This window comes from Rhea pennata, chromosome Z (genome assembly GCF_028389875.1).
Source record: "Rhea pennata isolate bPtePen1 chromosome Z, bPtePen1.pri, whole genome shotgun sequence".
NCBI classification, from domain to species: domain Eukaryota; kingdom Metazoa; phylum Chordata; class Aves; order Rheiformes; family Rheidae; genus Rhea; species Rhea pennata.
The window spans coordinates 1,540,840-1,743,315 of record NC_084702.1 but is presented as its reverse complement, the minus strand read 5'-3'; the positions used below and the strand labels follow the sequence as shown (position 1 = coordinate 1,743,315).

The window sequence follows — 202,476 nt, the reverse complement described above, 5'->3', positions numbered from 1 at the left end:
AAGTGTTGAGTCATACCTGTGTGACATTTTCTACCAAAGAGCTTTCAGGCACATGGTGACACATGCAGCACGCAGCAGCACCTTCTGTTTCTGTCCACTGCCTCACATACTTGGTTTCTAAATCAACCACCTGCTTTGAATTGCTTCAGTATTCCCTCTGTTCACAGGGGAGCTTTGTTTCTTGCTTGCTGTCACTCATGACATTGCTTGCACTATATTGCAAATGCGGATGCTGTGTAGACTTCTCGGCTGTGCTCTTCTAAGTGGGTGTTATTTGTCTTATTCAAAAAAATTACAATGCTCGTGGAGCTGCTGCTGTACTTTAGCAGTCATGAGCAATATCTTCCATATATGGTTTTGAGGTATCTTGAGCTTTTTATAAAGACCACACATGATGTTTCATTAGCCCTCCTCTATCTGTCTCTGATAGGGCAGCTTTAACTGTTAAGAGCCTGTTTTACAGAGCTACCTACATGATCATAGTGAATCATAAATCACAATATAGTTGATGTTGGATAGGACCTTTAGAGAACACTTAGTTCGCCCTCCCCCCACCCCAGTGTTACCTGACATTCTACTCAACAATGTTACCTAAGAGCAGGTTGCCCAGGAGCATGTCCACCTTTGAATATCTCCAAAAGTGAGGACTCTGAAACTTCTCTGGGCAATATGTTCCAGTGGTGAGTCATGAGAGTCCAGAACTGGACACAGCAGCCCAGGTGTGGCCTCATCCGGGCTGAGTAGAGGGGAAAGATCACCTCCCTTGACCTGCTGGCAGTGGCCTTTCTAATGCAACCCAGGATCCCATTGATCTTTGCCATGAGGGCACACTGCTGGCTCACGGTCAACTTGTTGTCCACTGGGATCACGAAGACCTTTTCTGCAGAGCTGCTTTGCATCAGGTCAGCCCCCAGCCTGCACCAGTGTGTGGTGGTAGTCCTTCCCAGGTGCAGGACTCTGCACTTCCCTTTATTGAACTTAATGAGGTTTCTCTCTGCTCATCTTTCCAGCCTGAGAGAGAGGTCCCTCTGCACAGCAGTACAGCCCTCTGGTGTCTCAGCCACTCCTCCCAGTTTTGTAGCATCAACACGTGCTGAGGGTGCACACTGTCCCTTCATTCACATCACTGATGAGTAAGTCAAACAGGATTGGAGCCAATATTGAGCCCTGGGGGCAGCACTAGTTACTTGCCTCCAGCTAAACTTTTTACCACTGATCAGTACCCTCTGAGCTCTTAACATTGAGCCCGTTTTCAATCCATCTCACTATCTGCTCCTCTTGTATGCAGTTCCTAGGCTTGCCTAAGAGGGCATTAGGGGAGACTGTTGAAAGACCTACTGAAGCTGGGGTACACAACGTCCACTACTCTCCCTTCATCTACCCAGCCAGTTATTCCATCATTAAAGGCTCTCAAGCTGGTTAAGCATGATTTCTCTTTTGTGAATCCATGCTGACTGTTCTTGATCACCTTCTTGTCCTTCATGTCCTGAAAATGATATCCAGGATTACTTGCTCCATCAGCTTTCCAGGATTAAGGTGAGGCTGATTAGTGTATAGTTCCCTGAGTCCTTCTTCTGGTCCTTTTTGAAGATCGGAGTGACATTTGCTTTCTTATGGCAGTAAAATTTCAGAATATTTTGTTGCTGGACAAGAAAGTGGAGGGTACAGGTTTGTGCTTGGTGCTTGGATGTTTTTTGCTGGCTGATAATAGTACAACATTGAGGATAAGGCACAAGGTATTAGGTGGATTACCCTAGCAAAAGACTCAGAACAATTAGAGTGATTTATACTGTATCCCTTCTTTGTTTCAGTTTAGGTATATTCCAGGGCCAGAGGAAACTCCAGTCCTTGACAAAAAAGGGGTGGGCAGGAGTGTCAAATGTGAGAGAAGCAATGAAGGAGCAAGCAATATGCCTCATTAGTTACAAGCTTCTGCCAGGGATCATAGCCTAGATCAGACAGGCTTTCCAGCAGCTACTTCAGTGCTAGTGTCACCTTCATTTTTGCTCCCTGAAGGCGGCCACGTGGGCCATGGCTCCATGACCACTGGGAGCGAAATGCTTACACACTAGGTACTGACACTATCAGGTGCTTGAAGAAGCACTTTGATGAAGATGATGTGGTTATCTTTACAAACTAACCGAGGAATGGAATTTAACTCGTGGAGCTGCCTGAAGGAAAGCAGAGAATTAGCTGTGCAAGTCATTTGAATGGAAAAAACTTGAGAAACAAAAAGCTGATTGCTCTAAGAGGGGTGGGCCGAAGTGTAACAAGGAGCTGTCAAACTGGTGAGAATTGCAAAAGATGTAAGTGAGAGAAATATTTTAAAACAAATAAGTTCTTCTAGGGATTGGTGGATGCTCTCAAAAATTTATACCTCTTGTCTGAACTGTGTACCAAGTTTAAACAACTTACTATACAACCAGACTTTTCAGTCTGAAACAGTTGGTGATTTGGGTGAGGCAGAGAAGTTGACCTGTCTTGTTACAGGGCAGTTTGCAGGAGAAGAAATAGAAGCTACTTGGTACTGCTCAGAGTCAGCTGGTCTTTGTAGCTCCAAAAAGCAATGTTGCATTAAGTGTATGTATGTATGTATATGAGGGAATTACAGTTTGCAATGATGAGAGCGTTCAGAAGACTGATAAATCAGGCCAGTTTAAACTTCAAAACAAAATTTATTAGACAGGCATTCGTTAGCAACACATTTCATATCAGCAGTTAGTTCTTAACCATTATCAACAATTAAAACTGTGTTCAAAGTGGGTAGTCCCACATTAGCAGTGAGTACACAACACCAAGAGGCTCATGCTGTGAAGCTGGCATTACTGGCCACTGTGCTTGATGGTCTTAGTCACAGATGCAGAGGTGACAGAGCTTGATTACTGTTTGAGGAGGCTAGATTAGAACTGAAGTAGGTGTCTTGTCCCTTCCCACCAATTCAGAATCTTAGTCTTTTCTAAAACATTTTAGTTACCAACTAATTCCCAGGTCTCAGCTTCCACTCCTGCACTATGTGCGTCAAGATGCTTGGAGGGAATGGAGGTTACCTTCACATCCTGCACAGTTATTTGTATATTTTTCCCCTTGCTTAGCTGTTGCCTCCTTCATAAAACAAAAGTAGTGTTTTCCCAGCTCTCAAGACTGTGATTTTTCAGTGACTGGTAACTGACTATCAGTGAGTTGTCTCTGCTGGTTTCTGGAGTCTGGTTTCTCTACTTTCAACCTGTTCCCATATTTTTCAAGGCCTTTACTGTCACCCTGATTCTTAATGTGCATATTGTAACAGAAGATACCTGGCACCAAGTTCCATTTCATATAACGAATTCTCATAAATTACTAACAGGTTTTGCAGGCCAGCGCTGCTGTCTGGAAGGATTGGCACAGGGCGCATGGCCTATTACTAGCAGTGGCAATACTATTTTTACTGTGCCATTGAGTAATAAAATGCTTATATAATTCTACTGTATTAGTGTGCTTACGTTTGAGTTAAAAACAAGCTCTTTAAAGTCTGCATAGTGTGCTTCTGTTTTCATGGGTGCAACAGGCCTAATCTTTAGCTACAGCAGGTAGTGGATGAGGTGGAGGAATATTTGAGAGACTTTAGCTGACACTGCTGCTTAGAGAAGTCACGTGGTAGATTATCCCTCGAGCTTTGGGGCAATTTCTCCTTCCAACCTATTAGAGGTGAAGTGTGCATGCAGGACAGACTGAGGTGTATGCATAGCTCCATTCAAACTATTCTACTGACCTTGAAAGGATGCCTTTTGTATGAACAGATATATGTTCGTTTGTGTGCCTGTTGAACCCAGAGCTTTTATTTTTCATTTCTTTTCTTACAGGCCTTTCAGACTTTACGTGTTTTCTTTATACTCTTCTAGTACTCTCTTTTCGACAGCATATAATTACAGCCTGAATTTTGCCTCTTTGAAGTTTAGCACAGATATGCATATGTTGTTTGGAAATGCGCCTCTAGAAGAACAAAATGCTTTCTGTGAGCCATTAGTCTGTGGTCAAGAAAGAAGGAAACTGAACAAAAATGAACCATAAGGGTGAAGGATTTTGTCTTCTGAAAGCAACAGATTCTGGGTAGAGTTTGAAACAAAATTATGACACCCGAATACGCAGTAGATAGAACTTTTCTATAATCAACTCTTGCTACTTTTCAAAACAGAACTACCTCTGGATATCAGAAAACCTTCTAATATGTACCAAATTATTTTTGTGGTAGAGCATTTGCTGTTAATGTGACTAGAGGAAGAAATGGATGGTCAGTTAGCAGTGTGCAACTGGGGCACTGACAACACTTGCTGTCCCTAATCACTCCCTGGACCCCCACCACTGACCAGGTCAAGACCCCCTTTCAGTCCAGCCAGTGACCAGCAGTCCATGACCTGTGTAGCAGTGTTGGTGCCCAACTCCACTATGGTTCTGCAGTATTTGCATATATTAGATGATTAAAGATAATGTAATTCCACAATCAGTATTCAAGTGTTATTAAATATGATTTAGCAAAATCAAGGAAATTAATGTTCTTGTGTTTCTCCTTTCTGTCCCACTCAATTTAATATTTTGCACTACCAGTTACTAACCTGGTATAAGATACGTGTTTGGAGAAAGATCTTAAGTTAGAAAACTTTTCTCAGATTATTTTGAGGAAACACATTTCTAAATTTCTAGAACCAGGAGCAGAAAGATTAGTGGGTTCATGCTTAACATTGACAACAGCAGGATTTTTATATTGCAAGAGTTCTTTCTTGCCAAATTTGTCCTTTGTGGCCTCACTCAGGAAAGTCAGTGACTCCACAGTGGACAGATTTTCAGAAGAAAAGGAAAATACAGATACACTGTTCACTAGTTATTTCTTCTGTCTGGTTCTGATGCATCCTGTGTACAGTTGAACTCAACACTCCCCTGCAATACAAATGACTTACTGTGTGCAGTACTCACAGCTTTGCAAGGTGCAAGAGCCTGTTTCCCACCTCCTCTTTTCATAATTCATTTCTCATGGATCTGAGAGCTCTCCTCCTTGCTTGTGCAAAGGGACTTAAATTTCTAAGGAAAAGAATTGGCTAGGATTTAGAAGGTATTTCCATCTGTTCTCAAACTACTTTCAGGATTTCATCTTTATATGTCAGATAAGCTGAAAAATACTGTCTTCTAGGGTAGACAACTGAAAACTCGGTTTCTCACCATATGCTATGATGGAACTGGGCTGTTCTCTTATTCACAGGATATCGTTCTACACTTAATTTTGTTCCCAATAAGAGGTATACATGGCGGTAATGTTCTTCATTTTCTGTATCATTAGGCTTTTTTTCCCCCTTTGTTCATGTTACCTTCAGCTAGTGTTGATACTGTCATACCATCAAGTACTTCTCTTGGTACTAGTCACTCTTTACTCTCCCATACAGGAGATAATGATTTACCGTGCTGCAGGGCAGTTATTTCAGAAAGAAATCCTATCCAGTATTTAAAACAAGATCTCTAATAGCCTCAACTGTAAACTCTAGCCCTGGATTTTGTTCTTGAAGAATTTATTTCTGGTCAGTCTGAAACAGTGTGGCCAACCCCAATTATTAAAAAAGGTCATCAAACTAGCTTTCTAAAACTGTGAGATTGAATTAATATAGGCATACTTTTAAAAAGAAGGGACACTGAATACTTTCAACTAACATTCTGATAATAATTCCTCCAGTGCTTGCTTTTAGGCTTTTTCCGTACACATGAAAGCTAAAAATACACTTCCCATTTCACTCTGCCTGCTATATGACACTGAAAGAGAAACAAGAAGAAGGGAGACTCTGTCTGGCCAGTCCCAGTATGTCACTACCCCCTGGGGCACAGAAGAAGCTGTCAGCAGCAATGCAGAACTTTTTTTAAGTACATCCTCTTTGTTTTAGCCTATTAGTAACCAGTGCTTCTCTTTTCTGTCAGTTCACTGATACTAGTCTGGGCTGTATGGTATATATGTTATGATGGACTCTTGGAGATAGCTTATAATTTGGTTTGTATTGCTCTGGTGTGCATCAGTGAAGATGTGTTCAAACTGACCAATACAGGCTTTTTCCATCAAATGAGTGCCAACAGGATTTATTATTGGTCTTGTTCGGTTGGGTTTGATATCTTCTTAAGTTCTTTGAATGTAATTTCTCTAGTCTAGCAAATTCTACATGCAGATGAGGTCATCAGGAGCTGGAATGAATTTTAATGAGCCTGACTCGAAAGTAGTTACTGCTTTAAGAGAGAACTGAAGCACTGTGGTTTAGGTGCTGCACCGAATTTCTGCCTAAAGCTTCGTATGGTGTAGCAAAAGCAAGGCTACATTTTTGTCTTTGTTTTGTTTCTCTCTACTGGAAGAAAGAGAACTCATCACACTTTTTAGGTCGTGTTGTCCAATTACATCCATCCTAGAGGAAGATGCCATTGCTCCCTTTTGGAGGTGTGCTTCAGGGCACTTTGCTGCTCCAAAGAATTGGACAGTCTTGCCTACACTGGATGCAAATGGTAGTTAGATGTGACCCTCAGGCACTGACATTTTTGCTTTTACACCCATTCACTCTCAAGCAAATTGGGTCCTGTTTCTGCTTTTCTGTAGGATTGCTATTTCTCAGTATAAATGATAAACTCCTGCTGCCTGTCACCTGAACCTAGTTCAGACTTCCGAAGTCAAGACGTCATGTTCCTTCTTTCCTCCACTTCCTTCCCTGAACAGCCTAGCCCTTTTGGGGTGGCAATGACTAACTCACACAGCAGAGAAGACTTCACACAAAACACACAGAGTCATGTCCTGACATATGTGGCTAGTCAGAAGAACTCACTCTGTGAGACTTTTTTGTGTTCTTGAACACGAATGGAGCTTGTGGAGCTGCATTCCTTCTTAAGAGAAAATTCTCTTTTACTCCTTTTCCACAACCCACAGCTTGCAGTTGTCTGCCCTTCCATTTGTTGTAAAAGAAGGGAATCCCCTCCTTTCCGCAGAGATTCAAAGCTGTTAAAGGTGGAAGAAGGCATCTCCCTGGAGTCCAGAACTGGGCTCCAAAACCCCAGATAATGGTGGCATTTAAAACACTTCTGTCTCTTTCCTGTCTAAAACTGCCTGCTGTAGCTGAATCCTTGCTCAAAGCATCTTTTGCAGTGGCAGTGTAGTGCAGCCTAGGCAACTTATTTTGTACATGCAGCATAGTGTAGATACTGAGCTCCAAACAATAGGTTCCCCTACAGAAGGTGAATCATTGTGTTTTGGTCGTTGAAACACCATACTCTCTTTTTTATTTGCCCACTTTCACCCAGGAAGTCACTGGGGATGCAAAGGGATGTTCACTCTCTCAAGACTTAGAATACTGCCCTAATTTTGTCCGCTATCCTCCCCTTCCCTGCTTGTCTGCCCTTTGGGAAGCAGTCAAATGGCTGCACATGTTGAGAAAGAAATGAGGCATTTCAGACTCATGAGGAAATCTATGTCAGTTTCAGAGAAAGAAAATTTGCAGCATCTTGAACAGCTTGGAGACGATTTAAATCCCCATGATGCTTTGCTGGAATAACCAGCGGAGACCCTGGTTATTCCACTAAAAACCTCGTGTACTTTAAAAAAGAAAAGGATAATAAATAGGGAATTTTTCTACACATGTAAACTGGCAGTTTACAGTCCAAATGCCAGTAGGTGGCACCCAAGAATGTGCAGCATTGTTCATAGACTTTGCTTGAGCCTTCCTGTTTGCCCACAAGAAATGGCTACATCTGTACCCCTCCAGCCTCTGCTCTCTTCATGACCACACAAGAACTTTGAAGTGCTCTGCTACACTGATGGAGAGCTGTCAAAGAGGAATCCTAAGAAAGAGAAATTCTGGTTTTCATTTGCTTCTTTTAAAAGCATATTTCTAAGTGCTTTGTGAAACTGCATGAAGGAATCCAGAAACAGAGTTAACACTGCTAGGCATCATTAAAATGTCTGTGGTAAGCTCCTGTTTGCTATTGCTTATGACTTTGCCAGATAGCAGTCCTTTGAGGTGAAATAGCTGTAGGGAGCTGCTTCATCAAGTGATATTCCTTTGAGAACTTTCAGAACAAGTTGGCCTGTCTGAGGACACTGTTGAAGAAAATTATGATTCTTGGCCCCATTAAAAATTTGGAGGGATCTTTTAGCAGTCTGGAGAAATAGGAATATATAACTGAAGAATGCTGGCATGCGAAAAGGTCAAATTAAATATGCATGGGCAATCATGTCCTAGCTTTGGACAACTTAACTTTGCAATCTTAATGAATGCTATTTTTACTGAGGCCCAATGAATGTGATAGGTTGTATTTGTATCTGATTACTTATGCTAAGGGGACTCAGTATTCACTCGGTATAAGCTGATTCCTGACAGTCCTACTGTTTTTGTTGCAAATCTTTTTGTTTGTTTGTTTGTTTTGGGGTATTTTGACCTGTGAACTCCATTTTCTTCTGTGACGATCCAGCAAAATACATTACATTTGAGGTAATGAACCACTCATATTCCTTGAAGTTCAAATGGGGAACTGTTTCAAATGGTGGAGTGTTTTGCTGGACCAGACTGAAGCATTCAGCACAGTCCCTATAGGCACTATATAAAAGCTGATGGAGGTTGGCAGAAGTACTGAAAAATTTATGAAATATTTATTTGGGCAAAGAGGCAGGGAGAGGGAAGGAAGATGTAGGAAACATGACAAGTAAAAGAGCACCCAACTAATGAAAAGGAAGAGAGGGCAGGTGTCTTCCATTGTTATCATTTCTATTTTCTCATCTTGCCTCCAGTTTAAACAGCAGAAGACTGGATTGCCTGGGTCGGATGCATACTACATTCAGAACACTGTGCACTGAAATGATATGTAAAACGTTGGCACTGAACTCTGATAAACCTCAGGATAGACATTGGCTTGCCCTAGTGAGACCCCATGTAAGAGATCTTGGAAATAGTGTACAAACTCCCCACAGCTCCCAGGGGCTTTGGATCACGCCTTCTGTTTGCTTCTTGAATATAGACTACATGGAAATTGATCACCACACTGCATTTGGACCTATGCAATATCCTGAGGTGCAGCCCATCATCATCCTCAGCTGAGTGCAGCAGGGACAGGAGCACTTCAGAAGTTAATTAAATTCCCACCCCCCACTTGATCTGCTCCTCCTCTTCCCAGTGCTCCACTTTGCCGCTTCAGACAGAGCATCAGGAGAGGGGAGGGAGTGTAATTATTTAGCTCCTTAGAGCTAGCTCTACAGTGCTTCATAGCTTGTTAATTACAGTTTCAGCTGTGCTAGTCAGTGGAGGAACAGAACAGCATGTGGGAGGTGGGGGGGCTCAGTGAAGTTTGGAAGAAACCACGAGGAATAGTAAAGGGGAGAAGTCAAAGTGAAAGGCCTGGTGAGGGAGAAGGGGGCAAGGGGAGCTCGGAGACCAGGGAAGCCAGCCACTAGACAAAAGAATAGCGGAGAATGGGAAACAGCCAGGAAACAGAGGAAGACAGAGAAAAAAAAGCTGAGAAAATGCTGAGTATGAAGAGCAGTGTACTTCATCTGTGGTGAGTGATGAAGAGGCAGCTTAGGCACCAAAGAATAATTGTGCTTTGACATGACCAAAGCATAGCCATCTCTTTTACCCTTCACACCATGCCCACCTACATTCTTTGGCAGTTCAAATAAATGCCCAGATTCAGAATCCAGTCACTGTCAGTGAATGCATTTCAGTCTAAGTTGTATGGGGATTGGTTTCTGGATGACAAAATGGCTTTCAGAGAATATTGACCCTTTTTTGAAAAAATACTTGCTCTCAAATCATACTAGTTTACTCTCTGAAGTCCAAATAATTTCAGAGCTGTTCTCCCTTACTCCAATTCAAGCACATGAAAATCTTTGGCGTTTGCAAGGCAAAAAATAACCCCCCTAAATTCCTTCTGCTATGAAAAGCCAAAGCCCTCTGTGGAACACGCATGGGACCACAGTCTGCTCTATCCATTGAGCGTTGTCAGCACAACAAAGTCTTTATCAATTATGAAATGCCAGAGCTCATACAGAAGCCATTAATGGAAGAGAAAGTTTGTTGGGTTGATGCCTAGGACCCTTGCACACTGGGAAAGTCCTAGAACTGCAGAATTCCTGTACCCATGACAGTGCCCTGCCATCAGGAACACAGATGAGATGACGAGCAGGCTGAGGAAAGCACAGTGACTGAGCAGGAGTGGAGGGCAGAGGGAACAGCTGGCTTGTGGACATGCTGGAAGCCAATGAGGTAATAGCTGTGCATATTGGGGGTTAGGCTGGTCAGAGCATGGTGCTAATAATGCCAAGGTCGTTGGTTTGATCCGCATACGGGCCACTCGCTTGAGGGTTGGACTAGATGATCTCCAGAGGTCCCTTCCAAGCTTACCAATTCTATGATTCTGTGATATGCTTCCTTTGCTTCCTTGGATCAGTCCCCCACTAGAAAGCAGCATTTCTTCTGCCTGCTACTCTCAGTGTGCTGTGCTTAGGAAAAACATCACATTCAGGACACTCAAGATTGCCAGAACAGTATATTTAAAAGAAAATGGCAGAAAGAGGAGGGACAGGACCTTTGTGAAAAGCAGTCTTGGGTTTATCTGCATTTTCTGAAATGAACACATGTAAATTTCCTCTTTTGACTGAAGTGAAAGGACAGTTCAGAGACAGAAAAAGCTCTGTGCTCCAAGACCTGATGCTGCACTGCCAATAGATTTTAACTATGACTTCATGATTTCCATTTTCTTTTGGCAGCTTCCAGTTTGTTTCTCTCATTTTGCTGGAAATTTTCCCTTAAGATGTGTTCTTAAGTGATGTCGCATGAGACAATGTGCAGATGCTTTGCATTATATAATATTTTAACATTTGGCATTCCCATGGTATTATCCTCCACCAATACAGAGTAAGTTGTCAGAGCATGAAATTGGTATTTTTACATATTCTTAATGTACAGATGTCAGTCTGAAAGCCATGCAGAAGCTATGATTAAATTCTCTGTTTCATTCTGTGCTTATGCAGAGAATCTGTTTGGAAGATTCTTTCCCTTTTTTGAGAGGTGAGAGAGAAGAGAGACACACCTTAAGTAATAATTCACATTAATAGGTCTATCAAAAAGTAAAAGCTAACTTTAAGACATTGTGCACTGAATACAATGACTCATAATTCCAAAACAATAGTGTTTGACTTCTAGCACCCATGTTCCTGGCACAGTAGCAGAAAGTGAACAACAGGTACCAGAAGGGTAGAGGGAATATAATCAGTGACTCAGTTCCTAATGCCAAATATATCAACACATTCCAAATCAAATCTGCTCAGAGTTTACAAGTTTGTTATTCTATATTAATTACATAGAATGGATTTTAACCTATCTTATAGCCTTCTGTGATGGAATGACTGGTTGGGTAGATGAGGGAAGAGCAGTGGACATTGTGTACCTTGACTTCAGCAAGGCTTTTGACACTGTCTCCCATAACATCCTCCTAGAGAAGCTCAGGAAGTGTGGGTTAGACAAGTGGACTGTGAGGTGGGTTGAGAACTGGCTGAAAGGCGGAGCTCAGAGGGTTGTCATCGGTGGTGTGGAGTCTAGTTGGTGGCCTGTGGCTAGTGGTGTCCCCTAGGGCTCAGTACTGGGTCCCATCCTGTACAACTTCTTCATCAGTGACCTGGATGAGGGGACAGAGTGCATCCTCAAGTTTGCTGATGATACCAAGCTGGGAGGAGTGGCTGATACACCACGGGGCTGTGCTGCCATTCAGAGAGACCTGGACAGGCTGGAGAGCTGGGCAGAGGGGAACCTCCTGAGGTTCAACAAGGGCAAGTGCAGAGTCCTGCAGTTAGGGAGGAATAGCCCTAGGCACCAGTACAAGCTGGGGGCTGACCTGCTGGAGAGCAGCTCTGCGGAGAAGGACCTGGGAGTGGGGATGGACAAGTTGACCATAAGCCAGCAATGTGCCTTTGTGGCCAAGAAGGCCAATGATATCCTGGGGTGTATTAGGAAGACTGTTGCCAGCAGGTTGAGGGAGGTGATCCTGCCCCTCTACTCAGCACCCTGTACTCGAGAGGCCACATCTCGAGTATTGTGTCCAGTTCTGCGCTCCCCAGCACAAAAGAGACATGTAACTACTGGAGAGAGTTCAGAATAGGGCTATGAAGATGATCAGAGGGCTGGAGCATCTGCCCTATGAGGAGAGGCTGCGAGAGCTGGGCCTCTTTAGCCTGGGGAAGAGAAGACTGAGGGGGGATCTGATCAATGTGTACAAGTACCTGAAGGGAGGGTGTCAAGGGGATGGGGCTAAACCCTTTTCAGTTGTCCTGTGCAAAAGGACAAGAGGCAATGGGCAGAAACTGAACCACAGGAAGTTCTGCCTGAACGTGAGGAGGAATTTCCTCCCTGTGAGAGTGACGGAGCACTGGACCAGGTTGCCCAGCGAGGTTGTGGAGTCTCCTTCTCTGGAGATATTCAAGGCATGCCCAAATGTGACCTTGTCTATCATGCTTTAGGTGACCCTGCTGAGGAGGGAGGTTGGACTAGATGATCTCCAGAGGTCCCTTCCAACCTTACTGATCCTGTGATTCTAGTTGTGCTTTCTGGGCTTGTAGATCTGCTTTCCCCATGTGCAGGGTCAGAGAGAATGGAGTTTTGCATTAGGTCTGCCTCTAGTGTGGCCCTCTAACAGCACACTTTAGAGTTCAGTTATTACACCCTTGGGCATTTGCTAAATAGCATTTGATTTGAATGACATTCAGGAGCAGCTGGATGTTGACAGAGTCAGACCCCAGGTGTCTCATATTAGGTGTAGAGCAAATAAGGGCCACACAGTCAGTATAGTCAGTGAGGAGGCAAAACAACCCCAAACTACTTTGAGCACTACTGCATACAAATGTGACAGCTGATGCACTAACAGAATCAACAGCTGTTAATACAGACTCAGCAACTTTAACCACAAGGCCACCTCTCAAGCCACTGCCTCCCTCCCCACTTTTTATTTTAATAGGGCAAATGAAGCAGGAATTGTGTCATTAACAGTGTCTAGTCAACCTTAACCCTGTTTCATTCCTCCTGTCTTATGTTACAGAGGCAGACACCCAGGAAAGCTGATGTCTATTGCAATATACCTACAAGAAGTGGAATGCGGGAGACTGGAGGGTCAAACCTTTATAGTATTGCCAAACTGGAGCAGCTTTGTTTTTGTGCAATAGTTGTATATATTCTTTGATACTTGTAACCTAAGATCTTTGGATTCATGATGTCTTTGATGCTTAAGTATGCAAAAACATGGGTGTGAATTTGTTTGCTGGACAACAAATTGGACAATGTGAAACTTCCTGTAGCCAGGAAGTCTGAGTGTCCATATGAGACTAGCTCCATGCAATGTCTAGTTCTGGCTGGCTTGCAGTATTTGCTCTCTGTTATGTAGCATATAGAGCATATCCCCAGGGGCATGCAAGAGCAAAACACCGTATTTCCTGTAAAGGCATATGGGACATATTAAGCCAAAGCCAAATAGGCAGTTGTTCAGGGCAGCAGACTACTGGGCAGGCAAAACTGTCATGTTTTGCCCATTCTGTTTTCCAGAGCAATGGAAAGCCAGCCAGTGGGGGCTGCTGCTCTAGACAGAGGTATCAGGATTTACAGGGCTGCAGCCACCCCTAAGGTGATGGATATAGGAGTGATACCCACACAGCTCAGCACAAAAGCATGATGATCATGATGATGAATGTGGTACTATTTTAACATTGCAATCTTAGCTAACTAAATTGCTGAAATAAGTAGTAGGTATCTACCTCAGTAGGATTGCTGATTTCTTAAAGGGTTATGGCCCATGGGATGACCATATCTATCCAGCTATTGCATGTAGCTAGGAACAGATGGAAGGCCTCCATACAGCAGAACTGGAGCAGAGAGATGGACAGGAGACATCTCTTGGGGCAGCTGGAGAAAGCAAGTAGGTGGTCAGTTCACTTGAGGGCCCTACATTTTGTAGAAGGGAAAATTTCTCTGAGAAGCTGTCAGGCATGTGAGAGTTTCCTCTGCTGGAAACAGATTAGCAGGCAGACACAGCGCAGTGTATGCAGAGAAGGTGTCAGTATACAAATACCAACATTTAAGAAAAGACTGAAATTCTGGTGACCTGCTCAACCTTCATTCATTCCCTAGGAGGGAAAACAAAGATGAAGGAGGGACATTTTCCCAGAAGTCCTTGTTCAGCCCAGTTGAAGAAGATTATTTGTTGACTTTATGAAAGCAACACATGCCAAGGCAAGAGAAAAAGGAAGTGGAGAGAAGATAAGCTACAGCTCAGCATAGCTGGAAATTCAGGTATCTGAGCAACCAGTTGCCTGCTCTGTGCTGGTTGTATATGAACCAGCAGTTTACAGTGTCTTCAAACATGGATAGGTTTCCACAGGGACAAATAGATGTGTAACCCTGAGAAGTCTCCCCACGAAAGTCTAATGTCCTCATGGTAAAATTGATTAAAGTAGTAGTCCTAAACAAAAGAGTTCTGAAAAATATTCTCCTGGGAGTGCAGCAGTAAGTTTTGTTTTCTTGAGAAATACAATTTTTTTTATCAAAGCTTTCTCACGGAAAAAAAAAAAAAAAAAAAAAAAAAAAAAAAAAAAAAAAAGCGTAGCCTGAGTCATATACATGGTGTAGAAAATTTCAGCCGAAAGTCTTTGAGTTTAGAAAAGTTGTGAGCAAGTGAAGAACTTACATGCTATGCTCATTTAGTGAGTGAGGCTTGAATTGCCTGTAATTACACAAGGAAGCATGTGTGTATACTAGAAACTATACTAACAAGCTGTTACTTCATTTTCACTGTTCTGCAGCAAACACTTAAGGTCAGGATGATCTCAGTGTCTTGCATATGGGCCTAAGGTTAATTCAGAGCACAAAGTCTCAGCCGTGATGCCTAGCAGCCATTCCTTCCTGTCCCGTTGCACTAGAGGGAACATTTAAAACACGTCTTTCTATGGAATCATCTCTGACTATAGAAAGTGTAGAGCAGGTTCTCCTCTCTTTCCCCATTTAGGGTATCTGCGGATAACTAAGGCATGAATGGACTAAACCAGCAGCAAGAGCAATCGTGGCAGGGCTAGCCCACATAGTGATGGCTTACTCCATGGGAATGCTTGTGCCAAGATAGCCTATTTCAACTAATTGGTAACTTGTTCTACAGCTACTCAAAAACTGAACATAGCCTTCTTCTTCCTGCTAATAAACAGGCACTTCTTCTGGTGTTTGCAGTTTGCTCATCCTGTTTTGAATGGTCCATGTCTGAAGTCTACCTGGGATGTGCTTGGGCCTATCAGATCTTGGAGGTTTGTAAAATACTCTAGAGTGATTGTTTCCAGCTTTGTCTGTCTAGATGACAGCTACAAAGATATTTTTTAAAATAAAATAAAATAAAAAATAAAATAAAAGAAGGCACACAAACTAGAAGCACAGTTTCCAATGAAATACACGCAATGGTAGAAAACAAATGTCAGAGTGTCACTTATATATTGGCTCACCCAGACTGAGCTTAAGACCACGGCCAAGGCAGAACAGTTTATAGTAATGGGCTTGTTTTGGAGATTCATCCTCAGCTGTTCATATCCCATTACCCCACTTTCCAATGTAGTAAAGCCAGGAGACATGTCTGATAGCATGAGAGGTTTCATTTTGCTTTGTTACAGTGCTCTTTGCATGTTCATAACAGCACACCCATACAGCTACAGTCAAGAAAACTAAACTGCACCATGTCCTGAGTTGTGGAAGATAAGAAGAGAGGAGTTAGGTTAGGGAGAGCTCCTACCTACCACTGTCCAATGCTGTGCTAGACTTAAGGTAGGTGAAGATCACTCCTGATCTGGGATCATTCAACCCCAGCTAGATTTGATCCATTTGTTAGCACTTGAAGAGAGAGACTTTGACAAAAATATGTTCATAATATATTAATGTTACGCTGAAAGTAACAGAAGGAAAGGAAAAGAGTTTACAATGGAGAAAGAAAACAGAATGAACATTCATGATCAGAAAGACATATGGCTAGAGACAAAGGCATATACCTACAACATAGCTCAGTCATCAATAGCCTGAGCTTAAATGCAGCTTCCAGCTGTGTCAGGAAGGCTCCCAGCACTTACAGCTTTCTCACAACTTAGCTGTTTTCCCGGCAGTCTGATCCGAGGTTACAGGTGCGCCATAGCAGGGCTGACCTTAAACAGAAACAACCAAACCTGTGGCACAGGGAACAGCTCCTGGGGCCCTAACACACAGCAGCTAGCCTGAAGGCCTCAAGCGAACACCCACTGAACACTGCCTAAGAAAAGAGTCCAGAACAAGAAGCTTGCTGGAGTCATGGTGTGGTAATCGGGTGGAATGGAGACAAAATCCAGCTGTCCCCATAATGTCATGGGAGCTTGGGACTGGTGCCCTGAACTACAGTGACTGGAGTTAGACACTGACTCACAGGAAGAATCTTATGGCAGGTCATCACACCAGCAGGTCAGGGAGCAGACCTGAGCGAACTATACATCCCTGCATCCCAACATCCGGCATCCTGACATTGCTAAGAAGGCCTGAAATGCAATTTGTGCTAGTCTAGCAAAGAATGATGGATTCAATCTTTAGGAGGCAAGATGTGTCCAGAATACAGGATCCCTTGTATAGAACACAGGATCTTGTGTTTCCCAGACATTCAAGTCTTGATTGTGTGTTGGTACAAGAAAACCAATGACTTTAGTCATCTGTCGTCCTTAAATAAAGGACAAAAAGTCACTTTATTCTCCTTCCATCTCTTCAGCTGCAATCACATCAGGCATCTGCAATTTCTTAGGTAGACTCCCACTGTCTGCCACTGGGTTGGGGGATAGCTGTAGTTCCTGCAGACTGGGACTGTGCAGGGGGTCCCAGTGCTTGAGATGAACAGCCACATGCAGTATGTTTGAGAGAGATGTTGCTCAGTGTTCTCCCTGCTGTCCTTTGTGTGGTCTGAATCATACACCCTCCAGGAATGCATACACAACAGGAAAGCTCACATCAAAGCACAGGAGAAAAGAGAGGTCTGTCAGACGGAAAATCAAAGCGGAGAGAGAGAAACACATTTGTAGATCACACAGGATCTAAATCAGCAACCTGCTAGAGGCAGGAAAATACCTTCCGCTGCTGTTCAGTGGAAGGGAGATCATGGAAACTTCCTGATCAGAACTCCCTGCCTCCTCTTTCTGGGCTACTCCCCCCCGGGAGGATGAAATGCCAGCATAAATACTCAGGTAAAATTACTCATTCATCTGTTTGCAGAAATACCTTGGTCACTTTGCTACATCACTGTCTGGGAGGGGTGAACTTAAGTGGAAGTCCTTGAAGAAGGACTGTTAAAATAAATCCTAGAGGTTTAGGTTCAGACAGTCACTGCAGTGTGTTTTAACACTAGCTCATCTATGAATTATTGTATATTATGTAACCTAATATTGGTTTCTAGGAAGAACTAGAACTTTCTCTAACCTTTGTCATTTTTATTTATAATTCATTGATTTCATGCTAATATTTCAATATTTTCCTTACAAAAAATAAAATTTATAGCCCTTTTCACCCAAGGAGTCTGCTTGGATATATGTATGTTATACATATAGATTTTATTAAATAAATAATTAAAGAATTATTCTGAAATCAGGTTGTGCCTAATGTCATCTTACCTTGTGTCATGAGTTCATGAAATAACCTTATATTTTGTGTACTGTATCTGTTGAGGCATATTATAGTTTCCAGGAAGTTCTCTGAGGTATTTAGATTTATTTCAATGTTTACAATGCATTTGTTGTTCATTAAGCATATTTACCTAGGCTAACCCAACATGAAAGAAATTATCTTGTTTACAGTGGAATCTTGACAAAAATGCATGCAGAAAAGATAGACAAACACACATAAACCTGAATTGCTGAGTGGAACATTGATTTGCTGCCACTTCCAATTTTTCTCATTAGAACTTATTTTGTTTGAACATAACTCAGTACTCCATGTAAATCTGAAGTTGTTAATCTTATTACTATACAGAAAACAAATTAATTATTATGCATGATATTGGAAATGGGTTGTTAGGTTGGCATTGGGAAGATTAGAAAAATACACTCATTACTTCAAATGATATCTGATATACATGTACAACTCTGTTTTTTTAAATAATTTGCAATATTCAGATAGCAAATACAGCAAGTAGGAAAGCTCTTCTGTGTGGCTTTAAAATTTCAGGTCTATATTCTGAAAGTTAGATTAAGGACTGCAGTTTGCAGTTAAACATTTGTATTTTAAAATACCGGTATTCTAGCATTGCATATGAAGCTGTTGGATTGCATTTCATCCAGCTACAATGATGCATTCACTATGTTAATATAACTAGCTAGTATGAGGTTCAGATGGCTCACCGAGACAAGAGAAGAATCTGCATTTCAAGTTTGCTATCTCACCTTGCCTACACTCCTATAAATACTTGGATTGATAGAGGAAGCTTGTTAGTGACATTCTTTGTTTTTTTTTTTTTTTTTTTTTTCGTAATAATACTGAAGTAAGAAAAGAAACTATGTAAGATTTCTTCAGTGAAACTTGCATAACTGCTTGGGAAACCAGGCTGTGCTCTGGACTTCCAGATCCTATGGTAATAACAATATTAACTAATCAGTGCCTGTGGGGTTTTGTTTTGTTTTGTTTTAAAGCTGTTTGTATGGAGGACGTTATTTCCTTGCTGGTGAGCTACAGAGAACGGTCGAGTGGGATACATGTGTTCTGCGAAGAGTGCTAGAAGTGTCGACCTCTTTGCTGAGTGGTGGAAGGGACAAGCATGAGCAGCTGGACTCACAACATCCTTTAAGATGTTGTGCTCGTTGCTTAAATCTCTAATCGCAAAAGTCATTAAATTGTTTGCTGCTTGCAAGTGCCACTTCTACAGATGAGGTGGTATATATAACCCTCAGCAGTCAAAACTGTTAAGTCATGCCCACAGAATCATAAGATAATCAACAAAATGATGTATTTTTTTCTATTAATATGGAGTTTTCTTATTTGCTGTTGGGCTTTGCATGCTCAGAGACTACCTCACAGCTTCTCTTCTGCAGTCTTGCAGATGAGAAATGTGCTTTTCTCTAAGGAGAGCTGACAACTTGATGAATTTCAGCAAAAGGATAAATGTGATAATACATGAAACAATAGAGTGAGCTTACAGCAGTTTTGAAATTCCACAGATCTTTGTATTGCGCATCATCAGGATTCCTGCTGTGGTTTTTTTATTTTTTTTTTTTTGGGGGGGGGGCCAATCACATATATCTGGCAGATCTGAAAACATTGTTGAGCTCTCGCCTCCAATCCTGATGCCCGTCTGGCCTTGGACGAGATGTGATCTCTGTCTTCCATACCTGAGCTCTTCTTTTTTTCAAATAGGGTCCTTCCTTTTCCCTGTGAATTTCCGTCCCTCATTGCCTGTCCTTAGCATCAGTCTTCCCTTCTCAGACTTGGATAATCCATTTATAACTTTATATATGTCACTGCCAAGGTTCCATTGCTCTCCTCTCTGCTGGGCCAGACAGAAAAGATTTTAGAAGTTCCACCTGCATTTTGTTATGAGAAAGGCAGGCTGTGAGTTAGAAGTGTTTCTTTGACTCTTAAAGCTGAGAGGAAAATATAGAAACATATAAACAGTGGAGTGCTGTGAATGGCAGTGCTGTCCAAGAGTAAGGTCTTGCAAACCTCTAGTACTCTCAGAGAGGTTTTCCAGAACACTTGCAGGGCAGCTGGCATTGTGCCATGAGGAAAGCAACTACCTTGACGTAAAACCTTAGAGATAGATAAGGGTTAAAAGTGCCCCACATATCTAGCTGCACTATTTCACTTAGAAAAAAACTCCCCTGAAATCAGTTGCTATAATCACAATATTCAAGTCCTATAGGGCAAGAAATACAGACAAAACTGAAATAGCAGCATTAATGAACAAGGTAAACATCAGAACAGAGCTATAAAAGCAATGAGGAAATTCCCTTAAAGAGTGTTTTTTCCACTGTGGTTTTTTATCAAACATGAGGGTTTATGTTTGCAGTTTGTGTCTTGCTGAAGGCTGCCAAGAGCCCTGGTGACAAGAGCACGTCTTTCTCAAGCAAGACTGGACTGCAAACCCATGAGCTTGGGCATAGCTGAGCAGCTCATATACTTGGGCAGTGATCAGAAACTATTTCATCTCAGTAGCTGCAGAACCACCAAATAATCTGCTAGAATCTTGAGTCCTAAAGAATAGATAAAGTTGGGTTTAGTGGAAAATGAGCCGTTTTCCCCAACTGCTCTGAGCTCCTGAGAGGACAGTTATGCAGAGCTCCCTAGAGAGTGTCACGAGCAAAACACAGCTGGCTGTTTCCTGGGACAGAGGATGGTAACTGCTTACAGTCAGTGGTGTCCACTTCCCTAACAGAGAAGGCATTTCTTTGACCCAGCTTGTGTCAGAGCAGCCTCAACCCTGCAGTTCATCAGACGTGCATCAAGCCTGATACTTGTGGGTTTGATTAAGGCTTTTTTATGTAATGACTGTGCTAATGAGGTGACAAAGAAACCATACTTCAAGTTCTGATCACTTATTTTCCAATTGGTAATCAGAGGATGGCATGGACCATTGTGTTCTTTCAGTGGTGCATCTGATATTTCTCCTCACCTGTTTTGCCTGATCTTGTGCTTAACTGAAGTATTAGGCTGGTCTCATAACAAAGCAAGCAAGGAAATTCTTCAGTTTTCCTTCCTGCAGACCATATCACAAAATAAATGGCTTTTCATGGTGATTACAGCTATATATTGAGCAAACAGAGTAAGTGTTATCAAAATGCTCTTTTTAAATTTTCTTCCTATTGATTCCAAAATTTAACTAAAGAAAAGGTTTCAATTACAAGACAACCTTTTTATATTTCACACTTAGTAATTTTCATACAGTTGTATAATTGGAGGTAAGCAATATCTGGAGTTAATGAAATAGATTTCTGTATTGTTCTTAAAGCCTCCAGTTAACTGCAACTCACTATGTGATGATAAAGAGCAAGGCTCTTTGTCTCTTGCTCTAAACATGTCCCCCACCCTACAGGATTACAGAGTGAGTGCAAATAAAGAAAAAGAAAATATCCCCAAAATACCTAAAGAGAAGTGGGAAAAAAAAAAAAAAAAAAAAAAAAAAAAAAAAAAAAAAGCAGTCTGTTGTGGTAATTATTCTCAAGGGAATGCAAGGACTGAAAACACCTCAGCTCTATATTATATGTAACTAAATCAATACGAATTGTTTGCATGTATATGGAGCATCTTTTCATCATCTGCTCTGTGAGATAAAAGTTCAGTGGAAAGTTGAATGTAACTGTGGATGGTATTATGGAGTTGTGATTTTCCATGCTGTTAGAGGAGTGAAGTGCTTGACTTAGGAGACAGGAAATGTGAATGGATGAGTGAACCCTGTGGCTAAGCGCAGAGTTTGCTCACTCCTTGAACTAAATAAGACCCACAACTAAAGGGTCTTTCTGCCTCTTTGAGATTTTTTAAAACCTCATGATTTTAAACACTGCTCCAGAATGCTTCCAGGGAAAAAAATGCATTGTTTTAGTGTTATTCTGAAGTGTAAATTATTATGAGGCTAATGACTTGGGTGTAGGTGAGAGAAAAGCAGAGAAAGCAAAAGGTGAGGAGTTCATTTTTGAAACTAAAATGCAGGAAGCCTTCCTGACCTTTGTAAGTAAAATAATTGGTAAAATACAGATGGAAAATTAGATGAACCTTTCTTCTTTATTTGTTTTTCTTCCCCCCCCCCCTTTTGGCAAGGGACTTCTTTCTTGGTCTGTTGTTATAAAGAGCAGTACCGTACCATGAAAATCCAGAAGAATGAATGACAGAAGGGTGTGAGAGCAGACACACCAGGAACACAAACGTGGAGGAGAAGGTGGATGGTCCAGTGAGCTCTCAGAAGGCAAAATAAAATAAATGGTCTCTTGAAAAATGTCCATGCTAAACATAAGTAGTGTTGCAGTGATAGAGAGATTGGGAGGCTGGCACTTGGCTAACCAAACTATGTGTTGGCCCATAGTAGGAAATTGCTTTCATGATGGTGTTAATTTGCAGGGTTTGTCTCATTGCCCTGGTATGAGTATTTTCAAATTATCAGAGATCATTGCATCTGGAGCTCATGAGAACATGGTGATGGAAATAATGAGCAGAAAAACAGAAGAAGGTTAACAGAACTGCCAACAGACATAATAGACATAACCTTTGTGAGCGTCACAGCCATAATGTATTACTTTGGTGTGGGCCCAGGCAGTTTTTTCTTGCTCATTCCTAGTATCCAAGTGCAGGTGCTATGATGGTAAGGCCCCTCACACTTCAGTATGAGCTACTTTTCTGGGATTTTGCATGAAGACTCGCTCCAAACAGATAAGCCAGTACCACCTTCACCCAGCCTCCTTCCCTAGCCACGTGCCCGTGTTTTTCTCTCATCCAGCAATGTTACTGGTCATGCTGTGCGGCAGGGGCCTGTGCAAGAAACTTTTGCACCAGGACTGCAGCTCAGGCACAGGAAAGTGATTTGTTTTCTAACAGTTCAACCCCCCAGAGTGGGCTATAGAGTAGACAGAGAGAAGAATGCAAGACCTGCCTTTTTGGCTGCAGCTAACTTTTGGGTCTGAATAGCTGTAATGTGGAACTGCATTGTGTGATAGGCAGATATATTGAGAGTAAACTTATTTTGCTATACAAAGATCTTAGGAAGTGTTTTGGAGTATACATATGAAGATAAAAAAAAATAAATAGTTTCAGCCCCTCCTGTCAAAAATTATTTCTGCTTTCCCATAACACTAGGTGGAACAACTGAGCTATTCCTGGTTGTACTCCCCAGACATGAAATCTGACGGTTGTGACAGATTACTTTGGAGCAGGTCCTTTACTTGCCTCATCTGCTACTTGTGGTAGCCCATTTGAGGAACGAGGCCAGCAGCTTGGGATACACATTCCTCCTCGTGCTGATCAAACCCTTCTGAGCCCATGTCTAACCAGTATCTTATTTAGGATTGTTGTGAATGAAAAAATTCTTGGGTTCTAACAGCCTGGGGCTTGAAAAAGTACAAACGCTGTCACCTGTGCTGGTCCACTAGACCTTCTACTGTTTTGAATATGTGGGTATTTCTACACAAAGGTTGTGGTGATTTGCATGATAAAATACGTATTTTAACCTTGTTTTGTGAACTAGAGTGGTTCCTGAAGCTATGGAAGGAAGCATTTCTGTCAGTCTTTGAAAGGTGCTGGTTAAAATACCTACCTAAAGCATGTGCTATGGTGTAAATATCCTAGGGAAAATTTGAAATTTCTTAAGCTGGTTAAAAGTAAAATATGTTAAGATGAAAAATCCCTCTGCAGCTGGGATTTACAGCAGCATCTATTTATGTATGTGACAGCATGTTGATAGAATAAAATGTATTTACTTAAAAATCAATCAGTTAGTTAAAAAGGAACAGAAGAATATTTTATTATGTTCCTGCAGATATTAAACATCTGACATTAGGAGGTTCTGGACAGAGCTGGACTCTGAATTCTGTCTAGTTTCTGATGTTGGCCATTTATCTGATTAAAGTTAATCATGTATTTGGAGGCTGTGACCAAGATTTTTTCCATCAACAGGGAAGAATCAGGTTCTTGACCTGAAACATCATCTATGGAAGATCATAGTTAATGCCTTAGATATGTCTCCTTCTGAGCCTTGAGAAAGCCTTAATTTCTTAATCTTATGTCTTTTGCTTACATTTTCTAGACACTTTCATGTCTAGCAATGGGGTCACTTAATCAAGTGTATTTTCCACTTTGCTGACAATTGTTGGAAGCAAACTATTCAGTGATTTAACTTCCTATCTTCAAATCTACTTCTCTGCCTAGCAATTCCCAAAGTGAAGGAATCAACCTGACCTTTCTTTGGTGTTTTAATAGCAGCAGACAAAAAAAGTTGCAGCACAGGGTGAACTTGGGCTGGAATTTTTATTCTTGACTTCCTCTTGTGATGCTCCTTGAGAGACTGGAAAAGCAAGCAGAGTCAGCCTCTTTCCAGCTCTAGTTCCCATCAAAACAACCCTCGTTCTTGATTTCTTTCATTTTTTTCTCCTTTTTTCTTTTTTCTTTTTTTTCTTTTTTTTTTTTTTTTTTTCCAGCAAGGCTAGGATAGACCCATCGTTTCAAAATATCCATGGGGAGGATGCATTCAGTGACAGGGAAGTGGGGCTTATAACTCAACAAGCTATTCTTTCAAGCAAAACTACAGATCCAAGGTGAACTTCTCCATAGATTCCTTCTGCCAGTATAGAAGTTATTTAACAACATACCCCTCAGGGCATCATGCTTACCTGATGCCCAGTGGCACTGGGAAAGTCCAAGCTCAGTGATGAAGGGTGCTTTTTGACCCTTGATCTGCAATTGAAAAGACCTGAGTTCTGCTCTGTGCTCTGCTTAGGCTTGTGTCACCCCCAGGTAAGTCACTGCATTTCACTAGATTTCTAATCAGCTTGCGGCAAATGTCAGGGCAACCTTTCCTTTCTCCTGTCTTCCACTCTGATCAGACTGCAGCTCCCCTGGAAGGATGGATGTTGTTCTGAGCTCCCATATACTACAGCCTTTTGGCATCTGTTTCATTCTTCTCTCAAGTCCAATTAGTCCTGAAAGCAATACTTTCTCCCTCACTGGTACAACAACTCAAACAAGCACTTGCTTGCCATTCCAGGGAAGCTGCTGGAATGCCTCATAGGTTACGGGACACCAGCTTTACTCTTCACAGTTCCTTGCATGCACTCTCCCCTGCTCCATCGTGTGAATGAAGTGGGTATATTGCAGGGGCTGAGGAAAGCCTATGTTCTACAGTTCAGTTACACTACACTCCCAGAGGGCCAGACCCTGGCTCTACTGTACCACTGAAGTAACCTCAGAGGATATGATGGGGTTTCTCACAGAGTTCTCAGGAAGAGGTAGAAGCCAGCATCTGGTCTGGCCTGGCCTCCCTCAGGTGCTGGCTGATTTTCAGCTGTACATGTACCACCAGGCAGGAAGCATTGCAAAGTCACTTTTAAAAAACGTATCTTTCTAACTATCAAAATAACCACATTCAAGATCGGTGAAAGTGATCAGGAGAGGGCATTGAAGAATTCATGTGGACTCTGAAGCCTTCCACACCGGACTGATAAAATAGGTACGGGCAGGATTTAGCCCATTCATTGCTCGTATGAATTAGTTTGACTCCTGCCTCAGCATGAATTCATCTCTTAAAAAACAGATCCTGTTCGTGGTACTTTTGCAGATCAGAGAAAAAAAAAATCTCCAATCTGTGAAACTACATAGACTGCTATTTAAGAAACGTATTTCACTCTGATGTGGATCATGCTGCAGGACAGGCAATAGGGCCTCTTTCTTTGCTGAAAGTGCAGGACGAAAATATCAGAAGCACTGCTCACATCTGGCAAGAGCAAGCAGCAGTTCTGACACAGCAATCAATTGTAGGAGAATGGAGAGCAAAAGTAACAATTCATATTGTCTGGAGAAGAGATGTTCATTTCTTTGCATCTCCTGCCTTCTTTTCCTCACACTCTCAAAAATAAAAAACACTGGGTTTTTTTCAGCTGCCTCACACTTCAGGTCTGTCCATTATTTTGACTGGTCAGACTGGAAAATGAAGCACTAATATGATTTTCAACTTCTCTCTAAGGTAGTCTCCAATTACTAGATCATCATTAAAAGGGGACTGAGCATCTCTTCCGTGTGGACCAACTGAGCAAATGTTACTGCTGACTGGATGCCTTTTGTCCTTGCTCACATCTTTCAAGCCTCATTTCCTGATGCCTTCCTGTGGACAGTTCTCTAAGGATCACAAAGGATATTAGATTATGTTGTCAAAGAGCTCTCAACTTTTTAGGACAGCCCATCTAATAATCTAATTATTAGATTAGCAAGCCCTTTTAAATTTCTTTGGTCTAATTAGCATAACCATCTCAGAGTTCAGTTTTATCTCTGGGCACATACTGAGTCACAGTCACCACCAGGTCTCCCATATTTTGAATTCAAAATGAAAGGAGGAAAAGAGGAAAAAGACTATGCTACCACAGAGCAGGTGCTGGTGTTTAAAAAACAGTAAAAGCCACCTTTTATTTCTGCTAAGACTGAGAGACAGATCATCAGCCCTCCCCAGATTCAGTACTCATACATTTTACAGGAAGGTGAGCGAAATGCACATAACCTTAAACCCGAGTAATAGGACTCTGGATGTTCCCAAGAACCCTTCTATCTCTTTTCTCTGCAAAAAGCATGATTAATCACTTCTCCGGCAGGGAGGTTGCCCAGGGATCAAAGCAGGCTGGTAACTGGGAAGCACAGGTCATGCAAATATATTGTTCTAGATGTTCCTAGTAGTTTTGCTATGACCTGATAAAATGGGCTCTGTACGGTGACAGAGTTTGCTCTGCACTTGTTAGCATTTCAGTGTGTGGGGGTGGGGAGGATGGGGGGGTGTTGTCCTTTCACTTCCTGATTTCTTGCAACGAGGGAGGTAAAAGATGAAAGATTCGGGCTGGGTTAAAATTCACTGATCACATGGCAGAAGGAAGGGCACAAAAACTCTCCCTGGGAGACTCCAAAAAGAGTGTCGGATTTCTGCTGCAGCACGATTTAGTTCACTCCTTTTTATCTGCCTGTTCCTGCTTTCAGAAAGCGCAACAGAACTATGTGAAAAATACTCCAGGAAGTATTGGGGCCAGGGGAGGGTGGAGGAAGCAAGGTATCTTTCATCACACCCTTGCACTTTGGGGATTTCATCACTCCCCTGCGTTTTGGGGACTGACCCCCGCTGGCTAGACAGAGGCAGATGCGCGTATTGGGGAGAGTGGACACAGTTACTTCCCAGATGCAGCTGTGTCTTTGCAGTGGCCTGTCCTGTGTCTTTTTCCTGATAGCTTTCAATTGCCGATCTGATTTCACTGCTAGAGCAAAAGTTTTATTTCTGGGAATAGCAATATGCTGGAGGCATTATTTAGAGGATTATTCAAATTAACACTTTCTCTAGTGGTAATTTCTTTCACAGACATCTTAAGACCTAGTTATATCAAAAAGTTCTGCTTCTATGTAGGAATATATAGCAGGCTGCATTTTTCAGGGCATGTGAACATGTGCAGAGAGATTTCTTACCCACAAGCTTAAAGAATACCCTCTCTCTGCCACGTCGGAGGCATTTGCTGGCACACGTGTGGAAATGGCGTGGGGCTAAGCTGATGTAGGTGTGTGCGGGACGGTGCGCGGCGCCGGGCCGGGCCGGGCCGCTCCGCTGCCGCGTTTGCGGGAGCCTGTCCCGCGCCGGGCGCAGCGCCGAGGGCGCGCTGCTCTCCTTGCGGACCCCCCTTGCCGTGCGAGTCTCCGGCCACTTGCAGCTCCCTCTCACCTGCCTCTCCCGAGGAGCGCCTGAGCCTTGCTCCGCGGGGACGCACCTGCGCACGGTGGCCGCGGCAAGTCCCCGCAGCCAGGCGGGCGCGGGCTCATTTTACGCGCGGCACCAGCAGAGCCTCCAACCTGGAGCCTCTGCCCAGGGAAACAGCGGCTACAGAGCGAGGCGAGAACGAGGGACCGCAGGAGGCTGCACAAGCCTGCGGGCACCTTTCTTTTCTTTTTTTTTTTTTTTTTTCCTTTTTTTTTTTTTTTTTTTTTTTTTCCTTTTCTTTAGGAGCGTTTGCGTTGCGCGGTCTCAGCGCCGACGTGGGCCCCCCGAGCAGCACCCCGCGGGAGCTGGCGTAGGCCTCGGCTGGCGCGGCCGCAGTGCAGCGCGGCGCCTGCGGAGCAGCCGGCGGCCGCGGGACCGCTCGCGGCTCCGCGCGGAGCGATCCTCGGGGCCGTCGGGCCCCGCTCCCGGGGGCCCCGGGTCCCGCGGCCGCCGGCGCGGGCGCAGACCGGCCTCGGCAGCGCCCTCGGCTCCGCACGTGCGGGAGCGGCGAGCGTCGGCGCCGCGCGCCTTTCCGCGGCCACTCGGCGCCCTGCGCGCACGTGCGGAGCCGCCGCCGGCCTGCAGCGCCGCCGGCCTCCCCGCCGCTGCCCGGGATGCGCTCTGCGGGTACCGGCTTCCGAGCCGCTTTGGGGGGCGGGGGGCTAAAGACCCCGGGCAGCCTCCGCTGCGGGACGGGAGAGGCGGCAGGGAGCCCGAAAGCTCTTATTACCTGCTTGCAATAAAGTGCTTTCCCTGCAACCTTCCAGCGTGGGATCACAGAAATCCTCCCCGGGCTCCTCATTGTTCCCGGGGCTTTAGAAGTGGCTTGTTCACGCGCAGGGGTGAGAGAGGAGAGGATTTGAGGCAGGGGGGGTTATTACTATTTATTTCTCGGTGGTTTATTTAGGGCTTTTTCTCCCCAGGGCCGAACCGTAGGGAAAGACCGAGCCGAACTGCGCACGTTCAAACGGCGGATCGCATTTCGGGGCGAGCTGGCGGCAAGCTGGGCTCGGGCCGCCCGGCTATTTTTGTGTAAGCAAATGAGAGCGGAGAAACGTTGCTGAAAAGGGAAGTAATAGAGCGAGAGGCAGGAACTGGCTGCCCTCCTGCTGCGTTTTTCGCAGGTTCGAGCAAGGCGGCCAGAAACCTCCTTGCCCTGTGGGGTCTTTAGCCCCCGCCCCTAGTGTAGACCCATGAGGGGAGCGGGTCCTCCAAAGGCGTAGGCGTCCGAAAACGAAGGAGTGGCGGGGCGGGGAGGAGAAGAGGGGAGAGGAGAGGAGAGACAAGGGACGTTTTGAAAATACGGTCGCATCAATTTCTGCTCCACGGAGGCATCCAGGTTCGGGGAGGGAGAGTCAGGAGCTGCTGAGGCTGGGCGGCTCTGCCTCTACAGCGACGGCAGGGAGTCCTTCCCCGGCAGGACTGCGTGGGAAGGGCAGGGAAAGCGGTCGCGCTCCGACCTCGGTTCCCCGAATCCGGGCACGTCCGGCGTCCTACAGCGATGCCTGGCGTCGGCGGGACGGGGGTTATTTATTTATCCTGTCTTTTAGGAGACGTTTCCGGCTGCTCCCACCGCCAGGAGAGCTGACGCTGTCGGAGCAGTGGTTTTCCTAAATGCCTGTAAAACTATTTCCTCCCGGATCAATCCCTACCAACGACTGACAATGAACTAGCCCGGGCGGGGGTGAGGAGGGAGCGGGGAGGGTTTGCAGACAGCAGGGATCTCTTGGTCCTTTTCGTTTTATGCGGTCGCCTTTGCCCAGTGTTTTTGAAAACAGAGCTGATCCCCTCTTCCCTCCCCTCCTTTCCCCTCTTCCATAAACGCACTCCCACCCAGGGCTGATGGAGTCATCTTTTTAGTTGCAATCGAGTCTGGCGTGGGTTCATCCCGCTAGGAAACGCGATCCCTCTCTGCACCTTCGGAGAACAGAGTTTGTACCAAGGCTCGACTTTTCTTATTTATCCCCTCTTTTACGCACAAAAGAGGCTGGAAAGAAGATCCCGCTCCCCTCGCGCTGCCCGCCCTGGGGCAGCCATTGCTTTGCAGCCGGGGACTAAAAAAAAAGACAAGTGTAGAGAGAGACCCAAGTTCAGCATCGAGGGCCGGGAGTGGCAGCGAGCGCCAGGGGAACTGCTCGGTCTCTAACAGAGATCTTCCCGAAAAAATGAGGTGGGCTGTAGCGGGAAGGGAGATTAAAAGCCATCAGCTTCTCTCACCAATATTTTGTTTTAATTTTTAAATCTTTTCTGTTCGAAAGAAACCTTCGGCCTTTCTGGGCGGCAGAGAGGAAGGCCTCCGTATGTGCGTGTAGGAGTGTATGTGGGAACGTGTCGGGTGTGTGGGTTTGTGTATTTGTGCCCCCCCCCCAAAAAAAGTGCAAGAATCACACAGTGAAAATAAAAAACACACAGGGAAGATTTTTAAGGCGACTTGAAGGCATGGCGCCTGCACAGTCCGATTGCAAGGGAAGTGCCCCGGAGATTTTTTTTTTTTTCCTTACGAAAAGGAAAATGCCATTACTTTTTTCCCGAGAGACTCTGAAAAATAAATCACCTAGCACTCACGACTTCGTGGATTCCCTCCCCTCGTTTTTAGCTGAGCCTCTGAGGCCTAGAAGACTGAACCCATCGGTCTGCAGGCAGTACGTGTGTTGTTGCTCGTATTTAGGCTGGAGACCACCGTGCAAAGGCGAGGTGCAAGAAGAGTCTGCTCTGTGACAATAAAAGCAAAAAACAAACAAACAGAAAAAACACCCTCTCCAACACGTGCGTTTAAGGGTTTGCTCGCATCCTGTTCTGCCGAGCTAGCAGACTTGGTTCAGTTCGGTCTGATTTAAACGCATTTCTCAAGCGAGGAGGTGAAATGAGGAGCAGGGATATTTAGTGTGGGGCCATTTGGAATATTTCTGTTTCCCCAGGTTATGGGCAAGCAAAGCCCGATTTCGTCCCCGGACGCACACAGCCCTTTGGGCTGTGCAGGAAGGGAGCAGGGGGCACAGCGACTGCCCGAGGCGTGAACTCGGGTGTCTTTTGCCCACTCACAGAAGGGGAAGTTAGTTTTGCAGAAAACTTGGCCATAGACTTTGCCTGGCTGGTAGCAGTAAAATTAGGGCTGTCTCTGTCTTCACCTCGCCACCGCTGCTCTGTGAAGAGCTAAAGTAATACTTGAGAGGCAGTTGGTTGCGAACAAACTTTGATTCTTTCTACAACAGATGTCAGAGTTTTCTTGGGTTTTGGCTGCGTCTGGGGACATCTTGTGATGTTTTAGAGAACAGGACATGATCTCACATGGCGAGAAGCTCTTTAGTTTCTTAATCATTTCACGGTTCCTTCAGAGGCTTTTTTCCACCTAAAACGTTTAGTTTCAGCTCAGTGATCAGCTGCAAAAGCTCGGCGGGGAGCGGAAGAGTTGAATTACTCCAACCTGCGAGGAGAAAAGAAAAGAAAAGAAAAGAAAAGAAAAGAAAAGAAAAGAAAAGAAAAGAAAAGAAAAGAAAAGAAAAGAAAAGAAAAGAAAAGAAAAGAAAAGAAAAGAAAAGAAAAGAAAAGAAAAGAAAAGAAAAGGAAAAGAGAAAAGAAAAGAAAAAAGAGAAAAGCCAACAACAACACAAAGTGGAAACTTTTTTCTCTGTCCATTTCACCAAGTCCTGAAAAATCGGAATGGAATTAGAGAAAACCTACGCGACTCCCAGGACTGGCCGAACAGGTAGGACTCGGGCACTGGGGGACTGCGAGCCGCCGTGGACCAGCCCGGAGACTCCCCTGCGCGCAGAGGGCTCGGTGTTACGCTCTGCGGTGCCGTGCGCACGGCTGCGCCCGCGTTTGCGGCGCTCCCTGGCCCGGGAGCGCGCTCAGCCCCACGCTGTGCGCGCGGCGGGGGCTGCGGCCCGTGTCACGCGTGGGCCGTGTCACGGCGCAGGGCCAGAGCGGTGCGGCAGGGCAGGCCGTGGTGCGAGGCGGGCGCTGCTGGGACGGAGGCAGGGAGGTTTCGGCGGAAAACGAATGCTCCTCTTCCGAGCGCCGAGGTGTTTGCGTGCCCTGCGGGCTGCGGCTTTTGCTCGGCGGCGTGCCTTTTGCGCTTTCAAAGAGGGGGGGGATTATCGGCACCGACAGTTTCCCGTGCAAAAGTCAACACTGAACGCGCGGCTTCGGCGGCGCTCGGCGGCGGCGTGCGTGGAGGGGTCCGCCGGTCATTTGGAAATGATTTGCATTTTGTGCGGGGTGTCGAGCGTGCCTGCCCGCAGGCCGGCGCGGCGCTGCGGCAAAGGGTCGTCCGGGGGCTCACGCTCTTGGGCAGGAGCGGGGGCTTTGGCACGGCAGGTCATCAGCCAGAGCGGGGCTGGGGTGAACCCGGCAGCCACGGCCGCCCTCGAGTTCGTCGTGTCCGGGGGTGGCTGGGGAGAGCCTGTGTGTGTGCAGATGTGCCCTGACGAGCTGTGTATAAAGAATGTAATTTCGAGGCGATCGATGGGGCTTTTTATTAGTTAAATCGTCTGAATAATCATTTAATCGATAAAGCATTTCATTGCTTCTAGCTGTAGGCCCTGCGTGGTGTGGGGAAGGCCGAGACACGGGAGGGAGGAGGGGGGCCGAAGCACAGGTTGGGGGGGGGGGGGAGTGCTAGGCTTGGGTGCACGGGCCTCCCTTGTAATACATGCTTCCCTGGCTCTGCCTGGGAGCTTGCAGCCGGCCCAGGTAAGGGCCACGGCCTCTCCTGCCGCTCCATGCTGACTTGGGAGACCTCTGCGCCCTCACGCAGGGTGCGGGCAGGCCGGGAAGCTGGCGGGCTGGAAGTGCTGGGGGGGGGGGGGGGGCGAAAGGCAGCCGGAGAGCCCAGATCCTGCAAATGCAGATGTCGCTGCAACATCTCTGCAGAGGTGACTGAGCTGGCAGAGGGGGGCTTTCAGCCTTCCTCTCCCCACTCCCCCCGTCCTGCCGTAGAGGAGGAGGAGGAGGAGGAGGTAGAGGAGGAAGGGAGGGGTGCCAGGCCGCATCCCAGCCCATGCCCAGCCCATGCTCTGCCGTCCTTAGCGCAGGCAGTCAGAGCTCCTTTCCTGCCCCCGCACCCCCAGAGCCCCGCGCCGCCGACCTGCTCATCTCCAGCCGGAGCCCAGATTTGTGACCCCAGCTGGCCCCAGCGATTTTGAGCCGAGGGTGGATCCGAGCAGTGCTAAAGGAGACCCTTCTTGCCACAGCACTGACTCGGGAGGCGATCTCTGCCATTGCAACCTCCTGCACGGCACGCGTGGGCTCTGTGCCCACGGTGAGGCTGCTGGTGCTTGGTGGCGGCCCTTTTGCGGCCCGCCTCACATTTTTTTCCTCCACTCATTGATGTATGGAGAAAGACACAAATGCTAAACAGAGAAAACTCCCTCGTTGTCCTTGGTTCCAGCCCAGCCTGTGGCAGACCTGCTCCCTGTCTCTTCCCTTGTATCGTTTCAGACCAATATAGTGGGTGAGTGTGAGCCCCGTTTTTCTCCCCAGTTGCCTGAATCCCTTCTCCCGGAGCAGCCCACCACCGGATCTGGCCTCTGAAGCTTTCTTTCGTGAGGATGCACAGAGAGAAGCTGGAAAGGATCAGATATGAAGCTTTTTTTTTTTTTTTTTTTTTTTTTTTTTTTTTTTTTGATAACGTGCATTGACAAAATACTCTTGCAAGGCATCTCCGCGTTATTTTTTTTTATTATTTTATTGTTTTTTCTCCTTAGCCTTAGGCATACAGATCTGCATGTGCATAAGATTACGCTGTGTGCAGAGCTACGGCAGAGGCTGGAGTTCCTCCGTTATCCCACACCTGCTGTTCGCAATACGAAGTCCTGCCGGGGTCTGATCCCCTCAGGGCAAGACTCCCCTCACTGGGAAGGGCAGGCACCGGCTGCCTCGCCCAGACTTCCCGGGGCTGCGCCATTTAGGGGTCCTCTGCCTGCTTCTGGTGGTTTTGTTTTCATCCTCGGGGAAGTTTTGATTTCAACGAAAATTCCCCCCGCGGCCAGCCGCCCTGACCGACCGCTGGCGATTTCAGCAGGCGAGGGTGCCGCGGCGCGACGGGCGATCTCCCCCACCCCATGGTGGGGGTGACCAAGGGTGGGGCGACCGCGGAGGGGGTCCTTCGGCCCGGCACCCCCCCTCTCCCCGCTTGCCGCGGAGCAGGGGCACGAAGCTGACCCCCTCGGCCGAGCGTGCATCTCCTCAGACTTCCCTCGGACCACAAACGCTCGGGCAGCTGCACGTCCAAGTTGCAGTGGGTGTTTGCTCCCTAGGTTTCACACTCAGCCTCAGTAAACCTCAAAATGGTGCAAGCTGCTGGCACGGGGAGAGGGAAGGAGGGCGGAACGGAGGTGACCTGCAAGTTATTCTGTCAACCTCGAGGCCGAAGACTTCAGAGCAGTTGTTGGAGCCCCTGCGATCGCGCTAGCGTGAAGCAGGCTGTGTGATCCCGTTGCTTTCAGTGCAAAAGGAGAAATCAAAAACAACAACAACAACAACAACAACAAAAAAAAAATAGAAAAGGAAACAAAAACAAGAAAAAAGCCACCTCCCAAAAACTAGTCCCCCAAATGTCACCCCCAGAGGCCTTATGTTGCAGAGCCCGCATCTGGCTCGGGGTTCCTCCTGGTTGTTGGCTTGCCTTCCGCTGGTCTGTGCCCCCTGCCCGCGATGCCTGCGCTGCCGCGAGCAGCAGCGCGCCCGTGAGAGCCCCCCGCGGGCGCTGCGCGCCCCGGGGCAGACCCTCCCGCTGGGCGGCGGCGGCTGCGCGCTGCTCGGCGGAGCCCGGCGCGACGGCAGGGTCGCGGGCGGACCCGGAGGGCGGCGGGGGCTGCGGAAACCTGCCCAAGGCTCGCCGTGCGGGAGCCCGGCGGACGAAACTCCCTCTGCTGTCAAATTCACACGGCTGCAGCGGGCCGAGTGCGGAGCGGCGCTGGGCCGGGCAGCGCCGGCGGCCGCAGCAGCGTCGGGCAGCTCCCGGCTTCCGACGAAGCGGGTGCCCCGGCCGGCAGCGGCAGTGGGAGCGGGAGCCGGCGGCCAGCAGCGGCGGCGGGCGAGCACGGAGGCCAGCACAGGCCAGGGGCGCCGGGGCCGATTGCCTCCCCTTCCGTGGGGAATTTGGCTTCGGCTCCGTAGCGGGATCTGCCCCGCACCTGCCCGCCCCGCTCACCCGCAGGCGGGCTGCAGCCTGCGGTACCCTGCCCCGGCAAGCAGCAGATCGCCTGCCAGCCCCGAAGGAAAACTCGGGTAGCCGGGCTGCCCCCCGCCCCCGCCCCCCTCCCGCGGGGCGCCATCCCCGCCGCCTCCCCGGGATCTGGGTACCGGCGCGGATGGACGGACGGCGCCCGAGGCGCCTTCACTGCCAGCCCGCCCGCAGGGCAGAGGCAGGAGGGCGGCCGCCCCGCTCCCGGACCGCGCCGGGTGGCGCAGCCGCTGCCCGTCGGGAGCCCGCGGGGAGCCTCGCCGCCGCCGCCGCCTCCCGCGGCCCGCGGCCCGCGGCCCACGCGAGCAGGCGGGACCCACCGCCCCGGCTCCGCTGCGCGGCGCGGCGGCTCGCGCGCGGTGCGGTGCGGTGCGGTGCGGAGAGGTGCGGTGTGGGGTGGAGCGGTGCGGTGCAGTGCGGAGCGGGGCCGTGCGGTGCGGTGCGGAGAGGTGCGGAGAGGTGCAGTGTGGGGCGGAGCGGTGCGGAGCGGAGCGGTGCAGTGCGGAGCGGGGCCGTGCGGTGCGGTGCGGAGAGGTGCGGAGAGGTGCAGTGTGGGGCGGAGCGGTGCGGAGCGGAGCGGTGCAGTGCGGAGCGGGGCCGTGCGGTGCGGTGCGGTGCGGAACGGTGCGGAGAGGTGCGGTGCGGTGCGGAGCGGTGCGGTGCAGTGCGGAGCGGTGCGGTGCGGGGCGGGACGGTGCGGGGCGGGGCCGTGCGGTGCGGGGCCGTGCTGGATGGTGCGGGGCGGTGCGGGACGCGCTCCCCTCTCCCCCCCCCACCCCGGGGCCGCCCCGCCGGGCAGGCCCCGCCCCCCGCAGCCATTGGCTGCGAGCGGGCTAATAGTCTCGGGCCCCGCCCGGCGGCCAATGCCCGGCGCCGGCGCCGCCGGCTCCGCGCTTGCGATTGGCCGGGAGGCGGGTGAGTGACGGCCGGGCCGCGGCGGCCCCCGCCCCGCCCCGCCCGGCCCGGCCCGGCCCGGCCCGGCCCCGCCGCCGCTGTCCACACGCGCCGGTCCTGAAAGCGCGTCCCGGGCGCGCCTCGCTCCGCCATGGGAGCGCCGTAGCCGCGGGCGCGGGCGCGGGCAGCTCCGGCCGGGGCAGGGCGCGCAGCCACGCCGCGGCCAGGCGCGCCCGGAGCAGCCGGTGCGGAGCCGCTCTGCCCTCCCGCCCTGCTCCGACGGCCGCCGCGCCATCCCGCCCTCCTCGCCCGCCTCCCGGCGCCCCGCTCCGCCGGGCGCAGCGCGCACGCAGCGCGCCCGCGGGCAGGCAGCGCGCCCGCGGCGCCGCGCCCGAGCCAGCCCCTCGGCAGCGCGGGCGCGCGGGGCGGGCGCGGGGCAGCGCTCGGCCTCGCCGCCGCCCGGCTCCAGCCGCCGCCGCCGCGAGACGGGCGGCGGGAGGCGATGGGCGCGCCGCACCCGCGCCCGGAGTTTGACGGAGCCAGCTAGCCGGCCGCGCTCGTGGCGCGCTCGCCGCTCGCCCCCGCCGGGCGGCGAGGCTGGGAGAGCCCCGCCAGAACCCCCTCCCTGCTCCCGCCTCCCCTCTCTGCACACACCTTCTCCCCCCCGCACGCACCCACCCACCGCCTCTTCCCTCCGCCGCCCAGCCCGGCTCGCCAAGTTCCTTCCAACTTCTGCAGCGCAGAGAGCCCGGCGGGAGGCGGCACTTGCCGACGGCTCCGAGCTCCCTCCGGGACTGAGAAGCGTGAACGCGGCGCCTTTCGCCCTCTCTTCCGCCGACTCTTTTCTCTCCGGGACACCGACGCAAACCGGGGCTTGCCCGGCCGCTTCCGCCTTCCGCACAAAGAGCCGTCGGGGCGCGCTGCCTCCTCGAGCCGGGACGAGCCCCGGGTGCCGCTTCCCTCCGGATTGCACCGCGCCGAGCTGCCCGCTCCCCCTGAGCGTCGTGTCGGGGCCGGAGGAGGGTTGCCTAGCGGGCTGTGCGCCGAAACAGCTCCATGGTGGTCTGACACCGGCTCCGGGCAGGGGTGGGGGGAGGGAGAGAGCCGCCCGAAGGGAGCGAAGCCAAGCCCGGCAGGCGACGAGCCGGCCTGCGGTGCCGGGCGGAAGACGGCGGCGCTACCTTGTCTTCTACCTTGCGGAATAACTGGACATTGCCAAGTTGCGAAGGAGGATCTGCGCTTGGTCTGCGGTGTCGGATACCTCCATCCTAAGTTTGGGGGCGTTTGGTGCTTTTTTTTTTTTTTTTTTCCTGCCCATTTTTTTCCCCCTCGGCTCCCCTCCCCTAAACCGCGAAAGTCGAGCGCTACCGACGAATCGAGATCCGCTCTGCCAAGCTGCCCGCTCCGGCTTCGGACCGCTCCGATGGAAATACACTGTAAGCACGACCCGTTTGCAGCAATGCATAGTAAGTAGGCTGCTAGTTCAACTTCTCTGACACGGTAGGGCCGAGCCGGGCCGAGCGCGCTTGCGAACGGGAGCCGCCGGGCCGCGTTTCTCTGCTCGCCGGCGCTCCGCGGGCGCGGGGTCGGCGGTACCGGGCGAGCGGCGGCTCCGATCGCCGCTCGTGCTGCTGGAGCCGCCTCGGGCTCCGGCCGAGCCGTCGGCCGCGGCTGCAGCGATGGGGGAGCCGGGCGCCCGTCCGGACTCCAACGAAATTCCGGGCTGCGGCCGGGCTTGGGGCTCGACGCGTGTGCGGACGGTTGTCTCCCACGCCGGCACCCCTTCCTTTCTGGCGCAGAAAGTCGAGGGATGCTTAGGCCACTTTTCCCCTTTCTGGCCTGCCGATGTCTCCTTCCACTTTTTTTTTTTTTTTTTTTTTTTTTTTTTTTTTTGAGATTTCTTTTTTTGTTAGAGGAACACAAAAAAGTGTAGGGAATGCTACGGGCATTTTTTTTCCCTGAGAACTCCTGTCCCCGTAGAGGAATGAGCTTATGAAAAATATTTTATATACATACATATATATATATATACACACACACACATATGTGTGTGTGTATGTGTGTACAAAAACACATACATATGTACATACATACATATTCGTATATATATTATTTATGTATGCTATATGTTTATTTCTAAATCCAATATCTGCAAAAGAAAAGCCTCCATTTCTGACGAATAGAAAAGTTTGCTATGCTCTCACTATATTTCAATATTTTGATACATGTTAATTAAAAACAAGGAAGCAAACAAATTAAAATCCATCGGAAAGAAAATGGGGCTTAAGAGATAATTTTGTTAACCATCTAAAGAAGGGCATAATAATTCCCTTGCAACCTTTGAATCGTAAAGTATGGGAGAGACCAAACGGATAGCAGGACTGGTTAAGTTAACAGATCGTGTGGAATGGGCTTGCCCGAGATTTGTTGTGCTTGAGAGGTCGAGAGAAGACTTATCCATTAGCACAGTGTTATGTGAAATGACATCTTCTCTCACGGTGAGTTAAACGCTGCATTACGGCGAGAGATTGCGAGGAAATTTAAGGTAGAACTAATCTCATTTCCTGGTGCGCCGCAGCTCTTTTAGCTAAAATTGATTTGTTTGCAAAAATAAACCATCCAGTGCTAGGGCTAGAAATCTCTTTCTCTCTCTCTCGCTCTCTCTTTCTCTGTTTGTCTGTTTCTCTCTCTCTGTCTGTCATATAATTTTGGACGGTATATAGAGTCGGTCAATGCAAATGGGATAGTAGTCGGTGACTCGCTTCTGCCGCGTGAAAGATACACTTTCACTTCCACGGAAATGTACTATTTTAGAGTCGCGATTATTTTTCTTTCCTAATTGAATCAAATCGAATAATTTTAAAAAGGACAACTTTAAAAGCGAAAAAAAACCACAATCTTTGATCTTGGGAGAAAAACTCACAAGCCCCATCTTCAAAGGAATCGGTATCAACTAAGTACATTTTGGGGAGGTGTGAGCCAAGCGAATCGTGATGCTTTCAAATCTGGTGTACAAGGAGGGAAGGTTTGCCAAATTTGACTGGACACCAGACGTGGGAGAAACCACTAAGGCTTTGAGAGGCTCTCTCTATTAACCAAAGTCACGGAAAATCGATATCTTCTGCAGGAATTTCTGGGGGGAAAAAAAAAGCGAGGAAAAAAAAATCACTACCTGCGCTCTGATCTCCTAGCTATTCCTGAAAATACTTCAATACCGATCATTACTACACCACCTCTGGACCAGCGTCTCCCCACTGGGAGAGAGAGTAGAGAAAGATTAAAAAAAAAATCAAAAAAAACCCCCAGAACCCCAAACTCCCCATTTAATGCCAAAAAACTGGGACTCGGGCGAACCACATCGGTGGCTCCCCACAAGGGGAGCGGAGCTCCTTGACGGTACTCCCATAGGGATCCTGTGCTCCTCTATCTCTGCCTGGTGGTGAGGGAGGGCTTTGCCCGGCCGCCGGCGTTTAGACACCGTGGGGGCTCGGGAGCGGGAGCTCGGTGGCAGGTCCCCGTGGTTTCTCCATCGTGCTCAGAGCGAGAGGCCAAAAATCGCCGACCCTCGCCGGAACCGACTCGCTTCCGTTGCCTCGAGATTTCGCAGGCAGAGAAGCCAGAGTCTTACAGGTGGGAAGATGCACGAGTAAGCACGCCTGCCCGCCTGCCCGCTCCCGAGCGGTGCCTCGGGCGCCCGGGCCGGCCCCGAGCGCTCCTCGCCGGCGGGCTGAGACGGGCGGGCGGGCTGGAGGGCGCCGCCGGGACGGCGCTCGCTCCGTCCGCGCCTGCATGCCGCTTCCCGAGGGATGCTGCCTCCCGCTCCCACTCCCTGCCCCGCGGCCTCTCCCGCCGCTCCCCCCCCCCCCCCCCCCCCGCGCACAAGTTTCGCTTCCCGTGACTTTCCGCCGAGCGCGGGAGCTGGCGCTGTGGGTCGCTCCGGCCAGCCCACAGCCTTGTGCGGCAGGCGGGAGAAGAGCGGGGAAACGGGCTTTTTTTTTTTTTTTTTTTTTTTTTTTTTTTTTTTTTTCCCTCACCGACGGGGTGTGGAGAGCACCCACCGCACCCCGACCGCATCCCCAGCCTGCCCCCGGGCCCCAGGGCAGAAGGACGCGCGCGGATAGCGGATCCTCTCTCCGCGCGGCGGCCGGGAGAGGTACAGCCCCACGAGAGGAGCCTGCGGGCGCCGCTGCCCGCGGGGGCACCCAGGTGCGGGCGCACACGGGCGGGGCAGCTGGAATCGCGGCGCCGGCCGCGCCTCCACGCGTGCCTTGCCGGCATGCACGCCGCCACACGTCGTGCCGGCTGCTGCCTCCGCGCAGAGCCCTCGGGGTCCCCTCCGCACCGAGTCCGTCTCGGCACCGGCGGTCACGGACGGTCTCTCCGACGGGAGGGCGACCCGGCCGGGAAGCCCTCTCCGGGGAGGCAGGAGCCCGCAAACGGTTCCCGGGGAGAGAAACTTCCCCGCGCCGGGCGGCGCCACGCGAGCGGCCGCCTCGTCCCTCCTCGCGGAGCGCAGGGGCCCGGGGAGGGCTAACTCGGGCGCTGCCGAAAACGCGGAGGCCTCGTGAGCGGGGCCGGCGGGGTGCGGAGCGCGGCGGAGCGGCTGCGCGGTCTCCGCCGCCGCCCCGCGCCTCGGCGCCCTGCGGCCCGAGCCTCCGCGCCGGCCGGTGTGCGGGGCGCCGGGGGCCCCGCGCTCCGCGCCCCGCTCCGCGCCCCGCGCTCCGCGCCCCGCGCACGGGGAGCCGCAGCCGCGCGGGGCCGGAGCCTTTGTTCCTCCTCCGGGAGGCTCCGGAGCGGAGCGGCCTTTCCGGGGCCGTCGGGCTGGGAGCGGACGACCGGCTCTGCCCGCGGAGGGGGTGTTTTCCCTTCGCCTTCTCCTTTCCTTCCGCGTTTGCTTGTCTCAGTCTCTCCTTCTTTCCTCACTTCTCTCTTTCACTCCCTTCCGTCCTTCCTTCCTGACTTCCACTTTCCCTTCTCCTTCTCCCACTATGAAAAAAAAAAGAAAGCCCGACAGAATGCTGTCGTTCGTATTAAATGCGCTGTTCATGATTAAAGTTGCTAATGGGTGAAAAGCCCGAGGTCTTGTTAACTCCAGCTTTGTGGGATTGGTCCTGTGTTCTTAATCACTTGTAGAGCTTTCTTTTCCCTCTCTGGCTTTAAAATCATTTCAGCACGTGAAGCAGCGCTCTATTTCGCCTTCGCATCACCAGGTACTGGCTTTGAAAAGTGCACCACAGCCACACTTGGTGTGCTCAGAACAAACTTGTGTTTGCAGGAGAGTCGCCTTGAAAACGATGCCTTGCTGCTGGGGAAGATTCACTCTTAAAATTGATAAAAATGCTTTATCTTGCAGACTTTTAAGTGGCTTTAGCAGTCAGATATTTAACGTGTATTCATTATGTGTCCTGACAGTTTTAGATGTTTACAAAGTTTGACAGTAGTTTATCAATGGTAAAATGACCACATTTAAATAAAAACGGCTGTATGTAATCTTTTTTTCTTTAACATTGAGGCATTTGACTTGTCAGCTTATTCTGTACAGTTCAAGTCCTATGTAAAAAGAGATTTTCCTTATTATTTTTGTTCCAGTGTTGCCATCTATGTTGCCTGCCCCTATTGCTTGTTTTCAATTTCTCTGCTCCTCTGAAATCTAAGTAGTTTGGATGATTAACAACATGATGGTTAATTATATTTTCTCACTTCCTACATGGGATTATTACTTGTTCATTGGTTTTACACAGTTTCACTACTATTCATCTGACTGGGTCCCATTTCCCACCAGATATATGATTCACCTTGCAAAAGGTGAACAGTGCAAATCTGTTAGAAAAAGAGTAATATATCGGGCTTGGCTGAGTGTTCACATTTCATTTGTGGGATCATAATATCTGCCAAGACTGCTGTAAATTGTAAGAGCAGAAATCATTCTCTGTTTTTTGCTTGTGATTAAGTCATTTCGAAAAAAAATAACACCTGTTTAAATTCAGGTAACCTTTTTATTTATTTTATTTATTTTTTTGCTTAGATATGAATAGATGTGTGCAGAGCAATCATCCAGCTTTGTTTTTCCTTGGCTTCCTAGTCAGAGCTGATGAAAAGCCTCTTCTCCACTAGGCAGCCACCAGGCCTGCCTAGGGAGTCCTTACTCAGGCAAAATTGGTCATTGCATTTGAAAGGAACATGGTCCACGTCTAGCAGATCTGGACATAAATGTGTTGTCTCAAATGGTCATTTTTCAAACAAGGGGACCAAATTGCCTTTAGGCAGGAGGCACTTCTGCAGTGAGTAGCATTGCAGCAGTGTGAAATTTCAATCAGAAGAGAGCACAGCCCTGATTCCCTCCATTCTTGTCGTTTCAGCAGTGCATGATAAAAAAAAAACAGCTAGAGAATTATTAGGAGGAATGAGCCCCAATACTGGGAAATATTTTGACCAAATAGGACTACTGTGGAGAAACGTCATCCAACTAAAACAGAGCTGTTTTTTTTTCCGCCCTTTCCCCCCTTCCCCTGTGTGTTTCAGGACATGGAGGAGTGAATCAGTTAGGGGGTGTTTTTGTGAATGGTCGCCCCCTTCCAGATGTTGTTCGCCAAAGGATCGTGGAACTTGCCCACCAAGGTGTCAGACCTTGTGACATCTCCAGGCAGCTGCGGGTCAGCCATGGTTGTGTCAGCAAAATACTCGGCAGGTAAAGGGAGAATGACAAATCTTTCTGTGTCTATACATATACATACATACGTACATGTACATAGACATATACATGTATGTATGTCTATACATATACATCTATGTCTATACATCTACAAAACAAAACAAAACAAAAAGGGAAGTCTATCCCTTACTTACAGGCTGTAAAACAAGGGACAAATCAAACAGAGAATAATAAAAATCTTAGGAAATCAGTCCAGCCACGGTGCGATGTTCCTTGCCATTGATTTCCTCAAGATTTTTATATGCTTGACATAAGAAAAAAGTGCAACTGTTTATACATTTATTTCACCCCTTTCACAGTTTCTCACAGATAATTCCAAAGCAAAGTACAAAATGCCACGTGTAGTTTAAGTGGTGTGTATATATACATATATATATATATATATATGTATATGTATGCTATATATCCTGTATCTGTCTGTTCTGAATGAATAGAGAAATCTGTGGCTCATCTTCAGTAAAATAAAAAAAAAATTGTGAACCATTTACTGAAAGCTACTGCTTCTGCTTTATGAAGAACACCTTCTTTTAGCATACTATATCATTATAGTATATCATCAGGTTTTACATGAGCGTTGTCATGTGTTCATTTACACTGGGTATTTTGAAATTTGTCCTGCTATTTTATTTGATCTTTTTTTACTCTTGTGATGGACTATGCTCTTAAACTCCTATGCTTACACAGAATGACATAATTAATTATTACCTCTCTTAAATTTAGCTATTTTGAAAGCAGCCATCTGTTTGGATAGAAGCTGCTCAAAGCAGTAAAGGAAAAGCAAATTAAGCTCTGAATTCCAGACATTTCCTGATTACTTTTTAAAATTTCAATTATATTCAGGTAAAAAATATCATCTCCATTTCTTCGTGTTTTGTGGATAAAACGGAACATCATTTGCTTAAATTGCTGTATTAAAATGCTTTGAACTTCGGGTCCATGCTTGAACATGTCACATAAAGCAAAACTTCTTTTATTACAATATTTTTTTCTTGATAGTTTGAAAAAGCTTATTCCTCAAATATTCACCAAACTACAACCCTACAATTCATTTTTACTTCAATTTTAACCATTTTTTGAAATAATCATAGCACAGTTATAAAGACTATTAGAGCAGATACTCAGGTGGTAGCATGCATAGGATCTTCCCTGGATTAGCAGTATTTATGATCTTCCACTTGGCCTTTTCTGCAGACCTTGGCGTTCTTCTTCCTATAGCCCACGAACCACGTTATCTCTGACCATCTGAACTGGCAAACACCTTCTCTATAGTCCTGGACAGTGTGCTTTTAGAAAGCCGTGTGAACCAGTCATGCTGGGCGTCCTTGATTTTTCTCTAATGCCTTAGTTGTACAGAGGTGCAGTCCCTGGAAGCTATGAACATTCCTCATGATTTTATATTGGCATAGGTTTAAGGACATCAGTGCCTTTACTGTTTTTGAGAGAAAAACTTTCCATATGTTTACGAGACACGCCTGCCCATCACAGGCTGTTTCACTCTTTCATACCTTTGTGTCTGCTCTCAGTACAGGCTCCTAATCCCCAAAGCGACTGTTAATAATTCCATCTGCGCCACCCTCCACTGCAGCAGACTTACCAACAGTTTCCTGTCAGGACCAATGTAAAGCTAAGGAACAGCCAGTTTATCACAACAAAATGTCCAGAAGTTTTACTATTTTGAATAGATTTATCATTAAATATATGGAGCTAAACGTGAACCTCCAGAGTGTTATCATTTAAATTGTCAACAATAAATAAGAATTTAATCGCTCATAATTTTCATAAATACTAATTACAGTAGGTAAAATGTCACTGTAATTGGAGCTCTGTGTACTTGTGTGTATATTTGAAAAACAAAACTAGGAATGCTTACGAAAAATCCTTACATTTGAAATTTTATGATTCAGATGTTTCAATCTACTAGTCTTTATCACAGCCTTAAAACCAAATAAATGATGACCCATTGCAAGTTTTATCTGTCAGGTCAAAGGAAGAGACCTGTCCAATTACCGTCACTATCTCAAAGGAGAGTACTGCAAGAATGCCAGCTCTTTTACTTGCATTAGTAGCTTGCTGGGAATAAAAGACCTGGACCCAATTCTCGTAAAATGAATCCTATTGCAGCTGAGCTTGTCTTTAAAATGGAATTGGGAACCAGAAATTGTAGCTCACTGTTGCCTGTAGTTGCTTTGGGCTGCTCTCAGGTTAAACGTCAGGGTGAACAGGAAAGGGGTTGCTATAGGTTTCACTGGACATTAACTGTCCCATGTTCCATAAAAGCGACCGAGGGAAAAGGTGCAGCAACTTCCCATTTGTTATGAATATTTCAATTAAAATGTATAAACTTCTACTGGGCTCAGATCAGTAAGGCTGTGTGGGTATGCACTGATTAGTGGATAGAAGATTTGGGAATGAAGGTCTTGCTCTCCAGAGTTCACCAGGGCTTTCATTCCTTGGTTGCATTCATGTTTCATTAAGCTGACACAGCTGAGTGATTTCTGCAAGCTGACACTGTGGATCCTTAGCGAGCAGTCGGTACAATCCTTCCATACCTTTGGAGGTCTCGGTCTTTGCCGTCACTGCTTACCAAACTTTGGCAGAGTCAGCCATGAGAAACAGGGTTTTGTTTGTCCAGTTAGTGCTTTCCAAGACTGTTAGCAGCTGATTTTCTTATCAGCTGGATTAGCCTGCATCAACGGGGGAGTGGGCCAAGGGGCAACACGTTAAGATGCAGAGAGGCAGTGCTGGAGAAAAACACAAAGGAGTGCTTGTAAAATCTGCTAATTCTGACTGAAGCTAAGAAAGCTTCAACTTTCTGTTTGTGTAGCGTTCAATGTATTGTATAGCCTTCATCCATACTCTTCTTCAGAGGAGAGATACCACTAGCAAAACTTATGGGACCAGAGGGGCAAGGTTATAGTAGGTTTCTGGTGGAAGCTTGCTATCATTTTATTATGGCCTCAGGAAACATAGCATGGGAGGAGCAAAGTTTAACCATCGTGCTCTATGGCTCATTTCTAGGCTGAGGTTAGGGAGGCAAGAATGTTTAATCCATCTTTGACACTTTACCCTTTCCATAAATTGGCTCCGTAGAGACAAGTAGAGATGAGTCCAGATCTGCATCCAGAGTATCTGAAAACATGTACCAACAATATGGTGTTACTTTCCTTAAAGGGATTTTAGGCCCTGCACGCAGTGGTCTCCCAGAAAAGACTAAAAAAACCCAGTAACCTGTCAGAAATTTGATAAACATAGTTGCATATTATAGTGAGACAGACTTCAGCTTCAAAGGTTGTTTGTATTCTTCTCACACTGAAAAGATCATGGAATTAAAAAAAATCCTATAATGTGGATGTCAAATAGCTACAGAGAAATCATATTAATAAGCAAGCTTATGCTTTTATTTGGGAGTCTTTTCTAAGCTCCTTGCTAGAAATGCGGATACTAAGTAATCAGTGGATATATTTAAGCTGTTGAAAGAATATAGCTAGCCAGATCTCTCAAATATTCGTGAAGTCCAAATGTGTTCTTGCCAGGTCGGGATGTTTAGGAAGGGAGGTATTTGCCTTACTGCAGGTAGGCACAGGTTTTAATATTTTTCATCTGCTTGTAAAAATTCACAAGATACAAAAAAGTGCATGACCAGAAGTATGTCCTTGTGTGCTGCACACCTTGAAAGCTCAGCAAGAGGAGCATGATTTCTTTCTAGTCCTCTGTGGACACAATATAATTTCTATCTTCAACAGTGTTTTAAAGGATTTATTTATTAAAAGAGGAAAATCAGTTGAGCTGGGGATCTCAGCTGGAATGTGTTGTTGCAGTTCTTCCAAAAATAGTTGTATTTGCCTGACTGTATAAGCAAAAAATCTGACAGACTGTCTTGGATTTTAGTCAGTTTAGGGGTCCAGTTCTACCACCTTCCTGGCATGACATCAGTAGAACTGCTTACGTTTGTAAAGATCACGTATGTGAGAAAGGATTGTAGGACCAACCAAATAAATCATTCCCCAAATCAGCCATAGCCCTCCAAGACCTAAACACTTCCCTCGCCCTAAAAAATTGTGATCAAAACAATATCTCGTGTTAAAAATCACAATTTGGAAAAAGGTATGCTGACGTATTTATTTTGAAGGTACAAATACTGTATGTAGCCTTCATTCCGCTATGAAGTGATAATAAGCTGTACATGTAAATGATGGAGAATTTCTTTAGAAACAGTGATTTACTGCAAAAGATTCCACTACAAAAAAATGGTATGTGGTATGATTTGTTTCTATTATTGCCAGGAGCTCTGATTAATAACACACATTTTCAGTTAATTTTGGATCTCAGCATGCCCTTTAATCTGGCATTGTTTCTATTGTATTGCTATTACAGAAAAATATATATTCTATCCTGAGGCCCAATTCCAATTACTATAAGTTAATCTATTAGGTGATAAAGCATGACATAGGCAGAAAATGTGTATGTGAAAGTGAAGATGTATCTTAGGATTTTCCAGGGACTGGTTACCTTGAAATTGTGTTCTCTATAAATCTGAAAGCATGTTCTCTGTCGTTTTGTGATAACTAAAGCTTTGTTTTGGATGTTGTCCTAGATATTATGAAACTGGTAGTATTAAGCCTGGAGTGATTGGAGGATCAAAACCAAAGGTTGCCACACCCAAAGTCGTTGAAAAAATTGCAGAGTACAAACGCCAAAATCCTACCATGTTCGCGTGGGAGATCAGGGACAGACTTCTGGCTGAGCGCGTATGCGACAATGACACCGTGCCCAGCGTCAGCTCAATTAACAGGTAAAAATTCGCACGTTCTTGGGAAAGGACTTTTCTAGGAAGTGTTGGAACTGTGTCTTCATTTGTTAATGGAACTGAAGTTCCATTTCTTGAAGTTGTCTTCATGAAATGCAGTTTACGTGTGTTTTCATAATGTGTTTGGGGCTTGGGAGCAGCCAAGGGCTCACATCAGGTTATAAACAGGTCCTTGGAGTGTCCAGATTCTCCTTTCAGCCTTTGCTTCCTTCCTGTTTTTTCACATTCTCCAGTCTGAGACTTTCTGTCTTTTCTGGTAAAGATCCTAGATTATTTGCTCTGAATCAGGTCTCAGTTTTGGACTGAAACCTGGACTGGGTAGAGATTCCATGGGAAGTTCTTTATCTAAGGGGAAAAGCTGAGACTTCAAATGTTAGGGCTAGCGGTGAGGTAGAAAAAAGCCGGAATGCAGGTGTCTGGAGAAAGGAATCAAAAGTAGATCTCAGGGTAGCACTACTGTCTTCCTGCTCTCTACTCAGTATTACTGAAGTTGACCCAGCACCGTGTGGACTGATGTTTGGTACCATTTATCAGGAATATAAATAGTAGAACTTGGTCAGCAGCTTCCAAGTGGCCTTGAACTGCTTTTGTAAAGATGCGTGAGAACCTCGTTTGGAGCCTCAACCCTGTATTTGGGAGTTTTGCTCTGACTTTCCTAACCAGGCCTGGCTCACATAAAACCTGCAATTACATTACAAACACTGTCTTTCAATGTTATACCTTCTTCTATTTTACTTAAACTATTTAAGAAGACCAAATTCACTCTCTTGATAATGTATGTAAAAGTCCACGTCACAGGCCAAATGATTTCCAATGCTAGTGTTGAAAAATATACCATGAAATATTCTGTTATGCCTCCAGCCCTCCCAGACTGACAATAAGTGCTAAATATTTGGAAGGCTGAGTGCACAGACAGCCTCTTGCACACCCATGGCCCCTTACAAGTAGTGTCCTTTCATTTCTCTCAAGAGTATTCTCTGTACAGGGTTTCAATCTCATCAGCCTCATGAGATGATTTTCACTTGTGCCATTTCGTGCAAGTCCCTCGAATGCAACGATGCAGTTCAGTCTCTGTCTGTGAACACAAAATAAACTGATGTAATATTATTTTATTAGCTATCCCAATTGGATTTGCGTGAATGGAATTACCACTTGAATATCAGGAGAGATTTCCACAGTGTTAGCTGGGAATACTGGCTCTGTCTTGCCCAACTGAATACAGAGTTGTACATTTGCATGGATAAATGCAAGAACAGGTTAGGTCATTCAAAGCTTTTAGTACTGCTTGCAAGTTCATAACTTGTTTAGAATCCAAGGCAGCAAGCAATAACCCTCCAGACATTGCAATTTTATGTTAAAAAGGGTTTGGTTTAGATATATGGAATCTAGGAAAATTGAAGGAAAATTCTACTAAGAACTATCCTCAGATAACTAGAGATACCAACTCTATTCCCATCAAAAACAACTCAAATCGTATCATGTGAGAAGCATTGCTGCTACTATGAGCAGTGCTGTGTTCATGTAGTAGGTCTTCAGGTATTGTCCAAAAACCTACTGAAAAGGTAGCCACAGCTTGTGTGACTAAACAGGCTCCACTAGCTCTTATCAATTTTTCATACTCTACCTATTGCTCGGTCCTTGAATGTTTCCACTCTGATAAGTTCCACACACTCATTGCCATTGCATCGCAAATCTGTTCTGTGATCTGCAACCAAGTTCTCTGGCCGGAAGTCTCATTCTGTCTCATCTTCTTGTGACTGCGGCTAAGACCTTTTCCTTTTCTCAAAGGTGCGAAACTCCTTTCAAAATACGATCTTTCTGAGTCAATCTGCTTACCCAGAGAATTGTTTTTGCCAACTTCTGAGCACAGCCTGAAAACTCAAACCAAACTGTTATGACGGCATGCCTGGAATTCACATTGAAACACTTGGCTTTAGTTCTAAATTTTCCCCATTCTGTGGTGTAGTCTGCGGGATTTATCCTCATATATAAAGCAAGCATGTGTTTCAAAGCTTTGTTGGTAGGGATATTACGTGTTAAAGATGCATATCCTTACTCTTAAAGTATGAAAGACTGACAGGATTAGAACACATTGGTCAATGGCAGGAGAGATAATGGCCTCGGGGGACAGGAGAGGAGGTGAAATTTCGTATGTACTATTTTTTCCTGGCAGCCCATATGCAGCTTTGAAGGAGAGATGACAGGTTGATGCCTATGCACAGAGATGGCTGTATATATCTCCAAACTTTCAGGTGTGGGGGGAAGGTAAATATTATATGAGGAGTTTTCTTTCTTTTTTTTTTTCTTTAGCCTTCAGGCAAAACTACTAGAGGGACAAGGCACAGCAGCCAGCAAGATTAGCAGAACACCTTAGCCCATGTCTGGAGTAGCATGATGTGGTGCAAAGGGAATATGCTTTCTACTCCTGAGTGTGTAAATCTGCACAGAAACAGCAGTGTAGTTGGCATTTTCCGAAACCTTTTCCAGACATGTAAGATGTGTTTCAAAGGGCTTTGGCACTTGCAGTAGACCTGGAGAATTTCTACAATAAGCAATGGTATTCAGCAGGTTTCCTGGCTAGATCCTGAAAGATAGAGAGCTTCCTACCGTTTCATGCTGTCTGTTGCAAGCCTTGCTTTTGAAAATATGTGCATGCAAGTACCTGCTGGGAACTTGGGGTGCCTGAATGTGCTGAACTACCTACTCCATAGAAGCCTGAATTCTTAGGTCGGTCAGACTTGGGCACTGTTTTCTGATGTCCTTCGTGCAAAAGTGACAAGTCTTTATCAACCCTGCTGTGCAACTCAGATATTACTTTTCAGCCATTGGCTTGAAACACCACCATAAGATATTCAAAAGGATTCTTGCAGCTAACAAGGCTGCATAGTCTGCTTTTGGTACAGCCATAGCACTACTCTGCTATTGTCTTGCTATTGTCTTCAGGAGGAGAGTTGTCATCTCCCAACTGAAGGGCTGGGGCAGCATGCTATAAAGCCTCTATGACAAACTATGTGCAGCACATCCCCATTAAGGAGTATGCATTCTAACAGATGAACCTGAGCTGCTGCCCCCATATATGAGTGAATAATTGCTATTATTAATCATTAATAACATTAATATTAATAATAGGCCACTCTTCCACAGCAGGAGCAACTCTGTGTGATTAAGGCTTAATTAATCATTGCAACTAGGTTTGCTCAAATAAACTGAGAGCTGCTCAGCTGTTTCAAAGCAACACTGTCCTCCATCCTTTCAGAGATGAAGATATTTATGCGTCAGGAGGCCCCAGATACCCTCCTTTCACCCTGAGAGTGAGAAAGCCTTGTGCAGGGTGTTATTTCCAACCTTGCTGATACACCACTCTAGGTCATCTTCAGCTATGTGCTCTTCGGCATTGAAGCTGCTCCCACAACTCTCTCTGACTCCAGTGCTGGCCTGCTGCTTGGCTGTTTCTGCTCATTGTAGGGGAAAAAGTAGCTGAGGACTTAGTTACCAAGGAATTTGAAGATGTCTAACTTGCAGCAGATTCACTTTAGTGCTGACAGCCAAATACTGACTCGTTTGCAGATCCATCCCTTTCCACACCCCCAGCAAACTCCATAGCAGGATGGGAAGAGCAGTAGCAGACAGGGAGTCATATTCTGGGATGGGAATAAGATGTCACTTGTTGTTCCAGTACAGGCTTACAATGTACCTTTCAAGCAATTAGTAAGTTTTATGTGTGAATGCATTCACATGCTACATCCATCTACACAGCTCCTCTCCTCACCGCTCCACTCCTCTCTGCTCCCAAATTCAAGGTAGTTAGAAATGGGAAAAGAGTGTGTTGGATAAACACAGGAGAAATACTTACCACATCATTACCGCTGCATAAAAAGTGCATAAAACAGACACACGTGATTTCAGCAAAGAGCACATTTCCTTCAAGGCATAAACTCATCTTGCTTCCACAGCAGTCAGTGGAAAAACTATTTAATCTCTAGCAACATTCAGACTTTATCTCTTCTTTGTTAACCATACATTGGCAGGTGAATACATGACAGAACACCTCTGTGGATGTTTTAAACTACAACTCTCTTCCTGCAACTCAACACAGGCCTTCTATTTATATACATCTTTGACTTTTGCTGATTTGCATCACTATAAATCAAAGCAAATGCTGTCCCCAGTAATGACAATGTAGTTACTCAGCTCTTAAGACTAGCATTCAATCTGGCATGTTTCTGTTTTAATATCAATTTGATTAAACAGAATCTTTTCAGAGGTATCTAAGTTCCTAAGATGTCTGAGTGCTGCACCCAGGGGTAGTTTAGGGAAAGGTTTACAAAAGTGTTCAAACACCTGAGGATGCAGGTTACAGCCTAGTGGGATGTTAGGACTCACAGCTGTACATCTGCCTGAGGATGGGGTGTTGGGCTTAAGAGGTGCCCAAAAAGCTATAGGTGACTGTTACCTTTGCAGTTAAACCTGGATTCTCAGAGGAACTGGAACACCAAACTCTTGTTAGGATCCCAAAGAACCTGTAGGAGTTAGGCATCAAAATGTCACTGAAGACATGAGCTGAAGGCAAAAATATAAGCCTGGGTCTACCTGCCAAACTTTTAATCTTTCAGTAGATGAGAAGAAGATGATACATGGGAAGACGTTTTTATATTTACCTTGCTATCTTGAACTGAAAAAATAGTGTCTGATGTCCCCTACAACTTCATGCTTAATAGTAAGCAGTCATTTATTTCTTTTCAACTGCATGCAGGATTATACGGACGAAGGTACAGCAGCCTCCCAATCAGCAAGTCCCTGCCTCCAGTCACAGCATAGGTAAGGAAAACTTTTCTTTTTTTATATTAAAAAAATAGTATAATGGATTACAAATATTCTAAAGAACTTTTAATCATTCTTATGGGCAGGTAATTCTGCATAAAACACTTCAGCACATGTGCTAATGCGCCTTCTTTGTCATTCTCCGAGGGCTGAACATAGTAAATGAATTTTATAAATACTGCTAAAAGGTTTTGAATTTTACTGATTATTATGATAAATAGCTTTCACCATGAGACAGAAAATTGAAATCTAAACCAACCCCCTCCCACTAATGGGGGTCTATAGAATATCAGATAATTAAAGTAATAAATCAAGAAAGGGATACTTATTCATAACATTTTCTGCATCATTAGTCAGTAAGTAGTTTTGAATGTGTTTTTTTCATCTATCAACCATCCCTTCCATAATTCTTTGTGCACTTGCAGTCTTGAGTGAAGAAGTAGCAAAACTTTCTGAACTTTAATTCAGATACAGACCAGCAATATTCAGCCAAGAGTCAAGCAAGTGTGAGGGAGGTGATCTTTTGAAAGGGTGTCCTGCTTAATGAGGCCTCTGCAGTTTACCAAGCTGATGGTCTTTCTCTTTATCAGGGGTGTTTGTTCTCTTCAGACTTGAGTTTGATTCCTTATTATTGAAGAAATGTCCTGTACTGAGGGAGGTAGTGAATGAGTCACTACTTAAGGCTATTGGAAAACTGGAATATATTCCTAACTCTGCCACAGAAAAACTGAGAGGATTCAGATAACTTGCAACTATGTTCTGCCTCTTTTTTGTATGACTTCAGTTCCTTGTTCTGTTGCTGGAGGGAGGATAAAGTGTTGCTTGTTATCCAAAGCAGAGGGAAACTGGAGGTCTCAGTTGCTCTGTGCCTTAGTGCTTTCATGTGTGAAATGGGGCTAACACTTGCTGACCTCAGATGGCAAAGGTGAGCTGATATTGTGATAACAAAGACCTCTGTTAACACTTTGAACTTCTCAAAGAGATCTCACTGCAGGCCAGCATCCTGAGTTTTTCTTTCAAGGAAATGCGAAAATAGCCTCAGAGGAGGAGAAGTATCAGCCAATTTGCTATGATAAGTTATGGGCTGACTCTTCTCCTTTTGTGAAAAACAAGAGTATAAAAACAAATCTTACTTCTAAGAATCTGGGAATCTGGAGAAGTAGGAATCTCTTACTTCTAGTAACCCAGCAGGAAATCATGACATTTATTCGTTCTGTGTGGGCCATAGCTCACTCCAGTGCTGTGGCTAGAGGGCTTTGGTGTGATCCCAGCACTGAATGCTTCCATGCTCTGGAGGCATGCAAGTTGCCTTCTGTAAAGTGGCAACCTGCCAGCTCAGGCTTAACCTATGAGTGTATGGAGATGGATGCTGGTGCTGCCCTTTAGACCCTGGGCCACATACCCTGTGTGTGTACAAGCTCAGAACTTCATGGAAATATGGACCTTCCACAGCATCACAAGGACACCATATCTACAGTGCTGACTGTCATCTCCAGACTTGCATGAACTATAAAAAATGACCTCCTTCAGCCGAGTGCTGAAGCCAGCACCCTTCCTAAGGGTTCTGCCAAAGCAAAACAGATTTAATTCACATTTTGGAGAGCTTCATAGCCTTTCAGCTACATGTGGTCCACAACTGGTCTTGCCTAGGTCTCTATGTAACCTTTACCGTTCACAAAGATTTTCACTGACCGGACTTGTGTCTTGGGCATCAAATCAAGCAGAGCAAGTGCATGCTGCTTCACTGCTATGTGGTTACTGTGCCAGGAGGCTGAAAGCATTCCACAACATCTTACTGAAATGTTCATTTCATAAGGTCTCACTTCTGCACGTTACTGTGCTCCAAATCCAGCTCCTTCCACTTCATTAATGATTTGAACTGATACACAGCATCAACTGACCTTAGAAATGCATCTCCCAAAGTTACCTCTGGCCCAAGAGTGGTTGAAACTTTCCTCCTATTTAGCACTTTGTTGTCACTTCTTAGCACTATCCTGCTGCTTTCTGTTTGGTGTGGGAGGAGGAGGAATTTGATACAAAAGGCAATACACATATATGTTCAGGTCTGTGAGGCACCTTGTAAAAAGCAAATCAGTGATAGGGATGGGAGCCAGCTGCTGCTCCATTTCAACAGGCCATAATATCAAGGTGCAGAGGACTGCTGTCATTCCTGCCATCTCAGAGCCCAGAGAGCTGCAGAACCACTATTTATCTTGGTAGTGGATAACTTTCTGAGCCAGATGGCCACCTGGTACCTGATAGAGCCCCAAGATGTCTTGATTACATCATAGCAATAGGAGACTTATGTGCCCATTGACTTTCATATTTTCATGTACACTGACTTCTTTGCTTTTAATTACAGCCTCCACGGGGTCTGTGACCCAGGTGTCCTCAGTGAGCACTGACTCTGCAGGCTCTTCCTACTCCATTAGTGGGATTCTGGGAATTACATCCCCTGGCACAGAGAGCAACAAACGCAAGCGAGATGAAGGTAATTGAAGTTGTTTGCTCTTTGTGGAAGTGGGGCAACACCTACTGAAAAGAAGCTGGGCAGGGCTGAGATATGGGTCCTCTGTTTTGGTGTGTCATTTGTGCCAACTTTGTCTGGCCTTTGATGTTGGTTGTGGCAAGCAGTAACATGATTTGCACTTGGGACGTGATGGTTCATGTGTAAACAGAATGGCATCTTTGCATGGCTACTGGAATAAAAGCAGATATTGAATGCACAGTGACATGAAAGAGCAATCAACACTTTGTAGACCCTTCTATCTCCATCATTGCACAGGAGTTTTTTCCAGTTACCCTCCTGGTAGCATATACTTACATATGAATAATATGTAAGTACATATACTTACATATATGTACATATACTTACATATTGATAAATTAGAAAACACTTGGGATGCATCACAATTTTTAACAAATCAGCCCCTTCTCCTGATTGAGGGAGAAAAGGAGAAGAATTATTATTTTCTTAACTCTGTGGCCACCTGATATCATAAAATGAAAGGGAAGTGTCATAATATGCAGAGAGACAGAAGTTTTCCAGTAGTAGTGTCTGTGATGTTGCATTTCATTAGGTCCTGTTGGCCTCCAGAGGTCTTTCCTCAGACTAGACTAGAATGAAAAATAGTGGATTTTGTTTTGGTTTGAATATTGCCTGCCTTCCTCCAGTCTGTTGCAGGGTTAGTAGTTCTGTTCCATTCTGTATCCTAGGCATTTTTTTGATGAAAACACTGCTTTAGAAAGAAGGGCCTTCAAAATAAGGTAGAAAGGAAAAGAGGGGAAATTCTTCTTTGGTGCTTTATAAAAATGCCTTAAATCTAAACCAGAACTTTATTTTAATGAGTAGTAACTACTTACAGAGAGGAATTGAAGCCAAGACCACCTCAGCTGGCAGATTATCCCACTTACCCTATCTATTGTAACAGAAAGGATGCAAGAGGATTATCTGTGATCCTACTGTCACTTATTTGCAGCAGTCGTGATGGAACTTCAGTGACTGACCACTGGCAACGTTTGTGGATTTGAGGCTTTTACTCTTTGCTAATTTGTTGTCATCTCACTCTTTAGAAGAACAAACTGTCATTTTGCTTTTGGGAATCTCTAATCACCTGTCCTAGGCTGTTGTGGAGAAGTTCCTAAGTGCTCTAAGGGCCATTGGTGCTCCAGGTGTGGAAGGTATTCTATCAACCACATGCATGCAGAGATACTTTGTGTGCTTCTGTAAAGAGGTAAAGACCTCTACCTGAGGAAAGAAGTGGTTCCAGAGGGAAAAGAGAAAGAAATTCAGAGGAGAAACCTCCCCTGGACTGACAATTCAGATATTGTCGAGGAGAGGAGAAGGGACTCTTCCCTGTGGCCTGGAGCTCACCAATTGGCTTTAGAAGAACTTGATGAGGATGAGATTGACTTTAAAAAATTCAGGAGCGCCAGTGTGAGCCCAGACAGGTTGTTCTGCAGCCAACACAGTTAGTGAGATCTCGGAAGCCAGAAGGCAGACTTGTGTGCTCAGTCCCTATACCTTCCCTTTCTCTTTCTCCTCCTACTTCCCAGTAATCCCAGTTATTACACCCCATAGCCTTTGTGAGGTCAGGCTCTTTTAGCCTTACAGTATTGCCAGAGCCCTGTCCCCTCTCACCGTCCCTTCAGCTTCCTTTCATTTCTCCTAATTATGGAGCTTCTGTGCTGCATATGTGATGCCTCCATGCTAGCTGGCCTGGTGGCATTTGTGTGTTGATGGGCAGCCAGCTAGCCAGACAGAATAAGGATTTCATGCTGCAACCTTTTCCACAGAGGCGATAATACTTCAGATCATTCTTATCAGCTGGACTTCTGTTTTTTATGATACTGACAGGAGCTTGATATTTATGAGAGCTCTAAATGTGGGCTTCAGTGTTATAAGGAAGGTAGGAAGGTAAGCAGAACAGATAAACAAGTGCATGGATGGATGGAGGAAAGAATAGACGAGTAAGCAGATGGGCAGAGAGCTTAATGGCATAGACTTAACTCCTCAGGAAGTCAGGCTAAAAGTGAGCAAGGAATGTGGCTTCCAAGCTCTACAAACAGAAGTCAAGTAATTTTACATGCATGGGTGCAATTTCCTGGTTAGATTCACAGCATAATCCTTGGTCTACTGAAATCAGGGTTAAAAAGTTGTGCATATTTGTTTTTTTTCCCCCAAATTAGGCCTATAAGTACATAGCTGAATATATGTGTTAAAACGGATATAGCAGAAGTTTTGTATTTGATCAGCTGTGGCAGGAGAGAAGAAGTCCATGCTGCAAATTTCATTACTTTAACACAATATTGTCCTAACGCACAAGTTCTTGGATGCATGTGATTATAGAAGACCCTCTGATTTAAGCAAGAAGTAACAAGAAGCCCCTGCAGGTATAGGGAAAAGATTTTTAATGTTTCCTTGGAAAGACAAAAAGCAGAGCTGAGAAACAAACCAGCCTTTGCCAATTCATTATTAGGAGAAATCATGTGATTTATAAAACAACCCTCATTATTTTGGCCACGATTGGCTTGATTTTTGAGCCACAATTTTTGAGATCGTAAGACAGACAGTTCTGCTGACTTCAGCAGAGCAGTTAAACTGCTTTTATAATAAGCACAGAGCTGCAGATTTGGAGAGGTGTGTGAGGGAGAGCATTTGTGCCTAACTAGATATTTCAATGCAGCAGAATGGCTTTGTCTTGTTTGAAGGGGATCCCAGAGAGTCTCCATCACCCCTCCTCATTCCACTCAGCGAAAGCTTTCTTGACACAGCTAGGCATAAAGTGTGTATTAACGTGTCCCAAGATCCTGCACTGCAAATGGTGGGGAGATGGATCATACGCTAGACTACAATGTGAAGAAGAGAGGGATGTCATCTTTTAATTATGGATCATATCATAATGTAGGTGCATGAAGTGGCAGAGTTTACGTAACCATTTCTCAGCTCTAAGAGCTTGATCAGACCACCTCAGCATTCGTATTTTCTTTGCCATGTCTCTGTATTTCTCGGTAGCTGTTGAGAGGTGTGCATCTGCCTCCACAACTTTGCATGTCTCACAGACAGCTAGAACCAGGTACTGTGTAACAGTTAGCTGTCTGGTTATCCTGACTTCCCTGGGCTGGGGAGCGAAAGGGAATAGAGTCTCCCTTTAAGGTTTCTAGCTGCATTGAGTACTCCGTGTGATTCGTTATCCAGTTTTGTTCCCCTCACTCCTGACCTTTTTTTAGCAGATGTCACAAGTCTTTAACCCAGTGGGGAGCATGCCTGATAGCAACAGGGGCAAAACAAATCAGACAGTCTTATTGGTTTATATAGCTGAAGATGTCATTTTTTTTCCCTGTTGTAATATGGACTTGGAGCAAATGTGCCTTTGTGGGGGAGCAGTTGCTTTCACTTACGGTTTAAGAACACACTACTGGAGAAGCAGACTGCTCTGTAACTACACAGAGAGGTGCAATCAAAAATCAACAATCTTAGCTTAAAGATGCAGATGCTGCTAGGCAGCAATCTTTTTGTTTTACTCTCAGATTCCCTCCTTTGAGTTGTGTGGCTTTAAATTCAGCTGGTCCCAGAGTTTAGGAAAAAGCTGTAAAGCAGCAGATGGACTGGGGAGTTACACAAAATGGTCATATTTAACTGCCTTCTAATGAAATGGATTGCTTCTAGGAAAATTAGGGATGGGTGTGCTGGTGGGTGGTGTTAGACCCCAATTCATACTGAACTGAACTCTTTATCGTATTTATAGCTGCCACTAGTGAAAGCTATAACTGCTTTCACTGCTATCACTGAACTGCTTACAGCTAGTTGCATGCCTGATGATTGTCTTGTAATGGGACATCTCAAAGACTCTGAATTTTCAGGAAGTGCTGAGCACCCCCTTTCTGAAAGACAAAGCTTTCTGAAATAGGACTAATAATCTTTAGATAATCTTTGGATTCTTCTGAAAATATCAGATAGCATTGTTAAAGATGAGGTCTTTAGTTTAAATGTTCCCATGAATGTTTGCAAATTGTGATTAAAATCTATCAGTCTAAGGTGGTTCATTAATCCCAGATGCTCTTGACATATTTCTATCCGTGTGAGATGCTGCTGCATAAGTTCTTTTAAGAAGCACACTGGGGCTAAGGAGAGCAGTGAGAGGAAGACAAAAGGGATTTTTGTCCTCAGGTAGATGTGAAACAGGCCAAGCTAGAGACTGTGTGAGATGTGTGAGCTTGTTGGAATGTGAGAGCTATGAGGGAGGGTTGGAGGATCTAGTGAGAGGACGGGGAAGGAGGGCTGGGCAAACAGAAGCCCCACCTCTTCTCTTCATTTTGACAATGTCTCTGAAAGCCCAAGGTGTACAACTGCTCCAGGTGCTGCTCTCGTCTCAACCAAAGCAACAGGAAGGCAAAGCACATCCCTCCTTCTTTCTTCCATCCCTATCTCCTGCTTTCTATCCAATGAGCACGCTACAGAGCTGTGCTGATACAGAAGAGCCAGTGAAAAGTGGTTAAGCCTAACAGAGTGACTTTCCTGGCCTGTTCTCACTATCCAAGCTGACAGGAATTCACAAAACAAGTGTGCTTGTCAGAGTAGGCATAGAAAGCGACTCTGATCTGAGATGATCTTGAGAGATGACTGTGAGAGAGCAGTGCCTCTCCTGCAAACCCGTAACAAAGCCTAGGCCTCCCACTTCTGTGGAAGCCTTGCACTCTGCAAGAGGCAAGACATTTCTAGCACCCTTTAATAAGCTAGTTCACCTTTCTGGTGTCAAGAGGAGATTAGTGATTCTAGGCTCTGTAAGAACAGCTTATGGTGAAGCACTGAGCATGGGTGCTACAAATGCCTCTCCTTGCTAATCCACGGTGGACTTGGGTTGATCCATCTGTACATAATTCTATCTATACATGACAGTTTTATCTCTGCCATGGGCATTTTTAGCTCAGGAGGTCCCTGATCCAGCCATCAGAGAAAATGGCTATCATGGGTGGCCTGAGGTGAGGAGGAAAGAGACTCAATTCCTGTACTCTTACAGAGAGGAGTAGCTCTCTGGATTAGTAAGCAGGTGCTGGAATAGTAAATGGATATCCATTCCCATGCACCTCCCTTGCTTTATGCAAAACATACATCATTTCCCTATGTGAGAATTTTGGAGCAAATGCCACATATTTTGATGGGAAATTGCATGCTTATTCAAAAGTATTCTACCAATAATCTGATTCTGAACTCTAGACAATCATATGCTCTTAGTAGTTTAGCACTGTCCCAAACTGATCACCTGACTGATGCACAGATGTGCTGAAATCCAAACTTCTGATCCTGTTGTTCTGGGTAGAATATGTGGAGAAGTAAAGCATGGACTGAGGAACCGGAAGGAAAGATGATACAAATGTGTTATACATATTCAGTGACCAATCCTGTTCCAACCTTTTGCTAAGTTCAGTGAGAGTGGGATCATATAGTTGACATGAGCCAAAGTCACTACCACTGCTCACCACCTATCTCCAGGATGTATTTAGCCAAAGCAGAAATCTCTGATGCTGGCATGTAATAAGTTATGTTTGTGAACATAAGCAACAGTTAAGCCAGGCTGAAATCTGTTCACATATAGTACTCACTGGATAATTCCAGAAAGTCTGCTGGGTCATCAATGCCACATCTGTGCTGTTAAGGTAGAGACACGGGAATAAACGTTGGGTTGCCCATTGTGTTATGGTTAGCGCTGTTTCTGTCACGAACTTTGTGCAAACTGGTGTTGTCTCAGTCAGTATCTGCCTGAGGTACAAGTAGAGAAGCTAGCACAACCTGGACATCATTCCCTCTGCTCAGCTTGGACGCAGCCATGCTGTTTCAGAGGGTGGGAGAGTTTAGCTGTAGAGTCACACATCAGCCCATTTTGTCTCGTTGTGTAGCTGTAGCTGGATAGAAAAAAATCTGCATGGTGCATTGAATGGATTACTGCAGATTGTTTGCCTGGCCCAGGCCACTAGATGGAAAATACAGTCAGAAAGAGGGCAACAGGATCCAGCAAAACATCACCGAATGGTAAGGTTGGAAGGGACCTCTGGAGATCATCTAGTCCAACCTTCAGCCTAGCCCAGATCGGGACTGAACCCGCGACCTTGGCGTTAGCAGCACCACGCTCAAAACAACTGAGCTTCTCAACAAAGCGCTGTGTAGGATGTATGCGTCCACCCACCTCCTCTTGCTGCAGAGCAGATTTGGCAGATTTAAATATCCTCACAGAACAGCTGTGTAGAGCATATTTCAGATTCAATGAAATAGTGTCTTTTCAGTGGTGGAGGGTTTTTTTTTTTTTTTTTTTTTTTTTGGCAATTGAAACCAGTATAGCAGGAAACCTTCAGTCATACAAACTGTTTTGTTTCCATTCTCACCAACCATAACCCTATACTGCTGTCAGCATCTACCGTCAGCATCTAGTGTGATGATGTAGATGTTTGGGTTTTGTTTTCTGACCTGAATTCCTTGAAAAATATGTTTCCTATAATGTGGACTCAAGACATTTAAAAGCATTTGGGTCACAGCCTTCTGTATGGGAAGATAAGCTGCCAAGAGTGGCAAAGATGGTAATGGTAGTGAAAAGAAACTGTGAAGAGCAATATAAGGCCTTATATGGCTGTCCAATTATGGTCAGAATATTTTCAAGCAGGGATGTCTCAGGTCAGGCAACTCTTCAGGCATCCAAAGAGAACCTCTCGGTACAACCTGCAGAGCTGCAGGCAAGTTTAGCACCGCAGTGGCTCACTGGGGACACCTACACTTGAAAATGGCAGTCAGATTGCTTTGCACTGACACATATATATAGTAAGAGCACATGTTGCAAAAAGCCTACACAGGCTCAACCTGTCAGTGACCCATTGAGGGGGAATATGAGCCAGGCCTAGGAAGAGTCAAAGCAAACACACGTAAGCCTGAAAAGGACTAATAATACAGACAGCTGTCTTTCCTTCACACTGTGCCTATGAACAATGTTTTCTCCGTGAGACAGAAACAGTAGCGACCTGCTGGTAGGGCTATGGACCTAAATGTCTTGGAGGCTGCACAGCAGATGGCAGCAGACCTGAAGAAGAACACTACAGTGTCCTCCATGCAGCCAGGGACCTCTGCCACGTCTTGTGGCTCAGGTCCAATCTGACTTCCAAGGCTCTTTTAACTCTGCTCTGTGAGATTATTGGGAATGCCTGTAAAGTATTTTCACCTTTTGTTTAGCTTCACTTCTTTAAATACTCAGGGCCAGACCTACAACTGCTGTCTAGCTGTGCTGAGTTTAATCAAATATAGCATCCATAGCTCCATCCTCAGCTGAAGTGTGCCCTAATGACCAGCAGTGTATTTATTTATCAGTTGAATTGTTTCCAGTGCCATCCTGCTACCATGTCTTCTTGCAATGGAGATAAAAATCTGCCTGTTTTTGCCCTGACAGTTCTATTTTTTCTTTTCTCCTGTCCATGCCCTCCAACCTTCTTGCTAGCGCAAAGCTTCCGTCTTCTTCATGTCCATCATTGCAATCATATGGACAACGTGACCATATGTTGAAACCTTGGCTGGTGTAAATTGCTCATCTGGTGGATTTATAAAGGACCAGAAATACTTGCAGCGTCTGAGCAAGACATGGCCTCCCACTGTAAAAAAGTAAAACCTCTAAACTGTACAGGCAGGACCATATAAGGGCATTGCTTTATATAACTTAGCACCAATAGCTTCTCACTAAGTTTGTGTAATTCATACCTGACAAAACATGGAGGAACAGGCAATGACAAACAGAGACAAGAGTCCCAAATTTGGAAGCAAGCAGCCTGGGCAGGGCAGAGGAGAGGTGTGATACGATGCAAGTAGCCAGCCTCTATCTTCTTCTTTCTCATCCCTTCTGAAGGAGACAGGGAATGTGTGGAGGTGGATGGAGGGCTTTGGAGGTGAGCCCTAGAGAACCAGCTACAGGAGACATGGGGTGGAGGATGTGAGAGAGTGACTGGGGAGCAGAGGGGAGAGACCACTTAAATCAGGGGAGGAGTGGGCAACAGGTCTGGGAGCAGGAGTGGCGGGGTTCAAAGAGAGCACTGATGTGGAAGCAAGGACAGAGCTCAGAGCTGGCAAAGGACAGGCAGAGCCAGTGCTGGGGAAGAAGTGAGGAGCAGAGCCATGGGGTGCCTAAGGCCTAGCCGAGGAATATACCTGCAAGGCTGGAGCGGGGAGTGTGATGAGGAAAAAAACAAAACCAAAAACACGACAGTCATAAAAGTTATTCTTCTCAATGTAAATTCCCCTTTTTGGGCCGTGGCTTTCCAAACTTTTATAAATACAAGTTAGATATTATTGTAGTTTCCCTGGCAACTGAAGATCTCTGTTTTTCTTTATGTGAGGGCTGAAATGTGGGATTCTTCTGGCCACACCTGAGTCCCTCTCTTGCTCTTTGTGGCTGCCAGGGCTGGCAGAGGATTTGAGAGTTGGGTTTCCGAGTGTTCTCTGAAATCAGGGTCTGTCAGGGGCATGAGTATTAACCAGAGATAGAAACTAATCTGGCTGAAATACTGCTCTGATGTAAAAGCCCTTTCACCCCTTGGTTAGTGTGTTGGGATCATCTCCCACTCTAGACTTAGTTCTTGAATTTTCCTAAGTAGATTGAGACATTTGCAGGTTCGAACACCCTATCAGGGAAGAATTTACTGAGTGACTGTCAATCCACTGCAGGAAGAGCTACTGGAATGGAAGTACCACAAGTGAAGGAGCCCACAGACTTGTTTATGTAATGTATGCACACTCTAGGGCACTGGCAGCAGGAAAATACAGACTACAGCCAGAGGGTGACTGAATTTAGTTCAGAAATTAACAATGGGATAGGTCCACTCTTGACGGAAATCCCTGTAATTCCTTTTGCACCAGCTAAGAATTTGAACCTGACATTACAAGGCCAGGATCAATATTGTCAGCTTCATATTTCCTTGTGTGTTCTCTACTGCAAATAACTCACAAAGGCATGAAGCCTTTGGGGACCTAAACCAAGATGGAGGCACTCAAAAATGTAAAGACTGTGAGAAAAAGAAGCAGAGGGTTACAGAAAGAAATATCAATAGAAACTCAAGCTGTGTATCAAAGTGGTTAGCTATAGGGCCTTGCAGAAAGTATGTGACAGATGGAGAAAAGATATATGCATTGACAGAAATGTGTTTATAGAGTGGAACTGAAAATACATTTTAGGAATATTTTATTGCAGATATGATGTTTATCTAGAACAGGTGTTTATGCCCAGGTAGACCCAAACTTGTAGAGTTAACAATATGTGGAAAAAGCGATGGAAAAATACATAAAAAAATCAGAAATCAAACTCTTCAGAATCTAGGTGATCAGGTGATAGTGGTGGACTTACACAGCTCCATGAAGAGGTTAAAGAGAAAGGAGCTCCCTCTAGAATCCCAGGAAGTGCTGGAATTTTCTTAAATAATCTAGGCTCACTTCAGCAAATGCTCGCTCACATGAGTTGTCTTTACTCTTGGGAATAATTCCAGTGACTATAATGAGATGAAGCCTTTGAAGGGAATAAAGTTTTGCAGGGTCAGCAGGTACTGATTTAAATTTCTCCTGCTGATTCAAATTGTCCTTGCATTCAGAATCATTTGCCAGCGTTGCAAAGGATGGTGAGCTGTTTGTTCCATCACTTCATTAGCTCTCTTGAAAGAAATGATTTTCCCTCACTACACAGACCCTGAAGTCGTCCTTTTAAATACAGTTTGATTTCAAATTTACTAGATATGTTGCAGTGATGACTTCATCTCTACTGTAACCAATACAGTGTATTGTTTGGTGGAATTCGACTTTTTGTTTATTTCATTGAAACTATGGAAGCTAAACTGATGATGGAATAATTTATTCCTTTCCCTGCAGTTACCTTGATGGGCTTGATTTTCCACTGTGTTGCACCATCCCTGCACTGATGTAATTCCAGTGCTTTGTGATGATGTTTGCTGAGTGGAGAAGGAACCCTAGTCTTCCCCTTATTTACACAGCAATTCTCTTCATGCTGTGAGCTCTGGAGATGCGATGCAGTCATAAACTGGGTTTTACTAACCACTTAAACGATGTGTAGAGCTGCTGTACAAGCGTATCTTGAACATGTCAGTGAATCAGCCACGAAGGCTTGTTCTGCAGAGACTAGGGACTGGTCCCTAATCAGTCTGGTTCACAGGGCAGCACAGAAGGTAGAAAGCAGCTGCTGTGCTCTGATACCTGGGACTGCCAGAAAGGATGAAATGTCTACAGGGACAAGCTAGGCCTGCAGGACAGCATGCTTTTCACCCGGAAAATTGACTATTCTGCTCTTTCTGCTGTTTTTCCTTTTTGGGCAGTGAATACACTTGTGTGTTTATGTTTGGGGAACCTGTTTCAATGAACACAATGGGCAGGAGGTTGCATAATGCAGTTCTGGTGACAATTGTTCTTCGTTGAATGAACTATTGCATCTTTATTTATCTTTTCTGGATCTAGAAGGAAGGGGGATTAAGACACATATATCCTATGTGTCATTTCTCATTTCTCATGAGAGTGGGGCTGTGATCAGGAGTTCGGTTTGTTTTTTTCACATTTACATATTGTAAAACTTTTATGATATGTTTTGAACTTGCTGAAATGGATACAGCTTCAGGATATGACTACCATCTCCCATAGGAAGGGTTGTTACAGTGAACCTTTTGCTCTGTTTTCTGATCTGAAGACCTACTCCCACACCTTTCCAATGGCTGATTGACAGATCTGTATAGTGCCAGATGAGTGTGGAGGACAGATTGTCTCCTTGCATCTTCTGAGGTGGTCAGATCCAGCAGCCTCATAGCACTGTCTCTGCTGGGGAACTGTGGGAATATTAGCTGGTAACACCTTTTCTGATGTTCTGGTCTCTGAGTTATTGCTGGTCATCAGTGTGTAAAAAGATGCGACAGGCCAACATCTTGAGTATCTGGAAGAAATGGTGTTAATCAGTGCATAACTATCTTCATTAAGATGAGGCCATACTAAAATGATCTACACTGCTGCTTTTATGGGCTGTATATCCTGTGGTAACACGGTCTGAGCAGTGCTTTACATTGGGTCTTAATGAAAACATGGGGAACCTCACCATGCCTGACACGGCAGATTTGGGTTACAACTGACTCACACAGAAGAATGTCTCTGAATCTCCCAGATCTGTTCCTGTTACACACATATACTCCTGAGACATTTCTCAGGCAGTTTCAGACTTAGAGCCCTCCCACAGTGCTTGTGGGGCATGACCGTGTTACAGGACATGAGGGCAGAGTGGCAGGCTTGGTTGGTGCTCCTGCATCTTCTAGACATGGAGGTCTGTCTCTTCCGGCAAGACTGGCAGGTGCAACCTTATTGCTGATAAGTAGCTATAAGTAGGCCAGAAGATGTCATGGTCTTTTTCTGCTTGGGTCTGCCTCTCTGTTTGTCCCGTCCCAGGAGAAAGCAGGAGGAGTAGGGGCCGTCTTCTTCTCTCATGCTGGTGCAGTAGCTAGCCCTGCATCTTGCAGTGGCAATAACAGCAGCCAGAGTGTCTGTCTGTTCCTTTCCGTCTGTCCTCAGACCTACGTGCTTCTCCCTTTCTTTCCCTCTCTCCGTCTCCTGCTGTCTGTTGTTCACAACTGCTCAAAACCAAAGCCAGAAACAAAGGCCAGGGACAGCGTTGACTAAGATGGTGCACAAGCCCTGAAATGGCTGCGTTTGTGTCAGTCCCTGCTGGCCAGCCTCCGAGAGCTTTTATGAATGGAGCTCTGTTTGCCTCGGGGATCAGGGACTGTGAAGAGCTCATTAACAGATAATGAATTTTTCCTCTTCCTCTCTAATCCCCTCCCTAACCCCCCCTCCACCAAAGGACTGCAGAGGATGGTGGTGGCTTGACACAGGCAGTGACGGGGTGTGATCTGCTGATGAATAGCCACCTCTGTTGGAAGAGTGACCTGGTGGCAGGCAGCACTGCTGCTCTCCGTCCTGGGGCTGGGACTTTGATCTCAGAGAGCGGTGGTTTCCGCTGGGCCTCTGAGAGGCACCAATTCAAAGCCATTTTCCCCCCATCTCCCAGGCAGACTGAAAAGAACCGGGGGTCTCACGCATACGCTCACGTGCGTACACACAGGGTGTTCAGCTAATAGCTAATAGTGCCAGCCACCATCCAGGAAGAAAGAATGGGGGAAAAAAGGGCGAATCTTCCTCCCGCAGACTGCGTGGGGAAGGGAAAGAGGGGGCCAGGGGACCCCCCACCATGAAGCCAAACTAAAAAGGCGAATTTTAACCAGCAGATGCCGTGCCCTCTTGAAAAAAGGGCCTCCCCGCATCATTGATCAGCATAAATCGTAGAGTTTTAAGAATGGCTTGCTGCTGACTGAGTAGAGCTCCACGTTTGAGGTCTCCTGTGTCTGTGGGTGTGGGAGAAGGAGTTCAACTCTCCCTAAGCTGTGACACTAAAAGTCTCCGGTATGTTCAGAAATCCACCTCGGTTCGTAGGTAGAGAACATTTTGACATTTCTCATGGAATTATAGGGGAAAAGAACAAATCTGGGTCAGTTCAGAATTTTTAGCTATGGTAGCGTTAAAATGTCATATGCTTTTCTGGGCTTCTGAGAAAATTTTAAACATTTCCAAATTCATAAAAATAGAAGAAAAAGCTATTTGAGAACACTAACCATTCTGTTACGACCACATGTACAAGAAAAAAATCATCAGAATTTGATATTTTTCCACAATGACCTTTTGACAAGATAGCATTTCTGGGGGGGGGGGGGGGGGGGGAAGGACCAAAATCTGAGCAGTTTTATTAATGAGTTCTGTGGGCTGCCATCCTCTGTTCCTATGATAAAATCTTCTCAGGTCTGCAGGACATTGGGTAGGATCAACCCACATTTGTGCAGCCTTCCCTTCGCTTTTCAGTTTCTTAGTAGCACCCCAAGACTTTAGCATCTCCCACTTGATCGCCGTTGTATCTGTGTAACTACTTGCAGCCAGAAAGCCACGAATTGTGGCAGTGGAACATCCCTGTGCTGCAGTCTGCAGCACAGGGAGAAACGGCCCCTCGTTGCAGGAACTGCAGGAACTCTTTCTTGCCAGAGTGAGGGTGTGGAGCATGACCAGCCGAGAGAAGCAGGCAGAGAGAAGGGACTAACAGACTGTGGTCATTCTGATGCTCTCAAGCCTTAGGCATGGAGTGCCTTACCTTTAGCAGAATTTTAAAGGATGTATCAGTTCTCTTCTGGCAAATGCATAAGTTTAATGCAGGAAAATTCTCTGCATTGCAGCTGCCTTTTCCGAATGAGCAGCTTACTGCCAGTCTTAAGCGCACTCGTCATTTTCTTTCTAATGTAGTTCCTAAACCCCCTATTTTCCAGAGAACTTGCCTCTAATTCTGGAGTGAGGCCATGCAAGTTGAGGCCATGCAGGTTTGCCATGGACTTCAGCTGGGATTTTCTGGTAGCTGTGTTAATGAAAAGCCCAGGCTTTCACAACTTCTTGGTTCCCTGCTCTAGCTCCAGTCATTATCATTAGGTGCTATCCAGTGATAGATGCTTTTGAAGAACTACCCTCTTCAGATTAGTTTACCAAAAATCTAGCTTAGGGGTAAATATCTTGTCAGATCACTCTGACAATGTAAGTATTGGGGCTGGACAGATTTTTTCTGCTGAAATGCATTTTTGAGGGAAGAGTAGATTTTTGGAAAAGCAGGATACATCAGTTTTGATGGCTCTTTGTTATAAATGTTAAAGTAAAATAAAATAGAAAGGTCATTCTGATTTTATGGAAACAGCACGCAGATTTTCCTAAAACGTATCACAGAATCACAGGACAGTTGAGATTGGAAGGGACCTCTGGAGATCATCTAGTCCAACCCCTCCTGATTAAGCAACATCACCTGAAGCATGTTAGACAGGGTTGCATTCGGGCAGGCTTTGAATATCTCTGGAGAAGGAGACTCCGCAACCTCTCTGGGCAACCTGATCCAGTGCTCTGCCACTCTCAAGAAAAGAAATTCCTCCTCATATTCAGGTGGAACTTCCTGTGGTTCAGTTTGTGCTGTTACCCCGTGTCCTGTCGCTTGGCACCAAAGAAAAGAGCACAGCTCCATCCTCGTGACACCCTCCCTTCAGATATTTGAAGACATCGGTAATGAGGGGGGCAGGTTTAGCTCAGTTGGTTAGAGCGTGGTGCTGCTAATGTCAAGATCGCGGGTTCAGTCACCATATGGGCTACACTGAGGGTTGGACCAGGTGATCTCCAGAGGTCCATTCTGACCTTACCATTCTATGATGAGTCTATGGTAAGATCCCCTCTCAGTCTCCTCTTCTCCAGGCTAAACAGGTGCAGCTTTTGCAGCCTTTCCTCATAGGACAGATGCTGCAGTCCTCTGATCATCTTTGTAGCCTTGTGTTGGGCTCTCTACAGTAGTTCTATGCCTCTCTTGTACTGGGGAGCCCAGAACTGGGCACAGTACTCAAGGTGAGGCCTCCCCAGGGCTGAGTAGAGTGACAGGATCACCTTCCTTGACCTCCTGGCAACACTCTTCCTAATGCACCCCAGGATACCATTGGCCTTCTTAGCCACAAAGGCACCTTGCTGACTCATGGTCAACTTGTCCACCAGCACTCCCATGTCCTTCTCTGCAGAGCTGCTTTCCAGCAGGTCAGCCTCCAACCTGTAGTGGTGCAGTGGTGTAGTGGTTATTTCTCCCTAGGTGCTGGACCCTGCACTTGCCTTCATTGAACTTTATGAGGTTCCTTGCTGTCCAGCTCTCCAGCCTGTCCAGGTCTCTCTGAACGGTGGCACAGTCTTCTGGTCTATCAGCCACTCCTCCCAGCTTGGTATCCTCAGCAAACTTGCTGAGGAGGCACTCTCTCCCTTCTTTTCCTCCATATGCCTGGAGATGACTTCCAGGATGAACTGTTCCATCAGCTTTCCAGGGAGGGAGGTGAGGCTGGCTGACCTATAGTTTCCTGAGTCCTCCTTCTTGCCCTTTTTGAATGCTGGAGTGACATTTCTTCCAGTCCTCAGGCATCTCTCCAGTTCTCTGTGACCTTTCAAATGTAATGGAGTGAGGCCTATCCATTCACCAGTTCCCTCAGCACTTGTGGATGCATCCGATCAGGGCCCACAGATTTGTGGGTGCCAAATTTGCGTGAATGATCCCTAGGTCGATCCTCCTTGACCAAGGGAAAGTCTTCTGTTCTCCAGACCTCCTCTCTCATCTCCAGTGGCTGGGATAATATTTTTTAAATATTTCCTGAAAGATCTTAATTTCAGGATATTGCACATATTTTTGTATTACAGTTCAGAATGATCTCTGTCTGCTCTAAGACATGTATGGGCAGACAAACTGGTAACATCTGGAGAGGAGGACGTATTTAGGTGCAATTACAATGTGTAGGTCCTTAAATATAGATATATAAACACAAGCAGAGAATATATACAGAGTATATATATGTGTGTGTGTATAGATAAATAATACAGAATATATATATATACACACACACTATATAAATATGTTTATATATATCTCATATATATCTTTTAGTGGTAAAAGTGTTACCACAGGATAGAAATGTAATATTATTTGGACACTTTTCATAATCAATTTCCACTTTCTGGAAAACAATTTTTTTGAGTTGAATTGCACTCTGATTTTGAAAATAGTGATATTTGAGAGGACTGAAAAACAAAATCAAAAAATTTTTGGTTGAATTTTTGTCAGTGTGTATGGCTTGTTCAAATCTGGTTATTTTTGTCATTCTTTTTAAATAATGCTTTTCAGTGAATTGTTTCTGTGAGGCTATAGATACGGCTGCTGCTGGAAAAATGGTAGTGATCTTAGTGTATCAGACTGGAAATAGCTTTTAAATAGAAATTTTCAAAATCTTGCCCTGGGAAAGGTTTTGGTTCAGTGTTTTAGATCTTCAGAGAAAGGTAAACAGGGAAAGACACCACTGACTGCCTTCAGGCACACAGTGAAGTGGGAGTGTAGGGCAGTATCTAGCTGATTTTGCACCAGCTGGTGTAAATCTGCTGGTAACTTACCCAGGTAAGTTACCCAGGGTCAGCTGACCCCTGAAAGCAGGGCAATTGGATGAAATCTGCTTTGAATGGGTCAATGATAAGGAGGTGAATTATGACACCTGCTGACTGGCCTGAGCAGAACAGTCTGGGATGCTCCCTTTTTGCAGCCTTCAAGGCAGGAACAGTTATGCTTTCCGAACACACTCAGGATCCTGCCTGCAGGCCAAATTCACGATTATTCCTTGTCACGTACTTCCGTCTTCCTCGGTAGGATGAGAATGCAAAAAGTTGAGGGCGGTTGCTGAGACAGGCAGGCAACGTTACATTTTCTACGTACAGAAAAAGATAGTAGATCCACATCACTAGGATCTGTCTGAATATTTCTGTGCTGTTAAAATAAATGTTTAAACTCCAGCATGTAAAAGGCATTCTGAGGAGCTGTAACCCCAAGATCATGCATTTACCTTGATGTATGAAGATTATGCCTATTATAAACAGCACTTTGAAAGACAAAGAAGCCATGCCCACAGGAAAAGTCTAACAAGAAAGGGTTAAATAATTTGTCACCTCCATTTTTAAGGTTGGTGGAAGGAACTCTTTGATTATTAGGTATTTCTATAGCAGGCTTTGCTTGTATGCTTCAGAAATAGTAGCAACATTGCTATCTTGTCCTGTTTTGATTCAGCATACAATGACAGATTTGTTTCTGAAAGTGGGAGTCCACCTGTGTGGATGCATGGGTCAGTTAGGCTTTCTGTAAGAGTTTCTGAATCTTCTTTTGTTCTTCTGAGAACACTGAAGCTTTTTTATGGTTTATAAAAGAAAATTCAGTACATTAAATGTTGGCCCCATGGTTATACAAAATGCAGCATTAGTTCCAGAATTATCATGTAAAAGTCAGTAATTTACTACTGTCAAAACTGGTGTACAAGTTGGTTCAAGTTTACGAGGATCTTTAAGTTGGAATGATTTCCTTGGCTGAAATTATGAACTCTCAAAATCCTGATTGATAGCAGAAAGGCTGTTTTTCCATATTTTTTTGTATTTTGCTTCTGAGTTTTTAAAAGAATTTCATGAATTGCTGGTCATACTGAGTTTACCCAAGTGTGTTTGATGGGACTCATACCAACATGCTGTTTATATTGTCAAAATGTGCCTATGAGGAGTGTCTTTACAAATTTGTCACGGCTTAGTGACCAGGATATTGCAGAACTTAAAGAAATCTCTGGTACCTAGAAAGGACAGTGCTTTACTAGCTCTATCCAACGCTGTAGCACAAAATTCTTAGGGAGGGCCACAGAATTTCAGATGGAAGTATGGAAAATGTGTTGTACACTGCATGTGCAGTGACTCCAGTGCATCTGGCATGTGCAGATGTGTGTGTCCAAACTGTCAGCTCTCAGGCTGTTAGCTGCAGGCTTTGTGAATGCCCTGTTCCTCTAGATGCACGGATAATCTCTGCGTGTGCAGTGACTATTTATCTGGCATCTCAGAGAAACAGCACATCAAGCAGAGCAGCTACATCAGCAGTATCTTTGAGTAGACTGTGCTAGACAAATGGCCAAATCTGTCTTTTTTTGATCTGAGTGGATGTTCCGATGGGAAAACAATATGCTATTGGAAATACCCAGAGATATGGAGTCCTTGTCTACCCCAGTGCCATGGATATGCTTCTGACAGATACAGTATTGCCCTGGTATTTTGCTAAACTTCCACTGGAAGTTGAATTTCAAACTACTTCTCTGACTTCATATTCAGCTAGGCTTTTCTTCTTATCTGTATCTCAGTGTGATGGTCATAACTCTTTTTCCCTGTGCACGTACTCCAGCTCTCCTGCAGTGACAAGAGCTAGCCAGTACTCTCATAGGCTCACTTCATTCATAACTTCGGAGCAATTTTGCAAAAGCTTTTGTTTGGAATCAATTTCAGAAACACTACCTTTGTCTTCTGTACTTTCTTCATTAATTTTCACTGAGGAGACTAGCATGTAAATGGAATTACCTGCATGCACATTTCCTCATATGGTCTTGTTCATGGGGCAGCTACGTAAAGGTAAGAAGTCTAAATGAATGCTACATAAAGGTGGCTGTGGCTTCAGACATGGGAAGAATAGTCTCAGCAGTTGGACTTAAAGAAAAGAATGTCTGAGATTCTAGGCAGAGGCCTAAAAAAGTCAGACAGACATCTAGAATTTTTTTTTCTGGTGTTCTCCCATGTTTTATCTCCACTAGGAATCAGCTGAAATGTATTTCTGGTTAAAGTATACTTACTATAATTTAGCTTATGACAATAACAAGAGGCATTTTTTTGATGTTCCTGCAGTTGCACATTACAGATGGAGGTTAGAAATCAGAGGTGTTTAGCTTAGGTGCTTCCCTCCAAGCCCTATGTGGAAAAGAAAAGCAGACAAGAGTTGGCTAGGCACTGATCCAGCTGATTTGTAACATGGTAAAAGAGATGTCTGCATTAGAGGTCAGGATATTGGAAATCTGTCAGTGACTAATGTCAGGGAAACTCAATGGCCTTCTGATCAGATATCCACTTTGTATTCACAAAATACTTTCACTGTAGTCATTTATAGGGCTCCTGAAGTAAAGAAACATCTGGAGGCTGTGTCTGCTGCTCTTGTGTTTTTCTTTGTCACAGACTGGTTAAAGACGTGTCCCATTGCCAGCTCAGGAACATCTCATTGCTTGTCCAGAGACTTCTGTGGCCTTGTCACCATGGTACTTGAATATCTTACAAACAGGCACAGAGCCAGCAAAAAGACGTCCCTTTTAGCATAAACTTAGGGATGTTTATGTAGGGATGTTTATGCAACTGTTGTAGGGCCACTGCTGATTTGGAAAATGCTGATGTCAGTGAAGAAGATGCTTCTTTCAGATGCTTTCCACAAGCTGTGTCAGCTTTTAGTCAAAAAGTGAGGAAAGCAAACTAAAATGCAAAACTGCAGTGAGGTCAAATACGGAAGAATGATTTTGGTTCAGGTTGACCACCTCACATTGTAGTACTTAGTTTTGTCTTACTGAAATAATAATGGCTGTGACACTGTTTCTTGCTTCTGGTGGGCTGTTTCATTGCCTTGTAGCATCCGATGTGACAATGCTTTAGCACATTCCCCCTCACTTCTGGTGATGATCAGAATGCATTTTCTTCTTATCTGTCCGGTGTATCGTGGGAGAGAGAAGGCCTGGCCCCAAGGTGAGAGCTCATGTGAGATACTTACGTGCCCAAGGGCATATATTAAAGGCGTTATGGTGGCTGAGAATTTCAGCTGAAGGCATGAGAATGTTTATGTCAAGCAATGGAGTCACAGAGCATGGTGAGCTGCAGCTTTTTGACAACCCTAAAAAGTTTCCTTTGTGTTAGACAGATTTTGTAGTGGAGGGCTTATAAAAATTCAGATCCTTCAGATTTGGTAGTCATTTTCTGACTGTGCAATATAACAGCTCAAAGTGTGTGCTTAAATTTAGATACATTTTTATTCCGTGTGCTGTGCCATCCCCTGGGTAGGAGCAAATGGAAGTCCCCAAACCAACTTGCAAGTAACATCCACTGATCATAGAATCATAGAATGGGTAAGGTTGGAAGGGACCTCTGGAGATCATCTAGTCCAACCTCCCTGCTCAGCAGGCTCACCTAGAGCATGTCAGACAGGGTTGCATCCAGGTAGGCCTTGAAGATCTCCAGAGAAGAAGAATCCACAACCTCTCTGGGCAACCTCTTCCAGTGCTCTGTCACTCTCAGAGTGAAGAAATTCCCCCTCATGTTCAGGCAGAACTTCCTGTGGTTCAATTTCTGCCCATTGCTTCTTGTCCTGTCACATGGGACAATTGAAAAGAGTTTGGCCCCGTCCCCTTGACACCCTCCCTTCAGGTACTTGTACACATTGATCAGATCCCCCCTCAGTCTTCTCTTCCCCAGGCTGAACAGGCCCAGCTCTCGCGGCCGTTCCTCATAGGGCAGGTGCTCCAGCCCTCTGATCATCTTCATAGCCCTGCGCTGGACTCTCTCCAGCAGCTCCATGTCTCTCTTGTTTTGGGGAGCCCAGAACTGGACACAGTACTTGAGATGAGGCCTCCCCAGGGCTGAGCAGAGGGGCAGGATCACTTCCCTTGACCTGCTGGCAACACTCTTCCCAAAGCACCCCAGCAGACCATTGGCCTTCTTAGCCACAAAGGCACCTTGCTGACTCATGGTCAACTTGTTGTCCACCAGCACTCCCATGTCCTTCTCTGCAGAACTGCTCTCCAGCAGGTCAGCCCCCAGCTTGTACTGGTGCATGGAGTTATTCCACTGTAGGTGCAGGGCGACTTGCCCTTGTTGAACCTCAGGAGGTTCCTCTCCGCCCAGCTCTCCAGCCTGTCCAGGTGTCTCTGAATGGCAGCACAGCCCTCAGCTGTGTCAGCCACTCCTCCCAGCTTGGTAGCATCAGCAAACTTGTTGAGGAGGCACTCTGCCCCTTCATCGAGGTCATTGATGAAGAAGTTGAACAGGATGGGACCCAGTGCTGAGCCTTGGGAGACACCACTAGCCGCAGGCTTCCAACTAGACTCCACAACACTGATAACAGCTATGCCTTTCAGCCAGTTCTCAATCCATCTCAGAGACAGTGCTTTTTAGTTCCTATAGTTGGAAAAGACTCAGGAATCTCCAGTGATGTCAATGAAGTTCTTTTTTCCTCGTGCGTGTGTAATGGATTTTTACACCTGAGTGGTTATTTTTGGTGGTACAATTCATACCTGTCCCAAATGGGGTGTTCTGCCTCCTGTTACAATTCGTAGGAGCTAGACAGGTCTTCTGGTTTCATGCTGTGCAGCATTGTCACATAATGCCCTTGTAAACATTACTGTCAGAAGTGGCAATTTAATCTCTATTGTCCCAATAAGATTTCATGCTTGACAGTGCCTGACTTTTTTTCCATAACTCCACTAATAAGAAATAGTCATGTAGTGGATTTTCCCTCTCTGATTTCTTGGCTTTCTAATTGCGTCCCAGAGAATTGGTATCCCAGCAGTTCTTCTGTTCTCACCCAGATTTTCTTCCAGGCTGAAATATTCAAAAAATGTCATTTTTTACAGGAGTGAGTAACAATTTTTTCCAGTTCTGAGGAATGTTGGTATTTGACAAAATAGTACAAAGGGCAGGAGCATGGCTTTGCCTGTCTAGCTCCAATTAGGAGGGACAAAGAGTGGTTCACACATGCTATAGCCTGGGCTGAGAATGGGAAAAATGGCCGAAGACTGGAATAGATGGCCAAAGAAGAAAGTAACAGAATAATATGTGTACCTGACTCAAATGAATTTTTCTTTTGGTAATTGTGTAGTTTTTTTCTAATTGAGTAACTCTCTCTCTTACTTGTGTAGTGCTTGCTACAGAGCATTTTGGTGCCTCCCAACTACCGCACCACAATGTGTTAGTAAGCTAGTCTATTTTAGAGAGGAACATCAAGGTGTAGGGATACTAAGAAATTTGTCCACAGTCCCTCTCTAAGTTTGTGGCAGATGAGTGAAATCTATGTATATCTCTAAGATCTCCTGGTTTTGTTCCTTGGAACCACTTCATAACTAAAATAAGTTTCTGAAATGTAAAAAGAACATTCCTTCTTAGAATGCCATAAAAGAAAATGGAGCCATTGAATCAGCTACTTAGCTCTGGAGCAACTTCACCACTGTATGAGCTGAAAATTTGAAAGTCCAATAATCATGAGCTGTTTCCCGTATCATTGCTCTATAGAATTATCTAACTGATAATTACGGCCAGGAATAAGATCTCAGAAAACTTCTGGACCTCCATTTTTCCACTGACCTTCCTTCAGGTTTTTCCTCTCTAATCCCATGTTTCAACGAGCAAGATGAAGGGCATATGCATGCTTGAAAGGCACAGGTTTGGTTTCAGTGGCAAAGCATAAGTTAAAGTTTGACAGGCCTGCAGTAGACTGGGCACCAGAAAGGGCACAGATGAAAGATTTCCGTGTGCAAATTGTAACTGTACAAAGCAGGTTCTTGAAGTGATGGAAATCGTGATCATTGGCCAAATTGATTTCACTGTGCCACAACTTCCAACACTGTCCTCACTTCGGAAGAGAGATACAAATCTTTTTCTGTAAACTGTGATCCTCAACATAGCCTTGCACCACCAGACATGGTACAGCACCTGCTGTGCACCAGTTTGTCACCTTGGAGACAAAGACAAGCCAAAATCATTTATCTGTCATTTGTCCTGTAGTTCTCTCCACCGGCAGGTTTTCTTCGCTTCTGATATTTAAAAGAAAAAGTAATGGTGCCACTTGAATTTGCTTTCTGACGTCCATGCTGAGTTTGTAAGCTGGTCACATCTTACCAGTTACCACAAAATTGATTCTGGAGCCTTCTGTTTAGAAACCTACAAAGTACATCCCAGGCAATCATGCTATCTCCATCAAACTCTGAACGAACTAGTCAATAATCACCATTCCAAAGGGTGCAGAGGTCTTTCCTATTACCCATGGTGTTTTTTATGAGCATCTCTCCACATAGGGAGTAGCTGTGTGAATGGGTGGATGGAATACAGATGTTCACTATGTACATGTGTATTTATATGTAGGTATAGATATGTCTATGCACACTGGCCTGTTCCCCGTAGTTCATTCTCTAGATTTCTGAATACATTATTCATGTATGTGGGTCTGTGATTTTAAACCAGCCTTAACTAAACTTGTACTGTTTTTGTCCAAAAGCTTATTGTGGAGATATCTGTAAACACTAAGACATTCCTCCAGATAGCTTAGCCCAGAATAAACATCCTAAATTATTTTAAGATGCCAATAATTTTGTGGGTGCATGACAGACAATTTATTATTGTTATCTGATTCATCAGGAGATTTTATGAGACTCCAAAGTGTTCAGCTATAGTGTCTTCACTTCACCAATGGGGAAATCAAGGCACACAGCATTAAAAGATCTTGCTAAAGATTACCAAAACTTGAGTCAAAGTAAAGAGCCAAAACTTGGAGTCAGATTTCTAGAGAACCAGTTCAGTGTCCCACTCTACCCAACCTGCATCACCTTCTGAATATATGTCAGTGACCCAGGCCTTGCCTCAGGGAACTTGTAGCCTAAGGCAGACATTATTAAATTTTCAGTTTCCTCATTAGGGGTGCATTTGTGAGCACCCTCATTCCTAGTTGAAAGAATGACAGCCCTTCCTGAAACATCAAACAAAACAGAAATGATAGCCTGACAGGCAAAGTTACATTTGATGTTTTTTTCAGGTTGATTTGATCAGATCTCTTCTTGCTAGGTAGCGTGTGTAGGTAGATGAATGTGGGAATGTATTTGTGCCCCACTTTGTAGGTATGTTTTCATGTGCCGTATACTCGTACACACACTTAAAAAGCACATGTATATATACAACATGGGTGAATGATTGTGTTACACGCATAAATGCTCCATCTGCAACCAAAGAGGTTATCACTGATTTTGCTGGGGCATTCCGACAGGCTTCTGTTTTCCTTTGCTTTTCTTTGGGTAAGCCTGTGCACTTTGTTAGAAGGCAGTGTATGCAGAACAGATAAAATTTTATTCTGTACAGTGCCCACCAAACTGTACCACGTCTCATCTCTGTTCAGCATTTGTCTGCTTATTCTGGTATGGTCAATTACACTTCTGCTCTGCTTTATCTTTCTAGTCATCTTCCAAATCCTACTGCTTTTGTTGAACTCTTATTACTGAGACCACTCATTTTTGTCACTGGCATTCATTTGGTAGCCCTCCAACCCTGTTTGTATGACTTTGTCTCCCAGCTTCTTCCTTTCTTATTGCAGGAACAAGCAAGACTTGTGCTCCATAATAGCAAATCATGATGGGGTCTTAATTTGCTTCTCAAGTGGAATATTTTGGGCTCTTACACCAGCAGTTGTCGCTGCTTCTGGAAAGTTACAGCAACAAGGCAAAGATGTACTAAATATTACTCTAATATTTAGGCAAAAGTGGTTGTGATGTCTTAGTTTAGATATTTTCTTCAGTTCAAACGAGAATAAGCATTCCTGCAGTGGGAAAGCCTGGCAAAGAGAAACGGCTCAGAGTGTGTACAAATGCAGCCTGTGTTATCTTCATCACAACAGAGAGAGGCCACCTGCAGCTCCTGCATTGAGTTCTTGTTCCTTCCACTTGCTTTTCATTCTTCATAGCCCATTCATTTACCTGTTTATCATAGAAACAGCTTATAATCTTCAGCAGTGTTGCCCACCCTATCATCGTCTGAAATACAACATTTAGGGAATAGCAGCCCAAGTTAATGACAGTCACTGCCTACAGGGTGGAAAACTCTTTCAGCAGCTGATTAACATCATCGGTGAGAAGGCAGAAAGCGTATGAGGCAGTGGGGATGGGTGTACCGTGTGTGTGAATGGAAACCTAGGAGTCTGATGGTTCCGAGCATCTATTAAAAATAAATTATAAACGGCAATACTAGATAGAATTGCACTGAGATGGCAGAGATCTTTAACAGTTCTGATGGGCTGCCAATAGTCGGTTGAAACAAATCGTTCAATGCTGTGATATCTCAGCTCCCAATAACAGAGGGCAAATGGCCTTCCAGGAGGAGATATAGATTTTCCTTTGAGATATGGAAAGGGAAATAAATTAAATTATGTTAGAACATAGGGTTTCTTATTTTTTCTTTTTCCTTTTAAGAAAAAGAAGGGTTGAGAAAGAGTAAAGAAATGGGGGAAAAGAGAAAGAGGCACAAAATAAGCTTCAGCAGGCATTTGCAATTTAATTGATATTTGGCGGCAGGAAGCCAATCAGTACAACTAAATTGACATTATAAGATAAAAACAATCGCTTAATGGGATACCTTTCCCCACGGCTGAGGCAGACCAAATAAATATAGCCGTGCACATTGAAGCAGCGTGATGGCCGTTACTGGGTACAGCCTGCTGCTGTCTTACTGGCAGGGTTCTGCTCAGGCTGCAGCTTATTTTTATGGCATCTGTCTCCACTCCCTGAGAGAAGGCAATGAGGGGTTTCACATTGATTGCCGCTCCAGCCAACAGCAGCTAAGAGAGAGACCATAATTAATGACTTTATTTGCTGGAGCACCGCTGAGAACAATTGAGTTTGTTATGGTAACAACTGATGCCAGCTTTCCTAGAGGCACAAGGGAGGTATTTTAGTGTGGAGTCCAGCAGCCAGGAACTGGGCAGCTTACCAGATGATCCACATGCACGGGGAGTGCCTGGCAGATGAAGTGTCAATAAAGCTTGAGTAATTCAGGCCTCAACTGATGAAACTGGAGTAAAGGATGAGGGCTAGTGTGAGGTATGGCCTTCCAGGACACATGCTCAAAGTTTCATTATTGTGATGCTTTTTAACCACTCTTGAGTGTCTTGTGATCATGGGAGAGCAGACTCCAGTTCATTAGTTTTTCTGTATACGTGGTCAGGACTTCTGTAAGACCTTCAGGGAAAAGAAAAAGAAGAAGAAAAAAAAAAGGACCATGCTTGTATTTGATGCAGCAAGCTTCCACCTTTTCCTAACAAGTGGCAGTAACGATAGTGTAACCCTTTCCTCCCTTCCTTGCTGTCACACCACAGTTAATGTATTCATGTTTATTGGGTAATGGTAAAAAGTTAACTTCAAGAAACCTAGGTTTTCTTCCTTTCTCTCCTGGTCTTTGCTCTTTCAAAGATCTCACTAAGAAGCAGATTGGTATAAACCAGTAATTTTTGTGCTTTGGGGCGTAGTTCTTTTTCATCAGAGCTAAATTTACCCAGGAAATGGAAAGGTGGTCTTAGCTTATAGATTATTTTTTAGATCAGAATCCATAACTGTATATAAACATTTATGTATATGTACATACATGTGCATATATATGTGTGAGGAAAAACAATGTTGTGCAGCATGTGTATTCAGTGTGCCTCCTTTTCCCCTGAGAAGATGAAGTCAAGAAGAAAGCTGGGGAAATAAAACAATGAAAAATTATAATTAAGCCTTTGAAAAGCTTTTGTAACTTTATATTTTCTGAAAAAGTGATTGTCTCATCAGAATACACAAATTTGGAAAAAAAAGTTCAATTTCTGATGAACAAAATCAATTTTTTCTTCAGAAGGTGATAAATATACCTAACATCTTTATTTTTACCAGAAAAGAGAGAGATCCCTGAGGTTTTTACTGAAAATATTCAAAACAAGTCCAGTTTTTGAAAAAATTTGGCTCTGTAGAAAATTTTAGACTAGAGCTACAAAATGCCTCTCTCATTCAGCAAAGAATAACCAAGCCTTGCATAAGTTATAAAAAATAATCAGAAAGTTTGCTAGAATCTTACACTTAAAACAATGATATGCCTCAATATATGTTCTATTGTCATAGTTGTAAATAGTGGGTTAGCTGATCTTGTGTGTCACATACCTTTGCACTAACAATCAGAAGAATACTTCGGAAAGTATTCTGTGCTATATATAATGCATTGCATTACAAGTACGCACAGTAATACAGTACTCTAAAAGAAAGAGATTGACATCCAGGCCACCAGAATGGTCAGGGAAGTGGAGCTCATTGCCTATGAGGAAGGGCTGAGAGAGCCAAGTTTGATCGATCTGTAGAAGTGAAGGTTCATTTTTAAAAATATTTGTGTATATTTATAGACAGTAAGATATAAATATATATACATCTATATGTATATTTATATACTTAAACACCGAAGTCAGTTTGGACTGGAAAGCTGAAATAATTTTCATTTGAAAACATCAAGATGGACTACAACAACATATTCACAACCTTCCCCTCTGGACTTTTTGAGTCACTTAGTTCTTCAGAAATGATCCTGGCTTGTGAGCAAGTCAGTTTCAATGAATCAACGTTTTTCAGTAGAAAAAAAAATCTTAAAAAATTTCCCGGCTGCTACTAATTTACAGCACAGTCAGAATCTTGTTCACTGCCATTGACTTCTGTGGCACAGAATGAAAACCGAAGAGGTACTTAACACTGGATGTTTGTTCTGAAACCACCATTACGTATTCATAGAAATGATTCGTTTGCAGACAGCTGGCTGTCATGAAGAAAGAGGGAACATTCAGATACAGTGGTTTTGAAAATTTATTTGCCAAGTTCTAAGCATTTTTTATTTCCCCCCCTTTTTTTTTCCCTGGCTAAGTTATCCAATTAAATTGAAGGGAAATAAGTGAGTCTAGGAAAACTCCAGCTCAGAAAATGGCAATCTCAAATTAGGATGTGGTGGAACTGATCCCAGTGTGTTTGTTTCAACCAAACTCCTCAAACAAGTTAAAAGAATTGATTTGCTTCCAAGATCGTTGGCAGAATACCAGCAACACAGCCCAAGAAATGACCAGCCCAGCATAAGCCTTTTCATTCATAATGAAAGCAGGTTTTGAAATAATGGAAATAGGTAAAGTGAAATTTTTCTATACTTGCTTTACTATGAATTTCTTGTGATAAGCACAGTGTCAAGGGAATTGTACTGTAGATTGCTGAGTTTGCTACAGGATAAATAATTAATGTTCAGGTGACAGTAATTAACTACAGTGATTAGTAAAGAGCTACACCATCTTCCCTTAAAAATAAAATCTTGGCTTATTTAGTTTTGTTTTCTATTCAGTGCATTAGAATATTTATGTTTTATAAGAGAAGCAGAACCATGAAATATAAATATACATTAAAAAGATGTTATTTTTCTTAGATAACAGAATGCTTTTGATCTTATTTTGTTCTGCAGTTTTTTAAAAAAGTCAAGAGCACAGAATTGTGAATGCAGCCAAGATGCCAAAATAACAGTAATAAAAGCTAACATGATGTTTAACTGCCATTGCAGTTAAACCAACATAACATTTATCTGTGCCCTTGCATGCATCTGAAATATGTCTGTCCCCACCACCATACTGCCATCTGTGTCATTCCATAGGGCATGGGCCTGTCCGCATCACATCCTCACTCTGTTCACCAAAAGAGCTGACCGATGCAAGAGCAAGTCCTTCTAACAAATTGGGTCTTTTAACAAGGACTAATGCCACAGTTACTTGCAAATGACCACATTGTACCAATGCAACGGTATGGTACTTTAGATTCATCTCTGTACACCCACCCAAGATTACGGACTGCCCCATATGCCCTCTTCTCTTCCCTTTCAGTATGAAATTAAGTAGGAGTTAGAAATTTTAAAAACTGAATTTAATGTTTGAGACTTGCTTGTCTTTGACTGCGATGGAATTGTAAAAGCAAATGAGGTGCCGAAAGTTGATGAAGTCTGAAAGTAGCCATGTAAAGCCAGTATCTGAAGGGTACGGAAAATACGTATTTGTTTGTCTCTTTGTGTCAGAACCACAGACCCTGGATTTTAGTGCACAGGATTTTGCTCTATGAACAATATTTATGCAAGGAATCTCCTGTGTGGTAGACTGGGATGTGTAGGCAGATGGCCAGATCACAGCTGTGAGAGCTAGGGATATTGGAGAAGCTGTGCCCTTGCTTCTGGAGGAATGTGTTAGGGTTGAGGGAAGACAGAAGCTTCCCTGTGTATGGTGGGTTTCAGCCAGGAGGAGATCTGGGTACTCCATTGCGGTGATGTTTTCCAGAGCAATGTTGTACCTAAGGGGCATCTAGTTGTGGCATGAGTAGGAACCTGACAGACCATACCACAGACAGCAAATTGTACTGTTAGTCCCTTAGCTGTGCTTGGCTGTAGGACCCAGTTGTAGGCTTAGGTTCTGTGTTATTTCACAGAATCATGGAATCACAGAATGGTTGAGGTTGGAAGGGACCTCTGGAGATCATCTAGTCCAACCCCTCTTACTCAAGCAGAGCCACCTAGAGCGTGGTAGACAGGATCGCATCCAGGCAGGCTTTGAATATCTCCACAGAAGGAGACTCCACAACCTCGCTGGGCAACCTGTTCCAGTGCTCTGTCACTCTCACAGTGAAGAAATTCCTCCTTATATTCAGGTGGAACTTCCTGTGGTTGGGTTTGTGCCCATTGCCTATAATTCTTTTACATGGGATTACTGAAAAGAGTTTAGCCCTCATCCTCTTGACACCCTCCCTTCAGGTACTTGTACACATTGATAAGATCCCCTCTCAGTCTTCTCTTCCCCAGGCTGAAGAGGCCCAGCTCTCGCAGCCGTTCCTCACAGGGCAGATGCTCCAGCCCTCTGATCATCTTTGTAGCCCTACGCTGGACTCTCTCCAGCAGCTCCAGGTCTCTCTTGTCCTGGGGAGCCCAGAACTGGACACAGTACTCGAGATGAGGCCTCCCCAGGGCTGCGTAGAGTGGCAGGATTTGGTTAATGTCAGTGGCTGACTTAAGTGACACCAATAAATCACCCCAGTATCTGTCCTTCAGATGCTTGTTTCTGACTGGGTGCCTTGGAATTTGATGGAGCTTCACACGAAAGGCGGACAGAGTATAGGGAAACTCCATACCCCTCCATTTTTTGTTAGTTTGAATAGAGAGATGATGACCAGCTAACAGTAATGTTAGTGTATCTGTAGGCACTTGACTCCAGAATGTCCTCCTCTTGGTGCTGGGTGCTGTTCAAGTACTGAATAGAAAGGCAGGTACAAACTCTAGAAAGCTTGCAGACTGTGGCAAGCATGAGACAACACAGATGCGTTCAGGCAGACAGAAAAGGTAGCTAAAGAAAAATGGATACGCACATACAGCTTCTGGATGTGAGAAGTAAATAAAAATTTCCGAGATGTGAAAACAGATATTACTGAATAGTAGAAGATTTTTTATTTTTTTTCCAGTTAATGCATACAATTAAAATATATCTTTAAACTTATACTTCCTGTAACTTGTAATTATCTATGTTTACATATTATATTATATTTTGTAATGCTGAATAGGAATTATTCCTATATTTTTTGCCTAGTCATGTGCTGAATTCAATAGAGATGTTTCTTTGCTTAGTTGTAAGCATGTACATTTTCAGACTTGAGATCACAATTTGTGTTTTTTTTTTTTTTTTTTTTTTTTTTTTTTTTTTAATGAAGCTTTTTTTAAACTAAGCCCATGAAAAGATGCAGCTTTTTTTTGTGTGCTGTTTGTGGGTAGCAGGATGGAGAGTGAGAGTTGATGCCTTCCATTTGAGGATGATCCACAGCATCTATCTGGCCAGATACAGCCAGACAAGCTGCATCCTGCTTAGTAACTCTGTTTCTATCTGTGTGTATAGTAAATCCAGCCCTTTTCTAGAGGCTGGTGATACTGCTTCAATGTTTTGCCAGGAATTTGCTTTTTAAGAGGTGTAACATTTCTACTTAGAAGTCCACAGCAAATTTTAGAACCTTTGTGAGGCTCTTTGACACCACAGTAGAGGAATGTTTTCCTCTTCATTTATCCTGAATCTGTCAGCAGACAGGCTGGTGAGGGTACATTGTTGCTCTTGGTGTTTTTAAGGTCAATACGTCAAATGTGTGGGATGTAGGTGAGCTCTTTGCTACTATTTTCTCCAGGTAATTTCCCAAAAGGTCTTCTGCCAAACGTTCAAGGTGATACATAGAAATTTTGCTTTGCTTTTAAGCTTTGCTTTACTTTTAAACTTTCATGGAAAGATTAGTTTTGACCAATTTCAACTGAACAGCTTATATTTTGCTCATCGAATGTCAGCTTCTGGGAAGAGAAGAAAGCTGACAATCTCTGTCTGCTCCAACAAAACCTACAAAACTTCTTTGTGTCACTCATCATCTAGCTTTTATTAGCGGTGTGAAACGTCAGTTGTTTGTGGTGTTTTTTAGCTTCACTGCCCTCTTTTAAATTATATTGTTTTATTGAATGGTTACTCCTGTTTACAGAGATTTGCCCTTGGATTTACTTTTATACCTTGCACCATTTTTCTTTGGCTGTCAAATTTATGTCTTTTCTCCTTTCCACTTCCTCATTTAATGCTGTTCTCAAAAAACCTTATTCATATATTTGCTAGGGACCTTTATAGTGACAGCCTGATCAGCAGGATTTCTTGGACACCTGACCTTCATCTAGCTCTGTAGTGGGTGTCACACTTCCCAGGCTACTAAATGTTTGGAGAAAAAGGAAGCTTTTCCATTCTCATTTTATTGCTGTTGTCATTAAGTGGTGTGTGCGCACCTGGACAGTTACAACTGTCTGTCCTACACAGTTCTTCTCTCTAGACATCCTACTGAACCAAGCCCTCAGCGCAGCAGTATTTTTCAAAGTTACAGATTATCTTCCTATCAGTCATAATACGAGGTCAGTCTGGCAAGTCCGAAGCTGAGAAGACATGATTTCATCTTCAGCCTGCTCTTTTCTATATCACTGAAACATACACAGAAATATCTTTTTTCTAAAAAAAAAAAAAGGTGGGAAGACGTGTTATTACTTGATATTGAAGTAGGCAATGTTAAAATACCTTAGATGAGCTTTTAACAGTCATTTAAAAAATATTTCCAACTGGGAGTACATGAAAAAATGGACATGTCTCTATAGTTTGCTGCCAAACACATCTTATAAAAATGGACTAGGAAAAAATCAATTTCTCATAATCATTTATTAGTAAAGTAGTCATGACTGTTATTTTATTTGAAGAGTTACTAGATTTATATCTCCCCTTAAATACTATAGAAATCGCAAAAGTTTTAACCTCATTCATGTATGATGTTGCAGCTTGGCTTAGAGGTCTTGCTGTCTTGGGCAGACTGCCCAGTGGGCTTGTTCACTAGCTACAGTCACACAGGAATTGTGTGTCTCCGAGTCAAATCATACTGTGCTGTGCTTTGTGAAGAGGGAGGGTGGGAATGTCAATGAGTCCACCCCTTTTTATTCAGCCTCTTTGTTTTTAATCTTTATTTCCAGTTCTGACTTCTCTCCCAGAGGGTGAGGAGGAAAGGTATCATTGACATTTTACTTGACTCCTTTTTAGAAATAAAACTGTATTACAAGAGCAATCATGAAAAACGCACCGACTCTAACAGTCCTTCCAACCCCTACTGCTCAAAAATCTGATGAACTCTTCCCTTTCCACCTCTGCATTCAGGATTGACTGACTCAGTAGCTATGGTAGTAGCATATAGTGGCTTCTCTTGTGCCCACCAGGAAGAGTGCTGTGTGGAGGTTAAAGGAATAAATGTGGTAATTTGATCAACCGTTCGTCGTGTTCGGAAAAGGTGCTCTCCAGCATATGAAGAATCCTGATGGCTAAAGGAGTAGGCACTTCTAAACAAAGAGCTTTGCCACTGCCCTCAAAGAAGGGTAAGTGAAGGTCCAGAGAGCCGCAGCGAGCCTGGCTCCCTTCTGCCTAGCTCAGTTCTAGCTACAGCTCTGCTGAAGAGTAAACCAAGACCACAACTGTTCTAGCCTGCATGGGCCCTTGATGGTCTGTACATCTGCAGAGGTATAGCATTGCAATACTTCTTCCGACCTAAGTGGAAACTCTCCAGAGAAATAGGGACTGTCAGCTTAGCCAGGCAAAGAGTGCGGAAGGCAGAGGCAACAGCAGGCGTATTTTGCTCGTGCAAAGCCTAGGGTTTGAGCACACTCAGGCCTGCTCACAGAGCCCTTATAGGTGCACAAACAGTCCTGCTCCACTCAGCGGCACTATTTACACAACAGTTTGTGCAGACGGAGAGGCTGTCAGGATCACAGGAGTCAGCCCTGTGAGGATGTGAGTGTCCCACAGCTCCTCACCTGACCGTTCTGAAGGCAAGCATGGGGTGAGGGGTCGGTTGCGGGGCTTTGTAGACATGAGCTAATAGGTTATGTAACAAAACTTCTCCATGGCTGCCGCAGCGTTAAAATCACAGCAAAGGAAAGAGATGGATTGTAATCTCAGAGACTGTTAGATAGATGTCCTTAATCAGCTTGCAGGGTCACGATTTTGCAGCTATGGAATTCAGCTCTGCATGCACAACAGTGCTGTAGACTAGGATCTTTTGTGTATAAACACATGGCTCTAGCTCTTACATTAGGAAGGACCTCCAGCTGCCACAGAGAACTGTGACAAATGCTCTCATAGTGGAGAGGAGCTCCATCATTTCTCAACAAAACACAAGAGACAGCCATTTGATGATAAAAACACTAATAGCTTTGCTGTAGATTATTTTTGTAAGAATGACACTGACAGGCATATGATACAGCTCAAGTCCTCCTTTATTTCATTTCTACCATCTCCTGGAACCATTGCAAAAGGCAGAACTGAGAATACAAATGCCATACAGTAGAGCTTAGATACAGGTCATGAGGTTGATGAGCAAGGCAATGCTGCTGTTGAGAAAGGGTTGCCACTACTACTTTGAAAATGCTTCACCTCATCCCAGGGAAGAAATTACACTGTCAATGGCACAGCATACTCAGGCATTCCCAAGCAATCCCTCGCTAATCTCGTGTTTCTGGGCATTGTCCATGCTGGGTAGCTTGTACATAGTATGCTGGAGCTTGCAAGATGTGTTCCTCTCCGCAGTTACTGTAGAGAGTGTCCATGTTGAGTAGCAGTGTGCAGTACAGGGACCCTGCAACTGATAGGGACAAACTGGTATAGCTGGGCACAGTGCAGCGCTATATGAGGATTTGAAGCTGATAGGATGCAGCTTGATTCACAGCACCTTGCACTGAGTGAACAAACCCTCAGATTACTCCTGGGTGCACACCAGTGCTTGTGGCTGGAGGGGGTGGGGGGTGGGGAAGAGCACTGGTGGAACCCAACTGGAAACGTGCTCCTGAGTGCACGTGGGGAATGTATTTGTTTGCAGTAGCTTACTGTAACATGAAGTGAAACAGGCCACTTTGCACTCACTGTGCCAGCAGTATCCATTCTGGAAAGTGGAATATAATAGCTCATACACTTGTCTAAGACTTGCTAAGCTCTAGATGTCAGTGTGCCCTTGGCTCCAACTGTTCCTCATCCCAATTGCAAGAGCGAAGGGCAGGACTGAGGCCAGACCGGAGAGTGAATGTGACGGTGGGGGTGACCTCAGGGTGACCATGCTTCTAAAATAATATAAAATATGGGAAATAATAGCTAAATCACACCAGCAATCCCCCTCCAACTTGCAGGTGCTGTCAGTTGTGACCTGCCTAGCTCACGTGCTCCCAGCCCTAGCTCTGCTGGATTTCCAAAAGTGCTGAGCAGTATTCAGCCTAAGGCTGGTCCCCAGAGAAAAAGTATGAATGTATCTGATGGCCTAGTTCAACTTGCAGGTGCAAGGTTTATTGTGCCTGAAGGTAGGAGTGTGCAAATGTCATAATTCAGTCGTTTCGTACCTGTGTGGCCAAGTAAGGCCCAGGATGCTGGGCATAGAGGGCACAAAAACCGGAGCAGAGCTTACCAGGCGGCAGAAATTTATAACTGTTAGGTCTCTCTCTATTTTTACAGTCATTCTGACTGTAAGATCGGTAAAATATCTGTATAAATACAATGCTAAAATGGGAGTGTTTAGCAAAAATTCCCCAGATTTTTACAAGCTTGGACACAAGACAATACATTGCAGTAGACAGATGCTGATCTCTGTGTCTCCAAGAAGAGCAGAACTGGTCCAAGTATATCTAACAGGTCAAGCTTTGAAATGAAGAAGCAATAAGCCACTGAAATGGTACTATCACCAAAACATGATTGATCAATTGAATTCTATCAGAGACAGTGGGCAGTGAGATTAACTCAGGCCTGATGGGTTCAATGAGTTAAAGCATGATGTTCATTTCAGCTTCATTTCACCAGTCTTTGCTTGTGAAATTGGTCAATCAATAGAGGTTGAAGATCATATATATATATATCGGTGACCATCTTATAGGGAATATAATCTAGTGTAGTTGGCTCCTGACTCCGGCTGCCTTCAGTGGGTAATGGAGACAGAGCAGAGACTCTATCAGTGCCATCGAAATGGCCTGATATCTTTTCCAAATGAAAAGTATTTTTGGATCTCTGATGATATGTCTTTTTTTTCCTCTTTCTCACTTTGATCTATGGCAAAACCCATACCCATCTTTGTGAAATACAGTGATTTCTCTCAAAAATATTTGTGCAGTGATCAGTTACATACGCTTCAAAATATAAAGCTTCTTTTTAGTGACAGTGTCCTCTAAAAAAAAAAATAGTTTAGAAAACTCAAATAATGTAAATGTAGAGATCTCTCCCAGTGTATGTGATTCTGAAGCCAATGCTTTACTAGGAAGAGCAAGAAGCTGTTTGCTGACAGATGCACACAGTCCTTAGAAGGTGGTATGAAAATTAACTTTATATTTTAAACAAAGCCTTCCAAGTGGTAATTAAACGAAGTCTTTATCTTCTCTAGACTAATTTACAGGCAGGATACAAGGAAACAAATCACCTTTTTGCCTCCTGGTAATATTTCATTTGCTTCATAATGTTTTAAATGTAGTGAATAACATCTTTCCTAATTAGCCAGCATCTCCCTGTAAGGTGGAGTAATTAGGTATGATACCAGGTAATGAAGTTGGACAGTATAAATTAGAGACAGAAACTATGTCCTTTATGAATACGGGCTGTTCATGATATTAGTTATTTACCTCCTTTATTAATCCTGTAAAACCATATTGTTAAAAACTCCCCCAAACCTAAAACCCTAAAACCAGACTGCGTTTTCTGCAGAACAGAATCGTATTAGACAAATATTCCACAGAGATGTGTGTTTTATGGTACATTATTATTATTAATAATGCTGAAAATATTATTCCAGTTGAATTTAATCATGGCACCGATTTATCAGTTGCTTTCACCTGGCTTAGACTTATTTACACCAGTTGGGAATCTGTCCCATACTATTCCATAGTGCTACTTTATACTGAAATAATTAAATGTGATATTGTCTCTCTCTGAATAAAAAAGAAAAAAGAAACAAACTGAAGTTGATCTTTTTTCTTTATTTCAGTGTTTTTACTGATATTTTTATAATTTGCCTTTTTTAACTTTTTTAAGCTTTAGGACTTTTAAAAATGCTGTGGTGTTTTATGAGAACTAGCTAGTGTTATTTGTTCTCCTTAATTAGATCTATAGTTTTAGAAGTGCGTAAATAAAACACTGTTTTCAAACAAGGGAGTTAAATGGTGAATATTGTTAAAAATCTGTTTTAGACATATTTAGTAATTCCATGTTTCCTATTGTTTCAGAAAACATGTCAAAGACATGTGGTTAACCATAAAAGTATATTAACAAAAAAATAGATCACAATTTATCAAATTTCTTAAACTAATCTTGCCATTTGTTCATGTCTCCACAAAATAACTTCCTCTTAAGTATCTAAGACCTAGTATTTCTGAGTGATATCGACACAGTTCAGACAGCCTTCTGTCAGCAAGATCCATACATGGTATCTCTCCATACGTGATATCTCTTCTCAGAGGTGGATCTGTTCTTTGCTTCTCTCTTTCTAGACTATTCAGACCTCTATTAACTGTAAGGAATCTTTTGCTAGTATGTAATATTAGCATTGTATTAGCCTTCAGGTATCTGAGATCATGGCACTTTCTTTAGAACAGTGCCCACTTCTGTTGTTAAAACATAGGTCATTTTTCTAGGTAAAACATGAACACGAAAGCAGTTGTCCATGTTGCTCACAATTCATAGTGAGAAGAGACTGTTTTTATTTTATTTTATTTATTTTTCTTGCAAAGACCCAGTAATTAATTTGGAACAGGAGAGGATGTTTGTGGGAATTTGCCCTATGTAAAGATGTACTCTAACACCGTGAGTTCTTGAACTATGAATCACAGGCTGGATTATGAACTGAGCTTTGTGCTCACATGAAAGACTCCTAAGCAGTATCTGGACTCGGAGGCTGGTTGTATGGGAACGGCTCATGTAAAAGCAGTGGAAAGGCTGGTAAAGCAGCAGCACTGCCAATGGAGCAGATGCAGCACGTGATGGGACTTCATGCTAGTGTAGACCAGGAGGAACATACTCCCTCCTTGGAGTAGGGGCAAATCTGAAAGGATGAGCTGCAGAGAAATCCCTGGGAAACACAGTGCTTTAGGTGTCATGTTAGGAGGGAAGTATATTATATCCAAGAAAGTTGTCTAAGGGCACGTTCTTGTCCTATCTGTATAATCTAATATAGATAAAGGGTGAAATATTTATTTGAGAAGAATGTCCTCTTCTGAGTTTTATCTGCATTCTTCATTAGCATTTCTGGAAAGATGCCATTGGAGTAGGAACTAATTGTTTTGCAGGGTAGGTGTGCACATTCGTAGAACTACTGTCAACAAAGCATAACCCTCCTAGGTAGATGCATTGATTGTATGAAAAATGTTTTTACCACTCCCTGGAGCCTATTTATAACTCATACTGTTCCAAACCTGCCAACGGTATTTTAATTACTGGAGATGTTCTAGTGTATTCAAACAATGCATAATGCTGATGGTAATTATCTCACATTTATATAATATCTAGCAGCCAACTGCATCTCAAAGACCTTTATGAACTTTTAGATACCATGTGCAGCATACGGAAAGCCCTTTACTTGTGAAATCCAGCACTTAGTTGCTGGAGTTAGTGGGTTTGAGAAAGAAAGTGGAAAGAACTGAGCGTCCTTTTGTTCATGGGATGTGGAGAGGGAAGAAGAGGGAGAGGAAAAGGGCAAGTGAGGTGCAGTTCCCAAAGTAGGATGTTCTGGACAGTGACAGGCCATCCTGATAGTTTCAGAACTGCATCATTTCTTCCCAGGGACTGCCCTGAGAGCAAACCATATATGCATTGCTCTTTCATTTCAGAAGAAGCGAGCTGTGTCAGAAATCACCCGTGAAAGACTTACCCCATTCCAGATTCTTGCCTGTGAAGGTCTTACAAACACAGAAGTGAAAACAGGCCCACAGTATTGGGAAAGAGCCCTCTCTGACTTGCTATGCAGGCTTCACTTTCCACAGGCATAGCAAATCCTGGTTTTGAATTTCAAAATCCTCCCAAACTCCCCCACTATCCTCCTCTGATTATACCCTTTACTATAACTACCCAGTGGTGCCTGTACTTGGTCCCAGCAAAGCAGCCTGCCTGGATAATCCTCTTGGTTGTTTCCGGATTTCTCTGATACTGACTGCCTGCGTGTGTGAGTTTCCCTTCCAGAACAACCTGCATGGAGATCCTGTTCTTTTCCTATTATTTCTTAAGACACCTCAGTGGCAGGTTCTGCAAGGGGACACCTGCCTGGAGTTCACTGGAAGGAAAGACAGTCAGGGATGGATTTGACTGAGTCAGAAATGCTGTCATTTGATAGCATCCCTCTCCCATGCTTTTCCTAAGTCTCTTAAACTGCCTGCTTCTTAAGCAGAGCTGGCAGAGCACAGCACCTAGCATGACAGTGTCCTGAGCCTGACACAGCCGTGTCTGTCACTTAATGAAGCTGCCGACATTAGAGTTAATATTTGTTTGGCTCAATCTTTTCCAAATGTATTTGCAAGAAAGAAGTCTGGAGCTATGCTCAGTGCATACGTTTTGTAACGCAAGTGTTGCTGGTAAAACATGAATCTGCTGCACCGTATTTAAATATGATCAGATCTCATTACACCTGGTCTTTGGCTGTGCAAACAATGCATAAACAATATTGGAGTCAAGGAGAACATTTTCCAGGTCATACCATATCTTGCATCATTTTACTTGCTTTCATCACTCCCATTGGAACAAAATTGCGTAAAGCTTTAACTTTGATGCCAAATAGTAAAAAGCATTAGTTTAACCTGAAATTTAAAGCCAGCATTTCTATGCTGCAGAGACTATGTCTCCCTGGCCTTTTGCTACCGTGCAGCTAGCAACCAGAATTTTAATTTTATAAGCCATGCTTGACTAAACCCAGCACTGGGTCTATTAGATAATATTTGATTTGGAATAGTAAAAAAAGATTTAAAGATACATTGCTTTCTTATATTGCTTTGTATCATTTCACATCTCTGTACACAAGCTTACAGAGCTGCTATTCAGAGGACAAGTTTAGATTTTTTCTTCCATGGAATAAACTGAATCTAGCACTCTACAAAAGCTTACATTGTCTGTTCTTGGTTTTAATTACATTAATTTGTCCTAACAGGTAAATGTATAGCTGTTGTGACCTAAATTATTGAACTGAAATTTAGAATATTGTTTCATACACTAATTGCCTGTTCAGAGTCAACGGTTCGTTGTGGAGATTGACCTAGCTTTTAAAATGTATTTCTATTTGTTGGCTTCCTAGTCTGAGAGACCTGTCTTAAAGGAGCCTTCCTTTCTCATTACTGGTGCACAGCAGTTTCTGAAAAATTCAGCTGAGTGGGATGATGACTGCTCAAATTAGTAGCCTTTTGTAAAAAAATCTTGCCTTCTAGGCATTACTCACAGTACTGATGGCCAGCCATTTTTGGACTGGTGCGTGCACCAAGAAGGTATTTTTACACAGATCTCCTTTGTTACTTTTCATCAGAAATTTGATGTAGAACCCATTGTAAAAAAACGAAGTGCTGTTATTCGTCTGTAAACTTCTTAGACAAAAAAGCCACAGGAACACTGATGATAATCTTATTGTTAAGTATACATTTAATTTGTACTTCTCCAAACCATATTGGCACTGAGATTTTATTTTTGAAAAATTTCTTCCCCCCCTGTCCAGTGCAATGTTGGCATCAGGAAAATCTCCTAATATTTACTGTTGTTCTTAGAGTTCCACCTCCTGGAGTCCTGGGAATATTGCAGACCTCAGCCTTCATTACTGAAAAGATATGTTTCTAGCACTGACATTTGAAGGAATAGGTAGAAAACCACTGTGAACCTTCAAAGGCAAATTGAAATAAGTCTCCATATTGCAGGTTTTTTCAAAGTGTTAATCTAAACATTTTTCAGAGTGGTACTGTGGCTGTTTTCCCATGAAGTGGGCAGTCACACTAACAAGTTCTGCTAAATCTCTACCATAAGGAGAGAGCTAGAAAATTCTAGCCTTTCATCGTGTCTATAAAATGAAGAAGTGCAAAGTGAAATTATTGTGAGCCGGGAGGATGCACCAGGCCAGGCCTTTTTAGGCCATTGTGTTGATGAGCCTGAGTCCCAGGGACATCGCATTTTGGTGGGACTGCGGTTAGACAGTCCCCATGTGTCAGTAATCGTCTGGGCAGTGCTGCAGATACAGATGGTCTTGGGTCAGGAGTCGTTGTTTCCTGACATAAGCACATAGTACAGAGCAGAAGATGGCATGGGAGTTGAGTGCTTCTGGAGAGCAGCAATACCTACGCTGTGCTGGAAGGACAGGGATGAAGCATATGGACAGAGTCTAGGAAAAGCAGTTTTGCTATAACTGATTTGTATCAACTGCTACACTAGTATCAGGTGGTGTACGTGCATTCCAGTGTCTCCCTGGATGTAGGAAGAGATTAGAGATTCAGAAATGTTATCATAAAAGTGCTGTGAGCCTACATGTGACCATTACCCTTTGTCCTACCTTGGAACTGTGTGTGAAATCATTGATGGTAAAATGCATTAAGGATTGGCTATAATGTAATTACAGTGTAATGGACCAGTACATCTTCTGGAGATATGTAGCTTTCTCTTAACTCTCTCTCAAAGAGTCTTTTCATCCTTTTAGCATACTGACACCCACATTTACTCAAAGGATAACGAGAAACACCACTGCTACGGTCTTGTCATTGCAATGCTTATTTATTCTGTGTTCTTTGTCCTCTTTGAAAGGTATTCAGGAGTCTCCAGTTCCAAATGGACATTCTCTCCCAGGTAGAGATTTTCTTCGGAAACAGATGCGAGGAGACCTTTTCACTCAGCAGCAATTAGAAGTGTTGGACCGAGTCTTTGAGAGGCAGCATTATTCTGACATCTTCACAGCAGCTGAACCCATCAAACCGGAGCAGGTACTATTGAAAACATTCGGAGTGTTTCAGATGTGCTTTCTGGTTGCAGAGGTCTCCTTGCTGGAAACCTCCAAACTCCCAGTGTTCAGAATCTCTGTACGAAAACATGGTACAGCAGGCACTGTATCAAGCTCTTCAACTAAGTGCATGGCAGCCCTAAAAGGATGAATTTTAAAAAATGAAGGAAATCAATTGCTATGTAAACATTAGCAAGTGTTCGGGTGTGAAATTACACCCGACCTAGGCCAGTTATATCAAATGAGTGCTTAAAGAGTATCACAGCTTCTGATGCTTTTGTTGGATCAAAGGCAAGCTATGCAGCTAGTAAGGAGCAGATTTTCAAAACTCTATGCTTAATTTTGGTTCATAGTTAGTGTGACTGTGCACACAAATTAGATTTTTTTGTATCCAGAAATGGCTTATTAGGCATGTAATTGACCATTTGCTGAGAGAAACACCCAATTAGTATGTGAAGGTAAATTAATTGCACCTACAGATTAGGAGTGTATTTCAGAAGGACCTGACACTAATTTTTTGGAAAGTTCCATTTCTGTTTCACAGACACACTGCAGAAACACAGGCAAAAACTGATTAGCTGTGTCTCTGTTCTGTAAGTTCTTGTTGTTCTAAAGCCTCAACCTTCAATTTGGTATCAGCCATGGGAGGCAGAAAACAAAATAATGTTGGTAGTTTCAATATAGGTCTAACAATGCATTTTCTATACTTAACAATGTAGTTGATTAATTATTGTTAATCTCCAGGCTTCCTAATATTAGATCTGATTCTTAGCATGTTGTAAGGCTTCCAAAACTAGAAACACTGATTTTGTTTGGAGGAAGTATGTATTAGAGGACCTTTGGATGTTATAGGAATATAGCAGCCTACTATCTTCGTGATTCAAGAAGGGAGGAATATGTACTGGCAGAACTTTTTTGAAAGATGAGTGCTTATGCGGCAAATCATACAGTAGAATAGAAATTCCACACGCTTTTAACCCCATGTCTTTCCTCTATTCTTTAATTCCTAGAGTCATAGAATAATTTGTTTTTCATCTGCTTATTTATCAAATATTGTAGGAAAAGTTTGTATTTTTTTCTGATTTTCCTGGTTTATACTTGTGAGAAACTCTGCAAATCTGAACTCAAGTTGGAAAAAAAAAGGAGAGGATGGTGAGATCAATGTGATTTTTTTCAAACCTCATTAGGAAAGTGAAACAAGTAGCATCTCTGAAAGGTGAAATGGCCTTCACATACCACTAGATGGTGATTATCCCATCCCTAATACCAGTGACATTGGAGAGGACAGGCACAGTAGCTGCTCCTACAGTAAGCTTTTTCAGTATTGGTTACATAGAAGTTGAGCAGTGTTACAGCTGTCCCTATTTAACTTTCATGTGCCAGAAAAGCAATTACAAGGATAACCATGATGGAAAAGGATCATTCTTTGCTGTATGTGTTTTAAAGCTTCTGAATTATGTGGAATTTTAGTTCAAAGTGCATAGTCCCACAATGAATGTAGATAGATAAACTTTTTGATTTAATAAGAAGAACATGAGAATTAATGCAACAGGTTTCTGAAATATCCTGATTGACAAATAAGGGATATTCAGCTGTTGGTGGAAAGCAAGTATCTTCCTGGATACAAGTAGTTACAAGTAGCTGTAACTAGAATAATTGAGTATCCAGAGAATTTAGATCGGAGATATGTCCTCATTGATTTGGTAATCATGGTGCTCATGATGCTCTGAGATGCTAAACACATGCTGAGAAATGTGTTGTCAGGAGCTGCGAAAGTTGAGAGATGGGAAAGCAGAGTTGTCTTGTCTAGGCATTCATATAAATGGATTTTGCTAGTTACTTACTTTTACGTAGGTTGATGCATTTTCTGCTGGGCCATGGTTAAGAACTTGTGGTTATTTGGGATTAGCCTTTGCATTTCAGTGACATTTGCAGTGGAATTTTCACTAACATGAACACCTGTAATGCATATGAATAGTTCTGATATACAAAAATATGATATGAATGCTACTGCTTGCAGAAGCAATCCTATTTTGCTCCTTTTGAAATGGAAGAAAAATTGTCATGAAACTGATTGAAATGGAAAATCTGCCTGGATCAATGAGTAAGGTCAAATAAATCAATTAGAATGAAAATACTGAAAACATGACTTGGATGATCACATGCAACCAGGTGACATAGTAAACACAAGAACTGCACCGAGATTCTTAAGCTATCTAGAATGTCACTGAAATCAGAAAGCAGTGTATTAAGAAGAAGTTAGTAATGGATATATGGAATACTTATACATTCCTGCAGAGGAAAATAGAAATACATTACTCCTCTCCATAAAGACGAGGCGTGGGAAGCAATTTCATATAAGCTGCTTCTCTTGCTTATGCATTATGTTAGAAACATGATCCAGTTTCAGCAAGCTGAATATTGCTAATTTTTCTCAGGCATAAAACCTTCTTGAAGACACCGAGCTGTTCCTCTAAGGAGGGCTCCTGGTATTCTATCAGAAGAGTTATGATTCTCTGGACATTAGAGCCAGGAATTCCATTTTTCTCTCTGTTTTACTTCTTTTCAGTTCTTCCTCTTTGCTTGTGAACTGGGAACATTGCTCAAAGGCAGTGAATATTTCTCAGTGGCTGAGACTGGAGAGGCATAGAGCGGGATAAGAGAAAGATTTTTTTATTCATGCCTTGATCATGGTGAGTTGTGGCATAAGGGCACAAGGTCTTTTTTACATGGATAAGCATTTTGCAGCCTAAAAATGCTCTTTCCCCAGCAGAATATTAGTTCCTGTTGCCTGAATTCCTCCTCATGCATTTTCTGGAGAGCATTTGGGGTTTCCCTGCTGGAAAATGTACATTTCCCCTCACATAGGTAGACATATCGATGGGCCATGTGAGAGCGCTTGCTCACCAGTGTCAAACCTTTCACTCCGAGTGCTTCCAGTGCTTCCTTTACTCTTTTATCTTTAATATCTTTGTTCCTCAGTTCTCCTGCATTAAATGGAAACCCCTAAGTTATCTCTTGCTTCAAAACCTGCTGTGCTCTTGACAAACATTACCTGAGTTTTCACATTTACTGTGAGTGATGACTATATCTATAGAGCAGTCCACAGGGAAATGAACACTTGTCTTTAGAGAAGAGTTTATGTGATGCTTAAAGAGAAGGCAACCACTGCACAGTGACAGGAAAATAAAATATCAGGTAGTCATTCATTCAGAAACAGTGTCCATTTTACGTATTAAGTGGGGCGGGGATCCTACTGTGTGTTCATACAATTAAAGATCGTGTCAGACTGTACGTGTCGGGGTGCAGAATTAAGGCATTTCCTATTATGTGCTTCATTTTGCAACGTAATGTCCCAGTGACACAGCTATAAATGCATATGTATGTATTCTTCAGTGTTGGTATGTAGTGCCTGCACACTTAGTGTGTGACAAAAATTTAATGGTAGGTGAATGCTGTGCTTGTTAAGTTAAGCAGCTGGGAGTTGGGAAGTCTCGGACTGAAGGTTGGCTGCACAAACTGAATTGTCCTTTTGTGTGGAGGAATAATATGGGGATAAAAACAAGAATCAAGAAGCATGCTGGCCTTCCTCTCTCCTACAGAAACCTGCTAAAAATATTAATTCATGTATAAAATGAATGCCTTTCCATCACGATTGTGCTCTTTTGTGCTCATTTTCTGCAAACCGTCCATGATCAATTTGTACGAGCTGCAAATGTTCACAGAAAACTGATTTTACATATTCTAGGAACTGATTCTGAGATGCACATAGCTGCATACAATCACAGTTGCACTGCCACTCTTCTAATGACTGTTGGCCACCAGCACCACAGAGTCCTTTGATCAGCTGTGACAAAGCAATGTGGTTTGAATGTCTCATAATCCTCAGATCTCAAAGAAGGAAAGCATCCACCTCATCTACCTCTTGGACTAGTAACAGTGTCTAACTGTACAGTGCAGTCCTCACTGCCAAAAAGGAAAGCCATTTGCTCTACTAGCGCAAGAAAAGCTTCCCACAGAGCAAAGTTCTGTTTGTTTAAGAAGTGGCTTTTGCCTGCCTGCCCTGATAATTCTGCTGTACAGATGTACTCATGACAGGCCACACTGATCTGATCTGGGCAAGGAGTTTGTGTTTGCTGCACAAACAATTCAGTTTTTATTCAGAACTTGTACTTGTCCCATGTCCTATCTATGCGGAGAACCATTCATTGAGTGGTGTAATTTTCTATGCTTAGTTCATTAGACTCATCCTTCCCACAGTTCCTGTCAAGTGCTCAGAAAGACAGAGAAGCTCTCCATAATTCAGTGGGGAAAGCCATCCCAGAAAGATTTAGCTTGTGGCATCACTTGCGTTTCCTCGGCTAGTCTCTAGAAGGCCTCGCAGCACTCAATATATGAGTCTAGTACCAATGAAGCGTTTGGTCTTGCCCACACCCACAATGGTCTCAGAGAGGGAGACACACCTGTCACGTAACCTTGCAGTGGAGTTTTTCCTGCTTTTAGTGTAGTATGTCGCAGCGCTGCGTTTCTAGAAACAGTATGGAACAGTCATATCCTGGTTACCCTGCTACCCAGACCCTTGCATGGTCTGCCCATATCATGTGGGATTCATTGCATCCTGGTGGATCTACTCTATCTATATGCAAAAATACCTTGCTTCTAGTACTTTTACCAAGACTCAAAACTCTTTCTGTAAGCCCATTCCCTCACATAACCTGATTTCCCCCCCTCTGAATACCTATAGACACTTTCCTTCTGCATAGACAGCACTCTTACCTCCGTGAAACTGCTGTACATATGTATACACCGATACCCCACCTCAATTCTGGCTTCTGGAGTCTTGCTTAAAACTACTGCTGTTGCTTGTGTTGATTTTGTTCCCTTTAGTAATGCTGGGTCTGATCCACTTCTTGCTGCACTGGCCCCTCACTGCCCTTCTAGAATAAGACAGGGTAGAGATGATGAGAGACTGAAGGAAATCTATCCCCAGGATTTACCACACAGCAGGGACAGAAGGTGGTATGTAGCTGCACCTCAGTCTTCCAACCCTGAGGGCATACAACATCTAGTGGTGGTGTGTTTTACTTCAAGGTTGCTCTTCCTCTCCTCACCAAAAAGGGACTTTGTCAGGGCTGGGCAAAAATGGGACACTTTTTTTCCTCCAAAGTGTCTGTGAATAGTTGATTCAAGTGCATTTGTCATTTAAAGCATTGACAGAAGATGTTCCTGGAGAATCAAGATGTGGAAGATAGCTTCTAACTTAATTAAGGCGTAAGAAGCTAAAAAATGATGCAGGAAAGCCGTGTCAAAATAGATAAGATGAAAAGTTAAAACCTACAGACTGATGTGCTTTTGGTAGGCGTAAGAGCAGGAGTAATGCTTTTACGATGGAAAATTGTGAAATGAAGTATATGCAACAGAATCAACTGGACAGAAGGGTTTATTAATTTCCTCAGAATAAAGAAGAAAATTTTCTATGCTGGATTTCTATCTACAGTTGAAATGGAGTCTCTTGCATTTTCAGCTTCACACATGGGTCCGGTTGAATACTCATTGAAGCCAAGAGGAATATTTCTGTTGACTTCAACAGACTTCAAATCAGGGCCATAATGAGACATAACATGATGTGACCAAATTCACCACTGTGTAGATCATAGACTTAAGAGAACCACTTGCTACTAGTAATTCCCAGGCTCTTGCTGATGTTTTCCCATTAATTTCAGCTAGAGCTAAACTGAATATCAGTTCTGATACTCATTTCTGAATAGAATGGAGGTTTTCTGGAGCTAGATAGAAATCAATAACCTGGCTAATATGTGCTAATATGTTATGACGTGCAGTATATGACATGTTGCTGATGTTCATGACATGTAATGCAGATAAATCTGGATCTAGAGATAGTCTCGGACAGTTGATATTTGGATAACTAATAGCACCCTCAAATATCTAGTAATTTGGCAACAAATGAAAAATACACAAAGTTAAAAAATGACATCTCAGTGGCTGACCAGGAAACTGTACCCACAGCAAAGTGTTGGTTGGTAATCTGTGACTTGATACAATATCCTCTTGACACTTGGGTGCAGTAATAAGAAGCTAAAGGTGGTAATCTGGGACAGAGTACAGAAGAAAAATGCTGTGTGTGTGGCTGGCTCATCCCTACATGCTTTCCTATATGAAGATCAGAGGGCTGGAGCACCTGCCCTATGAGGAACGGCTGAGAGAGCTGGGCCTCTTCAGCCTGGGGAAGAGAAGACTGAGGGGGGATCTGATCAATGTGTACAAGTACCTGAAGGGAGGGTGTCGGGGGACAGAGACAAACTCTTTTCAGTTGTCCCAGGTGACAGGACAAGAGGCAATGGGCAGAAATTGAACCACAGGAAGTTCTGCCTGAACGTGGTGGTGGTGGTGGGGATTTCTTCACTGTGGGAGTAATGGAGCGCTGGACCAGGTTGCCCAGCGAGGCTGTGGAGTCTCCTTCTCTGGAGATCTTCAAGGCTCACCTGGATGCAACCCTGTCTGGCATGCTCTAGGTGACCCTGCTGAGGAGGGAGGTTGGACTAGATGATCTCCAGAGGTCCCCTCCAACCTTACTGATTCTGTGATTCTACCTGCCTTCCAACACTAAGGTGCTGAATCCTGTCTAAACCCACTGGCTGCTGATCCCTGATCCAAAGCCACGTGTGGCCAGTAAAAGTGTCTGGGTGACTTATTGGATGAGTCTATGTGATGGCTAGCACTTACTTTTTACTTCTATATCGAGTCTATAAGGAGGATTCTGATACTGTGCAGCTTTGTACACTTGAAAGGCTAATGAGATGGTATTAGCCATCCAGGGTACGAAAGCAGGCCTGTGTCCTCCCAGACAGCAGGCACATTCTCTATTTCCTTTTTTTTTTTATTCAAATGCCCCAATTTTTCTTACCTGTGGAAACTGGTGGATTAGGGCAAATAGTGGCAGGAATAAACCTGGGGAAAAGGAAAAGCTTGAAAAAGCAGTTCTGCTATTTTTACAGCTGTGTCTCCTTCCCGTAAAACTGTTTTTGGTGGCTTTATTGGTGGGAGGGGAAAAAAACAGCTCTTAAATCCAGCCAAAGAAAGCACATCAGGAGAAAAAAACCTTCCCATATTTACTCTCAGTAGACTATTAAACAACACTAGGCTATTAATTTGGCTTTTGAGTCTTCACTAAAACCCATAAAAGCGCACAGTTGTCAAATGGAGTTCATTTTAATTTCCTTTCAATCACAGTAAATTATTCAGGTGATAAATCAGCTGGGGCAGCCTCCTGGCTGTAATAGAAACCCTAATTCCTGACTAATTATCCAGCCCATTGCTGCCAGCAGATCAATACCACTACAAAATGGAAAGGGCTGAGGGTCCGTGGTGGGCAGGGTGACAGAACGATGGCAGCTGGGAGTGGTGACGTCCTTGTGACCCCTGCCAAAGTTCAGGGGTTGCAGGAGGTTAAGTGGTGCAAAGAGGTTCCCTGTCACCCCCACCTTTCTTACGGGAATGCATCCCCACCTGGTCACCAATGTGTGCCAGGACCAGAGATGGCACACTGTAGAGGCAACTATAGCTTTGCTGCTCACTGCTGGCCTTTCTGTCTCTTCTTTTGTTATTGTGCTCTGCTGGCAGGATTTGGTGGTGGTCCATTACGTGGAGAAGCCTCTGTGTGTGGTTGTGTCAATAAGAGACCTCTAGATTAAAAAAAAAAGAAGAAAAAAAAGTGCAGTACAGTGACTGATTGCTCAGCTGTAACACAGGGTATTTCTCTGTGAAAGGGAGATAGCTCTTTGGAGACTACAGTTACTTTTATTTCCGTCTCTCAAGATGGAAATTGTTCAAGAGCTGTTCGATGTACAAAGTCTTTCAAGCACAGAGATGACGTTCCTAATCAGGGCCTCCAGTTAATGAGAGGGCCATCATCTCCCAGCGAAAATAATAGGATTATACTGTAGAAATATTGGATGGGTGACACCAGCAGAACAGAATCCTGGATCCTAAATGTACCAGGGGTTGAGAGTTCTGAATTTTCATTGACTTCTGGAAATTAGGCCTTCTGCATGTGATATCCAATTGCTTTGTGTAGGATCCTTGTTCCCTTTCACCATCAGTATGATTATTATTTATTCACATTACAGTTGTATTTGGAAGAGCTAACAGGCAGTACAGGGCTAAATGCTTTGTACACTTCCTGACTGTGAAAGAGTAACTTACCTGAAGATCTTGCTATCTAGAGGAAGAAAATAGATAATGGGTTGGAAAAAGAAAGCAGTATCATATACAATGCACATCAAGAGATAACAGAAGCATGCAGTGACTTCTTCGTGGTATCATAGGGAAACTGAAGCAAGGGCAGCTGAATCCAGCTCTCGAGTCTGAATTCATGTCTGAACACATCATTTTTCTATTTATCTGCTGGAGAGAAGAATGTCCCCCCTCTTCCTTTGGCTCTTTTCTGTTTTAATGTCAAGGAGAAGAGATACCTGCCACAGTATTTCTTCCTGCTGAAGGTCATCTTTAATGAACAGAAAGCATTTTCTTCTAAAAGAGTAATAGAAAGCAGAGCTCCCTTGACCAGCACCTCCCATGCACATCCTTGTCTCTCTACACTCTCTTACAAGCAGGTTTTTGTGTGTGAGAGGAAGCTTCTGAAAACTGTATAAAATTCCCTGTGTGTTGCACCTTGTTGTGACATGTCATGTTGAGTGGTGACAGTCATAGCAGTCAGTGTGATATGAAACAGCACAACACAGCCTTATATATTGCATGACAATGGTGTTGTGAAGGCTCAGAGTTTTCCAGGGTAACTGGAAAGACAGAAATCATGTATCTTGGTAATTTCTATCAGCATCACATTACCTATCCAGAGAACATCCCATGACTCACACAAACACACACAGGTGTCTGGAATAGAAGTTGTGAATGAGGTGTCTGGTCTTTGAATAAGCAAAGAAGTGGGAAGAAATGCAAATGGCGTAATCTAAGACATATCTACCCTCTGCTTCCCAGGAAAGAGCAAGGAATATACATGTCTGCAGCTGGCCTTGATGTCACTTTCTCTGGGGGTCCTGAGGGTCATGAGCCTGTGGATGAGAAGTCTTGCTACATCTTGTCCTGAACTAGTGAGCAGTATGGTGTCAGAATTTTTCTCATAAACTCTCCAAAAATGTATCTGAAAGAGGACAAATTTGTCAGGTGCTTGTATTGCATGGTGTGCAATGTGCTGTCCGCATTGTTCTCCCTGAGTGCGAAAACCTGAGTTTCATTTCGCTTTCCTTGATGTGCTAGCACAATATGAATTTTTTTATTACTGTGTAAATAAATACACAAGCAGTCTGTTTTTTCTTTCTCTGTCCCTTTGTTGGAACCCTGCTGCAGTGGGTCGGAGTCTGAAAAAATAGAGGAAAACAGAAAAAGAGTTACACGGTTATGCCTGTATGCTTCTTCCTCCTCCTAGCAGCAAAGTGTAGGCAAACCCTCACTCAGTGTGAAAAATAACAACTGAGGGGAGTGCAGCAGGGTCTGCAGCAGAGGCTTGTGGTGATAGAGATGTCAGATTCTCCTCCATCTGTAGCTCTGTAACTGTTCTCAGGAGAGCGTGAGAGTGATCTCAGAGTGTATTTAAAAGAATAAAAAGCTCTCAATGGCAGTTACTCTGTTGGAGAAGTCACAGTGACAGAGGCAGCCTTGGCTTATCCTTACATTGTTTTCCTCTAAGATTATTGCATCTTACTTCCTGTATGTTATCCCCCTTATTGTATTTCTTTGCCTGGGGACAATATATGAGTCAAATGGGGAGGAATGTGGGTCTGTTCTCTTTCTTGAGGAGTCCTTGCTGTCTCCCCCCTGCCCCAGTCCCCATAATCAGGATTAAAATAAGACCAATGTCAGAGAGCTTCAGGGAATCCTGAAACAGATGAGTAGATAGCTCCTTCAGCAACTGTAATGTATTTCCAGTTTTTACTACCATTTTCTTTTCTTCCTGGTTGCTGTTGGGTATCACACCAGATGTGAAAATATAAATTCTCAAGATAGGAAAAAAAAAAAAAAAAAATAGAGAGAGAGACCAGCCTTGCTGTGTCTGGATCTCTAATATCTCCTTTGTCCGTACTTTTTTCCCCCTTTGCTTTGTATGTCTCTGTACCAATGCAATCTTTCCCTCATAAGTGTTCCCCCTAGTTATCCTGCCACTCATGCAGACAGAGGTTTTATGACACGCAGCTTGCTCAGAGCAGAGTAAAGGGCACAGTGGCTAATGTGTTAGCAGCTGGTGGCCCCTGCTTCCCAGTTAAGCTCCCAATGCTTCCCCTCACAAGCAGAGCTAAACCAATGAGAGCAAAGGTCCAACATTTTTGACTGAAGGCACTTAATATAGACAAGTTCCCTGGTGTTCAGGCGCTGTGGGTGCTTTAGAAATTACAATTCCCTTTAGAAAGTGTGTGAAGTGCTTTTTTTCCTGAGGCCATGTGTGCTGGAGGGTCTGGGCAGCACTAGTTTAAGTCGTGTCTGAAAATAGTATTCTTAGCACTATTTCTGTTAAGTGACAGAGACAGGGAATCTTTTGCCCATCACCAAGTTTCACCTCACTACTTCGGCACTCTGCATATCTGAAATATGTTATGCTCACAGAAGTGATGTCCCTGTATTGCGGACAAGGATCATTTTAATGTGTGTGATTTAGATAGCGGAGCTGTTCCTGCAGGTTTCAGCTGTGTTGAACTGCTTCCTAAAAGTGCCCTGCTGATGCATTGTACTAGTGAGACTGTGGAAAAGGAGGTATATGTAGCCCTGCAGTCCTAGCTTTAGAACAAAAGTACAGTGAAGAAGACAAGAAGACATAAAAATGCAAGTGATCTCTTACAGGAGACCTCTCACTGCTTTTATGAGTGCTGTATAGAAGTGGGAAATTTTAGAAAAGCTTTCCCTTCTTGTTGCCTTGACAGAAGTATCCACATTTTCTTGAAATTTGGTGGTTGTCTTTTAGCAAGTTTTGTTCTTTGTTAGTACTCTGCTGATAAATGACAGGTTTTTCTGTTTAGGGAGAGAAATCAAGTCTATCAGTTCAGTGGGTTTTAAATAAAAAACACAATGCTGTCTTCAGCTGAGTCTTTATTCCCAGGTTTCATATCACCAGTAGATGGTTAACTAAAGCCTGTCATTTCAACACAAGTCATAGGCAGAAGCCAGGCAAACAGTGGACTCTGCCCAGGAGCTGAAGGAGATCAGTGAAATACCGATCATCCAATTTTCAATATTGCTTTGTGGTATAATTTACGAGTAAGGTGAGCAGAATTATAATTACTCATACAGGAAGGAGGAAGATCATCATGCAATGTATGGTATGTATGTGATATTCCACTTGTGTAGGGAAAAAAATGGATGTGAAACCATCCTGAATCTGTTTTTCTCAGTGCAAAAAGACGTTATGGAATGGTATCAGTCAGCCAGGATTACTCAATAGCTAAATGGACCTACTTCATTCCATTGTGTTAATCCTATGAGAGGGAAAGAAGAATCTATGAATAAATAAACTTGCCTGTTGATTTATTCAATAAGGGACCTGCTACAGATTAAATTTAAATGGAAGGGATTTGCACTGGGACTTGATGAGTGGGAATAAAACTTCTTTTCTTAGTCCCTGGTAAATGGCCATATCACATAGACTCTGAACATAACTTTGTAATTGTTGATCATTTGCTTTGAATGTATCTAGGTAGAATTTCCGTGCTCTGGTGTGGAAACCATTTGTATTTTAAGCTTATTTTGTAGGATTTATCTACATCTGTATGGTACTTTAAACAAGATAGGTAGGCTTCGTAGAGTATATTCCCAATACAACTTGTGAATACTGGAGATCTTGATAAGGTAAAGGAGTGAGAAGAGTCAGGGTCTTCACGTTGGTGCACAGTAGCAGTAGAGAGACAGTGGGCAGTATTACTTAAATGGAAATAAGAGTGGTTCTGACTGGTTATAAGGAAACACTTTTTTACGCATGGCAGTTTTCAAGGCCCAACTGGATAAAGACCTCAGCAACCTGGTCTAAGCCTGTAGCTGACCCTGTTTTGGGTGGGAGGTTGGACTAGAGACCTCTGGAGGCCCATCCCAACAGGAGATGGGAGTCTGTGAGTCATAGAAACAGGAGTTCCTATGAGTCTATGATTTCCCTCTACATGCTGTGTCATTCCAGCTTTTATGATACGACTTAGTGAAACTTTTGTACAGTTGCAATGGAAAATGTGAAAAATGTAGCTGGCAGAGTAAGAACAGAGGATGATTCACACAGTATATAAGACGAGATGAGAAGCTATCTGGGGTGAAAGGCATTTCTCTGTTCATTGACTGTACTGTAGTAGGAGGATAAACAATTAGCTCAGAGCAGATACTGGATTTCCATAAGAATGCCATTATTTTGGAAACATTGTCCAGTTTAGGTTGGTAATAATACCATTTGTTCAGCAGGGATGTGAACTGAACAACCTGCCAGAATAATTGTATAATGACCACAGAGCAATTGTAGAGCTAAGCCACTCCCAGAGAAAAAGCCAATTTCAAAAGTCTTCTCTGATTATCTGAATAGCGGCTGCTTAAAAGTCTGATGACAGCAGAATTTGCTGAAATTAAAAAAAATAATTAAATCTGAAATGAAAGACTCATATGTTAAGAGAGTGGCTTAATACGTAGAGGGAAGGATTCAGCTCTGCTCTTCTCATCTTGAGAATATAATTAAATAACACTAACCACAAAGAAAAAGAGGTTTTCTTTGATCATTCTCCATATTGCAGGAGCCGGCTCCAGTCTCAGATCCAACACTGACTCCTGAGTGCAGTTCATATAAGTTGCATACGGAGACGTGTTCAAAGAGCTAAAGGAGAATTAAATATTCAACAGAAGTTAGAAGTTAAGGTGGGAATGAGGGAGTATCTAAGGCCTTCTTTTGCCTTTGAAAATTTTCCTAATCTTTCTATACTCCATTTTTCACAGAATTACAGAATCACAAAATGGTTGAGGTTGGAAGGGACCTCTGGAGATAATCTAGTCCAACACCCCCCGTTTAAGCAATGTCACCTAGAGCATGTTAGACACATCTGGGTGGGCTTTGAATATCTCCAGAGAAGGAGACTCCACAACCTCACTGGACAACCTGTTCCAGTGCTCTGTCACCCTCATACTGAAGAAATTCCTCCTCATATTCGTGTGGAACTTCCTGTGGTTCAGTTTGTGCCCGTTGCCTCTTGTCCTGTTGCATGGCACCACCGAAAAGAGTACGGCTCCATCCTTTTGACACCCTCCCTTAAGGTATTCATAGACATCAGTAAGATCTCCCCTAGTCTTCTCTTCTCCAGGCTATACAGGTGCAGCTCTTGCAGTCTTTCCTCATAAGAGAGATGCTCCAGACCTCTGATCATCTGTGTAGCCCTACGCTGGACTCTCTCCAGTAGCTCCAGGTCTCTCGTGTTGTCTCACTGATGACAACCCTTTTAGCTCTGCCTTTCAGCCAGCTCTCAATCCCACCTCACTGTCCACTCATCTAACTCACACTTGCTGAGCTTGCCTAGGAGGATGTTACAGGAGACAGTGTTGAAAGCCTGGCTGAAGTCAAGGTACACAACATCCACTGCTCTCTGTCATCATCCCTGCCAGTCACTCCATCAAAGAAGGCTGTTAGATTGGTTAAGCATGATTTCCCCTTGGTGAATCCATGCTCACTACTCCTGATCCCCTTCTTTTCCTCCATATGCCTGGAGATGACTTCCAGGATGAACTGTTCCATCAGCTTTCCAGGGAGGGAGGTGAGGCTGGCTAACCTAAATTTTCGTGGGTCTTCCTTATTTTCTGTTCTTTTGAACACTGGAGTGACGTTAGCTTTCTTACAGTTTTTGCTATCTGTGAAGTGGGAATCATCTAATTTGCCTTCTTGATGGCAATGTTGGGTAGAGGTTTAGCCTGGTGACCCCTATGAAGTTCTTTGGGATCTCCGCAATGCAAGCAGGGCCATGAATTAGGGGGCATGTCTATAGTTTGTTGATGTGACATGATCGATTTCCAAAACCAGTAGTACTGAATGGAGTCAGACAGAAAAACTGCATTTATCAAGTACTGTGTTTGATTAAGAGTGTTTGACCAATTATAAAGACCTCGTTAAATAATTAAAATATATAATTAAATCAAAGAGAAAATTAAGGAAATTGTTATCAAATTATTTGGTTGATGAATGTTTTTCAAGTGTTACCAAGCCTAAATATTTTGTCGAAGTACTTACGTTATAGGGAAATTGTCACAGAGCCATAGATGTCATATTCACATTTTCATTAAAGAGAACAGTTTTTCTCTAGTCCACGTGCTTACAGAGGAAAGTTTGAAAATATGACCCTAAAATACACTGCTGACTTAAAAATGAAGGCAAAAGGGCAGTTTCCAGGGTGGTAGAGATATTCTGTTTACATAAAACAATGGTATTCCCTTCCAGTTTTCTTAGGCTGTTTTCTGGTTATATTTTAGTTTTTGTGTGTTTAAGTATGATTCTGAAGCACTCGGAATTCTTCAGTGTAGCTGGCACTTTAGAATCACAGAATCATAGAATCAGTAATGTTGGAAGGGACCTTCAGCAGCAAAATGGTGATTATTACAACAGTAGCATCTCCAGTTGGAACTATCTTTCTGGAAGAAAATGTTTCACTGAAACTGAAATGTTTCATGTAACTCTGCTATCTTCAATGGCATTTTTTCCACCCATACTCTGAATATCATTCTACTTGTTGGCTGGCCCTAGAGATATTTTCCATCAGCCTATGACTTGGAGGACTTAGCACATCACTTTGTACATTTCTAGGCCCCTCTATCTCACCTAGAAAAGTACTCAAAATGTTTTTGTTGTTTTGTTTTCTGCAGTGGTGTGAAAGCAATTTCTGACATTTCTAGATTGCTTCTGTGAAACAGAATAGTAATTACAAAAAGATGTGGTAGGAAGGGTTTCATCTATAAAGTGTGGTCTCTTTTGGTATTTAGCTATTATCTTCTGTGGATTGAGTCTCTTTATCTGTATAATATAGACAATATTATGAAAGGATTTACTTGATGATTATCTTAGACAATATTTGTGAACTACCTTGAGATAGTTCATCTGAAAGTATTACAAAAATGCAAATATTATCTTTATATTTTTGCACAAGTCATCTCAGGCATAAGAGCAGTCAGTGCAGTGGATTTAGAACATTTGGCAATACTGATGTAAACTTCATGAACATTCCCTGTGTGCCTTCCTATTTCTGCTAATATTCTCAGTGGGAAAATACTTGACAATGTTACTAGCTGCGTTTTCTTCTAAACTCTCTCGTACCAGGTGTTTTAGTGGAAGAGGCAGAGCCACTGTGATAGAGTAGTATGCACTTTTCCCCTTTGTATGGCTGAAGTTTTTACTCTTGGTGCTAAAAGTGGTTAACTCCTTTTTGAATCGTAAGAGTATTAATGTGCCTCAGAAATATCTTGCGTCAATGAGTGGCATAAAGTGATTATGTATGTGTTGAATTTCTGAAAAAAATCTACTTTTTGCATTTGTATTGAATGCACTACTTTTTATAATTTGATTAGAGCCCACTTATTTTTACATTATGTGTGGAATGCTAGAAACATCTAACAACCAATTATTTGACGAACTTAGCCTATTTTTTTGTTTTTGTTGTTTGCAAACTGTACACAAATGCTTTATAAGTGGGGTGATCCCTGATGCTTTATGAAGATACGTGTCTGCCTCTAGGCCATAGCACATAGTTTGGAAGGTCTTGTCATTCCCAAGTACAGGCAAGTCTGTACTGTGGTCATCAGTAGCTTCAAAGACCATGAGTTCTCAGAAAATTCAGTAAAAATTTGATGCCAGATGCATCAGAAACTCTACTCAGTGCCTCTCTGCAATTTTATTCAATCTGGCCTGTAGTGTAGTCTTTACGTAACTCATCATAAGGCATTATAGTCTAAGCCAGTTGTATAATCTCCTTCCACAGCCAGCAGAGAGATATTCCTCTTGAACTATCATCCTCAGTGGCTCCACTGAAACAGGAAGGTGGGTGGATGATGTTGTTCACAGCAACTATGTAACCCAATGGGGAGAAGTCCTGCTTGAGGAAATGAGAGTTTTGTTTCCATTTCATTCAACCTGATGTGACAGCTAGTCTTCTGCAGGCCAAGGTTTTAGTCTGGTGTGAGAAAGACATCTAGAATAGATGTGTATTTGTGAAGTGACTACATGTCACATTTGATACTGTGAGAGGAAAAGAATAGTGAGGTGATCATTTAAGTTGTACAGGTGGATAAGAGTATTCAAAAAGAAGAAAGTATGGGAAAGGAAAAGGAGATGAGAACAGCTTTGTCTGAATCCATAACAAAAGTGAGAAGAGAAAATGAGGAGGCACTCTCAGAATGAGGAGGAAGATTGGAAGAGGGCAAGTTACAGGTAGTCAAGGGAAAATAATGTTTCAAGAAGAACATAATTGCATAATTGACTGGGCTGAAGGTGAATGCAATGTCAAGAAGATGAAGATTTTATGGTGGTTCTAAGAAACAACTAGGAAGAAGTTCCTGTGGGCTTTGGTAGGAAGTTTTTGCATTCATCAGTGAACCAAACTGAAGAAGTGCTGGAAAGAAAATTATAAGAAGGAAACTATGCAGAACTTGTTAAAGCACAGCACAGAGACTGAACAGTGGTAAAGAAGGCAAGGGAGATCAAGAATATTGATATTGTGAGAGGAAAGAAAAGTGAGGTGTTGAAAACAAATATATTAAGACAAAATTTGCAAATTTTAGCAAGATCAGAGGTGGACTGTCACTATTTTTATGCTGTCACTGCTTATTCAAATGTTTAGTATTTGCCTGCTAAGGGTGAAAATTGGAAAGCCGAAAACCACCTTAATTCACTGGGTTGTATATCTCAATTTCCTTGTTTTAGAAAGGCCGTATAAGTTTCCACAGAAACTTCTTGGAAACTAGTGAAAAGAGAGCCTACTTTTTTTCCCCTCCAAACATGTGACTGGGACTTCTAATAAGACTTGAAAAGCTTAATTGAAAAGCATCTCCTAGGACTGTCTATAAGGCTTTATTTTCTTCTAATCAGAATTTCCAACCGAAATTCAAGTAGAGAGAGTGCAGAGGACTGCCAGACCAGGATGTGGCAGACTTAACTTTTCCTTCTCATATTATTTTAGCTAGTTCTGTTACTCTAGATTTCTCATTTCTCTACAGACTACGGAAGGAGCCAGTCTGACAGGCACGGCTTTTTTACCTCTCTCAGGAACTTTGCAGCTTGAATATGTCTCTGCTTCTGCTGTCCCAGTTTCCAAGCTGTATAAATAAGAATAATATTGTGACCCCTCCTCACTGTGGAAGAGGATGAAAAAAAAACATTAAAGAGTGTAGGATGCTCCCTTTCTCCGGGCTATGCTAATGCTTCACATGTATGGGTCACAGCCCAACAAACCTCCAAGGATGATGTTCAGCCAGCTTTAAAAACAAGAAACGCCTAACAGGAGCCAGTAGTTTACATAGAAAGGTGAGAAGGAGGTCCTGATCTACCTTTTCTGTAGATTGTTGTGTGTAAGTCTTGTAATAGCCCTTTGACTGTCTGTGCAACTTGCACCTCAGTAATTTTCACTTCTACATTTTTGAGGACAGGCTGTCTCTTTTAAACTATGAAGTTCTAGCACTGTTTGACATTATTTTTCTCTTCTCGCTATCTACACTGAGATAGGAAAAAATACACGATGATGTATGCGTTGGAAGAGAAAATGGAATGTGGGAAGGGGAAAGAGGTCAAAAAAACCCGAGAGAATGAACGGGAGATTTGTATCTCTTTCCCTAGTCATGCAAAGATATGTGGAGGATGTACAGAACTACCTGATCCAAATGGTTGTCCTTTGAGATTATATGTATATATATATGTATATGTATTTTTATATGGCCATACAAAGCACAAAATGCCACCTTCAAAGACCTTCCACAACTGAAAATAACTTTGGAAGCATGGTTTGCTCAGATGTATAAGCCTGGCAGACTCCAGCTTTCACTCCTGGCAGGCTTGGTGAAGAGAAGGGCAGTTTTTGTTTTAAAGCATTCGGTTGCTGATTTCGTGGTGTTCAGTGGCTACCACTTCTGCAATCTTCCTTTGTTATTCTGAGAGGCATGTCTGTATATGGTCCGTGGATCTGGCTGCCCCTTTTCTCATCTGGGTGACTATCAAGATCAACATAGCTAAAATCCCATTAAAAAATGATTGAGCAGCCTAGTTTTGGACAATGGAAGAGATTCCCTTTATCTACTCCATCATAGCTACTGTTTACCTTATTTCTCTAATATTCTGCAGTATGAGCTCTCCCTGTTCTGTCCACGCCTTTGTTAAAATTGGCACACATTTCTGCTATTTTACCATGTTTAATTCGCTGTTTGTTGCTGCTTACTCAGGCACACAACTCTCCTGCGCCTTAAATCCATGCAGGTATATCGAGTTAAGCACTTCCCATTTTAGTTAGAAATAACTGCTCCCCACTATAGTTAATTTTACTCTAGGTAATCTCCGAGGCTGGAGACAGGTCACAATTCAAATTTGAAATGATATCAGTCATGCTCAGGCACAATGTACACTATTCAAGCCTTGTTTTCATTTAATTTGCCAGCTCTGCTTAAAGATAAAAGAAAACAATTTCAGCCACAAGTGCTAGCTGTTTTCTGTGCTGCTGTTTCATGGGCTTTTGTTGTTCACCCTTGGCATCTTCTTTAGAGGGGGTGTGTGTGTGTGTTTGTGTGTGTGTGTTTGCGTGCACGCGTGTGATTTACTAGTCTGTGGAATGCCACATGTCTTTAAAATTACAGTGCCCATTTCCTGCTGAAATAAATTCTACAAAGAGTGGCTCCTATTACAGCAAGAGGAGCATGGACGTCATGATTTATTATTATTTATGGTCCCAGGCCCTTGTTTATGCGCGATGGGTTAGGTGCTCAGGATAGAAATGCCATTATGCAAATGACATTGAATGTCCTTACTGAGCCTAAATAATTTTTGTGTTGGACGATTAAACCTCATCTGTTATTGATATGGGCTGCAGTCGGGCTATTAAAGAGTCCCAACAGTACTTACTCCCAGTAATGGGAAAATTGAGAGGAAGAGGCTAAACAATTGCCTCAAGTGTGCTGTGATTGTCTAGTAGGAGAGGAACATAACGAACCCCCTGAATGGAAATCGTGTTTACTACTTAGGGATAAATAAAAAGGGAGAACATGCAATAAATTACACTTTGTGATTTGAATCAGTGCACCGGAGAATTTGCGTACTTTCAATTTATTTATCTGATTTTTTTGGGGAGGGGTAAATACCAGAAGTAGCCAGGAATAATTCCTGCACAGTACTCAGCTCTGCCTGGGGGAGGGGGCCGGAGAACTAATCTTTGCAGTGAACATGGGAGCTACATTGTCATTGCTCCTTTCTTTTTGACACAGCTGTGCGGTCACATTTTGATCAGTGTTGATAGCTTATGAATTCCAAAATTGACAAAATTTACGGAAAAATGAGGATAATCCATCTTCCTTAGCAGCCTGTCAGGAGCTGGCTATACTTCATAATCTTCAATTACAGATGCTATTTTCAGACATTTACATGCAGATATTAGAACAAAATGAAAATGAGAAACAAAGAGTGAATGGAAATACAGCTATTTGTATGTATAGAAGAAAAAACAACAGGTAAATTCTAGGCACTAAGACTGGATTTGGGGATCCCTTTAGAAAGGCTGAGAATGGCTGCTTCTGCTTATACTTCTCCGTGAAAAAGTAAAATGTAGCATACGGTTTCCCACATGCAGATTATCTGAAAATTTAGGTCACAAATCGGTCAGTTATTCTGAGGTATGATGGTAAATGTGTTCCTGGCAGCGTGTGCTAATTCCCACTGTTTTAGAAGGAATTTCTGGGGACTGGCACAATTCTAATTGTATTTGGGTTAAAATGAAGCACATCTGTTAATTTTTTTTTTAAAAGATACACACTCTGTGAAAGGGAGATCTAGAAACATCCTGTTCAAAAGAAGGAGGAAAAAGATTCTGTGGCTCAAATCAAACTTTCATGCCTTTTAAGAGAGTAAGAACCAAATGTTGCTGAAAACAAAGGGAAATTGGATTTCAGCTCCAATTAGCTGTGTAAATAGGTTTTACTCCAAAGAAGAAATAGTTTCAGTGATAGTGTGAGATAGAGCAGGAAATGTGATGCAAATTATAAAACAGAAGGGTGGCTGGTGGGGTGGCAGCAAAGAGGCTTTGATAAATAGATTTTCAGATGCATTTCCAGTACAAGACTAAGGGGGTTAAGGAAGAGGACTTCGTAATGACGTTCCATTCCCATAAAATTTAAGATAGAATAGCACCAATGCTCATATAGCTGAACAAGGCACTGGCTTTCTGAAAAGCTGGAGAGATTAATTGGAGCTGCTTTGGATTGAACTCTCTGAACCATACCTAATGTTACAATTTTTTTCCCCTTGTGAGCCTGACGTGGGGGTTTTGGTGGAAAGCCTGCTTGGTGTGTGCTAATTCTGCCTTTATTTATTTATTTGTTTTAAAATATTATGACACGATAACCAGGCCATAATAAATATGGGCTCTTCTAATGACAATGGAGATACTTTCTGTTGCTATGTGTGGTTAGCAGCATGTTTGACAGTCATAAATGATGGCACTCCAGTGACCTGGAGTGTAAGGGAATATCTGGGCTTCTTTATCCTAGGCTTTATTAATATTTCTGTGCATCTGCAAGTGATCAAAGAAGAGCCATTTGTCATCCTTTATTCTCTGCTAAACATCTGCCAGAAGGAGACGTTGTCTCCTTATATGTGAGGGGGACAAAAAGAAGGAAGAACAAACATCTGAACGTGCAGAGATGTTCTGGTCTCGACATTTGCATACGTGATGGGGGAGCCTGCCTGTTTTCAGTATGAATCAGGTTTGGGGTATTTGTCTGAAATGCCCAAGGGCCGGGTAAAACAGGAACACATTGAGCTATGCAGAGAATTTTCTTGCCTCTGTAAGTGTTGGAAGGCCTCGAGTTAACACCTTTTCTAAAACTGGAGAAGAATTTTCAGCAGCAAAGGGCCTGTGTGTGCCATTTTCGTCTTGCTACAACCTGGTTTGCTTAGGAAGCAGGCAGCACATACTGTCAGCACAAAAACTACAAACAAAACAAAATGCTAAGGCGTCTACTGGCCTACAGCTTTACTTTGACCATTTAAGTCACTGTGGTACCGGACAAAGTTTTTCTTTCACCATTGTGGCCCAAACAACCCTGTTGGTCAGAAGGCCTCTAAGCTACAGGTAGGAAAGCGTAACACACATTGGTTTGTGTCTCTTTGATTTTTTTGAATATGTGATTTGTAAAATTGAGCCTAAGGAAGAAGAAATATGTGGAGTCCTACTGGATTCCAGCTACCTCTTTTTGATAGTTACTTGCTCCCATTCACCATATACCTCCTTTCTTTCTGAAAGGGAAGAAGGAGCAGAGGGAAATGTATTTTTCTGCCAGTGAGCCTGGATCGTAGCATTTCCACAGGGCTAATCCCCTGCAGTCTACCACCATGGAGTCTTGGGATGATCTCTTTGAATTTCCCACTTTAGTATTTCACAATTAGTCTCCTTTGGGGAGCTTTCTTGCTCCTCATGGCACATCCATCTTTGCTTTCTGTTTTTGGATAAAAGTTCAAATATGAATTTAAAACCCCTGCTATTTATGTAGGATATATTGACTTTTCAATGGGTTACAATTCACTAGAAAAAATGCAGGGTGAAACAAATGGTGGGAGATCTCACAACTAATTATAGTGAGGCAAGAGAGGTTAGAACTTGCCTTCTACTTGTGCTACATGAATTGTTCAAAAAATACTAATAAAGTGCTCTTCTAGCTTTTGCCCTCCAGCTGCCTGGCATCTTACACAGAGTAACTTCTGGTCATACTTTACTAGTGAACTGCAGTGTAGTGAAACCTGGTCTTGATGGCTGAGGTCATCTCTCTAAATGCATAGCTGAGAAACTGAAAGTAGAAGAAGCAGTATGGGGAAAGGTGGGCACGTTTTGCCTTCTCTTGAAGATTGTAGAGCACATCCGAAGGTTAATTATTTCCTGCTTATCCTCATGTGCATAGGTTCTCATGGGCCAGTGATAGGTGTTTGCATATGGGACATGGAAGGAGCTATTCCTGCCATAAGCACTTACAGTGTAATAGTGAAAGTCTTGCAGATCGTGAAGGCTGGAAAAGTAGTTTATGAAAATCTGTATTGTCCTGAGTACAGTTCAATGCTTATGTGTAAACGCACTTCAGCCTTTGCTCTTGTCTCAATTAACTTTTTGAAAGTAGCCACTGGCACAAATATTCATAATAAACATAGGCTCTGTCTCAGGGTCCCGTTCTCCTCTATTAGGAAAAAGTCAATGATGTTGTACAATTTGCATTGCTACTTGCCCCTGAATCATTCTGCAAGGTGCCTAGCATCCCATCCTCCTGATCTTAAGTGGGATGGGGAAGAGAAAGCACACAAAGCTTCGTACTGCTACTCAGAAGTTTCTTCTTTTGTTTTGTCCTTCTCACTCTCTCCTTTTATATATTCTCCGTTTCACGTGTCTGTGTTTTCTCTCCTCCATGCTATGGCAGTGGTGCTCCATGCTGATGAGACAGTACGTGGTACAACCGCAGACAATCATTTTTCAGGTAATTTCTAGAGTACTGAACACCCGACTCTTGCTTTTTCACATATCAAGCAGGTCGGGCTCCCCACTGTGCAGGGAGGGGCACTTTGGTTGTACCTGGGTAGAGTGGGAAATTCATCTCCCTGGCTATTCTTCACTGAAAGGCCATGGTGCTGACTAGCAGGTTAGAAGAAGCCAAAGAAGTAAAAATCTTAGATGTCTTCTGCTGCCCTACCCCAGAACAACTAGAGGACACACCAACCATTCAGTGGCAACAGGGAAGTCTTTTCTGGTAGAAGTCTTCTGATTGAAGATCTGGGTGACGTTGCAATGGCATGAGAAAAGGCTATTCCAACAGCTCTCTGTTCCTTGAGCTTTTTCTTTTGTTTCCTCATGGGATGGCAGGGGTGAATTCTGCCTCAGGGCTAGTGGAGAAGAGAAGATGCTAACATGCCCCTTGTGAGCCCCACGAGCTGAGAAGAAATGAGTGCCCGTGATGCTGCAAACTTACACCACCAGCAAAACTTGTCATTTCTTTGGGGAGCGCTATGAAATGATCGGCATTGTTAGACCTCTCTGCCTTTTACTTTGCTGTTTATGTACACCTGTGTTAAACTCCAGAGGACACACTTGTGAAGCAGTGGACACACGATAGCAGAATGTGAGCAGAATGTTAGTCTGTCCCCAGCTCTGCACACTGGGATGAAATGAATTCCAGACTGGGCCTTTCGGCTGTTTTGGTGAGGTTGAGGCTCTTCTGCTGCTCCATGTTGGAGATTTCCTGGTTCTTGAAGGGCCAGAATCAAGCTTCTGGTGATCCATTGGCTCACTGAAGTATATTACAGCTTAGTGGCAAGAGCTACTTTTGCAGTAACGTGCTGCCTTTTCATTCCCAAACCACGTACCAGTCTCAGCTTGGCACAGGCACTATTCTTTGCTATTTGCTATTTCATTGCTGCTAAGTTAGCATGGTACCAGTCCTGGCTATGTTTTCGATAGCGGGAACTCAGACTGTCGCAGTGGCTGTGATGTAGGTCCTGGCGAGGGAGGCCTGCTGGGACACAAGGGGGAAATCACCGCTTGTACCTCAAAACACGTGGATGGCTATGAGGACTGGTTTGTGAGAAGGCTGGTGGTTAGCAAGCTGCCCCTCAGCCAGTGTTTGCTTCATATAGATGCCTGGAGAAGCTGTGGTCTTGTATGTGGTTGGTATAGCTAGATGTGGTGTCAGTTTAGTCACTTGGCGATGGCTTTGTAAAGCTGATTGCTCTGGGGATAGAAAATAGATAGTAGCACAGGGGAAGTTTTTGTCACGGGAATGGGGAAGTGGCTGGAAAATCCCTGTGATTCCTTGTTCTTACCTCCTGGAATAGATGGCTCCTTGGGGCCAGAGGAAGAGAGGTGCAGTGGAGGGCATCTCCAGTACGTGACAAACTACCTAGACTGAAAATATGGAGGGGACAGAAAGCCTTCACTTCTCACATCTCCTTATTCTGTAGTCCTCTGCTAAATGCTGCTTGAATATGGACTTTCCTCCAAACTAGGCTGAAAAACAGTAATACTTCCAGTCACGCCTGCATGCAAAAGATGGTCCAGTGATTCAGGATCTAGACAGCTGAAGGTAAATGAAATACTCAGAGCCCTACTTGCAAAAGGACTATGCTGGTTGTGCCTCTCCATTCATCCTCCCGTAACCTTGCTGAGAATAGTAATAGACTGGATTCTGTCTGCTTCATGCACCGTAGTCACGCTGCCAAGGTTACACTTTTCCTTAAAGATTGTAAGGTGTAATGGAACTTCCCATGCTAGGTAACATTAAGGAGCAATGGGATACCATCTTCCTTGCTTCAAGAAGTGAGTGTACTTATTTATGCTAAGCCCTTCAAGCTTTTTGCTTCTGTTACTGGAACTGATAAATCCTTTTTAACTTGACAAGCCTCATTTGAATTTACTTAATGTAATGTTTTCAGGTCATTACAGTTAAAACGTGAGACCTAATCCCGCTAGAGTTTTCTCCAAGACTAGTCAAGAGGCAGTTAAAACTGAAGAAAGATGTAAAGCTCTATCTTTGTAGCCTGCGCTAAACTCTTAAATCTGAGGCTTTGCTGGCAGGGAATTGTATTGTATAGTTGCATTTGTGAAAGGAATTGGAGTCATACAGCTACCTTTGCCTGTAAAGGGGGAGTAGAATTGCATCCACTTGCCCCACGTCTGCACATGACCCAACATTTGGCATAGCTGGATGCTTTCCCTCAGATATGCTCTAGCTATAAATTAATCAGCTCCCCTTTAATAGGCATAAAACCACATTCATGCTCTGCATATGGAAGGGCAATGGATCAGAATATGTCAGGAAGCCCTGAAGAGATTTCCTGCTTTGAGTATAGTAGATTTACATTTTTCTTAGAGCATCAGGAATTAAATAAGGACTCATGTCCACAGGGAATGGTGTGTGCTCTTCTTCAGATATCAGAAATATCAAACCATAGCCTGGCAGAGCAAAATGACAGCTTTTCCCCCCACTGCTCTGCCTACCCATTTCCCACTGCTGCTACATCACCAGCTGTCCAGATGACTCTACAAGACTGCAGCCCCCATTTTTTTCCAGATTAGTGCTTTAGGGAATTAAATAGCCCTCCTGTACAATTAAATGTGCATACACCCAGTGCAGAGGGAAGGTGAAGTATAGACATGGGGCAATGTGGAATGATATGGGAATGCCGAAATGTGTACAAAGTGCTCTGTTCTGCATAGCTGTAAAGAGCATCTTGCAGCAATGGTAGAGGAAGAATCTGAGGCCATTGGTGGTGAGCTGAAGTGAGCTGCAGGAAATTCGAGGATTGTAATACGTAGAACCAAACAGGATTTCTTTTAATGACACTTTCTGATAGGATCTGGAACTAAAAGTGTCACCAGAAAAGGAGCTTTCTTTAGTTGCACTTTTAGACAGAGAAAAGGCTGAATGACTGTTGGTGTCAGCCAATTGGGAATGGTTACTTGAGGATTTGCCTGAATCAAGGGCAGTGATTGTCAAGGTAAAGAAGAAATGGAGCTGAAGTAAAGCTGTGTGCAGCTCATTTCAGTGAGAAATGTTAGAAGAAAGAAATTAAATGAAAATACATGAAGGCAAGGAGAGTTTCAGAAAAGGTATTAAGCTGAAAGAGCTGAGGAGTAGGACAAATTTAATGCAAAATTTAGGGAGGAGAATAGGAGACTGGTCCTTCCTGAGAAGTCTTCAGTCCAGAGAACCCTGGAATATGCACCCATGGGCAGAAGGAATGCAGCTATTTATGTTGGCAAAATGTATTTGACATGCTCATTTGGAAGAGGTTTGTATGGGAGATCCTTCAAGATAACAGAAGGGACATGTGCCTCATACAGATTGTGCCTTCGAGAGAAATATGCTTTTATTGATATAAACCTGCTAATTTGGGGCTATCAATACAAATTCCTTTCTATTTGAGATCTGAGCAGCAGAGAAACAGGTATCTGATGCAAAACATGCACTGAGTATGTGGCAAACCTCAGACTGTGTGTTGGAGCGCTCAGACACTTCCTGGAAAGTTGCGTTTAAGTGTTTCTTTAGAGACGATCACAACCACTCAAAACATCTTTTGTTTCCCTTTTCTTTTTAAAAATATTGCTAACATTTGATTTGGTGACGTGAAAAATTATGGGGACCTTATTTGCTCAGCATTACTTCAATTCTTCAAGGCCATTACACTGACTTAGACTGCAGCAATACAGTGGAAATCATCCTTAAAATTGTTATTTTAAGTTCATCTGTTTCTACTGCCTATTCTTCACTGGAAGTCATAATTCTCTGATTGTTATGGATATGATTATGACCTCACTAATAAAGAATTAAAACTTTAAGTGAAGACAGTAATAGGGGAAGGAGAACTTCAAAAGAAAACTTTCCAGTTTTGTGTAAATGGCTCCGATAATGAGAAATCATGAAAAAAGGCCAATAAAGATAAACTTTCTGCCACAGACCTTCTGAACATACGGGTTAGCCTCAGCTGCTGTAAATTGTCACAGCTGGATGGACTTTTCCAAGGCCATAGGACAGTGGCAATTTGACTTATGAGGTCATGTGCTCATTTACACTAGCTCTAGCTAATGACATTTAAAAATTCCCATAATATGTGAGAGCTTCTTTAAAACAGTCAGATGATTTGTTTTTAAACACGCTTGGATTTGGAAATGATCGGCAACAAATCCATCCATTAAGCAAACTTCTTTACTTACATGTGCTTCATTGCTTGCGAAATGATGAGGAAATACTGCATGCCTAAGAGAAGCTCTGAAACCAGACACCCCAGTCACCATCTGCTCTTTAGTCTCTTCAGGAGTAATCACTGCAATAGGGTTTAAGTTAACTAGCATGAACAAGTGTTTGTCACTCTAACAGACAAATAACTTTCATTCAGGCGTTACAGCCCTCAATTTGCTCTACTGAATTTCCTCAGTAAGGAAAGCTGTGTTTCCTGTTGGTTAGTTTGGCTTTTCTTTTCATAAAGAAGCTCATATTGGTGTTCTCCAAAAACATTAATGATAAGTACAGATCCATTTATTTTGAATACTTAATAGCATGTTTTAAATGTGCATTGCCTTTGAAATGGGCCAGTGTAACTGAACAAAAGGTTTTTCTTTTGCATCTGCTTTTTCTCTACTTTTGTCATACAGGCAAAAACTGTTGTATAGTTACTTTATTATTGCTAAGATGCCTTTTGTTTCTTTTTCCAGGCAACTGAGTATTCAGCCATGGCATCATTAGCTGGTGGATTAGATGATATGAAGGCCAATATAACAAGCCCTACTTCTGCAGATATAGGAGCTAGTGTTCCAGGGCCTCAGTCATACCCTATTGTAACAGGTAAGGAATTTTCAAACACTGATAAGTGATGTAAAAGGGTATGCATGCAAAATGCAGTGTGCTACCCTTTATGAAGGAATTGTGTCAGATGTGTAATCATTCTCTCAGAACAATCTCTTTGTAGCTGTGTGACTTTGTAGTAGGCTGGTCTGAAGTCAGATGAATGGCATGTATATATCATTAGTCTAACAGATGACACATCTCTTTTCACCATGACAGGATATGCCCCTCCACACCAACTCTACAGCCTAAGTGCCAATGTACAACTGAGAAGGAGAATGTTTTCCTGTGCTTTTTGCATTTTATCACTTGTTTTTCATAAAGAAGTCTGGTGTTTTTGACTGGATGGGGTTTCTATTACATTTCAGACTGAATTGAATTTTAGATGCTTTTCCTTCCTACAAATACCTGCATTTTGAGTCACTTTGGGAATTATAATTGTGCACTAAGGCTGAGCATTTAGCCAAAAGGTAACTATTTACTCTAGCAACACAGCATCATCTGCATTTCTTTAGCAGGCATGGGCAGAATTTGCTATGTGCATTGGTATTTTAGTTATTCAGGATTGCCCACACCACTTGGGAGGAGATTACCAAAGTAGAAAGAGAATCACAAAAGTATGTCCCTCAGGATCTGTGGGAATTAGAAAGGAGAACAAGGCGAGGAGGAGGTCTGGGCAAGAATGACTGACTGATAGAAGTGGCTGTTTTAGCTGCAACTGCTGGCAAAGAACTTCTGGTGGACCTACCTATGGAGAGTCTCAGAAAAGAAGTTCTTGGATCATATAGGGCAACTGCATTAGCATCCAGTCTCTGGAGGAAGGTAGTGTTGATTCAGGAGTTCCAAAAGAACCGTCAAGTGAAGGTGCCGAGCTGCTAGCAAAGAATTCACTTATTATTTAAACTTAGTTAGCACAACAGCGCTCTGATATGCAGTGAACGTGCTTGATCTTTATATTTGGACATCGAAGAGCAAAGCACGGCTCCTTCAGCAGCTAACATGATCTCCTTTAAAGGCAGCTTATGAGAAGCCTTGTGTTTCTTCCTCAGATGAGGATTCTGTGTACTTACACGTCAGATCTTTAAAAGTAACATATATCTACAGCTGAAAGAATATGGGGGAAATTATTTCCTCCTTATCTTTCCAGAATTTCTAGTGATTTTCTTGTATTACTACTCCCATAGTGTCTGGTTCTGTAGCGTAGAGCTGGCTGATTGTATTTGCTAAAGCATGACTGATTATAGAAATGACTCTGCAAAGATTATTATATTTTTTACCTGAGTTCTTCTTGTGACATTAAATCCACTTGAACAAAAGTTCTAGATGTTGTATTTATTAGTTCTCACTGAGAACAGGGAACAGTTTTTATGACAACAAGCCTAGATAAAACCCGACATTGGTCTTGAATGTGACAGGGCTATAACAAAACATGTTTCTTACAAGACAGTAGGTATTTATATCTTTATTTTGATATTACTATAGATTTTTTTATCATCTGCATTCTCAAAACCTAGATTTACTTAAGCATATGAAAAGCATTTTAAAACCTATTGCTTTTCGATGTATTTTTAAAAATAGTCTTTTATTTTTCCTTTCTCTGCAATGCTTGTTTAGTACTATTCAAATTCTAGAAGCACATGGAAGATCCAAACATTATCTGAGCTCTGTGGTAATGGAAACACACAATACAGGAGAGTCACTCTCTGTCCTGAGGCTTTCATACTTAACTGAGAGGACATAACTGAGATCTTCAGAGATAGAAAGTTATGTTTTTGTTTTAGGTAAAGACATGCATGCCAGGCACATTTAGTGATATAGCTTCCACCATAGCTCTGGACAAATTAGTCCGTCTTTTCTAAGAATTAAAGGGCTTTTCTGTTCCTACTTCTTTTCTTTCATTGTTGCTTAGCAAACAATTTTTCATCTGTAAAAGTGAGGATAAATTTCTACAAAGTGTCCAGAATTCTGTGTCCAATGGTGCTAATGGCTTGATAGCTTGACCTTACTTCTCAGAAGAGTTTCCTGTAGAAGTTACTAGATTATAAATACTTTTTTAACGGTCTTGGTATCCAGAGGCCAAGAGCTTCTGAAAAATTGGTGAGTGAATTGTAATATCCAGAAGAATCTTTTGGTGGAAAACATTATTTATTTTGGATTGTGTAAAGCAGAGCTGCAAATATGTGATTACACAACATTTTAGCGCAGAGTGGGCTACTGGTGTGCAGAGAGCTTTTAGCCTCATATTTTGAGATAAACGAAAGAAAGACATACAAAAGCTTAAGAAATGAATTTTGTTGTGGCCAAGAAAAGTAGGATAGTACTTTTGATATGATGATATTTGCAATTTAAGCTTCACCAGTTTTTATGAGAGTCTGGAGAGAGTTTTGGGCTGTCATTTGTAAAGAGACCTAAGTCTACTTCATTTCGTCAGTCTTAAGTCTGTAAGACGTATCATAAGATGTTTTAATGCAAATGAAACTGAGAAATAAGGTCATATGATTACAGTTTTTAATTGTTCCTGTTGCTAGGCCGTGGTTTGGATAACAAAACAGTATCAAGAGTTGAGTATCAAAAGGTCCCCTGTATGACTGTTGGAGGAAAATGTAAGATTCCCATTTCCTAGCATGTTGGCAGATCAAAGCAGTGGAGATACTACTTGAAAAGAAAAGAACTATTAAACACTGGCATTCATGACACCCTTGCCTGCTGAAATATGTCTAGGGAAAATTTTAATGACGGTTCTCAGTCCTGCTTCATCCACCACCCTCGTATTATGGACTGCCAGCCAAACATCTGATTTCTCTCTATCGTTTTTATGCTACATTAAATATTAAGTTAAAAAATATTTCCCTTTTCTTAATGCTTGCTGCCATGGTTCATGAGTGCTCTCACCATTTGCAAGGCAATGACATGTGCCTGGCTCAGTACTGCTGTACTCAGCAGTTTCTGAGCAGTTCTTGATTGTTACTAATTACCTGCAGATGCATTTTCTCTGCTCTGGCTTGCTGATTCCGGTGTGGTAGCTATCACTTTGAAGAGACAAAGTGGCGCTGAAATTGACACCTTCGTTTGGCTCTCCAATATCTCGCAGAAGACAGATTGACAAATTCACAGGCGCGCCTGACTGCAGCAGGTGGGAGAGTCAGTTTGCATTAGCAGCAGTGTCCAGAAGTGACTGCTGACCGCCCTTGCAGCAGAGCCCAAGAAGTACATTCCGTTTTAGTAGCATCTGACATGAACCCTGTATGTTCAGAAGCGGGCTTTCATTTCTGTTCCTCAGGCAGATGTTTGAATAGGGGAACGTGGTCTTCTCTTAAGCCAGAACTTTTCTGTCACAGCCGTGCCTCCCTTACCTTGCTTACTCTTCCAAGAAGGTGGAAAAGCATTGTCAAATGTGCTGGTTTCTGTTCCGATGTGTTTGATGCACACAACTGTTCAGAGGAAGACTAAGACTCTACCAAATATAGATAAATGCTTCTTTACTCTTCTCATACTACTTTGGAACTACACCACAGAAGGAGTGTTATCTTATATGTTCTTTCTTGGGATCAGCCTTGAAGCTAATGTCCCCATAAACCCAAATACATTAGCTTTTCTGCCCATTTTATATGCATATCACAAAAGAGAGCAGAAAGACAACAAAATTGTGGGCAGAGTCCACTTGAAAAATGTCTTGAAGGATGGGAGAGGAGAGTACACTGAATGGCAATCACATTAAATTATTTGTCATGGCTTTCAGTGGGAGACTAGGGCTATGAAACATAGGTCTTCCTGGATTTCAGGCTGAAATGAGTATAAAGCAAGTGGGAAAATGCACGTGACTGAATTTTTTCAGTGTGGATGTATCCAGTAATTTAAATGTAGTATAGGACGCTAGGCAGTTTTTTTCCATAGAAGACACAGATCTGTGACTAATGTAGATAACAGGGATATGATCAAATTTCCTTATTTCTAAATTTTTGTTAAATTCTTGTGGATCTGAAAAACAATTGTTAAAATGGGAAAAATACATGTCAAGAAATAAGCTGTTTCTTGTTACTATTCTACTGTAAAATACAATTTTTGGCCAGTCTCTCATAGTGTGCTCTTCCTTTAGGAATGCCCATTCTTACTGGGAACTCTGTTGCCTAATCTTAAGCTTGCCTAATATATTATTGGTCGTGTCATACTGTGTCTGCAATTTATGAACCAAAGTTTTGCCAGGTTTTGTTAAATGACAGTTATTGATTATAACATCTGAGGAGAGGAGCAAGGTGGTGACAAGGCAGCTGGAATGGAAGGCCTGCCAAAAATGGAACATCATCTGAATGGTTAATGTTTGCAGCTGAAGTATATTTTGGTGCTTTAAAAAAGCAACAGCAATAAGAAAAAACAGTCCCTCCACAAGTCCAGGATCTCTTGCCAGGATTAAATGCTGTTAATATTTAGCATTTAGCTCAGAGAATCTGCCAAAGCTTCTCGCTTTTTAGCAAGCAAATAAATGACATGTAGGAACGCAGATCACCTTAGCTTCAGAAGAATGACGGCAGATCTTTCTCAGCCAATGAATGCAGAAAGGTTAATCTGAACAATCCTGGACACGACCTTTCAGATGGAAGGAGTTTGGAGTCACCTTTCTCTCTGCAGACTGCAGTCTAGATACTGAATTTGGACTAGATGTCTACTTTTTGGATAGTTCAGTTAGACGGGAAGGATACCATGTTAGGAATTGATAGTGGTATTCCTGGTCATGGGGTGCTTTGAGCTTTTGTTTCCAGCTGGTTCCTCATTAGGGAGGTCAAGTACCCTTTGAGTTCGTGCTAGGGAGAGGCCTATATAAATGCTAAGCCTAGAGTGCATCTATGAGAGAGCAGCCAACAGAAATAGACCATAGGCACAGCCACTTGTGGAGAGGATGCAGAGAAGGAAGCCAGAAACTCTGCTGAGGGCAGTGTACACGTGCTCAGAAATGACGGTGATGTGCCACAGGGCACAGTCTTCAGCACCTACCAGATCAAATACCCATGGCACAGCAGAGATCTTGAACTGGACAGTGTTCCCAAGGGAGGATGCATATCTGAGCAGGTCTGGGGCTGCGGGCAATTAGCCTTAGACTGCAGAGGCCTCAGAAAGGAGTGAGTGATAGTAGTGGAAGACTCCTGCTGAAAGGGGCTGGCCAGATTGACCTGTCATCTGAGGATATTTGCTTCCTGCTGGAGCTCAGATCTGGAAAACTGCAGAAGTGCTGCCAAAGCTTGTCCAGACCTCCAACTGTTCTCCTGCTGCTCTTGCATGTGGTACCACTTATCTTTCATGTGGGCATCAATTATCATGTCATCCAGGGATGTCTGGAGGCATATCAAGAATGACCACAAGAATGGGAGCAGTAGGAATGGCACAGAGGCCCATGTAGTTTTCTCCTTGTTCCTGTTGATAATAGGGAAGGGTTTGAGGAGGGAATGGACGCTACAGGTCAAGAACTGCAGGTTGGACAGCTGGTTCCAGCAACAAGGATTAAGCTTTTATGACCATGGGAAGTCTTAGAGGATTGAGGGCTTCTAGAGACAGTCAAGACTACTTGACCAAGTAGGGCAGAAGAATCTTGGTGAGTAACCTGGTGAGGCAAGCAGAAACAATAAAAGCAGGAGAGGAAAACCCACAGATGATTGAGGAAATGGCAGTCTGCATTGGAATGCAAAGGGTGCAGAGTGATGCGGACAAGAAAGACCTCAAAATCAGTAAAACAGAGCAGAAGGCAGTCCCCCTCAAGTGTATATATGCAGATAAGAAAGTGCTGAGGAGGTCACAATTATAATGAAAGTTCTTTTCCTGAGAAATCAACATGTCTGGATGCCTCTGTGCATGTCTCATGATGAACAAACAGGATGAATTAGAGGTTCGAGTGCAGTTGTGAGCCTATCATCTCAGAGAGATGTGTTGAGATAGCACATAAACTTGAAATGCTGCAATGGAAAGATATAACTGGAAGGATGGCTGGGATGACAAGGGCGGGAAGGTGCTGTTTATATGAGAGAGCAGCAGGACTTCATGGAGCTCTGTCTTGGGAGAGATGAGAGCTGGTAGATGGGGCCTCCTTCAAGGCAACTAAAGAAGCCTCACATTCACAGGCTCTGGTCCTCATGGTGTACTTGAACCATTTTGATATCTGCTGGCAGGACAGCACAGCAGAATTCATTTATCCATGTACTGTATCCAGGAGGTTTCTATGATGACAGTGTCCTCAGTTGATGGAGGAGCTGATGAGCGGAGTAGCTCTGCTGCACCTCATATTTACACTGATAGGACATGTGAAAGTCAGGTGCAGCTTTGGCTGCAGTGATGATGAAATGGTGGAGATCAGGATCCTGAGAGGAGTAATCAGGGCAAAAAGCAGGATGTTAATCTTGGACTTCAGGAGAACAGACTTCAGCCTGTTCAGAGAACTGCTTGGAAGAATTCCATGGAATACTGCCCTGGAGAGAAAAGGGTCCAGGAGAGCTGATTGATTTTCAAGGATGACCTTGTCCAAGCCCAGGAAATGAAGCAGAAGTGGCAGAAGGCCTACATGGATGAACAAGGACTTTTGAAAAGATTTAGGTAATAAGAGGTGGTAGCACAGTCAGGTGATCCAAGAGGAACATGGAGACACCCTCTGAGTGTGCAGGGCTGAGATTAGGAAAATCAAACCCACCTAGGGCTGAACCTGACAAGGAAGCGTGAAAGGCAACAAGAAAGCTTTTGCAGGTACATCGTCAGCAAAAGAAAGGCTGGAGAAAATGGGATTCCACTGCCGAATGGGAACACAGACCTGGTTACAATGGACACAGAAAATGCTGAGGTACCCAGTGCCTTTTGTGCCTCACAATTTTAGATTCTTCCTCAGAGACCTCTGTTTTCTGAGACCAGCGGGAAGCTCGGTGCAATGAAGACTTGCCCTAAGTGGAGGAGGATCAAGTTACATAACATTTAAACAAACTGGTTGTACACAAGTGCATGGGACCTGATGGAATTCTCTCACAAGTTCTGAGGGAACTGGCTGATGTCTTTGTGAGGCCTCTCTGGATTATTTTTGGAAGATCATTTGGGAGGTTTCTGGGAACTGGGAAAAAGCAAACATCACTCCTATCTTCAACAAGGGCAAAAAGGAGGATCCAGGGAACTACAAGCTTGTCAGCTTCACCTCAGGGCTGGGAAGATGATGGAAAATTGTCCAGGAAGTAATTTCCAAACATATGAAGGACAAGAAGGTGACTGGGAGAAGTCAGCACGGATTTAGGAAGAAGTCATGCCTGACAAACCTGACAGCCCTCTGCATGAAATGACTAACTTGGTGTAAGAAGGAGGAGCAGCGGATGTTACTTATCTTGCTGCTAGCAAGGCTTTCAACACTGTCTCCCATAAAGTCCTCATAGAAAAAACGATTAAGTGTGAGCTGGATAAATGGTCAGTGAGGTAGACTGAAAACTGGCTGAACTGCTGGGCATAAAAGGTTGTGACTGGTGAATGAGGTCCAGTTGTAGGCTAGTCACTAGTAGTGTCTCCCAGGAGTCAATACTGTATACCTAGGCAGAGTATTTAATCAGTGTAAACCAGATGGGGAATTGTCATGCACCGAACGCTTTTGGACCTCAAAGCAAACGTGACCTTTCTCTGCTGTGTTGTGAGCAGATTCTAAATACACTCTGCTCATATCAACACCGAATCACTTTTTCCCCAAATTTACTTTCTCTTCATTCTTGTCAAGCTGAAAACAGAAGTTTAACTAATAGATAGTGCTCTGGTTTTTTAAGCACTGATGTATCCTCTGGAGTTGATGCTGAAAGGAGCCAAGACAGGGCTATTTCTTTTTTCGCACAAGTCCTTGTTTGATCTGCCTTTTATGACCTGTTTTTAATTATGACCTGAGACAATTAAATAACTTTTGTGTCAAATTGAAAATACATTGTGAAAATAAAAACAAAAATACAACTCCCTATACATGCCTTTGAGGAACATATAATAAAATAGCACTTTTATTCATTGTTGTACATCTGAAGTTAATATTAGTCAACTAATATTTCAGACATGCAAACGTGTGGCATCAGAGTCAGCATTTCATTAATGTCAAGTGCAAAATTGCCTTAGCAGAGCTGAGAAACACACTGTGAAAACTACAGATGGTAATCCTTCTTCCTGGGCAGAAAAGAAGATTTTATTTTAATTTGAATCACACTGTAATCAAAATTAAAAAAAAAGGCAGCATATCTAGTTGGTTCTGCAGTTGTAGATTTAGGTCTAAATCCAAGTCTTGGTGACCACAATGAAAGAATAGCCACTGATTTCATTAGGAAATAAGATCTGACCCATAAGTTAATTTGACATTTTGCATTTTAAGAATCGTGTAGCAGTGGACTCACCTCTCTGAATTCTTACCATTTAAAAATTAGGTGGCTGGTCTATGGTCATCACTGTAGGAGGGTTTCCAGATGATGGAAAGGAGAGAGCACTTCCAGAAGGCGCTTAAGAAGGACTTATCCCACATATGTTTTATATCTACGTTGGGAGTAGTCTTTAGAGGGCATCTGTTTATCTCAAATGACTATAAAGGGAACTAAGAATAATTAGCTTAAACTAGAGCTAAGCAAAATTAGATAAATCTAGCCTATAGGGAGGAAAAGGGGTTACATGGATGGGACTTTGGAGGATATCATTATCTAGGTATCATTTGCTGAAATATTGGTAAGCCATAGTTTAAAAACTTTGTTTTCATTAGCTGAATGCAAAAATTTACATTATTTTGACTTTCAACTAAAATACTAACAGTTTTAAATTCAAAATTAAATGTTTTTTTTCAAAGTGAACACTTTAAACATCCCATTCCATTCCTGTAAAATAAGGATAATTTAAAATTTTCAGAATTCCTTTTTCTAACTATTTCTTTTTTGCTAAAGTCAACACATCTTTGAAGAGAGTTAAAGATGTGTTTTTTTTTCTAAAATAGCTTTTTCTGCTGGAAAATTGTTTTATTAAAATTTTTGTTGGCCAGTTCTAACAATAATAATAAAAAATCCTTATTCTAAGGCCATTATGTTTTGCTCATATAATCTGTCTCTCCATGGAAATGTTTAGCAATGTTTAAATATTATTAGCAAATTATACTTTTTTTTTGTGGAATTTTTCTAAAGTGCAAAGTGGTGTTGGTAGATGCTTGTTCGTAGCACGGCACAATGCTAGGTTTACAGCTCACTGCCTACATTTAATAGATAGAAGTGCAGATGCGTTTTCCAATAATCTATTCGTCACTCCCTATAAGGCCTGTCATGTTAAAGACTTGAAAAAGGGCCACATAAACTCTTGTGGAAAGGCAGCCAATCTCAAAAACAGAAGTGTCATTTTTAATGACAGGACTGAATCTAACTGAAACATTGTTGAATTTTTCCATTTTTATGAATTCTTATCTCACCATTAAAAAACAATATGCATGTTTGAGAAGGCAGAATAGGCCATCTCACTTGTACCCAGTAAGACCCAGCCTATTAACTGGTACTTTTGATGATGTACAGCTTGATTCTATCGGGAGTTTTGCTGTGGATTTAAATGCTGAGTTTAACTGTGGCAAACACGTTTTAGTGCAAAGCATGTGTAATAACAATTTGCATTTACATAACATCTTTTACTTAAGGATTTTGAAATCTCTAATTAATTAAGTCTTTTCCGTCCTTTCCCCTAATACCACTGTGGTATGGATAACAAATATAATTTTAAACAGAACAGCCATACTAGAAAGATTAAGACAACATGATTATGACGCCGCCGGTGTTGGCTCCTGATTGCAGTGAGGCTGGGGCTTGTTTTGCAAGCGCACTGAGCAACTTTGGCTCTTGTTCACTTCGGTTGGAATGCTCCGAAAAAGAAAATTTGGCATGGAACCAGCTCCACACAAATGGGTGGAAATCTTACCGACTTCAACCATCGTGCCCCAGGTTGGTCTTCTGGACCCAAGAGAAATCCACACAGTTTTGTCACAATCTACAGCAGACTGGGGCTGAGCCAAGTGTTTCAGATGCTCAGAGCTGCCAGTGCAGCTTGCAGTGTTACCACGTCAGGACATCAACAACCAATTATTTCCAGAGGGGCGTTTTATGCTGCCAGAGAAATGTTGTAAATCTATCTTAGATCTCTAGACTGGAAATGAAAATAATACAGAGGAAAACGCTCTAATTGGTATAAATGCATTCTGAATTGCCTTTTTTGGCCTGCAGTAATATTGATACATCCGAGAGTGTCTGTACAAGGCACCAAAATGGTATTTCCAGGTGGTTAGAATGAGACATTGTCATCTGTGTGTATGCAGGCGCCACATCACAGAAATAAAGCCTAATGGTAGTCTGATTCGGGCCATAGAAAACATTTCTAGGACAAAGTAATCATTATGATGACAGTAATCAAAAAGATTCCCAAACTTGCTACATCACGAATAATAGGTGGCTTTGGCTGGCCTAATATGAGCTGCTTCTCATCTGGTATTTGGCTAGTTTGAAGATGACTTTTATTTACACCTGAGACAGTCAGTTGTTATATTGGTAGTTCTGGAAGCCATTTGGGGAAGAGAAGATTTTTTTGCTTACATGATAAAGCAGAGATAATTCAAAGGTGTGTGCACCACTGAGTAACAAAGAGCATAATATAATCAAACTTGCTGGTTCCCATCAGCTAGAATTGTGACATCGTCACTTTGAAAAGGGAATATACTTAAAAAAAATTCAAACTGAAAGAAATCTACCTAAACGGCCCAGAAAAGAAAAGCTACAAAGTCTAAAGCGTGCAAAATTAGGATAATCCTGAAGATTAGTGGGTGATAGTATCTCCAAATGCTAAGCAGTATAGATGCTTCCTGAAAGGCTTTGCTCTGAGGACTGAGCTCTTGAACTCCATGCAACGATCTGTGGGAAGGCTTTGGAGACTGTTTCAGTGTGTTATCAGTACCTTGTGTTGTTTGCTGTTTTGTGAGGTCTGACAGGTTCATGTTCACATACATTTTCACTCTGTAGCCCAGCTGGGACCTAACAAAAGTGTTTCTGGCTGAGATCAGGTGAAAGGAAGCCAAAGAAATCCAAATATTCTAATGATGTTGCAACAGTTTTTAGGAGAAGGGTAACATTTCCTGCTGCAGAATAGAAAAAAAACCCTCTTGCTTAATTTTCCCACTACTTTATTTGGAGTACGTCTTTCTATAGTTATTTCTTATGGAAAAATCTCTAAACACTCAAATGTTATCTAGGAACAGAGATTTTGTAACAGCTTTATGGACCTTTTATAATGGATCATTGTTTCCTTGTTACTTGCAAAAAAGCAGTATTTAAACAGGTTGAAAATGTAAGAATTTCACGTTTTGATGTCATTTCCCTTCAAAATGTTGAATTTTAATGAAAAATACGAAGAATACTTTTTTTTGCTCTTTATAACTGTGGAAAAGTTTGTTATTTTTTAAATGCTGGCAAAAAGAAAATGTCATTGGCATTTTTTTGAAATACAGTTTGCTGATTTTTGACTAGCTAAATCCATACACACTTTGCTACAATGAAACATGAAAATTTATTCACAGGAATATCACTTGTGGAAATCAGAAAGAACAAGCACTATTTGTTCTGCTGGGAATTTGAAGCCCAACTTTGGTTTTTCACACAGACATATGTGACTGAAAAGTGAACTCACAGCAGTAGGATAAAAGGAATATTGAGGTCACACTGGCATTCTCTTTCTTTTCGTCATGCACTTGTAACAATCCTAATACCTTGAATATCCTGTGCTGATACTGTACTTTGATTGGGCAATGACTCTTAAAAATGGCTTGTGTATGAGGAATGTTTCTCTAAAGAGGAGATATCTGTGCACTACCCCCCTCAGTCCAGGGTTTTATTTTGGAAAGTTATGAGCTCTGATGTGGTGGCTCTCTCGGAGATAAACATGCTTCACAGGAAGGCTGATGCTGGGCTGCTGGGGGCTGAGAAGCTGTAGGAGAGGAGAATGTTTGGAAGAGTTTGGTAGAAAGCCACCACATACTGCTTGCTGCTGCAGCTGTGATAATCAGAAAGTTTGTAAGAGGCTCTGAAATATTGGGAGAGATCAGTAAGATTCCTTTTGCAGAAAATCCCATTTTCAGCCCTAAAAAAGAGGGCAGCTTTTGCCACCCGTATCTCTGTCAGTGTGATAGGGATGCAATGCAAACACAGAATGTTCCCAGGCAGTGTATAGTCTTGAAAACGTCTGGTATTTTTTTCATTCCCAAGTAGAGTTATCTTCTGTGCTGTCTAAGCCTAGGTGTCAGTCTATGCGGACCAGCACCCAAATTCACCCTGGTTTTACTGCTTCCCACACTGATGCAGAGATAGACAAGCTGGCTGAGCATGCATTAGCTCAGGACCAAATGTGACCTGATCTTGCCAAGACAGCTTCACTCAGCTTAATCAGGCATCTGGACCCCAAGCTGGCTGGGGTTGTTGTCCCAGGCCACCTTTTGATCTCTCTGCATTGAGCTGTACTTGATGGCAGCAAGCAGCTGTCATATGAACTAGAATAAATTGTGTTACTCTGTGAGCAGAACCAGCATCACATACTCCGAATATTTTGACCCTATCGTCAGGAATGGTCTTGTCCACTGTATAACTGTACCATTGCTTCCCTAATACCTTCCAATCAATGTCAGCAAAACTGGAGGGAGAGGGAAACACCACCAAGAGTCAACAGCAAACCTGCACGGTGCCTGTTAATTTGATGGCCAACATGCATGAGGTAGCTTGTTCTATTTCATGTTCCATGCCACCATGAGGTAGTGGGCAGACCATATATTCTTGGTGGCCAGCCAGCACACATGGTCATAGATCCAAGTGTGCTGCAGCATATGCTGTATTTTCTCCAGGCAACAAGATGAACAGAGCATAGTCAGTATGTCATATAAGAACATTCAGAGGACAGTGGGAAGAGCTGAGGTGCTGTAGATCAATCACAGGATGAGCAACCTCTGGGAAGAGGGAAGTATCACAGAATCACAGAATGGTTGAGGTTGGAAGGGACCTCTGGTGATCATCTAGTCCAACCCCTTGTTCAAGCAGGGTCACCTAGAGCATGTTGGGCAGCATTGCATCCAGGCAGGTTTTGAATGCCTCCAGAGAAAGAGACGCCACAACCTCTCTGGGCAACCTGTTCCAGAGCTCTGTCGCTCTCACAGTTAAGAACTTGTTTTTCCTTATAGAAGGTATCACCTTAGAAGGTATCAACAATAACTATTCATCTAACAGCTTTATCTGTTTTGTGCTCCCATTCTGTATGTTAGTCTCCAGGATCCTCCTGTTCTGCAGTTGACTTCTTGCAGAAACTATGCACCACCATTTATCCCAGCTGTCCAGCTCTCCCTTCAGGAGCAGACTGACCACAGCAATGGAGAAAGCTGTTGTTTCCGTAAAAGCTATACTTTAAAGAGCATGGTGTAAACCTCCTGCACACATCTGTGTATCCTCTGTTTTGACTCCAGACCTGGCACATTAACAGTTTAAAACTATCTTACACAATGAGGACTCAGATTATTACATTATGCAGAGATGCAGAGCCGGACAAGTAATGGAAAAAATCCAGGCCAAAGTCCCTCCCCAGCTCGTCTTCCTCCAGAGACAATATCATTTGAGGCTGGTCTATACTCATGACAACTTACCTTCCTTATTGGCACAGTGGTCATGGTGAGATTGGAGGGATCAAATCCAGTGCATTGCTTGCCACATAGCCAGTCACAGGATTATAATGCTTAGACAAGTGGCATCAAAGAGGTTTGTCCCAGCTGACAGGCCATGTCCCAGCCAGCTCAGAGCATTCTCCCTGGCTTCTCAGCTTGCTCTTTCCCTTGGATACCCTGCCAGTGACGGTGAGAAAGCTTCAGTGTCACAGACATCCTGTTGAGAGCACAGTATCTCTGTCCCCCCAAATCCAAACTCCCCTCCTCAAGGGATTCCTTTCTTTGACCTTTGTAATTATTCCTATTCAATCTTACTTCATGTTTTGAAAATTTTTCCCTTTCTGTTTTCTCTCTCCCCCCCCCCCCAAAAGTCTACTACTCCTCTCCAGTGTATTAAGGATGTGAGTGAAATTGATGACTAGAATGTCTCAAGCCTTTATGATGATGAATGACTTTCACTGCCAAAGCTTTTATTGTCTGTGATTTGGGAAGAAAGGGAACTGATTTATTGTGGTTGACTGTCATGCCATTTAATACAGTTATAAATCCTGACGTCACCGATGGGTGGTGTGAACTAGAGAACTCCTCTCGCCAGTCTCCGCCTCGTTTTGTTTAATTTTTATGACTACTTGTTGTCACAGCTCTTTGCTTGCCTTTCTCAGTTACGGTGGTCAGAAGGTACCATATAGGAGGAAATTTAAAAGCACAGGAATTCCCACATTAAAAATGGCTGCCAACTGCTGGAGCAAAAACTGTGTTTACTGCTCTGGGGCTTCATGAGGCCATCAGTGACCTTTCACTGTCTGGGGCCGTGGCTTCTGTGCCCCTGACTAATGCGAGGCAGGGATAAGGGATCTTTGTCCATGCTGTGTCAGGGAAAAGCACTGCAGTACAAGCACGAGGTGACCCTCAGGCAGACAGCGGGGCGGATCTGCAGCTGCTCTGTGCCATGCTGCAGATCACACAAGAAGTTGGTTTAAATGGCAGAAGTGAAGGGCAGGGGCATGGAGGGAGGTGTGGAGGCCAGGCTGCGGGAGAAAATCGTGCCTGGGATAAGCAGAGCAGCCTAACGTCTGCTTCATATTATTTTGAGAGGCCAGCTGGGCTCTTTTGGAGACATAGGGGATCCTTGTCCTACCTCTCGTCCCAGTGTCTCCAGGACTGTGGTGAGACCAGTATGTGATGCAAACAGGTCAAGAACAGACATCCCACATCCTGGGCCAGGACCATTCTGAGACACGGGCTGAAAGGGCTGGCGTCGTCCATACTTGAACATGGCAGAAAGGGGAATTTTGCACTCTGGGCTGGAGCTAAATTGTGTTAGTTGTTTTTTTGAAAAAAAGTTTTTTTCCAAGAGCTCTCAAAAATACATATTTGTTAATGTCTAAATATCCTAATTGTGTTTTTTACACTGCGCTTTAATGATCTTACTGTAATCTTCCTGGTAGAAACAGCACAACAGGTTTTATACAAAGTAAATTAGGCAGTAGTAACACTGCTGCTTTCTACGGGTGATTTTGCAGCCAAATTGCAAAGTGTTTCCACTCCCCAGGTTTTAGAGAGAAAGAACCAACCAGTTTAAGCCTGTGATAAAGAACACACAGTGTGTTAGCAGTAAAATCAACTTCTTAATCTGCATTTCCGTATCTGGTTCAGCTCAGCCGATGAGACCAGGTCACAAACCTCTGATCAAATAGCATTTGGTCAAATGGCATTTTAGGAGACTGGTGGAAGGTAGCAAAGACTGGCTAAAAAAAATGACTGTCTTTTATTGCCACGAGACTGAGAAGTCACTTTCGTTGTCAGACCTCGTTACATTGGGGAGGGTACAGTTAAATAAAAAGATGCATTTACTGGCAGAGCCAAGTTTTAGTTTAAATATTTGTATTTAGTATCAGGCTCTGTGCATGTCAGTGGCATGCTGTAAATGAAGCAAGTGGAACTGCACAAAGAAAGGACAGGGATGGGATTGTGTCAGAGATGGAGTTATGTGATTCCATGTTGAAGCTATATGCATAGCTTGGTTGCAACAAAGAAACACCCCCTTCCTTCTCCACCACTTGTCCCTGTGGTGTGAATCAGAGGCAGTCAAAATTGTCTTCAGTGCTTGCAAAACAAATAGATAATAGAATAGACCTCAGCAGCCCCCACTGGCCCTTTGAGTACTTCTTGCCAGCTGGCAACTTCCCACAGAAGTGTCTTGAGAAAGGATAGAAAGGAGAGAGAGAGAGGAGAAAAGCTTTGGAAGTAGTTCCAGGATGTCAAGGGGTAAGCGTGGAAGAAAGCCTTGAGATGAGCACTGACTGGCTGACAAGCCAGAGGTGTATTTGGTACAAACCTTCAACCCAAACAACAAGGGTTTGCAGTAATGTGATTATCATAGAATTAGCAGGATACACCAGAGGATTGTGGGGTGGATTTCTAGTTGAAACTGTTTTTACAGTTTTAATTTTGTTGGGAAATGAAGGTCATACCTTTTTTTGTTCCAAAGGAAGAACTAGATTTTATTCACACACAAAATAATAAGGAGATGATGTTAGTGAGGAATGGGCAGTCTTTATATGAAATAAAAATAGTTTGTCTAAAAAGTCTTTTGTTTTCTCAGAATATTTTTGATGAAAATATTTCTATTAAGTGTAGCCACAACATCTGTGGTAACTGGACAGACAAATAGGCATGCAAGGACAGCACTGAGGGAGCACTAGGAGATTCAAGAAAGGGGTGGACAGACATGGAAGGACAGAATTTCAACACTGCTTAAAGAGGAGGAAAAGAGTCTAAAACTTGTTTTTTGGGGGAAAAAGATATTGTAAGTTATGTGACTGTTTTTGAACTGGAAGGAGGGAGGTGGAACATTAGCTAAAGGGGCTGATAGGGGAAACAACACATAGCAACCAGTACTGCTGCTCTGGAAGAAGGTCAGCTCTGTATCTTTCATATTTCCTTCAGATTTTCATAAACTTCTTTCAAATTTTGTCACCTCCTGTTTTTTTCTGGCTATGCCATAAGACTGCTGGGTTTCTGTTCCTGTTTAGTGGACTCTGAAGGCTGGCTTTCAGGTCTATGTTCAGACTTCGTTAACTTTCCCTTTTACAAGTAGACGAGGTGCTCGCAAAACTTGCTAGCTGTTCAGGAATATCTACTGGAAGGGCTTTCCTGTAAAAGTGAAAATTTCTTTAAAGCTAGGAATTTTCCAAGAAGAAATCTCATTTTTACATTTTTACAATATATTAGTTTTGTGCGCCTGATTATTTTTTTTAATATGAAAAATCACTTTTGATCAACCCAGTATTTTCTTGGGCAGAGATGAAATATTTTGAGCAGAATATTCAGTCTTTGCATGTGTTTCATGGTGTATGGGAATTGCAGTTCCAAGTTACCTTCTGCCCTCTGGTCTGAACTTTCTAGAGGACACGTTCCACAAGATAATTCATGCATTTATTTTTTTTTTCGGAGCTACCTTGTGCATCAGTTCAGCTCCACATCTGATATGTTACAGAAGATGCTGTCTACCCATTCAGCAGATAGGAAAAAGAGTGGCACTGGAAATATGAACTTCACTCTCGAAGGGTAGCTGAAAAATATAGTTTTGTATTGAAGAGATTTCAAACAAGGTGTTTCAGGTTATTTCACCAAAAGTAAATAAAATGTTTCAACCTCAATGATTAAAAAAATATTTTGATAGAAAAACACTGAAACCCAAATGTCTCAACATTCCCAGTGCTTTGCTTTTTCCATTGCATGGATTCCAGATAAAACATCTAATTTCAGCTTCTCCTCTTATTCCAGGATAAAAATTGCATTGTGGAAATATCAGAAGTATCATATTTTTGTTGTCAATCTAGACTCTGTTATCCCTAATTAAGATCTTAAAAGTTGCTGTTCAATATTTCCTTTCTGAGAAGTATAGAATTGTTGATGACATTAGAAATGATCTTTAGATTGTAAATGTCTCCATTTCAGATTAATTCCAGGTGCAGATCATAAATATTGATTATTGTGAGATGGAAAATTTTAGCTTGGGATTAACTCCTCTGCAATACAAACCAATTGAAGTTTTTTTTTTTCCTCTTTGCTTATCTAGCAAGCTGAGTAATTGACTGCCAGCATACTCTCTCTGTTCCTATTTCTGGATCTACTGGCAAGCTGTAGAGTCGTGTTTGTCTGTGTAGATGTTTGCAGCACTCACTCATGCATGCGATGGCTGTGAAGTGAAGGTATCTATTTGCATGAGAAGAGATTGCAAGGTGCAGCCCTGCTTTGCCTAGTTTCTTCCCAAGCCTTTTGTAGTCACAAGGTATTGCTCCATCACAGACTACATCTGGCTATGGCATGCCTAGTATCAGAATGGAAATGCCACAGTCTCCAGACAGGATGAGATGAACTGGCATGTGGTCAGTCATTTGAATCAGTGTTGCTCAAGGATTTTGAGGTTATGACTCGTGGTAGGCAGAGTTTATCTGAATCAAGTTTTTAAGGATCTTTGGCCCAGGCACCTTTTCTCCAGTCTCTTCTCTTCTGCTCTCAGTGCACCCAAAAACCCTCCAGATGTCATTGATACTCCTGATAAGGAGGCTGGAAATCAGGTTTTCCTTCTTTTTCTTGTTTGACTGGACTCAGATCTTTCTTGGCTGCTGCCAAATGACTTCACCTATAGCCTCCACGATTTTCAGCTGACTGGTGGGAAGCCCGATGCTCCTTACCTGTGAGAGCAAAGTCCCATCCCTGAGTGAGTCACGGTTCAGTTCAAGTGCTTGACAGCCTTTGAGCACTCTCATCTGGAGTGCCGGATGATGTGACCCACAGTTCTCGGCTTGCTCAGCTTCTAGACATGAGAGGGTGCTCCTGGCCATTGTGTGCTGATTCCTACACCATCTCAAAATGACATGGGCACTGTGGCGGTCTGGAGTCAAGGCGTCTGTAGAGAGGCTGGAACCAGCTGGTGCTCTGGAATTCTGTGGAGTCATATATGAGAAGCTGGATTGTGTCCTTAAGTCAGGAAGTGTCACGATTCCTCAATATGGGGAGTTTTCCCCATAAAAAAGGAGGAAAAAAATGAAGGTAAGAGGAAGAGGAGACTTTAGGGGACAAATGAGAGCTGGTTGCTCTTTGAATTTCAAAGTGGATACCTCCCTGCGTAAGAAAACCTACTTTAAGGCCTCACCTGGATTTCTCTGATTTTCGCCAACCTTGTTTTCTGGTGTTGCTAGTCCTTCTTCACCTTACACAATTGCCCATCTTGGCTTCTTGGGTTCTAGCTCAGCACTACCAAATGAAGCTGTGTCTGCTGTGGCTCCTTGGTGTACCATGCCCAAAGTGTCTAGAGGTTCCCAGCCTTTTCCTTTTCACAGGTTTAGCTGGTTTCAGCAATATACAGCAATTTGATGTTGAGAGTGGGAAGAGAGCAGACCGAGGCAGTCTATGACTCGCCCTCTTCGTCCTGATGTTCACTCATGCATTCTCTTTCCAGAGCATCATGGGTCATCCTCAAACTTTGGGTGAACATTTCCAGAGTTGTAACACTAGTTAGCAGCATGTGTGAGGAGGTGTTGGGCTATACTGTTTGGTGCTCTGCTCCAGGAGTTCAAAATGTTCAGAATAGCCCCCTGTATTAAGAGTTTTTTTGGCCATATGGTCCACATGCTAATGTCACAACTCAGTGTGCCCTAAAGCACCCCCACCCCATTTGCTGGTGTTCTGCTTCTTGCAGGAGAAGGTACCAGATTGCGACAGGTACCCACAGTAACGATGGTTCATCTGGCTTTTCTTCCTCTGATCCTCTTCAGAAAGCAGCATTGATCTCCGAGGCTGAGGGAAAGGGTGCATTGCCTTGCCTTCAGTGCTCAGGCTGTGACAGAAAAAGCCTTGGAGATGCCCGAGGGCCCTGCTTGCATATAAAGGCAGAGGAGTTGCATAGAAGTACACATACACTATTAAATTGGAAACTTCTACTGACAGCAGGGGTCTTTTGATTTCCAGAGCTAAACTGTGTACAGTTTAACCTTAGTAAATTACACATCCACTCATGAGCAGCTCTTCTGTCTTGAGTGCACCTCCTCTATGAGTAATGGCTTTGTGGACCTCGGGAATGAATTGGAGAAAGCAGGGTATGTAGAAGAACCTACCATAAGGATTCACTTTGAGATGTGCGTTAATTTTGTTAACCTTCAAATACTTGCTAAGTATGTGTGAGGTTCTGTTAGGTGGTTGAAAGTGTGCTTGATTTTCATTTTCTGCAGAGTGAAATGCTGTCTTCCACGCAAATTCATTCATTTTTAGAGGCATTTATTGCTTCACAATAAAATGCTGCCAATGTTCATGTTTCCATCTGGATCTCATACCATGCTTTCTTGCAACTTCAGTGTCTGGAGTTATGTTATTACAAGGTTGATATTCTTTATAAATTGTTACTAGCTTTTTAGTCCTCTTGGCTGCAATGAGAGGCTAGACAATATCATGGAGTGGTTGAAGCTGAAAAGGAACTCTGGACATCTCAAGCAGGGTTTCCTAGAGCAGGTAGTCCAGGACCCCGTCCAGTTGGGCTTTAGAGTATTCGCAAGGATAGAGACTCCTCAGCCTCTCTGGGAATCTTCCTGGTGTAAAAAAAACTTAAATATTAGAATATAAGCAAAAAGAAAAAAATATCTTTCTTAAACATATTGTGTCACTCTCAAGATTTTTCTAACATTTTGAGCAGTCAGCTCTGCATTTGTAGACAGGAACAGGGATCCCTTGGACAGCAAGCTTTTCAGGCTACTAATCCTCTTTATTTTCTTGCAGCTTTCTAGTAGTATAGTGATTACTGTAAAGACAGTCTTACAGAGCCTGCTGTGCTGCTCTTGTTAGAAGTATTGCTGTGCCTCAGAGAGGAAACAACAATAAAGAGAATATGTTGCTTCTGCATGTGTTAAGAGCACTGATCAAACCACATGAGATCCCATTTCAGACATAATGTGCATTGGAGGGCAAAATTAGATTGAGAAGTAAATGGAGCCTAAAACTTCCATAGCTTTATTTGTCAGAAAGCTGTTCCTTTTGTATGGTTTTAATTCTCATAGTTCTTCTATTCATTGCATGTAGCATGCTGGCCAGAGTACCTTTTAGAAATAATGGGTTTTAAAAAGCCCATCTTTAATTTGGTCCTTGTTGTGAGGTGCATCAGGGCAGTTCACACCTAAAATAAGGGGATATGAAATGCAGAAGCATGTTACACAACAGTGGCCAAACAGCCAGACTAGCACTGTCTGCCTTTGAGCAGGAAGTGGTGTTTCACTTGGGGCTTTCTTTTTCCTTTTGGTTTTGGTTTATTTTGCATTTATTTATATTTTGAACCATTTGAAGTTGGCTTTATTATTTTTATTTTAAGATAAACTTTCATTTCATTTCTTCTTGTAAAAACAATGTATGACAAACTGTATTTTTGCAAAGAAGAATATTTTGTAGACTTTAAGATCACTGGTGCTGGTATGCCCGTTATATATTTGTGACATTTTCTTTCTCTGTCCCTTTAACATGTCTGTTTGACAGGAATAGACTAACTAGTTGCTTAGTTAGTAGACATATAGGGTTTTTTTTGGTCTTTGAAGGCAACACTTGATGTCATACTCAAACTATCACAGATTGCCAAGCACAGCCCTCGATGTACAGTGAGGAATTCCCTTCCGAAATCATGAAAGTGACAGATCTGTATAACTGGCATCAGTGGCAGGTCCAGAGTTGGAAAGGAAGCATGTTTGCGTGTCTATCCCATGCAGGCATTTATGCAGGTATGCTTTCAAATCACATTTCCCTTGTCAGTTTTCTTTTCAGAAACAGAGCTTCAAATCTAGACTGACTTGTCTCACACTGTTTCATGAACTCCTACACATTGATTGGTTGCAATGTTCTTTTCCCGTGTTGCATTCTGAAGAATGGAAATACGAATGAAGAGATGTGCCTATCTCCTGCTGTTTTCATGGAAATCTCTGTCCTCTTCTCATTGTCGAGTGACAGAAGGATGCCAACTCCCATGTTTACTGTTAATCTCTGTGTAAAGAAGAGGCACAGCCCAGACCCTCATCTTATTTGTATGACTCTATCAATTTCAGTTTGAATGAAAATCTGGCACTATGTTCTCCGTTTTGAGATCTCATTTCACAGTGTGCTGGGAAGTTCTCTTGAGGAGGAATTTACACAAAAAAAAAAAAGGATCAGCAAATACTGCTCAAATGTCTTCATCCTTACAGTAGGTGAGGACAGTAGCCCTCTGTATTCACCAGCAGATTGCTTTCCTGGGGATGGAAGATGCTTGGGACCTGGAAGAACTGCTTTGTCTTGTTCTCGATAGCTGAAGCCCAGGCAGATGCTCCACAACACTGGTTCAGCAGTCTGTGTCCCAGGAGCGAAAGGGGGGCTTAGTTAGGGCCTAAGGTCAGTGCAAGCTAAGGAAGCCACTCAGGCTGTCAGATCTTCATAGTATGGTTCCTCCCCTTAGTCCTTTTGCAGATCCTCAGAGGAGTAACCGAATCTCTGGCTGAGATCCACACTAAAGGTCTACACTATGTTTTGACAATGGCCTGATGGCCTTGTTCCCTCTACTGCTCCCAAGATATGCTGAGTCTTATTAAAAATTAAATGACTAGGAAGAGATCATTTTCCTGTCCTGTGAAAAAGTTCAGAATTTTGATTTTTTCATGTCTATTTCCAAGTAAATAGCTCAAATTTGAGAGAAATTTCATGACTTAAAATAGCAAACATGACAAAACCAGTCCAGGGCAGTCTGTACTTCTTGTTTTTATTTGACCATCTTTCTGTCTACTCTCAGTACTTATATTTTATGTGGAGAAGTAATTCCAAACCTGAAAATAGGAGTTTTTTAAATTTAAAAAAATCGAATATTCTAACAACTTCAAAGCTTTTCCCAGGAACTTTAGGAGTTAAAGTATCCAACTGAACAGCCACTCTGCCCACTATACCCCAAGTTCAGGTTTCTGGGATTTGGATTTTTGAGGGTGTCTGGCTTTTAATGAAAGGAGTTTATTAAAAAAAAAAAAAAAACACACACACAATCTTGGCCACCAGTAGTGTGAAGAAAAACAAATTGAAAGACTCCCTGACTGTAGTGCTTTGCCTTTTCCACTAGTCCTTGTGCCCCGTTGGCTCAGCCCGGGAGCAGTCTGATTCTGAGTCATTCAGCTGGGCAGGAGGAGCAATCACATTGGTTTGTGAAACTTTTCCTCCAAATTAAATATGCACACATTTTTTTTTTGTTTTTCAATTATTTCTAATTTTATCTAATAAGGCAACTATGCTAATGTTAAATCAAAAGAAATGGCATGAACACATAGCTCTTAGTTCTAGAAGTACTGCCTAAAGCATACAGTTACTTTCAGGAAGAAACAGTGACAATAAACATACGAACCTTTAATTCCGCCTAATTACACGGGATAAGAAGGGCAAGACACTAGAATACCAAGACCCTACAGTTTAAAATACTTACCTTCTGTACTGGACCTTCTGTGTCAGATGTGTACTGATAGAGGGGATGGAAGCTGTGTGTCTGTGTTAACACCATCCAACTTCAAATCATGTTTACTTTGAGGGACAGGTTTTGTAGAGGAATCCTGAATGTATATGTCACACTTCATGTGAGATTCTGCTTGCTTTACCTTAGTCACAGATACAGACTGTTGTTCATTTTTTAAGGTTAAATAGCACTCAGTTAGATTTTTTTTTTTTTTTTTTGGTGGAATAAGCAGCATGCTGGTCTAGTGCTGCTATACCCTATTTTTCTTCATTCATACACATTATCAAATAACACTTTTCCTGTGCTGATCACCATGCTTTGCCATCCCGAGCAACTGCTAAGTGCACTGAATGCTGGCAGTAGAACAGCTCTGGCTGTGGATGAGGGTGGCTAGATACAATGTGCTGTAGTTTATCTGGATTCTCTGGTCCAGATAAAGAGGGGTGAAAATAACAAGTGCTCGTTTCAGGTTGATCATGCTCTTCAGAATGGAGAAGTATTAACAGTTTTTAAAACCTAGGAACTGTGCTGTAATGACTGTCCTTGTGAGATGGTGTCAGGTAGAAAGAAATTATTTAGTCATTGGTCACATACAGTTTTAGACTTTAGTAGATGTGGATTCTTACAGAGACATATCCCACCTAAAATGCCTTTTCCTACTTTCCTTACAGATGTCACCTCTAATGGTGTGTGTGTGTGTGTTAAACTGGGCATCAAACTGGGGCAGTTTTGCATGTCTGTGCTGTGGGAGAGGGCGGAGACCCAGACAGATCTTATGGGTCAAGACTGGTCATAGGATTCAGCTGGGTAGTCATTCTCATCTCAAGGACATCCCTAAAAAGTACTTGATAAGCCTGACTGGCAGTTTGTTCAGAGGACACAACAGCTCTGTGGCTATAAAGAAAATAGGACTGGATTTTTAGGCAAAGGTAGTCAAAAGAGACAATCCAGGAGGTGATAGATTAGGTTGAGTGTAGAACACCTTATTCTTAGCTTTCATTAGCAGAAGGCACAGCTTCAGAGTTGCTTAGAAATTCCGTACAGAAAGAGTCAGAACGTTATTTTGTAATTCTCCATTGTATTTTCTTACTATGAGAAAATACTGTTCTTCCTTCCTTTTCTTTTTTCCTGTCCTGCCTCATTACTATAACTGTAGTAGTGTCAATGGGAAAAGTAGAAGAGACACCTACATTGAAGGACAGCTCAAGATTCCTTTAGAAATCTGCTGCTCCCTTACAGTTGAGAAAAAAAATAAACCCACATCTGCAACTCCTGCTTCAGTACTTTGTGTTTAATCTGAATTTTATGGCTTTGCTAAAAGATTACGGTGTGGCTGTCACAACCCTTACAGCAATAGTCTCGGTGAACACTGTACACTTCAATACCTCCTCCACTAATCTTTCCCCCACTGCTCCCATTCCCTGGCTGCTAATTTCACGCAGGCACTTAAACATGATGGATAATTGTGTTCTGCTTATCAATGTTTAATTTAAGGGCTGTTCCATCTGACCTGGATGCCCTCTGCAAGAGCTATGCCTCATTATTGATTTCATGGTCACACCTGTGACATTACCTACTTTGTAGGAAGTAGACTTTGACATTCCTGTGAGGCTTTGGTAGCCAGAGCTAATTGTCGGAAGAATAATCGAGTCAGCAAAATCATTACAGGTGATCTGTGTGTTACCACTGTTTTATCTGCCTCTAATTAGGTGCAGGAGAGGTAACTCATAGCAGTAAGCATGCAGCACTAGATTTGATGTCCATAAATAGAGCTAGATGAGCACAGGAGGGAAGTTATTCATTAACAACTGCATTTCAGTTTGTCCAGGTCTTACCCTGGTAGTTGTATCCCTTCTTGAAGTAATCAGACAGGATTTTATCCTGGAGATGCTAGCAGAAAACAAAATCAGAATTACGCTCAGATTGAATGATGTACTTAACATAGAAATTGGGAAAGTGTTTAAGACGGACTCAAAGGCCTGTAGCAGCTGTTAGCTTTGGGTTTACAGGCTAAGCATTGGAAGGGAAGAAAGTAGTAACCAAGGCAGGGAAATAGGGAAGGAAGACAGAAAAGAAGGTCTAAGAGGAGGAGCAGCTACGTAAAATACTTTGTAACTCAAATCCTTTGTGATGTTGTAGGAATTTGGTGTATCAGCACAAGACTGTGTTAGCAGTGCACAGAGAGTCACTTCTATCACTGAAAAAAGATCTTTACAAGAAGCAGAAGCACCCCTCTTGTTTCTTTACTGCTGAGCTGCTTCTGCCTGATGCTTCTGCCAGCCTCATTTTGTGTCACTTTGTAGTGTAGAACATAAGGGAGCTGTACTTGCAACTTGGAAAAGAAATCTGAATAGGATTGTGGCCAGAATTTTGGTTTTGAACTCACATGTAAATGTAATTGGTATACCAAATATTTAAAATTCAGCTTATAGAATTGAATTCTGAATTTTTCCCATACCTGTGAGAAAAGGAATTCATATTTTCTATGTAAAGGCTCTGGCAAGAAGGCAAGGCAATAGTGGCGTTGCTGTGGTGCTGCATAGCTATTGTGGCAAGCGTAGGGCAGTATTTAGTACGTGATAAAACTAGGTAATTATTTAGAATATTTTCATCTCTAGTTCAGGGTAATCTGTTAGCCTGTACTGCTGCCATGGTCATGCCATCAGTGTACCACACACATTTCCAGGCAAATGGGGGATGCAGGAACTGTGTGATAGCTCTCTGGAGGTCCTTCTCCTGCCAAAAAGTGTTGAACCTTTATTCAAAACTCTTTTTATTACAATAATGATTTAAAAAGCAGAGTTGATATTACCAACATCTTCGACTTAGAAGGGAACAGTTTTTTTTAAGAAGGAAGCATGTTCGAAAAAGAAAAGTAAGTTCTGGTAACAGGTTTGATTAAAATAGACTGGAAATTTGGGTTTACTTCCAGTGATGAGAAGTGGTTTTCCAAAACTCGTCTTTGTTCCTGGCAAAAATGTATCACAGGCTCACTTCTGGGGAAAGCTGATGTCTACAGCTAAGAAGAGGCTGCAAAGGCTTATCAGTCTGAAGAGCAAATAGTGCCAGCAATGTGTGCTCTCTGATTGCCAAGGGACTGCAGGATTCTCCTCCTGGGGTCCTGCAGGCAGAACAGCACAAATTCAAGTCTCCTCTACTGGCTGCTATTAATATTTCTGGGCACTTCACAAACCTGTTTCATTTACCAAGGGCACATAACCAGACCTTAGGGGGCAGGCAACTATCATTCTTCCATCTTTCCAATAAGGTATCTGAGATTGCACAAGGTCACTTTAGATATAACAAAAAGCCAAGTCTGATCCATTCAACTATGCTGGCTTTTGAAACGAGTTTGCCAAATCTGCTTTTGCACTTCTTTAATCATTACACAATATTTCTCCAGAACCAAGAATCAGATGCTAAAGCTATTTAATAAGCTGTGTATGATGTACTTCCACAGCATACTGGTAGATCAAATGGGATGACTCTGAAAATCACCTGTCCCGCTCTTCACACTGTTCCCCAGGGAGGCCATGATATGTGTCTGTGGTGGCATTTCTTCATCACTACTTTACTTAGCATGGGGCTAAATTTTTAAAATTGTGTTGCTAAAATTTATAAAATCTCAGAGGAGGCAGATATAGGTAAGTCAGCAGCTGAGTAGAGGAACAGCCTGAGAAGTTATGTGGGATGGTGATGACCAACAGGAGGAAGGCAGGCTATAATTTTGTCAGGCGGCAGGAAAAGATATGGAAGGGGACATTTGCTTTCAGTGGGGGATGAGAGTGTGCGAGCAGTTGGTCTCAGCTGGTGGACGTGTGTATGTGCACGTGTATGTAGCAGCCTCAGTGCTGGACATGACATGGACTGGGTATTAAACTGGGTGGCCGTATCAAACTAGGTGATGACTTTGTGATAATGTCTGTGATTAGAATAAGCACACACTAGGGATTCACCTAGTGATCATCAAGCTGATTTTTTAACACTGTGACCTATTCCATATTTGAACCTTTGTCTCTAGAGAGGTGGGATTACCTTATTAACCCAATGCACTGCCTAATCTTTGACTGCATTCCTGAGCTGATGGCAATTTCATGTCTGCTGTGAGCATGAAATAGAGGATAAAAACTCCTGTATGCAGCTACTCTTTTGTTTCTTTCGGTGCAACCCATAGTGCATCTCAAAGAGGGAAATTTCAAGCCTGTCTGTAGTGGTGGAGCTTTTTTGAGGCACTGAAGAAAAGGGCGTTTTAATCACCCTCACCACCACCTGAACCCCATGCATTTTCTAATGTATCCTTTGCAATAATTAATTACCTCTGTAGTGGATTCATTTCCTTCATACTGTTACTGGCAATCAGGTAGATAAAGGGAAAAATGTGTTGGTGCCCTGTGGTATTGAAGTGAAGGGTTTTCACACTGTCAGGGTAATGAATTCTGTAAGGGTTTGAAGCACCTGAGCTTGGGGAAGTCCTTGTGTCATGTTTCTGGAAGTGACAACCCCCAGTGGTTAATTACTGCCATGGACGAGAGCTGAGCTGATAGCAAAATGAGATAAGTTCATTAGAAGTTAAGTTTGAAGTTAATTGGATTCACATTTACACACAGTAGTATACAAAGATACACCTAGAAGTGCTCTTTACCACTTCTTGATTTTTTTAAAGATAAATGAATCGAAGAATGTTTTTAAAACCTTTCCTCGTTTTTTTTCTCATTGTGGTTTGCAGATGAGAAAGGCATTTCATGCTTTATGTTGTTCTTTCCCTCTAACTGACCTTGAGTATCTTGCGTGGGAACGGTGGCATTCATAACACTGAAATATTAGTTCCCTTCTAGACGGGAGTGTTGCTGACCTCTCCTGGAGCTGGTTGAAAAAATTATTTCTTATTTCTTCCTAATGAAAGAAAATTACTTATTTGCATTTTTTGAGAAAAGACAATTTGCACTGTCTCACACAAAAAATATTTTGTTCGTACTCAGACTGTTCTGATTTTTATTCTGAGCTCCAGTCCCATGGGCCTGACCGCGTTTGGTTACACTCTACTTGCCGATGAGAATTCATGAGGTAAAAGATGGTGCTTGTGCCTTCCCCTTCTGCTAGAGGCAGCTACATGCCAGCTGGAGGGACTGTTTTGGCCAGTAAGCATCTTATTGTTACTCTATTTCTTAATTCATGTCAGACTTGGGTGTGAAATATGTTTTAAATGTAAAATTGTTTTGCATACGACAGCACATTTAATCCATCAGACTCACAGCAGCTTACTGAGGAAGCAGTGATTTTCTTTTCTCCACTGGAGAAATGGAAAAGCCAGGACTTATGCAGAAAATGTGGCTTGTCTAAAGCAATAGTGAAATCTTAAAATGGGCTCCTGGACTCCATCACCAGGATGGAAGATTTTCTAGTCATCTTGAATTCAGGTCTGTTCTGCTCTGCATCTTTGCTTTTCAAAAGGGGGTTATTTAATTATATGCTCTACAGTTCTGTGGAAAGGGATGTAGAGTGAGATGATACTGTAGTCATACTTTTTTTGTCCAAACTTCATTTCTGGGATTATTATTACTTTTATCCTATTCTCATCTAGCTACCTTAAACCTGTCTCTGACTTAATTACAACCTTGATTGACTGTGGGACTTCCCTGTCTAGTTTGTAGAAATATGATATTATGACAGAGTGATATGCCGTGTGACACCAGCATTGCTCCAGCATCACAAAGCTCTAGCCCTTACCCTGAGCATCACTCTTGACTGCTGTACTTTCTCCCAAGCTTCTGGAGTACTTTGAATCAAGCTGAAGCATTGAAGTCCTAATCTTTTAGGCTTTGCAGCCTTCGTCTTGGATATCCAACATACTGAAAGCTAAAGGTTGGAGCTTGATTCTTCTTGTAAGGTGGAACTGTCTATGACAAAAGTAAAGACTATCTGTGCAGGAGACAAAACTTCTTCAAGACCAGGCCATGAGGAAGGAAAAGACCTTAGTCCTAGTCTAGGATCATTGCCAGTCTCATCACTTCTTGCTCTACCAGCCATGCTCTATTTTGCCTTCAGTAACACTGAGTATCATGTATATTTTAAAAACAAAACCCCTCAAACAAACCAAATAACAATGCTGTGACCAAGACAAAGCTTTTTCTTGAACGTTTCTCTCCTGGGAACTGAATGAATGAACCTGCAACACATGACAGTTATTAGCTACATTGCTGAATGCAAGCCTGAAGGTGCTTTGCAGTGACACAGATGAGCTCAGCAAGACAAGCTGAAGAAAATGTCAGAGGAAAGGAGAAAGAAGAGTTTCTTCTGAGCAGAAAGAGCAAGAGAGCCAGCTAACCAGGATGCCTACAACGTAGTGTGTTACCATGAATATTCATCCTCAGAGATAATATAGATAGAGTCATTTCATGGCTCTCAGGACTATCTTCTTTGCCAGGAAGGTCAAAAGCAGTTAGTTATCTGCAAAATGTAAACAGGTATTTGTCAGCTAATCAATTATCCAGGTTAGTCACTAGTCCTGTTCCAGTAGAAAAGAGTGAGCTGTATATGCTCCCTCTGTCACTGACAGTGACATACTGTCAGCCCTGTTCACTGTGACATAAGGTTATCTTCCCATCCCCAGTGAGGCTGGTGAGCTGCATGAACTGTCTGCTCATGTTTTAAACTGCGATATTATGAACTCCACAGGCTTCTACAATCTGTTCTATATTCTCTTGTTATTGGATTTTTTGAGCCAGTAGGGATGGAGCCTTATGACTTGGAGCTCTTTGTTCTGTTCTCTTCTCTCACATTCACTCTAAATTTTGAGGAAAAAGAAAAGCTGTGATTTTCAGCTAATAGTGGTACTTTCTGCACAGTGCACTAGAGGTTGCTGGTGGAAAATGAGTCATTTACTTAAGACATTTTTTACCCATTAATATGATATAAAATTTACAGAATGGGGATCATATGAAAATTACAGGTAAATGTTTCCTTTGAACTGAATTTTTAGCTGCACTGTGGATGAACTGTGACTGCACATGGCTGGAGGCACATCCTGATTCCTAGCATGCCTGCCTGTTAGCATACTGCACAGCAGATATCATCAGTTACAAGTTCTGCAGGGCTTCCCATTGTTTCTGCAGGGAGGCCACTTTAGGCCAGGTTCAGGCAGTGTCCTTGTCAGATCTGGAGAAATTGTTGTTGGAAACAGCAGTTCCCTATTTTTTGTCTGAGTTTCCTGGGGTCTGAAGCTGGCAGCACAGCTCCTTTTTCACTCACTTCCCAGAACAGCACTGTGGGACTCTCTGACTCTCCCTTGGATGTTGTGAGGTCCTTGCCTTCTCTCGGATGTTGTATGGGAGCCCTGCCTATCTCCATCCTTGCCCTTGTCTCCAACTTTAACTGTCTAAATGGTTTTAGTGATTTTATCTAATGGATTTAAAAAATGTCAGACCAAAGATATTTAGGAATTAAAGAATAAGTGTAATTTGAATGACAGAGGTCTCTGTCTTAGTGATACATTGATAAAATGCAGGTATTGATATCCTTCTTATCTGCTTTGTTCACGTACAGTATGAACACTGAGGCAAGGTGCTGCTTCTTATCCTCTGTTGTGTTAGGGTTATTGATGCTTTTGTCAAGTCAATTATTTGACAATAATTAGGGAAAATCTCATGGAGGGTAAGGATGCTCCGTTCCTCTTTTAGGGAAGCACAATAAATAGAATTGAGAGAACAAAAGGGAGTTGCAACCCTTGTAACACTGCCCTTTTCTTTGCCAGCTCTGTCAGGAAAAATCCTGCCAGCTCCTCTTGACTGCCTCCCAGCCTGTGCCCAAAGCCTGACTGCCATGACCCTTCTATACACATTTGTCAGTAGTTGACAGTACATAGAATTTATTGGACTATCTGTGACATTGCCCTGGAAGACAAGAGAAGCTACTTCTTTTAGTATCTCCAAAGGCAGCTATGTTGTTCAATGTCTTTAATAATAATCCAAATCATAGTGGATATGACAGAGGCTTTGGAAAAAGCAGAGTATGTTGTAGGACATGGTAGACCATTTTTTTTTTCTTAATAGCAATAGGAAAATGAACACTGAGGGGTGATTAGTGTAGGAGCAAACAGGAAGAGAAGTTCAGTTGTTCAAGATGTACTGCTGCAGGCTGACACACCATTTGGATATGTCATTCTGCCATCAGTGATGACAGGATGCAACAGGAGGGGAGAACCAGGGCTATGTCCCTTCTGGGATCAGTCGTGGACCTGAAGGCAGCCACGCGTGGGAAGGATGGTAGGTAGGAGAAATATGTGTGAATGTTCTCACACTCTACTTGACATGGACAAGATGGAGATCCCTGCCTCTGCCCTACACATAAAATGTATGAGAGTTGATTCTTTTCAGTGTTTCAGAGGTTTCGAAAAGTTTGTGTGTATAGGTGGGTATTTAGCTACCTTCACTCAAAAAGGTAGTGAGTACTGGGAAAGATGAAGCCCTCATTTGCTCACTGGCATGAAGGAGCTGCACTCACAGCAAGGCCTCCTATCTGGTGGTGTTGGACGGCAAAGCTCCTATCCCCACTCCCACTGAAGAGACTGGATCCTTAACTTGGCCCAAAGAAGTGGCAAATATGGTTCTCTCACTTACTTTTTGCTGCAAAAGAATGTTAGAGTTCTCCAAAGTGCTGGGTGATGAGGTCACCGGGTTCATAGAGACTCAGTGTCCCATAAAACTGGTTGGTTGGATGTACTACTGCCTTTCAGAGATGTAACTTTTACTGGTGATGTCAGGCTTTTGCCCTGCAGCCTGTTCATGGACTAGATCCTTGTAATGGTCTACAATCTATGGATATATAGCATTAACAACGTCCAGTATGTCTTTGGGGCTAGATGATTTGTCCTGGTACACATCAGTTGAATACATGGCTGTCAAGCCTATTTCATCATGCAAGTCAAATATGAATCTGATGTTGATTACAAGGCACATTGCCTCCTGATTTGTTTGATCCTAGACATGAAACAAGTTGTTTATTCCTGGTCAGCCATAGTAGATCTTCCATTTTAGTTGAATTTCCTTCTCTAAGAAGAGCGGAGCAAAGATGTCACTAAGAAGAAAAGGTACATGTCCTTAAGCAAAGATTCAGATAATCTGAGGTCCATTTCCACTTAATTCATTGTTCATGGCTGAGTAATAGTGATATCATTAGACCAGATATGCCAACAGCAGCTGTTGCCTTTGGATGGTGTAGATACGTACAGTTCCTGCCCCACACCAAGTTTTTCTGTGCATACAGCCTATTTCAGCATCCTTCTGCCATATGAGGAGGAGAAGTGATATAGACATATGTATGACAAGTTTCAGATTTTTAAAGGCATAATGATAGAGAAAAATACAGGCAATAGCTGCATGACTGCTCTTCCTGTTCTTGCCTTGTTCTAGCCCTACTGGTGAATGTTATTCCTAGAAGGCTTTGTGCTGAAAACAAAACAGGCTTTTTAGGACAGAGGAGCATGAAATAAAGAACACAGGTGTCCATCTCCTTCAACTAATTTGTCTGAGACTGGAGAATGCAAGGTTTTACTTTTTTATTAATCTCTTCTGTTAGTTCTGCCTACTGCTGATTTCAAATCACATTCTTATTACAGATGGGGTTTATTGGGGCATTTCACAGATTTCTGTTGACTTAGCAGACACTCTAATTTTTCCTGACTGTCTAGTAGCGAAAGAGAAAGCTGAGATTCAAGTAGTGAACTGAGGTTGAGAGAGGGTGAGTTATACCAAATCCTTCCAAGTTTAGCTGTTCTTCCTTTCTTGTAGAAGATGAGCTAATTCCCTCAGGTTCACATTGTCCCCAGACTTCCAGGGACAAAGAGGTCTGAGTGAACTATACATGTTGTCTGATACTGTGAGAATGTCAAGAATCTGTGCTGTGCACTGCTACATTTGAGCTACATTTTCCGGGTTGCAGCAGCAAAAAGCTGCAATGGATTTTGTGGGGAAGTACTTGCCATTTTACAAATGTGAAATGAATGCAGTATCTCTATCTCATCTTTGTATCACTTAGACCTTCAAAAGAGATAGTCAGTCAACACATTAGCAATGTGGCAGGTGGTTACTAACTGCACCTGCCTGGTGGAAAGGTCATTTCTGATTAGTGGACTGATTTAACACCTAACCTTGATGAGGGCCTCCAAAATGCTGGGCACATCTGCATGGCATACTTTATTATCATTACTGTGATAACATGCTATCTATAGGAATTCCACCATTTTCGGTTGTGGACAGAGACATCAGAGCAAATGTCAGGGTATAAGAAAGATTTCTGTTTCAGATACGTAGTTACTCCCCATGAGTAGGGGGAGGGAATTTTGTTTCCTATGATCTAATTCAGGTAGATAATGACCTTTTGCATTCCACGGACTGTAGAGATGATATAAGCAAATTTTAATTTTGTATGGGAGATATGAAAACTGAGCAGTGATGGGGAGAGCATTTTAATTTAAAAAAGCCATTTTCTGTCTGAACTTAATAATTAGATTTCACGTTGTCCTTCCGTAAAGGATCTTGCTTCTCTTTAAATATGGTGTGAAAATTAATCAATTGTTTTGAACTTCAGGATGCAGGTGCACCACAAATATTCTGTAGGGAGGGCTGGAGAAGTACAGGGAACATCCTGATTAGTTGGTACAGAGCGCAAAGAAGGTGGGACATAGGCTAAGAATCTGCACACACAGATCTCTTATCTGATGGAAGGGGGTGGTGAGAGGAAGCGGCCTTTAGTGATAATGACCCAGGAGGAGTAGAAGGGTGCAATAACCCATTTTACAGTGTTTCATCTCATCAAATGATGTTTAATTTCTTTGATAATAATGAAAATAGAATTTTAAAATTTCATTCTAGGTCAATTCAAAGTGAAACCATTAGTCAAAAATTCTACAACCAAGAAATGAAAAAAAAATATTCTGGTTCATGTGAAGGTGTTTAATTTCAACCTAAAATTTCATTCTCTTGAAGCTCTTAAGACTTTAAAAATCCTTAAAATTAAATTTCTAAGCAAAACATTTGAATATCAAAATATGTAGATTTCTTTTTGTCGGTGCCACTAAAATCAACAAAGTCTTAGAGTATGTCTTGTTGATTTGAAACATTGCATTTTGATGAAGAACTTTTCATTCAGAGTTATTTGCCTGACTCTCTGAGGGACTGGACCTAGTTTTGAAGACTATAAACTTTGCTGGGCTTTTTGTGCACTGTGTCCTTGCCTCTGTGTTAGTTCGTCAGGCTTATGACGGGTGAGTTTCACTTCAGTCCTTATCTCTTGGATTTTCTTACCCAAACTAGGCAGTGCTGACTACAATATGTGGTCATATAGCTCATGGACAGGAGCACTGCAGCAACAGCAAAGGTGGCACTGTGCTAACCACACATGCAATCTTCACTTCCATGATCCTGATGTGGACACACACAGATTTGAGAGGTGGAGGCACCAAGGCAACAAGTGTGTATTTAAGATAAGAGAACAGGAGCTCTCTTCTGCATTTGTAAGAGGGAAATGGGTGCAGGCAAAATCCAGCAGAGGAGCTCTGCCTTTTAGCTAACCAGAGATGAAGTCGACAGTTGAAATACATACTTAGTTTCTTAGCTAATTAACCTTAATCGGCTAGCCCGTGTCTCTGTCTTTGAGTTCGCAATTTGGCTAAGGATATGCTGTGAGGGTCTCATCAGTTCTCGCACACTTAGTCTCTTCCTCCCCTTTAGATGGAAAGGTGCAAAATCCAGTGATGGAAATCGTGCCCAGCTTAGCCTCTTGCAGATACTACTTAGCAGACTGGTTTACACAGCCAGAGGTACCACCTTTTACCAAGATAGAGATTCAGATTTTCTGACTGAAAGGTGGAGGCATGAGCAAATCATGTGGTACGCACTACTACAGGAAAGCAGTGAGTATGTCCAGCTAAAGGCCCTCCTTGGTCTCCCTAGACATTACCATATATAGGAATGAACTTTGAAAGCAACTTATACGTGAATAAATTATTTATCTAAGTATGCACTGGTCATCCACAGAGCTTAGGGACATATCCCCATAGTTCTTTCAAACTGAATGAGTGTATTGATCTCCAAGAGGATCTGTCATCCAGTGCTCAGGCCATCCAGGAGAAGGCCATTGGGTTAAATCCAGGATTCCACTCTTTAATGAAAGGCTATCCAGGTTGGATTCTTCCCAGTGGGATTCAAAGGCGTATTCATCATTTCTGCTAGGTTTCTTGTGTAAGTGTGAAGTGACGAACTACAACAGATAGAAATCTGCTGCATCTGCTGCAGGCTGTGAAAAGGGTTAGCCTTGGGGATCTGAATTGTGGGAGGCATAGTCTGGACTTTTGTAATATATTTTGTAAACCGTTTTATTTGTGGCTCTTAGCTTTGTTTGGCTGGCAGCTATGTGTTCCGGGTAGAGTTGAAGAGTGTAGCCTGAAGAGAGTGGCCTGGGAGGACTCCTCAGTTCTTTGGTCAAGGTGCATACGCTCATCAAATCCAGATTACAAATTAGAGTGAGAAATAGATACCCCATTTCCTGCTTTCTGCAGCCTTATTTCAGTGGGAGGACTATGGGGACTGAGTTGGGGAACATACTCCAAAAAGGGAATTGAAGATAAGTCTGGCTAAATCTAGATGATGAGACAACCAGAACCTCTGGTAAACAGAAAAGAGCTGTTAAGAGCTTAAGTCTCACGGGAAGAATGCAAAAAGTCAATATTATGCCTTGAATAAAATTATAGACTTCTGACATCTAAGTAAAAAATGCTCTGTCAGTCTGCAACTTTGTGATACAGACTCCGTTTTTCCTGGAGACACCCCCCCACGCCCCTATTTTTAAACTGACTTCAAGTCCCATTTTTTTAATGCTATCTTTAATAATAGATAAAAATAATGTCCTGCACTTAATTCAGAAGACCTTTGCAAACCATCACTCTGTGCACTGGAGATTTGATTTTCTACAGGACTTTCTAGGAGAATGCCATTAAAGTCACTGTCATTTCCCATTTTTCTGTTTCTGACTTTACAAGCTTGAGCATCAGAGAAACTTGGGAATAGGAAGGGAACAGCCAGAGTTCAAACCGGTGTGTTTTTCTGTCTGTAGATCTGTGTTCTTCCTCCTTCTTTCTCTCACCTTGTCAGAGCTATATGGCAGCTTATAGAAAAAATAAAATTGTCCCTCCTTTCCCTGCCAAGCTAAAAATCCCACTTTTGTATTCACAGTGCAGTTATGACAAATGCATGGCTGTGTTCTGAGTGCTCTGGGAGATGTAAAAGCATGTTCAGTTGTTCTGAATACTCACATGGTGATTTGTTGGTTTGATTTCTCAGGTCGTGAATTGGCAAGCACAACCCTCCCAGGATACCCTCCTCATGTCCCCCCTGCTGGACAGGGCAGCTACTCCGCTCCAACGCTGACGGGAATGGTGCCTGGTGAGTTTTCAAAAAGGAAAAAAAAAAAAAAAACAAAAAACAGACAATATTTCAGAAAGAAAGCTTAGCACTTTATGCACGTTGTGCACTGATGCCAGCACAAGACGGAAATTACAGTGATGAAAGGAGAAGAGGAGACGTAAAGCAGTCTTAGGTGAAGAAAGGCTGGGCTCCCCAGTACTGAAGATAATCTAACCTTTTGGCTACTGAAGCAAATTACTTGCTCTGGGATGCTCAAAAAGCCTCCAGCCTCCCTTTTGTGAAGCTTGGGGGTACTTTGATTTTGGACTGTGTCAGATTTTTCCCTTTTATCATAAGCATTGCTATAACCCACCTCTTTTCTCTGAATGTGTCGTGTCTCCCTGTGCTGTGTTTCAGTTACGAGGTTGCTGGCAGCTGGTGGCTAGGTGTAGCCTAAAATGTCCCAGTGCAAAATTGTGGCAATCCAGATTACTCCTGGGAGATACAGAATTTTTCTCAGGACGTTTCCTGTTTATTTATGTGACTCTGTTATTCCCTTCTCCCTTCTGAGGCTTGCGGTAAGAAATGAGAGGTGGCAAACGCTGGCGTGTGGGAAATGCGTCCTTGCGCTGTCAGCCTGAACTGAGGGTACCTGGATCTTGAAGCAGGCAGAACGAGGTCTGCGTGAACATTACGTGATCTGTGTGTTACCACGACCTGTGGGTCTGTAATGATCTGTGATCAGATGGTGATATCATGATGCTGGTAGAGAGCAACTAGTGGGTCCGTACCAGTGGGAGGACTCGGTTGTCTTCACCCTTACCTGAGCACTGGATGGCAGATCCTCTTGGAAATCAACACATTTCCTTCAGTTTGAAAGAACTATGGGGGTATGCTCCTAAGCTCTGTGGCCTTTGATAGGAACCTGACAGACACAGCTGTTTACTAGGGAAAGCGATATTCTGAGGCCCCTCAAAAAACCACCAAATCATTAATCTAGCCCCTAGTATCATGTGATTTAAAAAGTAATCATAACTTGAGCATTCCCCTGTTACTTTCCAAGGCTTTAAGGATTTTTGAACCAGACCTTCCGGATTCAGCAAGGTTAGAGAGTTACTTAAAAAGAAAAAAAATGGAATTTCATATTTAATCATATGACTGTAGAAGGTGGTGATTTAGAAAAAAAATAAGAAAGAGGTTATCAGTCTTGATTATGTTCTATATATTCTCTTCTACCAGTTTGCTGAGGAATTAAGAAAAAAAATAGTCATTTTAAGTGTATATTGGAGTTAAAAACTAGCTGTAGAAATTAGGTCATAGGTTATGTAGAAACTAATTTTTACCTACAAAATGTTGTCTGGGGAAGAATCGTTGTAAGGGTTCTAGATGCAGTTACATAAAGTAGCATAAAAAGTGAACACCTGAAAGCAAAACTTTTTTGAAGAGAATTTGAGGTTTGACTGTTATTTTACTCTTTCTCACAGACACACATATATATGCTGTTATTGGTAAACCTTTACACGTCAAATCCTCAGGTAGATCTCTCTTACTTCAATGCCCTAGACAACTGCTTATATGAGTTAAAGATTTGAGTTTGCATTCACTTTGTAGAATGATGCATGTTGCGATTATGCTTAGAAGATTAAGAACACCAAAATAAGTAGTCAGTCCTATCAGTTTTAGGTTAACTATGAAGGATGAATGAGTAAAAATTCTGTCACTGAACAAAAAGAATGGGTGACTAGGGCAAGCCATGATAAATAATTCTCCTTTGATAAGATATGAACTTGATGCAGACTCTAACTTCACAAAGAGTTAACTTCTTTTCCATTCCTCTGAACTCATTTCCTCCAAGACTGCAGCTGATCCTGTTGTAATATTGACAGCAAGGTTTTGCAGTGTCAGTCCTCCATGTCTTCAGCAGAGGTGTGGCTAGTCAAAGTGGTCTTTGGGCTGTGTACCTGTGGGCTTCTCTCAGCTGCTGAGGACTGGTAGTCTCTGTTCCTGGACAAGGCACCTCTTCCTCTGAACCTCCACTGATAGCCCAGGTCTTCTGTGTCCAGTGAAGGAAGCTGTCCTTTTCTTGGTGGAGGCCAAGTACTGAAAGCTTTGCCCAAAGGCTTTGTAAAACATTGAATAACAGTGAATGCTGTAACATATAACATTCTGAGCAGGCCCAATCTTGGAAACTATGATTCTGGTGACTGTGACAAATCTATGCCTTTGACTCTGAAGTCTTCTCTAATATAGCTGTCATGAAGGCAAAACATTCCAAATAAAAAACTGGGTCATGGCTGGTTCCCAGGTGATAAGAAGGGAATAGCTTTGACAAGACCTGTTGTTTAGAGTGTGCTGCATACTTTCAGAAATCAGGACCAGCTGAGCAATCAGAAATGACCAAGATTAATAATACCAGCTTGTAATTACAGCAGATAACTGTGTAGGTAGCAGAATGGCAAAAACATTACTGGTTTGAAACCTTAAAATGTCTAAACCAAGCACACTCTTACCAAGTCTCCTTGCCCTTATCAGCTTTGCAGAGGTGAGCCAGAGATCCTCTCCCCTCAGTCCTCCTCTCTTGCTTTGTCCGTCCTGGGGCTAGCTCACCTTACTGATGCTTTGTGCCTCTTCCTTATTTAAGGTTCATCTCTCTGGTGAAGTGGCAGCTAAGGACGAGTACTGGGAGAGGGGGAGTCACAAGGGAAGGTCAGGCCTCCCCTGGGATCTAGGCCAGACCACTGATACTTTTAACTTAAAAAAAACCCTTGAGTGAATTTGATACATAGCCCCCAGTGAAGGTGACTATTTCGAGGCTTTTAAAAGCTTTGTGACAATTTCACCTTCTTTCAGAGAGCATTTCATTGAAAACCTGTCTGTGAGCCCCAGTCCCTTCCCCAGTTAAGGGAAATACTTGTACTTCCTTCTTTCTTGGGGTGCTGGAGATTAAACACATTAGCAGTCACAAAGTGTTCAGAAATACCTGACAGAGCAGCGTGGTAGAACTGTAGAAACACAGAGCTTGGCATAGCTTAGCAAGAGGAAATACAGTGAGGATTCAGTGATATGGACTCATTTGAGCTGATTTTCCTGGATAATGGATATTATTTTTAACTACACATAGACTTGTGTGACCCATTATATTGATTAACTGCACTGTTCCCCTCACCGGTTCCTTTAATAACAACCTTCTGCTCCAGCTAGTGTGAAGGTCAGGCGCAATTCCTTTAGGTTGTCCTTCTCATTTAAGTGAGAATTTGCTAACTAGCATCCAAAATACCTTCTCAGTCCTCACTTGCCTCTTGTCATTTGCAGGACCAGTTTCAGAAGCATGTTGGGAAAATCGCCACTGCCTCTTATGTGTTGGCTCAGAAATAGCTGACTGATAAAGTCTGGTATCAGGGACACATCTTTGTGTTCTAAAATGGCCAAACTGTTGTGCCCTAGAATATATGCAGGCAGAATATTTATTTCACCAGTTCTCAAGGATTTGCTTCACAGCCTGCCAGTTTCTTCTCACTTTCCAGAGCATCTCCTAAAAATGTGCTTCTTTGATAAGACATGTAATTGTTAGCCATGAGTTACTGCTCATAATTAAGTAATTGTGTGAGTTAAGTGCTTAGAGGCGTGGTAGAAATGTACACATGATAAGACATGATGTTTTGTTGCATGCCCATTCCTCTTGACTTTGTTTATGCTACTGCAAATAACCAGGTCCCCAGTAACATTCTTGATATTTTTAAGAAATGCATGCATGCAGGGAAAGGGAAACCTTGCTGCTTGGGAGTTTCCAGCAGGGAACAGGAGCCATGTGGATTTGGCTTCTTGCTCTATTCTTGTGTCTTCTCTAACATCCATGCCTTTCTATGTGAATGGGAAAGGCTTCTTCCCTATTCCTGTCAGCCTATACTCCTTTTCCTCTCCAGCAAGGATGAACAGGGGAATATTATCTCAGTACACCTCTGTGCCTGGCAGAAAAACCCTGATGTATACTCTTAGATTTCCTCCTTTTCTTCTTTGCAAATCCTGGGCCTTAAAGCATCCACAGGGAATTTCCTTTTTCGTGTGGCTCATGAAGCCACATCTTGGCTCAGAGAAAGAATTAATCAATTTTCTCGGAAGAAAAAAATGATCAAATACATTACTTCAGTTTCAGTCTAGAGCTGTACAAAATGAAAGCTAATAGGATTGAGACTCCCACATGCACTGCTCCTCTGTTGGTTTCTGGCACAATTGGTACTGGCTGCTGCATTTCAATGGCTGTCAGTTCTAGAAAAGTGGCTAATGAAGAGCGAACCAAAAAGCATGGCCGTTTCAGCATATCATACAGTCCTCTGATGGCACAGGGCAGAGCACGCAAATGTGGCACATGGACACACAGCGCACAGGGGTAGGGCTGGCAGGAGCCAAGCAGGCAGCTGTTGCAGCGGCTGAGATGCTTAGAGCAGCTGGACTGGAGTAACTTCTTTATTGCCCAGGGATCTAGATCCCTGACCTTGGAAATGTCAACCGTTTGAGAGACTTAGACTAGTGGTTTGTCATTCATCAGAATGTATCACTGCTTAGTTTAACTTTACTAATGTTCCTATCCCCAAAGCTTTGTGGGCTCCAATTAAGAGTTCTCGAAGAAAGTGAAATTTTCTCCTTGGTAGACTGACCACTTTGAAGGACAAGTTCAAATGAAGAATGTTCTGACTGGTCAACAGCCTTTGGCTTGTGCTAAAGCACCGCCAAGTTCTTCAGTGTGCCTACATCATGATGCACTGCCCTGGTGAACCCGGACTCCTAGGAGAAATTGTTCTGCATTGTGTTCTGACAGCTGAGTATTAGCGGAGCTTTACGCTGCTGCGGCCAGGAACTGTGGCTCTGTTGCTTAAATCTGTACAACTCATTTCTCTCTTCCTGAAAGATGGAGTGCTTCTCCACTGCTGACAAGCAAATTAGGGTCAATAGCTGACAACTATTGAAGTCACTTGGATGTCTGGCAGGGATTTCAAAAGATGTTGGTTCGACCTGTTTGATATTCTGGCCTTACAGTAAGTCCAACTGTGGGTATTTCGTGAACATCACAGCTTCTGTGAGGTCTACTAAGTGGGAACAAAAGGAGTAACAAAGTCGCAAGTCGCCCCACCTCCCCAGCTTCACTCTTTGAAGATGACCTGCTGGCTTTGGTCTTTGATTCAGCCAAAATCAGTGTCAGTAAGACTTCAGACCACCATAAAATGTTAAATAACAGACTTCTGCATCTTGCAGAAAGAGCACATTTTCCCCTGCTCTTTACAAGTCTTGTGTGTTATGATCTGACCAATAGAAAGCAGAGTGAAGAATACTGAATTCTTTCATGTAGCACATGCTATTTTCATTACAGCAGGAACCTACCAGTGAGAATACATTTGCTCTGTACTTGCACTCCTATATACTTACGTGAAAGCACTGGAGGTTGTTTGGATGACTTTGTGAAAAGTGCTCGGTTCTTGTTCCAAGTAGCAAGTTTTGAGGAAATGCTTGTAAATTGCTAAACAAAGGAAATGTGGGCCTGATGCTGAATGCAAGGGTGAATCTGTGAGAGCAGAAACATATAAGATTGAGGTACTAAATGTCTTTTCCGTTTAGTCTTCACTAGCAAGGTGTCCCAGGCCTCTGTGTTTAAAAGCAGGATTTAAGAAAGAGAAGAGCTATCGGCACTAGATGAGGATTGTGTTAGAGATTAAAGAACAAGACCCAGAGTACTGCAGGGGGCAAACCTGGGACCTGTCCTGCTTAATATCTTTATCAATGGCCTTCAAGGGGCAATGGAGCACACTCTTTCCAAGTTTGCAGATTGTACCAAAATATGGGGTGCTGTCAAAATGCCTGAGGTCCCTTCCAACCTAAATTATCCTATCATCCTATGAGTCTATGTTTTGATTATCGCACCACTGAAAATAGACCACAGAATTAGAAATTCGTATGCTTCTGTCTCATAGTAATAACAGTCATGAAGACAATGAACCTCTAAAAGAAGGAAGGAGCACTGGAACAGGTTACCCAGAGAGGCTGTGGAGTCTCCTTCTCTGGACATGGCCCTGTGCAACGGGCTAGAGGTGACTCTTCTTGAGCAGTGGAGTTGGATGAGGTGATCCCCAGAAGTCCCTTCCAATCTCAACCATTCTGTAATTCTCTGATTCTGTGAGGAAGATAAGTTTTCCTCTGGAAATCAGTTGTGCTAGCAGTGCGTGCAGAGTGCACAAATGTGATAACTCTGACCTAGACTGGAAGCACTTTTATATAAGATAATATATCATCCACAGAGGCAGGAGGGAGCAGCTAGGGCACAGGACAGTGTCTAATATTTATAGAGAGACCTTGAGAAGTTGCCCTCCACATTTCTTCTTCCACTTATGGCTACAGTCTCACCCACCTCCAGTCCCAGCAGACCACTGCTCTTGAGATCATTCACCTGGGTTATTGTGTGTTCCTGTGCTTTGTGACTGAACCTGTGTGGGTCAGCTCTTCCTTTGGGAGGTCAGAATTGAAAGAGGGTCAAACATAAAATTAGTAACTTGATATGAGTGACTTCACTGTTCCTGCATTTATTCGAAGCAAGGAAAAGATCTGTAGCTTCCCTGTAGCATCTGTTGTATGAAATGATAGGATCCTCAGATCAACCACTCTAAGCTGTCCTAACCATCCTGCATTCTTGGCCTATGGATAGCGACAACTCTTCATACTGAGCAACTCTGGAAGAATTTGCCCAAAAGGGACATTTCTTTTTTATCCTCATTGCACAGTGCCTTATGCTCTGAAGCATGAGAATATATATCCCTTATAAATGTTGATTTTTTCTAACGTAACTCTCTGAATGTTCTCATTATCTGTTCAGAGGTTTAACCACTACTGCTTCCTACTAAATCCTTGCTACCAGTACTACCTCCAAGTAGTAAATTCCACAGGTTAATGATGTGCAATATGTAGAAATGATGGTTTCATTTTGATATTATTGCTATTGTTTGTTCATACTTGAGCAGGAGGGTTGGACTAGGGCTGGACTAGAGCTGATCTCCAGAGGTCCATTTCAACCTCAACCATTCTGTGATTCTGTGATGCTGTGATGACAGCCCTTACAGTGGCTAGTCGTAGTGGGGCAGAGGGAAATGTGGGGAACTGTGCCAGGGCTGCAGCTTGTAATCCTGCTTTAAAGATTAGCAGCTCAGGAGCTCAGAAAACTGAAAAAGGATTTACCAGACTGCAGCAGCCTCATGATGAAGGCCTGACATGTCTGCCTAGACCTCTTACACACAGCATTTTGAAACATAAGTGCTTCTTTCTTTTGTGATTATTTTACATATACTGATTCCTTCACTTAAATAGCCCTCGGGTTAGCTCTGAGACTTGGTAGCAATGTGAGTTTTGCTGTGTGCAGAAAAGAGAGTGGAAGTTTGCCCTGGAACTACAGTTAGCCTCCTGCACCTCATCCCTGTTCTTGCTCTCTTTACTCCTAAAGGCCCCCATTTCTGCCTCTGATTTTATGGGGTAACCAGAGGGAGCAGGCAGGGCTCACTTGCGACAGTTCTCCTAAAAGAATACTGTTCTCTGTCTGCAGGATGGAAATGGTAATTCCTTATGATGGGGAGGTGACCCAGAAACAGTTAGCAGGGAGGAGGACAATCGCGCCCCAGTCTTCTCTTCCACAGCCTATCTGATATGCACTTTCTGCCTCCTGGGTGCACCTCTGAGCCATTTCCACTTCCTTGTCGGCTCGGAGTAGACAGTAGGTCATGGTTCTATTCACACTCCCAAAAGAGTGAGAGTAAGGGGACAGGTTGGGCTGGAGAGTACAGTATGTTCATGCTTGAGAAAACCATTTGTACTTCAGGGCTTAGAGTGTTCACTTGCCCATACTATGAATCTTCTATTACTATAATTTAATTGGAAAAAGATTATATTTAAATACTGATGCTTATTCATTTAAATATTTATTCCAGTTCTTGTTTTAGAGGTGCTCAGACAACAGCCCTTGCGACTCTCTGTTTTTTAAGTCTTTTTTTTTCCTACTTTTCCCTTCTGCTCTTCTTTGGGGAGGAATTCTTAGCTCATCTCTCATGTCTTCCTTTCCACTGGACTGTCATTCACATTGTCCTCCTGGGGCTCTGAGCACAGGGTGACAGGAAAGGGTAGACTGTCTGGAATAGAGATGCTGAAAATATAGTCATTAATGGGACTCTTGAAACCCAGATGTCCTTTCTGAACACCGGTAATTTGTTTTTAATGAAAAACCATGCAGTGACCCTGAACAAATGAATTTCCTTTATATGAAGTCTATGTGTAATTATCCGACTAAAGGGACCTGAAAACAGTGTCATTCAAAATGGGGCTTTAGGAAAAAAAAAAAAGCATAAAAATAATAATGGTGCCATTAACAACATTTTATTTAAAAGAAGATGTTAGTTCTAACACATAAAACAGAAAAGGATGATGTTCAGAAACCAGGTGTGTAGTTTTCCAAAGAACTTTTTCCTGTAATTAGCTACAAAAACTGTGTATGGGTTAGATACTAATGCAGAGAGAGAACTTAGATTGTATTAGTTCTCCCTGTTTAGGCTATTTGTCTGACCTAAGCCTGCAGGGGAAAACAGCCTCTCTCCCAACCACCTTGAAACAGAATGTATAGCAACTTCTGTATAAAGTACAGAGATATAACTATTGTATCACAGCTGGGATCAAAAAGGCAAGTATTAAGATTTAGTAGGTTCTAAATAAAGCCTTTAGGGATTGTTTGTTTTATTTTATTTTCCCTAGGGAGCCTGAAGATTTTAGTCAAGGTTATTATCATGAGTTTATGTTATTTATTCTGGTTTTGCGTACAGACACTGCCTCCGTCAAAGTTTTGTGATAACATTTTGTAATCTCCTGACATGGAGCAGTAAATATTTGAAAGCAAGCTAGCTGGGAGGTAAAACACTTAGAAGTAGAGACTGAGAAAGAAAATTACAGTATGTAGCACAGTAGAGGGAGTCAGGTCAAGAAAACCTAAACCACGTTTTCTTCTGATTTACAGCATAAGGCTAAAAATTTTTGGTAACTGAAAGGACTCTTGATTTAGACCTGTAAATCAAGTGAGAGGAAAATCAGGCTTTTAATTTAAAAAAAAAAAGCTTAATATTCCCCTGTGAAAAGTTTGTAAAATCTCCATGAAATCCAAAGATGATTTCTAAATCTATTAACTATCTCATCTGCTTTGTGCTCTGATTTGTGTCAGGGAATCTTTTCTCTGTTCTGATTATGATCACTTGTTTGTGCCAGTATCATGACTTTTTGCAGCTTCAGTATGAAGCGGGCCTTACTATATTTCTATTACTAGTATCTACTCCCACTACAGATGTTGTTAATAATATTAACATATATGAGGACGAGGACTAGGTCTGCAACACGGTGATGAGATGAACCATCTTTCTCATTCATCTCCCGACTTTATTGACATGACTCAACTACTCATGTTCAGCATTGGGAAGCAACTTATGGACATGATGGCCACTTCCCCACCACTGCCCTGGCCCTGAGCGTTCCTATGATCTTGCGTTTGGAAGTCTAATTTGTGTTCACTTCTGAGAGGTGAAGGCTACCCCAACCTCTGCTTTGTAGAGCCAAGTCTGACCTAAAGGTAGCAGGTGACAAGGGAAGGTTCCCATTGGCATCAGTGGGTTTTGGACTAGCCTCTGTGTCACTAGATGCTGCTGCTTGTGTGGTACAGCAGTGCATCTGCGAGCTTGTCTTGCCTCCTACGGCTGCAACCTTTGTGTGTATCCAGCTATCTCAGGCAGCTGTTGATGTTTAGCTGATGCTAAAAATTCAACTACAGAACACAGAGCAAGTGACAAAACTCAATGGCAATATCAACAAGCTTAGCACCTGCATATGGTCAGTCTTAAAACAAAAAGAGGCAGATTTTCTTCATATTCTGCACTCAGGAATATCTCTTATGGGAGGTACTATCTGTAAAGTCTTTAGGGGCCAGCACATGGCTTTTCCTCTTGCTGCTGAAGGAGTACGCAGTGTTGCTTGCACGTTCAGGCTGAAATTCTAACACTGCTGAGGTTCATGGCAAGGTGCTTTTGGTATTGAGGCCACTCCAGGCCTCTCATACCCTGACTCTCAGCCTGAGAATCCACTGGTCTGATGCTCTCAGGTGTGAGTGTGGTGCCACTTGACAGAAGAGGGATCTTTATGCACTCAGCTCCTGTGGGGGATGAGATCCTTGGCTTTCCATGACAGGTGGAAGCACACTGGAACAGTGGCTGCTTCTGAAAACTCTTAATGAACCAGAAACCTGTATGCTTCCACGTGCCCTCCTGTCCAGCCCAACAGGCCAGGACTGTTAGGGGTCAAAATAAGAATGTTTAACAATGCATTTTATCACACCCTGAAAGGCCAGATTGTTTCAGAAAAGCATATAAAATCTGGATCATTCATTTTTACTGTTAATCTTCTACAACATAGATGGATTTTGATCGGGCAGAGGGAGTGTCCTGAGAAATCTGTTGTGTTTTCTCTGAGCAGCTGGAAATCTACATTCCAGACTGTGCACTTGGATAGCTTTCCTGAAATTAGTCTGTGGCTGCCTGAGGATCTTGTCTTCATTCATGAACGAGCTCACAGTTCATTCTATGAATGTCATGCAGCTCGAATCCGGTCATCATCCAGAACTCCTCAGAAAAATGCACATTCCTCCAGATGCACAGAAAACTGTTTCAGTGTCCACCACTAAAACTAGATGAACCACTTCAAAGGATAGAAAGTACTGACATTTGGTACAGGGGCGTGTGTCTTTTTCTGGTATTTTTTTTTTTTTTTAAATCACGGGTAAGACTATAAAGGTCTCTCTCTACTCTACTGTAATCTTAAAATACAAATCCTAGGAAAGGTTCTTTGCAAATCATGAAACAAGTAATGTGCCATTGCAAATGTCTTAGGGCAATACTATATTGCAAATAAACTGATTCCTTTCATTAATAATGAAGCAGTTAAATGTTTTTCCACTACTCTTGTGTATCATGAACAAGTGGCCACTAGTATCGTGGAAGCCTAACAAAACATATTGGTGTTCATCGTTCAGGAAAATAATTACTGCACTTGCATAGCAGACAGATAAAAAGTTTGTATTAATTTCAATATGATGTTGTCAGATATTATTTCATTATATCGATTTAGAAATTATGTTGGAGAGAGTAAGAAAGTGAAATGTTTGAACAGGAAAAGCCAACAGTCTCTAGCTCTGCTGTTCCCAAATATGTCTCTTTCTTACAGACCAGACTCTCAGCTGGGTTCAATTAATCTAGACCCGCTGACTTTCAAGGCACTTTCCTGCTTTACACCAGCTGAGAATGTATTCCCAAGTGTTTAACGTATGATCGAGCTAGTCTAGTCTTCTGTACTGGTTTACTTTGTGCCAACCGTATTTTCCTCCCCCTCCCTGAAACGTTATGCATATCTAAACACAAGTAAGCAAGGCAAAGTGTGTATAAACAAAAGCTTCCATATTTAGAAGTGAGGAGAAGGAGGAAAACATATTGTATTGCTCCACTCTTCAGAAATTTCTATGCATTTGTAATAACAAAATTACCATAATTTGCTCGTTAACGCAGCTAGATCAGTCAAGCATTGTTCCAAACAAGCAGAGGCTGCTTTTTGCTCTAGGTCTGCCAGTGAGTTAAGCACAGGGAGAATTAGCATGCAAATAGCCCTAATTCGGCAGTCAAGCTGTCAGATTTACATTCAGTTGCTTGTTTCGTTTGAAATCCCTGACAGGAGCGGCTTATGCAATCCCACCCTCAAGTGGATCCAGCCAGAAGAGGCACCAAGGGGGCACTTCCTGAGTGACAGTTTGGCTAGTTTCAGTCAAATAGATCAGTCACATCACCTGGTAACAGTGTACAGCTACTCCGGGGGGCCTGCAGGGATGGGGAAGATATGGGGGGTTATGGTTTCCAGCCTGACCTGGCCACCAAAACTTTCCCCACCCCATTAAAAGCTTGCAACACAGAGCTTCAGGCTCCTGCAGGTAACTAAACAATTTCTTTGAAATGCTGCCTTTAGGGTAAAGGAGTGTATCAAATGGTTTTTATATTCAGATATTGATTTTCAAGGTAAGCCACTGCTTGCTGGAAAAAGACTTCTTGCTGAGGAGTGTTTAATGTTGATGGACAAAAGCCAGTCTTTATAATCATTTCTTCTTGTACTTTGCCTGAGACTCCCAGCTCGTTTGTGTTTATTGAACTCATGTAGCATAGCTGTAGAGGCTGTAATGCTGGACAAAACAAACAGCACACCATGGTTGGCAGAACTTGGCTATTCTGTGCAAGTACATGTCTTCTACTTTATTCCAGAGTCATCTGCTGCCAGTACAAAATGAGAAGGAGGGAAGTAGGGTATGTTCGGTGCTTGATCTTGATTCCAGAGCAAGCTTTATTTTCCAGATCTGATAAACTGCAGTAAAACAAGCATATTTGAAAGAATTCTGACTTCTTCTGTTATACAAGGCTAAATCCTACATCTTCCAGGCCCGGGAAAAACAGCAGGACCTGTGCATCTTCGTTTCTTGTCTCTGTGCACTGAGTTGAAGTATCCAGAAAGACATACTGGCAGCAGTCTGAAATAGAGGCTGTTTCCTGCTGACAGTTCATTCGGTGTTGTAAGTCTGACTCATTGCCCATCTTTAAATAACACTTGTGACTACAACAGCAACAACAAAATTTTGGAAAGTCTGTTGTCGCTAGTGTTGTTTTCTGACATTACAAAACGGTTTCCTATCCTCTACAAGCCAGCTGGTTTTGGGTCCCGTTGTGCTGGGCACATTGCAAACACAGCAAACGTAAGTCTCTGCCGCAAGGTGCTTGCAGCTAGAATTTTAAAAATAAGTCACTTATAGGTGACGTGCTAGAATTTTGTTCTGTGCTCATTGACTGAGTTAGTCCTTTGGGACCTGACATCGGACAACTGCCTGAAATGGCTTATGACAAGCACCCATAACGGTGTTGGCCATTTAGCTCTCAGTCAGCTCATCATTCACCCCTGGGCAGAGCTCTGTGCGTTCCTGCTGCTCTTCCATATGAAGGGCCACTCCTCCTCCTCCTCACCTTCCTGGTGTGTCCTTCCTAAAGAGCCTGTAGCCATCCATGACAGCCTTCCAGTCATGTGATCTGTCCCACCAGGTTTCCCTACACCCACAGAGATCACGCTCTGCAACTGCACACATATCTCTAATTCAACCTGTTTCTTCTCCATGCTGCATGCACTGGTGACCAGGGACTTCAGAGAGGTAGCTTAGCCTGCTGATTTCCCAGAGGCAGTGCAAGGGATTTCCCTTATCTTGTAGGCATTTTCTTGCCTAAACTCTCCCCTTCTCCTGTCTTCGCTCATTTTAAGTCCTCTCTATCAGGATGGCCAGCCTGTTGGCAAAAACGTGTGTGCTCTGCTTAGTGAGGTGGATCACATCTCTCCCAAGTAGTTGTCAGTCTTCAGACAGGGTCCCATGGTCATAGAAACCAAAACCCTGTTGCCGGCACCAGCTGTGCAGCCAGCTTGCCATATCCATCTACTCCACCTCCCATCCTTCCTTTCCCTTCACTATCAGGATTGAAGAGAAAATGGCCTGGGCCCCACACTCCTGACAACTGCCCCCAGAGCTCTGCAATCACCTTTGATACTTTCCAAGTTGCCGGCGGCAGTATCATCAATGCCCACACGAAAAAGCTGCAGCGGGTAATAGTAAGAGGGGTGAACAAGCTTCAGCAGTCTTTCCATAACATTGCAAATTAGAGACTCATTCAAGCAGCAAATTTTTAGATGACAAGTCAGGTCAGCAGACGTGCTCTTCTGTCCCCTGCAGCAGGGAATCACCCAGTACTATCACTTGTTGCTTACTCTGAGTGCTCTTATGTAGCTTAGGGTCTGCTAGCCCAGATGTTTTGTCCCAAAGCGTGTCCAGTTCCTCCTCAGCTTGAAGGGCATTGCACCTACTCTGTAGCTGCAAGCCTTCAGGAGGAGCAGGAGCCTTTCTCCTCATATGAGAAATCACCAGCTTCCAACCTTCGCCTTCCTCGTTATTTGCACTTCGTGCCCCACAGGGCGCAGACTCCTCCTATGTCTCCACTGTAGTTGGGGGAGTGGGACTTCTGAAACTTCTAAGCGTGTGTAAATATTTTACATAAATGAAGAAGCTACAGGTTTATGGGCTCAGTGGAATAGGTAGTGTATAGTTAGGAGAAGAAATACTTGCTGTATAAGTGAAAGAGAGAGGCCTAGGATGAAGAAACTGCTCTGTATTCTTTACCCCACATGAAAATTGGAAAGTGCCAGTTCAGCAAAAGATTGTCCAATGTTTAATCGTGTGTGTTTATTGGAATGAGGCAACTTAATGCCAGCATGTGGCAAGGAGCTGTTTGCATGGAAACTGACTGTGGCAGGATGTCCTCAGAGCATGGATGCCTGCCGGGGGGAAGTGCTGCAGAGTGCGCGATGTCTTTGAGCAGTGGTCCATTTAAGAAACTATTTTAACCATAATATGAAGCTTCCCGTCAGTCCTCGCTTTCTAATCTTATGTCCTTGTTCTCGGCACAATTTTTGGCTGGGTCACTTGGAGCAAGCCAGACCAGATGGATCACCAATATTATCCTGAAGTTACTTTTGTGACAGCTGCACGACTACCCCGTGGGAGGCCCAAGACTCACACACTTTTGAAGGCTGACATCTTTTCTTCTACATTAAAAGGATGACTGTAATTTGATGTAAAACCAAAGCATTGTAGTGAAAATCAAATGAGAAATTATCTTCTGTTATTCAAGAACTGATTTCCATTATATTTGGTGTCTAGAAAGAAAAAAAATGACACTGCTGCTAGAGCCTCTGTATTTCTGAGCTTGTATGAGCTCACTCCTATAACAGAAAGAACCAGGGGGGAGAAGTTTACCATACTGACTTACTTTGACTGCAGTTCAGAGATAATCTTATAGCTGAAGCCTGAAATTTAGCTGAAAATTCAGGCTTGCTGGAAGACAAGTTAAGATGCAGAGATTCTGACCTTCGCAGCCTTGTTCACTCACTAGAAGGCTTAGAAGAAGGTGCAGTCTTTTCCTGTCTTTGTGGGTGCTGCCACCAAGACAGAAAGTGCAGGAACTGGGCATAACCTTGGACAGCCAGAGCAGCTAAACCAACTGAAGTTCAGCAGTGACCTACCTCCAGGATTGTCTAAAATAGTTACCAAGGAAAGGAGGACATTAGTGGGATATCTGAGATCATACTGGCTTCTGAAGCTGTTCCTTGAGTAATGCAGATTCCTTCTATCTTTGTTCAGGCCTGCAGTTATTATTTTTCTGAAGGTCTCTTCCATGTTAACAACAATGTACCTTTATCAAGCTATCAAAATGTGTAATTTTCAGATTTGAGAATTCTGATTTCCACATTATAACTACATTATTGTGGATCATAACATTATAACTACTTCCAATTTTAGTTAAATTACTCGTATAACTTCTGAAAGTAACTACACGATAGTAGTTACATTACTGATATGAATGCAAAAATTGCGGTAAAGCCTAAAATCAGAATGAAACATGGAGTGGAATATTTTCAATTGACCTCAAAACAACCTTTCAATTAAAAAGTTTAGAAAATTTCATTCTGCAGGATATTTATGGGCACTTTTTACCTCAGTCTGTGATAAAACCCAAGTTTTAAGGCTTGATATTTTCTGCAGGATGGAAAGTCTTCTTTTCACCTTGCACTACAGCCTGAAGTAAATGCTGGCTAATTTAGAGCAGAGGAAATGAAACAGTGTATGTTGTAATATACTTGCAGGCTACAAAAGCACAGATTTGTAAACGCGTAGGTGCAAGCGTGGAGAATGTATTCTCTGTGACACTGTAAGTGGAAAGAAGGCATCCCATGCCTCTCATCTTTTCTTGATTCAGAATGAAAAGGACTTTCACAAAGATCAAACTTAGCCCCAAGGACTTTAAAAGAGATGTAAACTTTTCTGAGTAGTAAATAGTTGGTATGGCACGCTTGCTGGTGATCTGTGGCTGGAACAACTGTACATGTCCTTGAGATGAGTTGCACAGAAATGAACTTTGCTCCCAGCCCCACATACTACAGAAGATGCACGGTGGCCCTATGCATCATAAGTGTGCTTAACTTTCTTTGGTAGCCACTGCAGTCCATATTCTCACTTTTGCATTCACCTGGAATCCTAAAACACTGTGTACTGGTTTCTAGCTAGAGAAGGCAGACGTCTCTGTGGGAGGGGAACCTAGAAAGTGAAAAGACAAATGCCTCATCATCATTAATTGCAATGCGATGGTCTGTGCAGCAGAGTTGATCCGTGATCCTCTTGGTATAGGGAAATAAATCTTTCTTAATGTAGTTCCAATATGGTTGCTCTGTGGCACCACCTACCTTTGTTGTATTAAACACCTTTGTGTACAAAAGTTTAAAGTGCATAGCTAAAACCTATGTGCTTGCAATAATTACGGATGTAAATCTTTTTGTCTTCCTGAGAAGACTGGGTGAGGTATTTCATAAATATGTCAGAAGCAGCATTAAAATTTTATGGCAGGCAGCACGGGTCGAGAATAGTACAGTGACTTCACAGCAAGGTACGTCCACCTTAACCCACAACTCATTAGTCATTGATGGGGTTTCTGTGCCTTGTAGCTTCTTGGAAATGAGGTAGCATTAAAAAAAATCTGCATGTTACTGACTTTTTAAATATTAGAATCTACTCAGAGTCATTAAAAATAAAAGCATACATCTTTGACCAGGTACAATTTAATATAAAAATAAGAGAAGGAGGAAATGCTGTTCAAATTCTATAATAATATGTAAAAAATGTAACAAGCAAAATTGTTACAAGCTAATTAGCAGTCTTAACGTGACAGGGAACTTTGGAGAGATGTTATCTGATCATGATCAAATGCATCTCAGTTACCACTAGTAATAAACTACTTGACTCTATTTTTGCAATAAGACAGACAAGTGCTGTCATGGTACAATAAATTTTGATGCTCTAGTTCAGGAAAATTTAGCCAGCTGCTAAGACTTTTGGAAACATGTGTGTTAAAGTTTGGGTGGTGATTGCACATATATGGTTTATTCAAGGGTTGATCAGTGAGCAAAAGACTGCAGAAATAAGTTGTGCTTATGTGCTTCTGATGAGTATATGTTTACGGACAGAAGGAGTTACAGATGGTGATAATCTATTGATCTGTTGAATTCTAACGATGCGTTACTGCTCTCTATAAAGGTTTCATTAAAGTAAGCGATGTCCAAACTAAACGACTAAAGAATAGGTACATATCTTTGTGTGTGCACCTGCAGGTCTCTCTAGACTCTGTGTGTACGTGTGTGCTGTACTTCTGCATGTGGACTTCTGTTTCTGCACCCTGAGTGCATCCAGGAGGAAACAGTTACCCACCATACCACTCTGCACATCAGAAAAAAATATGAATTGAATAAGTAATTTGAAAACGAAACTAACAAAAACCTCCAGAGTTTCTGACTGGCAGAAGAAGGCAAGAAAAGTGCAAGGTCAATAGGCACTTTAACATTGTTTAGGCAGGGAGATGGCAGGGATATTTTTCTCTGATTCTCCCCAAATAGGTACAGATAGGAACCACTGATATTGTATTTTTTTTTCATAAGCTTTACTTATATATGTGCAAGTAGAATTACTGACTAGCAAAACCTAAAATACATCTTATTGGAGTGGAAAATACATGTGTTACAGAAATATTAAAGCTGGAAAGGGCTGTCTAAATCTATCCTTTGCCATCACATTCAGAGACTTCTGAGAAACTTTATTTATTTATTTATTTTTGGTTCAGCCTTGAATACCTTATTGTTAATTCCCAGTAGACCTTCAGCACTTAATGCAAGCAGCTTGAATTACCCCTTTCTGAATCTTTTGCAGATGCAAGTATCCCTAAAGATAAGGGCTTTGACAAATACTGTTCTAGGTGGCTAAGGAGCCCATGTCCCTGTGGCTGTAAGGTGGCTGTAGTAACCTCTGAGCTACTCTGGGTGGAAGTTGTAATGATAATCTGGGGCTACCGTGACACACTTTAGGATGGTTACAACAGTACGAAGCTCAGAGCAGGCTGCCAGCTCAGAAACTGAGGGAATATTCCAGGGGTCAATCAGGTGGGTACTGCCATGGGTGGGATCAGCTGTCCCAAGCAGTGACTATGTCCCCTTCAGCCTGACTTTGACCGTGGCTGCAATAAGCAGCTTGGTTTTCAACAGCTCTGACATGCGTTCAGCAGAGCCATAGCTATTTTGTTTTCCGGAGTAGTCTGCTGTCCTGAGCATCCACCTATGCCTAGAACCAGGCCTGTTCAGGACTAAAGGCTTCCCAGTGCCCACGTGCAGTTGATGAGTATGTGTCAACCTACACACTAGTAGGCACAGACCTTACGACCCTTGTAAAAGCAGAATTTTGCCACCTGCATCATTTAGACCTTTTAGACAGATTGCTATGATGATGTCCTTAGATAATTAAGCATAAAGGGAATAGGATGCATTCTGTGATTGCAGCCAGCAAGTTGTTCCTCTCATTTTTAGGTGAGAAATGAGCTTTAAGAAGCAAAAGCTGTTTTATGCTTTCCAATCATTAAGGATTGATTCTTCGGATTCTTTCGAATAGAGTATTAAGGGTGTAACACAGTGAAAGCAGAATGCTGCTTACCCTGGTGATAACAGTAATTAACAATTTTTGAAACATTTTCTGTTTTTTTTCTTTTTTCTTTCTTTCTTTCTTTGTTTCTTTCTTTCCTTCCTTCGTTCGTTCGTTCATTCCTTCCTTCCTTCTTTCCTTCTTTCCTTCTTTCTTTCTTTCTTTTTTTCCTGAAGTGCAACACAGACACTGTCTGATTAATTGTATGGCATTACAAGCACTACCAGGAACCTTATGAGACACTGGGTTCTCAAGCCTTTTCACAGAATCATAGAATCAGTAAGGTTGGAAGGGACCTCTGGAGATCATCTAGTCCAACCCTCTGCTCAAGCAGAGTCACCTAGAGCATGTCAGACAGGGTTGCATCCAGGCGGGCTTGAATATCTCCAGAGAAGGAGACTCCACAACCTCTTTGGGCAACCTGGTCCAGTGCTCCGTCACTCTCACAGGGAAGAAATTCCCCCTCACGCTCAGGCAGAACTTCCTGTGCTTCAATTTCTGCCCATTGCCTCTTGTCCTGTCACATGGGACAACTGAAGAGAGTTTGTCCCCGTCCCCTTGACACCTTCCCTTCAGGTACTTGTCCACATTGATCAGATCCCCCCTCAGCCTTCTCTTCCCCAGGCTGAAGAGGCCCAGCTCTCGCAGCCGTTCCTCACAGGGCAGATGCTCCAGCCCTATGATTATCTGTGTAGCCCTACGCTGGACTCTCTCCAGTAGCTCCATGTCTCTCTCTTTTCAGTGCATGCAGCTCTAAAGACTCTGTGTTGGCTAGAGCTGGCTCAAATTTATGACATAGTTTTATTATACTGTTTTTTAAACAGAATGGGCGAAGTGCTTATTGTGATCAGAACTTTTTCTTTTCTTTTTTTGATTAAAACCCAAAATGAGGATTATTGGTAATTAAAGCTTTATTTAAAAATTGTTTCTGAGAGGTGTTCATTTGCTGAAATATGTCATTTTTTATTTCATTCTCAAAAGAAAAGAAAGGAAAATTACATGTGCTAAAGGCATTCTGCTTTTTCCTTTCATTAAATCTTTATTTCCTTCTTTCCTTTGGAAATGGATACGTTACTGGATACAATGCCAAGGGTCCAGAGAAAGTGAGCAGCTGTCTCGTTTTATAGTAGGGGATTTCAAGCATTTTGAAAACTAAATTTCTTTCTTTCAGAAGCATTCACTGAAAATGTTTTCCTAAATGAAGCTCTTCGGTCCCCTTTGGAAACATTTCCTTTTAATTAAATCTTCTTTTGATCACAGACTGTTCTGATCCCCGCGTTGTACCATGCAGTGCTCCAACAGCATGTGCTTCTGAGCCTCTTCCCTGGAGGAGGTCCCGTCTCCAGCCACGCTGGCATGCCTTTTTGTTCTGGCCTGGAAGCAAAGGCAGGCGAATGCCGAGTGCTAATCCGCACCAACACCAGCGGAAAAGGTGACGGCTCTCCTTCGGCAGGGCACTCCAGAAGGAAGTGCTTGCCCGTTCTGGATCTCGGGACTTCCATAAAAATTCCCATCACCTTTCAGGCCCCAGGCACTAGACTGTAATCGGTGAAGTGAAAACCGAACACAAACAGCGTTTTTCTGCTGTACGTGTTCGTGTGTTTGCTCAGATGTGATGATGTGTTTTGTCATTTTAAATGGTTTAAAGCAGGGGGGGATAAGAAACAGAGAGACAAGTCGTGTTGCTTGTATTTAGGTAAAACCCTTCTTAATTCAATGGGGGCATCATCACTGTAAGAAGGGTCAGAAGTATTACAGAAGATAATTACGCGCCGTATGAAGGGGCAAACGGGATGATGGCCTATGGGGTCTCTGTGTTCTGGCCTCTGCGCCAGAGGAATAGCGTTTGTGCCACCAAAATTAAGTCTGGAAAACACAGGCTTAGGGTCTGATCCTGTAGTTAGTCTACCCCTAAAAATCGTACTGGTTTTCCACAAGGATGTTACGTGCAAAATAATTGCGCAGCTGGCTCATGCTGAATGCTAGGTGGCTGTGCTCGTATGTGCTGCGCGGAGCAGAGGCAGGTTAATGGTATGCTGGCTACAGAAGGGCACGAGGGCAGTTCTAGTTCAGTGAGTGCATTTCATGCTTTTGGATGCTGAGCTGCTTAATTTGCCTGCTCACTCCACAAAATGGTATGTTTTATGGAAGCAGAAAAAGTCTGGATTATTTTTTCTGAGATGGCATTCTGGAAATAATATGAGTACAGGGAATTTGGACTAAATTCTGTTCCTTAAATCTCAACAAAATGATGCATACGGAAGAATGGGTAACATGGATTTTGTTACACAAAGTCCAGAAATGTTTTAGAAGCAGGAGTGAAGGATGCCAAAAGCCTTTAACCCTGAGACTGGCAAAAGCTATTGGAGGAAGCTTTCCACCAGCCTGAATGGGCGCTAGCCTAACTTTTCTCAGAACTTGTAGAGAGAGGAAGAAAAATGATTTACAAGTTGTGCAGGCAGAACTGCCTCCATGACATATAGTGAATTTCTTATCTATGAGGTGGAAGTTTGTGGAGTGCTCGTACTTCTGCCATGTCCCACCCCCTGCTCTCGCCACTCTCCCTGTGACTGCAGGAGCAGTGTCAAATGCAGCAGCAGCGAGAGGTGCACGGAGTCTGACTTATGTTCTTCCTGAAACTGATTATGTCCTATTTCAAGAAACGATTGGACTAGTAATGTTTTAGTCAAAAGAATTTTATTTGCTACCCACAAATAACTTCCTCTCCTTTGCACTTGTCTCTGCTTTGCTCTGCTCTTTTTCCTTTCTATTTTCTTCTGTATCCCTCGTCAGTGTAGTATCTGAACTGAGGGGAAAATAAGCCATTGTTCTCCATAGAGTGGCCAGGTCATTACCCCTTTTTCTAAGTTATCTCACATTTATTTGTCAGTCTGACTTTATTTTAAATGCTATTTAGGGAATGCTTGACCAAACTGAAGCCTCTTTTTCAGAAGACATTAGAATATAGTTAAAAGTGAATTGTCTTGCTGTCCTTAGATTATTTTACTTGAAACTTCCAGTGTGTATGAAGTATGGTCTTACTGCACACACGACTTTTTGGCAATAGATTTTAAAGTTGCATTTGGACAACTGATGTTATTTCAAAATGTTAATAAGTAAATCCAGTACATGCTTCAGTACATTGTGTTGCTAAGTGCAGTATTTACTCTCCATGCAGTCAAGTATATCTTAGCTACCAGCATAATGATTATTATTGTAATCTACTGAAGAAATTTATGATCCATATGATTGCTTCTACAAAAGAAAATGTTAGAAAACAAATAAAAAGCCATGAGAATGTTAATTTAAGAAAGTTCGGTGAGTTCCTTTGCCTCAAGAAAAAGTTAAAGACACCTGTAACCTGTATCAGGAGGTCAGAGTAGAGTGGGAAAGAATAGTTCATCTACACAGGCCCAATTTAGAGGCAAATAAAACAGATATTATGTTAAGGTTTACTCTGGAGTCCAATAAAAGATGGGTGATATTTTGCTATTCTTGGCCAGAACTCTGTTTTCTCCCACAACTTTCCATTCTTTTCCTTCAACCAGTTGCATTTGTTGAACATCATTTCTCCTCATTTGTTTTACTAATCTGCTAAATGGAAGAGCTAACTGAGAATTTCATAAAGCTGAAGCTTGAATAGTAAAAGAATCCAGCTATTTAGAAGTGGAGAAAAAATAAGAGACTAGCCTGATGAGAAAGGACCTTGGAGGTTATAGCCATATGAGGGGTTATGATAGCACTTTCTTATTATGTAACAGTGACTCTGATTAATGTTAACCAAGAGTGGTATGCACAACTGTGTTATGCGTGCATTGATAAAAAACAGGTGATGCATATACAGTTCTGACAGAGGCAGCCAAATACAGACAGTATAAATATCTCTGAGTAGGTGACTGACTGATTAAATTGGAAGGAAATGTCTTAAACTGAAAAAGATCTTAAAGGACTAGAATCCATGAATCTTCCAAGAGTTAATTAAGATCCATCCGGGTTGAAAATACAACAGATAATCTGATTATTGCTGAATTTCCAGAAATATTGTATTAATTTAAAACCAGCCCACACAAAGAGATCCAGAAATATGACAGCATCAGGTTTGGATAAGCTCTGTAAGCAGTGTCTTACAATTGTTTTACTAGTATAACCACCAACCTTTGTGGCCTTGATGGCTTCTTCTTATCCCAAATGCAAACAGAAATACCGGCTATCTGAGCTGAGAAAATCAAGTGAAAGAAATTTAAAAGACGTGTCTGACTTCATGGTGCAACTTTTGATGAGAGCTTCATTGGATCTAGAATTTCTCTTTCACAGGATTTTATGTGATTCTGAGACTTCTTTCAGCTGGGATCAGAACAATGTGCTGAACTTGGAAATGATGTATAAGAGCTCTTTTTGAAGTATTTGTTCAAGTTGGTTAAAATTTTACATTCAGTCGAACGGTACCAGCATCTGTGTAACAAAAATGTTTCGTATTTGTTTAAGCTGCTGGTTTCTAAAGTTAAATGTCACATGGACTTTAAAGGAAAAGACTAAACAGTAGAGTTACTACTGTTGTGCTATCTGAACAGGATAATAGGGAGCCAGACTCTTCTTGAGACTGCATAGGGATAAAATATGAGGATACCAGGTGTAAAGTGGAAGTTCCAATTAGATTTTAGACTTTTTTTTTTTTCTTTTTTTTTTTTTTCTTTTTTTTTTTTCCTCAAGATAGGAGTAGTCAGACTTTTGAACAGGGGCTCAGAGAAACTGTGGAATTTCCATACTGCAAGATTTTCAATACTTGGTTGCATATGACATGCTTCAGACCTGGTCCTGCTTTGAACAAGACCTTGGGGCAGATAGATAACCTCCAAAACTCCCTTCCAATACTTCCAATATTCCAAGATTATAGCATAATATTTTTAAAAATTAACAGAAAAATAATTGGCATTTTCCTTTTCTTGTCAAGATGCAAAGCTGACTGAAATTGATTGCAGGTCTTTCCATGACTGAATGCAGATCTTTTTGACCTGGACAAACCTTAAGTTAGTATATGGTATCCATTACACCTGCTCGTGAATCTAGTAAGAACTGGAGCTTCTATGCCTGTCTTCAGTCTTAGCCTGTCCAAGTGTCCCATTGCACAGCCATGGTTTGATCACCACAATCATCATAGTCTCCTTGCAGAAAAAGAAAATTTCCAAGCTTCTGCAGAGCTAGATCTGAGCTCCCTAGAACTGCCTGAGAACATCCACCTTTCCTTCTGCCGTTCAGCCCCTAACCTCCAGCTTTTCAGTGAGTACAGAAACTTTCAGCAACTTGGTGTCTCAGTGCAGCTACTAAAAGCAGTCTGACAATGCCTGGAGGTGATTTCAGAAGGACAGTGTCCTGGGGGTCGGCCCTGGGCGCACACCGTGAGTGTTCCTCTGGACCGACAGGCACAGACCACAGCTTCTCTATGTGGTGTTGCACTGACACCTCTTCTCTCTTCAGCCATCTAAAAGCCAGGCCATAAGTTAGGCTGTGTGCAGTAGGGGCGGATGATAGCACATCCAGGGGCTGAACACTGCTCCTTCTTTTGGTCTCAAATGCTGCAGTATGCTAATGCATTTTTGAAGGACTCCATTTCTCTACTGAATGCAGGAAGAACCTAACAAAAAGCTACATCTGAACATTTTGGACAAGTTCTGTGAGGTGGGATTACTTCAGTCCCCGTTATACATATGTGCGTCTTCTCTGAAACCCAGTGCAAGATGGTTCTCTAAAATCATGGCCTTTTTTTTTTTTTAATGAGGCTGTGGTATCTTTGCCTTCGGTTCTTGTCACACTTTTTAGTTTTTCTGCCCATCGCAAAGAGAACTTAACAGGAAACATGCCTTAAAACCAAATAAACTGCTAAACACAAGCTGATAATCCCCAAAGAAAATGCAGAAGAATGAACAATGTAATTGGACAATTCTGTCCTATCTGCATCAGATGGTCCATCTACAACCATCAAATTGTACTTGCAGTGGCAATTTCAGGCAAGCTGCCTGTGAGGTGTAAATATCTCTAGCTTGTTGTCTCAGGATAAAATACCTCTTGCAGGTCTTGCTACTGCATTGTAGCAATAGCATTACTGTGAACATTTCGTCCCTCCTCCCAGGATAAACTCGTACCTCAAGTAGTAATGGAAGGGTCTGGCCCCTTGTTGGCTATAGCACCTTGAAATACTACGGCAATGTGTAGTCAGGTCTGCAGTAAGACCTGGGCTAAATCCAGCAGAAGCCTTTGGCTTGGTATCTTAGTTTCTCGGTGATGGGAGAAGCGTTAATGAAGGTGCTTGTTGTTTAACGTGAAGCAATGATAGATCAAGCTACCGTCCCTTTCCCCCCAGCACAGGCAGGTGTGCTACGTAAACTCACGTGTATGCATTTCTGCCAGCAGTTGATTCATTGTGTTTTTTGAATGGGACTAGGGCTGACCGTTAAGCAGTGCTGTCAGGAAGTGTAGCTGACGGCCCGGGAATGTCTAGTGAAAAACACGAAGCATTCATGCGGTGTTCATTCATCTGGTTTAGTTTCAGTTATGGCAGTACCATTTGTTTGCCCAAGTGCTGTGATGGTGATAGCAGGGCTTGAGACTTTCTCTCCCACTTCTCCCCTCCCCTCCTCCTTTTATTTCTTTTCTCTCATTTTCCTTCCTGTTCCCTTCCTTCCCCCCCCCCCCTTTTTTTTTCATGGCTGATGGATATGCAGAGTATGTTAAGAAGCAAGAAATACTGTCACCGAACTGATGGTGTTCAGTGACTCCTTGAGCTCCTGGCTGGGCTGTACTGCAGGAGCTTGACACTCTGACCACTGAGGCATAAAAAACAGAGAATTGGAAGCCTCAGCCTGACAGGCACTGGAGCATCCCCCAGAGAGGGTCCGAGATGTGTGTGTGCGTGTATGTGAAGGGAGGTGGGTAGCAGAGCTTGTGGGGGGAGGAGAGCGAGGCAAGAGAGAGCGAAACAATGAAATGTCAGCTTGTTTCCGCTGGTAGTCACACAGCAGCACTACTGTTTAAAAAGCTCTGCTGCCTTTTAAGCAGCGTGCGCAGCATAGACACCAGACGGACAGGATTTCTCTGAACACCTAGTGAGAACAGGAAACAGGGACAGACAGTAAAAATGGGAAAGAAGGGCTGTGAAAAGGTGGGTGAAAGTGCTGAGGACCCATAGCAGGATGTGCTGTCCTGTCTTCTGATGGGTGTGGATGTCCTTCCTTCGGAGGCAGGGCAGCTTGATATAGCTTTGTTCAAAATCTTGGATGTCCACACCCTTAGTCATGCAAAGGGCCTGCAGCAGGGATCGGTGGTTGCCCTGTTCGTCTTCTTTTTCTGTCCTTACACCCTGCAGCTTCTAGGGAAAGAGTTGTAGTTATGCTCCCTCTCAGCATCTTATGCATGTTGTGTTGGCTAGGCAGCAGCCGCAAGGTGGGCTATACACCCCGGATCTGTTCCTATGCTGCATCTAGTCTACGAAGTCCAGGGAGACTTCACTGAGTGTATTATTTGTTTTCATAGTCATTCTGCCCCTGTGCAAGTAAACTAGAGCATTGGCTTAATCCCTGCATTTCTCCCTACCCTGAAAGAGAATTTAAAAAGAAAGAAAAAGAAAGAAAAAAAAATAACGCAATCCAGAAGATCAAAGGATTTTTGTGCTGTGCACATTGGAAGGAGAGCCTGGCTTTGAGTCTTCTAGGGAGGGAAGAGTATGTATCACTCAACCATGAAGTTGGAAGCAGCTTGCTACCCATGTGCTTTGTTGTCTTGGACAAACACCGGTAGTATAGAGCTAGGTCAAAGACGTGGTGGGATCACAGCTGATGAGGGCTCTGGAACAGAGTCATACAAATGGGAATGGTTTGTCTGAGAATATTGTCTTATGTGTAGCAACTGGAAACAGAGATCAAGGAGGGGAACTTCTTCCGGAAGCTGAATGTAACTGGTTGTTGAGACATTTTTATCCAACAGGAAAGAGGTCACTCTTTGACTAGAAGAATAAATCAAGACACCTTTGCCAGCGGTGCTGGTACTTCAAATCTCTGCTCCATATCTATGACCCTCAGCTCCTTTTGTTGGCCTTCATGTATACTGGTAGTCCTTGTGGGATAGAGGTAAAACATATGGCTTAATGCTTAATGTGTTTCACCAGAAAGAAAAATTTGGTAATAGCTGTATTTTCAGTGGCTCACAATAGTAAGTGATTAATACAGTTTTTTAGAAGCAGTAATGAAAACCCCACTCTGAGCTTACAAAATGTAGTTAGTAGAAATGTAGTTGAAACATAACAGGTCCTTTATGGAACGGGTATTTAACAGTCTTACCTTCAACTGCACAAATCTTTATTTCTCACTTCTATTCCTGGAAAAGAACCTTGAACAGTCAGTGTGGAGTAGCTGCAGGAGCCACAAATAACCTCTGAGTTTCTCATGTCGGGAAAGGGACATGAGAAACAGAAGGGCTGCCGGACTGGATCAGATAAGGCTGAGAGAGCTGGGCCTGTTTAGCCCAGAGAAGAGAAGACTGAGAGGGGAACTTATCGATGTATATCAGAAGGATTGTCATGGGGATGGGGCCGAACTCTTTTCAGTGGTGCAGTGTGACAGGACAGGAGGCAACAGGCACAAACTGAAACACATGAAGTTCTGTCTGAATATAAGGAAGAACGTCTTTGGTGACAGCGACAGAGCACTGGCACAGGTTGCCCAGAGAGGCTGTGGAGTCTCCTTCCCTCAAGATGTTCAAAACCCACCTGGATGCAGTCCTGTCTAACATGTTCTAGGTGACACTGCTTGAGCAACCGTGGTTGGACTAGATGATCTCCAGAAGTCCTTTCCAACCTCAATCGTTTTGTGACTCTTTATCTAAGAAAGATCTGCAGTCCATCTAGCTCAGTATCCTGGATCTGCCAAGACCAGCTCCAACTGCTCTGAGGAAGATGCAAGCAGTCTTACCTGAGGAGACACTGGATAATCTGCCCACAGCTGGTCTTCTTTAGATCTGTAAAGAGAGGCAAGTTGAAACTAGGAAGCATGAGGTTTCAGCGTCCTTCCAAAATGAACTGTTTCCACTGGGATTACTTGCTTCATGGCTGGGTAAAGCTGCTCTTCTTAAAGATGTTTGGATCTTTTCCGGAGCCTGTTGATGTTCTGGGCTGATCCGCATCCAGCTGCAATGAGTGACATGACTTGCAGATGGGCTGAGTGTAAAAAGTGCTTCTTCCTACTGGCTTCACACTCTGCCTCCTTTTCCTTTCAGTGAATGTTGCCTTGCTCTTGAGTTATGTGTGAGAGAGAAGTTAGTGGATTGATGGGTATAACACCATGGGTCCCAGCAACCATGAGGAGCAACAAAGTGACAGGCTGTTATCAGAGAGACACTGGGAGCATAGCAAATGAGCAGCAGCTCTTGTTGACTATATGAGGTAGCTCTTTTTTGCTGAAATGGTGTTATGTGGAGAACAAATACTGCTGGACCTGACTCTATACGTTTCTTTGTCACTTATGTGCTGTTTCTATATTGGCAGAAATATATTTGTAGATAGTCACATCGACTACCAGTGCTATACACATGGGGTTTATTAGCCCATTTAAAGAGAGGGTGTCTGCTAAGTCACCTGTGGCTTCACTGTACAGACTAATCATGAATTCCCACTGTAACAGATAACCCAGAAAGTTTGTGCTTTCCTAATGCTAATCAAAGACAGCATCCCTCCATCCAGGCCAGTACGTAGCTCAACAGAAGGATGTCTTTAATAGAGGCCACTCACTAGCTCAGGAAAGTGGTCGCTGTCCTTGAGTCAGTTTTATTAGGAGGGATAAGCAAGGCTGGTCAGCCTGTGGAGTATTGAGTCTGGGAGAATTTGTTGAATCTATTTGCAGTTTCAAATACCGTCTTGATCAGATCCTCAGCTAGTAAAAGCTTAGCTGATAGTACTCAGCCAAGAATAAAAGCAGTCCTTAAATATGTGGAAACAGCTATTCCAATGCTGGGAACCAAGATAATAAAGGCCACAGGTGACTCTCAATATTTTGCTATATGGCATTTATTCTTTTTATACTAAAAGTTGGGTTTTTTTGTGTGTATATATGTGTGTGTGCCTTTATGTTTGAGACAACAAAAAGAAGGAGGGAAAAAGAGAGGAATAGAGTGGGGAACTGGCATTCATGGAAGACTGCCTAATAAAACAGCAGTAGTATTTGTAATTGCACGGTGGAGCCTGGTGCCTTGCCAGGGGTCAGAGCCCCATTGTGCAAGGCAGTGCCCTGAAAAGCTTGCAGATGAAATATAAAACAGGAGATGACATGTGAAGGGATCAAGCAGATGGGGAGTGCAGGAGCTCGTGATGATACGAGCAGCAGTAACTTTTGAGCCTTCATTCTGCCTTCTTCTGGAGGGTTTCAAAGCCATGTGAAACTGATGTAAGCATGCATCTTCTGATTAAAAGGATGCTCTGAGTTTCTTTGAGGGGATGAGGTGGTATTCAATATGCAGAAGATTAACTAATCCATCCTCTCCTGCTATCAGAAAGCCTGGCTGAGCAGCTGAGTCCTAGTGTTGTACTTCCTGCCCTGAGTCTTGCAGAGCCGTGAAGGCAAAGACAATCTCTTTTAAATGTGTCACCAAGCTGCTCTTTATTACCCCTAGCTGTGGTGTTCCTGTAGTGTTCCTGTGATGTTGCAGGTTGTGTGAGAAAATCCCACCAACTCGGCTGCGATGAGACTGGAAGCATAAAAGACTTCTGTACCCGTGCATTTAATAATGTGGCCATCAAAGCCCCCATCTTCAGACAGGGTGATCAGCAGTGCTTTTACAGAGGCCTTCACTAGAGCACAGCATGTACTGAATTGCTTTTCCCCCACTAAACAGTAACTGATCTCTTAAATCAAATGATCTTTTGTTTTGTCTTCTTTTCTATTTCTCTTTAATTTAGGGAGTGAGTTTTCGGGGAGTCCATACAGCCACCCTCAATACTCAACATACAATGACTCCTGGAGATTTCCCAATCCTGGACTACTGGGTAAGTCCCTTATGCCACTTCCCAGGCTTCTCACCAGCGGGGCCGTTCCAGGCGGCAGAGCAGGCTCTAGACGATAACTCTGCTGTGATGCTCCAGTCGTCAGAAGGGCAGGAAGCATGTCCTAGGACAACCTTGTGTGGCAGTGCAGGCCACTTCAGATCTCCTTAAGGGCACACCAGTGCAGTTAGCTTGGCCAGTGAGAGACAACGTGCGCAAACCTGCTCTCTTCTTGCTTCTGCTCCATACAGTCCACAGACAAGAAATACAGTGCCAGAAGGCAAGTCTCCATTTTTCTGAGGATCAGAAACCCTTCTCTTGCAAAACTCGTGGTGCTCACTGCATTACCCCCCCACGAAACTGTCTCCTGGGCTTTGTCAAAAGTGCTAGCTTCTTTAACATGCTGAATTGCTGAGGGCCAAATGTAAGTCCTACCATTCCCTGCACTGTTATTTTCTTGCTAGATGTATATGTTTTTATACCTAGATCTCACTTTGGGCTTGCTCTTCGATTTCGCTTTTGCTGAATCGAGACTTCCCTTCTGCAAGGAACCCTTGTGCCTGTACAGTCTCAGTGACTTGTGCACAGTCTCTCACAAACAGTGGGGGTCAGGAGTCATGTGATTTGTGCAGGATCATGGCCCTCATGTGAAGGATAAATATAATCCATTCTACACACTGTCAAAAGCTGGCCCACTTTGACCTTATATACATGTAGCATGCAGTAATTAGGATTTTTCCTTGCATAATTTACATGGATGAGGTAAGTAAAATACCAATTAATTGTCATCTCTCAACACAGGGGTAGCATGCCTTAGAGATTTCCAGATTTATGGATGACAGGGCTGTTATCTGTGACCTCCAGCAGAGAAACAATTTTGAATTTTTGTCACTTTTTTTCATCTAGTTTCTTTGTTTTAAGTAATTGATTCCTCAAGTAATTGAGCCACCCAGGCTGTATTCATCATGGATTTTGCCTTTAAACAAATCCTTTGGGAGTAATAGAGCCTCTGCCTCCTATGCCATGGTACTGGTATAATACTGCCATTTGCAGTACCACATTTAAGGGTTTGTTAGCACTTCCATCATAAATCAGTGAACAGATCCTCAGCTAATATGAATAGGCATATCTGCACAAAGGCTAGGGGAGTTCTGTAAGCTTAAACCAGTAGTTACCATGGCCACAGCCAGGAGTGTATGGTTTTTTTGGTTTGTCTGTGTGAAGGAAATCAAATTAACCGAAGGGAAGAGTGTAGGAAAGGATTATTTTTACTTTTGTTTTTTATGCTCGCCACTCCTCTTGAAGCAAGTGAGCTGCTTGAAACTCACACTATTGAAAGGAAAAGCAGTAAAGCTCTGCTCTTCCTCTTCTGAGGAAGACAGTCCTCAGAAGTCAGCTTTTAGATGGCTCTTTAGGCTTGCAAAATAGTAAATGAACCAGCAGGCTATTCAGAGGAAACAACCCAAACCAAACCAAACCTGCCTCGTTTACATAAAAAAAGGTGACTTTGGCCAAAAGTCATAGACTGCACTCTGAATTCATTGCCACAGATTCACACCAACGTGGGAGAGGAATTATTCATTTGAGTAATCCCAGGAATTCCTCAGTTACTGAGGCTGAGCAGTGGGTCCTCACCTCCGATAGCAACAAGTAATGCAAACAACGTGCTTGGCTAGTCATTTCGGATTATGTGCTCATGATCTGAAACATACCAGAACACACTGGCCAGATTCCAAAGAAGGGTAAATCTTTGCAGTGCTTTGAAGCCAATGAACACAAGGTTTGTATCAGGAAGAGATATTCCCTTGACTTTAAAATGAAGGCGTGTCAGGAACTGGCCTCTTATTGCTTGGCCATCTCTTATCTGTGCTGTTTCCTTTTTTTCTATACTTCCTCATCTTATTATTTCATTTTTGGATGACACATTTTTGGGGGCAAGTCCCATTTCTTTTTCAGACATGTGGGAGCAGCACAATATGGGTACAACTGAAATGCAATCATACTGTTCACAATAAGGTAAATGGACTGAAAAGCACATTTCTTGGGCTAGTGAGAATTTATATGGCAGTATTTGCTCAGCAGCACACTATAGACATGTATTTAAATGAGGCGGGGCAAAAAGATTTCCTTGAAAATACGCCCTTTTATTGAAATTGAAATGTTTCACATTTTAATGACAACAATGGTACTATGTTTTGCTGGCAGGAGTTGCTAAAATGCATCATATTAGCTCCTTTATTTTTATCATATTTGAAGTATTTTGTTTTGATATTTTCAAAATTTTCTCTTTCAGTAAATAGAAACTTAACCGTGGCACATTTAATATTACAGTATCTTGAGTATTCTGTAACACTGATTTGGAAATATCAGACTGAAACCCTTTGGTGTGTTAGAAATAAAAGGAGATGGGAGTTTTGTTCTTTACCAAGGTCTAAAGATAAACTTTTTATTCCAGTTCACCTCTCTGCGTTGCTCACATGCTATCTCCCACTGGGTACAGTGGGAGAATTTAAGCAATAAGGTTTAGTTTGAGCTGAACCTTGATATTCCCATTTACCTTAAGGCTTTGTGTTGGAAAAACATCAAAACTGTAATGCTGATAGGTTTGAAAATCCATTTGGTGTAAATCTACATCTAACGTAGGGAATGGCAAAGGTCCTTGTTCCAGAAACAGCCCACCAACCTGTGCTAACGGAGTGCTGAAGGGCAGGGCTAGTGGGCTTGAGCTCCAGTCTCACTGGCGTGGCTGTGCGTGTTGGAGGACCTGAACGAGTGTCTCCGTGTTTGGCCGTAGTGTGCAGGACAGATGCATTCTCTCGTGCCCTGTGGACAGCATCGCCTCTGGCTTTATGATTCAGAGTCTGACCCTGCAAGCCCTTCTTTGCCTAGGTACCCACTGCACTCACTGTTAATTCAAGGCAGTAGATACCTGCTGCAGAGCCTTAAATGTCTCTTCCAAGTCTCCTTGCAGACACAGAAGTCTCTGTGTGGTAATCCTGTATACCCTGACTGGGGAAAGAGGTAGAGGGGGGATAAATTTACTTTGTATCCAGGATGCTGCTGCTCTTCCAAGGAGTTTATCTGAGTGCATTTGGTAATTCTCTCCTGAGAGCAACCTCTGGCAGTATCAGCCTCAAAGCAGAAGGCTTGACAAAATTAATCAGGACTTGTACATGGGCTGACACAGTTTGTTTTCCTAAGTCCCACTCCTTTCATTGAGGGGAAAGCGTGATACTTTAAGCAGTTAACAGAGCCTACATTCAATTAATTCTCTATGCTGGCAAGGAAAAACTGTGCTGGAGCACTCACACCAAGGTGAGATTTGCAAAGAGGAACTTAAAAGAGAGATGCAGTGATTTGCAAGTTGCAGAAAGAAAGGGTATTTGAGTTGAAAAATGATTTTAGGGGAGCAATGGGAAACAGTAAAGGAATGAAGAGTTACAAATGGTGTAAAGATTTTAGTCGTTAGTCGCTGGTCTTTTTCTTCTGAGAATCCAGCAACAGCAAAAAGTGTTAGTCAGTTCCTCCACTGGAGGGTACAATTATACTCTCAAATGACATCCTGGTCGTGCAGAGTATCTGCCTGGCTCCACAAGAACATCAGCTGCTCCTTATCTTCTTTGTGCATGCTCTGCTGTTGCTCTCTGGTGCTTCCTCTTCACACCAGATAAATGATCCAGCCATCTGCTTGAGGGAGCTTTTTAACTGATGCAAAAAGGTAACCACTTGTCTTCCTTTTCTGAAGCTGAATGCTGTGCCCTATAGCTCTTGTAATAGGAGAGATGACCAAATTCCAGTCCTTCAGAGTGGTCAAGAGAAGCAGGGGCAAAAGATGATTTGCAGAAATAATTTCTACAGCTCTGCAGCATCTACCTGCTGTTCTATCCTGTAGTAGGCCCCGATGGTATCAACACCTTTCTCCGCTGTAGTGACACAGACAGCATTTGCTGTATGTCTGACCTTACTGACTTGCTATAATTTGATCCTGTGCCCACTTCAGTAAGACTGAAGAAAAAGCCCAAGTTCCTGCGGGGCTGTGCTGGGAAGATCTTATAAATATGGGCTGCATGTACTGCATCCCACTCGGTGGCCAGGTATCCCCATACAGACCTCAAAAGCAATACCAGGAGTTGGAAAAGTGGCTTCATTTTCCATTGTGCTGTTAATAACCTGAAACTGCTGTGATATGAGACTGCAGAGACACAGGTGTGCACATAGACACGCACAAAGGTAAGGGTGTACAGACATAAGGTTCAGTCAGTTACTATCAGCATGGCCTGGTGACCTTTCCTGTTTAGCCTGCTTAACAGAAATAAGCTAAAAGTAGATAATAGGAACATAGCATAATGAAGAAAAATGATTCAATTTCTTGCTGGTTTGTTGTAATAACATCTTTACCATTTTCACTCATTACTTTCAACTTGATGTTGATCATGGGAGATTTTGTTTGATGCACTGTTCCCCCTTCTGAACTGATGTGATTTGTGTATGTTGTGAAATGTAACTGAGTCTGACAGGATTCCCTTTTAGATACACCTGAACTATCTAGCTGTCGCTACAAGAGACAGGGTCATTAGACTGTCAGTATTGGCATGGCTTCATATGAAGGGAAAGGGTTTGGAACCAGTCAATTAGGATTAGATTCAGTTCTTCTGTGGTTTCTATAAAAAGATTAGAGAACAAGTAGGAGCCAGAAATGACTGTGTCAAGAAATAAATTGATGATAATATGAATTAGGCAGAAAAAATGACAGAAGAATGGACAAGTCTATTCTAGGTGGGGATATAATGACAGGGAGAAAGAGTGAATGTTTTGTGATGTGACATTTTCATTCTTCACTTTAAATACAAGCATTTTTGATTTCACTGCTGAAATGTGAACTGGAAAAATCAAACTCAGAAGAAATGTTAGGCCTTTGGAAAACTTCAGAGAAATGCTGGGCTTGTATAGCTACGCTGAGTCAGAATAATAATAGAGGAGGATGGAGGAGAAAAAGTGAAGACCTCCAAAGGCCTCAAAAGGGCCCAGTTTCACTGAAATCTTAGGGAATGTTGCCATTGACTTAAATTAGACCCACATATCATTTTCTGTTATTTAGAATTCACTTGTTCCATAATGCTCAATTTCTTCCATGAACTCTCAGCATTTCTGTGCTAATTCAGCTACATTGCTCAGTTGGCATTATCGCTCAAATTATTAAAGGGTTGCACTATGCAGCCCAATGCAGCCCAGCCTTGGGACATATAGGAGGGTGGGAACTGGAGTTTCTGCTAGAGGACACATCCAGGAGCTGGGGATCATGTGTGTGCGTTACTTCTGTGTTTGATGAAAACAGAAATTTAACTTAGATCTTCAAGGACCTACATGGTATTTTAACCCTACATACTGCCTTGCTCCGTAGCGGGGGATTTAATTGGAAGTACAGTCTCCAATGATCTACCGAGAAACAGAAAGATGTCTAAGGCGTTCAGGGCAGTGTGAAGGTTTCAATCATCTTCTTTCTTTTTTGCAATATTTGCTGTGTTGTATGATGAGGAAAAGGTGTGATTTCTCTTGCTGTCATTCACATATAAATAGCTTTGCACTAGCCATTCTGAGTGTCAATTTTAAAGAATATTCATGTTTCATGTGCTCCCATGAAATTTCTTGTTAAACGTTTCTGATAGATTTTTTTCCATTTCCTGTTCTCATATGTCCCTTATTTTCAGGGTGCCATTGATCTAATCTATGCAGTCTATGCTTTTGTTTATTTTTAATTAATTTTTATTTCCTGATATGCCCTCAGTGCCAACAGAATGTTTCGCTGAGAAGATATTCCAATATTCTGTCTTTCTACTGGACAGGAGCAAATACCAACACTTCCTTTTCTTGGTTTTCCTTAGTGAATTTCTTCAGAGAGAGATATCCAGGGAAGCTGTTGATTTTTCTCAAAGATATAACAGACATAGGTTACCATTTTAAAAGGAAGCTCTATAGTTAGGGCCTCTTTCTGTCTGCAGCACACCTCTTTATGGTACAACAGGTACCCCTAAGGAATATATTTCACCGAAGACTTCTTTATTCGTAAAGTAGAATTAGTGTCCCATTAATGGCATAAGCAGTTAGTCACGTTTCTGAAAACAAAGAACTTCATGCTGCTGTTGCTGACAATGACGGTATTGTTTTGCTGAGGTCTGGAGTCTCGATGTTGTCTTGGGATATGTCTGTATGGCAATCAAAGGTCTATAGATACGCCCAAGACAGCACATCTTGTTGCACATCTCTGGATGTGACATAAGGAAATATTTTTATTATTATGGCTAAAATCCTGACAGAAGCAACCTCCTAATGCCTTTTAATGGCATTGCAGGTGGGATATTTAGGAGGGCAATGATGGGGTTAGGTTCATTTGCAGGAAAGGTCCTGTATACCTATGCTCAAAGGATAGATACATTTGTTTCTCTAGTTAGGAGTCATCCCTCTCATCTTTTATTCTGTAAAATTTGGTGTAAAAAGTGTGCACTAGGTCATCTCTGTAGGCTTTGAGGAGACATGGACATATCTGGAAAGAGAGAATCTATCAAATCGAGTTATCTCTGAAAGTTTTCCTTTCTATTTACTGACTATAGAGGTCATTCAGATAACATCAGCTAGACTGGCTATGTAATTTTAAAAATTAGATGAGCTGTTAGGTTTGTCTCTGCTAATTCAAGATTATCTAATCTAGCCAAAGATGGCTAGATTCTTCAAACTTCCCTTTTTTTATTACTTGAGTCTGACTGAGATATACAAATGTACTGAAGTTTACTTTAAGTCAGCCATAAGAATAGTATTTCTTCTCCATGTGAAGATGTCCAGTAATCTCCTTTGAGAAATAAGACTCCTAAGTCTTTAGTTATCTAAAAGTGGCGCGTCCAGTTGAAGTTAGCTATTTTGGTTCTCTCAGCTGATAAAGTTCTCAAATGTCTTTGCAATTGTTTAGTCTGGCCAGTTATTTCACTAACTACATTGGATGACTATTGGGCATGGTAAATTTATTACTATCTTTCTAGAGATATGGAGCCCTGAAGCTTGGTTTATCTTCTTTAAGCCTCACTTTAAAGAAACAGATTTGCTAGGTTTTTAAGCTGGGATTGGTTGAACCCTGATGATGGTGTGTCCTTCTTACAGATAGTGCTGCAGATCCACCGCTGCACACAAGCCCCTGTCCTGCCACAGCATTTACTATTACAGAAGCCAGTGTTCCTGAAAGTATCGATAGCCACATCACACAGTTTCTGATCCATTAGGGTTGCTGCAGCAAAACAGTATGTGTCTTAGATGACACCAATCTTTTCCGTGGCAGTATAGAGTCTCGTCTCTAGACAGTACATATTGTGTGATAGCATAGATTGGCTAACCTTGGTTTTTAGATGTGTTGGTTCATGCTAGCTTGGAAAACAGCAGAGGACCAGCGCTGCTGATGAAGTTTATGCTGCCTTCCTGACAATGTTTTCTAAGGGGACCTAGAGAAAGAAGTGAGCTTTGATGGGAGTAGATCCTGGTGGATTCAGGAAGAGCAAGACGGGCAGAGAAGCTCGTTCTTTGGGGAAGAGTTTTAGCTGATGTGGCTATCTCAGGGCTCCCTCTCCAGATATTGAATGCCTCTGGTCAGTACGGGTTATTTAACTTCCAGGCTGCTGTTTCTTGTCCTTAGGTACTATTGCACAGAACAGAGATTTAAGATCTGAGCGAGCAGAAGCCTGGAAAGACTGTTCAACTGATTTCAGCTCAACTGAGAGCTGGAATTATAAGAACAAAAGAACCCAGAAATCATGAGAACAGCTTTATAATCACTGTGAGGTTTCAGAAGAATCATTAAAACTCTCTGAGTTGAGGCAAAAGATTTGGTTCTAGGCTAGGCAAGCAGACGAGTTTGCATGGAGTCTAGCAGCCAGTTTTGGGAGAAGGTGAAAAAAAATCCTATGTGTTAAAACCATCTTGAGCTAACATTTACAATTAAATTTCCATGGACATCATCTTAGATATTGGTGGTGTGATTCTGGCTCTCACGAGGCTGTACTTCAGTCTTTTAAACCAGCATCTATCAAGTAAACCAATTCATTTTGAGGTAAACAGCAAAGCCCAAAATACGACTGCCTTCAAGTGGAGGTTCTGAAGGAGGAAGGGAATTCCAGCTTCTCTCTACAGAAGTTTATTGGCAAGGCACCCAGAGGAATAAAAGCAAGCTGGAGGCAAAAGATATGCCAGCTGTTTTCTCTGTTCTGCTGCAGACTTCCTCTGTGACCTCTGAGAGTTAAGCTGTCCTCTGTGCCTTATGCCTTATGGTTGCATCCCTAGGGACTGTGAGGTGAATGCTTATGGAAGCAGTTCATTTGGATAGCAGAGTGTCTTCCATGTGCAAGTCTCTGTGCTTTGAAACCAGCGTGCTGCAAAAGAAGGAACAATGCATGTGTGGCCTGCTCATACGTGCGTGATAGAAGGTGTCCTTGAAAGCTGCCAATAACACACCCTGTCATTAGAATCCTCAAAGCATGTTCTTGTTTGGGGGAAAAATGCTTGTGAAGTGTTGTGAAGTGTGCCTTCTCCAGGAGAGGCTTTCAGAAAAGGAGTTAACTGCATTGATTTATTTGGCCTATAAGTCACCTATTAGTGTGACACAGGATGTTAGCTCAAGCACAGAAGATGTGTCAGGGCAGTGGGGGTGGTACAGTTGGAGCATTGCGATGCTCTATGTACGTCCAGGTGCCTGTCAGACTGTGAACCTGTCAGAGCACTGTTTGCTAGAATCAGTAATGGGAAGCAAACCACAAAGAACTTGCATTAGCTCCCTCTCCCACTTCTGCTTTGCTGAATGTTCCACAGTCTCTTCTGAGGACTGTTATCATCTCCAAAATGGTTTGGCTTGTTTATCCTGGGCTGTGGTTTTTAATGCCTGCTGCACAATGAAATGAAGCACTCTTCAAGTTCCTAGAAGCACTGTCTTGCCCATGGAGAGAGACACCATCCCAAGCCTTTTCTAATGTCAGTCTTCCCTACTGAATGGTAAACACCGACTCAAAACACAGCTTTGCACAGATTTTCACACGGCTTCCCCAGAAATCCTAAGAACAGCTTTATAGGCACTGTGAGGTTTCAGAAGAGTCATTAAAACTCCGTGAATTGAGGCAAAAGAATTGGTTCTAGGGTAGGCAAGCAGATGAGTTTGCATGGAGTCTAGCAGACTTTTTGCAGAAGTATCAGTTCCTCTGCCATGCAGTTCTGCAGAACTTAACGCTTTTGTAATAAGTCACGTAGCTGACTATGAAGATCCTATTTCCGTGGCTGTAAGTTGATTAAGCCTCAAATAAGGTAAAGGCAGGGAGTTGATTGACAGCTTTGCTGACTGGGCTGCTTGATGCGCTCAGTACACACAGAAACCCTATGACACCCCTCAGCCTGTTCCAAAGCAGTTCCTCATGTTGATGTTTTATCACTTTTCCAAACCTACCTGAAATCCTCAGAGACAAGTAGGGAAGAAGAACTCCTTCCAGGGCATTCCTTCTGTAATGTAACATGACTTTCATTTTGTGTATGCAAAAATCTGGTTGCAGTTTGAAGACCAACATAATAGCTCCCTCAAAAAATTTTTGCTTAATAATTTTCGTACACAGTCATTACCAAGTGAAAAGGAAAATTACAAGTGTTTTCTGAAGACAGTTTCTCCCTTCAACAAATTTATAAGCTGAATCAGAGAACTGACAGATGCCAATGCAATGTCACAATGTCCCAGAAGTACAAACTTTGTTGCACTTTCTAGGACTTGAAGATCATTTCCAGAGCTAAAAAACAAATTCTTAGGTCAAATAGTTTATTTGCCAAAAGGAGCATTTTGATGATGCCAGTGAAATATGTCGAATAGTTTTGGGCTCAACTCTTTTCTCCTCCCCAAAAGAGGAGGAAAAAAAACAGAAAAGTCAGAGTGCTGTAGTGGTTTTGGGCTGGAATGTTTCAAATTTCCATTTTGAAAAACGAATCGCTTTTTGTGAAATAAACAAAACTAACATCTTGAGTGGATGAGAGGAACCAGACACCCTGCAGGCAGCAGAAATATAAAACATGGATAACAGTACTGTTGTACAGAATGTATGAATGTGATTTTTATTCTAATTATTTGGTCTTTATTGCTGTGTGTCTGCATTCAAGGTGTCTCTGGTGTCTGTGCCTGCTCTGTGCAAGCTGGCACCTTTCCACTTTTGTCACCTTCACAGTAGTCTCTTCTCTTCCAGGCTCTCCTTATTATTACAGCGCTGCAGCCCGTGGAGCAGCCCCACCGGCAGCTACTGCTGCTTATGACCGCCACTGACTCAAGGATCCCAGAATTCAAGCACTTACTAAAACATATCATCCTGGACAACAGCATCTAACATCATCTACATAGAACCATGCAAGTCATGCGACAAAGGAAGAGGAAAGTATTTAGTAGGAACATGCTAATTGAAATTTTGCTCTTCAGATTGGGTGAGCTTATTTTATTCGATTTTATTTCAAATCGGTTAAAAATCTAGTGATTTTGATTGAGTCTCAAACGAAAAAAAAAGGAAAAGGAGGAAATGGTTCTGCTGACATTCCATATGATCTTGTAAGTACAGTAGCTGTCTGTTCTTTACGGCTTGCTGGCTACTGCTGCAGCTGCCTGCAGCTGTCACAGCTGCATCGGGGTAAGAGAACTGGTGTGAGCAATCTTCCTTGGGATAGCCTCCTTTTAATGCACACCGAAACAGGCTGTGTGACCTAACGTGTTTTTTCTTTTAAAGAGGGATCTGCTTGCTCGATGTGACACAAGCACCAATGTAAATAACTTGCTTCTTTGTGTTACTATGACAATAGCTTAGCATAAACAGCGATATTGTGTGAAATACGAAGTCGAAACACAGCTGATAGCGTGTTTTGAAACTGGTGCACTGATTCAAAGAATTCAGTAAGCTTTAAGCAACTTTGAACCAGGTTAACACTCATAGTGGCTGTATTTGGGACTGATGTTATTTCCGTATACAGCATCCTATCTGACAGTTGTGTATGCTCATGCTACATGCTGGTATCAAAAACATGGGCAACTGAAAGACACGGGCAGTTTCGTGACATTTTACTGCTTAATATTCATTTATGTTCATTTGTCATCATAACGAGCACTGAAACAAATTCTCTGGTTTCAAGCTAAGCAACTTGCAAGAAAGAATTGCTAAATGATAGTTGACACCTTATGTACATCTTGATTATGTGCTAAAATCCAAATATGAACATTTTGAGAGGAAGAAGGAAACATACCAAGGTAACGATTTTTTAAAAAAGGGGATATTGAACACTGAAGCAGCCACATATGCTTTATAAAGGGGATATTGAACAATGGAGAAGTCATACATGCTTTACAAAGCAAACTGAAGAGGAAAGCACACGTTTTGTGAAGTCTGCACATTTAAGTGAAAGCATGTCTCCAGTTGTTCTAGTAACACTGATGGGGGGACAGGGGAGCTATTTTAAATTCAAGCCATTGTAGTCTAGACTTACGTCAGGGAAAATTTGGGCCCGTTAATTCTGTATTTCTTCCCCTCTGGCTTAAAGAGGGAACACTAACAGAACCAGGTGACATTTCGTTCAACATTTTCTGCTTCCTGAGGCTAATGAACAGAAGAGAGTAGCTTGCAAATGATTCATTAAGCAGCTCCGCCAAACACTGCCATTGCTATGAAATCAAGAAAACTATTGATTTCTTCCTTTCCTCTCTCCTGCTGTGGTCCGAGGACAGCCACCTTTAGCCGTACATTGACAACATGCATGTGCCCAAGTGGGATACTGGAAAGTGCCTCCTTGCTCTGAAAACAGTGCAAAAGCTCTCTGACCTGGTGAGCTGAAGATTTGCCCATACCCTCTGGTAGCGTGGATGGGCCAGACTCAGCCACTCCTATTCACACTGCAAAGTGGTCATCTTTTTGTCTACTCGCGTGTTCCTCAGGTTGATCAAGGGTTACTGGTGTTGACCTGGAACACATTTATTGTGAACGAAGAATCAAGTATTTGTTTCGTTTCACAAATATGTTTATGAAGCAGCAGCTCTGGAGTTAATGTCCCTCTTTCCCTTCAGCCTTGAGGTGCTTGTCCAGTATCCTGTCCTTTCAAGCAGTGGCCATCAATCCCTTCTGAAATTTTCTGTATGTTCTTCCAATTTCAGTGATATGCTTTATGTGTTCTAATAATACTGAAATACAGGCATCACTTTCAAGTTTCTGGGGCAGATTCACTTAGATCCTAAAAAGCCAGGAAGGTCCTTGAGTCTTATAAAGAAATTTCAGTGAGACATGTCCACAAAATCCATTAGGGATCTTGACCACAGTTCTTTAATTGCTCCTGACCTAGAATTAAGTTTTTTGTGAGCATATGACAAACTTAGTAGTCAGAACACGCCTGCTCTCCAACTTTATTAATAGTTCACAAACAAACATACACACATTTTTAGCTGAAGAAAAATAAACAACTCATTCGTATAAACAGCTTTCTGAGGCACGGTTTGGTGTCGTCCTTCTACGAGTCCTCACTATGCACTGCATGGTTATTTGCACTCTGATAGTAAAGCTACGAAGGGAGTTTTCCCTTTCCAGAGTCTATGGGAACTCTTCACAAGTTTCCCTGACTGAGTTATGCAAGTTATTTGCAGGGCCTCAGCTTTGAACACATATCTATTTTTCATTACCTCTGTGAAGTAAACTGGCTATCCCACACCTCAGCTGAGGGGGGAAAAAGCAACATTTGACAACATACCGTAAAGATGCGGATTTCATCTCCAGACCAGAAGTGTGGCTGAACTGTATAAACTACATTAAGGGGCATCACCTGACCAGGCTGGGGATTTTAAATGAACATAGCTGTCTTTCCATTAAGGGGACAGCAGCTCATGTGAAGTGCATGTGGGTGCTGCCCAGTAAACACATTTGTTTTATTTATTTTCCCAGTGACATGGCTTGTATGACATGTGCTGGTTTAGATAACATTAAGAAAATTAAACATGAGGTTTCAACAGATGTTACTATGCTCATGATAGAGACTCTCGTAGCTAGGCTAGGGACTTATGAAAGATAAACTCTAGCGTGATAGGTACAGTTCATACCAAGGATGCATGCATACCTCTGGATAAAATGCCCTGAGATTCTCAAGAATAATTCCGTTTTACTTTTATTGTTTTTATCAGAACTCTGCAAGGAACAGCCCTTGTGCAAAAGTCAACCTGTACTGTGAGACGTGGGATTTATCAAACGAGCCAGGGGGAAGGTGGAGGGGAGAGATATTTGTGGGTATGTGGGCTGTATGCACTTTCCCTGGGCACCTGTGTGCAGCAGGAGCTGG

General features: G+C 42.9%; 1 protein-coding gene across 2 annotated transcripts; it reads left to right on the top strand.

Annotated features, from left to right (window-relative positions):
* The first annotated feature begins 31,074 nt into the window (after window positions 1–31,074).
* Window positions 31,075–199,444, top strand: PAX5 (paired box 5). Of its 2 annotated transcripts, none has more exons than XM_062599434.1 (10): window positions 31,075–31,174; window positions 42,074–42,239; window positions 46,858–47,055; window positions 51,824–51,888; window positions 54,254–54,382; window positions 95,025–95,200; window positions 122,682–122,811; window positions 159,335–159,436; window positions 189,037–189,123; window positions 199,368–199,444. In XM_062599434.1, the coding sequence occupies exons 1-10, from the start codon at window positions 31,129–31,131 to the stop codon at window positions 199,442–199,444; spliced, it is 1,176 nt and encodes a 391-aa protein (XP_062455418.1). In that variant the 5' UTR covers window positions 31,075–31,128. The 2 variants fall into 2 exon arrangements, with proteins under 2 accessions (XP_062455418.1, XP_062455419.1); XM_062599435.1 differs by lacking the exon at window positions 31,075–31,174 and adding an exon at window positions 36,975–37,017.
* The last annotated feature ends 3,032 nt before the right edge of the window (window positions 199,445–202,476 follow it).

What these genes read in the sequence shown, in the direction of transcription:
- PAX5 (XM_062599434.1), top strand. Translation starts at nt 31,129, where the DNA reads ATGGAATTAGAGAAAACCTACGCGACTCCCAGGACTGGCCGAACAG. An exon ending in CAAACGCAAGCGAGATGAAG is followed by an intron (nt 54,383 to 95,024) that starts GTAATTGAAGTT and finishes CCTCTTTGAAAG; the next exon opens with GTATTCAGGAGTCTCCAGTT. An exon ending in TCCCAATCCTGGACTACTGG is followed by an intron (nt 189,124 to 199,367) that starts GTAAGTCCCTTA and finishes CTTCTCTTCCAG; the next exon opens with GCTCTCCTTATTATTACAGC.